The sequence below is a fragment of the Lineus longissimus genome, chromosome 5 (genome assembly GCF_910592395.1).
Source record: "Lineus longissimus chromosome 5, tnLinLong1.2, whole genome shotgun sequence".
NCBI lineage: Eukaryota > Metazoa > Nemertea > Pilidiophora > Heteronemertea > Lineidae > Lineus > Lineus longissimus.
The window spans coordinates 18243414-18495403 of record NC_088312.1 but is presented as its reverse complement, the minus strand read 5'-3'; the positions used below and the strand labels follow the sequence as shown (position 1 = coordinate 18495403).

The window sequence follows — 251990 nt, the reverse complement described above, 5'->3', positions numbered from 1 at the left end:
CAATCTTGGCGTCTCGGAGGCGGTGAAAACCAAGAAGGTCTCGCGTGATTTAGATTTCCATGTAAGTTTGACGCTGCCATTCATCGGCTTATAAACAACGATCAATCATCAATCATACAGAAGTTTAGAAACAAGGACTTCTCTCAAAAAACTTGTAGTGTTGTCAAAGCATGAATTGTTACCACACAACACTGTGTCAGTGCAGTTTGTGTCATAAGAGTTAAAAATGCGAGTGTGGCAAAATTTATAGTGGACAATTTTAGTCAAATTGACCTCGGGCAGGGCACGAATTGTGTCGATTTGAGCAAAGATGCACTTGAAAATTTCTGAAATATTGTATTAGGAAAACGAGTTACTCTTTTACTCATCTGACTAGTTTGTATGGTTTTGAAAGATATTGCTGTCTTGTGAGCAGATTTTAGGGTTTGTCTTTCAAAATTTCAGATGATAATCCACCTCTACAGTCATTTAATCCTAAATGTACATTCTTCTTTGTAGCCCTCGTACGTGTTCCAACGGACGCGTCCCCTGACTCCGCCCAGATACGTCAAGCAGAATGAAATGTTCAAGGACCTTGCCAAGCAGGTCAACTCCAAGCAAGACAGGAGAGAGAAGCAGAGGTCGGATGAACACTTCTTGGAGAGACTCGAGCAAGTGCAGCTGGCTGAAGAGTAAGTACCAGTTTTCCTCAAAGTCCAACATGGCCTGTTTGTGATGAAAACATCATCTGACTTGCCTAGAAGAAGATAATCCATTCATCTTACTCTTGACTTCAGCCAAAGGGGGAACAGGGTGTCATTTTGGCTGGGGCTGCAATGTAGGATTACTATAAAATGATTTAAAAAAAATTTTAGCCACAATTTTATCATAGTGTCCTGAAATTGCAACTCGGCCTTTAATTTAGTGTTTGGATGACCCTTTGACAGTATTTTAAATTAGATTTTTTTACAGCCAGAAGTTTTGTGATTAACTTTAAATACAAAAAAATAAAAGTCACATGAACATTTCTGGGCTTACAGTATAACTAAGAATTCCCTTCATCAAGTTGACCTGCTGTTTATGTTTCAATGTAAAAACAACAAAAGAGTCCGCATAATTCTTTGTAAAAAAGTTAGTTTTTAGATAGATTTGTATAGTATTCTGTGCAGAAGGTATTAGTTTTTCCTTGGGGAAACTAAAAGACCTTTATTACCTAATTATTTCTTATTTTGGTTCCCTGCGGGTATGATTAAAAAATTTTGAGTTGGAATTGACGCAAATGAGTTCTAAGTCAAAATGTAAATAAGAATGACAAAGGCCCACAAAGGGTCCCCTATAGCGCCTTCAAAAGGATTAGTATTATTTTTGGTGTAATTCGACAATCTCTTATTTTCTTTATGACCTACATGTAGTAGGCCTATATTTATTGAGTATTGCCATTTTAGGCTGTGGCACAGACTGAAGTGTTCTTGTTAGTCGTTTCTCAGGGCGAGAATTTCATGATTTTTGAACGGATTTGTCTGCAGACATTTTCTTTCAATGATCAAACCATGTAGCATTTGAACAAAATTCCATTTTCGTCGTCTTATATTTTCAGTCTCGCAGCTCAGAGGGAACAGTATCTACGCGGGAAAGCTGAGCAGCAAGAACAGTACAAGAGGGCACTGTCGGCACAGGTATGAAGTGTTGTAGTCTCACAAAAAAAGATGTTCAAATTTCTTTTGCTTACTGTCCTAAATTCCCGAGGCCAAACCGAATAATTAATGTACAACCCTAAACTAAAGATAATTGTGGATGAGACCGGCAACACAACGCTTGTTCTGTTAGGCCTGTTGCATTTTTCTCACATCCCAAAATGGAGCGTTTAATTGAGTTGCCAGTTTTTGCACCTGTTCTTTTCCTATTCTCTTCGCAGTATCTTCTTTCTTTTTTCTTTCCTCTAACCTCTAACTTCTTCTCTCTGCAACACTATAAACCGCCAAATTTTGGAAAAATCAGAAATTTCTTCGTCTGCGGAAATTTTTTAATTTTTCGAAATTTTCGCAAATCGAAAAAAGGCACAAAAGTGTGGCGGTTTATAGAACCTCGCTGTCTACTAATCTCTAACCACCACGCTCTCTTCCCACACTACGTGTAGATCGAGACTCGTAACAACCTGCCCTGTCCCCTTGCCTACCCCACCTACCACCAGTTCGGCAACACGGACAAAGCCAGCCCTCTGTTAAGTCTTCCAACACCGAAGACCATCGCGCCCTTCTCAAAATCATTTGGCATGGAGATAGGCAAGAAAGGCAAACGACCGGTAAATAACCAATGGTTTGGGTTACATAGGTTAACAGATCACACTTAACCATTGGTTACCACTAGATTCTGTACTGCCGTGTGCTTTTGACTCCATAAAAAAGCATCTGTCAGTGGACATGGTGGATGGCTGTGATGACATTGCAAAACAATAGCTTTTGTTTTTATTGGTCATTTGCGCTTAATAGCTTTACCCTCCGCAATCTGTCTTGCATCATAACCTACATCTTTTCATATAACCACTTTTGACACATTCGCTGAAAACTTACTCACCCATTTTCATCTTGTTTCTTCAAGTAGACCACCCGCTGCTTCAGTCCCAATTAGTAGAGAAATCTTCCTGAAAGACTTCATTTCACTCGGTCATTTGAATTCGAACGAAGTCTACATCATTTTCTGGGGATGTTGAAATTGTAATCCTCTTTGCCATTGATTATTCTATAAATTCCTGATCGACTTCAATAGAAATTTTTCGTTTTTGTTTCAGGTTAAATTTAAACCGTTGCCTTTGCCTGCTCGTGAACCCGACTCGACCGATCACATCTTCGGCAAAAACGACATGACGAACGAAAAGCTGAATGACAAGCGCCGACTGGCCCATGAGCTTTACAAGGACCAACTCGACGTCGTCGCTCAGCGCAAACGAGAGGCCATCTTGAAGCGGCTGGCGGAACAAAAGGAGGAGGAGGACGTCTTGAAAAGAACCAAGGAGGGGTAAGCAGGCAACGTTTTCTCACAAAACTAGTCATTTTGTCTAGGCCAGTTTGGGAGGGCACCAAGGCCAGTTAGGAAGGGAACCAAGGCCAGTTAGGGAGGGAACCAAGGCCAGTTAGGGAGGGAACCAAGGCCAGTTAAGAAGGGAACCAAGGATACTTTAGTTAGGGAGGGCACTAAGGCTAGTTGGGGTGGGCACCGAGGAGAGTTAGGGAGGCACCAAGGCCTGTTGGGAGGGCACTAAGGCCAGCTGGGTGGGCAGCAAGGCCAGTAAGGGAGGGCACCAAGGCCAGTTGGGGAGGGCACCAAGGCCAGCTAGGGAGGGCTCAAAGGCAAGTTGGGGGAACCAAGGCCAGTTACGGATGGAGGTAGGCCTACTCATTTATTTCATGATGTCAAAATTTGCTGTTGACATCGTGTGTCAAATATCAGTGCATCATGGACAATTTCATGATATAAAATACCACTGCTATATCTTCCAGGTTGTTCCACGACCGAGCTGGCCGATACGAGCGCATGTTCAGCCATCGAAAGAGGCTCGAAGAAGACTGGGCAGACGCCTCCAAATTAAAACTCCATCGCGAAAGAGAGGAGAGGATACGGTCAATGAGTCCTGGTGTTCTGCTCCACGAACAGTGCGACAAGTACAACCGATGTAAACAATGTAAACGATGCCTTGCCAACTGCGGAGAGTCGAATATTTGGTGCGATTCGCGCTATATTCCTGGATCGAGGTTGATCGTCTAACGCGTGCTATGGACATAGAATATTTCAAGAGACGTTTAGATCTCCCAAGGATTTCTTGGACATTTTTATACCCGATCAAATTTGATATTAACCGTGGATATTTTTGTACGAGTCGGACAATTTTTATACCAAGCACACAATCAGAATATCCATCCAATACTCATCGATATTATTTTCAATTCCGTCCATCTTACTTTTCTGATTAATTAAATTGAAATTGAATTTGTAACTTGAATTTGTTAAGTTTGCCCGGTAACTACTGTTAACCTGGAAATATTCGTGGCCATTTTAGTTTGTGGTTTTGTGAAATTGAAACTTTTCTATACTTTTAATTTAGCGTTTTGACAATCCTGTCACAGTATTGTTAATTAGATTTTCCTTTTCACCCCCATACGTTTTCACGATTATCTGTAGATACAAAAACGCCAAAAAAAGGCACGTGACTATTTCTTGGTTTACAGTAGATGTTACCTGTGTTGCTATATCTGTCATACTAGAATGCCTCCTTAGATCAGGTATATTCCAACGTCTGCCTTTACCTACTTGCACAAATCTTTGTAATTATCTTAACCCTTTCAACGGGAAATTTCCAAAATTCTATCTAGCGTTAAACAATTCGTGGAATAAATTTTTTCTGCAGCTGGGGCTGAACTGAAAAAAACCACTATAACTATTCCATGCAGCTGGCAAGATGTGCAAAAAAATCTTGCCAACATCGTAAATAAATTTCTTGTGGCTGGATGCTGTGTCTATGAGAGTTACTATAAATCGTACGAACTTGTTCTAGCATGACTAGTGGTGCAGTTTGTTGGATCAGTATTTTTGTTTTGGTCGTCTCAAAATCCACATATAATTTGTTAAACATTAATCAGTGTGAGTACAGTGAATAGTCTGTGATATCAATAGGTCTGTGCCTACATGTAAATAAAAATAAAAATGTAACAGGGAGTGTAAATTGTGAAATTTTTGCAAGCAGTTTATTTTCCTGATTTTTGCAGATGCATTGTGAAATGCAAACTTCAAAAGCATGAAAATTCAACTGTAAAATGCATCAATTATCAAATTTTGGCAGGAAACTGGATACTTAGTCTATGGCCAATCAAAAAAGATCAAATTCACCAACTTTTAGCATCGCTAACAACTTCATGGTGTACATTACTCCCTATTGTTAATAGATCACTTTCAAAGTGTTTTGTTCAAACTTTGCTAAGGGTTGGGAAAATAGATTTTTGTAAAACTCGATACACCTTTTCAGAAGAATCATACACCCAATAGTTATGTTTATCTGGTTGTTTATCCCCTTTCTGGCAATAGTGTCTATGTTCGGGCAACATATTCTCATAGCTTTGATGATATCTGTAAAATAAAACCTAGCAAATCTGTGATTTTGTAGAATTCTGCTAACAACTTCAATCGACGCTATAAGATCGTCGTGTATTAAGTTGCTGCTGAAATTTCTGTTCTAGTTTTCTTGTAGTTGTCTCCTTAGGTTCTCTTGATGCCCCAAACTACATGTATTGTAAACCCGGTCAGAAGCCACAAACTACATGTATTGTAAACCTGGTCAGATGCCACAAACTACATGTATTGTTAACCCGGTCAGAAGCCCCAAACTACATGTATTGTAAACCTGGTCAGATGCCACAAACTACATGTATTGTAAACTCGGTCAGAAGGCACAAACTACATGTATTGTAAACTCGGTCAGAAGGCACAAACTACATGTATTGTTAACTCGGTCAGATGCCTCAAACTACATATATCATAAACTCGGTCAGAAGCATTGAGCAATCCACAGGTCAAGGACTGTCGAGAAGGATGTATGTAATTTTATTAAAGATGTCCTTAGATGAAAGAAAAAGCCAAAGAATGCTTCAGAAAATGACATCTAACATGGTAAACACTGCCTAGTGCTGCCATCTACCAGTTGCAACTGCTCCTAGCTGATTTTACAGTACCTAGGGCAAAATACGATCATCATGATTCTTTAGTTTAGTCTTATGTTTCAACATTCCGTCCAAAGTTTGCATTTTGATGCTGCTGTAATTTTGATAAAAAGATGATTGAAATATTTATTGTATAAAGTTATTATATAGTTGTATATAATTATCTGTGTTTGTGTGTACTTGCTAGTGTTACAGAGTACACAAAGTGTGTAATGTCGGGAAAAACAACCTGTTAAAGAATTCATGCAAAGAAATGCCCAAGTGTTGACAGTGATGCAGGTCCAAGCTCGATATCTTAAGTTACATGTACAGCAGAACCTCTGTATAAAGGACACCACTGGGACTGACAAATGCTGTCATTACTTGAGAGAGATGTCCTGATTATAGAGGTAAATCTCAATGGAAATGCCCACTTTGGTACCAAATGCAGTGTCCTTGATCAAAAGGATGTCCTTAATGGAGAGGTGTCCGGTAAGGGAGGTTCTTATGTACTTTTGTACACCGTGAATAGGCCTAAGTCCTGGAATCTATGCTGACATTATTGCCACCAAATTTGAAGGCAGACACATATGGCCAGTGACGACATCACATGACGTCAGTTTAACAGCATGGTTCCTTATGACGTCATATGCAATACAAAGTAGTGTAAATCCTCTTTGCCCATCAGTGGTATTGCAGAGCGATGATATTATATCATTTTTTCCGTCAAACATGTCTGCACTGAACACCATTGGTCCATTTCCTGCATTGAATTACTTAGCTGGGTGCACATTGTTGAACAGTTACATTCGTCGTTGGGAGACTTTCTGAAAGTGGATGGATTCCCATACCTGGAATTTTGGTATGGTTTCCCAGATGTACTACTGCTAATTTCAAAACCATGTATGTATTAGTGTCTGAGGTGCAGAATTGTACTGGCATGATCACAGATTCAATTAAAGGTATTTGAATTTCAACCCTCCTTTCATTTAGTTATCTGTACATGAGTGTCACACTCTACATGAGTGTGACACTGTGCATGAATGTGACTTGTTGGAGCTCTTGTCTCTTGAAGACAACCCTATGCTGACCTTGCAATGGAGACAGCTCAAGTAGCCTACTTGAAGTAGCTCATGTACCTTGAAAGGTCACGTACGTGTCATGTACTTGGGACATCAGGACCATTCTGCCGCTGGGAGAGCTTCTGTCTCTCTGTGCTATGTAAGACCCAACCTGCTGGCCAAAGTGATGCCAACGCCTTGAGGGATTACTACCCAAGCTCACCAGCATGCTCCTGATAATGTGAAAGGAGGGATCTCTAAACAAGTAAGATTTGGAGTAGCTCATGTGCCAGGGACAGTATCATGAACCTCCTGCCTTTTAGTGGTCAATGTGCTTTTGAAGACGAGTACCTCAGAGCTCATGTGCCTGGGACAGCATCAGGAACCTCCTGCCTTTAGTGGTCAATGTGCTTTTGAAGACAAGAGTACCTCAGAGCTCATGTGCCTGGGACAGCATCAGGAACCTCCTGCCTTTAGTGGTCAATGTGCTTTTGAAGACAAGAGTTCCTCAGAGCTCATGTGCCTGGGACACCATCAGCAACCTCCTACCTTTAGTGGTCAATGCGCTTTTGAAGACAAGAGTTCCTCAGAGCTCATGTGCCTGGGACAGCATCAGGAACCTCCTACATTTAGTGGTCAATGTGCTTTTGAAGACAAGAGTTCCTCAGAGCTCATGTGCCTCCGACAGCATCAGCAACCTCCTGCCTTTAGTGGTCAATGTGCTTTTGAAGACAAGAGTTCTTCAGAGAGCACCAGGGCTCTTGAAGACAGGGCTTCTATCCCACTGTGCTTTTGAAGACAAGAGTTCCTCAGAGAGCACCAGGGCTCTTGAAGACAGGGCTTCTATCCCACTGTGATTTTGAAGACAAGAGTTCCTCAGAGCTCATGTCCCTGGGACAGCATCAGGAACCTCCTGCCTTTAGTGGTCAATGCGCTTTTGAAGACAAGAGTACCTCAGAGCTCATGTGCCTGGGACAGCATCAGGAACCTCCTACATTTAGTGGTCAATGTGCTTTTGAAGACAATAGTTCCCCAGAGCTCATGTGCCTGGGACAGCATCAGGAACCTCCTGCCTTTAGTGGTCAATGTGCTTTTGAAGACGAGTACCTCAGAGCTCATGTGACTGGGACAGCATCAGCAACCTCCTACATTTAGTGGTCAATGTGCTTTTGAAGACAAGAGTTCCTCAGAGCTCATGTGCCTGGGACAGCATCAGGAACCTCCTACATTTAGTGGTCAATGTGCTTTTGAAGACAATAGTTCCCCAGAGCTCATGTGCCTGGGACAGCATCAGGAACCTCCTGCCTTTAGTGGTCAATGTGCTTTTGAAGACGAGTACCTCAGAGCTCATGTGACTGGGACAGCATCAGCAACCTCCTACATTTAGTGGTCAATGTGCTTTTGAAGACAAGAGTTCCTCAGAGCTCATGTGCCTGGGACAGCATCAGGAACCTCCTGCCTTAAGAGGTCAATGTGCTTTTGAAGACAAGAGTTCCTCAGAGCTCATGTGCCTGGGACAGCATCAGGAACCTCCTGCCTTAGTTGGTCAATGTGCTTTTGAAGACAAGAGTTCCTCAGAGCTCATGTGACTGGGACAGCATGAGGAACCTCCTACACTTAGTGGTCAATGTGCTTTTGAAGACAAGAGTTCCTCAGAGATCATGTGCCTGGGACAGCATCAGGAACCTCCTACATTTAGTGGTCAATGTGCTTTTGAAGACAATAGTTCCCCAGAGCTCATGTGCCTGGGACAGCATCAGGAACCTCCTGCCTTTAGTGGTCAATGTGCTTTTGAAGACGAGTACCTCAGAGCTCATGTGACTGGGACAGCATCAGCAACCTCCTACATTTAGTGGTCAATGTGCTTTTGAAGACAAGAGTTCCTCAGAGCTCATGTGCCTGGGACAGCATCAGGAACCTCCTGCCTTAGTTGGTCAATGTGCTTTTGAAGACAAGAGTTCCTCAGAGCTCATGTGACTGGGACAGCATGAGGAACCTCCTACACTTAGTGGTCAATGTGCTTTTGAAGACAAGAGTTCCTCAGAGATCATGTGCCTGGGACAGGATCAGGAACCTCCTACATTTAGTGGTCAATGTGCTTTTGAAGACAAGAGTTCCTCAGAGCTCATGTTCCTGGGACAGCATGAGGAACCTCCTGCCTTTAGTGGTCAATGTGCTTTTGAAGACAAGAGTTCCTCAGAGCTCATGTGCCTGGGACAGCATGAGGAACCTCCTACAATTAGTGGTCAATGTGCTTTTGAAAACAAGAGTTCCTCAGAGCTCATGTGCCTGGGACAGCATGAGGAACCTCCTACAATTAGTGGTCAATGTGCTTTTGAAGACAAGAGTTCCTCAGAGCTCATGTGCCTGGGACAGCATCAGGAACCTCCTGCCTTAAGTGGTCAATGTGCTTTTGAAGACAAGAGTTCCTCAGAGAGCACCAGGGCTCTTGAAGACAGGGCTTCTATCCCACTGTGCTTTTGAAGACAAGAGTTCCTCAGAGCTCATGTGCCTGGGACAGCATCAGGAACCTCCTGCCTTTAGTGGTCAATGCGCTTTTGAAGACAAGAGTTCCTCAGAGCTCATGTGACTGGGACAGCATGAGGAACCTCCTACAATTAGTGGTCAATGTGCTTTTGAAGACAAGAGTTCCTCAGAGCTCATGTGCCTGGGACAGCATCAGGAACCTCCTACATTTAGTGGTCAATGTGATTTTGAAGACAAGAGTTCCTCAGAGCTCATGTGCCTGGGACAGCATCAGGGACCTCCTGCCTTTAGTGGTCAATGTGCTTTTGAAGACAAGAGTTCCTCAGAACTCATGTGCCTGGGACAGCATCAGGAACCTCCTGCCTTCAGTGGTTAATGTGCTTTTGAAGACAAGAGTTCCTCAGAGCTCATATGCCTGGGACAGCATGAGGAACCTCCTGCCTTTAGTGGTCAATGTGCTCTTGAAGACAAGAGTTCCTCAGAGCTCATGTGCCTGGGACAGCATGAGGAACCTCCTGCCTTTAGTGGTCAATGTGCTTTTGAAGACAAGAGTTCCTCAGAGCTCATGTGCCTGGGACAGCATCAGGAACCTCCTACATTCAGTGGTCAATGTGCTTTTGAAGACAAGAGTTCCTCAGAGCTCATGTGCCTGGGACAGCATCAGGAACCTCCTGCCTTTAGTGGTCAATGTGCTTTTGAAGACAAGAGTTCCTCAGAGCTCATGTGCCTGGGACAGCATGAGGAACCTCCTGCCTTAAGCGTGCTCTTGAAGACCATGGTGAATCTCAGATCCTTTTCGTAAGGCGACGCATCCTCCACCTTTAGAACTAGAACATTCTTCCTCCATTTGCTTCTGTGCCCCAAAGATGTGGAGAAGCTCTTGGCTGGTGGTCTCTACTATACTGTCTGTCAAAGTGTGCTCTATTGAGTGAAGCAGCATCCTCCTCCTTAAGAACCAGGACATTCTTCCTCCATTTGCTACAAAAAGGAGCGTACAATTGATAGGCAATGATTCCACACAGAGGGGGTTAATATTGAGAGAAAAAAGGTATCCTTTTCATAAGATAGAAATTTCGCACAAAAAATATTCCCATGGTCAGAGCCAAACGGGATGAGAGGGTTAATGGAAACCTTGTTCCTAGGAAAAAGTTGAAAATTTCTTAATACATTACACCTGCAATTTTTATTTTTTGATCCTGGGAACAAGGTTACTTATTAACCCTTGCAGGCCGTTTGGTTCAGGCAGTGGGAATATTTTTTTTGTAGGAATTTTCATCATTTGGGAGAGTATTTTACTTTTATGGCGATATTAACCCCCTCTGGGCTGGTGGTCTCTACTATACTGTCTGTCAAGAAATGCTCTATTGAGTGACGCAGCATCCTCCTCCCTAGAACCAGGACATTCTTCCTCTATTTGCTTCTGTGCTCCCTTTTATTATGCAAGAAGAAAACAAATCGGCAAGTTGAAATTGAAATAAAACTCATTTTATTTATTTATCTGTTTCTGACACAGCTTACAACAAACATGCAATTCCATAAATGGCAGAAATTCATGAAGCAAAAGCCCAAAAATATTTTACACTACATACATGCATTTTGAATACCGAAATTCATGCGGATAACTTCCTGGAAATTGTCGATGGCAAAGAGAGCAGTAAGGGTTGTCTTGAGGACAGAAATCCATCACGATATTGGATACTCTGTGAGTTCTTTCTGGACGTTTAATTCCGTTTTTTTTGAGTAATTCATACACTGCTAGATCCATGTACTATCATGGTGCCGTCAAACTTGGGATGAATTTGTATTGATGATTGATAAATATATTAAAAGTAAAAATATTCAATAATTGGTAAATCGATTCTGCACCATGAGTACAGTTTGATACACAACATTGAAATAAACCCATCTATTTTTTTTGTTTTTGTGCTTGATAATTTGATTTATGCGCAGAAAGTCCTGCATCTGAAATATCCCATTTTCTTAATATCTCATCGAGGGAAATTTTTGAAAGTTTTATTGATTCCGAAGCAACATCAATCACTAGAAAATAGTACCGTGAGAAATTGGCAGAAGATTTTTAACAACCCTAAACCTTTTTACTTGATAATTTTGATGACTCAGCACTTTAAAACAACTGAAAATGTTGTTTTTTTATTCATGGGATATTTCAGAGTTAGGCCAAACATTTAGAATAATAATTACGGACAACAGTTTTTACATTAACACAAGGGAACAGCAATTTTTTTCGGTTTATGAATTTACAATACTAACGACAAAGGTTTATCAATTACCATTCAAATATCAAATGATTGAAATATCAATTAGTTGATATTCAGACAGTACTTTAAAATAACCTTTGTGGAGAGTTTCAAAAGTACACCAATGCTTTATTTTAGAATGTGATGTTATAAATGGGGGGTCAAAAAGACTGGAATGTGTGATTGCAGCCGTGATATTCACACAAATCGATTGGAAACAACTGGCCGCCACACTTTGACAAGTTGTAATTTTGGTTGACACCAAATATTGCCGTTATTTTCCAGATCTTGAAGCAACAGCTTACACTTCTTCATATATCATGCATTACTAGTAGTGCGTATCACTGCAGTTTCAATCTGGTGCCAAATGATTGCCCAGTGATGATGACTGCGAGGCACTCTCCAAACACACAGACTCTACTTCTTTTGGACCCCGCATTTGCAGAACTATCCCAATTCATATTACAGTTGAACCTGCCTAAGCAGACACCTCCCTGTTAGGGACAATCTCTCAATAAAGGTCACCACTTTTGGTCCCAAATTGGTTGTTCCATTCGATTTGACCTCACTGATCAGGACACCTCTCTTATAAGGACATCACTTGTCAGTCCAGAGGGTGCCCTTAATAGAGAGGTTCTACTGTATACAGAACACAAAAAAGCTGAGTTTTTGAGCATGTTGGCCAACTCTGCCTAACTTCAAACTCTTCCTAAACCCTGACAAAATTATAACATTTAAAACTCATCAATTTGTAGGTACGCGTCGCGGCTGTAACCCAGGTCAAATAACAACAATTTATCATGCAGTTTCTTGTAGTCCGGGAGCCAAAGGCTGATATTTACCTGAACCTGGAAATGCCGGATGAAGTTTTTTTCTTTGCTGTTTTCACTAGTCTAGGGGATGCTCATCATGATTCAAGAGGGTGCCCAGTGATATCTCTTGAGCAATTTTCAAAATATGCAAATTAGGTCCGCCATTACTGAAATTCCGTTAATTGACTATATCTCAATTGATATGCATCATACCATAACGAAATTTGTGTCTATACCTAGGTTATCAGGGTCTACGAACACAATAAGCCCATCATTGCAGTAATCAAACGTTTTGAACGCATGCAAATTGTGCAAATGAGGTCGGCCATTACCAAATTTCAGTTTTTTGGCAATATCGCGGGAAATATGCAGTATAATCTCATCAAATAAGTGTCCATTCCTAGGTTATCAGGGTCTATCTTACAAATGATAACTGATGTAATTGTATGCTTACATGCCACTGAAATGTGCAAATTAGATGCTGCCATTACCAAATGTCAACCTCAATGTTCAAGAAAGACGGGATGCGTATTGCAAAAGGCAAATCAGCACTGAAGAACTCCCTTCAAGTGGAGGTGTCCAGCAGGAATGCCGGAGGTGCAGATGTAACCGTTATAGATGGCTCAGCGCTTTTATGGACAATTCATTGGCCGGCAGATGGTATTGTGGAAGATTATGCCACCAACGTTAAAAAGCGAGTTGCTTCATACCTGGTGAACAGACATGTCTATCTGATCTTTGATAGATACGATGACTACAGTATAAAATCTGTCACAAGGGATGGCAGGGAGACTGGTGTCAGCCGTACACATCGCTTGTTGTTGACAACAAGACTACCTGCCCAGAAGGTTATCTTGTCAAATGTTGAAAACAAAAAACAGTTGATTAAAATCATCTGTAGTGATCTTACTGCAGACAGATTGTTTCACAATCGGAGCACTGAGAAACACAAGTTAGTTGTCACTGGAGAAGACCCGTGCCCCACTGAAATCAAGAAGGATGAAATCAGCATTAGATATGATCTGGAGACATATCACGAAGAAGCCGATATCATTATTGTGCAACAAGCGTTGAAGTGCGCAAGTGAAGCCAGGAGACTTGCAGGGGTATCAGACGACACAGATGTGTTTGTTCTTCTGGTCCACCACTATGAGGAAGCAAAGCTGAAGCTACCAATGAGGATGGAATCACCTAGTAAAGGCAGGGCAGTAGTAGATATACAACGGACAGTAGAAAAGCATCGCGACATCGTGAAGCAGCTCCTTCCTGCACATGCTATTTCCGGTTGTGACACTGTGGCATGTTGTTTTGGAGTAGGAAAGGGTTCTGTTGTCAAATCCCTGAGGGCTGGATATAAGCTGAACACCATTGGGATTGTAGATGCATCCTTTACTGACGTCATGGACCAAGCTACCGCTTTCATGTCTGCCTGTTATGGTGTGAAGGACACAAAGGACATGTCACAAACCAGGCTATATGTATGGGGGAAAAAGAATGGCAAGGGGCATACATCCACACCAAACCTGTCTACGCTTCCACCTACAAGAGAGGCATTTAAAGAGAATGTGAAAAGAGCCCACTATCAAGCAATCCTGTGGCGAACCCTTGATACAAATGATTTACCCGAACTAAACCCAGAGGACTTCGGATGGAAGAAGGATACCAGCAACAAGTCATTAACACCAACTGCCATTCCAGATGATGTTAAACTCGCCCCTGATTACATAATGGAGATGATCCGTTGTGGTTGTAAGAGCAAGAACCCTTGTAGTTCAAAAAGGTGTAGTTGCGTGAACAGTCATGGCTCGGAGTGCACTATCTTTTGTGCATGTTACCCCATAGGATGCGCTAGAGTAAAGTAGTCTTACCATTTGCCACAACGGCATCTTATTTATGCATACCGGTACCTTAATGTTCAGCAACACATGCAATCGATACTGTTACAGTCTTACTTGAAAGACAGGCCTAGATAACCTATGATTGGACACTTGTTTTTGACATCTGCTTACATATTTCCTGAGATATTCCGAAAATCAAAATATCAGTAATGGCGGACCTAATTAGCATAATTAACGTCATTAGTCGACTGTAAGGCGTTAAAATAGAGTAGTGATGGACTCATCTTGTTCGTATACCCTGAAAACATGGGTGCCGACACAATTTTTATGATGTTATCATTAATAATGTTTGAGTTATAGCCAATTAACAGAATTTCAGTAATGGCGGACCTAATTCGCATAATTAACGTCATTAGTCGACTGTAAGGCGTTAAAATAGAGTAGTGATGGACTTATCTTGTTCGTATACCCTGAAAACATGGGTGCCGACACAATTTTTATGATGTTATCATTAATAATGTTTGAGTTATAGCCAATTAACGGAATTTCAGTAATGGCGGACCTAATTAGCATAATTAACGTCATTAGTCGACTGTAAGGCGTTAAAATAGAGTAGTGATGGACTTATCTTGTTCGTATACCCTGAAAACATGGGTGCCGACACAATTTTTATGATGTTATCATTAATAATGTTTGAGTTATAGCCAATAAATGGAATTTCAGTAATGGCGGACCTAATTTGCAAATTTTGAAAATTGCTCAAGGGATATTATCGGGCACCCTCTTGAATCTTGATGAGGACCCCCTATACTATTGAAAACAGCAAAGAAAAAAACTTCATCCGGCATTTCCACGTTCAACCCCATGGCTCCCGGACTATTGGCCTTGTTGATGCTTAGGAATGTTTCCTTTCCTGGCAAAATGTTTTCACAAATTTGGATAAAGGCAAAGAAACCTAAAAGAGAAATTGTTAACCCTCAATGGACGGATTCAGTTCTATCATCTACTCCAATAATAATACACTTTTTTTTTTTAAATGGAGAAGAAAATTTGATAATTTCAATGAAATTTCTCATATCAATTCAAATTTCCCCCGGCATTCTTATTTTGATGATACAACCTGTTCAAGGGTTGGCCTAAGCGACAGCCACGCGGACCAAGAAATTGACAAGTCGAACTAGTTACTGTAAACTGCAAAATGATCGGTTTCTTTTTTTTTGATTTGAGAACATTTCTGAAAGAAAAAAAAATTTCACGATTTTTATTTTTGGGTATTATGATGAAATCTCTTTGGTTTTTCCACAACAAAAAATTTGTTTTGCAAAAATTTGTTGTGCAAATTTTTTTTTTTTGCCAAAATGAAACACCTGCAAAAATGTTGCAGTTTACAGGAATATGGAGTGTACACGGGGACGGAAACAAAGGGCCTTGTTTTGGTTTAATTATTTTCCTTGCTTTACACAGGGACGGAAAAATAAGGGCTGGAATGTCCGCAGCGACGAGATTTTCAGGCGCCCGGGTATTGTTGAGGACGGAGTTTTGGCCATACCGACTGACCGTTTCACCAGGGACGGAGAAATAAGGGTCAGGTGTCCCACCGATGTCTACAACATCGTCGGGAACGTCTACACTTAACAAAGATTGGTTACTGAATACCCTATCGCAATAATTCTGCCGATATATTTATGCCCTAAAACTCTTTAGAAAAAAAACTGAGAAAAAATGGCCAAAAGAAACACTGCTCTAAAGCTCCTTTACATATAATACACTGCAGGCAGTTGTGGTATACTTGGTGTCATCTTTTATATTGGAGGATTGAGGGTTATTCTGGAAATTTTATCGGCCAGGCTCAGTTTGACATCACTTGGTCTTTGGTAGAAATACTGACTTCTGTGTGTAGAATAATGGTACCAAGGCAAAACACCAATCTTAAGCCATTATTGACAACACTAACTTTAGGGAACACTTATATTAGGGTAACACTAATCTTTTGGAAACCCTTGACTGTGTTACTGTGCCTGAAACCTTTCATTATTAGAATAGCCCCCATTCCTCAAGGTCAAAATATCAACATTGCTGGACTACAGTTTTTCAATGGAGAAAAAAATGTAACAAAACTAGTGTCAAAAGTCCTATTTGTGGTATGGTTCAGGAATGTCGTCTGCTTAATTTATCGATGGAAACCCAAACAAAGCATTTCTAGATGGATTTATCACAAGGAATGCACAAGTTTTTGGACTGGAAATTCTACTTCAGTCAACTTTACATTATGGATTGTTGAACACCAGGACAGGTGATAGAAACAGGTTTTTGCGAACGCAATACACCTTGAGGTCTAATGAGGTAGTTGCTATCAAATCCGCTAGAAGGCGCAGTCTTTCATGAACCTTTCCAGGATGACTCAGGTCGGTTTTAGACCAGAACAAGACGCCAAAGGGCTTGGGGCTCAGTGGAAATATATGGGTCAAGCACACAACAAGCTGAGCTAAAGACAACCAACAAGTTGGAACGATGACAGAAAAACTAGCCTGGTTCACTGCTTTGAGTTCATTACTGCGACAGTGCAAGTCATGGTCATAGACTTGACTTGACATGACGTCATCAGCTGTTGGCTGTGTTGCTCATATGGGTCTTGAAAAGGTACACGCTTCGTCACCTAAAGGGATTTTATTACAAACATGAGATGTAAAGTATTACATTTTTAATGTTGGAATGTAAATTTTCATATACCTGGTATCTAGTTTTATCTAGGACGTGTTATATACCCCGAAATATTTTTTCTTAGGAACGAAAACACATGGACTACAAAATCCTTGAGTGAAGCTGATGGAATGTTTCGTACGCAGACAGATGATAAGTTATTGTAGGTTTGTTTGGACAAGGTGGGAGGATTTTTTTTCTGATTCGTTATTTGTGGAATGCATGAGGAAAGAACTGAAAAATATTTCAGAAAACTGGTTCTAAACTGATGGAATGTTTATGTAACAACAGAACGAATGATAATTATTGTAGGTTTTTCTTTGGATATGTTCGACGTTGCGTTCTTCGATATTTCAGAATGTACGAGAAACAGCTCGACTAAAAAATATGCCAGTGAATTGGTTCTCAGCCAGTTGAATATAAAACCAGAGCGAATGATATCGTAGGTTTTTCTGTGGACATTGTTTGATGTCTGCTATATGATACTTCAGAGAGAGAAAACCGCTGATATGAAAATGTTGAAAATGTGAATTCTAGCAATGTGTAACGTAAGGACGTATTCAGTCACCAAACAAAAAATAATGATAGGCATTGCCATTTTGTACTAGAGGCTCTACGACAGGCCCAACCAATTTAGAAAGATGTTTCAACTAATGACAGCTCAGCCCTTTTGGCCTGGACAATTTGGTCCAAAATAATGCATCAGGTTTATTAAAACAATAGTTCAACACTTGACAGACTCAGTGACAATTTCCCCTTTGCCCCAATGAGACAGTAGAGAGATGAAGGCAACTCGACGAAATGTCGAAATAATTAATTTGGATGTAATTGGTGTATTTTGAGGTTTCTATTTGGACAATTTTCACGACAACACCACAAGTCATACGGAAAAATAAGTACTTGACCACAGGTTTAAGGCAAACTTGACTTCCCACAAAAACCGCACTACAAAACCAAACAGTACAAAGTTATGTACATATTGTACAAAATATACAAGGGGCCAATTGTTGTGTATTTCAGGAAGATCAAAATGGCCGACCGAAATCTTAGTGAAACCATCACCATTGTCTTTTTCAGCTGGGAATTTTTCTCCCCCAAATATACAAACAATTTGACCTTTGCACACAATTATTTATTACATGTGACTATTTATTTGTTTTTTTATTTACACATCACGTGACATTGTATTATTAATTATAAAATTTTTACAAATTATAATACAATACATGTTATGAATCACAGCTCCTTGAAACCATACGGTTTACATACAAAAATATAACTTTTTTGTTATAAAAATTCTAATTACAGGAATGCACTCGAGCCTACAGTTAATTAAAGGATTGAATGGCTAATACATTAATGTTTCCAAAATGACTCTCGTGGAAAAAATATGAAAAAAACTCAAATAAATTAAAAAGGAATGGTAATTGAAAAAAATTATAAATAACAACTACATTTTATAGTTTGTAAACATAAGTCGTACCTCGATCACAATACAGGCTTGATTTAGCTAGGCCAAACTGGTCAAACTCGAAATTCAACTTTTGAGTCATGACTAAGTACATTGTCACCAGACAATGTACAGGACAATGTACATCAATTCACAGCACCCCGGAGTGAAGTAAAGGACAATGTACATCAATTCACAGCAACTAGGAGTGAAGTACAGGACAATGTACATCAATTCCCAGCAACTAGGAGTGAAGTACAGGACAATGTACATCAATTCCCAGCAACTAGGAGTGAAGTACAGGACAGTACATCAATTCCCAGTAACTAGGAGTGACTCAGAAACATCTGAAAAGTTACAAGTTTGGCACTTGGTGTCAAAATCACAAAAGTATATCAATAATCCTAAGAAGAAAGCGTCATTATTTCCCCTTCTTTTTTCCACCAGCTGGACTCTTCTTTCCTTTTGCACTCTTGCCTCGTTTTGGCGTTGGCGCATTCTTTTCCTGCTCGGCTTTTAAAGCGGCTTCTTGGGCTGCGATTTCCTCCATTTTTAACCGTTCGGCCTCAAGATATTTCTGCCTAAATGCCTCCCGTGGCGTATTGATTTCGTGACGTTTCTTATCAAGTTCAGCCTGAAATAGATAAACAATGGTAAGTGCTTGCCCAGCAATATCTGGAGAAACTCCTCCTCCAAGCTCAGCTCATTGAAATGTAACATGACAGATACACTTAAGCCAATATGATTGTTTACACTTGAGCAGACAAGCAGGTCCTTGTTGACAACGACCAGCAGACGACAGCTACTAATTTTGAACAAAATGAACTGAAGCTCACCTGTAATTCTTCACACATTTCCAACTGTTGTATCTTGAGGAGATTGCGTAGTTTGCGATCGTTTTCCCGCCATTCCTCGACACCCTGCCTGAACAGACGGTATTCCTGGATCTCATGCTGCTGCGCCTCCAACTGCCGCTGGACCTCAAACTCATCTTTGTAGCGCGTTTCTCCGTAAAGAGATCTAAAAGGGATGAGAAGTTCCATTAGATTTGAATTACATTTTTGCAACATCTTTGATTACAATCATAGCAAAACAAACATTCTCTGTCAGGCAGCACGGCTGTTCATCTTGCACAAACTACAATTAAGTAAAAATATGGTGCAAATTGACCGTTGAATTCATTATCAAGTAAATATAACCCTGTCTTACCGCAGCAACAAGCACACTTCTATCAACACTAGTATTGGGAGAAATGCATTTGATGGTCCCTCTAGGGGTCATTTGTCTTTTAGTTAGATATTCCAGGATGGCCAATTACCATGCAAATTCCCGCACTCAAGTCAAAGTTGCATGTGCCTGCACCAATCTATTTTCTTTCCTCTGGCACATGACCTAAGAGAGCCAATCATAAACATTAACATCTGCAAACTATTGACCTCTGCAAACTATCGACGTCTGCAAACTATCGACGTCTGCAAACTATTGACGTCTGCAAACTATTGACATCTGCAAACTATTGACATCTGCAAACTATCAACGTCTGCAAACTATTGACCTCTGCAAACTATTGACCTCTGCAAACTATCGACGTCTGCAAACTATCGACGTCTGCAAACTATTGACATCTGCAAACTATTGACATCTGCAAACTATCGACGTCTGCAAACTATTGACCTCTGCAAACTATTGACCTCTGCAAACTATCAACGTCTGCAAACTATCAACGTCTGCAAACTATTGACATCTGCAAACTATTGACATCTGCAAACTATTGACCTCTGCAAACTATTGACCTCTGCAAACTATCGACGTCTGCAAACTATCGACGTCTGCAAACTATTGACATCTGCAAACTATTGACATCTGCAAACTATCGACGTCTGCAAACTATTGACCTCTGCAAACTATTGACCTCTGCAAACTATCAACGTCTGCAAACTATCAACGTCTGCAAACTATTGACATCTGCAAACTATTGACATCTGCAAACTATTGATGTCTGCAAACTATTGACGTCTGCTTACTTTTCAAATGGAGTCGAATCGACCGGCTGCAGCATCTCTTTCGGTGGAGGTGGTGGTGGTGGCTCATGAAGCAAGATGGCCTCCGCCTCGGGATCGGCCGGCAAGGGCGACACCGGTGTCTGTGCAGGAAGAACGTCCAAATTTTCTCCGCTCTCGGACGGGCGTTCTTCGTCCACTTTTTCTGCAGGTTCTTCCTCGTCTGTTTGAAGCTTGATCAGGTGACTGTTGAGGTACTGCAGGCGAGATTGAAGCGCCTTGGCGGCACGGCCTGGTTCGGCGTCTTCCCACGCCTTCTTCATGGCGCGGATCTCATCTGCTCTCTCGGTGTCTTTCTTCACATCGACATCCTCCTGAAGTGGCAGAAAGAACTTGTCAAAGTTTTCACAAAGGTAAAAGTTTTACCATAATCTGACTTGATCATTTTATCACACAGTGCCAACACGGAATGTGATATCGTCTCCAGGGGAAGAAGACAAATGCCACCAGTGTACAGCTTCCCAATTTCAACTACCAATCTTCTCATGTGATAAAAGCTTATATCTTGTGGCATTTCATGGTGACTGTAGCTGCACACCTTAGAGACATAGCCTCATTAATTTGCGCAATCGGCGAAAATCAAACACTCGCAAGAATTTCGCGGTTCACGGTATTTTCGTTGTTTCTTATTTGTACTCACTGCGGCCGTAGCATCACTGACAAATCTCAGAATCCAGTAAGGTCTGAACGTATCAAACTGTTGCGAGGCAGGCCGTGAACCCTCCTGGACAGAGTTCTTCTTGTCCCTCTCCTTCCCCTTTTCTTTGCCCTTGCCACCCTTGCCCTTTGGTGTGGGGGCGGCCTTCTCTTGCTTCGGGGCAGAGATTGGACGCTCCTTCAGGGGGTTATTTACTGAAAAGGATAAAGACAAAATTTGTTTTAAATATTGAAGAAACTGACTTAGATATTGGCCAAACCTACTGCTTCAAGGGCAGTTATCATTCCTAGCAGCATGATGGCACCCCCCCTATGTATACGGAGTGAGATCGAGGGGCCAGGGGAAACCCATGCTACAAGCCGATCTCATCACACAAATGAGGATTGAATCCTGGTCTCATTGGTACTTGTGACTTCAGTTTACTAGCGCAAATGTTAATTTTGAACCACTGGCATGGCCAGACCCAGGAATCTAAGAAAGGGAGGGCGCCCTCGCTGGTTTTAGAGTGAATCTGCAAATATTGCTGGCCAATTTCAAAGAAATGTTTCAAATCTTAACTGCTCTGACCTGGCAGTCCTAGATGTCATTACACCACAAACCTCATTGTCACTACTTCACTGAGCTAACAATGAATTTATGTTTTCATTAAGATCCACTTCATTTTGTTCTACCTCTGTGTTCACTTTGACGCTGTCATGTGTATCACTGGCGTTTCTGGTACAGCATCATTACAACCCAGTCATAGTCTCAGACACTTACATTTCAACTCGTCTTTCTCCAGCTGTTGCAGCTGTTGAACGAATGCCCAGCTGCTCTCCGACAGCGGCCAGCTGTTACGTAACACCGTGGCTTGGATGATGTACTTGTGCGGCTTGATCTCCTGGCCCTCTTCTAGGCCCTCCAGGAGGACCTCGGATAAATGACTACTAACCTGAAACGACAACACAACATTCTCGTTAGTTTCAAATTTCATTGTTGTTGAAACCTGATTTCTCTCTTTACATTTCCTCTTGTGTACTCTTGGTTGGGCTCCAATTGGATTCACTGGCCTTATTGGCCATCTCAAGGTGGTGGCCCGACCCAACCCATCACGACACAGTAAACTGAAGCCCACAGGGTGACTTGTCGACCAGTTGCAGACACAAATGTAAAATTCAAGATGGCCACAATTTTGAGTATGTGATTGAGCTTAAAATTGACAGGGCATCTCTCCCACTCCACATTATCATTCCACAGAAATTCGAAGGATGAAATGCAAACTCCAAGATGGCCACCAAGCAACCATTTTGAATCTTCTCTCATGCGAATGCTTGCTGCATACCACTATGGGTAGGTCCAAATGATATTGTAAATTCCCTCTGTCAGGGCCATGCAAAGGACTGAAAATCCTCTCAAACTCTAAATATTTTGACAACTAAATCTACCTACCGATGCTCTTCCCTCACTTTTGGCAGAATCCGATCGTTTCTTTCTCCCGGGGGATACACCCTGACTACTTGTAGATGCGCCAGCTCGGCCTCGTTCAGCTGAAGGCAAAAAAACATATTTGAGAACGAAAGTTACGTGCTACACCTAAATAGTTGGTAATATGACTGAATATTTTGCCGTCATTACAACTCTTGGTTACAATGTAAATTTGTTTTATTTTTGGGCGCAGTACATTGACAGTAGAAACTCTCCATGAAGAACAGCCTTGAGACTAACAATTCAGACTTGCTCCCAGATGAAGTGACTAAAGGACACCACCCTGACCACAAAGCTCTGAGGCTCTGTTGTAGAACTATCTAGGACAACCGACCTTGTCAACGAAAACGGGTCAATGACATTGTAGGAAGAAGAAGTTTTGCCAAGATAACAAAGTAAATGTCAAACACAGAAACTCCTACTCACAAGCTCTTGAACTCGATCTCTTGTCTTCCTCCAGATTGATATCTTTACAGAATATACTCGACGGTATGACCACGTGACCTTTGCCCGTGGCGCTCGCTATCTCCTCCTCGTTGTCCAGGACCTGGAGTTTGACGTAGACGTCCGATTTGGACGTCGTAACCTGAAGACTGGCCAAGTGGTCGTCTAGAACTTTAACGGAATACCTGTAAAAAAGAAGAATGTTTTTGGTTTTGAAATAGTGATTGTTATTTAGGGCGGTGTGGTCTAGTCGCTAAGATATTGGGCTCATGTCCCAAATCTCCTTGGTTTGGCACCAGCCAAAGACACATCACATTGCTTGTGACCATAGGAAAGTCTTTTGACATCTTCGATTGCCATGTCCTTTGAACGAAACTCAAAACCAGGATTGCTTGTATCAGTGCCAAAGCTAGGGCAGCAAAAGACCATCATCCAAGCGAGAACCATGCGTAGCATGGGACAAACTCTGCAACACTGAATGCAACGACATGGCTAAAGATGGGAGTATTAGGGAGTTTTCGAAAATCAGCCAGAACGCCAACTTTATGCCTGTCTAATTTTTTGATATCCTGATAACCAAGTCGAACAATTGGAGAGGCATTCATGTGGATGTTTTGGGGACTTTGGGAAAACTCCCTAAAAGCACGAAAGAAATCCTCAGAAAGCAGATGAAGAAGAAGTAGAAGAAGTTTACCTAAATATCACATTTTTGTTATTCGGCACAAAGTAATCCCTGATCTCCCTCATGTGGAAGGAGCTGGTCACGTCGTTCTTGAGGGGGGCGGGCAGTGGGCTGAGAGATCCTATCAGACGCATCCTCCACTTCCCGTTAGGCAGGGGAAGATCGGACGTGCGTGCTTCGGCGACAAACGTGTAACCAAGCTGCAAGAAAGGTGGGAAAGAAGTTGATGATCTATTTTCTTTCTTTCAGGGAGATAGCGTCCTTGAGCGAGACACTTTACCATTCATTGTACCATCCTTCAAATGAGACACAAAACTGATGTTGCTTGTTCCTGATAAGTCTGCCAGGGCACACAAATGACCCACTCCACTCGGTGCCTGCATTTTACCATTTTTTACCTCTCTCTAAAAACATTCCATAAAAGATAATTGCCTGGAGTTCATGTAGTTGACATTGTTTCAAAGAGAGTCAATTGAACTCTCCCAGTAAGATGACGTAGATCTACGTCCATGGGCACCCAACAGTTCGGCACGAAAAACGTAGCTCTACGTCATTCAGGAGCAAAGGTGTTTAAATTACCTTATTTTTCTTGTAAACATAAGGAGCAACTTTCTGGAAAACCCGTGGTATTTCTTCGCTGGTGTCATTGTTGATTACTCGTAGCATGCACGTTGGAATCGGCACGTACAACTTGGGTACGACTAATGTCTCCTCCGTCACATAGAATATCTCTCTGGAAGGAAAAGAAGAAAGAGTTAGTTCACTAAAAGTTAATACATTTTACTGAAGCTTATAAAAAGATGAAAGCTTGGCCGTCTCCCAATGTAATTTCCTTACTTGGTTGAAGGCCTCGGACAGATTGGACGGCAACATAATTCAGAAAATTAACATGAAAAACTTTTGACTTGGAAAAAAAATTTCATCGTCATGATTGTGGAATGAGTGCCCAAGTGATTGTTTCATTCTAATATTCTAGATAATGCTCAAGTAAGTCCATAATTGTGCTTACATGAAAGTCACAGCGATATGTTCGGGACCAAATGTTGAAGGATGACCAAGGATTTTTTATCAGACTCTTTGCAGACTGCTCCAGAAGCTCTCAGTCTGCTACGGTAAGGCCAAGGAGGGGCATCATCCCATGAGGGGACAAACCAACTTCTTCTCACCTGAATACGACAAACCAAGTGTTCGGCGGCTGCTCAGGGTAGACGCCATTATAGTCGGAATACGAGATCTTATTCCACTCGTCCTTGTGGAATGGGAAATACGACATCATCTCCGGGTCTGACTTGAACATCGTCCTGAACAGCTGGAGTCCGTATTGCTCGACGTTTGGTTCCATGATGGCCCAGGCCCGTTGCAGGATCTCTTGAACCCGGAGATTCTCTTCCGTGCCGCTGTGACGAGACCTGTACGCCTTACGGACAAAATGGCCCTTGTAGCACTTCTGGATTTTGACAGCAGCTACGTGCTCTTCAGCAGTCGGCTCGCGGTTGACCCAGTTTTCTGCGACTTTCTCTTCACCTGTGAAAGATGGAACGATCTGATATATGAAGATCTCGAGATGAGGAAAGACCTGGGTATATCGTGAAAAAATCCTGAGTCACTCTGAATCTGTGGTGTATGGGTGCAATGGTTCTCAGGAACAAAAATTTTTACAATGATTAACCTAACTTTTTGGTTAAGGCAGAATATTGGTTAGCGTTTTAAGAACATGATGATGACTCAAATTAGATTTTCTGAATTAAATACTACATTATAATAAATATCAAGACAACTGGACAACATAAATGCACACGTGACCCAACACATTACCTGAATTGGTATGATGGGGTCACATTGTGTACAGGTTGAGGAGGGTATATTACAAAATGTAAGTTCTTATATAGCGCATAATGTACAACTGTCCTGTCTCAAAGCGCTTTACATTGAATGTAAAGCGCTTTGAGACTGGGGAATGAATTTCATTCCCCAGTCTAATCCAGAAATCTTTCTGTCCAAACCAAGGAGGGCACATACTGTGCAACACTTGTAAAGCACTTCTTGTGCCAGTTGAAAGGAACAAGGGACAAACCCTGAGCCTCGAACTCACGACCTCCCGAACGCAAGTGGGACGCTCTTCTACTGCGCAACCACGCTTCCCAATAAATAATAACGGAATGGATGTACCACAGGGGAACTGCATGCTACACAACATCTACACCATTTCAATTTCACTAAACACCTAGACTGAAAACAAGCTTGCATTAAGCGCCACGCAAACAAGCATTTTATATTGCAGACACCTGTGATTATAATCGCTCCAGGTAAAACCGGTATCGCTGGGTTTTGATATTGACCCAGAGGTCGCTGTGACCTAAATGAGCGCTTATCGTCGCATGCGATTTCAATCGCAGGTTGTAGCCAATTGAATCGATTGTTTGCGGGGCGCTTTCTTCAAGGCATTGGGAGAAGCTCTGAATGGATGGGAACTTTGAGGTAGGTACATGTAGCAGAGGGTTGGATATCATCCTGACACCAGGGGTATAGCTGGCTTTTCAGACTGGGGGGGAAGGCACTTTGGGGGTGAAATGACACTTTTTGAAATTTTTCAGGGTGAAAAACACAAATTTTGCTGTCTTCTTCGTGGCACTTGCCCCAGTGCTGGCTATGCCCCTGGACTCCCAATCCCACTATTTATGTGTTTGACATGTTTGAGTGGGAAAGGAAGTCTGGATGTGGAAAAGCAGGATGCCCTTATTTCATAAGAACAGACTTCTGATGACGTAATTTTGTTGACGATTTGGTTATTTTCAATTGACTGTTGTACATGTTGTCGGTACGTTATAGGGAGAAAATGTCATTAAGGAAAGGGTAATGGTGAGTGGTATTTATGAGGTAAGCATGGGTCATTTTATCAAACAACAACATATTACACACACCAACACCTATTATACCCGTCACCAGATCAAACAACATGATTTATCAAGAATTGGTAAAGACTAGTCTTTATTTATTCTTGGTTTTTACAATTACGAAAATCATGAAAATAACAAACGGTCAGAGCCAGGAGTTAAGTTTGGTACTGGAGATGTTTTTCTTGATAGATATATTAACTTAAATGAATCCAACTTTCTGACTGATTTGCAAATGAGAACATAATTCTCGCAAGGAAATGTATTTTGACAGCGGAGGACATGATCAACCCTGTCAGTGGTGAACTGAGGTGCACCTCCCCCTCCATTTTTGTCAGGGATTTGTCCAATGATTTTCTCAGGGTGCCTCGATCTCCCAAACAACGCAAATAATCTGAGACATGTCATTTGCCCAAAAAATGCTAGCTTGGCACTTGAACATTTATTCTGGGGAGGGCCCCCAGACCCCCTTGTTTCCACGATCACACAATTGGTCCCTTCTAGGTAGGCCCGCCCCCTTTCGTTAACTTCTAGATCTGCTATTACGTACGATTGTCTCTAGTTGAAATACATTTTCTTAAATATGGAATTAATACAATAACTAGTTCAAATACTGTTATACATTTCTGTCTCCTCTAAAACAGGTCAAGGGCATCCCTGTCGAACTTTGACGTACCAAATTTAAGTTCTAATTGCCTCCCAGTATCCCCCCCAGTGGTTTTCGTAAATTTTTCATTGAACAAACATTTTTTCAACAAAGACTGCCACGAGAGACAGATATGCATTTCATAACCAAGCAAATCAATACAACAATCTATTACCATTAATAAAATGCAAAATGGGTAAAATTAATAAAATGCAAAATGGGTAAAAAGCGGTTAGGGCGCATAAAATGACTACAGGTAAAGTGCGATTAAGCGGTGCCACACGGTTTTCCGAAATTACCGACGCAATTACCTGGTTGTTGTTGCTGTTGTTTAAGGTCCTGTTGAGTGGTGGATGCACTCGCTGCCGCTGGATATATTGTATGTACATAAGAGAGTTGGATTAGATAAATGACGGGGCGGGAAAAGTTGACTCACACAGAAAAATGCCATCCTAACTTGAGATCAAGTGTATACTTTAATAAATTTTTCGCCGCGTTCAAAAAGGCAAAAATTTCCTAAAGATTTTTTAACTGGAAAAACTGCCTTGGTGCACTTCATTTTAGTCTAAAGAGAAGATGCCCTTTTTCTGTGTGGGGGGGGTTGAGACTTCTCAGTCAAGATTTTGTCAAGACATGGTGACAGAATTTAACTCTTTGACCGCCAGAGGTAAAAACAAAGGTCCCCTTTGCGCCAGGATTGCACGCTTTTTTCCATTATGCAAATTGCACAACAAGGCAGAAAACATCCTAAACACTGCTACTGGCATTTCGATGAACTGAAGGTTGGACGTAGATCTACGTCCCTGACCGTCGACAGTTGACTTTTCAAAACGTAGATTAACGGTCATGGCGGTCTTCGAGTTAAACACGAGATTGAGGTTCAGATTTTCTGGGATAAGGAATGAGAAGTTTTCTCAACAGGCACATGGGATATTTTAAGGGGTATGGTGGCCTACCTGTAAACAAATTGTACTGTTAAATTCTACCAGTATGTGCAGTGTTACGTAGAACATAATGTTGGTATCATAATTAAGGTAACATATCTTGGAGTTCAGGGCCAGAATGATAGACCAGGAAAAAGGAAGAACTGTCTTCTCAAAATTTGCTTAGTGCCCGCTTATGCTTGTATTCAAACAGTGACCACAAATTGTGTCGATAAAGTGAAAAAAATTTGTCATGCGTCATGTTTTCTAAAATTTTCAGCGTGTTGTGAAAATTCGTGATTTGAAAAAAAGTGTGAATTGCAAAACAGGCTGCCAAATAGAATGTGGGAAGTGTATTCCTGCTTTTGACAATGGAATTTTACCCAAACCAAGTGAGTTTTCATTCAACCAAAAATGTGGTGTTTTTTCAAACATGTTACCTGTTGGGGTGAAGCCTAGCGCACTACGCGAATGGGGTGTGACACTTTTTTCTTAAATTCAAAGGGAAAAGTTGAGTCAGTTTCAACCACAAGCATGCGTACAACATGATCAATAACTGATTTATACAAAACAGGGGTGACCCAAAATAATTATCAGACACTTGAAAAGATACCAAGAAAGACCACAAGAGACATTTAGGATTTCCTCCAGGGGAGAACAGTCACCCCTCGGATGACTCAGCCAAAAAGTATTTTTTGATGTAAAATGTTTTTGGTAACTTCCTGTTTATGACTCCTGGGGGAACCCTGTAGTTGTTTGAGACTTCAGTTAAATTTTGGAAAAAATTTACGCAAAACTTTTCAGAACAGAGAAAAGTTTCAGCAGAAAATAACATAACTTGACAGAACAGAGAACATAAGTTACAGGGATTGACAAGGGACACTGATATTCTCAGGTTTGATAAGGACACTCCCTTTTCAGGACGACGTGTATAGCCCAAGAATATTAAACTTTAGCTTGAAATCTAGGAAGTTGAACCCGAGACCACTCCAAGCTGTGCAAGAGCTATCTTTGTGTCGTGCAAGTGTATAAACATGTTTTGACCCGTCAATTGGAAACTTACGTTTTTTGCCAGGTTTTGCCGACCCTCGATGGGATGTGGCACCAGTAGCTGAAAAGATAATGAATGATTAAATAATTCGTAAAAATTTTTAAAGGTCGACCTCATGTGCACTTGGTGGCTTGAAAAGGCTTCCAGCGCCAGAAAGAATGAAGTGTCGCAAATGGGATTTGATCCCGCAACCTCTCGGTTATTAGTCTGCACTCTAATGAAGTGTCTCAGATGGGATGAAATACATTTGTTATATATTTCGACAATGGTCAAATGTTTGCTTAAAAAAAACGAAAAACTACCACACTGACTCAGCAGGTTAGGGTTTACTCTACAGGCAAAATCGCTCACAAGATCGCCTACAGGACTGAAACGAAAAATACTGGACTGGACTAATTACTAATTAGCAATGATTTGCAAGGTACAGAATTTGCACTATTGGAATGAAAACTGCACACGTGCCTAATTGCAGGAAGCTGAAATGGAACTGACTGCACACATGCCTAATTGCAGACTGACTGCACACATGCCTATTTGCAGGAAGCTGAAATGGAACTTACTGCACACACGCCTAATTGCAGACTGACTGCACACATGCCTAATTGCAGACTGACTGCACACATGCCTAATTGCAGAAAGCTGAAGTGGAACTGACTGCACACATGCCTAATTGCAGGAAGCTGAAATGGAACTGACTGCACACATGCCTAATTGCAGACTGACTGCACACATGCCTAATTGCAGAAAGCTGAAGTGGAACTGACTGCACACATGCCTAATTGCAGGAAGCTGAAATGGAACTGACTGCACACATGCCTAATTGCAGAAAACTGAAATGGAATTGGCTATTTAGCAGTGTTTTTTGGGGTTAATGGTGTTGCTTCTAAGAGGTGTCAGCAACATACATACCATGACTGCTAGAGGAGGGCCCAGTAGGCTGGGATTCTGAAACCGGCAACAAAATTATTTGGTGGGAAATTCGAATTCGACTTTGGTGGACTTTTATGGGCATTTACTGCCCGGGTTTTATATCAGAGTTTCCCTTCTCCTAGACTGGCTGCCTGCCAGGGCTAAGGAGGCCAGTCTCCCCAAAAATCTGAAGCCCGATTCTTTCATTTTTAAAGCATGTCCCCAGCAGATTCCCCCCAACTGAATCCAGACTCGTTGGATGATCGATTGCCTTTACAGTTTAGGATGCTTGTTCCATAAGCCTGCCTATCTACCTCTGGGGGAGCAAAGGTTCACCCCCGAACCACTGTTTAAAATGTTGCCATTCTTTGAGGCCTTCTCTGCATCTAAAATATCCTACCTGGTCGACTGCTCCCGTAAGGCAGGCCTAACGGGTTTCTAGTTGTCAAATCGTTATTGAAGACTTTCCACGCATAGGCCATCTCAGGATTCAAGGAATCGGTCAGCGACTTCTTCAGAGTTGAATACAGTGCATCATTGAATACCTGGAACAGCAAGAAAATACAACCTTACTTTCCCTAAAGATAATATTCAAGTTTTAGGCATCTGGGGACATCAAGGAATACCTCAAACATACACTTGTCTCAAAGCCGTCAAGAATACCTCACGAATTTGTACAAGGGTAGAGTCGTAATTCTCATTCTGAAATCTAAAATTGGCTTCCCTTAGGTTGAGCCATGGGTGTGCATGTCCGCACAACATTCTGATCACAATATTTCGATCACGACTTTCTAATCACCCCTTTCCAATCAGGCTTGGGTGATCACCACTTTCCGATCAGGACTTTCCAATCACGTCTTTCCGACCACAACTTTCTGATCACAACTTTCTGATCACGACTTCTGATCACGACTTTCTGATCACAAGTCAGACACTCGTCCACTGTGGCGACTGCTCACCCTCGTTAACCACCTTGGCAAGGGTGTGCCGGTTACTTACAGCAAAGTGTTGATGTTTCGAGATGAGCTTATTGTTCCTGTACGGACAGTGTGAATTCAGCAGTTCCTCCCAGGCCTGCGTAAAGGCAGCATGGTCGTTGAATACACTGATACATTTACCGACGTTCGACAGCACTTGGGTGGCGTTATCAACAAACCGACAACTTTCCTGGAAAAAGGGAAATGTCAACATTAATTTCAAGAGCATTACGATTCCATAAGGTTATTTCTCAAAAGGATTAAGAGTGTCTTTAGGTCGAAGAGATTAGTTAGGTGGGGGCGTGGCAAGGTTAGAACTCGGTGTTCAGGGAGGGGAGCTTAGTCTTAAGCTGGTTGGCAGGATATTGAGGAGTTTTGCATTTTTTTGCAGTGTTTGGTGTTTGGGAAGCCTATGTTTGAAGTGTGTGTGCTGTGTTTATTTGATTGGAGGGCAAGCTTGAAGGAGAGGGGCTGAACTGGGCAGCAGGGTTCAGGAAGGCTCAGGGGAAAACCTGATTGTTCAGGGAGAGGGAGCTTAGGCTTAAGCTGGTTGGCAGGATATTGAGGAGGTTTAGACTTGAATATTGCAGTGTGTGGTGTTGGAGAAGCCTATGTTTGAAGTATGTGCTGTGTTTATTTGATTAGGGGGGGGGGGCAAGCTTGAAGGAGAGGGGTTGAACTGGGCGGCAGGGTTCAGGAAGGCTCAGGGGAAAACCTGATTGTAGGGAGATTGGGAGAGCTTGTTGGGCAAGATGGGCAAGATGATCAGGTGGGCTCAGGTTAACACAGACTGGGCCGAGGGGAAGAGGATCTAAACTGCAGGTAGCCTGTTGCTTGCTTGTGTATAACTAACCTTGGTAAGATGAGGCATGACGGCCTCCTCGTCCCCAAACACAAACTGTACTGATGAGCAGAGATGGACGTGATGGCCAAGGGGTGAGGTCATGCTGAACTTGAGTACATGACGTCTGAAATGTTGAAGAATGAATGAAAATTCAAGTTTACAGAAAATGGAAAATGAACAACTGGTATGAAAGAACCTGCTTACTTCCTGAAGAAATTGAAATTAACAACAGATGACCCGACGTCACTAGCGCTTGACGTTGTGATTCGATATTCATTCAAGCCTCGAAAAGGTACAAAACTTGCTGAAAAATCTACAGGGATTTCATCAAAAGTCGACTACTTCCTCGTAATAGACGTCTTACCCGGCAGGAAGGCTCAGAACGGCAGCCCGGGTTGCAGTGGACCTGATCCTCAAGATAGGTTGGCCGGTGACCAGACTCTTCCAGGAGTGAGGCTCTGCGATCAGTGTCCCAGGCGAGATTGGTGGGAACTCACGGTTCGTTGAACCTATTGGAGATAGAATCAGAAACGATCAGGCCAGGGGAGAATCTTTGCCACAGTGTAAGGTAAGGTGGTACAAATATGGCCTCAGTGTGCACTGATGTGTAAATATGGCCAATTCTTTGTCACGCTGCCAGTGTGCTGCCGTTCCTGTAAGTGTTGTTGATTTGGCAAAAAGGTCACCTGATCAAATGCCAGTGTGCTGCCCTTTGTTTGACGAAGAAGTCATTTGTTCACGTGCCAGTGTGATACCCTTTGTTGATTTGACAAAGCAGTTATTTGTTCAGATACCAGTGCGCTACCATTCAAATCAGTCAAATCACTTGATTAGTTATGTTAGTTGCCGGTGTGCTTCGCTTAAAGGGTAACCCGTGTCAAATTTCACCATATAATGTTTTAGCTGTTTTTGACAAATGACTACGTCACTTTCTCATAAATCGGTAAGGTTTTCGAATCGAAATGCACATTTTCTAGAAATTGATGGTTCGCCCGGATGACTCGCTTCGATGCCGTTTTTGTTGATGACGTCACAACATGAACATTTTCGCGGTCGCGGTGGTTTACATTCAGCGATTTTATAATAAATCTAATCAAAAATGGAAAATTTGAGCTTTACATTTGTGATCAACAATTAAAAACGGACGTATTTCCGCAAAGTTGTAAATCACATCATAGTATCACTTTAAATTATTTTTGTAGACTCGATTTTTGAAAGGTAACTTGATTAGTTGCCAGTGTGCTGTCCTTCATTCATATATGGCATGCTTAATCAGATAGAATCCTCACAAGAAATACAAAGGGATGTGACAAAGCAAACAAGGACAGCAATCATAAAGATTTTTTTAAAACAACAGCAAATTGAACAACAAATTTAGTGACACACAAAAGATGTCCAAGACGTGAATTGGCAAGACAATTGAAATGATTTGTTTGCCATTCACATAAATGTATTTGGCCATTTTCCAACCAAGATCTAAGATATTGGATTTAGAAATCATCCTTTTTAAGCACATCAATAAGCACTGATTAAGTTGTTAAGTTCATTTTATAGATCAGAAGCCGATGGCTAAAAGTTTATCAAACTTATAAGTTTCTGCTAAGCCTCTCAATGCCATAGCGTATGGTCAGCTGAGCACTAGAGGGCCAACCAGTTTAATATTAGCGTCTCATCTACGAAAGCGCTAGGCGTTGGGGTCCAACCATTACTGAATAACAAAGCAGTACTGTAACTGATTTTATCGAAGTTTTTCTTCTAAAATTGTGCATGATACACCATGCGGTTCAACGATGCTCAGGGGTGCCCCCTTATGACCCGCTGTGTGGGCCACCAGACCTGAAGGGGATAATATCTTGACATTTTCCCCCACATACATGGCACATTAGTCCACATGTTCTGAAATGTACACCTAGAGTGTCTTTCACTTAAAACTGAAGGGTGTGGTTTTTGGATACGTGTTACATATGTGAGCAACAACATAAATCGATGAAATATGGACTTTTCAATTCAAACCACAACTACATAGCTTTTCCTATCAGAACAAGTTTCACAAAGTGTTCTGAATCTTCTTCATAAACTTTTCTCTGACATCTTTATGACCAATTTAGATGGTCAGCCTGCATGGTCTAATAGACTTTCAAATCTCATTTGAAGGGCCGAGACAAACAATTTCATTTACGTTTTCATGTGGTACAGGTAAATAGACATGCACACTGCCTTGTGCAGTTATTATGCACGCAAATCTGTTGAAACTTGGCATTCACAGCATTTGTATCAGTCTACACAATGGTGATGTTGCAATTCATATTCAGTACGTATTCACACAATTTATAACTTTCTAATTCAAATTCAAATTTCAAATTTTTAAACAAAGCCTTTAAGCTATTGGTCATGATGATACAGTCCATATTTCACCCTACATCGACACACAGTTACAGATTACCGATTAGGGCTTGATTGCAAAATCCCTGACAAATGCTTCAAAGCAGGTTATTGGTTAGAGTTAGCCATATGACCTTTTGGCCATGATGACCTTTTTTGAGAATTGTCAGGGATTCTGCAACTGTGGCCAGATTACACATGTTACACTTAGACATGGCTACCTACCATCTTTATGACTTTGAGTATCGTCTGCTGAAGAAAAAACCGATCATTCTAAAATATTTTTTCGATCAGACACGTAAACCAAAGTCTGTGATAAACGTGTTGAATAAAATTCTACAGACAACTTTGACCCATCACAGCAAAATGAGATGCATGCTGCTCAGAAGATGGGTCTAAATGACATCAGGAGATAATGGAAGAAATTGATGTACTCAGATTTCACAAAAAACAGTGAAATGAACAACCAGTCTGTCTCAACCTGCCAGAGTGACACTCACCATCTCCCATGACGCTTCCAGTCCCCAAGGTCGACATCTCCTTGTCAAGGTCGCTCTTCTCGCCCTTGACCTTGAGCTTGTCGTGCGATACCTTCTCAATGATAGGTGGCGCCGGTGGTTCGTTCCATCGCGAGAGAGACGAATAGGACACGACAATCTCGGTCGCTTTCAGATTGTCAACAAACAGATACAGCGGCGCTCTATCGTCCAAACCAGACGACTGAAAAAAATTAATACAGGAATTGTAAATAATGGATGATGAAGGTTGCAGTATTCGACCATCAAAAGAAATATACAAATCTACCTGAAAAAGTGTATTATAAAACAACCAGGCTCAGAGTTTGAAATGTAAGCTATATGTAGCAATTACTGTCAAAAGAATACGAATTCTATTCAAAAGATGAGAAATACTGCCAAATAGTTAAACAAGTCATTCTCCAATCTTTCAAGCTCATTTCATTGGAAAATAATTACATTGCGCCTAATGTTTTTCATGAAGCGTATGCCCTGTAGCGGGTGACACTTTACTCATTCGCAGTCCAATCAAAGCAAGCGCTTTAGAATTAGTTAGGCTTCTTCAAACTTTATGTCACTGAATGGTCAACAAAACTTTTCAATCAAGCAGACGCATCAAGCCAGACGAGGTCTATAAAGCAGACGACATGTTGGTTTCACACCCCACGGCTGGAAAAGGTGCTGCTGTAGGCATTGGTCGCCATTTTGACTGTAAGCAAAGTTTGCACAATTTTCTGCATATGGCTGCAGGATTGTGACAAACCACCATGCAGCACTTACGTTGTACTATGCACGTTTCAATGCACAAACATGCGTAATCATTTTGTAAAATGGCGGCAAATCCCATTGTCACCTATCCAGCGGTGGCGAGAGGAGCCAACATTAGCAGACGATAGGTCTACAGAACTCTGTGTTGGTGATGAACACGTTCGCAAAATGCCACGTTGCATCCAAGAATGTGTATGAGCCTATAGAAATCAGGACCTGCGGCTGCAACTTTTGACAGCTGCATAGGTTAGCTTCTACAGGCATGTTTTTTTGTGCTTGCCAGCAATGGCCAATTTGAAGGTACTACCGAAAGACCACTACCAGCTAATCAAAATGGGATGCTATATGACGGTGTACACTCGAGTCAACCAGTGGGGATAGCGATAGTCTGGCCTATTTGAAGAGCGATGCAACCTCAGAGCAATCCAACATACATTGCAGCAATCAAACGTACATTGCAGTAATCCAACATTGGAGCCATCAAACATTGCAGCAATCCAACATACATTGCAGCAATCCAAAGTACATTGCAGCAATCCAACATTGGAGCCATCAAACATTGCAGCAATCCAACATACATTGCAGCAATCCAACATACATTTCAGCAATCCAACATACATTGCAGCAATCCAACATTGCAGCAATCCAACATTGCAGCATGTCCTCATTTAAGAAGATAGATTTAGTATTAGTCTAAACTCTAAGGGTTTGAAGGTATTATAACTAAACTTATTTCAACGAAATTGGGAAAAGTTGGGATGTCTAGATTAAGGATTGTTATGCTGGGGTCTACTACTTTGAAAAAGGCTCATCAAACATGTCAAATCGTTCTAAAGATGCATTTAAATTGCACTCCCTGTCTGGCATGAAATGAACAATAGACATGGTACAAAGCCAGTCACCCAACCAATTTTAAAAACCTCTGTGCAAAATATCAGGAAAGACAAATTATCACAGCACCATATCCCCCACATGCAATTCAAAGATTCCACGAAACCAAGATAGACATGCAGTAACCACAACAGTGAGAACATGCATAACCAACTAAACTGGAAAAAAGATGCTCTAAATTATGATGTACTGGTATATCTACTTCACTATCCAAAATCAGAGGAAAACAACAAAGCATTCCGTAAGGTAAAGTGGTGCAATTACAACCCCCGCAAAATCATAGCCTGCACAGTGTAAAAACAGCTGCCAGTACGAATACATGCACACATTGGCTTTAATTGTACCATATTACCTTACATCTAATAAGGATTCTGGACCCATGATGTTCTGTGTCCAGCTCATGCCCAAAAAGGCAACAAAGCTTGTGCCGTCCCATTTTCCTTAAAATGTCTCCCCGACTAACTGCATCTTTTCTTAACAAATTACCACAAAAAGTGTGCCCTCTTTTGAACAAACTGGCACAACTTCCTAATATGTTTGGTAAAGATTGGTGTCATCTTTTGAAAAAATTCTGAAACTTGGACGTTTCCTCTGATTTCTGTTCTGCATTAGACTCTGTTACAGGAGATATCAAGCAATATACCAGTACTGACGAGAGTTGATAACACTAAGAATTAATAAAGAGTCTTCTTTATCAATTCTTGATACTACGGGTGTGGATAGTGCAGTGATGATTACGGAGGAGGTTTGAAAGGAGAGGACTCGGTGTGCAGAAGCCAGGGAGGAGGTGCCTAGGTGGAGGGAATATTTACCGCTGCTGTATTCGGTGCAGATTTCTTGCCGCCGCCTCCACTACTACCTGCACCGGACGAGACGCCCTGGAAAGGTCAAGGTCATGGCGACATGCTTTACTGACGGGACACGTGTTCAGGTGGGGACACGTGTTTATGTTGGGACACGTGTCCATGTGGACAATACATGTGTTTATGTTAACAGGACACGTGTTTACTTGTAGGATGCGTGTTTATGTGGGGACACTGTTTAGGTGGGAACACGTGTTTTCTTGCAGGACACATGTTTACATGGGCAGGACACGTATCCATGTGGACACAGTACATGTGTTTAAGTTAGCAGGGCATGTGTTTATATGGGGACACGTGTTTACTTGCGGACACGTTTTTATGTGGGTAGGACACGTGTCCATGTGGATAGTACATGTGTTTATGTTAGCAGGACACGTGTTTATTGGCAGGACATTTATTCAAGTGGGCACTTCACGGGTAACACCACATCAAAGTTTTACAGTTTTGGAATTAAGTTTGTCACACACAAATTCACACAAATCTTCAATTGAAATTGTTAAGATAGGTCACCGAAAGTTATCACAACAAAATTTTGGAGTATATTTTTCAACATTTCAAAGAGAGGTCTAGAGAGAATATCAGGATCATTTCAAACTTTTCTCATGTATAAAAATCAAGTGCAGAAAAGAAAAGTGCTATTACCTATTAAGTAACTCAAAAATATTTCTAAACACATCTTCTAAAGCCATTTCACTGGTGTTTTAATAAGGGTACAACAAAATTGAACAACAACACATCAATTTGTCCTTGCGGTCGGGAAGAGGAACCAGCTACATTCAGACATTTACATGCAGGTCTTTGGCATACACCATGGAGAATCGGTTCCCCAGCAGGCTGAGAGTCAGGTATCCCAACTTCAAATACCGAACCAGTCTGACTACCCTGCGAAATTTCTTCTTCTTCTTCAGCGTTCACTCTTCACTTCGAGGCGTTATTCTCCGGGGAGTATTCCTTCTCCAAGGTGGGACGAACATTTTTAAGTGCCACTATGGCCAGAAGTACAATCCTGGGTTGTCCCTGGCCCTATTGCGTGGTAGACATAATTGTCGGCAAGTTGGGAAACCGATTTTCCAGGGTGACAAACACTGATTGTTTTTTGACAAAAAGATGCCTGGATAAATTAGGAATCTGCTAAGATGGACAGCAATTCAGAGAAACCATTTTTGAGAGCAATTCTTCTTGAAAAAATTAAAACTTGGCGGGCTTTTGCCATTGACCGACTTTTGGTAGAATATATTTTGATAGCACAGGCACCTGTTTGACATGGACATATAAAGCAACTAAGAAAATAAATAATAATCCACGCCAGGAAACAAGGAGTTTGTTTACATCGCATCACCATGACAACAGCTCATTACCTGGGACAAGGAATAATAGTTAACTCGTTCCATTTTCTAAAGGGAAGTATGAAAATGGAGGCAAATTATTTGTTTGCGGTATCATCAGTTACGTCCAGAATAAATAAAGACTAATCTTTTTTGTTTACGTATATCAGGTTCAAACACTGTGGGCGTTTTTGTTCATGTAAGGTAAAGTGGTACAGTTATAAGCATTGGTACAATTATAACCCTTATCTTAAACTTACAGTGTAGAAAACTATAGGCAGAAGCTTCAAGTGTACCATGATATAATTGTACTGCCTTACCTTAACTTACAAGTTAGATTGTACAGTAGTGCAGTTGGGGAAACTCACTTTTGAGTTGGCTTCGATTTACTTTCATTCATTGCAATGGAGAACAAACACATTTTAGCGTAAAGACAAAGTTAGATAAGTATTCAATCAAAACGTCACATCAATTAAGAACCAATGTTCAGGGTTATTGACAAACACACTTATTAGGTCGCAATTTTCGATGATGTTATCCGAGGCCTTACCTTGAGATCGGAGTGTTTCTGGTTGCAGGGATAGGTGTTCGTCTTGTGATACACGTACAACGTCCTGTGGAGAAAAGAATCAGTATAAATTAAATTAAGACAGAAAAAAACGAATTCAATATTTCAAATTCAAACGAATTCAAATGTTTATACTGGGGTGTAGCTAGTTTTTTGGTCTTGGGGGGAAAGCTAGCCAGGCTACAGCATGTAATACGCCATAGTTTGTCAAGGCCTATATTCTTCCTTTAAGTTTACACCAGTTGTGCAAATAATGGCCAGGTACACAGCCAAGATCAACAGTGAGATCCCTAACGGCTGAGTTGTTCTACTTACTTGAAACATTTACAGAACGCTTCAAAATCCATCCAGACGTCTTTAGGTTTCTCCTCTGCGTCGTCTTCAACCGGTTCCTCCCCGTCCATGGGTTTCTCCGCGTCCAACTCGCCAAGCTCCGACCCAAGACTCCCCTCCAACGGGGCATCCGCTGGAGTCAACGACCCGATCGACGCAAGCAGTTTATCTGCAATGGAAGCTGGAAATGGCATACCTCGTTACTGATGCTTTTGTTAAACGTGCAAGTCTATGCAACTAAGAGCGTGACAGTGTATTAAAATGTGTGACATTCATGCGGTTAACCCTTAAGCTGCTGGTGACGACGTGGACTACACATCAACGTCATGTTTTTTCAGATGCAAATGAAGTGCATAGCACGTCATGTGTTATGAAATGTTAATTCATCAGCACTGGACTTTAGCCTACACACACAAAAAACATTATTTATTAAATTGATTAATGGTCATTCAAAAGCAGCCAAAGATAGTTCAAGCATTCAAGCAATTTGTATTCAAGTCGAATATCACGCAGTGAAATGTCTACTCCTTTCTGGCATTATCGCCTTGTTTAAATGCACCCAGATAAATGGTTAAAATCTTCCTGCGGTTAAACAACTCAGCAGGAAAAGATAGACTGCCATGAAAAGGTATGATTCAATACCAATAAAGTTTGACGTTGACAGCTGGTTGATTATTGTTGATGGAAAGTAACAAACATCTAAAATCACACAGACAAACCTTTTCCTTACAGTTTGTGCAAGAAGTCGGATTTGCTCTTCTACTATACTGGTCATAAGTAAGACTGTAACACTTGCAAGAAATCTAACGGTAGTCACCCGTTTCTCTCGAATGCTTACGAACTTGTGAACTGTATCACAGATTTGAATCATACTAATGTTTGTAGGCTATATTGCGCACACCAGGGGCTATTACTTATGACCAGCACTGTACCGCATGCATTGGTACATGTGAGTACCTACCCTTGGCGTCATGCACAGCTACAACACTGGCAGTCAGTTTAGCATCAAGTTTGGCCGACTTTACTGATCCAGGTCGCTCTATCGATTTAGCGCTAGCTTCTCGCTTGATGGTGGAATTTTTCTTGGCCATTTTCGGGGAAGCCTGAAGAAGAGTATTTGACATGATAAATAGGTTGAATCGTAAACAATGATTTCCAAAGAACCATCAAAAACTTTGCCTAAAATCTAATGGACTGGAATGTCAGAAAAGGTATCAAAACGTTTTAAAGCACTTGTCAGACATGCTTTAAGGCTTTCAGAGTAAAATGTTTTTCTGTAATTAGACATGAATCTTATTGTCAAGTGACAAGAAATTGTCTGAGACAAGAAATAATTTCAGATTATTGTCTGCAATCTCTTGACCCCCTCTGATATATAAGGAAAACTCCTTACATCTGGAGTTGACCTCTCTAGAATTGTCGAATACATTTTTGTTTGTTGTAGAGATTCATTCGGCGAATATCATTGCAATTTTAACCTTTTAAGTAACAAATTTGATTAGAGATCGATAAGCATGGCAGATGCCAGTAAATAGACAAAAAAACCCAGAATTCATAGAACAACAGATCGATTTGCCAATCCTGATATGTTAGGTGAGTTAGAATATGGAAGTCTTTTCGAGTTGATAGAATATCCACGAGACGGAATATTTCAAGAGAGAAGAGAGAATGAAATAAACAAACAAGATCAATTTTGCTTTGACCTGGTCAGTTCCAGTTCCACTTCAGAGACTGACAGTTAATTTCGTCCCCTCCCCTTAGGAAACATAGATGCATGCTATAGAAGTTCTGATGTTCGATAGGGAAGGGGTACTTTTTAGCCCAATGATAGGTAAATTTCCTCAAACTTGATTGAAGCCAAAAGAAACTATTTTTTTGTTTGGAGGAGGAGTTATCTTTTTTGTAAACTTTTTTCTTTTTGTAAACTTTCTGGCCTTAGAACTGTTCAAGGTATCCATACCTTTCAATTCAATCATAGGAATAGTGGACATGTATGGAGTTTCTTGTTGAGTGGAACCAACAAGCATTGTACGTATGATGGACTTTTTGAAGTAGGAACATCCATTTTTGTGTATTTTGAAGGGGGGTCATCTCGCAAACTAAAAATGTGGTTTCATTTGGCTTTTTGAGATGATTGCTATAAATGAAAGAAAGAGTAGTGGGATAATAATGCTAGCAGGCCTACAACTAAAGAACATGCAAAGGCTTCGATAAGTCGATAATTCATGCTATAAGTCGAAAGGAATCCTTCTCTCCAGTATGAAATTCAAATCATGCACATGCAAAAAATTGTACTAAATGTTACACATTTAAAAGGGAAATACAGAAAGTTCACCTCCACCATTTCTACCAAGAAGGAAAACCTCTCTAGTGTAGGGGTTCAGTAAAGAGGTCTGACTGTACAGTAGTAGAACCTCTGTATTAAGGACACCCTCTGGACTGACAAACGCTGTTCTGAATGAAGACAGGTTCTTTGAAGGTCGAACTGGTGAGTAATTTTCAAACAAGTTTGGTGTCCTTAGCACTGAAAGTGCCCATTTAGAGAGGTATACAGAGGTCCATTTAGAGAGGCATACAGAGGTTCTACTACTGTACAGTCAGACGTCTTTATCTGTACTCTATTTGATATGAAAGTTAGTAGATACTTTCTGACTAAATTCAGCATGCATATTAGTAAAATCTGCACTTACACAACATGGGACATCTACATTCCCAAGATCTTGACATGCACACTAAATGATGGGAAGCAAAATGATGGGATTAGGACAGAAGCAGCAAGTGAGGGGAAAAGCAAGCGAAAAAATTCACGTTTCTTGAATTAATTCATTCAGTTGGTTAAATCCCATAAAAAAGAAATTTCTTAGTATCCACAAATGAATAAACTTAAGATCAAGATTGCTGAGTAAACATTAAAATTCTTTCAAAAACCTTCCCGATATAACTACGAGCTTCAATCCACAAACTTTTTGATAAACACGCTAACAAAATTGGGGATCCAAAACCATTTTTGAGATTAGTTTTAAAGCTGACAGTAATATACTGGAAATTTAGGCTAGATTTTTTGGGTAACACAGCATTGTATTATAACCACAGAAATACTTCATGCGATAGAACATGAACTCTACATTTGTACAATCAGGCAGAAGGGCGTATATTCTAATCTATCAAGAATAGGGAAATACTAATCTTTATATATTCTTGACTACATGCATAGATGGACAAGACATGCTCAGCCTTGCACAAGTCACGCAAGACGAAAACCTACAGCACAGATGTTGGCAGACATTTTTCGAGTTGGCGAATTTGAAGCATTTTGAAATCTGACCATTCATGGAAGAACAGGAGAACTTCAAACGTTTCTAAATTTCTTTTGATGGGAACACTGTTTGCTTACACTTTGATACATGTACACTACCATCTCCATACATACTTTTTTCAATATTGAGAAGTTTTAATAATATGTAACATGATTTCGGCCTCGTCTTGACTGCAACATTATCTTTCGTTCAATCTGCGCAATGAAGTTGTTAGACTTATCACCGAAAGTTTTTAAACTTTGGACGTTCTGTGCTGACAATCTTGTTAAAGTTTGAGCTGTGACAGAACTGACCTTACTAAAATCAAGACACCTGATCAAAGTTTAGCAGGTTTAGGCTAAATTACGATCTCAATCCTCTCTTTGTCTCGATTTCAGTACAAAAACCTGTCAGTGAATGCCTTGACCCTAATAGTTAGGCCCCAAGTTACCAGCAATCGATTTAAAAACCGTTATTTCGATAATCTACTGGCAACTTTTGCTCAGACATTACCCAGTTCTGAAAGCATTCGCTTGCCAATTACTCAACCTGAAACCTTTCCATGAATGGTCAGTTTTCATCATTGAAACCATGCTTTACATACATGTGTTAAATTTTGCTTTACAAGTTGCCAATGTTGGCTCCTCTGTCTCTGAAAAATCACGATGGGACATTTCAATTTTTGAAATCATCAATAGCCCAGTCGGGACCATTCGCCATGGATGACTGCATCAGTTGATCAGATGATGCTGGACTGGGCACATCATTTCATCAACTGTACATTGACTCATTTCACAGTCGTTTCATCAGATAGTTGTTCCCGATTGCAGCAACAGCTGCAGGAGATGTGATTATCCAACCCCACAATCTAATCACTCCATATCCTCTAATTTTTCAAGTCCAGTAGAGGCCAATCGCCAGATGACTGCGTCAGTTGATCAGACAATGTTCGACCTGTTGTAACCGGCACATCATTTCATCAACTGTACATTGACTCACTTCATAGTCGTTTCATCAGATAGTTGTTCCCGATTGCAGCTGTTCTGCAGGAGATGTGATTATCCAACCCCACATTCTAATCACTCTAATTTTTCAAAATCATGACTATCACCAAATTAGGAATCTAGGTTTTTCACCAAATTAGGAATCTAGGTTTTTTTTACGATGTCAGTCACACATGTTAGACAAACTTTCGAATGACAAGATTAAGTTTGTCATAACGTGCAAGTGAAAACATCAAAATAGACTGTTGGAATAAAAGTCTCGAGTTTACAACATGAATTACGGACACATGTTACAAAATGGCCGAGAAACAGAACTTACAGTAGAGTCAAGGGGTTGGTCCTTGAGACTTGACTCCTTCCGTGCGAGGGCAGACCCCGCTGACTTTTTCCTTTCTTTGCCAGTTTTATCCCTGACTGGGGTGGTAGGCTTAGGGCTGGGGGTAGGGTTTTCAGAATTCTCAGCGGGCTGCATATATACAAAGCAGGGAACTAAGTACTAATGCAAGGATGATTAACTACATACAGTGGAACCTCCCTTAGCAGAAACCTCTCTATTAAGGACACTAATTTGGTCCCAAATTGGTTGTTTCCCTTCAATTTGACCTCTCTAATCAGGCCACCTCTCTATTAGGGACAGCACTTGTCAGTCCCACGGGTGTCCTTATTAGAGAGGTTCCACTGTACTTACAAAAGGTGCATAAATAATATAAACTGAAGTTTCATTTTCTAGTTTAGGAATTAGTTGTCTTGTCAATTCCAGGTTTACTTTAACCACTCCACAACGGTAGACCGATATTTTGGTCTGACACACGATCACACATTCCCCACTGCACTAGACAAAACTTTCGTCCGATGTCGTCATGACGCAATGTACTATGATACATGACGCAATGCACATGTTACATCATTGTGGCAAAAGACAGTGTGGAAAGTCGTATAGCCAATTGAATAACGTCGCAGAGCGTCTCGTGGTGAAGTGGTCAACTTTGGATAAAGCAAGGGTATGTGTATAGAAATGTCTGGTAGCACTTGGAAAAAATCTTTTGAGGCAATGTTAGTTAAACCAAAAATTTTCATGGGCATCTTATTTTCGAGCTTAAAACCGCGATTTGCAAAAACAAAAATCGAGAAAATTGTTTTTTGGACCGGAAGTTCAGAAGTAATTTTGTAGTCTGCCAAAATCAAAATTATTAACATTTTCTATTCCTGCTCAAACGTGTCAAAAGGTGCAACTGAATATCTCAAACCACCATCACCAAACTCCACAAAATATCAAACTCCATGACCCAACTCCATGACCCAACTCCATGACCCACCACGACACCACCACGACCCAACTCCAAAAACAAAAGTAAAATTGTGCTACCAGAAAAAGATCTAGAGGAGTGCATATCACTGAATACAGGAAATAATACTGTAATTTAACCCTCTAAGGATGAAATGAAAAGTTAGTGGAATGGGAAAGTTTTCTTGAAGGTTCGCCTGATTTGCAACACCGTCGTAACACAAACCTTCCATCTCATCCTCTGAGGGTCAAAACCTAAATCTAACACCTGTGCCTAAAGTGTTCATACTAATCTTAATAAGTTAATCATTTGACCTACGCTAAACTGATGCCTGGACTTTCTCCGTTTCTGTGAGGTGTCGAAAAAACAAATGTATGCAATTGTTAGAACGTGTGAATTACTAATAACTTTGTGATAAAAGACTCTGAGAGTGGGGTACCCTAATCTTATATTGATCAAAACTCAAAATCTTCAAGCAGTGCGTTTGAGAATATATCCCTCTTTTTGTAGAAATGTGTCCTGTTTTTCAAAGCATTTGTTGAAAAATCCAAAGGCCATGCTGGACTAGATTTGATCAAAACTCAAAGAATTTCACAAACAAATCACAATTTCTGGACCAACACTAATTTTGTTTAGATTTAACAGAATAAATACATCAATATCCCTCTTTTTGCAGAAAGGGATCCTGCTTTTCAAAGTGTTGGTAGAAAGTTGACTAGATTTGACCAAAACACGAAGAATTTCACAAGAAAATCGGGATATATCCTCAACAATTTCTGAACCAATACCCGATAACCTAGCTACACACTAACGTTTTGTTTAGATTCAATAGAATAAATACATCATTTGAATAACCAATATTCCCCCAAAAGGGTGGGGCACTTGATTGGGTCAAATTCACACACATGACGTCATGCAAATTAGACATGACATCAGACTTAAAAATCCTTTGATTTTCTGCATCATGACGCAATGGTGCCATGACGTCATGCACCATCGAATTCCAATAATGTTTTTTGACCTCGTCAAGTGCCGAACTCTAATGGAGGAACACAGTCTATTGGGTTAAAATGTTAAAGATAGAAAACAGGGCTGTTGGTGTAGTAACTTCAGGAAAATATTTAAAATTGATTTGATTTGTGCACATCTGTCATAAGGGATTGTGTCGATTCTCTATCACACAATCCTGGAACAAAATAGGTTAATGGGTGGACTATGATTATTTAACGATAGAAGAAATGAGTAAATTAACATTTCGTCCAATTTGTGACTAGTTACGATCATGTGAAAACATGGAATCTATTCAAAATACTTATTTTTTCAAACTCACACTTTGATAATAAAATTATTTCAGAATTTTATCTTGAATTACTCATTTCTTCCCAAGTGGCTTCTTGTGTGTTGTGCATCAAAAACAAAATTCCACCACAAAAAATGTGTGATCATGAAAACTGTGACTGAATTCTGGCCAAAACTGGGACACAGGTGTCCATACCAAGATTAGTTGAGTGCCCCCCTGACGTTTCGGAAAGAATTCGAGAATCTGCTAAATATGCTGTCATCAGAGGGATCACTTTCTTTGCGTGCGACAGGTTGACTTGATGTAACATAATTTGATCAAAGAGGACTTTTTCGGTTAAAGAATAATATAGACATGAGAGAGTAATGGGGAGGGAATAAGAAGGATAAACTTAAAACACAGATTTTTTTTCCAAAATTAGTCAAACCACACATTTGAAAAACATTTCGTTAGAATTTCCAAAACTGCACACGGCACAAGAAGTCACAAAATATTAACATACAGTAAATTCTATTCTAGGTATATCATCCACCTTTTCCTCAACAGGGGGCGACTCTGGCTTGAGCGGTTCAAGCTCCGGCTCGGGAGCATTCTCGTCTGTCTCTTCAATAGGTTCTTGATTGGCTGTGCCAGGTCGCGAGCCCCCTCGCTCCAGGGAAGACTTGGGACGGTGTCTGTAAGAAGGAACGCTTTATGTTATATTCCATCTTCTTAACTTTCTTGTTTTTGTTATTTCATCTCCTTCAATTTCACGATTAACCTCGTGAGTAGGCTTTCCAGAGATTTAGCACACAGACAACCTTTGGCAAGGAGATATCTAACCACAGAGGCATTAGAAAAAGACGACTTTCAGACTTAAGTACAGTAGAACATCTCTATTACAGACACCTTCTGGACTGATAAATACTGTCCGTAACAGAGAGGTGTTTTGATTAGAGAGGTCGAAGTAAATTGAAGCAACCAATTTGGGACCAAAACTAGTGTCCTTGATAGAAAGGTGTCTGCTAAGGGAGGTTGTTAAACCAGCAGCACCAATAGAAAGAACGGCAGCACCAGCAGTAAAACTGGCTTCACCAGTTGTAAAACTGGTTGAACCGGTTATAAAACTGCCAGTACTAGCAGTAGTAGCGATCCAACAATAACTTACACATCTGTGGGAATAGGCACGGGGCTGACTTTATAGTTGACGAACGGCGATGTCACCTCGACACACTGGATGGGCTTCTCAACTTCTGGTTCTGTAAAATATATAAAACAGCTGTAATTACCTGTAATCAAATAACCTCGTTTTTATTGAAATCAGAAAATGAGTTGGTTCTGAGAGTTTGACAGTTCCTCCGGAAGCAACTCGTAAACAGACGATTTTCGTTGGTGCGACCTGGGATTATATTTGTGGCACTCGTCGCGGGATATCTGAGGGGACATTCCCTTGCCTGGGTGATCAGTACAGAATAGGTTTATGTGGGGAGGGTGATCATATCTTACTTTTGGGCCCATCTGTAGGCCATGACTTTCTTTTTCTTGAGCCTGATGAGTCTACATGGCGGGCTGACCTCAGGTGGCAGTGGGGCTCCAAGGGACACGCCATTGCCTGTGTGATCAGGACGGGTCGAGTTTATGAGGAGAGGCGGAACAATTCTTACCTTTTGGCTCATCTGTAGGCATGACCTTCTTCTTCTTGGGCCGGATGAGTTTCCACGACGGGACGACCTCGGGTGGCGGTGGGGGCTCCAGAGGACAAGCCCGGGTTTGAGTGATCAGGACTGGATGAGGGTACATGTGGGACAACCCAGTCTGGCGGAGTCGCTCACTGGCGTCAGCCTGAAAGAATACAATCTCGTAGTTCTTGCTGGTATTTGAAACAGACCTCAGACACTGGGAGACTGCTAGTCCCTCCCAAGTCTAAGCCTAGCTTACACTTTAGGACATTTTCTCCTGGGCTGAATAGCCAATTCTCTTTATCACCCAAAGTCAAATACAGAAAAACATTGTCAAGTAAATTTTGCATTGACAAAAGGGTAACAGCACAGTTCTATTATCCACCACTTACTTTAATCCACACACAATCAGGTTCTGGTATCCAGAGCAGGTTCGAAAAACAGGTGACAAAATAAAGTCAATTCTAGAAGCCAAGGCGACATATCCAAAGAAATGGACCAAGGGCCTGATTCACAAAGCACTCTTAGGGACTTACATACTCTTAGATAACACTTAGGAGTTAAGTGGTATTCACAAAATACCCTTAAAATTACGCAAATACATCGGGTTCCCTAACCTTTCCAATAAGTTCACCCTATGAGTGCTCTTAGAGTGATCTAAGATCGGAAATCTAAGAGTGCTTTCTGAATCAGGCCCCAGGTTCTTAACTAAGGACCTTTGACAACAAACACTGCCAAGTCGTGAGCCAATGAAGCTAATCATGTTCTTACCATTTCAGCTAGCACTGAGACCCTGACTGGATACTTCGGAAGGCTGGTATAACTCGCAAACACGACAATCTCGGGATTCTCAGGAAGGACACCATCATCCATGGACGTCTTCTCTTCTGAAATGACGAGTCCAGATAACATTTTATTGAAAAGGTACAGCCGGAAATGTCAACAGACTAGGAGACGGAAAGTCCCGAAGACGGAGCACACCGGCCATATTGGCATCCGACCACATACGCTCACAACAACATCCAATAATATCACTTTGGTTTGTTATGGCTTCAGACCTATGGTGTATCAACAGCTCTCCGCCACAACACTCAAGTTAAAGTTCAGGCAGGTTGAACACAGAAGAAGAAGAAGTAAGAGATGGACAATTTTATCATACTTACTATTTTTATCCTTATCCTTGTCCTTGCCCTTATCTTTTCCCTTGTCTTTGTCCTTCCCCTTGCCATCCTCCTTCTTCCCCCCACCATCCTTGGCAGGCTTCTCTCCTCTGGCCGTCTCCTTCGGGTCCTTATCACTCTTCTCATCTTTTACGTCCTACAAGGAAAAGAGGATTTGAAAGTTGCTCCATATCCATCATTTTGAAGTTAGGGGTCCCAGGTTAATTGCCATACAAAGTCTATCTGATGAATTTCATACAAATTGGACACGGCATGTTTACTTTACGGTTGATACAAAGTGGCCAATATCTTTTTTCGAACCTACCAGGAAAAGCTCCAACCAAGTGAGAAACATGAGTAGCTTGCGTGGACTCTATGTCTGGTCACAGACAGAGTCCCCAAGCCAATAAACCCAATTGGCACCTAACTGTAGAGGCACGTAAAAATGCTCATCCCGCCTTGGAGGAGGAATACTTCCTGGAGTACAAAACGTCCAAGTGCTGAAAGAATGCTGAAGAAAAAGGGGAAGAAACTTACCAGGGCTGTCCCTTCCTTCTCGGGGTCCCCTTCTACTGGTTTCTCTGGCTCAGGTTCAGGCAACTTCCATTCAGGTAGCGCTCCCTTCAGCCAATTCCACACCTCTTCCATGTGACCATACCTAGAATACAAGAATCGGGTAATTGAGAATTCTGTCCAAGATGCTTCAGGGGAGAGGGCAACGATTTCACAAGCGTGGATCCAGAGGTGCGAGTACCTCCCCATTTCGGAAACTTACCATGAATTTTGGTAACTGAACACCTAACCAGGGCATCCCCTCATTCTCCTGTCTCATTCTCAAGTGAGCTCTCCCCTACCCAGTCTCCAGGATTCACCTCTGCAACACCCTGTGTGGTTTATCCCTCCCTTATCATCAATGCAAGGCACAAAAATATGACACTGTTCAACAATGCAATATTCCTTGTACAGGCGGCCAGACTTGGGAATGAGTTCAGCATTGAGATTAAAAAGGCTAAGATTGTTGCTATTTTCAGGTGCGGGCTAAAAACCCATCTGTTTAGACGATATTTTGAAACACCGCATTAGAGCAAAATTTGTATTTTGCGGTATATAAATGTAAATTTCAATTCAATTTCAATTCAATATTTATGCTCTTTTTCTCACTCTGTATTGAGACCTTTCTTTCTTCAGAGTTGATGAAGGACAGTTCCAGTTCGGTCATTATCCATTATTTTCACGGATGTTTAATTTTTTGTGATTTCGCAATTAACCTCGATTCGCAAAAAGATAAATCACGAAAAAAAATTTTATTGAAATTTTTTGCTATTCACAGTATATAGAAAGCTGATGAGACACATACAACACAGATTGACACTTAGACTGGACAGGGTTTTACATAAACTTTATTCGACACCAAAAACTGCACAAAGACACACAGAGGACTTCTACCCTATCGCTACATTTGTACTTTCAAGGAAATGGGAATCAGCATTTATCTACACTTTGAAACTCCACACACAATTAGGCTAATTTACCAGCTGCAGATAAAGACAATGTCAATGTCCTGTGCCAAGAACCACATTCAGACTATTTGAGATTTCTTATAAACATCAGTTCCATCCTCAAATGTCAGGTGGCACTACTGGTCATCTAATTGTGCTCAACAGCGAGAGATAGACCCCCTTCCACTAAAATGCTTCTCATATTTTTTACATCTCGCAGAAATCAAGTTTTCCCGTGGAATTATCATTATCAACACATAAGGATAATCAGCTGTTCAAAATAACTTTTACAGTATTGCTTCAAAAGGACCACATATTATTGTTCCTTATAAATGTCATTTTTTCTCAACAAAATTGCTGATATTATACTGTGACATAATTCTTCCAATTAGAAACTAACTGCATAATATCACAACAGATATCATACGCTATTGAAGTCAATTTCAACAAAGATTATAAAATAGGTTGTACATTTGATGGAAATTACATACAAAATGTTAAGATGACATTGGTCAGCTTCGGCTGACATGGACTATAGAATGGTTAATAATGAGGCGTCTTCTACAAAGACAGGGAAAAAAATTGTGTCAATACCGATTCGTTGACGTTGACTAAAAACATCATCAAGGTAACCTTAGTGTTGCATGATGGGAGGAGATAAATCGATCTGGAGAGGGTTGACGCACGTGATTAAGTCGATAGTTGCAATTTTATGAGAGGTTGCGGTTTTATCCATATTTTGTGGAGACCAATTAACTTTAGTCACACTTGGGGGATGGCAAGGTGGGGGACTTGCATCATAAGATTTACAGTAGAACCTCTCTTTGCTGACACCTCTCTACTAAGGACACCCACTCTATTAAGGACACTGCAATTGGTCCCAAATGGTCACTTCCATTCAATTTGACCTCTGTAATCAGGAAACCTCTCAATTAAGGACAGCATTTGTCAGTCCCATGGGTGTCCTTAATAGTGAGGTACTACTGTACATGCAAACATCTTCTTCATGCTCAAGCTTGGCAAGGTAGGGACGGAGGAACATTTCAACACAAAGTTTCAATTTAATTTCAAAATTAAGCTATTGGGTAAAAGTACAACTAGAGTATACAGTTGATCCCTCTATTACGGACACCCTAGGGACTGACAAGTGCTGTCCTTAATAGAGAGGTGTCCTGATTAGAGAGGTCAAATTGAATGGAAACAACCAATTTGGGACAAAAACTAGTGTCCTTAATGGAGAGGTTGTCCTTAGTAGAGAGGTGTCCGCTAAGGGAGGTTCCACTGTGTATGCAAGCAAATGGCTCAATGAAGAAATGAATACAGAAATGAGGAAAAACCAAGAAAAGAAAAGAACGGAAAATAAAATAAAATTTCAAATATGAATTTGAATTTGAAATATATTGTAATGAACTGGCAATTACAACAGCTGATTAACCCTTTCAGGACGAAGATCGATTTCATTTGTCAAGTAGGAATGGAAAGTATTTGAGTTTTCTTATTCCTGTGTCATGATGCCAACTATCTTTCGCCTTGTTATCATAGAATTTATAAATTCTAATATATGTAAACGAAAAATTTGTTTCAAAATTGAAACTTTTTAGTTTCTCAGTCCTAAAGGGTTAATCTCGACAACATGCAAATTTATATACTCTGCTTTCACAAATCTAAGACCAGGTTTTGAATGTTCATGTCGAAGCTAGATATATTGCAAATGGCCGCTCGACACCATTAAACATTTTAAATTTGGACACACCAATTTATCCAATGGCTCGATTTGTCCAATGGCCATAAGGTATAGTTCTGGCTCGGTCTTTGTTGAGAGCTCGTAGGAAATAATCAACCGGTCTTAGATCGGTGTAACTAGAGTATTATTTCCCATGAAGTACCTAAGCTGTTTTTCAGATGCATCTGAATTGGCATTTTTCTTCTCAGTGGCTTGCCTTTCCTTGTCCGCAAAATAAAGTGTTCTGAGATGGGAAGAAAGAATATAGGAAATAAGGAGAGATGAAAATTTTGCTTTAAACTTAACAAATTATTTCTTGATAATACTTAGTTGAAGATTTAATATATATTAGATTGGAGTAGATTTAATTAGATTAGATGTCAGGGCAATAAGATGGTCAAACACAACTTTTTCTACTCTTGAGGGAAAAGTCAAAATCCGTGACGAGGCTGATAAATAGAAAATGCATTAGGACAGCCAAGTTCAATGCCAACCTTTACTGTGTTCACACCAGACCTGGAGGTTTTGCATTTGTCTTGTACATAAATATGTATTTTCTGGGCATGAGGGCTAATATAAGGAATATTTTTGCTGCCAGGGGAGAAGGGCCCTGAAAAATCATTGCACTCCGGACTATGACAAAAAGGAGGGTATGAGCCTTAAGCACCCCTAAATCCACCACTGCACTTGTCTGAGAACACTGACTATTCAAATATCTCTGCATTGTCTTCTTCCTGCCTATTAGGAGGCCAGCAGAATCCCGCAGACTTCTCCACTGCCCATGGTCATTAAACCAGGATATGATTTACCCAGCCATGCGCATAACTATGAGTGCTCCCCACCTCCTGACCCACCCTCGGGCACGCCGTGGCGATACCTGTGTCACCCGAGACGCCAGCTCCTCCCATTCATTAGCAGAGGACAGCGTCAGGAGGGCTCGTCGGGAAAAATATGTACGGGAGCTATCAATTCACTCCTGTTTGGTTTCTAATGGGAGCTTGGTGGGTGTGATGTAATTCTTTCATAGATGAATATAGGTTGGACCAGAGGAGTAGTGGATCACGCCAGCAAATATATTTTGCCAGAGTTTATGGGCTCCGGAATGATTATTTCCATCTCCTCCCTGGCACTCCTTCAGGCGAAGCTTACATGTATAATCTACAACCATGTTGGCTTAAAGAATTGACGTCTTCCATTTCACCAGCTTTCAATTTTGCAATATCGTCCATAATCATAAATTAGAATATCTTGCTGAGTCAGCAATTTCAAACATCTTGTTTTACTTTAAACAACTTTTGAACTTTCTTGTCATAAAAGATAATTAAGAAATCAAACAAATGCCATCTACATCATTGCAACAAAAATTTCTTCGAGATCAAATGGTAAAATTTCTCATCTGTTATTTGAGGGTGGGGGGGGGGGGTGTAGGAAGCTAAAAATAGGACTAATTTAGAATCTCATCTTGTTTATGTTTGGCCTTATAATTATAGACTGACATTGGGTTTCTGGGGGTAATATGTAATATGTAATATTACGAAGTAATATGTTAACCCCTTTTTCAGTGAGAACAGCTCTGGGCACCAGCATTAGCAACAAAACTTGTTTTAAACAAACTGGCCCAGATAAGCTCATAAGACTCACAACACAGCTTGACATCAAGTTTTTAATAGCGACTATTCAACTTGTTTTAAACAAACTGGCCCAGATAAGCTCAGAAGACTGGCAACACAGCTTGACATCAAGTTTTTAATAGCGACTATTCAACTTGTTTTAAACAAACTGGCCCAGATAAGCTCATAAGACTCACAACAGAGCTTAACATCAAGTTTTTAATAGCGACTATTCAACTTGTTTCAAACAAACTGGCCCAGATAAGCTCATAAGACTCACAACAGAGCTTAACATCAAGTTTTTGATAGCGACTATTCAACTTGTTTTAAACAAACTGGCCCAGATAAGCTCATAAGACTCACAACACAGCTTAACATCAAGTTTTTAATAGCGACTATTCAACTTGTTTTGAACAACCAGGACTCGATGTTGAACCCCTTTTCTGTAAAATATGAGCCAAAGGAAACACACAAGTTGCTAGAGTGTATCAGTGGTGCGCAGGGAATCTTACTTCTGACCACTATAACAACTTTGAGATGACATTAAGAAATTTAGTTTCTACAAACTCCACATTCTACATGGTATTCAAAAAGTCAAATATTATGAATCTACAGATGCACACGCCTACATTTTTTAAATTCCCAGACCTTTGCTACAGGGAACTATGATCTAAGGAACAATCTATTTCTAATTCAAACTAATTTGAACCCCTCGGAAAGGGACAGGGTTTCTGGATTACACATAGATGATTACCTTTGAGCGGACCTAAGAACGTGAAAATGACTTAGAAATTGTAATAGATATCTTCAACTTCCACTAAAACTAGGCATTCTTATACTAAAGCAGGTACAGCGAAGCATTATAAGGATCATAGGATCACCTGAGAGATGGATGCATTTACACAGACACCTCTCCTAAATTTCATTCCATGACATGAGGCTAATTAGCGACCTTGGGAAGGGATTGGACTTTGCACTTATAGCGATCTCACTCTATACACAGAAGAGGCTATTCTGTTATGTATCAAATTTTGTCAAAAGCCTTTTGCACTGGGAGAACTGATATAGGACAGGTGACGATCCAAATATTTAAAAGAACTTGTAATCAACCTTTGCACTTGCTGCCTTGTTCTTTTCAAGAATGCAGCCATTTGCAAAATTATGGTCCAAGATGGAGAGGGGAGGGATGAAAAGAAAGGAAAGGTTATACTCACTGTAATGGTATAATCTCGGGCAGCCAACCAGTGAGACAGTGTATCACACTGAAGTCTCCAAATTCACACGAACTACTTCCACCGTTATAACTGTCAAATAAAAGAAAGAACATTTATTATCACAGTTGGAAGGGGGCCAGATTGCAACCTGATCCGTTCATATTGAGCGCATTCAGCTTTGATTTCCTGTCGATTTATTTCTGATTTTTATTGATTTTTTAAGGCATAGATTTGCTCTTGTTTAATTCCAGCAGTAGATAACAATGGAAATATGTAATTGAAAAAATAACAATAGTTTTCTATTGTTCAGAGATGCATATAATTAAAGCCTAAATGACACCAGGAGATAATGTCAGAAATTGATGTACTCAGATTTCACAAAAGCCAGACAACAGTGAAGTGAACAACCAGTCCACCTATCAACCTGCCAAGCTTTGCTTGCTTTTGCTGTGAAGGGTCAAACATCATCATTGAAAATGATTTGGGTCAAAAAGGACTTACTCGAGTGATGCAATCTTGATGAGCGCCTTGGTAAGTAACATGGGCCAGAGTTCATGTTGCAGACTTGTGGCAGGTAATAACATCTGGTCATTATCGTCAAATGGAATCATGTCATCGACGATAATCTTACGCCAGCAACCCTGAAGAGACAAAAAATATCAAATCATTTTTTCAAATATGTATAACGTTTTTTTCGAATGAATGAACTTTGGGCCAATGTCTCCCCATCTTGAGAAAAGATGAGCTGTAGAAAAATCAAGTCCAACATGTCCATGAAAACTGAAATATATTTGTCCTATTTAGAAAACACCATATTCTCTTAGAACCAAAAGACAACATACAAAATCAGGGGTATCACATCCATCAACTGAGACATGCTTCTCAATTTCACAGGACATCAGCTCAAAGACAATATCAGACCAAATAAGCCTTAATTGTATCATTCTTAATTTGAAATGTATCTTCTGCCTCGGAAAAATCAACGAGCTTAAATTTCACCGAACCTGGTTAACTGGGTGAGAAAAAGAAAGATCAGACGGATAAAATCACGAGATGAGATATCAGAGGTTGAAATTAGGTCTCATTATAGTCAAAATTGTGTCCACTTTTCTCCAGCTCTTTGGGTCGGCTCCCTGTGACCTTGCAAAATCGATCGAATCCCCATGCCACCAAAATTATACTAAAATCTTTGAATATTGGAAAATGATGTATGATTACTCTTCTTGATCAGTGCTGGTTGATGACTCCTCTTGATCAGTGTTGGTTGATGACTCTTCTTGATCAGTGTTGGTTGATGAATCTTCTTGATCAGTGTTGGTTGATGACTCTTCTTGATCAGTGTTGGGTGATGACTCTTCTTGATCAGTGTTGGTTGATGAATCTTCTTGATCAGTGTTGGTTGACGACTCTTCTTGATCAGTGTTGGTTGATGACTCTTCTTGATCAGCGTTGGTTGATGACTCCTCTTGATCAGCATTGGTTGACGACTCTTCTTGATCAGTGTTGGTTGACGACTCTTCTTGATCAGTGTTGGGTGACGACTCTTCTTGATCAGTGTTGGGTGATGACTCTTCTTGATCAGTGTTGGTTGATGAATCTTCTTGATCAGTGTTGGTTGACGACTCTTCTTGATCAGTGTTGGTTGATGACTCTTCTTGATCAGTGTTGGTTGATGACTTTTCTTGATCGGTGTTGGCTCTGAACCTGGAGGAATTATTCTGCAGTATTTCTCCTCCAACAAGAAAGACGATTGTTTTTGCGAGCCGCTATGCACAGTTTACGCACTAATTGGTGTTGTTGGCCTAGTGTCTTAAACTTCGGCTTTGGCCCGAGTTCAGAGTCCATAATAAACACTTGGATGGGGTCAGACTTGCCCTGCCATCGGCACCAAGGTATCTAAGTTCTAAGCCTCCCTTGAAGGACAAAGTAATGTGTGGAACGAGGCTATAGACAAAACGACCCAGCTGTGACAAATTTGACCATCGAAGGACGAAGAACGCAGTATTAAGGTTGGTTAACATGGTTAAGTGTCTTGCTCTAGGACACTGAGACGAATGTAAATGATTTTTAATGATAATGAAATAATGACAATGAAAAAAATCCAGCTCTCAGAACAAACAGAAAATGCTTGAAAATGACCATGCACCAACTATAACTAGCCCTTATTACCTTAGAATAAACAGTTTATCCTTTGAATGGGGATTGAGGGCACGACCATGCAACTTGGACACACAGCCATCATCATTAACGCCAAAAATTTGAAGAAAAAAACAATCTCCTCGTCGACAGAAAATGATAAAAGACGTCTGCTTTGAACAGATTAAATGCTGCATCCGCACAAGAGGGTTTAGAACATGACCATGCAATCCAGAAAGACGAATCACCGTCTCCTACGGACAAATATTAATGGCTGCCCTTCCGGCACGTGTGATCGATTCATGAATCAGGTAAACATGCAGACCGCATCATATTTGGCGAGTCTCTGATTAATTGGCGCAAAGCGTGATAATCCATACTAAGTTACATGTTGGAGACATGATAATGATAACGCATGTATTAATAAATTTTTCAATTAATTGATGGATAATCAAGGTGCTATTAACCAAATAAGAAGGGTAATTTCTGTTTTAATATTTACAGCCAAATTTTGCTACAGAAATCATGACATGACATTAAAAATGATCAATCCAGATTTCTTAATTCATGAACTGTTTACTAACAGGGATTATAACACTACAGTAGAACACCTCTTAGTGGACACCTCTCTATTAAGGACAACCTCTCTATTAAGGACACTAGCTTTGGTCCCAAATTGGTTGTTTCCATTCAATTTGACCTCTCTAATCAGGACACTTCTATATTAAGGACAGCACTTGTCAGTCCCAAGGGTGTCCTTAATAGAGAGGTTCTACTGTTATTCCATTGTGCATCCAATGAGATATTTCTCATTAATAAAACCAATATCAAAAGTAAATATGATATTTTCAAAAGCAATTGTGGCAGGATAGCCAAATCTTTGGGTTGGTTTTGAGAGCGAATCATCTCCAAGGGCAAAGAGATGGGATACCTTGGGGTATACATGGGGGGGGGGGGGTAAGCTGAATCACGGCATAATTAACTGCTCATCTCGAAACTGCTAAAATAAGGGCATCTAAATCTGAATCCGGTGATCTTTGGCCCATCCTTGTTTCACGAAAAATACCATTTCCCCCGTCCTCTACCTGGCTGGCTGTGAAACAGCAGAGACCAAGTAGCGAAGAAAGTCAAACATTTAAAATATCCCTGCTGCTTTTTTCATCTTTTGCAGCTTTTGCAGCTTTTGCTTTTGCAGTCTTTTATCAGTTGTTTAGTAGCGATAGTTGTACACTATTGATGAATGAATCGCCATGTGACAAATGGCAAATGACCATTGTGGAATAAAGATGGGGATTGAGAGGTCCCTCATCACCAAATAAAAGATGAAAGGGAAATCAAACACCGGACAGATGCAGAGAAAATAGGATTTTGGCCAGAGTGGGGGACAATCTCATAAGTGGAGGATTAGGAAATTTCCGGCGCAATCTCATCACATGATTGTTGATCAGTTCTTTGGGAGGTTCTTGCATCAAGCAGACTTAAGATTTACAGTCCAAATCACAATGGACGTCCTGTAATTCGCGTCATTGGCACTACATAGAGAGCTATACGCATTGGTGCACAACGCGGGTGTACTTTGCATGTCACTGACGCGAAGCAGGATAGATGTTATTTAAGACTGGGACTGTAAGGTTTATTGTCAGATGAGTGAGTGTCCTATTCAATAGATTGTATTCCTCAGAAAAGTTTCACGTTAGAAGATGAAATCATACCAGCTACCCAAGAACAGCTTGCAGGACCAGTGATGCTTCAATGGTCCTATAAGTGGATCTATCAAGAATCTTAATTGACTGATAATTTCATTTCCACACAACCCAGATTAATACACCTACCCGCATCCAGGAAACTGCTATTACATTCTCACCAAATGAATCTTCATGCTCATTAGAAAGAGATAAAAGACCTCACCGGTCAAATAACTAATTAAGTAGCCACAATTTCGTTTGGGTTTCCCCGACCAGAAAATATGTGCATGTCAACAATGTCTGACTAATTAATTTATCGATGTCTTTGAAGTCAGTTATTCAGGAAGCTGATGGAATAAGATAATTGGGGACCCACATTATTGGACGTTTATAAGCCTTATTAAGGTTCCATTGGTTTGGCCTTTGGGTTATGTTGGTCTTGCACCCCTCAAATCTTTTGAATGATCGTACGTACGAGTCACTTGCTGGGTATTCCTGTTGTTTGGCGCAAATTCTGACATCGTAAGTTGACAGCGTTGATTGGCGATTAATCGCGTGGAAGTGATGTAATAACTGAACCACAAAATTAGAATCTCGCGCAATGGCAAGCCAATCCCACAGATTTGACTTGACATATCTTCACTCACATCACACTCCTCACAGATTTCTCCAAATTTTAATTTTTCAAACTATGACAAAGATTATATTTTTTCAAAACAATTGTCCTTTATGTCCTGTTTATCACCGTCAAACACAATGATAACAGTCCGGGTCACAATTGACATCCCTTCTACTTTGCGTCAGTTACGCGCAAAGCATCCGTGATGCGCCACACTGACCTGATTTAAGAGATGTCAATTGTGATCTGGACTGTAGGTGAGTTTTCTTGGGAGTGATGATAAACAAGTTAATTACTTCATTATTTGATATTATTCAGATATTTTATAATTTCTTTTTCTCTTTCTTAAAAACACTTTTTATAATATACATGTAGATATTAAATTTTTACAAAATTAATGCTTCATTTGCATGAAATTTTTCACGAGTTCCTTTCAAAGGTTCATAAAATGTCCTTCACAATTCCAAGTACCTTTGATTAGAACTCCAACAGGATGCTGACAGCTGATCCATCAACTTCCACCTGTTTATTCCCACCCCAATTGAAATTCTGTCCGAATAATTACTACTTGTAATAGTCATTAATCAAAGGTTATGACACGCAGCGGCGAGAATATCCATAACGGTATAATTTATAGTTTTTGTACCTGCGGAAAGAGGATATGAGTGAGAAATAACCCTATGTGGACAGCTGGGTAGTAACCTAGTAATATAAAAGTTCATTTTGAGACAAACACAGGTGACTTTTTCCCACAAATTTTAACCCTTTCAGGACTGGATATTTTTTCCTAAACCTCCACTCTGGACTGGATATTTTTCAAGTTTTTTCGTCCAAAATCAAAAGTTTTTGAAAGCAAAATACCGGCTTTGCAAGAATCGCTATAAAGTTGGCATGAATAGAAAAGGTATTCGACAGGATGTCGGGAATCCCCTCCGAGCAGTTAAAAAATGCAGATCGGCATTAGAAATGACTGGAAAACCGATGTAGTGAAAAGATCGTCGATCTCGCATATCTGTGAGACTCGTCCAGAACGGAGGTATCGCGGTGCTCGCAATTTTGTGAGACTTGTCCTGAAAGGGTTAAAGGTGTATGCCGTTTGTATTTAATTTGTGGGTCAGAAAAATAGAAATGCAGTTATACACAATGCTGTATTGCAGATATCATGCTGCATGAAACCTCGCTGAAACTTGGTACATGTATATGCAGTATTTGTAAACATCGATCTGTCTACACAATAGCAATGTATGTACATGTATAGTGCATATGAATTTCCTATCAACAGATATTGTGTTGAAGTATCATTTTCTCCAAACATGACATAATTGATTTTTATTACTAGGTTTCGCGAAACATTCAAACAACTTCTAAAGCATTTATTAGTTAAGACAACAGTGGTCGACTGCAAAAATAAAGGGCCGGGTTTGAAAAAAACCCGAGGTTTTACAGATTCCTTGACCACTTCATCAACGCTTTGACCAATTGGCAAATCGACATATGATGATAGCCAAAACTATTCAACACTTCGACAAACGAGACCATCCGAAACCATTAAAACGGACTAAATTTCAGATAAATCACGAATCCCCCACAGCCCTGAGGTGAAATGACACAGAAATAAATTTCAAAATCCATAAAATTCCTCGAGGCCAAGAAAGTAGACAAAATACTCTATGACCATGAAACAAAATCATAATTTGTTTTGCATGAATTCACTTGTTAGCCTTGAAAATGGCTAAAGTGGCAAATTCCACCCTCAATCTGTGGTCTGGGGGATGACATTTCTATCTGTGGGATATTAAATGGTTGCGATATCCCGCCGGATGAGGGCTATCACGTTTCTGGCACTTTCTTTGTGATCTGTCGGCCATGTTATGCTATCCTTGGTCAAACAACATCGGTGACAATAGAGACATTTTCAAGGCTGTGACGGCAATATTTTAATCAGCGATGTCCGGTATTTAAAACTCAAAGACCCAATGCTGGAATATTCCTGATGCAATTTTTCAATCTTTCTTTTTCCTTGAAACTATATCCGCTCATCTTTTCCCAGACAAAATCACGGAATTAGAAATTGACGAGAATAAGCTGAAGATTACACGATGAAAAAATTTCTGTTTCCTCAGATACACATCGAGGTTTAAAGTATCGTGCTTAAACATGTTGTTAACCCTTCGCCTACGCAATATTTTCAATTTTATGTGAAATTCATTGGGAGATATTACAGTCGAGTGACAGGTGACTGGGCTGCTGACAGCTTGATAATGCCCTTAATAAAGCCATTGGTCCTTTAAGAAAATTACTTACCATCCAGTAAAGCCTGACCACATATTTTCCATGCGGGTTATACTGAGGTACCGTTGGACCCTTGCCGACCTTCGTGATAGCGTAGATATGTTCCCACGGTTTCCACGTGTATTGTGTCCCATCGGGTTGTATCGTAGGGTCGGCGGGGTCAGGGTTGGCGACCTTCACCTTACATAATTTCCAAAGCGCGTCGATTTGACTGATCACCCATCGTATTAGCTGTAAGATATAAGAAACAGAATCATGAGATTTGATTGCAAAAAATCATTCTAGGCGTTGTCTTCAACAAGTTCTGGGAGAAAATCTGATCGCAGAGGACTTCTGCAAAAAAATGCCTGAGAAAATTTGGTGGTCTACAGTAAAAGTCCCAACAGACAATGACATTGTCTACCAGAACATCACTACAGCTGCTAGTACTGTAATAAACTCTGATGACAAAAGATGCGCACATCATCGTGAAAAGCTGATAGGTCTGCAGCTGCATCAGAACAAATCAGACAATCCGAGAAAAGAACAAAAACTTCCAAAACAAAACAAAAATGGTCGTTTTTTTTCCTGGATAATAAGGATCATGCTGTTACCGCCATTTGTTTTTTGACACGTTTTCTGTAAGATGCAAATCGCCTTCCTCAAACTATAGATCTCAGTTAAAGGGTCGGCACCTTTGATACCTGGTATGTTTTCTGCTTGATCTGTGGTCCCCGGAAACAGAAGGTGAAATAGGTCATCACACCTCGATTTCTATTCCGATCGAATATAAGCTTACTCCTGGGAGTATTTTTCCCAGAGACGAAATGTCCAGGAATGGACTGTCCGGGGACATAATATCTGGGGACTAACTGTCCGGGGATGAAATGTACGGGGACAAACTGTCCGGGGATGAAATGTACAGGGACGAACTGTCTGGGGATGAAATGTACGGGGATGAAATGTACGGGGACGAAATGTCCTGTTACCATTTTTCAATACAAGTCTAAATAAATATCCACAGATAAGGAAGATGCTTCCCCCAATTGATAGCCGGTTCTCTCCAACCCCATGCATATTCAAATGGTACAGTGTCGTCTTTTGAGTATTTTGATTGACACGATAGGCATCACCATTCTGGCTAGAACTTGAAATCATAGAGAAGTTAGATCTCTTTCAAAACCAATTGAATGCCAATTTCAAATTAGTTCTTTGTTTTGCAGAGAACAGACTCCCATCCTTAAAATTGGCATTCCAATTGCTTTTCGGGATTTCAAGTTCCAGCCAAAATGGCGTTACCTATGGTCAACCCTTGACACTCAAGGAAAAAATATGCGTCGGACAGTCATCGAAGAAAAGAAACAAAGCTATGGAAATATGCGTTCTTGCAATAATTACTATTTACAATGGGTTCATTATCGACAATTTTCTGAAGAAGGTGTAACAGAATATTAGAAAGAATCAGACAGAATATGGTGTAATTGTCATTGTGTAAATCTTTGCAGACAGATTTATACAGTATGCAATGTAGTCTGATTTCATCCCAACTTGTCACAAACACCTGTACATTTAAGCCCAGTGTGTGCAAACTTGATATGACATACAATACATCACGACTGCTATTAATACTGCACAGCGCCACCCGTTGCTTCTGGCATATTGTCCACGGCTCAACACATGTAGCATTGTCATGATACATGGACATCCTGAATACAATCAGCATCAATTTGATCGATATCTCAAAAGTATACAATACATGCTCAGACTGCAGATGGAATAATCACATTGATTTGAAACCTGAACCGGGGCAGAGTATACCGACTAAGAGACATTCGTGAAGTTCGTGGAACAACCACAAAAATGTTGGTAAAATTGAACTCCAAGATTGCCAATCAGTCTGTTTGGTGTGTTGCTTTAAATCTCTGTCAACTGGTTGATTTGGGATAAGTTTCAACAATACCTCAAACATAGCTTTACAATACATGCTCAGTCTTGAGATAGAATAATCACACTGATCAGGAATCTGAACACAGGTAAAGAACACCTCAAAGGTAGTTTTACAATACATGCTCAGTCTGTAGATAGAATAATCACACTGATCAGGAATCGGAACACAGGTAAAGAACACCTCAAAGGTAGCTTTACAATACATGCTCAGTCTGTAGATAGAATAATCACACTGATCAGGAATCGGAACACAGGTAAAGAACACCGACAAGGGGACAGCCTGTGAAGTTTACTTGATTACTAATCAGTCAGATGGGTGGTTTGCTTAAAATCTCAGTCAACTGGTTACTTTGGGACATAATTTGACAATATCTCAAAGGTGTACAATAAATGCTTCATGTAAGTCACAGATGTAATAATCACATTGACAAGGAATTATGAATCTGAACATGGTGAAAGAGATGTCCAGCAGAGTTGATCCACCTCTGCAGGTGAATTATGCAGATGCAGCAGATTTAAGCAGTAATCAAACACCGACATCTGATTACTAATCTGGGTTGGGTGTGTCACCTTAACCCTCTCGGATGACTGATGCCAGCTAATACCAGTGCTAGCTGCACAAATTGTATCAAATGGGTATCAAATCATAATCCTGTAAAATCAGTTTTGAAATCAGCCTTTACATAGTTTAAAGGGAGAGCTAACTCAGATCCTGCTCATTCTCTATTAACGACCATCAGAAAACTGTTAAACCTAGTAAATTGCACTGGTAGTGGTATCAATAAGACACTGTCTTCTGATTGTCGACAGGTGCTATACAGAGGTGGCACCCCAAGCACGCACCCTTTTTTGAGAAAATTCTTTTGAATTGGCCAAGAACTTTGGGAATTGATGTAAAAACACCTGAGTGCCCCCTATTTTCTCAAGACTTCTTGTTCCACCCTGGACAATATACTGAATTAAAGGCAATGCCCCTTCAAAAGACACCTCATACAACTCTGACATTAAATAGTACAACTTGAAACAAGATACAACACAATGACACCAGGAACTCAATTAGACCATGGCGAGGTCCCCCAAGGAAGACAATATCTGAGTAAGACGAGCCAATCATCTTGAGCCAAAGTAGCCTTATTACCAAGGGTCCACAAGAAAGGATTTTGCGGCCCTTAATCTTGGATCATTGCGATGCGGCAACTGACGTCCCTAATGCACCTCACTTTGAGGTCCAGGAGTTCACTTCCGATCGCACACCAGTCTCCTGCGACGGTTGACATATGTATGAAAGTTATTTAGTCATCTAATCAGCCCCCTGTCGAGCGGAGACTCTCCTCGATCAAAGTCCTGCACACTGGGGTAGATGCCATACTTACGGGATCAATCGACTATCGTAATTTCGATCAACGATGCAATGGAGCTAAAAGGTATTCAAGTTATAAAGCCTTTTACGTAATTTCTGATACAAGATAATAGCTGTTTCATTCCGTGACATTACTTTTAGGCTGGCAGGGGGCAATTATCTCTTTGGGCAAAAATCTCCCAATTGTGGTCATTCTTTCTAAGGTCAAATCAGACGGAGTCTGGACTTGTCAAAAAGTAAAGTAAAGTTACCCGCGCCAAAAATTACCTCTCTTAAAAGGTCACACCCTTGAGACTGACAAATGCTGTCCATAATTGAGAGGTGTTCTGATTACAGAGGTCAATTACAATGGAAATGACCACATTGGGACCAAGTGAACTGTCCTTAATAGAGAGGGTATCCTTTATAATAGAGAAGTGTCCCCGAACAAAGGTTCCACTGTTCTTCTCAAAACTGGCAGGGTCTCTGCCAGAGGATATATGCTGGGTATGTTTTAAGTACCCCCCCAAAAGATCGGCAAAAAACCCAAAACATATCCTCGAACCAAAACTGGCAGAATCCCTGCTATGTAACAACAAGAATAGTCTTCACTAATCCTGATAATATACATTGTAATAATGCAGAATAAACCAGTTTTCAGAGAAACATCAGCATCAGTTTGAAACTGCAGTGATATGCACCAATGAAACAAGAATAATCAACAACAGTTCTGAATCCAACTGAGTCAAATGTAACTGCTATAAAAATTCTGGGTAATTTTCGTGGGGTACCAAACCAAAACTAGACAAACTTGAATAAACCATCAATTACCAACAAAACAGGATATAGATGAAGTGAATTGTTTAACAGAACATCATTCCTGATCTGAACACAGTATCCAACATTTCATGGGAATATTCTACATAATATTGAAATATCCATACTCCACACATTGAAATCAGGAGCTGCACATTACCTCCTCAAAACCATGCAATGACAACACTAACAAATGGTAAAATATAGAATATTTAAAATCGACAACACGTAAGCCTACCTATTCCGAAATCCGGTTAGCCGAAAATCATAAATGAGCTCGATATGTCCCCATGATCTGCAGGTCTTGCAACCTGCAGCCCGCGTCTACTCCATTAGCATTTACTACTCTGTGCCGCTGACTGGGTGTAACATCGTGACAAATCACCAATCAATGCCCAGCATCAGTCTCCCACATGCGCAGCACCGATGGCAGACGTTGTACAAACTCATTGAGAGATGGCTCGCTTATTAATAATCGGCGTCCAGCATAAATATATTGTATCAGGTGGGTGATGCCATTGTGCGGGTTGGGCAGGCTGGGTGGACGGGTCCACTCTTGTTAACAATGCCGCGATGATTAGCCCACTATTGTCGGAGTTGAATGTCATTGTGAGAGGCAGTCAGCGAGATTTGCGGTAAAATCCAGTATTTGATCAAAAGGTACAGGTATTTAAATGTTATGTTATTCTTATTTTAGGTATTTTTCAACCAATGCAGTGCAAAAGAAGTCATGCAAAGTTATTGATGAAATATACCATATTTGTGACCCGTCACAGCAAAACCAGGCGCATGTCGCACAGAAGATGAGCCTAAATGATACCAGGAGATAATGGGAGAAATCAATGTGCTCATATTTCACAAAAGGCAGACAATAGAGAAATGAACAACCAGTCTCTCTCAACCTGCCAAGCTCAGAGCATATGCGCCTAGTTTTGCTGTGACGGGTCACATTTTATACCGATAATAATACAATAAGAGTAAAATTTGCTGGTCTGATATTCAAATGTATGGTACAAATTTGTGAATATCAAGATATTCTTATTCCAAAAATATTTTTCAAGTGAAACCAATGCAGTTGAAACTTTGAGCACAAGAAGTAACTGAAGTGATGCGAAGGTATTGATGAAACGTGTCATATTTTATCACAAATATAAGATAATTGAGTCAAGGTATGCACCAAAGGAAAGACTTTCATATTTTTCGTGACATCGTATCATTGAACTCGTTGATAATGGCCAGATTGACTGAGACAAACCTTTTTTCCAATAAGATGACTGGTGATTGCCGAGGGCATAATTATGACCGAAAATTTGGGATTCAATATCTAATCATAAACGAATACTAGCAAATCGCAGCTAATTCTACAAAACGTAGTGTCTTCTGCTCACAGCTATCATATGAATGGCAGTTTACTCCAGGAAACACAAGTAGGCTGGGAAGCATCGATCCATTGAGAATTTCCACCGTAAGTCATGATAAAGGGCCCGAGTACAAAGACATAACCACCTTTGAGTTATCGCTATAAAGTCATTAGTAACAGCTTTATATATGTCATATGTTGGCAGGCTATCATATTGATGTTTATTGTCATGCGACGGAATGATGCAAGAGGATATCGTTCAATGAACTTGCAGTCAAAATGCTGTCAAAATAGTGTATATCGCTGCCGTTATTGCTACACCGTCATTATAAACTGCTTCATACATGTCAAATGTTGGCAGGCTATCGTATTGATGTTTATTGTCATGCTATGGAGTGATGGGGAAGCTATCTACTTCTCCGACTTTTCACAGAATCAACAAAGGCAAAAAGTCTCCCAAATGACAATTTCCTTCTAATTTCAACAGTTATTATCAAAATTAGGGACAGCTGCCATTGTCCTGAGCAATTAAACTTCTCATAGATGTTCAATCATTTTCTGCGCACAGCCATCCAACTGGTGCATCTAATGTATTCCCAAAGCGAAACAGCAACGTGAGAACGTCAGCATGTTTTCACTTCAAACCAGATCGTGCATGTGCGGGAAAAGAAACGGTCCAAGGCGTTGTGGACTAATTGATTACAGTCTTTTTACCTTATCTATGGACGCCTTGATAATTACCTCGTTAATCATGCGCCATCAGACCTCTCCTTCAACCTCACTGCTAGTCCAAAATTTAATCAGAGTTGACGCACATGTGGCATTATTGCTGCTGCACTTGTGCAGTCGGAGCTCGTCCCGTGCCCAGACCGATGTTGCGTCCACAGGGATAGTTGCCGGGAGAATTACCGAGAACATCGGCCCGATCTAATCAACCGAGACAAAAGTTTGACGCTGCGGGCGACGGTGGCTACAAGTGGCGATGCCATGATGTCACAAAGCTGATCCATCCCTTGCCGTTCGTCTAATTAGAATTAACTAGGGATGCGATAAACGACAGCGCGACGCTCACAAAGGCGTACGTCGTCTTTTGGTATCGTAAGGTGGGCCCTTGAAGGAGTCTGGGAAATTGAATACACTTTAAGTGGATGGGACAAGTGTATCAGAAACCTATTAGAAGCTTTTGTTCGCTTTTGTCAATTTCTTTGCAATAACGGTGTGCAGTCATGCTCGAATCTTAACCATCGTATCGCGAGGATCGCGTCGACGCCCATTTTTATTAGGGAAGCGTTTCTCCCGGGAAGTTGCGGAGTGTTGTATTGTTGTTAAATAGATACGGAACGAAACTGGATTTTCAAAAGAAAAGACAAGTGACCAACGTGAAGAGCTAGCTTTGTGTGAGAGGTAATCGCTGATGAAAGCATTTGGGCTCTGATCTCAAAGATATCATTAGAAGCATGTCATTATTCTTAAGAAGGAAGAGTGGAGCTTTCGGTCATTGGAGTATGTTAAACTATTATCGTATGAAGCATGGCATGACTTCAAAGAGGTTGTTGTCTTCGTTGGCGGCAGATCAGAAAGATATGGTATTTTTCAGAACAAAAGTACATTGTACATGTGTCAGTCTAAGTTGCTGGAGTGCTAGGGATTTGAAACAAGACTGCAAGATATGATTTCCCTGGGCCTAGTATTGGAATGATTCCTCTTGGACCGTAAGTGGCCGACCCTGAGAGATTCAATCAACCAAATGTGCACCATTGCCTATACCTCATGCGTTTTAAAATCCCAGGAGATAATGTGTGGTGGAGCAGAGACGACCTACTTTCTATATCAACCCTGAACGGACACACGGTTTTCAGTTCCCCTGACCCCAATTTTCTAAGATTATCACCCTCAAATCTTTTTCACAATTTGTAAACTGTTGCTTTGAATGCCAGCCACTAACTTTGGCAAACCAAGTGACAAGGAAAGCCAGCGAAGACACTCCATATTCAAAAACATCATACCAGTTTTGCTTAGCCTAAAGGCATTCAGATTCCGCATCAGACATCTGATCTTTCTGCAACCAAAGAGCTCTTGTTCATTTTGACCAGTGACCAGTGGTATCACTGCTGCCCCTAAGGGCCTCATTAATTGTGTGAGGGAGGCAGAGGTCCATTGGGATATCCCAAGTTATGACCTGTCTTCAAAGAAGAGGTTAATGAACCACTGCAAAAATCAGACCGGTTTGCAGTTACAGAGATCATCAGACACCAAAATAACAAAGCCACAATGATGTGATTTGCAATAGGAGGATCTCATTTTCTGGTGATAGAGAGAAAAACAATACTTTATTTTCTAACTCGGGGACATATTTTGCTAATTCTCGAGACAGAATATAACATTGAAAAATTTTTGCGCAAATGAAAATTGAAAAATACCAGAAGAAGTGCATCTGAACGAATGATGGGCCTGGGCCAGGGCATAAATTGGGACGATTGCTTTTCGATGTCTGAATATCACCACAAGTTTTGAACAACGCATCCTATTCATGAGCTTAGCTGTGAACACATTTGAGGCAAAGAGGAATAAGATCACATAAACAAGTAGCCCAGTAAAAAACTTCTCCCCACAATCAGCGTAATACCGCAGCAAATATCCTGTCGACTCATAATCACCTCCCAAGATGTCATAAAGGATTATTGCTATAGGCCATTTAATGTGACAAACGTCTTTTTCGGATTGTGAAAATTATTTACGTGCATCATGCAGGTAACAATTTCCTGCCTGCATCTTCAATTCACGTCAGCGTAGCGAAATGAAAAGTAGCATCCCGGTTCCTGAAGCCCGAAGATATACGGGTTCGGGGACAAATCATATGCCCGTGGGATCAGTTGCTTTATAATCCAATGTTTTCTCATTAAATCATTTTCTGCGTAACATTATTATCAGGGCATCTTTTGTCCATCATCGACAGCATGGTAACAGAAATTGTGAAGTACCGGTACACACCGAGGGCAGGTTATGACAAATCCAGAAGAGCACTTTGGGGATGTTCGTTGGTCCCAGGTAAACACAATCATTACATCATCATTTTTTTTCGCCATCGACTTAATTTGGGAACAGAGGTTGGGAAATACAGTGGAACCTCCCTTAGTGGACACCTCTCTATTAAGGACACTAGTACTGGTCCCAAATTGGTACTTTCCATTCAATTTGACCTCTCTAATCAGGACACCTCTCTATTAAGGATAGCATTTGTCTGTCCCAAGGGTGTCCTTAATAGAGAGGTTCTACTGTACAAATAAAAATCGGGTTACAAATAGTTTAGAAGAGTGCATTGGGGGTGTTAAGAGCTCTGATCGGGAGACCAAAGTTCTGTTAGTCCAATCTGACTTTCGTAGATTTTCAATAAAAGTCACATGAAAAGACGTTCTGGTTTCAGAATGTTTCCAATATGAGCTGTACTAAAGGGTAACCCTCCAATGGTACAGCTTGCTCAATATAAATCTAGGATGAGGAGGCACAAGCCTTATAACTGACCAATTAGGAGAAGATAATACTCATATTGGGGGGCTTCTCGTGTTCATCTGCATGCCTCTAGCAGTCATAACATCAATTAAGTTAGGATACTACGAATACAAACTGTTCTTGTTGGTCTATACAACCCTTCAGCTACAGACCAGCTCCCTTCTTCCCATCGTTCCCTTATAAGAGAGGCAGGTGGGGAGTGAATCAATGCACCAAGCGGCGTAAAATCACCAAGGCATATTTTGGGTAAACAAATGGCAGTGTGAAATTTCCAATCATACTTATCAAATTTAGCATTTAGCAAGAGGGAAAAGTCTTAAGTCCGTCTAATATCGGGAAAATTTGACATCCGTGTATAAAAAAGTAATTGCCACTTGTGGTTATTGGACTAGTGTATTTTTTGTATCACTTAAAGGTTGCAGCTGGGTAGGTCAGATCATGTTGCATGAAGTTGGCACCAGCTGTCTCTCCTACCTCAGAGTACACTCAGGAGCTGTTCATTCTTGTATGAGGGATGTTTTTAACACTCGGTCAAACTAGACCCAGTTCTTTACTGCGCACATTAATCACCAGGAGTTTGCAAAGTTGCCCCCCCCCCCCCCCAGCTCCTGCTTATACACGTAGCCACCCTTTTAAAATAAAATGATAATCGATTGTTTTCATTAGGTACTGTAGGCCAAATTAGGAGAATGAATGAAAATTCGAAAATATCAAGTTCTATGTTCTTGATTGAGAAGTTATTGTGTTCATTGATAAGAACGAAGTCAGACCCTGATCTCGAGGGGTCAAATCATCAATGGAGAGTGCAGGGGAACAACAGACCTCACAATGGACACTTCCTGCCCTAATGGGTGATGGCAATGCACCACAATGGGGTTCCTAGCCAATTTAAGCACACTGGCGTTTCGTATGACAGATATAAATGAGGCGGTCAGCTTTTCAGTCATGCCATCCATTGTCTTTTTGTCCTGTCCCGTCTTGATATCATAGTGCTATGACAATTAGAAGATGGACAGTTATCTGATATTTCTATTGTTGGAAGATATTGGTGGCCATGTTACAATATTCTTGTGCACGGTAGGGTATTCCATCAGATTTACTGAGGAATTGTCCTTGTAATAGTGGTTCGGTTGACTTGGATATATCATGATCAAGAAAAGTTGGACAGTTATCTAATATCTCTACCGGTATTGTTTGCAGAAAATGCTGGCCATTCTATAATATTCTTATGCAAAGTAGTGTACATCATCAGTATCATACAGTAGAACCTCTCTACTAAGGATCCCCTTGGGACCGACGAGTGGTGCCCATACTAGAGAAGTGTTCTGATTAGAAAGGTCAAATTGACTGGCAAACAATTTGGGGCCAAAACTACTGTCCTTTGTAGAGAGGTTTGCCTTAATAGAGAGGTGTTGGCTAAAAGAGTGACTGCATGCTGTCCTTCCAAGTCTCAATGTGCCCTTTTTGATTAAAGAATCCCCCCTCCCCGTGACCAGCAGCTGCTAGACAACTAAGATATGTAAGATGGACCAGTTATCTGATCTGTCTATTGTCAGAAGATATTGGACATTTCTGTTCAATACTGGGTATGCAATTAAAGATAGACCCATCGTGTTGATTCAGGTATCAGGACATTATGAGATATCCGAGATGTCCATTGTTGAAACATATCGGTCGCCACACCTCAAATGATAATCTATCGATAGCTGTGTCGAAAGCGCACCACAAAACAATGATTAAAACTGCAGCAACCTGCAATTTAAATCACATAATCCCTTGTCTGCGGTGGTCATTGCAAATTGCAGCAACGATATCAGGTATTGTTGATACTACAAGTTACAGTAAACCACTGAGTTTTTGCGGTGTTCTACTTTCATGGATTTCGTCAATTTTTCGATTGGAAAAATTGACAGGAATTTCGAAATCTGCCAAAATAGAAACCGTGAACAATAGAATTGTTTCAGAAATCGTCCCCAATTTGTGCGAAAATTTGCCGTTTCCAGATGTTGTATTTGCAGTATGCTGACATGATTCATGCAACTGCTGAGCCCCTCAACTGATACATGTAGCTGTGTCGTCATAATTTGACTTCCAAAACAAGCTTATGGATGACTTTGTGTTTGAACGGAGGGGAAACGGAGTCTTGGTTGAAGGCAAATACACCTTTCTCTGCAAAACACGCTAGAGCACTATCTGTCAACAAAAGGTGTTTTTAACGTGTCATGTACCATCCTTCCCCCATGCAATGTCCAAGCACCTTTGACAAAAAGTTTATTTGTGGAAGGTCGGTAAATCAGGGGCATGATTAATGGCAGTATTTTCACCATAAAACACGCAAGAACACAATCTGTCAAAAGGGTTTTTTCAGGGGTAACATGTCAAAGTAACTTTTAACAAGAGGCCCAAGGGCCTGGCGCTCAGCTGAAATACATGGGTTAATGCAGGGGTACATGTTTATTGATATTTCATTCAACCATGAGAATGCGGCCTCTTGAGGTCTACAGCCAATGGCTTAAAATGGCAATTGGCAAAGTTGGTGTTAGTGTTAATTTTGGGAAAGTGTTGTAGTTCTTGAGCAGCCCTGAGAATGCATCATTTCCACAAACAAGGCTGTCTACCCTAAGATTACGCCTAATGTTCGTGTTGATCATAGCGTCATTCTGAAATATTGTCTTGTTGCTACATATAAGCCCCAAAATTTTTACAAAATTAACACCAAGACCAACTTTGAAGTCACGCAATGTGTCATAAATGGCTCCAGACTGATTTCACTGTCACAAGCCACACTCGCCAGACACTTTCCTTTATAGACACCTTTGCAAACACCATCATATCCAGCAAATACATTGTTTGGGGTTCTAACATTACCATGTACTAGTAATGTGACTAACATTACTACGTACTAGTAATGTGAACTGATTGGGGGTTGCAGAGAGGGCTTGTTTTGGTTTTTGTTACAATATTGAAACTGTTGATAGGTTCTTAAGCGCTGTTAAGAGGTTTGAATGAGTGGGAAGTCAGTCATTGAGACAAGATTTTATAAAAGAACTAGTTTTATTCAATATTGTGAAAAAGTTAAAAATGGTGATATCCTGGCCAGCAGGCAATTACAGTATGTACATAAATGATTGCAGTCAAAAGAAAAATAAACGGATTTAAGAACACAGGGCTCTTGGCATGTGAGTTGGACTAGAAATTGTTGAATTTGCATACTGTAACCCGGAAAATATTTGCGGCTGGTTATTTTCGCGGATTTGTAAAAAATCAATGAAAAACTTATATTTTGCGCTGATAAATTTTGCGAACACGAGATTGCTCTTCAGTTAACAAGAAAGAAAGATTATATTTCGCGCTGGTTATTTTTGCAGATTACTACCATGCGCAAAATCAGCAAAATTAAACAGCTCGCGAAAATTTCCAGGGTTACAGTAATTACATGTAGCAGAAAATTTTGTTAAAACTGTGGTTGCTTAAATTTTGAGATGATCTATTTATACATGAACACAATATAGGATACGTAAAATAAACTTAGAACATAATGAAACAATATACATATGTAGGTACATTATGACCAAAATTACAAACAATTACAAATATCTAGATTTTGCATCTGGTTATGCATGCGTATGAATTCATAATCATGTACATGTATGTGTTCATACGCATGTGTAACTTAATGGATCATAAGGACGTATTTGCGTCACAGTCCTTAGGAAAACATTAACATAACTTTGTATGTGATGAAATTAGTACAAGAATTAACAGAAATTACAATGTTTATATGCAAGATCATGTTATCTCTCCTGGGATAAAACTTCTGAAATGATCCCTATATCTATGAACATAAAGGATGCATAAAATAAACTTAGAACATAGAAAATAATACCTTCTTAAGAAGTATAAACAAACAATTACAAATGTCTACATTTTGTATCTGGTTAATATGCATGAGTATTAATGCATTCATAATCATACACGTATTTGTCTTATTTATTTGCATTTGTAAGAGTATACATAATGTGGATGTTTTTGCGGCACGGTCTTTAGACAATGTTAGAAGGGTACTGAAAATGAACATTTATGTAACTTAGTATGCAATCAAATCAGTATAAGATTTGTAAGAAATTACAATGTTTCATGATAATAAAAGGCTAAACACAATAGACTTTCAATTAGGAACATTCTGCTTGTATTCAAATTATAACTAAATAAATGCTTTTCGTTTCCAAAACTGAATGAAATTACTGCACAACCCGAAGGGCGCTTTTAGTGCTGGTTTACATATCATGTCAAACTGTGGTGCACCATTTTCTGGGAGGCTTTACCATAGGCCTGGATCATGTGCATTTGAAAATGAATTATGCAGTTTGACGAATTGGGTTCAAAATTTTAGAACAAGTCTGTCCACATTGTATGTTACTGATGGGAAAGTTTCTAAATTCAAAATGAATTCCTCAATGTCGTCAGTCGTGACATCATTAGTTATGACTAGTCCCTCTTTCAGCAGAAAGTCAATCATGATCTGGTCTAGACCTGTGACAGCGATTCTTTCCTTGTCCTCTGCCATTAAGAGCAATTTTACCCGAATGTTTTGTGTTAACATTTTGGTTAACTGGCGCATGTCACAATTTCCACACTTTGTGGTGTGGTGGTCGGTTGTTGGCACAACATGTTTACAAGACAAGCATGCCTTTCTCATTGTTACAGAAACTTGCTGAACTGTGGCATTCTTCACTGTTGTGTTGGTGTCATCGAGATGTTGTTCCTCAATTATATCTTGTGATATATCAATCACCGTTATGTCAGTATGAACTTTGATAGCAGTTTCCGGGGTGGTTGTTAATGAGTTTTGGTCGAAATAGTATACGGACAATTCACTGAACTGGTAGGTTTTTTCATTTTCAACCATAGGTATCAACTTTTCCCATAATGTTAACTTGGCACATCCGGTGTCATCTGCAACAAGTATGACTTTTGCATTTAGGCTTTGTCCTCGAACATCTTTGAGGCAGGTGTCTTCAAGTACTTTCACCACCTTCGCTGTGATGTTGAGCTGAAATATAATGACAATTAGTTGTTAGACATGAATGATGCCAAAGTGTCACAGGGTCATTTTGTTGGTAAGAGAAATGTTGTTCTTTATAGTTGTTGTGAGTGGAATGCTTTATTGCCTATCTGATTATAGTACATGTATGTGTGATGCATGATGGCATCTGAATTTGACAGTGAGGTTTGACAGAGCATGGTGTCCTAAATATCTAGGTTGTTTTGACTATGAGGTCTGACAGAGCAGGGTGTCCAAAATATTTTGGTGGTCTTGAAATTACTGTCTGACAAAGCATTGTGTCTTTTATTTAGGTGGTTTTGAATGAGGTGTGACAAAGCACCACTGTCCTAAATATGTAGGCGGCTTTAATAATGAGGTACCATGGACACAGGTGTACTTGATTACAAGGTACCATATAGCAGGGCACCTTAAATATGCTGGTCTACTTGATCACAAAAAAAAACATTTTCAGCAGGGTATCCTAAATATGAATGTGTACTTGATTACACAGTACCATAAGCCAGGGTGTCCTAAATTATGCATGTGTACTTGACTAAAAGGTAACATAAAGCAAGATGTCCTAAATATGCAGGTGTGCTTGATCAGAAGGTACCTAGCCTATCAGGTTATTTCAGAGCACTTGACAATAATGACAGAGAGCGTGTTCTAAATTTAAGGTGGACTTTACAATGAGGTACATGTACCATTAAAGAAGGTACCATACTATCGCTGGGTGTCCTGAGTAAGTAGGTGTACATGATCACAAGGTACCTAAGCAGGTTATCTCAATGGATTTGACATCAATGACAGAGAAAGCAGCCTGTACTAATCTAAACAATTACGTGGACTTTACAATGAGGTATCCTAATTTGGCAGGTGTACTTGATCACAAAGTAACATAAAGCAGTGCGACCTCAATACCCAGGTGTAATACGTGCCCTAAATACACAAGGGTACTTGACCACAAGGTTACAAAAGAGGGTGACCTAATACGCAACAACACTTGATCACAAGGTACCATACAACAGAGTGGCCGAAATATGCTGGTGTACTTGGTTACAAGTCTATAAAGTTGGATGTCTTAAGGGTTGACCATAGGCACCACCATTTTGGCTAGAGCGCGAAATCTTAGAGCAATTAGAACTCCTTCAAAATGAAGTGAATACCACTTTAGGGGTGGGATGCAGTTCCCTGGAAAACAAAGAACTGCATCCCATTTTTTAAATTAGCATTCACTTCATTTTGAAGGAGTTTTAATTGCTCTAAGATTTCAAGTTCTAGCCAAAATGCTAGTGCCTATAGCCAACCCTTAAATATGCAGGTGTACTTGGTAACAAGGTACCATATAGCACTTTATATCTATAGACTTCACAATGATGACACAGACATCAGCGTGTTCTTGTATGTCGTCTAAACATAGGTAGGTGGACTTCACACAATACTAAATGACAATGAGGTAGCCTACCATAAAGCAGGATGTCCTAGATATGCAGGTGTACTTGATTATAAGGTACCATGGAGCAGGTTATCTCAATGGACTTGACAATGATGACAGAGAGTTCGTGCAATTATCGCCAAATATTTTAATGGACAGGAGATGCAAAATAACGTTACAACGTAAATGGCGATAATATGCACCTTCAGCAGCAGGGTGTCCTCAATATCCAGGTGTAGGCCTAGGCCTATTCACAATGAATTCCACCAATACTACGCCACTAGTCACCCATTACACAGCTACTACCACATCAGAACCGTATGCACGTATAGCTACATACACGGCATGCACACCGCCAGCAGCCAGCCACACTGAGAAATCATTCATGCATTGGCCATCCGATGCGTTATTTCACGACCACTTCTCTGTCAAAATTCTCAAAAACAGGAGTACATTGCAATGACAATAACACTGCCACTTAGTCATGTACACTACAGTTACAATCAGTGCAACAATTTCGAGAAATCTTTGTTTACACTGTGTCCCTAACCATGAAAGCATAATGTCGTTTTGGCCGAAGTGCACCCGGCCCGCCATCTTCTCGGATTGCAACGACCTCATTCTAACGATGAAATTTCCACTTTAGCCGAGAAAATCTTACGGGATCGCAAGCCAAAAATTACAGCATATTGCTACGTAACGAATCTATGAGATTCATACTACAATATTACATTTCAAATAACAGTTCTCATGGCCAATGACAGTAAGAACATCAAGGGAAATATAGCGATATAAAACCCTCTTACCTTCACACAGCTGACCATGCTGCCAGATAACGGCGTGAGCTGGCGTCGTGCCAATGCGGCACTACTTTCCTTCAATGTGCGCTCCCAAGCTGTTATTTCGTGCAGAAAATGACAATAGAAACACACCAAATAGCTTTAGATCATTTATCGTTTATTACTAACACAATAACACGCATCTTACTCGAACGTACTGAAAGACCTATATCTTCTACCTGGGCTCACCTACCACATATCAATCCGCTTCCTCTGCACAATCCGGGAAAAGTTCAGAATTTAGACAGGTTTCCAAATTCGAACAGTTCAACGTTAAATTATAGAAACTACATCGCATTTCCGAACGTGTCCAATTTCTGACATTTCCCGACGTTTACGTCACTGGAATTTCTGAGGGAATGCCTCGAACCGCGAAATTCAAAACAGCTGGCAATGTGCCAACTTACACTTTTGCCCAATTACTGCCAACTGGTCACATAAATCAAAATTAATCTATTTTATATCAAAACCTGATTGTTATGCAGACCTCTTCAACTTTTTTTCAAGCTTCGAACTCCTGGCATAAAGCGACAAAAAATATTTTTGTAATTTACGATTTTTGCCCCCTGGTGGGCTGAATTAGAGTCAAACCGGGCTAAATTTTTCTGTCAGCAGCATTTCAAAGGCTATTCTTCCCACTTGTTAAATTTGAAGTGCCTAGGCCTTACGGTTACAAAATGCCCAAAATGTCCACAGATGGATGGATGGATGGATGGCAGGAAGGACAGACGCCACTCGAATAGCTATTTGACTAGCTCTGCTGACTTTCGTCAGCTGAGCTAAAAAAGCTTACATTGTAATATGCACGAGTTAGTATTTGATGGAAGGGGACACAGAATCTTTGTTTAAGGCAACAAATATAGCCTTCACCACAAAACATGCTAGAGCACTATCGGTCAACAAAAGGTGTTTTTAAAGTGTCGTGTATCATCTGTCCCTGAGCAAGTCCAAGCAACTTTCAATTAACAAGCTGCCACAGTGCTAATATTGATATCAAATAATATTCTATTAGCGTTGATGACAAGGCATAGATTGGATTGTTAGATGGTTTATTATTGTTATGGGAAAGGTTGCATGTGTTCCAAACGTTGTCAAGAGTTCAATTGCTCATTTTCACTGATTGGCTTTTAAATCCAAGATTGTCAGGTTCAACTATCCACCTTGGGTCATTTTTACCCCTCGGTCACCGGGATATAGCAATGTCTTTTTGGTGTGAGGGTCTGTCTGTCTTTCTGTCCATCTGTTCTGCCATCAAGATGACTTAAACACTCCTTCTAGACACTGATTGAAGGTAATCTTTTGAAACATGGTTCATGTATCAGTAGACACTGTTTGCTATTGAAAATTGTCCCAATCTGATTCATGATTTGCCCACTAGGGGGCTTTTGCTAAAAACAGAAAAGCAGCCATTGCTCCTAAACAACTCAATGTGTTGAAATGTATATGGCAAATTTATCTACTAAGGATACAGAGGTCACAAGCATTCTTTATAAACACATCCCAATTTACAACTTGCCATCCACCTTAACTTAGTCTTGGGTCAAGGGGTATGAGATGAGACTATTGTATTTCTAGTATCAGACATCATTGATATACCCTTTCTTTTAGAACTGCAAGTCATCAGCAGATTTTTCTAGTCAATTAATAAAATCTAGCGAATTCACCAACTTGTCTGTTCGGACATTATTCATGTCATCCCCCGTGATAGTCCAAGTTGAATTGCATTCGATTTCTTCAACTTTCCAACCACATCAATATACCTCGCAAGCAGACCAAACAGGACCTGAAGTACCTTTCTAAATTAGGGCTCTGGAGAGGGGAGGGGTACTAACAGGAAACATGTTATGCCCAGGAGGTATCTAAGGTCATAATATCCACCATCTTTGATACATGTATCATCAAACATCCTTCCTGACACCCTTACGCCCAAATTGGTTTTCTCACCGACACCAGGTGTAATGGCCGCTAACCACCGCGTCCGTGTTTGACGCTGCCAGATTGATTTCCCTCCTCCCAATTTGTGTCTGATCCGTAATTGTGCCCACAACCAACATTGTAATAATTATGATACTAGGAAACTAATGGGATCAATTTTCCTCCTGATATGGTTGCATCTGGCCCAACAGTGATCTTTAATGGGGATTTTCTAGTAGCCAGGGCCCAGGCTAAAAGACATGAAACTTTGATCCTAAACTTCTGGACTCTCATGCCGCCTCAGACTATGTAACACCATGTGAGGGGCATCAGCTTACGGAGAGAATATCTCTGAAAGTTGAGAAGGCATTTTTGTTTCCCCTGGCCAAACCCTTATGCCGGGTATGACCAGTGAAATATGTGCTACCCATCGACCCCTGAAACAACCTCAGCAATTGATGGTTCCTTTTGAATGAGCCAGTTTAAGGACTTTAAAGTGATACTATGATGTGATTTACAACTTTGCGGAAATACGTCCGTTTTTAATTGTTGATCACAAATGTAAAGCTCAAATTTTCCATTTTTGATTAGATTTATTATAAAATCGCTGAATTTAAACCACCGCGACCGCGAAAATGTTCATGTTGTGACGTCATCAACGAAAACGGCATCGAAGCGAGCCGTCCGGGCGGGATTTAACCATCAATTCCTAGAAAATGTGCATTTCGATTCGAAAACCTTACCGATTTATGAGAAAGTGACGTAGTCATTTGTCAAAAACAGCTAAAACATTATATGGTGAAATTTGACACGAGTTACCCTTTAAACCCTTTTTTTAGGCCCTACATGTGTTGAAGCACAAAACCGTCCTCGTCCTTTGGAAAGACACCAGATATCAATCACTCCATTGATGCGACAAAAGGATGGTTATCATTATGAAAAAATTAAATGAGCACCACTTACATTTCTCAAGCATGAATGCTGGCAGAATCCTCCCTCCTTCAGTTGCTGATCATTACATCAGAATTCCTTCGTCAAATGTGATCACAATATGAACTTTTGACATGAAATTCTAGAAGAGACTTCGCGTGGACCGGACCCCTCATCGATCCAACCACAATAGACAACATCATCAACAATAGCATTTGTGATGTTACGTAACTCCCTCAGTAACATAACCTGACACCCCGAGTCATCAGCACATTCAATTATCCTAATTAACCTTGGTGAGGGCTCTAATTAACGAGGGGCGTTGCTGGGAAATGTTGCTGCCGATGCGTTTCTGATGGGGGAATGGTGTCCCATTGATGGTTCATAGTTTGCAAGTTAGCAACAAATGGGTCTCTAGTAATTTTTAAGCCTGATGATGCCAAACAAATGCCCTTTAGCCCCTTTCCATCGGAATATTATCTTTGTCCAATGATGCTAATTTAACCAGTTTCCACAAAGATTGGTCTGCAACCTTTGTTTATAGTGCAGCATCAGTTCCACTTGCAACCAAGAAGATTAAACAATGGTTGATGTTAACAATGCCAACAAACCCTTAATGAAATACTATCTTAATCCCTTGTTGCTAATTGACTGTCCCTTGTTGCTAATTAACTATATTTCGCCTATTATGCAGTGACTGCGACCCTTGTTAACAGAACATCAGAATGATCAAAATACCAGTATCATCTGTCACAGTTGGTGGAAAATTGATCTCGTTAGTCCCTCTAAACCTCTGACGAGACAGGGTGCGGTACCACTGCCGCCCAACTTAGGGGCGGCCAAGGAATCCAAGACACCATCAATTTGATCCTGTTAGGACAATTTAGTTTAATGAAACGTCATTATCTTGAACATCGGCAATGGTCATTAGCCTTGAAGGAGGAATTGAGCTATTTTCGTGGTCCTCTTTAGCCAATTGACCCCGGGGACCCATGGCGTATCGACCATTTATAGTACCAGAACATTCATCAAACATCAAATGATTACTTTCGTTGTCTCTTCTGATTCACTTTCCAAGGATACTATTCTTAAAGTTGCAGTAGGCCTACTTCCGTAGATCTGATTTTGACCAAGTCAGGATATTCCAAATCAGACTCGGAGCCAAATGCAGAATCCATGCCAGTTTCGAGGAGATTATCATCTATAGAAAAAGTATTGACCAATGTTCTCAGTTGATCAGCCAGAGAATGGGCAAGGTTGGTATAGATGCACTCAAGCCTCATAGCCCCGCATAAAAAATCCTCCCAATTAGGAAAAGCATTCAATTTGCGCTGCAAGTAGCAAAGCAGCATTGAGCGCTATTTCTTAAGTTTCCGTCCCCGAAGTTAGCGAGATGCAACCAGCTCATCATCAGTGGTCATCGAAGCGAGCAAAGAAGATCGATCGCCGTCAGCACGGACATGACTTATTCACAATGTGTTGCAGTAATTGTAGAGCCTTTAAACAAATCGATAATTGGTAAGAAAAGATGCCAAATTGATTATTGGGATTCTCGTACCTAAACGTGCAAATTGCAACCGTCGAATCATTATTCAGGCTTCTGGTCCAAAAAGTCGATCATTAGTTGCACAAAGTGGAAGGAAAGTCGTCAAAAGATAGGCAAGTAATTATTTGTGTCTTAGAAGAGACAACTCATCGATTTCCCATGAACAACTTTTCTACACAACTTCGTCAAACAATGATGCGGCCAGAAAAACTGGCTGACGGAGGCTGTAAAGATGGTAAACTGACACACCCAGGAGAATCAGTACCCCAACTGACAGAGAATCTCATCTTAATGTTGTGCATTCAGGGCAGGCTTTCCAACTTACCGAGTATTGTTGCCTGGAAGATGACTGGGAACCTTGGACATCATATGTGACCCGTCACAGCAAAACCAGGCGCATGTCACTCTTAGCTTGGCAGGTAGAGATTGACTGGTTGTTCATTTCGATGTTGTCAGACTTTTGTGAAATTTGAGTAAAGTGATTTCGTCCATTATCTCCTGGTGTCATTTATAGAGCTTATCTTCGGTGCAACATGCGCCTGGCCTCATTTTGCTGTGATGGGTCACATATGCAAAATTCTGCGGAAATTAACCACTGGGTTTCTTTGGAATACACATAGCACATCAGGATAAGTCAAAGCTTCTGTGGTTGTGAAGACATGTTCGGTGCAGTGAGTCGGACTAGAGGCATCACAGGGTAGGCCTTCTGAACAGTCACCCATTTACAATCTATCCATGAGCTGTAATAGCACCACTCAAAACTCGTCACCGATCATGGTGATACAGTCACCAACAGGGCATGGGGATGAATCAAATCTTGTGTGAAATACGCCATTTACTAACGACAGCCATGCGGAAGATTTGCGGAGTGACGCGGGTATTAGCGGCGATGTTGCTGGCTCAACAGCAGTAACTTGTAGGGATGTGCATTATTGACTAAATAGCCATGAAATGACGATTAGATTACACCTGCCCTGCTGCCGAACACAAAAGATGTGATTGCCACATCAGTGGATTTTAGCCAAGTTGTGCAAGATACGTTTTTTTTCTCATGTCAAAATGGATGATCAGGAAAGCCATTCGAATTATTAGCTTAAAAGTGGCTGCATTTTTTACCATGAGGTATCGTACTGGACATGCTTTGTCTGTAAGGCTGATTTGTTTTTCTCTTCTGAAGTGTAACAAGGAAAGATTGAACTAATCGAATGGCCACAGCCAGATAATAGTCGTGATTAACTCATCTGATACCGTTAGTGTTGAGTAAAGCGTTTTAATTTCTATTGATATGGGTCAGGGTGTGTTCGCGGAAAGGTGGAATCTGGGGGCTGTGTTTTCACCTTCTCTGTCAAGTCTCATCAGTGTCAAAAGCCCTGCATCAAGGATAGCCAAGAGGGTTGGTGTACTAACTGAGAGTTTGCAGGTAGGAATCCTTACTGATCAGCAGAGGTATGAACTTCCGAAGTCATTGAACTTATTGTTCTCTTCTCGCCATAGCAATATCACTAAAGTAGTGGCTGTGAAAATGATACCCGTATTTATCAGCCCTTCAAAATATGTCGATCAGCTACCATATCAGTCCTTTGAGAAAATTCACAACCAGACTGCTGGGATAAGATCTCTTTAATAAGTAACATTGCAGCCCTCCATCTGAAATTCTAATGCAAAACAGGTCAAACATTGTCAAAGGGTTAGGATGCCAATATCACAATGGACTCTGATCTGAGAGGGGGACATAAATTTAAATTTCTCTTCAACATGTTAATTTTCCCACCCACAAGGCTCAAATGGTCTATACAATCAAAGGTTGATTTCCAATTTATGGGCCCTGAAAAACCAGCATGAATGTGCACAAAATCAGCCTGAGCTGCCAACTGGAAAATGAACCGAGTGTTAAGTCAGCTGAACTGAGGCACATTTGACAGGAGTCGACGTTTCAAAATTTGACCTGAAAAAATTCAACTCTGACGTGAAAGTCTTGAAGCAGTGGCTCAGGTGTGACTGGAGCAGACTAACTGGGGATCGATAGAAGACACCATGCTTGTTAACATCAGGGTAGCCTTTGATCCTGTTCGAGCAGACGATCACAGATTGTTCCCAAGTCATTGATGTTGAAGATCTACTAGGGGTATCCACGCCCACAGTGGGTTATGTCCTTGAGGGGATAACAACCATATGACCCAGATTTCATTAGTTTTAACCATTTCAGGCTCCTTGGTCTATTGTTGGTAGGAGGCAACGAGAGCATCACGTACCCTTCAACGACCATGGTGAATGTTAAAGTGGATTTCCTCTCTTCAGGTTACGTTAGCCCATCAGTTTAGCAGTTGTGGTTTGCTGGCACATGATGGTAACTGCACTCCTGACTTTTGCAGCTCAATTAATTGCTTTCTACCAACTCGAATTGATGACTGAAGATGAACTGTTTGAATTTTGAAGTCAGAAACTGCTTCGTCACTATACACCATATAATTATCATCTCAAACAAAAGAAATCGTGTAAAAATTTACAATTCGCACACAATTCATCTGAGCAGAACAGCAAATACCTAATCACTTGTAATTCCATTGTTAAACATGAAATTAGCAACGCTCATCAAACCATGTGAAGAAGACTTTTTTGAGTCCGTTTTTCAGAAACGTTGTCATCTTCTAATAAATTTTGATCAAAAAAACGCAATAGTCATAAGTTTGTCGACGAAGCAGCAAAGTTTTATCATCTCGATGCCACACAGTGGTATAACAATCAGTGCACTCGGCATGAATCAGCGGCAGATAATCGCAGCGCTGACAGGTGAGCTCTAATGAACGAGACAAAAGGAAGTGTTCGTTACTTGTACGTGCTACTTACCTCACACAGTTGGCGCGCGGGTGATTTACAGCAATATTAGCTGATATAAATATAACCATAATCCATCAGGGCTTCATAGGGGTACATTCATGATCCGATTTAGAGATGGAATCTGCGAGTCACATCCAAGGTGGCTGATTAAACTCAGCTTGTATGGACCACGGATTATTAACATTTTTCGTGAATACATTCATGGACATTGTTGGCGCAGGGACAGTTTTCACAGGCACTCAGCGTATGGTTCTCATACAACAGCAGTTAAGTCACAGTGAGTTAAGGGTACAGACAGGATTTTCACAGCAGCAATGAGCAATAAAAATATTGCTTGCCTGTAGGTGACACTCCGATATGCGATAAAATGAAACCAGTTTGTTGTTTACGGCATATTGCAGTGATAAATGATTATAGTCCCAGGTGGCAATGAACATGGATTGATGATTTTTGTCGCATGCAACATTGGCTGCAATAAAACTTTCTTGTCTGTTGCGCACTTTATTAGTCACTTTGCAGGATGCCATGATGGTTCAACTCACAAAGTTACCAGATCTGCAGTGTGGAAGATCTAATTACTTAAAGGCGTACACCATTTATTAAACATGGAAATTTGCAATTGAATTTGAAAACTTCCAATTGTGTAAATATGTACTCGAAAAAATTTCAACAATGCCATGTGAGCTACACTACAGTATTGTGTATAACTGCATTTCTATTTTCCTGGACCACAAATAATTACCAACGGCATACTTCTTTAATGGCTACAAGTGGAAACCTGCCCGGCAACAATATCCCATTGGCATAACCCCTACTTTGGATATTTAGAGAACAATCTCATCAACGTCCACTAATTGTCATAAAAAGCTTAGAAGCCTGGAGTGGGCTATTACAACCTCGCATAAAACACTACAGGTCATTATCGAATAAGGCTTCCAACATTTGCCAAGCTCTCAGCGTGAATGAAACAATAGACGTCATTAATTTCATGTCCAGGGCTATAAAAATCGTCTCTTCGTCCATCTGCTCAAATCTTGTGCCTACCTCATCACTCATAATCCACGGATTATACCATAAATCTGGTAATAATACAATACCATATGCGCAAATTTGCGTAGGAAATCAAAACCGGTACATTGATTTACAGCTGGTTTTGAGAAGTCGCAACAATGCACGTTCACACTCAGTGAACCGGACACAAAGAATTGCCAACTTTTACTCCATATGCTGTGGCTCATTAAAGATTGATATATGCGCCTCTGGTCGGCCCGATTTCATTAGCAATATTGCATTTCGATCCTTTTTACCCATTGTGTCTCGAAATTGATTGTTTTATTATTTATTCATCAGGATCGTGCATTGAGCGATGATTACACTTCTCGAACATTACTGATGTGTTGAGTACCTGTGTGATGCAAAATATAGTGTATTTCTCAAGTTAACCCTTTAGGCCCCAGACGTATTATGGTTAATTCAGCATTTCTAACCTGGTCTTTAGATGGCGCAGGAGAGGCAGGCGGTTTTTGGCGGTATAGCACACTGTAAGGCGGGGCGGTTTGGGCGGTACAAAGCCAAGTGGGTTAACCCTACAATACTATACAGAAATGAGGTATTTGAAAGGAAAATGGCAAATTCAAAGGGTGCATGCAGTCACTTCGTGGTGTTGGAAGAACATCAGGACCAATATCATTTTGTGGTCTACACTGGCTGCAGCTGGAAGTTTGGATGTTTCTCCAAAATTGGATTTGGTACTGACCTTAAGCCGAACCCTTAGAAGTAAAAGGTTTTTGTTTGAGAGCTTTGAAAAACCTTCAAATATTCTTCAGCCAACACAAATAAGCACTCCTAAGATGATTTTTGGGAATAACAGAAATAGGTTTTTGAGATTTGGAAAATCTTCTAAGGGTCTTCCTTCCCAGCAAAAACCTCTACCGGGTGCACATTTGTGTTGGTCAAAGTAAAAAAAACCTTAATTTTGTCGACGAGTACAGCCTTTTTTCCCCAACAGAGCATCAGAGCACCATGCACCAATAGTCGTTGAACGGGAATGAAGTAAATTATTCTTGTTTCCAATGTCCTGACCAGGTAAAAAAACATGACTCAGTATCCGCCGTACCCCCTCCCCTGACTTCCGTACAACCTCCCCTGACTTCCGCATCAAATCGTTGTAAAACACAGATCTTTATCAACTGCGTGACCAAGGAGCGTCAGTAATATCAGTCCTTGGAAAACCCAAGCTAAATGGTTAATTGAACCTTAGGGCAATTTGCAGGACCTCCTTGGACTTTATTACTCGTCAGGACAAATGGAACAATTACGTACAATATCAGAATTACCAAGACATGCTCCGCAATAAATGGAGTTTAGCGGGAATCTCACTGATGAAAAAGTGTTCTGATCCAATGAGAAAGGGCGAGGGTGCGTGCACACAATCGTATCAGGTGCCCAGCGGTGTTTTGCAGATGGCATCTTGCATAATTGCACCGGTCCACGTTCTAAAAAAAAACACAGTATCCCCTTCTATAAGGAGAGGATTATGGCTTAAATGCAGCATCAGGCAAATTGTGGAAAATTTCGTCTGCTTTTGCTTGACAACTTTGCATCAAACGAAAGTCATCCCGACAAGTATCAATGGATGAGCAAGTTGCATCCGTTCGAACTTCCGTTGGGCGGTCGTAAAATAACGCTATCAAAAGATGCCATTTGATGAATGATGGTACAGAAGTTGATGCGTACGCTTGAATTGATTAAGCCGATTCAACCATGAGCTGTTCACGTCATTACCCCGTGACCATAATTACACCATGTCAATTTTTTTTTCCAATAATGCCTTCGGCTCGATACCCCTGGTCGAATCAACCATCAGATAATTCAACAGCTTACAGATTTTTAATTTTTAATTTGAATAGTTTTTAATTTTAAGAATTGTGTAATCATAAATCTGATGAGCTGGATTTCAAACCTTGATTGAAACAAAGAAGAGCACATTGTATTTTTAAAAAGAGAATTGTAACAGCATTTTCGAAGACATTTAGCATCAAATTGATTCAAACAACAGGGCGTTCCAGAAAGAATGCCAAGAAAATTTTTCTCGAATTCACTTGGAAATTAGACTACTCGGTACTAATGTTGTTCATGTCCAATGTCATAGTGTTCGGTTTTTCTTTGGACAAAATGGAACTTTGTAAACAAGATATCATCCAATTCCTGTGACACTCCAGGTCTTAAAGTGTGTGCCCTTTCAAGACTTCCAAAATACCGTGAAAGAAGACGAAGGCTAAAATGCTCTTACCTCGCTGTCATGGATGTGTTCATTGGCAGAGAGTAAATCAAACCCGTTCATGCCATCTGGGTCTACAACTGTTGGAACCTAAAGAAGAGAGAATTTCATTAAATGAAATCATGCTACAAGATACAAGTCATCTGGGTTAGCCAATACCCCATATCCCATCCTGTCCTAAACTTAAATCATGATTTCAGTCCCACAATTGCTTTGCCAGACCTTCGATCGTTATGGCTGATATGTTTCAATTTCATAGCCCCAAGCTGTTTAAAAAAAATTGAACATGCATTTCCGCCAGAGTTCCTGGGTTTACTGGTAAAAAGATTTCAGGAAGATCAGACCCAAAGGCTACTGCCAACAACTTCATTTGCAACTTGTCCCAGATATTTTTTCATAATTCTGATGAATTAACAAATGAGGAGCTGTCCGTTTAATCAATTGATTCATTAGGACATTTCATTCCAGGTGACAGGTCGAATCTTGATTGGCTCGAAACCTTTAACAAAAGAAGTCAAAATGTGTAAACCTCAAGTATTTTTTTCAAGATAGTGTCTTTAGACAAGACTGGTTTTTAACTCATGGAGTTCAAAAACAAAAAGTAAAACTTTTTAGAAAATCCAGCTCACTTAGGTTTGTGGCAACAGAGTAATGAAGGTCTTACACTTTTTGCTTTTGGTGTCAACAGCCCTGCTATGAAATTGCCTTACATGCTTCTCCTGAGCATCTGATGAGGCAGTCTCTTTTATAGTATGACATCAACCAGAAGTTCAACAATCAGCTGAATTTACCTCTCTGCCATCAATTAATATCAGTGTCTTTCTGTCCGGCTGAAAATGGCAATGACCCCTTTCACACCCCTGCCAAACTGAGCAGGACAAAAAGTGCCAAAGAAGACCCCCTGGGTATTCTACATCAGAGCAGAAAAACGCCCTCACCATTAATAACTCTGTGAATTAACACACCCACAAATTTTCAATATTTTGATAATGATTAGAGTCAATTTTGGTGCGGAACATCCAAAAACATATTGCCTCCCAGTCGCAATGAAAGTCCAGATGATATTGAGGTCCTTTGCAGAGACTTCAATCAAACATCTGGCATGTCTGGGAAATGCAAGATTTCACTCCTCTCATTTCAAATCTGAAGATGAAATGTTCTCAATCAAGTTAACAAGAGAAAACTTTTAGCGGGCAGACGCCCAATGTTTAATGAGATTAACTCCCTGATCGCACCAATACGTCCAATTAGCAGACGACAAGATGACATCACATCGTCAGGTGCCGGTGGACAGGTCCCCAAGGGGTCTTAAGAATGAAATGTTAATGAAGTCCCCATGAACGTAATAAACTGGGCATTACCCTTACCATTCTGAAATTTAATTTATCAACCCTATTGTCCGCCCTAGCATATGTGTTGGCTTAATATTTGGATTATTTGATTCCCCAGTGGACCTGAATCGGGACGGTCGCGTTCTGAGTGAGGACGCTATAATAAAAATAGGAAGTCAACAGGGTGGATTTTGATGATTAATAACTGGCTTGCAGTAGCAGATGTTGACGTATTTAACGATGTCCTCTAGCAATCTGGTCACCACAACTGACAGATTACATCCGGATTATCTGCACTTCTGGATAATGCCGTTGACAAATCTAATTAAAACGCCTGGGAATTGTCACCTGATTTGAAATCCGTCAAATCTTTCCAATTGTCGATTGTTAATCGCTGTAATTATGAATCAGATTATGATAAAGTCATTTTTTTGAGTGGAGACGAAACTGTACAGATACGTGTGTACTCAGCAAGATGAAATTGACAACAGAGATCAGGTCTCATTCAAGAAAACCAAATCATTTTTTATAAATTTTAACAAGATTAAGATACAGATCATCATGCACACAACGATTTTCCACCTGCCCAGCGCTCTTAAAAATAAAGAGTTTTGAGCATATAGTTTTAGGGTTTTTCAGCCATAACAAATATGCACTGCATCAATGTTTTTGAGATAACTGATACCCTGAATGGTTTTTGAGTTTGTGTCCTGAAAAACTTCTAGCGGGTGCTTATTTGTTTTAGCTAAAAATCAGTTGGCATTGAACTTCACCTCGCTAATGTCACACTACTTATGTTTACTGAATGATGAATTATTCAACTATTATTAACTACAGTAGAACCTCTCTATTTAGGAAACCTTCGGGACTGGCCAGTGCTGTCCTTAATAGAGAGGTGTCCTGATTCAGATTGGAGACGTCAAATTAAACGGAAACAACCAATTTGGGACCAAAATTCGTGTTCATAATTGAGAGGGTGTCCTTAATATAGGGGTGTCCGCTAAGAGAGGTTCCATAGGAATTAACGTTTTTCATTACTTTGGGCACAACAAAACTAAAATTCAGGCTCATGGGCATCTCAGATTTGTTTCAAAAAGTTTCCCCACGAACCCTCAAAAAGTTAATCACAAGGGTTAAAAATTGTGCGGTTTAGCACTCAACAGCTCCATAAAGCTTGAGGTTGTATTGAGTCGGCTAATTCCATCTTATTTCTCTCAAGGTAGCCCTAAACTAATAGACATTTTATTAGCTTCGATTCCCTCTATTGTCTTTGGTCGATTTGTTTGATTGGCTGCTATTCTGCGATGTGGAGTTTCATTGTTCGCCTGCATGTCAACTCCGACGATAAAGTGCGCTGGTCCAGATGACTGCGTCCCATTCATTTTAGACATCGGAGCTTGAAATGAATTACAACTCCATTTGTATTAATATTTGCAGAATTGGAGCACAGCTTGTGACTGGGTGATGAAAATTCACAAAGATTAATTAATACTTTATGGCTGCGAATTTCTTTTTCACTGGTTGAATATCGTAGTGTTGATGTAAATTCACAGAAGATTTGGAAGCTCAAGTTTTATGAATTACAACTCCATTCGTATTTATATTTGCAGAATTGGATCACAGCTTGTGACTGGGTGATGAAAATTCACAAAGATCAATTAAAACTTTATGGCTGTGATTTTCTTTTTCACCGGTTGAATATCGTAGTGTTGATGTAAATTCACAGAAGATTTGGGAGCTCAAGTTTTATATCTTCTTCAGGGTGGACTTAAAGGGGAACTGTAGGCATGAGATAGGGATACAATTGAGGGTCTCTAAAGGTACATACATGCAATCAATATTGAACCCTGCCATTTTTACTGGTTTTTATTCCTCCATCACAGCAATAAATGTCACCGCAACAAAAATCACTCATTTGCGGGATACTTTAGCTATACAATTATGTAATGAGTTTTTGATGTAACTCCTAAATTCTGCATAGGAAATAACTGTCGGGACGAACAACCCGTCATACAATTCAAAAATAATCAGTCATTCTTTGTCCTCCCCTGGGCCACCAGATTTCCTCCAATCAGTCGAGACCCAGCGGCTTTCTCCGGCGACGGGTTAATTACGCTAAGCCTTAATCACAGCTCGAACGGTACCGAGAAATATTCCATCAGCCACGGAAAGGAAATGAGGACTGGAAGTATCCACGTCCTCGTGGCTAAGTCCGTTATTAATCGCAATAACGAGGCAAGATTTATAAGAAATGACGTTTTATAGATTCAAAGGGATAATTCGATGACGTGTACTCCAGCGAAATGATAAATTTATAACCATATTTGAAGCATTATGGCGGATATTATTGTCATCTTGTAAAATTACGTCGAGGCAAGTTATTCCACTTAATTAGACTCGAATAATATTTGCTCAGGAATCGAGATTTGCTCAGGTGTACAGCGTATCTCGTCATTTCCTCGACGTGAATTTTATTGTTTGGATTTGTTACCGTGGTAACTTCATCAGCAGCATAGAGTTACTACATGTAAGTAAAGGTTAACGACATGTTTAAGATTCGAAGATTTATGATCTTTTTATGCAAATTGGGAGGTATAACAATGAGAAGTGATACAAAAGATAAAGCAACATATAATTTCATGTACCGTATTTTGCTGCGTATAAAACGCACCGGGGTATAAAGCGCACCCATTGAGTCCGTAGACAAAATCCAGACATAAGGCGCACCTACGTATAACACGCAGTACTTCTGAGATGCCCCCTGCCTATCTTTCCTTCGTAAAAGCCTCGCTTTGATGTTTTAACATCAAAGCGAGGCTTTAAAAATCATGGTGGCACACGATCAGCTGATTTATCGATTTGGATTTATCTCGCATCTACGCTCTGAATATTGCCGCTAAGGACCCTCAAAAACATTTATAGAAGTAACTGAAATGATAATTAGGATACTAATATGTATTGCGTACAGAACAGGCGAGTTAGCATCGGTGAACTATGCAAAGTGCATCGATATTCCCGATTTTTCTTTCGTGCAAAAATATAAAATGCGCCGACTTGGTTGCGAGCCAAAAAAGCCGTCAAAAGAAATGAGTTGATGGAAAAAATCTTGTGATCATTCGGTGGCTTCCTAGGTCTAGGCCATAGATAACACGCACCTTCGTATAACGCGCACCCCCCGATTTGAGGGCTTTCTTGGGTCAAAAAGCTGCGCCTTATACGCAGCAAAATACGGTAGGCTAAGATGTTGTCAGCTTTCCCAACTTTCAAATGTCAAATCCGGGTTTTAAAGATATGAAGATTATTTTTTACTGAATTGAAATATGAAAATTTACAAATATAAACAATTTCAGAGTTTGCAACAAATCATCAAAAGATCATAAACTGTGGACTGTCTCAGGATCATTGAAAAATTGTGAATTTTTTCGCAAAGATTATGAGTAAAATGGCATTAAGTCAATTACGGACAACGCTAATGATTTTCTGTAAGGTATACCCTGGTAAACTATTTAAAAAGTTAAAAGCTTACAGAATTGAATTAAATCTTTGATATCACGATATCTTTGATGACATTTTTTAAGCTCATCTCATCATCGGATCAGATCATCTTCAAATGAACAATGGGTCTTCATTTCAACAATGGATCGTAAAAATTAGCTTTATGATTTCATTAAATCTTCTCCATTTTTGAAGGGATTGTACTTCTTAGAAATTGTTTATTCTCAAATTGACCATGCTACCACAAAGTAAGGCTAAACGACTGTATCACAGCAGGTTGGCCCAAACCTGCCAACCGAAATTTCCAAGACAAAAAACATTTCGAGAAACAGACAGCAGAACATGGCGACTACATGTAGGTATGAAAGAAGAGGATCTAAACAAATTCGTCAGCTGGAGTATGTACCCACCTTTTCCAAAATAAAGTCCTGTGGCCTCTTCCAGTGTGTCACTTTCAAACTATTCGGTACAATCACCTTCCCGTCTGGGTCCTCAAAGAAATGCTGCACCTGAAAAAATACAACAAAAGTAGCAGACCATAATTGCACAAGCTTGAAGGCCGAGATATTGTATCTGTCACTGAAGTGAAGTTTAAAAGTTACAAACCCTTACCGAATCTGAAAAACTGAATTGTTGGCTGATATCATTTTGCCAAACTGATTTAATCCATTTCACGAGAAGAATTGTCAGCATTTTTCTACAAATGGCTCATTTTTGGTGAAGTACTTTCTGATTCTGGCGAAATGAATTGCATTCACAACATGTAAAATACTAGCGTTTAGAAACTTTTGCCCCTAAGAAACGTTGACAGAGCAAGTGGTCCCTCATCTCGTCATTCACCACAAACAATGTCAGCTAAAAGTAAGATTCATGGAAGTACATATGTAAACCGCTATTGAAATGATTAGAATCTAATTCTAATAATAAGCAATGAGACAAAAGATTATTACACTGTAAGGGAGTTAATCCATGTACTAACATGAATCTTAGGAGACTATCAAAATGGAAAAGGGCCAGTCTTTCAAATTAGAAACGAGGTCACCCTTAGGATCACGAACGTGCCTCGTCATATCATTAGCCCTTAGATCAACAGTTTCCTAAGACCGTTTCCAAGGCATAAAAGGACCCCTGGGCCGGCAAACGACCCCCCTTCTGTCTCCCAGTCAGGTTCATGAGATCGCATAGCTTGTCATTGGTTACCGGACAAAGCAACCCAAAATTTACAAGATGACTATTTTCGTTTACGAGTAGGCCACGCGACTCTGCACTCGTCGAATGAAACGCCGCCGAAATTCAACAATACGCTATGCAAATGAACGGCAAATTTATCCACTTCTAGCAATAATGGTTTTACCACGGGCATCTCTCTTGGAACAGGAACCCACCATGGCCTTCGGGGGAAAAATTGGTAATTAAAATCAACAAAGTGATCAGAGGCCGATTGTGGTTCGCGCGTTGTGACAGGGACCCCACCCGTGGTTGGCGCGCGACAACGAACCTGAGATCAGCGTAGGGTCGAGGGTAAATATTTGATAAGGATCAGGCACGCTAACGAGCTTATGCTCCTCATTAACGAGGAATTTATGTCCTTTGTCTTCGTGCAGTGAAAAATAAAGCTGAATTTGTAAAGAATAAGGATGGTCACTTTATCGATGATTTCCAAACACTCAAAGGCACCATAAGACATCATCTTTCTTATCTCATCTTGTCCTTTTGCAAATTATAAGTCGAAAGTCTTATATGCAGCTGTCCGTGTGACATGTGTGATTAGAATAATGTATCAATGATATTGAATGAGTGCATGAGAAAATGTTAAAGTACCAATGAGTTGGATTTGGAGACGAAATCTGAGGATTTCATCCATGAATAAGGTGTAGGAGTCTCTGATTGTAAGACAGTGGGGAGGGATTCTAAGTCACTCTTAGTGGTGGATAAAACTACATCGGACATGTTAGAGAGGATAAAACGATGAAGATGAGATGATCATCATGCACTAAACAGGTTACATAATACAAGACCTATGACTTTTGGACAAAAACAACCATTGAGTTCTCCCGACACATGACAAGATAGTGGAATCTTTGATTGTAAATATCGAGGAGGGTATCTAAGTCACTCTTCCTAGTGGTAGATAAAACTCCCTGAGATAGGATACAAAGATGAAGAGCTGATGATCATTATGCACTAGACCACAAAACGTTTAATTTTTTGGACAAAAACAACCACAATGTCCTCCCGACTCATGACAAGATGGTGGAATCTTTGATAGTAAATAGCGAGGAGGGTATCTAAGTCACTCTTCTTAGTGGTGGATAAAACTACTTGAGATAGGATAAAAAGATGACATGATAATTATGCACTAAACCACAAGACTTGTAATTTTGTAAAAAGAGCCATCACACTCATAAGTGTCCCCATCCCCAAGCATGACAAGATCTTTGCAAAATTACCACCCCGACCGAAAGATTCTGTGAACAAGGTATCAGTGGTTTTATCTCCGATTGTAAGACTCGGAGAAGAGGGTATCAGCCACTCTTAGTGGTGTATAAAGCTACTCGAGATAGGATAAAAAGATGAAGAGCTAACGATCATCATGCGCTAAACCACGAGACATGCTCAAGTGCGACAAATCCTGAAAGTAGCGCAGCATTTTGTGCATAATTAATGCTAGCGAGTGTTTTGGAGTATCAATCCACTATCCAATGCTAGCCTGAAGATACGGCAGACAAGTTTTGAGAGATAGCATTGGGAAAGCACAACCAACTTAACAATGTTGTGCGACGCTGCCAGAAATGGACACTAGGACCATGTTATCTTTTGCAGCAATTCTGAAGGAAAGTCATGTGAACTTGAATTTGATTTTGAATTTAGAATTTTTGAATTTAGAATTTTTGAATTTTGAATTTGAATTTGAATTTTTTATTGAGACCTTTGTATAAAGGTACATGAAAACTCAATTACAATACAGTTGATGTCATTACCTACTGTGACATCTTAGTCATCTATTGTCATGTCGATTCCAGCAACGTTCGTATATACATGTATACCATGTTCCATCGAACCAAGTCAAACAACCAAGGAACTTTCATATATTTGGAATCTGGTTAGAACTGCTAGCAGGCCTCAAATAAAAAAGTTATTGAGGCACCCATTTTAGCCTCAGGTATTGGAAAATGTAGTGGAAGATTCAACAGGGCACGAAGGCCATTTTGGAGTGCAGAAAATGCCATGGCAGAAGTGGCCTTGGTTAGATTTGAGCAATGGATGATCATGAGATTTAAAGGTTGACTAGGTAGGTCAGATTAAGTTACATAAAGTCACCAATAGAGGTCTCACAGTACATGAATATCAAAACTATTTATACTTGTACTAATGGTATGATCATCACTGAATCATACAAACTGAGGCCTCTAAATGTGCCAATCTGACCCCCAATAGTCTCCCTTTAAACCCTTGATATGACCTTTGAATTATTCTAGGAGGAGTGTTACATGATTCTTCTTTTGCTCCACATGGCTGACAGCTAGAGTGGCCAATAAGAATGTTACTTGCTAAACTATGTACCTTAGTACTGTTACCAGAAGAACAAATATCGTTTTATAAAGCAAGGGCGTTATAATGTTGGATTTAGTTTTTAAATTGCCATGAAATAGGGGAACCAGATGGCTTTTTAAAGCTTGTTTGAAAGCAGGATGATAGCTATAACTCCAGCACACTGATGCAATTATTTGCGAAAAATTCTAAGATTACAAAAATACAAACATGCGAAAACTGAGAATTTGACTTTGAATTTAAAATATATCTTGTGACTAAATAGACAAGCTAACAAATAATTGCTCGAAATGTGCCAGTGATTTTGTTAAGGAAGATGTCAGTATTTATACCGGTACCTGGCCCGGGACCTGGAAGTATGCAAATTTTAAAGTGTGGATGAAAAATTGTCTTTAATTTGAAACTTGACCTTTTTATTGCCCGCCTCGGTATAAACTTGTCAAAAAACCTGCCTCGAATGTCTGCAGAATTGATTTGATACTTCATAACCCATGAAAAATAGCAAAAAATTGCTTATTTTATAAACCTTTGTTTGGAAACATTAAATTAAGACCAAGGCATGCAATAACAGCAGTGGTTCATCACTCAGAACCAATTCATCTTTCACGTCTTTCTGCATGATTCACGGCAAACTGGCGGAACGGTCGAACAACGCCTACACCACAATTACAAAACTCTGGAAGACACTGGCGATCAATCCATGGCCATGTTTTGCTGCCGGACAATACCTAATGGCTATTTAATTGACGTTCTCGCCACGGCATGCCCAGCGCCCCCGATGACCAATTTGTCAAGCGAGACGCGGCTCAGATTCTGATTAGGCTGCTGGACCACTTAGGGTGGATAACTCCGGACCTGCTGCTGAGCCTGTCAACATACGTTACAAGTCAAACCACTCAAATTATAAATCATCGTGGGGTTCACCTGTAATCACGGGTGCAAATATGGTGATTCTGGACTAATTTCTTCTTGTTCTTTATGGGGTATTCTGGTAAATTAATTGCCAAGGCAGCGATCAAGATAGTCAGAGTCAGAAAATACACTTTCAACTGCACTGCCACTGGTTACTATCGATTTTACATCTCATAGACTAGATTGTTTCTTCGATTAAAAAATTGGTGATTTTGAGATTCACGGCAGATTTTTAGTGAAAAGTTTTATTCTTACAATTATGTCAAACCAATTTAGACTGAACTGATAATTAAAACATGTTGCACATCAAAATAAAGCGCAAATTCACAAAGCTATTTATCTTTCTGAATCTGTGGTGATTGATTTTATCAATGGTGGAGCAACACAACAGTCCAACAATATAGGGACCATCAATTTGAACATTGTTATAAACCACAGATGGTATTCAGTTTTACTTTTACTATAGATGCTGATTTTATCATTGTGATCACTTTTAGAAGACAAAGTGTGACAAGTTTTATACCGAATGGTTGGGCAATATTATAGACATGCATGGTTATGATAACAGTATTACGCAATGAATGTCTACGGTAAGATGGTACAAAGCCCTGGTACATTTATAGCCTCTGTGTGCATGAATGTAGGGGATCGTAGGGGCTGTAATTGTACTAGGACTATAATTGTACTTCTAGGGCTAACTGTACCAATTTACCTTACATGTAGTTAAGTGGTAGAACCAGATATTTACAAAACACTGTTGCTGTAATTGTACCCCTTTACCTTACATGCAGTTGAATTGAATGGTAAATTTACAAACGACACCAGTAAATGTCTCTACCTACCACTGGTGATTTCCCTTTATCCTTTTCCTTGCCTTTGTGTGCAACATCCTGGAAAGACAAAAGAACATCTTTATGCAACTTCAACATTTCTAAACCTTAAAACAGATTGTGACTATGTCTCAACCTGAGGGACCGATTGTGACTATGTCTCAACTTGAGGTCGATTGTGCGAGGAGTATGTCTCAACATAAGGGTGATTGTGCCAAAATGTCGACATCTAACGACCAATTGTTCAGCCAACAGCCCAACAAGAGGATAGAGCTGCACCAATGTCTATGTCTTCAAACATCTTGAGACAAACTTTTTGTTGGAGACAAGTTTTGCAAATATCAACGATTCGCAACTTGAGGTATGAACATGTCTTGTTTAACCCTTTCGCTGCGCCGCTCAAAATTATTTCAATATTGATTCCTTGCTGCCCCCAAAATACTGTAAAAGCCAATTTTAACATAGGTAACTTTGAGGCCAATATACAGCCTGAAGGAGAAAAGATAGAGCTTTGGACTATTGGAAAAGGTTGTTCAGGACAGCATGGACTTTCAAATTATGCATTTGTCAATCACCTGAAATTATGTTAATTAACTAAATAACGCTAATTAGTATTAATCAACGAGGAGAAAAACACCATTTTTCATCTTGACCCAGGCTATCACTATCATCCCCCTCGGACCCTGAATCATGCACACTTTCAATCCCCATGCACGCTGTGTACATCGGCATTATGTTCAGAATCATAATCACTAATCAGACTCGTCTTCTAACGCCTCGAATTCACTATTTCATCAATTATTGATTCTGCAGTTCGTTGAACACGTGACTGAGGCATTTAAATTTGTTTACAAAACTTTGGACTCAAAATATCGCCTTAACTTTGAATAAAAACACCGAAGTTTTCACCTAGAAATCGGAAGTTCTAGCGGTAAACAACATGGCAGGACACCTAGCGACAAGTTCCTGTACTAATTTGCTATTGAAAACATCGTCTGATTCAGGTCTCTCCCAAGTCGCAGTTCTGCGTACATCCGCACAGATCGGAAATTTTTTTTGGTCGCAAAAATGCGTACATCCGCAGCGAAAGGGTTAAAGGGGACAAGATTGACACGAGATTTTCAGATGTGTTGGATTCTCATGCAAAAATGGCTTCAAGCAGGAACATGACTTCTCCTAAACTGGTCACTGAAAAACTCATCTAACTGCTTCAAATACTTCGCTTGGACAGAATTTTAAGTTTTGTAAATGTCTTCCAAAATCCCCTCGCAACACTTGTGGAAATCACTACCTGTATAAGATCAGTAAGACTCTAATTGTTGCGGCACATGGTGGAGAAGGGACACACTATCCTGTTGCCACTTCATCCCCAAACCCAAGTTGTTCCTTTAATATTACACAAAACTGGTTGTGATCAGTGTCTCAGAGTGACTAACATAACTTTATTGTCTAACAGTGACAGTCAGTGCGTGTCAACTCTGGCCAGCACTCCCTAACCTTGGGCTGATGAGATGACACACCATGCTATCAGGACCATAACCCTGATGCTAAACCTACGAAACCTGATCAGCAAACTTATTACCTCATGCTAAAGCCAGATATGGGTGACAATACCAACACAATGTTTTTTAGCAAACAACCCCGTACTGAATCCATCACATCCAAAAATGCATCTCCACCAAACTTGCCAAAAAATTTGCATAGAGAACTGTGGATTTTTGTATGATCAGCCTGGGGAAGACACGATGAAACGGACTGTACAAATACCTTTGAGACAACTGACACCATGAGGCCATTTCAATTTGCAATCAAAAGATATATCATGGAGGATTATGAGCATTTTGAACTTATGGGAGCCGAACCTGACGGTTATAATCCACGGAGGATGGCACGGCCGTTATCCAAACATCGTGAACAAACCTTGTGGCATCCATCGCAAGATTCAACATTTACTTTCCGTGGACGATTAATGCAGGCAAACACTGCATCAATCGTTTCATCGTTTGAGCAGTATCGGGCTACTCGGTCGATTTATGGCTGGGGCGATGAATCCTTTTGGAAAATATCAGGTTTGTTAGGATTGGAGAACAAAAGTTAGCGGGTACCAAATCTTCAAAAGCAAGCTCGGATGCAGATTAAGTCAAGTAAGACTAGCACGCCACGTTTTCGACGAGACCTCATCAGGAAATGACAAGTCTTCAAGAGTACAAACGAAAATTTGAAGAATACTGATTTTTGAACTTTGCTTAGGAGCTGCACACTTAGCAGCAACCCTGGCGAGAACCATGGATTGATGTCCTGATGAAGCGGCATGGCTTTGAAAGAACCAAAATTCCTGGCTCTTCACAACACAACGACAAGTTTGAATATTTTAAAGTCTGTCGGATGACTATGGACGCGGTCCTAGTACCTGAGTGTCTATGCTAGCTAAGGGCAAGTAAAAGATCCCACACAGGTGGACACTGTCACAGTAGCATATCGTGGACTCCTTACCTCTGGCAGAAAACAAAGTGGGTTGTGACGCTGGTGATAATGATGATGTGTTATAGAAACTTTGGAAAATATCAAACCAAGCTAATGAGCATCTTGTGATTAATTGAAAACCTTTATTTCTTAGGTTCTCTAGTCTATGTTTTAAAGAATAAGAAGATCAAACGCGAGGCAAATCCAGGACTTACCCATCTTTCTGCATTGACGTCTGCATCGCTCCATTCCGGCCAAATGACGAACTTCTGCCTCTTGGCGCCATCTTGTGATCCGCCAACACTCGCGGCGATTGACGCGGCTCTGAAAAAGACAAGAAAGAAAAGGCGTCAAAATACATCCAAGATGGAACATTGGCTACACTATAACCTCCATAAGCTGATACCTCTCTAATAGGACACGAGTTTTGGTACAGTTTGACCTCTCTAAGTCTAATCAGGCATGTCAGGACACTACTCGACTAAGGACAGTACTTGTCCGTCACGAGGACGTCCTTTAGACTTTTTAGAGAGGTAGTACATGTAAGTATACCTGATTTTCTGAAATTAAAATCTGATAGTCCAAAAATGTCTGAAATAGAAACTGAATAAATGATTTGACTATAAATTACACCAACAACCATGCATTTAACACACTGACTGCACAACAGAGATTATTCAAAAGTACCTTAGAGTACCTAGTATTGACACCAAATAGAGAATACTGCCAAAAATCTATCTCAAGGCACGTACTCACCCAGGTCTTGCAACCAGCATCCCCTTATCATAAAATCCTGACTAAAATGTTGTACAAGTAATCTACCTTGATGTAGATTTCTGATTATAATTTACAACAGATCAATCTCACTAAGGTGACTACATAAGTCCATTTTCATCGTGGCTGTATTTAGACTAATCAGCCGGCATAGCAACCGTTGAAAGGCACAAGGCAACCGGTGAAAGGCACAGGATTTTAACAAACACCTTGCTGCGTATAGTACGTGCTCAATTAAGTGGCTGGAGGATTTCCTGCTAAGTGACGGCCAAGGTGGTCTAACAAGGGCAAGGACAAAAATTAAAGGTCAGGCAGCACATAAGATCAATCACTGCGGCCTTTAAAAGCCTCTGCTGTTGGCCAAAACTTTGAAAATTTCCACGAAGGCTGATCATTGGATTGCTATTCAGTTTTGACGCCATGATAAGTGACAGTCTTTTTTTCTTTCTTAAGATGCAGTATTCAAAAGTATCTGTGGGAGAGTGGATAGAGAACTGGGCTCGTAATCAAGGGTCAATCAATCAATCGATGTCAATCAATCAATCAATCGATGTCAATCAATCAATCGACGTCAATCAGTCAATCAATCAGCACTAGTTGGAATCACCGCTGTTTCATCTTTGAATCCTTGAGCAAAGCACTTAACCCAACTTGCTCCTCTCCAGCCAGGAGTGAATAGGTGCCTAGATGACATCAGTAGCCGTGGATGTGGAGTCCTTGCACTGAGAGGCAGCTGGACTATACTCCCTCCCTGGGGAATTGAGCTTGAACAGGAATGTACAGCCAAGAGGCTAGGGCAATAATATGGCAAAGCGCTTGTGAGTTGAACCAAATGTTAACCGAGTATAAGCGCTATTACAAATGCTCAATAATACTTAAATATTCATAACCAAAACCCAATACAGTTGAACCTCCCTCAGCGGACACCTCTCTAATAAGGACACTCTCTCTATTAAGGACACTAGTTTTGGTCCCAAATTGTCAGCTGCCATTCAATTTGACCTCTCTAATCAGGACACCTCTCTAATCAGGACACCTCTCTATTAAGGACAGTACTTTTCAGTCCGAGGGTGTCCTCAATAGGGAGGTTCTACTGTATTAACTAAACAGGCGGCTGAGTTATTAAATGTGATGGACAACACCTATGATGTAGCTTAGGTTCCTGATGACGGCAAGCTGACACCGCTATGGCCAACACAATGGGTCGCCAAGAATCGATAATGTATGCTACAACAGGCAACTGTTGTTATCATGCTAATGTGCTGAATCACTTGAAAGATAAAGGCTCTGTGCATGTTATGACGCAATTAACCCACCGATACTGTTTTGGAAGTAAAGTTAATTGACTTTGTTCTTCATGTATATTTATCTCTCAAACAAGAAATGATGACCAAATGAAAATAAGCGGTTCGCGGTCCTAAAGCTAAGGTGAAGTACAGCGAAACCTCCCTTAGCGGACACCTCTCTATTAGGGACACCTCTCTATTAAGGACACTAGTTTTGGTCCCAAACTGGTCGTTTCGATTCACTTAGACCTCTCTAATCAGGACATCTCTCTAATTAAGGACAGCCCTTGTCAGTCCCAAGGGTGTCCATAATAGAAAGGTTCTACTGTACATGTATCATGACAACAAAAATAAATCCTGCGTCCTTTTAACTAGAACTGGAAGAGAGCAATTTGTGTCGTAGATTTTATTCTTACTAACTGGAGGAGACTTGCTAGTTGCTTCCTTAGCCTGGGCGGCAACCAGTCTAGATGTCCCCAGCAGCCTTTGATGTCAAGACACCTTGGGGAAACAGCCCCCCAAAATCAATTCCAGCTACCAAAGTCGAAAGAAACCAGCTATTTCGGCGTAGAATAAAAATCAGGTTCCTGTGCACGAACATAGAATGAGATGCACCAAATAAATATGGCATTGGCATTTTGACTGTGGTGTATAGTACCCCCAGGTATATGGCACGGCTTAACCCGCCGGCCATGAGGGAATTGCTTTACGGCCCAGTGGTTGGCGGATTGGCCCCAGAGTGGAAGTTAAGCAATGTTGAGCACGGTCAACCTTTGGATCGGTGACCAGCGCATATAATACGTGTGGGACACAGCAAGGTGACCACAATTTCGGGTCCCCAGCCTCAAAGGGACCAATCTCAAGCAACTGACAATGACTCTCCACCTCCTTACAGGGAGGCAAGACAAAAGCAACCAGTCATTCACCAAATATTCTTCTTACTAATCTGGGCGCACACAGCGATATTTCCATCATTGCAACGATCGTGGGCTCAAGATAACAGGATTGCGCGGGAGGAACTCAGCGTCATGCACCTTTGTTTACACAATGACAGGTTATCATTTTAGCAAACAGGGGACAAGGACGGGAGTCATTTCAACGATGTGGGAGTCAGTTTAATGAAACTTTTCAAAAGATAACAACAACCACTTAATGCCATTTTGATCCAGATAGCGCCATACCTGCTAATTAGCACAAATTGTCCAAAGTGCACTTGGCACGCACTGGCAAATTCTCAAGTGTTGATGTGACAATGATATCAGCACAAAACGGGAAGCAAATTAAAAATGCTTTTAAATGCAACTTTCAATAGGCAGGATGTTACTTTACAATGGATAACTATGTCAACATGAAGGTCCATCGGGGTTAGAAAGATACCGGAACAAATTCAGAGTGAATGATTTTATCAGCAGTCGCTGGGGCCCGGGTTCTCGGCATACAGGAAATTGAGAGTGAAATTTCAAGGTGTTATGATGGGCTGCTTAAGTTTAATTGTTCTCGAAATGCTTTTTCCAATATCTGCCATCAGAAGGTGTTGTTAATTTCCTTGACAAAAGGCCTTGTGGAGAACACTGAGAAATGGATCAGAATGACATCGACGACATCAGGAGACTTGACCACTGTACCGGATTATCACCATCAAAGGGAAACTAATGGTCTTTAAGTGATGAATCTGCACGTCAGCGTGGTCACCTCCCCCTCGGCTACAATTACACAGAGTTGCAGGAAAATCGCCCATCATTAGAAAGGTAATGGGACCACGTTGGCAGAGAAATAACATAATTCGGATCGGGATCTGTCTTTTGGGAGGGAATTGATCAATATTGAGATAAGAATGCTATTTTTCAGGAAGACCATGTCAATTGGGATGTAATTTTCTGCAGAAAAATGGTCAGGACATTACAACGGTAATTTGTCTTTTTCATCTGCATTACTGACAATTTCGTGCAACGGACAGCCCCAAAGCCAAGGACAAACTTGCAATGGAGGTAAATTTAAGAAGATTTTTCTTACTCATGACTTCCTCTAGAAAGAAATTAACTAGTTGACAAACAGCTGCACATCTCAAGACTTTAAAAAAATATTTATCTTACAGATAACAGTATTTATTTTTTATTCATTATCAAAGATATTGTTGGAGATAAAAGATTGAATTCTATTTCGATCATCGCCAAGTTCAAAATCATCAATGATTACAACTTTACCTCATCGAATAACCCTTTATTGCTACATAAACGACACTAGAACATAAACAACAGGCCTTGATCAAAACTCGTTTCAAAAAGTGTGTGGTCACTTGTGGTCTGACAGCATACAGGCGCTGTTTGTGTTTAGTTCAGTACACAAAGTAGGCCTACATGTAGGCTTACGATTATTATCAATGCTTTGCATCAAAGCCTATATTTTACAATATTCTACACTACATGTGTAATTGTAAACTGTACAGGTCGGCCAATATGTGCACTACTCATTTGAATTCAACAAAACCTAATCCTGACCTCGTTGAGTTTTGATCAAAGCCTATTGCTCCTTCAACATGGTTGGCAAACATTCAATCAAAAGGAAAGATTCACGAACAAGGATTCAATTCAATGAATGAATATCTTAGACCACACTGACATACGACAGAAATCAAAAGGCCCAATTCTTTCAGATTTCGATCATCCATGCTCCCCTAGGTTCGTAATCGAAGAGCATCGGGACTTTTTTATTGCGATGTCAAAGACATGGGGAGTCAAGATGGCACAAGATTTATTTCTGGAATTGTCCCCGTGAACTGATGGGCTGCGCGCCACTATCCATGCGATTGCCCACAAATGCTCCAATGGCCTGTGAAGATATAGCCTCTGGCAGTCAAGTTCCCACCCTCCATTCTCGTAGTGTGGGGACGTTTCTACTTATTGTGGTGGGGTGAAAGTTAAGACAGAGACACTGGCGCTTCAAAACCAGAAAGCTCCGGGAAGGAGCTCATCAGCCCGCCGGGTAATGGCACTTCATCCATGTCATCTGGAGTGTGGAAAACTCTGATCACGAACCCGGGTAGATGACACTCGATCTCACAGACACCTTACATTTTACACAGTTGCTAAAACAACTTCTGTGACATCTTGTTGGAATGATATAAGATACTGATCCAAGTGATTGACAGTTCATTAATTACGACAATTTTCCAGATGATACAATTATGAACCGCGAAACAATATCAACCATGGCCGTGTTAATCATCATCTGACTGTCCCGACTGACAGTCGATCTGCCTCTTCTTAATAGATATGCTCCTGCCAGTTGGAGGAATATTGAAGGCCACAACAAATAAGCAGCAAGCATACCACATGTTCTTTAACTATACTTAGGTTTCTTTAGGCTTTGAAACACCTACTACTACAACTGGTGTGATGATGACTTATCGATATTCTTCTGCAGTAGTGGATCCGGGCAGGGTTGGGGGTTGTGGTGATATGCAGAGCCAGTGGACCGGGGCAAGGACCCCCTTATAATAGGGACAGGATAATAGGCTATCCAGTGCTGGAGAGTGGTGGCAAGTTTTAAACAATGTGGGGGTAGGGGCTAGCTAGTACAAGGTTAAATTATAAAACCATCCGAGGATGAACCACCGTCATTTGAACCTTAAACCTCTACAAGACAAGGCAAGGCCAGGCATCACAGGTAGGCCTGGTCACAGTTGTGACAGAGTCATGACATATAACCATCCATAATTACTCGGGAGGGGGGGGGCATCCTTGCCCTGTTCGTTGAGTGTTGCACTTGCAGTAGGCCTATATGCAAAATTCTACTCCACTAACTGTAGTAACTGTTTCGTAACTTATCTACTAGTGTGTAGTAGAATGAAAGGCCGAATGAAAATAGCACTTCCCTGTTTGGACTACCAATACCATGCCATGCCAAAAACACGTAAAGGTCATTTGTTGTTATGTTTCCAAGCATGCCATACGTGCATACCGGGTACTACACGTGTAGGCCTAGGCCTATTTGCACACACGGACAATCACAGTGTCAGTGACACACATTATTTTGACAACTTCGAAACACTTACTCCTTGTTTGTAGCCGAGCCGACACGAATTGACGACGGCGTCTTTTTAGCAGGTTTAGAGGACATTAGTTCTGCTTTGTTTCTAAACTTTCAATTGACATCGATCCTTGAGAATAAGGACTTTTAAGAGAATTTTGTGCTGTTGCCAGGAAGAGCAAAAATATAAACAACTTTTAACGCATGCGTAGAGCACTCTTTCGGATAGACGGCGCCACCTTCCGGGCACCTGTTTGGTCTCATTAGGAAGATTTTTTTGTATTCATTTTAGGGCCTAGTTTCTAAAAAATCATTGATTTCTTGATCCTCACAGTACGCCAGTGTTGATTTAGCAGTTGTTTTGGTAAAGACATGTTTTTTGGAGTTTCTGAAATCTAGAACGCTACTTAATAGGCGGCAAACAAGAAACTACGGATTTTACTGTTGCTGCCGACGTATGTGTACACTGAACTTGGAATGTGCGTCGGCCCCGTGTTGAAATGCCGTCCAGTGCCAGTTGGTGCGTTTTTCGCTGATTTGTGCACAATCCAACATATCTTATAAGTTCAATGGTTGACTCTCGGTTTTTTTTAAATTCTTGTGTAGCGTAAGCAACTTTCTTTCACAGGAGAATGGTCACTGTAAGAATTATTCAGGAAGAAATGAATAATATTTGGTGTTTTCCGTGATTGTCCGGCCCAATTGGCAATATTGCTATTTGGGATGGTGAACAGAGCTGGGAGCAAATGCGACGCTTATGATTTATTTAAAGAAATAAAATGCCCGATTTAACATCCTGCAGAATCAGGGGAATCGGGAGTTTCCAGTGATATACGATACAAATGGGTTGTCCTCATGCAATCCCTTTGGAAACGCATTTTAAAATCGATGTTACGTCCTGTTAATGGGGCACGTCATCATCGCGTACATTTTGGAAAAACTCCCTAACGAGACCTTTGTGCTGAAATAAGGACATGGCTCGTGCCGCTGCGCGTGGCAAGACGAGTCAATTCAGATTGGCATTGTAAAAGCTTTTGGAATTCGACATACAGAAATAAACCTGACATTAGTGATTGCTTTAAGTCAAGACGAACATCGTCTGGTTCCTGTGGCAAGCACCAGGTAAAAACTGCCAGTTCTGTGTGCCCAGTTTCCCGCTTTAGTTACAACTTAGAGTAGGCCTAACCACTCTAAGTTTTGTAGAAGATTTGGCGGGAAGGATTCCAAAGTAAACTCTCTTGCATTTATACTGGTAAACTGAACAAAACAGAAAAAAAATCGTTTTATGCATCTGACAAGGGAGTTGCATAGTGTAAGTGTAGATCATTGGTTTAAATAAGATGCTATCCCGGCTATTGTAGTAACGGTTCCGCAAATATCAAACCGGTATAGTGCGGTCCGCGCCCGGGAATAGCAGCGGCGGAATGCAAAGGCCCGGCCCACGCCCCCTGGGCCACACCCATGATTGTCATGTAATATGATATCTAGTCATTGAGAGCCAAGTAGATTGTAAACCGAAAACTGCGAGATTCCGAGAATGATATCTAGCGAGGGGAGGGGCGAAACCCTGGAGCGTTTTTTATATAACAGTAAAGTAATTAAATAAAGGAGAAGACTAAGAGATTAAAAGACTAAAAGACTAGAAGACTAGAAGAGAAGACTAAGGTGCTGGAGCACTGGTTGATCTTAATGAGTGAAAGCTGAGGGCATCCCAATTTACGCGCCAAGGAATTTCCTATTTTCCCGATGAAACAAAAACTGAGAGCCGGAAAGCTTAAATAGTATGGAGACCAATTTTGCCAGGCAAAAAATACTAATGAGATTATACCTGTCCCTCCCATCAGCAGCGGAGGGGTCCAACATGGCCGACCCTGCGTCATTTCCGACAAAGATGGAACCCCGTCTACTTCCGGTTCCTTCTGACGGCGATCCCGCAGGTTGGCGGCTACCAATCTTCGACGACGAGGGTTTATCTGGTGGCAAAGGCTTGGTAATGTTCAGTATAACTTCTTCTGGGAGATCGAGGCGCGGATTATACAGCCTTTGAATTTTGTAATAGATATCTCCTTCTTTTGGGACGATTTCGTTGGTGGCTTTAGCTTTTTCCCGCTCTTCCTTTGTTTGGCGCGCCCCTCTCTTGAATTCATTTCCAGATTTCTTGAGCAGCAAGCCAACAGTGACGCCTGGTAACACAGAACCTTTTCGCATCATTTTGAGAAGAAAAAAACTGGCAATGTCTAATAAGCCTCAAGCGACGGTTTCCTCCTACGTTGCAACGCCAGTATATTTTGTTTTATGGGAATGGTTAATGAACAGACAATAATCCCAAAGCTATCCAAGAAAGAATAAGAGATTTGCTATTAATCCCACCGAACTTCTCCTATAGTCGCCGAGTAATCCACACAGCATCCAATTACGTTAATCCGTAAAGAAGAAGTATAGGGAAAAACAAAAGAAATCAATTCCTTAGAGAAATCCCTAACAAAACTGTTAGGTCCCTAACTACAAGTCGCGGCGCCGCAAAACATAAAAAAGACATGGACGAAAACTTCACCTTGGACTAGCTAAAGAAGAGAGAATATACACAAGAAAATGTGTGTGATTATTCCTTGACCTGACCAATCAGCATGCTAGCATTACAGTTAGTAAATTTACATTTCTTTTACACATGTTTTTCTTCATACATTTCGAGAAATCCCCTCAGTGCCCCCGTTGACAAAATTTAATATTGATATTAAACTTGCACCATCATTTCTACTAAAGGCAATGGTCCGTGTTGGTATTGGGCCTAGAAGTCTAAATATTTGTCTTCTCTCAGACTTAACATGAAGCCTACAGAAGGCAAATTTACTCTCATGCAACTCCATTAGGCTTTGTTGGCCAAACGACAATGGCGTCATGAAATTTTTGGGATAATTCATTTTTTGCCTTGATTGAATTTTAATCGTCTTATAATGTCTCGTTGCTTCAGGGTGTGTTTTCAAGGTGTTTTACTGGACCATTTTTGAATCCAATTCCTAAACTATTATAAAGCCTGGCCACCACATCTCAATGGATGAGTCATTCTTGCAAGACTTACACTGATAAGAACCTTTTTTCCCATCATTGGAGTTTTATCTTATTTTGTACCGGGAGTCGACCTTATGGACTGTAAGAGCCGTGGTGATGGACTTTTGTTCCATTTTGACCGTGGGTCGCAGATCATTCGAAAGGGGCAGTACCGGTATTGGTGTTGGTAGACATATGCCCAATCCCAGAAATAATAAATCCCAATCCATTTAATAGACTGTTACAACCGGAAGCTTGAATTTTGCTGCATCTGATTTTCTATACACACTTAGAAAAAGGGCACCAGAGGGGTGCTCATTTGAACCCTCGGAAGAGAAAAACTTTGAATGCAAAAATATAATCAGCACCTTTCATCTTCCGACATGTCCGAGGGTTCCAATGAACACCTTAGGGTTCTATGCACTGCCATATAGCAGTCTGGAACCCTTTTTTCACACGGCAAGCCGACCTCAGGGATATTCCCGGACGAAGCCCCGTGATGGACCCAGTCTTCCCATTTGGCAAGGCTTCCAGGTGATCAAGCCCGGACTCCGACCCAAATACAGCAGGGATATCAGTGAGGGACTTGCCCTCGGGCATGCCCCAAAGGCTGGGCTGAAACGTACGGTCGCCGCGGCGCATAATTGCCGTTGCCCTTTCCTCTTTATTCAATTCCCAAGTATCATCTGTTAAGCAAGGAAATGGTCTTTCCGTCAATGCAAGAGATACTTCGGATGATTGCTTGCGTATTGTCGAGGGACTGGACTCCAGGACCAAGAATACGCGATGTCGATGTCGTGGTCGGTCTCGCACAAGGGCGGAAAATGCTGCGCGAAAAAGGACAACGGTTTTACATGTACATTTCGTAATTCACACTGATGGAATGCTGTCAGGAGCAAGAATATCATCCTAGTCATGAATATGTATGAATGCAATAAAGATGCGCTAATAATTTGCAACTGTCGTGACAAAGACTATAGAAGACCTCATAAACTTTAGTTGAAGGTATTCATCGTTTCTCCTGGCCACTTCCGGTGGCCCCGCCCATGATCGGAACGCCTCGGGTGATTCCTCCAGGCTTCGGGATGGCGGGAGTTATTGGGAGACACCACAGCAGGAAATGGCCAGAGGCTTCTTGCGAAACCATATCATTATTTATCTCTGCATGGTAAGAGGCTTTGTCGCCTTGAGAATAGCGTGAAAGGAGCAAGTTTTGATTAGTTTCGTCCATCGGATCAGCCTGGGGAGTGGGCGGTGGCTGCTGGCCGGACCTCATCCCGTGGTGGTATCGGAGGAAGGGGAACTAATCTTTTTAATGAGCATATTCATCAGAGAACGGAGGACATCTATTCTGCCATTTGGGTATACATTTGACCGACCAGTGAGTAGAAGCTAAGGCATAGCTAATTGCCGTTTGGTAGAGAACTATAATGGACATCTCTTCAGCAGTTGAGCTAGGGAAGCCGCAACCTCATATACAAGGCTTTAGAGGTGGAGGACTTGTGTTTTTACCTGCTTATTTCTTTTATTGACCTGCACAATAAGCGTATATATTAAAGAAAAAGTCAGATGTAGCATTCCGATCTACCAGTGTTTTGCGCTCTCGGCATGCAAATATAGTTAATTGAAGAGCATCCGCGAGACAGCGTACGCAGCAGCCGAGGAGCAAAGAATTGCCTTTTTTCACTTCAAGATTTATTGCTGGTCACCAACAGAGTGAAAGGGAATCTTAGTTCCGCAAATATGTGCCAGAGGGCCTCAACCAGTGCCTTGCCTTAGGCCTATATTCAACCAAAGAAAAGCCTATGGTTCACGACAACACTGACAGAACCAAACAAACACAGACAGGCTATGGCGGGAAGACCTATAAATCCTGAGTAATATTGAACCACAATGTGTCAAAAGTGATTTTTAGGCTTATACGTTTACGTTCATGATCCCAGTTAGTTCGATAGCCAAATATAAGACACTTTGACAACGACTACTGTGATCAGGTTCAAGTTGAAATTTGTCAGGGGGTTTGAAAGTTGGTATGGTGGTCTTGGGGTTTCTAGAGCTATTTTAACTTGGCGGCATCAAGAAGGAGAATGAGGCGGAAAAGGGGAAATGGAAAAGAAGAAGAAGCATAAGAAGCAGAAGCAGAAGGAAAAGGAAAAGGGGAAGATGGAAAAAAGAAGAAGAAGGGGAAGGAAAAGGAAAAGGAAAAGGAAAAGGAAAAGGAAAAGGAAAAGGAAAAGGAAAAGGAAAAGGAAAAGGAAAAGATGGAGATGGAGAAAAAGAAGGAGAAGGGGAAGGAGGCGATGAAGAAAAAAAGGAGAAGATGAAGAAGGAAAAGAAGGGGATGGAGGGGAAGAAGAAGACAGGGAAGGAGAAGGCAAAGGCGGAGGAGAAGTTTAAGATGCTTACCTGTCTCCTACCGATAACCTGGCTTTGCTGCCCCTCCGCGCCAATTTAGCGCCATGGCTTCCAGACATGATAAAAATCTCCGGTTTCAATTTGAATTATATAATAATCCACAAACGTGTTGATAAATTGCTCTTAAAATAATTGTTAATTTAGTTGCCCATTTCGTGCGGATTTGTACGATGTATACATGTAGCTGATTGCTTTGAACAGATTTAGTGAGATCGACGTGTATGGGGCCTACACCCAAACCACCGCGTGCTGAAAATGCTCTGGAGAAGAATCCTAAAGCATTCTTTGCAATTCTAAATTTTCGCAATCTTAAAGTATTGTCTCAATCCTAGAGCAATTTTCGCAATCCTGAAGCCATAAAATATAAAAGCAATATCCGTCTGCAATCCTGACAGAATCTGCTCCAGTCTTTTTTACCATCCGAGAGCTGACGATTGTATCACAGTGGGTTGTATACATGTATATCAGATATGGCTGTTGTGGGAAACCAGAGTGGCAATGAAGAAAACTCGTTGTTACATGATGTCCAATAAGTGATACATTAACTAATTTAGCTGCAAACGATTAATCATAGTTCAGCAGATTGTTCTGCAGTAAGATGGTTATCTGTCTTTTATCAATTAGTATGGACGATAAATGTTGAAGAAGGCGTATAGTATAGCGTCTTTGTATATTTCAATATTATTATAATCCAATCATATATCACGAGGTAATCCTATCATTGAATTATAGAATCCTTTCATAGAAATATAGAAATCAAAATAATAATAATCGCCAATCGAGAGGGTTATTGATGAGAAAATCGGTATCAAAATCAGATTTGGGTTTACTCAAACCCAGGGTAACCCGTAACAACGTGAAGGAAGCACTGCGAAATACCAGACTTGACTTCTTGAAACGTGTAAGACGGACTGGTATAGTACAATTCCAATGACCTGGCAGTACAATTCCGACTATATTATCCAACAGTGTCGATGAGTTTCCAGAAATTCACGGACACGACAGCGCTCTTCCATCGAAACTCTAATTCTATAGACTTGGCCTCAGGAGTCTCGACCAAAGCGCGCATTTCATGGGTGCACCAAGAAAAACACCTATCATAATGACAAATTTACGTGCTCTAAGAAAGATTTCAAATGCTCTCAGTCCAATGTTATTGAGAACATCAGAAAGGACTGAATGATACCTTAGAAATAACTCGTAAACAGAAATACATAGCTAGTTTCAATAAATCATGTATTCCTATTCATGCCGTTTTCAGATGTCTACAGTATAGGCTTTCTCAACAATTTATTCATAGCTATATAACTGGACAAAAACAGCGTTTGCGTCCAAGTCCAAGAAAAATTAATAAAATTTGGACATTGCTTAAAGTTGTGCTTTCAGCACCCTCGACATTTAAGTGATTCGGTGTCCTAAAAAGAAGAAAGTGACTGGAGGATTCTTTCACTTTGTTGGATAAAACACCTTTGTTACAATGTTTCATTTTTATAATGAATTATGCATTAACCTCGTTTTGACTATGCAGAGGTTTTGGTGAGAGAACCGTTTGCTCCAAGCGTAGATCATGCTAACTTTTGATAAGTCTTGAAACATACATCAAAAGGCACATGTCACTATAGTTCATGTTTAACCACCCACCAAATTCAATTAATTATATCAAGGGCAATTGATATTACTATCAAGAGAATGAATGGCATTCATTGAAAAAGCTTCAAAACCTTTATTTCTTAGAGTGTATCACGTCTCACCAGCAGTGGTTCAGCCATTGCTGGTCTCACTCACAAATTATGAAAGGATTGCATTGGGACATTCTTATCATCATTGACATTAATACGCGGGTGGTATTCAATCGAATAAATGCCACATGGAAATAGGATACCATAGAGATCACAAGATAATCTTTAAAGTAACAAAATACGACCGAGGAACATTTGACACAGGAAGAATATGCCAAAATATTAGGCTGGTTTCGCGACCCCTAGCTCCAAGCGACGAAGTACGAACTACGAGTGCGTGTCTTGTCATCATTTCCTCTGCCAGGTTATTTTAATAAAATTTCCCGGAGCAGACATCCTGAGCTTCAGGGCATTAAAATGCAGGCGGGGAATGAGCATGCAACTGACACTGGTATTCGAGGATGCGTTGCATGAGTCCTGATCTCTTTTGACTCAACTGGATGGATTTCCATGCAGTAGTCGAGCAGTTGGATGGACAGACGTTCATTATTTAACTGTTGCTGATCTGATTCATCCAGTTATATGCATGTTGTATTCTGTATTGAAAGAGAAAGAAAAAGAGGAGGAGAGGGAGGAAGAGAAGAAGAAATAAATATCTTTCCAAGGGTTAAAAATTAATTTCATCCACCTCCCGCCCCCGGCTCCAGCCATCCAAGACCAATTTCCTTGCGCTTAATACGAATCGATCTGCGCGAACCTCGGCAAATCAATGAAAGAAGCCATTAATTCCATAGGAATATTAATAAGAATATCATCACAATGCAATGAGTTGGATAAAATGCATTGGTGTAAAAACCTGCCGCTTCGTGGGGTGAGGAAATTTGTTCCAGTATGCAATTGAGATGGAGACAGGCCTATACATATACGCAGCGTGACACTCCTACATGGAGATAGGCCTTTAATACACAAAAGACCTAGTCAAAGCCGCCCAGGCTTGGTTGATCTGGAGTGAATGACGCGACAGGCGTCTATTTGCAGTGACCAGCTTACTCTATAGAACGTATTGATCTGAGTTATCAATATGATTTGCTGTACCATGGTGGTAGATATACTACCTGTACATCTACGCTATGATGACATACTTATATCAAAGTAAATATTTCGCGTCTGACATCTATCGGAAAACGGATTAACTTATTTAAGTGACATTATCGTATACATCGTATAATGTCAAGTGGTTTTAAAAAACGAAGACAGATTATGAAAAAGTTTGAAGTAAGCATATTTCAAGATGTGTCAATTGTCATGAAAGCTTGAATTTGAATACTAAAAAAATATATGCAAGTATGGGAACTATGAACAACGAACACTCTCCGAAAGCACCGAGAAGACCCGTTAAGAAAGTCATTTGAACAAAACTTTTATGGCCCATCAAAACTAAAACATACCAAAGTTGAAGTAAGGCAGAAAAATGTGATGACGATGACATCCATTTTAATCGATTTCGAGATCAAAGACGTGTATCCCCAAAGACTTTCATTAAAAAATCGAGCAAAAAAATATACAATTCAAAGTATTTTTAGTGTTTATAATTCTCATCTTACTTACTCGGCGTGTGTGATAAGTGTTGATCCCCTTCGGCTCCCACGCGGTGATTTGAGGCGCGCCGTTCCCAGCTGCGCCCCCAAACCGCCCTGTTCGAGACTGCCCCTTCGCGCCATTGTGAGGCTAAACGTATTACTAAGTCAGCTTTATATCACGTTTGTTACTGTACGAGTAGTATATCCGATGTAAAGTTAGCAGACGATGTCCAGCCAACAAAGTCCGCTCGGTGTTGTTTAGCAGATGATTCCAATCTCTATAATAGCTTTGCCAAGGGCTAAACTTTCATAAAACTGTCAATCCTTTTCATCGAATCGGTAGCTCCTGGATTAAGTCAGCGGCAACGTTTGTGGATTTTAAAAGTTAACTTTTATGAGGTACATTATTCTTTCATTGACTACCAGTACAACTCTTTGCCTTTCACATTTTCTTTTATAAGACTCCTTTATGATAAATCCAACATGATTTCTCTTCCAGAAATTCTCATCGACCTCGCGCGAATTCGACGTTTAATTCGACCTCTTGATCCGTACAATGAAGAATGATTAGAAGGTTTGCAAGTGTTTCTGTGAGGAAGAATCACTCACGGAAAGTGTACCAAGAAGTTTTAAAAACCATCCTCTCCCTTCACCAGATTCTTTTAAAAGATTGCTTTCCCCGAAGATCTCATTGATTGGAAGGGTTGACAAATCGGTCGTCTTTGTTTTATCGTTTCACTTTGACATAAGAGGATACACAAATTACAAGAAAATTCCGGAGTTATTACAAGATTCCTGAACACTATCCGGAGATCCTGCGCGTGAGAGTATAGTCACAGATAGAAGAACATTCCTGAGTTATTCTACGATTCTTGAACACTATCCAGAGTTCCTGAGTGCTTTCAACATGTAAATAGACTACTGGACAATTTTCAAGCGATAGGTCCTTATATCTATAGACAATTCCTTCGGGAGTAAACATGGTTATCGAAAAGAACACGAAAATTTAAATATTCCACTTTCTTACTCATCTATGAAATTGTTTAGTAAATTGATGTCAGTCAAACGACGATGCACCAAAACACCCCAAAACACAATCAAAGTTGTTGGTCTCTAAAGACAGGCCTCAGGACGTATTAGTTCCTTTTTACATTTGAAAATCGTGGAGTTAATGACCCGAATACTATAGTAGGCCATTGGAAAGTTGTCCACGCGTACGATAATTCCTTGTAACAATAATAGAAGCCATACTGAGACTCGCTGCGTCCGAAATTGAGAATGACAAGTCCATTATATGAGATTTGCCCACTTTTTGAAATCTTTCATCCTAACTCGAGTCTTTCGTCAGCACTTCAAGGTCTCCAACCGATTCTCGACTTTAAAACTCGAACCTCGCTATGTTGGTGACTGGTCTTGTCTATAACAGTCTTCGATTTGGCCTGTCTAGCAATTGGATAAAGTCATAATTGGACCTAAGTCGAAATATTTATATCGCATTCACAACAGTTCTTTTTTACCTGAAAGTGCTTGTTAAACACCGATTATGATGTAGATTATGACCTAGTTCATTAATGAGGTCTTAACTTCAAATCGTCAAGTCAATCGTTCATATTAAAACCTAATTAGTTGGTCATAGATGATGAGAAAAACTAATATTTCGTGGCTATTTGCGGTTAATAAAGAGACGTAGATTTAGCCTCCCTGATCCCAAGTAAGAAGTTTCATATTCCCCTAAAAAATATCGTCATCTCTTGCGTAAATTGGTTAAGTCTAAGCCTGGACGAGCCGTAAAAGAGACTGTCTGCATGGAGTCCATCGAGGTATACAGAATCTGCCATATCTTGTAATAGCACCCACTGCCTCGTTTAATAACGAACTTGTAATAAGCAGTTACTTCTCCGATGATGTCCCAAGAAGTCTCATTTTTTCTTCAAACTCGATCAAATACTCAAACTGGGACTGCTCTCCAACTAAATCCAGCTAGTGTCCACCTCTTTAATACGTAATCCAATTTCGCTACAAGTGACTTGTCCGCAAGTTGTTTGTCCCAACAGCTAATCATAGCATTATCACAGCCTTCCAAATTCCAGGTCCACTTCTCATTCCTTCTTTCGAGAAAATGTTTCAACAATGGTACTCATGACCTGGGAAGACTTTCCAAAAAAAGAACCAACAGGCATGTCATTTGAGTCGATCCAAACTTATTCAGGATTATTCAAACTTGAGGCTCGATGGTTTGCCGATTCAGATGCCTTCGTATAGCCTAAGTCTGTAACTTGAGGAAGGTCACAATCATGTGATATTTGTTTTATTTCCCTGGACGGGTTCTCCATGCATAATTCGCAGAATTCTTTTCCAACGCTGAACGTTTTTGTCAACGACGTAATTCTCACACAGTCCGGTATCCTGGCATAACCAGTGGTTTTTAATAAACTCCACCTGTCGGCAATATTTCAGAGTAGTAATTTAAAAGCCTGAATCTCTGGATAACGGTCTGGAGGTGTGTTCACAAGCTTTGCGTCTATAAAATGCCCGGATAAAAAAATAAAGTATTTCAAAATCATTTGTCTCATATTCTCAAGAATTGTTGGCATCTCTTTCTCCCAATGTGGCATCCACTGGCCGGAATCAACGTGTGGCTGATAGACGTCCACTGGGGTGATTTCTTGCTGCTACACTCCCAATAGCATCGTCGGTATGATAGGCAGGTATCTGATTCTCTCCAAAGTCATTCCGAATTGACAGCCATTGACGGTATCAACATGTGGTTGACGGACATCTATTTGGTTGCTTTCCTTCTGCTGCACTCCAACAGAACTGGCATATAGGTCAAACGCATCCAGGCTGTCTTCCCTATCCTTTTTAAATTGCTGCGAAGGAGTGTATCAAGCTGTCAGTAGAAAGATATTTAGAGTTACAGAAAACTCCAATACTGGCGCAATCTTCGTAGAATTCTCGGTCGAATTCTCAACGCAAGTGAATGAAGATCCTTTAATGTATCAAATTGGCCAAGAAATTGTGAGACATGCAATCATCTCCACAACTATACGTTTGAGAAAAACCCTGTCGGCAACGTATCCGCGTTTTAATGAATGTCCTAACATAATGAATGCGATATGGTCCATTTCGCCTGTTGTCTTGGCGTAGTTTGATCGATCGAGCTTCCATCCTTGTAGGTGGACCAGGCTATAACATCCTCATTGCAGTGATTTCAACATTAAATCCGCGCTACTAACGGTGAATCTTAGATCCAATCCATATTTATTAAAAATTCTATTAGCGCTACTGCTCTGTTATTGAAATCGACCGCAAGAGCTGATGGCGTGGTGACTGTCAACATGCAACCAAAACATCGGGAACAGAGTTTATAAGGCAATAGCATTACACGCTCGTTTAACGTGTCTGTTCAAATGAATGGATAACACCATGACAAAAGCCTGGTGACCTCACTCTCATCAAGTGTAAAATTCAACATTGATGCCGCAGTTGGCCATCACGATTTTCAAACTTAGGTTAAAATGGCATGAACAGCGTCCCATTACACACACGTTTAACGTGTCTGTTCAATCCCGAATGTAATATTGTTAATAAAAAACCCGGTGACCACACTCTTATACATAAGTCTAAAATTCAAGATGGATGCCGCACGAGTGGCCATATTGGATAGAGAGTCGGTCACTTTTTACTTATGGCATATGCATAGCGTCTCAGTACATATTCGTTTTTTACGTGTCTGTCCAATTGAATGAAATATACGTGACCAAAGCCTGGTGACACACGTATAAAGTGTAAAATTCAAGATGGCTCCCGTGATGGGCATATTAGGTAGCCAATCACAAAGCTGGGTTTATATGGCCTCTATAGTGTCCAATAGCATCCCATTACCTATTCGTTTAATGTTTATGTTAGATTGAATGAGATATCCGTTACAAAGGCCAGGTGACCACACCGTAAAATTCAAGATGGCTGCCACAGCTGCCATATTGGAATTTTCGAATATTTTCAAAGTTCGCTTTAATGCTGTTCATTAAAACTACTACGAAAGGAAAGTCAGTTGAATTCAATAATACCCTACTTCAATAAAAAGTAGGTTTTCCCACGTTGGGAGAAGAAAAAAACAGCGGCGACCATTTCATGAAAGTATGCACAAATCACCTTTATGAAATTGTAATAGGCTTTGACAACCAATTAGTGGCCGTCTTGACTTTTACCATGGGCCTAGCTGTAACTGTACTCTTTCCCATGGTCAACTTCTCTGATCGAGGTTTTTGGACGAAAAAGTTGGCCGTCTTGAACATTTGAAAAAATAGTCTACCACAGCGAATCAAGCATAGAAAACATTTAGAACCTCTCTGTTAAGGGCACCCTCGGGACTGACAAGAGCTGTCCTTCAAAGAGAGTTGTCCTGATTAGAGACGTCAAATTGAATGGAAACAACCAGTTTGGGACCAAAACTAGTGTCCTCAATAGAGGGGGTGTTCATGATCGAGAGATGTCCGCAAAGGGAATTTCTACTGTATTTTTTTATATTTTTGCTATAATAAATTAGCAAGACGAACAGGACCCTGTCCTGGCATCAGCATCGTTTTGTAAGTGTTTTAGTAGTAGATGCTTAAAACTAAAAGAGACGAACGCATGATGTCATTTTCTTCTATTCCCTTCCCCGCGATAGTAGTGTGATGAGGCGGTCCCCAGTCTGCGGCGGGAATGAATTTCGAGATGCTCCCTAAGCGCAGGATGGACTGTTACGACACGCTGCTACAAGTAATTATAAAAGAAGCTCGTTACACCACGAGGACAGGTAAATACGATGCGATCGTAATGACTTATTCTCCGTGTTACCACGGTGACAGACAAGAGCCAAACTGTGACAACATTCTACACTGATATTACATCGATCTCTGTCTATTTGTTGTCACATACGATATTGTAAAATAGCGTAGTCATTGATAATCAGTGCACATGTTCACGTTATGATATTGAGCTATTCCATAGAATCTTGTCATGTCGGTTTATATTCGTCATTAAACGCCTACATGTACTCCTTCCGTTGAAAGATTTTAAAATTCGAATTTTAAAATTTCTAATTGTGTTTATACACACTGAATATTCAACCCTACATCGTAGACAGATAAATCCTACAAATGCCGAGTTTCGGCCAATTGGCATGCATGATAACGTGTAACTACAATATACGACATTGTGTATTTCTTTCTTCCCTAGGGCCATCATGGAGTAAATTAAATGAACACGAACGCGTATCCCTTTAAGACGGTGATGCAACACGGTCGATGTAAATGCTGTATAACCCCCGAATCCGACTCTAAGTCGAATCTTGACTCTATAGAAAAATGTAATGTGTCGCCTGTGTGGGTGGGGTGAGGAGGGGGGATACAGTGTCGCCTTTGACTCCATTGACTGCTGCACAATATTTCATCGTTCGTTCATAAAAACTACGGCGGGCGGAGTATCTGGAGTACAATAATCAGCTTCCTTTCATCCAGAATATCATTCACGGCCATTCTTCATTCATCAAGTATAGCCAACGCCCGTCAAAACACCTTTGATGTCTATGAATGACACCGACTTGAATTTCACTATATCAACGACGTTAATTAACTAATTAATCATCATGGCCTCGGAATAAACTAATTCGGCATCGAATTAATAAACCTTTATCAATTACGGGCAGTCACAGCCTGGTCTTTGTGAGGGGAAGCCACAAAAGATACAGACGCGCTTGATCTAGAAGGCAGACGCTGGTATTTTCATGAACATCATTCGACATGTTAGATGTGTACACACGTACATGTGTACGTGCATATCATCCCTGTAGAAGCCTATTTGATGCATTCAACATGGCCGCCCTGATGCAATTTCCATTAACCTCATTTAGGTTATAGCCCATTCTATATAAATGGAATGAAAGAGCACGAAATCACCTTCTTACATCTGGGGGAGACTGGCCTCTCTAGCCCTTGGTAGGCAACCAGCCTATATAGGAGAGAAAACTCCAAAATCAACCGGGCAGTCTGGGCTCGTCAGCCGGAAATGGCAACCAGACTAGGAGACGGAACCTGACCGAAGACGGAGCACACCGGCCACACTGGCGGCTGACCGGGTGTGCACGCTAACAACAACCAACCAGCAACCAACCAACCAACCAAACAACAACCACCCAACCAAACAAAAACCAAACAACCAACCTTCTTGCATGCACTAGCATCCCCCCCCCCTTTCAGAGATAGTTAAAAGAGCAGACTGTCATTGTTTGCTAATAAATCATAATAAATATTGTAAAACGTGAATAAGCTTTCTGGAGTTGAATTAAGGGGTGGGCTGTGTTTGTTTTTGTCCGATCCATCATCAGACGCCGGTGTTTCGTGTCAAGCTAATTGCTCCCAAATGGAAATGATACACTCTGGACGCAGTGGACCGATCTCGTCCCTCATCATGAAGAGATCCAATTTGGATGACGCAATGGACTGCCCCGGGAGTCTAGGAAATGTTAGCAAGGTTCTTTTTATGTCCGGAACTTTGGATTCAATCGTAAAACGCAAGTTCCAGGAGTATAGTTTTTGGAATGGCGTTTGTGTTTGTTGCAGAAAGCAAGCAGGCAGGGAGGCGGACCGTATTAGTAAGCATAGCCACCAGAGTTTATTGAAGGACTCTGGTCAGGCAAAGGTCCCCGAGGGGTCGACTGCTCGCCGATCAAACTCGCCCAAATCGCAAGTACATCGGTCCGCGTTTTTGTCCACCACAGCTTGATCCAAGTGTAAATCAAGCTGCGGAGACATTATTCGGTTGTTTTATACTGAAGCGTTATACCATTTCCAACATGGCTAGAAAAATAAGGATAAGGCAATAGTTGTTTGATGGTCTCATTCTCGAGTTTGTCGTTAAGCAGGGAGTATAGTGGTGGGGTTTTGATATAGGGGTGGGGATGAATAAATAAAAGAACGAAAGTTTAAATATATAATTTCGTGTTTCTCGGAGATTTATAGGATATTTGTTTTTTCCCCAAATTCTTTATGGTCGGGTGTACGAACTATTAGAAAGCCTCGTCTAACCAGGAAGAGACTTTAGGACTGACATTCGCCGCCGATAAGTCGGCATGCGTCTAACCAGGGTAATTTCTCCATACTGTTCTTATCGCAAAAATGCACACCGTAAAATTTAAAATGTAAACCTAAACGGATTTCAAATTCATAAAGAAAAAAGTCAATGCGTTTACAAAAGAAGCCCCACAGACGGCAGGATCGTCTGCTCAAAGTCATGAATGGCAAATCATAAAAGTGTTCGACAATAACCGCGCTTTTGTTGAAATCAAACGAACTGTGAAGTTATCTTTCGTCTGACTGCTGCAGGGATTCTAACTCAATGGGATCATCCTAATCCGATAAAGATGACAAAAGCGAATTTTTATCGTTTTATTCTTCTCAAAATTAGCGAAGGTGTTTAAGTTGAGCGCGGTGGCATAAGCTGTCAAAAAACGAATTCGTCTGGCTGGATACATAATTTTTCCGGCAATCTCTCAACTCATTTTCTAAGTCGAAGCTGAAATACATATAATATCTATAGACAATGGTTAGATAAAGGTAAGAATGCTCAGAGTATAAAATTATTCCAGTGATTAAACTTTTGTTAAATGGTTTTCAATAAGATTATTACTATAATTTGTCGGACAAAAATACATCACGCCCATTGCCGAACTGACAAGACTCTGAATTTGGTATACGTATATGCTTTGAGTTTCGACAATTATTTATAATATGGTATTCGGTATAGGCTAGAAATCAATTTCAGCAGATCTCTGTCAGCTACGGTACGCGTATCTCGTTGACGCGTCATTATTGGCGCGCTCGTAATGAAATTTCAACAAATCTTAAACCAATTCAAATAACGAATGCTTGAAAAATCTAACCCTGCAGCAGGAAGAACGAATTCTCATAACTTTACTATTTAGGAATGCCACTTTCTATACCATGATGCAACACATGAATTGCATGCAAAAACCGATGTTCATCATTTTACAATGTTCTGTTTTTCGTCAAAACTTCGTAATTTTGTCCTTTTTTCAGCAAATACAGAATTGGAGGCATTTTATAGTCCCGGAATCGCATGTGAAGAACAACTGAATCACTCTTAACACATGAATAACCACATGTGCAAGACGATCAATTATGAAAAAGAAACACCAACCGAGCATGGCGAATCAAAAACGGCACGAAAATGGCCCTGGTGTTTTGAGAAGAAACATACGACGTACATCAATCTTTTAAGCATTTTTGCAATAATTTCTTCATTTTTGTCCGTGCAATGTTTTGGACTGAAAAGTACATTTCCACGGAAATTTAACTGTTCACAGACCCATGTCTCTCCGATAACTCTCAGAAATTCTTTATAGGTTTTTGAGCTTTTTCGGCCAACTCATGTATGAAACCGAAGAGGTTTTTCAGTAAAAGTAAGGCCCCCTCAATTTCATCTTGACCATGCATTAAGGTGTTTGCATCTTATCAAGATATTCTCCGCTAAAGGGTTTATAGACCATAAAGTTCAGGATGCCTCAATTGGTGATGCAGCTGAACCATGCAGCGGAACCAAAGCATTGTCACGTATTTTCTTGAACTAAACCAGCAGCAAACTTTCACTGTGCGCCCCGAGAGTGCTCGATCAGCATTGCTTGAAATCAATTCTTGATGGGTCAAGATTTGGTTTTCCTAATTCAGAAGAAAGCGTATTCTGAAGGAAGGAGCACGTACTGAACTTCCTCTTTTGATTTTCTTTAATGTCGTCTTTTCTTGGTGAATAAAAGATAAGTTTCCTGAAAAAAAGTACAGGAACTATATTTTGTGCGTTCATTTCCTTTGTGCGCCATTAGCCGGTCAATTGAAAATAGCAATGGGTTGATGGATGGCAATGAAAGGAGACCAATCAGCGCCAACTGATCGATCACATCTCGGGCCCATCAATCAAATCAACACAAAAAATGAAATTGAACGAAATTGATTGAGAGTTGCGCATGTTGCTGCCTTGTGACAACTTCGTCCCGAGGGGCGACAAATGAACATAAAGGCAGGTGGATCCACCCTTCAGTAAACCCTGGATTGAGGTTGTTTTTGCAGGCACGCGATGATGCGGCATCGGTTCGGTCACGTGTCGTGTTCTCGTGCACAAATTGGCTGAACCGGAACATTAATTTGGCCAGGTGTTTTATTTCGAATCAAATTGTTCTTGACAGGAAATAGTATACGGGATGAAATCATGAATCGAATCTCGGGCCAGTGTCTTAAAGCAAAAAGACATCCTTTAACAAAGGAGATTAAGTCTTCATCTACACACAAAACTGACCAAAAACCTCTTCTCGCTGTTTGCACTGATGTCTTTGAACATAGGATTATCGCTGTTAGCCGCCTTTGTGTGGTAACCAAGGAATGCGTGCTGACATCTGATGTCGAAGAGAGAAAGGAATATTCCATTAAGAGCCACCTACAAATGTTGGCTTGAACTAAACAATCTTTCAACTCGTACCAAGCTTAGTTGAAAATGTCCATTCCTTTTTGGCCCTATTCCCCCTTTCCTTTCTTTCTCTAGTAACTCATTCCCGATCTTTGGACAATAATGGTTGAAGTTAGCATCGCTGTACATGCCCATTAGTTATTGACTTCGGCCTTGTCTAGAATCAAGAGTACGCAAATAAGTTGAGGATCGCGGGAATATGGAATCAGAAAAAAAGTAAATAAGTTCACGCTGGTTTGAAGCACGTGGTGAAAGGACAATCAAACTGCGCGGATATTACTCTGTATTCCTTTTTCTAAGGTCTGTTCATTTCATTCGTAACACGCCTTGCAGAGGTATGCAAGAAATGTACATGTACTCCTCAGACTAATCAGTGTAGAAATTCAACATTTGCAAGCGGCCTTATATAAGTTACTTGAAGCACGTATACATACTTAAGCGAAAAGTGACTGCTGAGAGCGACTGGTAATGCAATATATAGGAAGAAACCTGTAAAAAACCCAAAACATTTCGTTGACGTTAGGCAAACATCGTTGTCAAAACATGCTTTATCTTATTGCAGCAAGGTTGACACATTTGAATTTTTTGTCGTATAGGCCTACTTCGCAGGTCACAGCGACAAGAAATCGCTACCGGTTGTTTGAGCGAGCACTTGGTGTATCGCTGATCCAAATCGCTGATCATTAATATCGTGGCTATTAGCACAGTCAATTTTTTTACTGATTATCGTCCGTGCGTGAAAATCTTTCACGTAAGTAACAGTCATTAAGAAGTTAGAAACAGCAATTTCGCCCGTGTTTAATAATCTGAAGACATTCCCCTCAGGGTATATACCATGTCAATACGATTTTTTTATTCGACCTGATTGTGCATTCCAAAGAAATAAGCCCCAAAAGCGAACTTATCATATGCACTTTTTATGAACATGTATGTAAACAGCCCACGGGATTTGATCGTCAAAACAAAACCTTAAATATATACAATGGTTACAGTTATTATTGGTAGAGCGTTACAGGATGTTAGACAGTCGTTTTGTTCAAGCATGTAGAAAGAAAACTGATGTACATAAAGCTTGTTGTATGTGTAATAAACTTGGCATATTTTGTAGTATGTCGCAAATAATGTGTCTGGTACTTTTGAATATAATATCTGTTAGGTTTTTAAGAAAGGAAACTTTAGACGAATTTGTCCATCAACGGAATTGTATCAAGAAGATGTTGATATGAAAAATATCCTCTCTCTGTGTGATTAGTATATGTCCATAACAGCATGAAAAGTAATTCTAGCACATTTTTGGATAACAGGATATGGGCGAAACTCTACATGTTCAACGTACAAAAGGGCCCAAGTAGCTCTTCACAAATCCATCCATATTTGTTCTATAAAGGATTCATCAGGGAATCCTTGGTTGTTTATAATTATATGAGAAACTGTAAAAAGACGAAAGACGCAGTTACCTCATGCAGGTATAGGCCTGGATGGCTTGATCTGCCGTTTTTTAAAAATCACTGGCGACGGTGACGGTGTTGAAGTCCCTCATGTAACCATTCTAACTTTGTGACAATATGGCACGGTTTGTCAAAACCCCATAGTAATGTAAATGTATAGGAAAAACGTTCCCTAGGACAGTTACTTCTAACGAAAAGAATGAAAAACTTGTAAGAAACAAAAACACAATCTATATACGTATAAATTCTGTAGTTGAATGATTAAGCATTTTCAAATGCGGACTGACGCTAAAAGGAAAATTTGCTCTCCCGACATGCCTGGTCAAAAATATCCAGTCATAGATCACAACTGTCAGTATTGCTGATAATACCTAAGTTTACTTACTGAGATTTAGGGCGACCAACAGAAGATGATGATCTTGATTCTCCTCCCTGACTCGCCCGCTTGTCCCCCTTTGGCGGCATGACTCCTTAATCCGAAATCCCTGATTAAACAGAAAAATTCCAGAATCCAAAAAGCAAATGAAGACTAAGACACACTTAGCTTCATTAACAGTTTAAAATAACGTTAGATTTGAATCCTTTCTCTAAGCAATGTCTTTTTGGCTTGACTTTGAGTCGAGACGTCAATGTCGAGAGAAACCTTCCACGGTAAATAGGTATAATTGTTGTCACAAGGCCCTATACTTATCAGAATACAAATGTTTATGCCTTGCGGAAACTTTGATCGATTTTCGTTAATGGTCAATAAGTAAGAATACGTGTCTTCCGTCCTTTTGATTTATTGCAACATTATCAGAAGAACAGCAAACATAACTCATATTGCCAAATAACCAGATGTTTTAGACGTGTTCAAGTCATGTATTCCACCAAGTATTGGCTATATTCCTCATAAGATATCCCATTGAATCTCCAGAATGACTTTCCAAATGAGTATACATTTGGTGGACTATCGACCTGACAGTTAGCACTAATACTCTTGACCTGCACTAGACGAAGACACTATTGTCCCTCCCTGATTGGCGAGTATTGGTGATTTCGGGGGACTCGTCGAGATCTGGGTTGCGATATTGTTTTAATGATATTTTCAGTTCGTAGATGAGAACGTTTTTCATCCACAAACTTGGTCAACTAATTATCCTTGTTATAGTAAGATATATACGGGTAGTAAGATACTCCTAAGTGATAATGTTGGGTGGTCAACTTTGCTGCAAAAAAGGTCCATTAAGAGTAGCATGTATCCTTTTTCACCTCCTTCTGGCGCTGTCATGAAATTGTCGTCCGAGTCAAGTTTTCGGACTCCAGTCGTCGGGCCGCGTTAATCAGCTCGCCACGAACAAGTATATAAACACGGTGATCGTTTACCTACCGTAAGAACATAATTCACTTATTATATCCACCGTGAAAAAGTATAGCTTTATTCTAATAAAAGCCAAATCGTCTTAACATAACAACGTTTGTCCGCAATTGTGCTGATCTCATTGGAATATCTCCTGGGGGGGAAACTCCGTTCACACAGGTACTTTTATATGCTTTATAGCTAAGGTGTCATAATGAAGACTTCTCCATTATAGGCCCTTTCGTTGTTAAGAACGCGTCAGACAATGCTGTTAATGCTAATAACATTTACGGACCAAAGCTCGAACTCCCATTAAGCACACCCATCTGTGACTTCGACACGAATAATAGCATCACCGTTAAGGTTAACGGAGATGTTTAGCAACGATGTGGAAAGACTTGTAAACGGCCTCATACGATCTCCTAATCCACACGATAGCAATCTTGTTGTTCGCACAGCAAACTTTTTTCTGTCATTACCAACAATTATAGCAGGAATAATGTCCAATATGAATGACTTAAATGGGTCCTGACCCTAAAAACGGTAAATGAATGAAGAACATGAGTAGCCTTCATGATATATTGACTCAAGCCGAGCATTCTTTCAGTTCAAAAAGCAATGTTTTTTTCTATCATGGTACCAACCATAGCATTCAATGATACCCCGTTGTCCTATCGTATCAAATCAACTCAATGATGCCTTCAGTTCGCACAGCAAGGGTTCATCAGATATAGCTCGTTCGGAACTTCAGCAAAAACACATTACGTGTTCCAAAAAGTAACTTTGAAGTAAAGTCATATCAGGGGGTATTCCCTTCGTATAGGTTACTTCTCATATTTGGGACGGCGCCTAGTCCAAGATGCACATTGCTTATCCGACTGTCATGACCGAGTCCGCCGAACTTCGCCACATCATGACATGGCCTTACTGGAGTCCATTTCGTCATCCTGGTCGTCCTTCCTTAGGGTGAGGGACGAGGCCGGTCCACTGCGTCCGGAGTGTACCCTGGCTAAGGTCTGAATGTAGTCCAATTGAATTTGATGTTGTTTTGCAGTTATATCCAAGTCCAATCCAGAGAAACGCCACAATTCAATACCTGAATTACATCTCCTGTCCGTTCCCACTTGATACTGTAGTAATCAGCCCCAGCAATGATAAAATAACTCATCGGATTTTACGTTCTCAATTTAAACACAGTACCCAAGGCAACATCGTTTGGTAGTTCAAACAAGCAATTAAGCAGAGAAAAAAACCTATATCAGTTCGCAAACGTATATCGTCGGCGTTTCCATTTCATAATCCTTTCCTGTGCAAAGAATTAATTCAAGTCACAGAAATAAAATTGATCGATCAATTAAGGTTTAAGAAAAGGTAAGTCGTTTATCAATTTCAATCACAACAGGTCAAAAGACTATGGGCGAAGCACGACATCGCAAAGGAGATATTCAGTTCATTAAGTTATGCTTTCAAAGGATAATTTTCCTTTCTGTAATCATTCATATATTGACCAGTAGATGGACTCGGCAGTTAAATGTTTTTGATGGTAGCATAACAATGGCATTGAAGTTGTTATGATAATTGACTGCAAATATATGATTCATGGTATCAGATATCGCTTTCAGCAAGAATTGATAGCGTAGTCTTTATCCATTCTTGCTTTCAGTAATAGTTATTTGGTAAGGGGGAAAGGAAATATTAGACCAACATTGTGTCTTCATCTTACGAACTGCTTTTTACAATCAAACCAAAGCTATGTATCAAAAATAGGCCCTTTGCCAGATACGCCGGTGTAACAGTAACAAATGCCCCCCTGGAAAAAGTGTCCGGCCCAATTGTATTCTGCAATATGGTTCTATAGAGACTCTGACCGTCAATAGCTCAGAGATTGAAGCGCATAATAGAATCCTTTGTTTCCCGGGCATTCTATCCTAGGACATTTTAAACTTCTACACCGGTACCACCGATAGGGTCGGCAAAAACCATCAGAGACGCCAGGCAATGGCTCGATGTGTGGCGTCATTGACCCATTATAAAGATAGTTTGTTTTGCCGATAGTCAGATTTCGATACAAGAAACACCAAACTTTGTAAAATCGGTTCTACTTGTTGTCCACACACACTCCTTTCAGGGATGTGCAAAGACGTCATTGGAACGACCATTTCAGTCGTCAATCCATGCCCCGACCAGTAGTTTTCGCACAGCGCCCCAAAAGAACGTAAACATTTTGTTTCTGAAAAAGCTTGGGTAATGAATACAACTACCTATTCCCACCGAGAATGAAGTAACTTATTTTGGGACCCACCAAAAGATGAAGGAATATCAGCACAACAGCTCTTTGGCAATAGGAAAGCATTCTTTGACAACAAAATGAAGGAAATGAGACTTACGATATCATCCCCGGTAAAGGGCTCCGGCTGGGTCTCCTACTATGACTCTCAGTGAGAGTATCCAATCCCCATTCCGGGGAGAGTCCGATTCCATCCTTCCCCTCGCTACGCCTCTGCGCCACCTGAGGGTGTCGTTTGGGGTCATCCCGACCCACGGGCGCGGTCTGACGCTTTTTTATAGTCGGTCTCATGGCTGGACCTTCCTCGAAGTACCGCCGGGAATGTCGGCCTGACATAGCAGCAGTGTGAAGTAAGTGAATATCGTCTTATCCGTTTGTGTATTCGTTATTTGCGACAAACCATGCATTGGTTCGTGTAGAACAGTCATTCAACCCGTGAAAAACAACCCACGCCGTCCTTGGAACGAACCAGCATGCACCTTTTTGCTTTCTGCTAGATGCGGAGTTTCCCCTGACGAAATTCTCCCTGCTACGGGGACTTTGAACTATGGACATGAATGGACCTGTTGATGCTGAATTTGTGCCTACTGAACTTCCTGCGGTATTGCCTCCGTAGCCTCCGCCCATACGCGCGTTGTTTGGAAGCTGAGCTGAGCAATGTCAATACATTGAGGGTCAAGATGAATTTTGGCCAAGAGGAATATCACTGTCACAGAAAGCTGGTGTTGTACCAGTTGTATTCACTGCACTGGGTACTTAATTTAAGCTGCTGCACCTGCAAACTATGTCTGGCTCTGATTCAGATCATAACAAAGCCAGGCCCTCCGGCTACCAGGCAGTAATGGAAAATATCGGATACAATAAATTGACACAGCCATGGCCAACAGGTTAATCGATGATATTTACTGGTATATTGCATTGATCAAATTTATAGTTCATTTAGATTTGGAAAGTTTTAGTTGCATGCGACGGACGTCAAAGTGTACGCTCCATAAAGTAGGCTATGCAGGCTACTGGGCGTTACCATCACTTCTACCATCAGGTACATTCATGAATAGGAACAGGCGTTAAATTTATGATCCCCACGGCCAAAAGCTACACAGAGTCTCATACAAGGCACTTTTTTCCAACTTCAAAATACGGCCTTTAGGCTAACTTATAGGACATACTCTGGCGATGAATTGAAAAGCCCACAGCAAATAGTCTAATCGAAAAGTGAGCCTAAATACAGGGTAAGAGAAATCAGAGCATATAAAAGAGAAAACATGAAAGGAATCAGGGAGCCAGAAAAGAAATCAATGTAATATGATGTTTGACTTACGATGGTGAGCTAGTCCGTGCGCTCGGTGAGGATGCGCTAAGAAGTCGACGGGCCTTCCTGATCGAATCCACTGCTTTCTTTGCTTTCCCACTCATAGTTTTTTCTTCTAATTTTCACAAACTTACACCCTTTTTCTTACAAAGCCACGAAAGCCTTTCCATGGACAATTAAATGTTTGCTGGTCAGACGTGCCCATGAAATTCCAAGGCTAATTTCACGCACTCACATATATATATCAAGTTATCAACTAAAGAAAAGCTAAGGAATACGAATTTCTTTTATCAACATTCATTGTGAAGGAGTCGGGTGAAAAAAAAAGAATCACACTTTTTATTTTTAGCTCCAATGTAAAAACGTCATAGGAGATTTCACTCAGCATGCCCACAACTTCTACTAGTATCTCACTTATCACTTACGTTCAATATGAAGACAATCTTTGGTTCGAATCCAGTGGACAGAATGAACTTTTTAGAGTTATCGCAAAACTGCCTGGGTGACTAAAAATTTACCAATATTTCACTAATCATCAGTTCCAAGAGACATTTCACTGATTTACATCCAAGAGATAGTCATACGATATATTTCACATGAAATTAATCCATCAAAAATAGACTCATGTACATAATCCTTGCAATACTCGACCGCGACATCCTCAAATGCCAAGGGGTATAATGATATCCAAGCATAGCGAAACCCCGTGTCAACAATTCAACGATATTGTTTTGATAGTCGCCATGTCAACACATCACTCACCATTAACAGTATTCCTCAATTACCAATGGTCAACATAATTTACTCTTAAGACAAAGGTGGTCATTTTCACAACCATATCGAATGAATAACCTCAAACATATTTATTGATTATTAACAGCATAGCTTTCGGTCCTGGTAATGAAACTATTTGAGGTGTGCATTATTTAATCTGTAAACTCACTGTGATAATAACTTTTGAGTGCCCACATGATGGAGCTGCTTCAGCAACACTGCAATCAGTGGTTCAGGCACACAAAAATCATACACTCCGGATGCAGTGGACCGGGCTCGTCCCTCCCACATGAGGTGAGACGATCAGGACGACGGAATGGACTGCCGCGGCTGACCCTGAAGGACATTGGCACTTTGACCACCAATGCGGGGAATGTAGTAGCAAGGATGAGTTTGCCAACTTTCTTACCATGGCACGGACATGTAGTATTCTCTTTCCCGGTTTTGGTACCAGTACGACCAGAATCTGTTCTTCATCTTCTCGAAAAGCTTAGGGGGTGCAAAATGGGTTGGCCAAACCCTTTTTTCAAAAGCTCAAAAACATCTAACGAGGTGTCCAAATGCGCTAATTAAGCAAAGTTGAAACTCGTTGGTCAAAATCAATTGGTTGAAAATGATTTCCGAGGTCCTGGAAGCCCTATTGACATATCTAGTCCCAAACGACCCAAACACTCTAAATGCTGAGGTGTTTTTTAACCAGAAAGGTATCCCTTGTGGCAATCAAAACAAATAAATGTTGATTACCATTCTCGATCAGCACGAGCAGGAACTGATGGATATTGTCGAAGATATTGCGACATTAGCGAAAGCGGATATGATCCCTGGTAGATCAGCTCCAGGCCGGATGATGGTAATCCGTACAACAGCAAATCGGAGAAGGGGTAAGCTTCCAAGCAATTCTACAGTAAACTGATTTTGACCAATGAGTTCAACCTCGCTATTTGCATGCAGACTCGTGTATTTCATTCGGAGAATAGGTTCCAATGCTTTGGCGATACTGAGGGCCAGGGACGAGCCTGGATTAATCCTAGCCTAACAGACGAATCAAAACGTCACCAAATATTGGCAATGACCTAAGGGGCTTGCGCGGCATGTGAACTGATGAGTAAAACAATCCGAAATTGTAAACCTCGACGAGACAAACTAAGATAATATTGCCTGAAAGTAGTGACATTGTGTTGAATCAGGGCCTGGGGGGTGAAAACAGACCTGGTCATGCTTGTGATATCTTGACGGCAATCCATAAGATAGGTCGAGTTTAGAAGTCCAAGGTAAACAGGGAGAAGGTGGATTTGGGTTATGTTCGCACCCGAGGGAGGATTGGAAAAGTTGACAGTTTTGAAAGATTTGGTGTGGATGATTATAGGATAAAGGTGACACGGGTAAGACTTGCGGCCAGGTGGTCGTCGCGGCGGGAGATGCTACGCGTATGGTATAGGCCGTAGTGGATATAAATGCCGATTTATGTTCGAGAACATAATCATTTGTGTTCTAGAACATAATTATTTGTGTTTTAGAACATAATTTGACCAATTGGAGAAAAGGAATATTGTTCTAGACCGTTAATCAACCAATCACTGACCAGGAATAATAATGGTCTAGGACATAAATCAGCCAATCACAGTACAGGAATTCTGTTCTAGACCATTAATTGACCAATCACTGGCCAGGAATAATGGTATGGACCATTAATCAGCCAATTACAGTACAAAAAAATATGTGGATACAGGGAGAGTCTAACCCGTGACCACCAGATCGAAAGTCCAGCATTCTAACCATTGAACCACAGAGGTTTTCATGTAAGACTGGAGATTTTCTTCCCTGTAATAGCCAGGCTATGGCGATATTAATCTTGTGTGAAATAGAGTGAATTTTTATTTTACACAAGCTTCAGATCACCACGATGTTGAATTCGTTGAGAATTGTTTGTGTGTTTGCCACTTTGATGGAGGCCCTTTGTCAGCGATGAATTACAGTTGTTTTTAATCAAACATTGCCTTGGCTGGTTCCCACTCTTTTGTTTATGGGAATCCATGTTTTAATCACATTGTACCAGCTTATATACGGTGAGGAATCTGCCAAGAAATTTGAAGAGAAAATCATCAATATAATATTGTGGGGTAGTTATAGATTGACAGGCAGGACCGAGGATGGGACACTTTTTCTGTCCTGTCCTGTAGTAGATTGGCTGGGAGATTTCGGCACACTCGCGACGCTAAATAAAGCCGATAACCCGATTGGCACCCGACCATTATGACACGTTACCAGAACGAAAGCAGACGAGATAAGAAGAGGAAGACAGAATGCACTTTTCAAAACTTGATATAATGGTTGTATAAATTTGACATATGATTGCCTGTATACAAAAATACTAAAGTAATTTCTAAGGTGAATGATTTAAGCCACTGCCTTTTTGACCTTTTTTTATTTTGTAAATACCTGATGGACAAATCTGGACTAGACCTTTATAATCGCGCTTCTGTCATTTCTCATTTTCAATTCAGACAATTTCAATTTTCAGACATTTTCAATTCAGACAAGTTTTTACTGACAAGTGTATAAGATTATCGTACATATTCTTTGATATATATGGGCTAGGGGGCGATGGCAAAGTACCTTTTTTTCATGTGGTCTTCTCTCCAATGGCAAAGCAATTTGCTTAAGTATGCACGTTACATTAAACATGCACTACTATATACGTACAGAATATTCATATATTGACAAATACTTGAGTATTTGACAGGTACATAAGAAGGTGAACGAAAAATATCTTTAATAAGCTAATCGGCGTCAAAAATCCCCACCAAAATCAAACTATCACCGACAATAAATCGACAGCGCGTAAAAAAGGGTTATCGAGCAATTCGAAGCACCACCCCAAAACTGATCAACACACTCCTAGTTGGTAAATCCTTCCACCCTAATCGAGCAGCAATTCGACACTTCTACGAGATGGTACATCTTCATAATTACATCGGCCAACAATCCAGCTGACCAACAATCCTATTTGGCGTTCCTACCACTGAACTCGACCAACAATCCAACTGACCAATAATCCTAGTTGGTGAATCCTACCACTTAAATCGACCAACAATCTAACTGACCAACAATCTTAGTTGGTAAATCCTGCCACTCAACTCGACCAACAATCCGACTGACAAACAATCTTAGTTGGTGAAGCCTACCACTTAACTCGACCAACAAATCAACTGACCAACAATCTTAGTTGGTGATTCCTACCACTTAACCCGACCAACAATCCAACTGACAAACAATCTTAGTTGGTGATTCCTACCACTTAACCCGACCAACAATCCAACTGACCAACAATCTTAGTTGGTGATTACTACCACTTAACTCCAACAATCCTAGTTGGTGAATCTTACCACTTAACTCGACCAACAAATCAACTGACCAACAATCTTGGTGGGGAATCCTACCACTTTACCCGACCAACAATCCAACTGACCAACAATCTTAGTTGGCGATTCCTACCACTTAACCCGACCAACAAATCAACTGACCAACAATCTTAGTTGGCGATTCCTACCACTTAACCCGACCAACAATCCAACTGACCAACAATCTTAGTTGGTGATTCCTACCACTTAACTCGACCAACAAATCAACTGACAAACAATCTTAGTTGGTGAATCTTACCACTTAACTCGACCAACAAATCAACTGACCAACAATCTTAGTTGGTGATTCCTACCACTTAACCCGACCAACAATCCAACTGACAAACAATCTTAGTTGGTGATTCCTACCACTTAACCCGACCAACAATCCAACTGACCAACAATCTTAGTTGGTGATTACTACCACTTAACTCCAACAATCCTAGTTGGTGAATCTTACCACTTAACTCGACCAACAAATCAACTGACCAACAATCTTGGTGGGGAATCTTACCACTTTACCCGACCAACAATCCAACTGACCAACAATCTTAGTTGGCGATTCCTACCACTTAACCCGACCAACAAATCAACTGACCAACAATCTTAGTTGGCGATTCCTACCACTTAACCCGACCAACAATCCAACTGACCAACAATCTTAGTTGGTGATTCCTACCACTTAACTCGACCAACAAATCAACTGACAAACAATCTTAGCTGGTGAATCTTACCACTTAACTCGACCAACAATCCAACTGACAAACAATCTTAGTTGGTGAATCTTACCACTTAACTCGACCAACAATCCAACTGACAAACAATCTTAGTTGGTGAATCTTACCACTTAACTCGACCAACAATCCAACTGACCAACAATCCTAGTTGGTTATTCCTACCACTTAACTCGACCAACAAATCACCTGACCAACAATCCTATACTATTTGCGCAGTTCAAATTTATTAGTGTACTCGTTTTCATTGGGCCACCCAGTGTATGGTATTCTACCCAATGGATAGACCGGCTTGGCCCGTCCCACTGAAAAGAGGATGAAGCGGATCGTAGTCTATTTCAATGGGCAACCCATTTGATAGAAACAGCAGACGGAAATGACGTCACCTACCTGCTATCTGGCCTGAACGATGTAAACATGGCCACGTTCTTTGCCAGTTTCTTGAACGACATGCTCTTCCCTCCACCGAACGCCATGATGGCGAGTCTGTCGTCTGCTTGCCTTTAGATGAAAGATTCTGAAGAGTCAAAATGTTGTTTTCTTTCAATGAGTGTTAAAATTGCAAATTGGTGGTTGATTCAGGCACTGATGGCTATACTTATATATAAGCTGCTTTCTCAGCCCAAACGAGCACTTCTAATCAAGAAGTTGAAAAATCCACAAATGCGGGCTCCCATACTGTCGTAGCCATGTCTGATTGTTGTTGAACAGGGACGCAAGAGGTACTGTTAGATTTTTGACAAAAATCGGCAGTCGCATGAGCATTGTGCGAAAAGTGTCTTACATCCCCGAAAACAGGTTGCACAATGAATATCTGCTATAAATCTCTTTTCTCTCTTGATCTTCTCTCTAAATTTAATTTAATTGGTAATTCATGAACTTAAAAAGTCAGGTTATAACAATATTTACGACACTGAAACAATATTTTACGACATTAGGATGATTCAAATTCTCGTCAGCTCAGGAAATGGACGAGCCCAGTTGCTTGGTAACATGGGTGCATCATTTAACACTTCGGGGTATCAATTTCATCAAGTTGCAGGTCCGATGATTTTCAATGGGGAGATACATGTAGTGGCATGTCATCCCACTGATTCATTATTAATTTCTTTGCCATTCGTATCGATTAAAATTGCTGTACAGAGTCACATATTTTTTAATGTCGTCTGCAAACTGATACAAACATATCGTTGTTAACATCAATGTTAGATCAACGGAGACTATTTCAGACGTAGACGCAGAATACATACATAAATCCTCGCCGTTTTTTTCTTGCAGTGGAACTTTCATTGCTCGAGATGAGAAGATTAACCTAAAAATCCCCCGGGTTTAAAACTTGCTGTCTCGCGATGAGGTTATTACGAATATCTCAATAAAATTCACACACAAGGTTCTTCCATTTTTTCAACACAGGGCAAGAGGTTCATCTGGCCCCAGGGCAGGTAAAGGGCATGCTGTCAACCTCATCCAACCCCGCCCACCCACCAAAAACCTTCACAATAACTTTTTCTCTGCCTTAACCCGACTTTTCTCTGCCTCTATATACCCGCCAACATATCTCATACTGTATAGTTACTTGGTTCGTGGTCTTTTCGCTTACGAGGCATATCGGACAGTACCCGATATTGTCTGACGTATTGTCTGACATATCAATGGAAAAGAGCCACAAATCAACGGCTTATCACCACGTTGACAGTCGCATAACGGCCATGGGCCTAAAATGCATGTATGCGATCATTTTAGAAGTAATAAATTATGTTCCCTTTATGGAATTTTCTAAACTAAATGGTGCATTAGAGAATTTTACAAGAAACACCAAAGACCAGACGTTGCAATCATTCAAGATCATGGCTTCGATCGTATGTCAAGGGTTTTCAATATACTTCGCCTCTCCATATTTAAAAAATGACATGGTGAAAACCCTATAGACTCTCAGCATGAGTTATGATCGATAATTTTTTGTCGTTTGATCCAATATTTGATCAAACACCTTTTATGAAATGATCCTTTAAGAAAGTTATAAAGAGACACCAAAGCATGACTCTGAGAGTTACCGTGACGACTTATCATAAACAAGCAGGACAAAGACTTTTTTAGACTATCAAACAGTTTCGGGACAAGAAAATATATCTACCTTACTTCTTTCTACCCACAAAATTAACGAGTGCTGGAAATTAAGTTTACACTGGTACTGTTTCCAAAGAATGTCCCCCTCCCACTAATAACCTTTTGGCAGTTTTGCTATTGTAAACACTCATACCCGGTAATAAACATTTGGACATGTTTGGGGATATTCATTTGAATTACTGGATTAATAATGAATTGAGACGACTTGAAACTATCAGCCTTGTGCTAGCGAGAGCTAAGATTCAGTAGCCCTTCAGCATGTCCAATATGAGTCCAACGCGTACAGATGGTTCGGTTGTCAAAATATCGGGCGATTCGCAGCCAAATTCTAAAATTCTAAATTTGCTTTTGATGTGTTTTCTAAGAAGACTTGGCCAGGTATTACTGTCAACTTACTAAAAATGAAGTTTTCAAAGACTTAGGATTACTCTGAATCTAAAATGACTTACCTTCTTATATCGATGATCCTTATGTTATGAAAGCATTCGCATGCAAGTTGGATCTAACGGTGTTTCAAGTTTTCAAGTCAAGTAGCCTAACTTCAAAACACGCTATTGCCCATGACTAAATTTCGTTGGGCTTTTATATAATTGAGCCGAAATTGTATTCACCATAATGTGGCATTTGAAATATCTTCGTTGAAAATCAATACGTATAGAGACAGTTACAATTATCTTTTCAACATTGTCGGATGAATGGATCTGTTTGAAGAAGCCTCTGATAAAAATAAGGCCAATCTTTTGAAGATGGCTCATTATTCCAACTCGCTGCTTTGAGGCGTTTAACCTTTCATAATAACGGTTTCTAAATGTAGTAGCCAGTCATGGTTGTGATGGCCATGGCATACAGTTCATTCGCATCATTACTCCCGGGATAACCGAAATCGCGTTCGCCATTGCCAGAACTTACTGACCATAGGCACCACCCTTTTGGCTCAAACTTGAATTCCTAAAGCAATAACAACTCTTTCATTACGAAGTGAATGCCAATTTCAAGTGTTGGAGTCTATTCTTTGTTTTCCAGAGAACCGCCTTCAAGGTTTTAAATAGGCATTCAATTCATTATGGCATTTGTGAGACTATCACTGTCATATCATATTGTCGAATCAGGAGACATCGCAAATCAGCCAATCAGATACACTCAGACGCTTCTTTGAGGTTGTGATAGGAAATCTATCAACCAATCGCAAGGTTTCTACAAAGAGTTAGAGATCATAAATCATTCATTCAGAATCAACCAATCAGAAGAACTCAAATCTGCTTCACTTGGAATTGGACAGTTATAAAGCAACCAACCAGAAAACCCCAAATCTGCTGCATCGGGGTAGTGGTGAAAATCAACCATTCAGAAGCGCTCAACAGATTTCAAAATGGATTCCAAGATGTTTATCACGCCTATATTAGAATGAATGGCGACTGTTCATCAACAATTTGTCCGGCACAACTCAAAATACTGACCATTGCCATTCTGAACTATTGTTTGAACCCCGAAGAACACTTGTCAATGATATATCAATCACTGGTTTTGTACATCTCTCTTTCAGAACGAGCCGTCTATGAATTAATCGAAAGTATATTGACATGCTTTGAACATGTTCCGATGACCTCATTGCAATGTTGCACTCTTACAGCGGTTGCGTTCAAATGTCAGTCCTTCTTTACCGTCTTTCTTCTTGATACCAATACAAGATTAAATAGTATTGATGAATGAATAGTAGATCGATAGACATTTTATGCCTTTTTTCTCAAAAGTAATGTGAAAGTATTAGTGATAAAATCTTTTATGACGAAAGTAAAGAGGAAGTATTATCTTTATCAATAATAATTACACTGAAAAAGCAAAACATTGTCCTGCAAAACATAATAAATATCAAAGTACTACAAAATACATAAAGGTTAGCCCATAACATCAGCTACATACGTACATTACACTATACGTGTGATGGCAATTTCATCACAAAACAACAACACGGTAACGCAGACCCGGCGTACGAACTGAGAGCCACTTTTCTGGACCACACACTCACTCTTAATCTTCTTTTTTCTCAGCATTCGCTCTGCACTTGAATGAAAGACCCGACTGGCTTCCAATGACACAAATGTTCTTTTCCTCTTGCAGTTTTTTTGCACTAACGCCAAATTTCTTCGTCGTATTTACTGACAGGCGACTCCGAAAAGACGAAAAGTGGCGTTTTGCCATCCCCCAGAAAGCCTTCTGTAGTCCCCGATCAAAAAAATACCCGGCACTATACGTGATTTTTCATTTTCCTACCTTGATAGGTGAACAGCCAAACCTGATGGTTTCAAGATCGTGGACAGCTTCCTCTGTCGGCCAGAGATGACGGAAGTCTTCCTGGAGGCGGGAGGGGTCGGGCTATAATCCCTATTAGAGCTTGTACTTTCCCTCCGTTTAGGGGCCTGCAAACCCGATTGGATCAGGCTCTTCCAGTTATGCATCCCGAATCCGAAGGTGTATCCAAGTGAAGTAAGATTTCAAGGTTTTTAGCCCGAAGTTGTTAAAAGAGCGCGTTAGAATTGCTGATGTTCAACACTTCTCTTTAACGTCAGAGGTTGAGTTAAACTGATGGCCTTGAAATAACTGCTGTTTAAAAAGTGACTCGATTGTTCATTTTGCCCACTTTCATTAATTGTTTCTATAAATATCGACATAAGTTAATGAAATTGAACATCAAACATTGCTGGTCCTTAGTCACATAAACATTCAATTTGTCATTGAGTAGCAACAAATCGATCGAGATGACAGCATCCTGAAAATTGATTGGGATAGCTTGTTGTCAAGCTCACACACTACATAAACAAAACGAGACAAAATAGTATGCTCAATGTAAGTATACACTCCGGTTGCAGTGGACCGGCCTCGTCCCTCACTAAAGGACATCCAATTAGGATGACGCAATGGACTGCCTCGGCAGTCTAAATGCAAGCATGCGGAATCATTCAGGGTTCAGTATCCCTTTCGAAAGAGATTCTTTCTGTTGATGTCCATCAACTGGTGCCAAAACATTTGAAGATTTATTATAGCCAGTCTATAAATCAGTCATTGCAAGTTTCCACAGAGGCTTTGAAAATTTAAAGTATCCCGGCTTTCCGGCATCCAAACTCCGTGACTTGAAAAGCTGATACTATCTCAGACTCAATCTTGCAATGTCAAAGTCTTGGCGGGCGAAAATACGTTTCCCATTGTTTCCTAAATCGTTTATAAAAATCGAGCGCTTGAAATCACCTGTTTTGTTATTCAATTATTTGATCCAAAACCTCTGAGAGCAATGCCTTCACAGTCATCCAAATCAGATACTCCACGGTCCGGGAGATGGAATGTCGTTTACATCACAATCCGGGAGACGGAATGTCGTTTCAAACAGAACTCACTCAGAAGAAGAAGAAAGTGAATCTGCGAAGCCTTTCGAAAGGAATCGATATAGAAACGTTAATCAAAGTTGAACACGTTTGTTTACTTGCCTGAATATGATCCGATATAAACACCATTGTTAGTATCCAAACTCTGTCAAATTCAATAATAGTTTCGGAGGTTTACTGTTCAGGAGATGACCTATGTCAACGAAACAGAGAATGGCGCCCGATATCAAAGTCCATCAAATCTAAACTGAATAAATTCACCTCATTATATTTGTATCCAAATCGTGTTCCCAGGAGCTAAAAGTTTCACACAATCATCATCATGACACCAGTGATTATGCATAGTATATTCTTATAAGCTCGTTCGTGTCATTCCTTAATCGAAATCAAATATTTGAAGAACGAATTGTAAGTTCCAATAATTCTTATATCAGTAGACTGGTTTCGCAACCCCTGTATACGAACGACGAATATAACGAACTGTCTGTCGTGTCATTAACGTGCACAAGTGTTCAAGAGAACAAGCAGAGAGTTTTTTTGTCTTCAAGAACGACCACTGAACATCTCTGGACATTCCTCCGAAAGAAACGTTTCAATGCTTTTTATACAAGGTTAATGCGACTTCCCTCTTAATTTGAGGTTCGATTTCAATGAAATCTCATATATCGTTTCTTCACAGTCCATTAATTCTTTGTAATGGTCTGAATAAAACAGTCAACCATTGTAATGTGTCGTCTGCAAACAAAATGATATGGAATGTCATGCGGAGAGACAACGAGCAGACGTTAGAGGATTCCTGTTGGGATATCTCGTGTCAAATCTTCCTTTTTACTTGTTGGTAACTTATGATAAGAAACCGGTCGGTGATTCGAAAATGTGCCAGCATGGGTCCCATAGACAATCTTTAAAAGGGAAGTGTGTTTATGGCCTAATATACAAGTATAGGTTAAATCACTTTTGCTTTACTCACAGACATTTCTTTGAGGTCCGTGCTTCCATTTTAGAATAACAACAATTCAAACCGAATTTTTCAGCAAGTTTCAGCGGTATGTAATTAACCAGTGGTAATTGACAAGGTCTCCTCGTTCTTGATTAACAAATACTTGTAATGTACACTAACTTTACAGATGTCACATACATCAGAATGTGAATTGGCGTTTTTAAAACAGTGACCTTCATTGAGCCAAAGTTGCTGGAGAAGATCAGTCACCCAATTGACCGACAATCTTCTGTCTCAATCGGTGTTCTGTTGGAGACAATTTAAAAGCCAGCGTTTATGGCTGGCGCGAGTGGACAAAATTCAGAATTATGCCACGGCATATATAGGAATTGTGGTGCACCATAAATCAACCAATCAAAACATCGGATCTCGTGAATATTGCCGCGGCAGAATTCAGAATTATGCCACGGCATAAATAGGAATTGTGGTGTGGCATAATTAGACTAATCAGAAAGTGGCACTCGTTTATGGCTGGCGCGAGTGGACAGAATTCAGAATTATGCCACGGCATAAATCGGAATTGTGGTGCACCATAAATCGACCAAGCAAAACCTCGGATCTCGTGAATTATGCCGCGGCATAAATAGGAATTGTGGACGGAATTGTCACTTATGGAGGACGGAAGTAAATCGGAATTGTGGTGCACCATAAATCAACCAATCAAAACATCGGATCTCGTGAATTATGCCGCGGCATAAATAGGAATTGTGGACGGAAGTGCGATTTATGCCGCACCATAAATAATACGATTGCCACCTTCTGATTGGTCTAGATATGCCACACCACAATTCCTATTTATGCCGTGGCATAATTCTGAATTCTGCCGCGCCATAATTCACGAGATCCGATGCTTTGATTGGTTAATTTATGCCGTGGCATAATTCTGAATTTTGTCCACTCGCGCCAGCCATACTCGTTTTAATTATGGTGCGGCATAAATCGCACTTGCGTCCACAATTCCTATTTATGCCGCGGCATAATTCACGAGATCCGAGGTTTTGATTGGTTGATTTATGGTGCACCACAATTCCGATTTCAAACTCGCACAGTGCCGAAATTAAAATTCAATTTCAGACACTGGAATTGGTAAAATTCCGCCATCTTGGATATCGGCATCCTGAGATTCAGGTGTTTTCAACACTGCGTCACCACCACTTCAAACTCCAAAGTCTTATCCAGGCCTATAGTAAGTGCCACCTTCTTTCATAAAATGGCTTGTTTTATAAATAAATAACAAAATATGATCTTTGTAAATAAAACCCGAGATGTTCTGGTGTGTTTTTAGGTGAATTTATTGCAAACTATCAATGCAGCGTAGTGCAGCCATCGTGTTCTCGGGCGTAGTGGTGATGCGATAGCCTCTTTGCAATTGTAAAGATTCTTTACATTTCCACATCCGCGGTACTGCTTTTCAAGATGGTGGCAATTCACCAGTTCTAGAGGCGTTGTAAGGAACGAAATCAGCGCCTCTAGTGTCAAGATTGTTCCGATTTATGCCGTGGCATAATTCTGAATTTTGTCCACACGCGCCAGCCATAAGCGTTAGTTCCACTGAGCGTTTTCCCCTTTAGTAAATACAACAGTGGCGCTAAGCTAACGCCGATTCAGCAAGCGGGCTCAGCGTGTTTATTTGCTCAAAAAGATTAAAGCGGGGTGGTCTATCGTACACTTGTTTTCAAAGTTGTTATTAGAACCACAATGTTAATATCCTTGGTCAACATTTGATAGAAATAGGGGCTAATTATCGAGAGTAAATTATGATTCGAAATGGTCGAAAATGGGATGAAATAAAATAATCCGGCACATACCACCTGCCGCACTAACGACACTTCCAGAATGATCACGCACGATAAACTGTTCCATTTTTCTGATAATATGCGCCAAATGAATCTCTGACATGAACACACTATCCAAACAACCCGAATCCATAGTCTCATTGTTACCCAAATTAATAGTAAAATATTGCTAATTAATAATTAGATATCATATTCATCTATTACAATTAAGGGAGAGTGATAGCCTGCGTGACACACTAATGGCCTGGCGTTGTCTTCCTGTGTTAAGCATAACACGCAATCCGCGTATGTAGTGCAATTTTCGTGGACTGCAGGAAATTGTCCCTTTGTGAGGATGACTCATTATGTTATCTTGTCAGAAAAATCATTCATTTGCTTTTTAACAGCAATTATTATGACGTCTTGGCCCGTTGACCACCCGTGTTTTTCTTCATAACGTTATCTCTCGAGTGTCATATAAGCGTAATTGCACTAAGTTTCGATATGACTAGACTCCAATGTAGTCCATTTCGTCATCCTGATAGTCCTTCCTCTATGCAACAAGACGAGGCCGGTCCACTGCGTACGGAGTGTAAATATGACCCGCCGCTCTCCCTCAGTTGTCAAATATACCAAATGTGGAACCTCATTTACAGTGGTCGCGTCATAAGATGAGCTATTTTTGCGCCAACTCAGTGATATACTATAGCCTTGTATGCCAAGATGCCGTTCATTGCTCCAATATTCTCACGTGACTGGGTTTATAAACGTCACCAAGGGGAACCAAGACTTTGTTATGATAAATGTTTCTCTGAGCATATATCTGGCGGACATCACACTTCCACTGAATGTAGTTGTACACTCCAACGCAGTACACTCCGGATGCAGTGGACCGGCCTCGTTCGATCCTCACCCTAACAATAAGGAGACCAAATTAGGAGGACGCGATGGGCTGCCCAGGGAGTCTACAACGCTGCAGAGCGGCTGAAATTCTGTTGGGAAAAAAAGCGTCTGTTTAACTGACACCACTGCTTTGGGAGTATTTGGGTATGGATATAGAGAAACCAACTGTCTCGCTATTCATGTGAAATCGGAAAAGTAAACTCGGCCTTCTCTGCAGTACATGTAGTTAGGTCTAGTGGATAGGCTACCTACACTCCGGATGCATTGGACCCGCCTAGTCCTGTCGCCAGATCCAATTATCATGACGCAATGGACAATGGACTGCCCCGGGAGTCTAAGTCTGCCCCGCCCAGGGGTGTCCCATTGCCAGAAGCCTGTCGTTTATGACTTATGGACCCTTCGTTTATGACCTATGGACCCATTCATAGCTACATGGAACGTCACATACCCCTTAATGATCAAATTACTAGTAAGAACGTTCCTCTTTTATGAGACATCCTGTACAAGCAGCAGTAGTGACACTACTTGGAAGAAGAATAAACTAAAATTCAGGTAGATTTGCTCGATAACGTCACTAACTGCCTGTTTAAACTAAATCTACATAACAGAGCAACATTTAATGTGCAATAACATAGAACATAAGAAAATGTATTCCTGTACAGAAAAATACAATGTTATTTTGATAAAAGCTCTACTTTTCCACTATGGATAATGCCGCCTGTACCGTATACATTGACTAGTAATTGAATAAGCGTAGAATTTCCCTCGTCGTCCACCAAGGTTCTATGGTGTAATGGTTAGCACTCAGGACTCTGAATCCTGCGATCCGAGTTCAAATCTCGGTAGAACCTACTTTTTTTAAAACTGATAGCTTTCTTTTTTTATCGCTATGATTTTTTTTCTTAACTAATTTTTCTTCAGGATAAGGGAGAAAACGGATTTTGTACATCTAACCGTTTACGTTTTAGTATCCGTTAAGTTCCTGAACTCAACCACCCTCATTGTCCAACTTTGCACACTTATGACAGTTAGTTAAAATATAATAATCATTTTTTTGGGATACCGACTAAACCACCTCCAAGCCTGGGATATAGTTAGACTCCCGAGGCAGTCCATTGCGTCATCCTAATTGGATCTCCTTGGTGAGGGACGAGGCCGGTCCACTGCGTCCGGAGTGTAGGGTATAGGACGAATGATGCCACCTCTTAATCTTTGTACAATATTGGTCCCACGTGCAGTGGAAAGGGTGCATGTCATAAAACAGCCAATAATTTGAATAACGAAATGAAGAACAAAAACAGTGACTTACCCTTCGTCTCCGTCAGGATCGACTTTATCTCTGGAAAAAAAACAAAGAAATCATGAGACTTTAAAATGAGACATGTTCAGCAGGAGCTAGTAGCCAAGATTAAGTTACTCGAAGTCGCCAATTTTTAATACAAGCAAGCATCTTTTAAATATCTCATTCTTAGCTCCTGCCTGGTTCCCCTTTAAGATAATTAGTCCTAGCCAAAATAGGCAGGAGCAAGCGTTGTGAAACAGTAAATTTCTAAGGAGCCGTCCCGACTTTCTATGAAGACGGGATGATTCCACATAATAACGACATGAATCGGCCAGGAGCCGTTACACCTGCCGGTGTGTCCAAGTGTACGAGTTAAAAACTCCCTTATCAGACACCTCTCTATTAAGGGAAACCTCTCTATCCTGGATACTAGTTTTGGACGGACCCAAATTGGTTGTTTCCATTCAATTTTACCCTTGAGGACCCCTCTCAATGAGGTACAGCACTTGTCTGTCCCGAGGATGTCCCTGATAGAGAGGTTCTACTGTGTCTGGTATGCTATACTTACAAACTCTCGAAGGATTTTTCTATGATTTTCTTCTCGTTGCCTTTCAGCGACAGCCTCTCTCGGCTCCCGCGCTTTTTCGATGAATCGTCTGCTGGCCGATCCCTAGAGGATTTATGAAATTTTATACCAGTATGTGACCCTCAGCATCGATATTCATCAGTGGTTAGCCAAGGATAGCAATTGACCCAACCTGATATAGCTAACCCGCCTTGAAGCTACAACCTACAACCTGATATAGCTCCTGTCCGCGTTAGCAGTGCCATTTTGGAACCGGTGTGACAGCGGATATAGTCCCCCTGGAGTCATAGTCCGGTAGCATTGTATTTGACCAATTAAGCAGCATGATCTATTGTACCGCTTACCCTAACCAAAACATTTAGCAATGCGGGCTATTGTTACACGGACTATCAGCCCTAGGACTACTATCCCCGCTACACCGGCACACTGGGATAGTAGCTTTGGTCGAGACAAAAGTGACAAAGTTGATTGAACATGATGGCCCATCGCTCTCGTACCCAGGACTCAACAGTTCAAATGATTCATTCAAGAGTCGGCACTTTTCAGGAAGAACTACGAAATACAGATGGGAGGGCGCACTTGAACTGGACTGTTGCGCCATTGAACATGACAATTTGATTAATTGACTCTTACCTTGATCTACTGCCAGCAGATTGGCGTCCACTTGCCTTGGACATTTCGGGACACTTTACACTCTCCGCATTATTTCAGTGAGATGTATCCTTGCTTTTTCGAATCACGCGTCTCTTTGGGCGCGTCGCAAAAGAAATAATGACAAACTGTCATCTGTAACACAACTCAATTAGGCCTAGGAGGGCCGACTACTTCACTCCCTAAGGTCTTGAGATTGTGCAAAGGCTAATAACTTTATTAGATAAATAAATAAAGACTAAGACATGAGCCAATACAAAATGCGAATAGACCCTCATAAAGAGTTTACAACTATTTATTTTTCCAACATGAACTAATATTGTCTGGCTAATGCCAGTAATGGGTCATCCGTGGATTTTCTCGTAAGAAAACATTCTTAATTTGGCTTAAAATTGCCAAGGAAAACATTAAATGAAAAGGGCTAAGTGGTACCTTTGCAAAGAAAGCGGACTTGGTCTCCTTTCCTTTTTTTCATTGGTAAATTAAGTCAAGAGGGTAATGTTTTTAGAGTAAACTCCTGAGAGCAAACTTTACAGAGTTTGCTTTAGACAGCAGGAGCAAAATGCTAGGTAAAATCGCCACTGTTGCCAGCCTGGTTTTGGACCAAGCAAGCTTAGCGCGAGAGACAGCTTGTCTTTTTGTCTCTGACGGCCTGGTTGTTCTGTGGTCTCCAGAAAGATGCAGCTTGTTTATCTTGAAAGCCGATGCATACTTTGCTTTTCCTTCGACTCTCCTGGGTCAGGGTTGTTCCTCTGCCTCCGGTGGGGTCGATCCTTCGTCTCTATGAGCTATGTTGTTCCTCTGTCTCCGGTAGGGTTGATCCTTTGTCTCTGGGTTCATCCTTTGTCTCTGGGTTGTTTCTTTGTCTCCGGTAGGGTAGATGCTCTGTCTCTCTGAGCTATGTTGTTCCTTTGTCTCTGGGTTGTTTCTTTGTCTCTATGAGCTATGTTGTTCCTTTGTCTCTGGGTTGTTTCTTTGTCTCTATGAGCTATGTTGTTCCTTTGTCTCTATGAGCTATGTTGTTCCTTTGTCTCTATGAGCTATGTTGTTCCTTTGTCTCCGGTAGGGTTGATCCTTTGTCTCTTTGAGCTATGTTGTTCCTTTGTCTCTGGATTGTTCCTTTGTCTCTCTGAGCTATGTTGTTCCTTTGTCTCTGGGTTCATCCGTTGTCTCTATGAGCTATGTTGTTCCTTTGTCTCTGGGTTCATCCTTTGTCTCTATGAGCTATGTTGTTCCTTTGTCTCTATGAGCTATGTTGTTCCTTTGTCTCTATGAGCTATGTTGTTCCTTTGTCTCTGTGTCGTTTCTTTGTCTCTATGACCTATGTTGTTCCTCTGTCTCTGGTAGGGTTGATCCTGTCTATTTGAGCTATGTAGTTCCTTTGTCTCTGGGTTGTTTCTTTGTCTCTATGAGCTATGTTGTTCCTTTGTCTCTGGACAGGTTTGTCTCTATAAGCAAGGTTGTAAATTGGTCTCGAATAAGGTTACTAAATCCTGAGGTCCTTGCTAGGGTTCTGAGCCATCAGGATGACTGGTAGACATGAATACATTATCCATTTTATCTTGTTTATTCTTTATTAAATAAGAAACGATATATTACATGAACAGAACAGAAAGTCCTGCAAAAAAATCTTTAAGACATACAACACAGTATTCTCAGTAACAAACATATTCAAACACTATTCTCTGTAATCATTCTTCAGGCATCAGACCGGTGCAACATGATTCACAATCATGATATCTTGCTTCCCCCAAATATCTTTACACATCTCTTGGCATCCCATCTTAATCAGCATTGCCCACTAATTGATGAATGACCCTCAAAAACTCTATGTCAAGTCCAATACTGCCCCTAGCCTCTCAGTCTCCCTCCAAATCTTTTCAGAACTTTTCGCATCCCATCTCAAGTAGCATTGCCCACAACTCTGTAAATGACACCCAAGAACTCCATCCTTCCCATGTCAGGTCCAATACCGACCCCCAGCCTCTCAAACCCTCCCCCGCCACACTCGGATCAGAAATTTCACTGTAACCTAAACCACAGAGTCACCAACTCATAAAACTAAACCCATTGCTCACTTAAATACGATATACAAATTACAGACATCCTTCAAACTGACAATAATGGTGTCCATTTTCTCTCCAAATGGTTCAACTGAATGGAACTCACTATGTGGGACCAATATCTGTACAGAGCATGATTGTACATAGGACATAGTCATCTGACCCAGACCATTGGTTGGCTTTAATGCATATTGTTGTAAATCATGAATATCTTTCGGCATCACCCCAGACCCATTTTGTGTCAGCCTTGTAGAAGCAGGCCAAGAATGTGTTGAGACAACCAGAGCTTTCATTTTGTCCTTTCAATGCAAATAATCACCATGACGGGAACCAGTCTCCCTTATCATTGAAAACAGGGCCAATGCAACCACATTATAACACTAAAAATTTATCTCACTAGAGCTCTTAAAAATGTGTTGATACTTTTGGTCAATATCTTTCAAGTCACATCAAATATCCCATCAAACAACACAGAAATGCATCACTGTCCATGTCAGTTTTTCACGCACAATTAACCCTTTCCTCAGTCCTCTCCTGCAGGTACTGCGTCTTCTAACCGCTTGATAAACTTTAGCCTAATTTCCGTGATATTGTCTCCCTTTAATTGGTCCTGAACAAACCGCACATCCACGTCCATTTGTACCTGAAAGAGCCAACAGGAGATGCGAGTTCAGGGGGAGGCGACATTGCAAGGTTTGCAAGACTGGTAACCAGCACAGTAAGCTCCACTGGCAGGTAGGACAGCTCCTATGGATTGCAAACTTTAAAGGGTAACTCGTGTCAAATTTCACCATATAATGTTTTAGCTGTTTTTGACAAATGACTACGTCACTTTCTCAGAAATCGGTAAGGTTTTCGAATCGAAATGCACATTTTCTAGAAATTGATGGTTTAATCCCGCCCGGACGACTCGCTTCGATGCCGTTTTCGTTGATGACGTCACAACATGAACATTTTCGCTGTCGCGGTGGTTTACATTCAGCGATTTTATAATAAATCTAATCAAAAATGGAAAATTTGAGCTTTACACTTGTGATCAACAATTAAAAACGGACGTATTTCCGCAAAGTTGTAAATCACATCATAGTATCACTTTAAAACAAAAGCAGGAGCAATGGTCAAGCAAACACAAAGAAGACAGCTCAATATTACGCTCTCCTTGTCTCAAGACAACTCTCTTCCTAATTTTTACAGCCTTGTCAAGCGACCACAATAAAATATACTTGTAATGTCTACAAATTACCTTTCATCAAACATTTCTTCTAGTTTGTATCGACAGTTGCGGTCATGTTTGAGACTGATGACATCATATCAACCAAATAATACCAAAAACTCATTATTTTTTTGAAGTAATGAGTTTTTGACAACACATACCATTTCTAAAGCACCTCGTAGTACGCCACAAAGCATATTGGAATAGCTGAGACTGCTGTGGCCCTCTGGAAGTTCTACAAAGTCTGTGAGTGGGTTGTTTTCCAAGATGAGAGAGAATTCATCGCCTGCTGGGCTCCAGTTTGTCACCGCTGGGGTGATACCAAGGAACATCTTGAAACCAACCTGAAAGGACAAGGACAACAATAATCAATCATTACGCGCTTTTCTGCATTTCAGAATCAGACACAGATCAGTTTAGATCGACTGGCCCAGGGAATTGCGAGTAAACATTATCACTGATGGCTGATAGTATATAAACAAGGTCTCAATGTCATACACCACACAGTACGAAGAACTGCACAGCTTTTCATTACTGCAGTTGCAGTGATAATTCAAAACGACCCCGCCTGATTTCACACTGTAAAATGGCAACGTAGGTCAATTTGTCTTGCTATTCCCGCAAAAGCCTGCAACACTCCATGGAGCCTTCCATATACATTGTGTGACACAAGAAGAGAGTCTTTTATGTCATAATGACCTCTGTTGCGACGGGTTTGCATCACTGATGCAGTGCTACTTGCTGTCAGAGGCAAGATGAATTTCATCATGGATTTTACAATGTATAAGATCTTTTTTGCCAACGTCTTTTTTTTTCGACACAAGACATTTGCCCCTTCTATGCAAGTGATATAACATCTGTCAGACCCAAGGAAGGTTCTAACTCAGTAGCTTACTTTTGCAATCACATCAGCAGTTTCTCTAAAATCATGACATCTTCCAACATTCGATCTTGCCAGGAAGTCCTCGATTAACCGAATACCGATATTATATCCCCTGAAAAAGGAAGAAAGTAGAAGAAATCTGGTACTCCTTAAATTTGGGTATTAGAGGAATGTCTTTTAAGTCAACAGTTTCTTTATTGAGTGTTTAGTTTTTAAGGTTGGGAATTCATTAAAACATCTGCCAGAAAATCACTTCCAGTGCAGAAAAGAGCCAATTTCTCATGTTATATTCTCGACTCTTTTTGGTGATTTGTTTAAGCAATACCACTCAATATTCTCTGAAGTGAAATTCAGCACTACTTCATTGATTCACATACATTTTGTCGAGTTGCTTGTTGACCTCCACATCATTTTCATAATCTTTCATCAGCTGTGCGATGAGCGAGCCATAAGTCAGCGTGAACAACTCAGCACTCTGAAAAAAAATTTTAGAAGCAGGGTTATTCTATTGATTAGCGATAGGGACATGGTTTAGGCCCAAATAAATCACGGTACTGGGTAATACCCATCCTTGATAATCCAGAGTCAGTCGTATCCTCCTCCCCTCACACACATTACTGACCCTGGAATAAACCGATGGTTATTTGCGGGACGAGGCGCATAAAAATCTACTCTGCCAAATCATAACGGCTCTTACATCTTTCCTTTATAGAAACTCAGTCACTGTATATTGGCAGTAGAGTATTGCTTCACAAAATAGGCTCTAAAACAAAAACTACTGAACCAAATCGGGCGATCTTGGTATCATTCTTCTCCAAGAGAGATTCCCCATCCACTGATATCAATAGTTTTAACCCCTTGAAGTGGAAGTAGCCGGTTGCGTTTTTTTCTGGACCACCCTGTATACTATACTAAGTAATGCACTTATTATCTTATATTTTTGAAAATTTTAGGTTCACTTTATTTGTCAAACTTACCACTTTACGGGGATCCCCGAAACGTCCAGCCTGTCGTGACATAGCTACACCTCTTGTTACAAGTCACTGAATGCGATTTGCGTCGATAGATGGTCAGAAAACGACTAAATTTGAGACTTTTATGAAGAAATGGGAGGATTTTTGCAACCCGGAAATACAACACTGCCACCTAGGAACACATGGAGTAACTAAAATAGTGAGGGGAAAACGGAGGGGAATTGGGATTTGAGGAAAGTTGTAAGGGGTTTCGTAGCTTATTATATTATGGCCTTGGGCAAGCCACCGGTCTTTTTTATTGATGGGGTCTGAGAATTTGCCGGTCAGTTTCCTGCCAGTGGGACAAGGTCACTTCCACTGTGTGATCTTGGGCAAACACCAGTTTACCTGGACTATGTTCCCAATCAAGGGTACCGAGGATTCCATGGACACAATAGAGAAATGATGTCAGGAACAAGGTAGTATTAAACACGGAGTAGAAGGGGGTGGCCGATTCCATAATATCAGACAATGGGGATCTCGCAACAGAGTACTCAACTCAACCAGTATCCAAGTCTTGGCAAAGTTGTCAAGTCTAAAAGTTGTAAAAGTGATCTCCTCAACCAGTGAGACCAAGCAACTTCCATCAACATGACAAAAAGTGAACAACAGGGAAATTCTGTAAACGAGTCAAATTCCTAACTCCCAGTTAAACGGCCCATGTAAACCTCAGCCAGACGTTTATGATAGAAGAACCAAATTAACTAAAGTTCACTGTATATATAAATTATTCTTTATTCTGAATGACAGCACACTACATACACACATGGAATGAAGACATTCAACTTTGTTGCGACATTGACATTTCTCATAAGTACATTAAGTAGTATTTAAAGTAAACAAGGGGAAAGGAATATTATTGGTGTTTTTATTTACCCTTTGGGTTCTGGGTGCCAGAAGTGAGACAAGGAGACTAATAAAGCGCGAAATATCCAAAGCTCACAACTCCAAAAGACAAACTCCTTTTCACATCTAAAAGATCACCACCTTCCCGGCAAATTATCGATAAAAGTAACCAAAACTTTGGTCCATGAACTGAGAGCCAGTCTTAAGAATCAAACCACTACAAAGAATTCACTCTAATGAAGTGCTTCTTGTGTTAATGATCAGGTCATAACACTTCAAAGGAAGTCTATACGCAGGAGCTAGGGAGGTCAGAATACATTTTTAAAGTTGCACAAAATTGTTCATTCCAATTGACCTTTTCGAAGAAGTTTGTTTTGGCGCTGACCAGTCATGCATTTTACCTGGAACAAAGGGTCACAGTGGCTTATGGCATTGTCTGAAGTCAGCTTAGGCCTTCTCTGACATGTTCCGAGTGTGCCAATTTGAGTCATTGGGGCTCGGATTCGTCTTCTTCGAAAAGGCCTTTCTACCAGTATAACCAAACTATTCATGCTTGTGCAAGGAATATGTTTAAATCTGCATCAAACATGACTTAGATGACCTAGTTCCCTATATTAAACTGTGCACATGAACAATTTGACCCACCAGCTCCTGCCTATAGTTCCCCTTTAAGAGCTTCAGTCCACAACACCAAGTTTACACAGAAGTGATGTCACATGTACATGTATTTTCCATATTACAGATCATGCGGGAACTGAAGAACGACCAATTTTTTTAATTAAAGTGCAGCCTGAATTGACATCAGTGTACAGCACGAAAATAGCTTAGTTCAACTTCAAATGTGACTTTCGAGGTTCAGCCAACAAAACAAGGCATTGTGACCTCTGTGTAAACTGGCCTAAAGGGTTAATAGAAACAACCAATGGAAATTATGTTTCAACTTCATCCTGGCGCCACACCACTTCAATGTCTCATATTATTGCAAGAAATCTTGATATTTTTCCTTGCATATTCAAACATAATCTCTAAAAGAACAACAGTTTTTGTTTTTGTTTTTGTACAAAAGTTCACATGTTGTGATATAGGATATTATTGTCGGACGTGATGAAATCTTAGACATGGCAGATATTATTAACTCCCTCTCGATCGCTATCCAGTATCGAAGACATCACACTTTCTCACGCATTCTCAGTTTCGTTTTTTATCAAACTGAAAAGAGAAAAAAAAATTGCAAGCTTTTTCATTTTCAAGGATTTTGCAGATAACACAACCTTTTGAAAATAAAGACTGTGAGAAATATATTCCAATTGGGAAAATCGAACAAAAATTTGCAGTTATCTGCCAAAAATTTGATTTTTCAACTCTCTTTGTCAGTGTGGGTTTCCTCTGTGTTGCCTGGTTTCCTCCTACAGTACAGTGTTTGAGCTAGACTTTCTTACTCGGGGAGTCAAACTAAAAATCTTGACAAAATCTCAGGAGTTCTGTAACAGATTTCTAAGTTAAGACTTTTAAAAGTGAGGGGCATGGGCCAAGTTTCATGCTTGAAAAGACACTTTTCTTGGGTTATTTCTAGCCCTGTACAGACTCAGTATACTATTAATTGCCAATATATTGTCTAAAGTGCCAATAATGAGCCAATTCAATTCAAAGCCTTTCAATACTTACACCCAAATTACTCGATGTTTCTACACATAAATGCCAACCCAGAGAAGAAGGAACAGGACTCCAAATCCCATGAATATTGATGCCACTAAAGACACCAGTAACTCTTTGAAGATATCTCGCGTAAATTTTGTTGATGTGACCTCATATCTGTGAAACAAGTCAAGGAAACAAGGAACAAACTTGAAGAACAGCTTTATGCTATCAAAGACATAAGCACAGGCATATGTCTAATTTTTCTCAATGGTGTCAGATAACTGGCAGAAGCGAAGTAGGCCAGTTGAGTTAGTCTACAGGGTGGCCCAGAATTATTTTCCTTCACACAATGGATACACAATAGAATTCTATTGTGCAAGGGAAAATAATTCTGGCTCACCCTGTACTCACTGAGGCTGTAGTAAGTCTGACAACTCCCTTGAAACAGTAAGTTGTGTGCGGAGAGTTAAGCAACGCCAACGATTCACATGTTCTCTCATCATCATCATTCAAAAAGGATACACAAAAAACCATGCCATGAAAAAGATGCCAATTCCGAGGAGTACCACTGTCAGATGAGGGTAGACAGCCGGGTTCACCGGGCTAATGTAACGGTTCATGCTCTCGAGTGACGACGCCTGAAATGAGAAAGATAGTTTGAAAAGAATCTATTCTAAACAAGACGTGATGCAGAAAGCCAAAATAAACTTGGGCTTGGTGGTCAATCACTCAATTCAATGCAATACTACAATCAAGATGTACAGACCGGGGGAGCTGGCGGTACGTACCCATAAGTCTTTGCGGTAGTCTCGCGCGTACCGGATATAACCCATCAAGCTTTTCTCCTTCAGAGAAATACTGCGTTGCGCTCAAGTGCCATAAAAGGCTGTGAACAAAATTAACGTTCGACCAATGAGAAAGCCACATTACCCTGCATACGAGGTTGGACGCGTGATCAATTAGTGACAAGTAAAAATAGAATCAGACCACATGTTTCTATATGTCAGAATGCTGCCGTTTGCGCTGTAGTACACGTGTGTTGTCCAAATTTTCGATTTCAAGCAAGTTTAAGGCCAACCTCGTGTCCACCAGACTAATGCATAATTGGCAGTTGAGCGCAACGCAGTATTTCTCTGAAGGAGAAAAGCTTGATAGGTTATATCCGGTACGCGCGAGACTACCGCAAAGACTTATGGGTACGTACCGCCAGCTCCCCCGGTCTGTACATCTTGATTGTAGTATGGTGGTGGCCCAACCGACTGGGGCTGGGGCCACACTGAGCAAAATGGCGTTACTCAACCAGGCCGGTCCAGCCCAGTGGCAATACTCTCATCTACCAGACATGTCATTAGGCATATCAGTCGTTCAGCTGAACCTCAGCCAACAGCCATATAATAGCAAAGCAATGCAGGACCAAACATTGGAGTTAGGCTTAGTACACAGTGTACATAGTGTATTCGCTGTACATAACATAGTGCTTACGTGGCGACTCAAAACGTAAACAACTTCAAGAACCGCTGAAGAAAAAACATCGGTATTTATGCGAAAGAGAGGTCGCACAAAGAAAATAACATATGAACATATAGATCTTTTCCTATTACTTATGCATATGGTATTATCATAACACGATGGTGCTATTAGATGGAGGATTTTGAGCAGATAATTCAAGAAAATTTGCAGACTTTACCATTATGAAGTCTTCCGCTTTTAGAGGAAGTAAACACTGCGCATGCTCCGATCAATTAACGCACATTTGTACGGAGGCCGATTGTGCATGGCAGCAAAGGGCATGTACGGTGTCCCTTGAGGCAAACGTTTTCTTAGCACTCTCAACCGAGCCACATAACTCAGACCAAGGACAGGCTACCACAGTGATGTCATCCTGGAACCATCATTGTACAAGCTGTCCTTGAATCGCATGTTTTGTCTAAATAATTACTTATTTGACAATCAAAATATGCCCTTCTATCTCGATGGTGATGTGAACTGATCTAAATCGTGGGCCAGATTTGACCCACAATAACTTAAAGAGAATGTGGTTGTTCACTTCATAAACTACAAACATTGTTGCACATTTCCCATACGACTGTAACAGAGTTGGCCCGGCAGTGGCGATGGTACGCTTTAAAAAACCCCAAATAAATCAAAAACACATTTGGTATTCTTTCATCTGTTCTTTAATAGAAAACATAACAACATGATAGAGATGTATTCTTATACATATCTCACATCAAAATGAAAATAGTACTGGTAAACCTGGAAATATTTGCATCCATTTCATTCTCAAAAATTGTGGAACAGCAATCTTTGTGTACTTTTAATTTGACTTTCGACAACAACCCTAGCGGGTAACAGTAATTTCCATCGCATTTTCTATTTCCAAGCCATGTATTTTTGCAGTTACCGGTATAATTTGTAAGTGCGAAAATAAAAGGTATGCAAGTGTTTCCGGGTTTGCACCTTCTTCTAATTCAAAGGGCTAAAATGACATGACACAAAATTTAGCCTCAATCTAGACTATAATCAGGATATGATAAATCTTAAGTTCCCTGACAGTAACAAAAGGTCTGAGATGATATGGATAAATATATACTGAATTGAGAGCAATCAAGCATCCAGTAGGGCATTTGGCCCTGTCCTATGAAACAGTACATCTATTATGCCACGTATTAGGAGTAACCAGCCCTCGGGCATTTTCCCCAGATGCCACCTGTCAAAGCTTTTCGCAGTTCTAAGTTTCAGTGCTATAAATTCCATCGATCTCCTACCCCTAGCTGTCTAATGCGTTTCATGAATCTTTTCATCAGCCAGTCGGAACAGACTGTAAGAAATTCTATCAACAATATTATGTACAAATACTATCTAAACCACAATTCAATTTACTGGTTTGATACAGAGGTTCTACTTCTTCAAGCAGATCTATTGCATAACAGAAAAAAAAATGGGAGAAAATTTCTGATTAACCTTTACACCGGTTAAGACAAAGTTTCTTTTGAACTATTTAGCTTGGCATTTCATGCCACAAGCATTCCCTTCCCACCATGCAAATATTCCCCTACCTCATGTTCTTTCAAGAACAGCCTCATAATTGAGCCTAAAATCACCAAGTTGGGATAAGTATTATCAAAAATATAAAAGGCTCACTTATATTTTTGGTATCATACAAAATGCTGTGATGGTTTAAGGCAGAGTTTGATTACAATTTGTATTCTGAGGAAGGCACAACTAGAATGCTGAGACAGAACACTTTAATGTGAAAAGAACATAGCAGTTCTAGGCATCATCTCAATACATTATGCAAGCGGGCAGCAAAGTTATGCATGTTTTAGCAAGCAAGACCCCAATGTGTGTGCAATTTTAAAAGCGTATGGTGAAGGATATGGAGGGATACGGAGGGATGCGCATGCAGTCTCATCTCTTGTCCTGTCAAGGACTATTTTTCAGAGGATATCATTTTGGTAAGTGACGGTTTGTTAATGGAAGCCATTTAGGAATGAAAAACATGGTAGCACACGGCCCTTTGAAAACTCACCGGTCTGACTTTGTCACATCATTAATGCTACAGAATAGGCCTCCCAGTAGGCCTGTACACAAACTTAATACTTTATGGCAAGTCTAATCTCAGTACAATATATCACATTCACTTTCAGATCACTTGTCTTATCAGCAATAATCTATCTATATACATTTTTCTATGAAGAGTGAAATAATAGTACAAGGTACTGTAAAATCGGTCAGGAGCCCTTGTGACTCAAAAATCAGCATCACTCTTCCATTACATGGCAGGTGCTTCCATTTTGTCGTGACAGTTCCTGACTAGGTTTACAGTAAAGTGCAGCATTTTATGCTTACGGTACTTTAAAATCCTACTTATTTCCTATTCACTATAGTGACACAGGCCTATACAAGTACAGAGACTTATGACTTGAAACTACATGTCATGATATGAAGTCCAAAAGTGTTTGCTCAGAATGTCGAGATAACACACGTTAGTGTCATTTTTTCACTCACAGCACAGTTTATGACAGATAAACACTAAACATATGAACGATGAATGTCAAAATTCATCTTTGAAATACAGAAGCACCTCCCTTAGCGGACACCCCTCTATTAAGGACACTAGTATGGTCTCAAATCAGTTGCCTCTATTCACTTTTACCTCTCCAATCAGGACACCTCCCTATTAACAGTGGCAACTTTTCGGCCATCGCCGCCATATGCTGACAGTCGATACCAATCATGAACAGTGAAGCTTACTTTTATCTGAGCGGTTGTTACTATTCAAAAGTGTCGCCATCTATATTATTGGGATGAAACTAATCATCCCAGAGTGCGTTCCGCGTGCTCAAAGACGCTGTGACCAAGGGCTGGTGAATTTGTATTTTAGAAGGGCAAGACGCGATATGCACATCACCCGCACGATTGGGGACCACGTACATGACGTGGTATGCACGTCACCCGCACGATTGGGGACCACGTACATGACGTGGTATGCACGTCACCCGCACGATTGGGGACCACGTACATGACGTGGTATGCACGTCACCCGCACGATTGGGGACCACGTACATGACGTGGTATGCACGTCACCCGCACGATTGGGGACCACGTACATGACGTGGTATGCACGTCACCCGCACGATTGGGGACCACGTACATGACGTGGTATGCACGTCACCCGCACGATTGGGGACCACGTACATGACGTGCTTTGCACATCACCAGCAGCGAAGAGGTTTAGGATAGCATTTGTTAGTCCTGAGGGTGTCCTTAATAGAGAGGTTCGCTGTACTAATAATACTACATTCCCACCCCCACGAATAGATGCTACACGCTCGTCTCTGACTGCAAATTCGACGGATCCGGAGACGACTGACTTCTCATCAGCGTGGTCCGACGAATCAACCGCATCTCCTCATCACTCAGCGGATAGTTCTTACTCTTATCATCGATCAGAATATTCCCGCGGAATCGTTCGAGTTCCGTCCGTAAAATGATCTCGTTAGTAATGTAGTTTTCCCGTCGAATCAGTAGTTTCAATTTGTGAGGTACGTCGGGGATGAGCCATGCGATAATACTGGTTAATATCACAACAAAATTCTGAAAAAGAGATGTAGGTTTATTATTTGGTGTTATGAAGAGAGCTGACCTACATGCCTTAAGACTTCTCCATGACCATGTCTATTACCATTTTGTTTTATTGAAAACTTTAATTGTCTTCATTATTTCAATGATCGTCAAGCCAGTTGTGCATATTTTAGCATAACTAGCTCGATGATCAATTGTTGTCAAAAAATACGAAACAGTTTGGTCTCTCATTGTCATTCAAAGGGAAAATGCAAGTCCGTCCCGTCTTTCATTACGAAGACAAGAATGAAGAAGACACACGTATGGTGTCTGATTGTGATCACGTAGAAGGAATGAGTCAATTATAAGCCTGGTGAGTCTGTTGAGAAATTCACAGCTGGGGAAGAACTTAGCAGACTTCGGATCGTGTCTTCACAGCAGAAACGTGGTAAAACGTCTTCTGTTTGTTTTCCTGGTCGATTAACTTCTTACCTCGAAGACGGCAATGAATAATATTCTAGCAGCCAGGATGTGCCAATATTGTTCCGTGTAGCCGTACTTCTTGCCATCATCAGCAGTCGGTGGGTGTCTGTACGCTTTGTATCTGAAAAAGGTATTGACCGATATGAAGCTTTTGCTGATATATAAAGAAGGAGTATAACATGGATGATCTAATTGAGACCAATGCCTAGGAACCCTAATAAAAACAACTGGAATTTTCATTACAGTATTAAATCCCACTGGTAAATCTCACTAGGAATTTCTGGAATTTTCCTTACGTTTATCCAAATAGGAAATTAAGGAACTTGCATTATGGTGCCTCAATTTGCATCTCAAATAATCCCACTGGAACAGATTGGAATATTCACTGGTAATCACACTGGGAACTACTTGAATTTCCATAAAAGTAACACAACTCGTGGAACTGATTGGGATACACATGCACTGGGTAATCACACTGGAAACGACTTGGATTTCCATAACAGACACCCTACTGAAGGAAATGATTGGAATACCCACTGGTAATCACATTGGGAACAACTTGAATTACCATCACAGTAACTCAGGTAATCCCACTTACAATGAAATGAATTTCCATTTCCAAGTAACCCACAGGGAAATGGAATGTTTTTCCCAGTGAGATCCAGTATTACTATTTCCTAAATATTTCTCAAATCAAACATCGATTGATGAAGAAAATCCTACCTGCACTGTGTTATGTTATACTGTGAGTTGATCGGTGCCATACCAGGTTCCATGTCGGATGTGTTAAATATAGAGAGTGAGTGATTCAAATACCCCTCCAGGGTGTTTGTCGGGCTATACTGTACGATGTAGACTAGCCTTGGAATGAAGTCGGAAGTGAACCCTATGATCAACGCCTGCAACGAAAAGCACAGAACATTTATTAGAGTGCGTATCACTGCAAGTTTGATTGATGCTAATTCATTATAATTATGGGCTTAGATGTATGATGGCTACTGTATGACACAGATGAAGTCAGAGGTCAAATAGATGATTGATCAATTCCGGCCATGAAAGAGCTGGAAATCGGAGCAACTTTGAGGTGTGTATTACAGCAGTTTTTTAGATCGATGCCAATTATGGCCATACAAGTATTCCGTCATACATGACGCATTTTGAAGCCATAGCCTAAAATGTGTGCAGTGCAGTATCTAGTTCCGGCCAATTATGTTCCAGTAATCAGCATAACAAACCATGCAAATTGGCCTTTTACTGCTCTACTGACGCTCTTGCATACCATTCATAGCGCCATCTACCCAATGGACGCTGAACCAAGTGTGCCTATAATGAACTCAAGAGCTGACGGCCTTGAGCTTTGTGCTCTTCTTTTTCAAGTCTCGTCCCGAAGCGGTAGATGCTCCACGCTGCTGACTCTTCTCCAGTTCGAAAACATACTTACATTGGTAACCACGGCGATTCGTGATATGGCGAATAACACATCGTACCAGACGCCAATGTCCTGTTGCTTGATGCCAACCGGTCGTTTCAGCTGTTTGACAAACTTCTGCGCATCTCCGCGGATCTCGATGATATTGTTCATGAGAGCAAACAGAGGTGCGAGCGGGAATGCTGCCACGAATATAGTCAGGAACCCAAACTGGATTACTGAAAAGACCCAAGAATAGAATAGTTTATTAAAGGCTTTCTTGTGTCTCTCATCTGTGGGACTGGTAATCGTTGGGGTTTTATTATTATGATCACAGTCACTGTGACCACCAATTCTTGTCTTAGGCGTCTGCTGATGTTTGCGGGCCAGCACATCGCCACAGATTTGTATTCATCCAAGCTCCAGCTATATGCAACTTTGTGAGGCTGAAAACATTACCCGTCACAGAACAATATGTTGCATTTGTATTTTGTACTTTGTACTTTAAACTTTCCTATTACAAGAAAATATTTCATACTTTATCAACGGCTTAAAGTCAGTACATTTTATGATTTTATGATCTAAAATACTTACACATTTCTAAGTATTCATAAAATATTCCTCTTGGACCCAAATCCCCAAGAAACAGATCTTCTTCCCAGGGTTTCAACACTTTGTGTTCCTTCTTTTCTATTGACCGCCATTTCCTAAACCACTTCATAAATTTTCTGAAAAAAGAAAAAAGTTGATAATTTCGTCGTCGCTAGTTTCTATGACCGGGACCAAGAATGTAAAGCTGAAACAAATAAGCAACAATAATCACTGCAACAATAATCTCTTGTTCACAGGATTTTTTTGCTAAGCATATAAAACTTACGGAAATAAGATCTCGTGCAAGGCTTGGAAGAACTGTTTGCCGACCATGACGATGGAAAGTTGAAGGCACAACTCTATGAGGCAACCCCCGGGCATACACTCCTCTTGCCGGGCGGCAAATACTCTCTGGTAGTGGGATGGATTGCCAGTGAATCTGAAAATATGAAAAGGAGTCCATGACTGGACACTCGTCTCTGTGCGGCTGACGAAGATACCTATCAATCCTGTTGTATGATCAAGCTAGCGCTACGCAGCGCCATCTGCGATAAGTAACCTTTTACTAACTATCAAGCATCAGGCTAAGCAGCTCTCTCCAGTTGTGTGATCAACAATAGATAGTGTCAGAAGTCATAAACTGCATGGTACTGCTTTTCAAAAACGAACACAAGTATCACAGAAGTGCACATTCTCCCGAGTTTCCCCCAGTTTGTCCGAGAAAATGCAAAAAATATTCGTGATTTGTCTGAGTCTTCTCTGGAACCATTCAAAATATTATCCTTACCTTCCTTTATAGAATGCTATATAGAACAAAGAGGCATAGTAGTTGACAAACTGTAGCAGGTAGAGTTTGAGAGTGAGGCTATCGTCGTACTCAGTCTGCGTTCTCAGCTGTTCCATGTTCGTCAATGCTATCGCTAACCGGCGGTAAACCTGGATAGAAAAGATGAACGAGTGCCTATAACTGGAGCGAGAATCAAAGAATTTCATCGATATACATGACTTTCAGGATGTAATGACGAACCCAACATGGGGGTAGATGCCCAAGGTTATGAGCAGCTTACCACATTGAGTTTGATGATGAGGATTAACTTGAGACAGGCAGCAGTAGCAGACGTTCCTCATTGATGGACATGGTAATCAAACTAAAGTAACTTGCTCAAGGTCACAAGCTTAACTTACCACATTGAGTTTGATGATGAGCATTAAGTTAAGACAGGCAACATTAGCAGACGTGTCTCATTCATGCACATTGTAATCAAAATGCAGTACCTTGCTCAAGGTCACAAGCAACTTACCACATTGAGTCAATGACTGAACAAATTAAGACAGGCAACAGTGAGCAGACATGTCTCATTCATGCACATTGTTATCAAAGTGAAGTAACTTGCTCAAGGTCACAAGCAACTTACCACATTGAGTCAATGACTGAACAAGTTAAGACAGGCAACATTAGCAGACCTGTCTCCATTCATGCACATGGTAAGTAAAGTAACTTGCTCAAGGTCATAAGCAACTTACCACATTGTGTCAATGACTGAACAAATTAAGACAGGCAACATTAGCAGACCTGTCTCCATTCATGCACATTGTTATCAAAGTGAAGTAACTTGCTCAAGGTCATAAGCAACTTACCACATTGTGTCAATGACTGAACAAATTAAGACAGGCAACATTAGCAGACCTGTCTCCATTCATGCACATTGTTATCAAAGTGAAGTAACTTGCTCAAGGTCATAAGCAACTTACCACATTGTGTCAATGACTGAACAAATTAAGACAGGCAACATTAGCAGACCTGTCTCCATTCATGCACATTGTTATCAAAGTGAAGTAACTTGCTCAAGGTCACAAACAACTTACCACATTGAGTCCGATGATGACGATCAAGTTGAGGCAGGCAGCAGTAGCAGACGTAAACAAACTGGCGTTACGATAGATGATCTCGTTGTCGGTGGAGTAGAGCACGGCAAGGATACAGACACGATACGCCACGACCCCGACGACGAATACCATGGCAAGGAGAACCAAGAAGATCATGATGGAGAAAGACATGAAGAATATCGGCACCCGTTTCCTCCAGAATGGAAGGTGGGGCTCATACGCCTGAAGTGAAACAGAGGGACTCCATTGAAAATAAAGACTAATAACTATGTTAGTTATGACCCTGGCATAGCACTCGGGTACAAGGAACCGTGGCTTTTAGTCTCAATCTGACAGACCCTCATCAACTCATCTCATATTCAGCCTCAAACTTGTTGTTACGAGCCGGGAATTCTACTTCCTTGAAAGCCACGCTGGTTCATCCAGAAATACAGTCCTGGGTTCTCCCCAGGATCGAATCTGGGCCCTATTGCGTACTTGCGAGTGGTGTGACTGTTTATTTCAGCTTACCCCTGTGATATAGTTTTTCTTCTTCTTACAATTCGACCCAACGAGGCCAGCCAAGTATTCTGGCCGAGCGGGTTGTTCCTCCGCTTCAAAGTTGGTCAAACTCCACTTGAATTTGATCTCAGCCTGGTTTCGTTTCCAAAACTCCAGGAAAATTGTACCTGAAAAGGAAAAGATTCTGTTCAGTTGAAAACTTTAAAGCATGTACTACTTACTCGTGGGACACGAGGTGACAATGCCGTTTCCTTGCCTTAGATCGTCCTTGGCTAACTTTGGGCCCCGTCCCATGTCAGGTCCATCTCATTCACTGAACTCTTTTGCAATGCTGTGAATTCGCTTTCCCTGGAGGTCTAGGGATCTTTAATTTGCTTTACTTGGAGGACTAGTGCTTCAGCTTAAGTGTTGGAGCAGGGCACTGCGACCGGTGTGTTCTCAGTCTCTCTTAACGCCCTGCTTTTTTTCAAGCACGGGGGATAATTTTTATACACAAGTCCCAAAGGCAACACATGTCCCTTTTCTGGCCTGCCTTTCCATATTTCTAGCTGAAACACTATTAATAGCCACCTCTGAGCCATCTAAGTCTCGACACCGGTATCTTGATCCTATTTTTGCATTCTTTGTTTAAGATGTAATTGGGCCATAAGATTCTAGAATTCAGGGCATCAATTGTGCAGATAACAGAATAAGAAACAAAAGAGAACAACTTACCCCAAATTGACATGAATATTGCAAAGAAGAACGTGCCCCCATTGTCACAGAGATGACTGACCCGAGCGTGAAGACAGGCTTCGGATAGGTTCCAATAATCACAGCGGCGATCACAGAGTGGGCACATCATGATGTCCGAACTCGAGCAGATATCGTTCCTGAAGTATGAAATGAAATCTGTCAAACTTTGTGACAGTGAAGACTTATCGTTTGGACCACTGTCTTGACATAGAGTAAACACACCAATTCGATAATGTCTTACCATGAAATATCAAAGCAAGGTCTAATTGCCTGTGTTTTATCAATATCCCCTTGCCTAGATTCATGGAAAGAGACATCAACGACAACACAAACTGTATTGTAATTTGAACTTGACTTTCGACTGCCCTTCTGACGGACAAGCCGAGTGGTGCACTTCAGCAAGGACAACAGTAATCGACACGACCGTATTAGGTTGGAAATAGCTTTCTAGTGACCCAGCTGAGTCTCTGTGGCTGGTAAAATTGAGGGGTGTAAGTAATGCCCTACATCCCTCTAAAATTTGTTTGAGAAAGGATTCAGGCGAATCAATTGTGGCCTATAATCAGTATATTCAGTCAATTGGGCACCGTAACCTGTATATTTATTCAATTGGGCACCGTAACCGGAATATTCATTCAATTTGGCACAGTAACCAGTATGTTCATTCACTTGGGCACCATAACTGGTATATTCATTCAATTGGGCACCGTAACTGCTATATTCATTCAGTTGGACACCGTAACCGGAATATTCATTCAATCTGGCACAGTAACCAGTATGTTCATTCACTTGGGCACCATAACTGGTATATTCATTCAATTGGGCACCGTAACTGCTATATTCATTCAGTTGGACACCATAACCAGTATATTCATTCAATTGGGCACCATAACTGGTATATTCATTCAATTGGGCACCGTAACCGCTATATTCATTCAATTGGGCACCGTAAGGACACTGGGAACTAAGGATTCAATGGGTTGATGACTTACGCGACTTCATTACCCATAAGACTAGCACAACCGTAGATAAATACTATCAAACCGACGATGGATGCCGGCACCAACATCATCGTGTAAAAACCCAACCAGGCGAAGTACAGCGCCACCTTCTCTCCAAAGTAGTTCCTGAAAATAAGAATGCACAATACATTGTATATAGTAACACGTCTACTACAGTTGATATCAGACTTCACCTTTTTTAACTTATTTAAGTGGTATACAGTGGGGTCAATTTGAACAAAACTTGACTCTGAGAAAAGCAAATGACTTTTGATTACACTTTGTTTTCATGCACATAAGACTGTTCCTACCTGATATAGTCAACTGGTTGTACTTTATAAAACATGCCCCAGGATGCCCAGTTTTGATACAGCAGCTGACGATTGTTCTTGGCCGAGGTGGGCTTCCAACTCCCCTGCAATGAGACAGAAACAATTCAGTAATAGCAGCATAGTATCTCAACCTGGCTGCCAGCCCGCTCAGGAGCTAGGCGCTAGGTAGCAATCGATTTCTCCTCGATGAAGAAATGCACTATTAGGGTAGAGTGCCCTGCTCAAGGACAAAGAGATTAAAAAGAGGTGGTCCTTCTGAATAATGAAGCCATGTGACCGTCCTGGTTCCAAATGTTTCATGTGCAGAAAGTTTTTCAATCCCAAAACCATGATTTCGAAACTGCAAGCATTGTTGTCGGGCCTCGAACGATAAGTGGCAAGTTCCATATACAGTAGAACCTCTCTATTAAGGACACCCTTGGGACTGACTAGTGCTGTGCTTAATAGAGAGGTGTCCTGATTAGAGAGGTCAAATTGAATGGAAACAGCCAATTTGGGACCAAAACTAGTGTCCTTAATAGAGAGGTTGTCTCTAATAGAGAGGTGTCCGCTTAGGGAGGTTCTACTGTAATTAGGGGCAGGAGCCCAAAGTTTTGATCACATCATACCTCGTGTAATGGATATGCAGCAGAATATACACCATCATTGAGCAACTTTCTTATACCTGAAATGACACAAATATATGACAGTTTGATAAATTTGAGGACCTAGTTTTGACTGCAGTTTCTGAACACGATATTTAATCATTTAACCTTACATTAAAAATTTAAAGATGACACAAGCAATATCTTTAACTAACACAACTGTCAACCCTTACTGACATCATCATCATCATCATCATCTTTTATCATGATTTTGGCTTTTGATACCCAGACTTGGACCTTTGCCTTTACAGGTGGTTGGCACTTGGTTCAACTAACTGATATAATGAGATTTTTCCAATGATTATGGCAGTACTATGAATACAATCACTTTTTTGGAAACAACTTGTGTTCGCTTTCATTATTTTGAAGTCGAATACTTTGAGTTCCACAGAGCGTTGAACCAGCAAATTTATAACTTTTGGTGAGAAGGAAGGAACTTAGGGTCAGCATTGCAAGGATTATGGCGAATTAAAAAATTTCACTCTCATCGAAGCGACGAAGGTCATGATGGTATGCAAACGGTTATTTATGGCCGGGTTATGGTAAACCGTGTCAAAGGAACAAAGCACTTTTTAGCGGGATCAGGTTTCGGGAACCAATAACAAACAAAAATATATTGCGTACAGTAGATTGAGCGTTTCTTCCGCGAGCCACGCCTAACCCCCCTTAACCATGGATATCCATCAAACCGGTAGGAAAAGGGCAACAATTTCACATGAGATCCAACGTTAAGTGACGCAATGGAATCTGGGTTAAAAGAAAGACACTTTTGTCAGAACCTTTTAACTCCTGGTACAATTCATAGGTCTTGCCACTGGCAACAGATGACGACGCCTTTTTGCCAAAGGCGTTGTAGCTAATTGCACTGGCTCGGAGGCGCAGAGAGTCACATACTTTTTCAGGGCTTGGATAATTGTCAGTTACTTAGTAAAGTGATAACGACACGGCTCGGGTAATTTTCGGACACAGTAGAACCTCTCTTAGTGGAAACCTCTCTATCAAGGACACCCTCTCTATTAAGGACACTAGTTTTGGTCCCAGATTGGGTGTTTCCATTCAAATCAACCTCTGTAATCAGGACACCTCTCTATAAGGGCAGCATTTGTCAGTCCCGAGGATGTCCTTAATGGAGAGGTTCTACTGTACTTGGTCAGTCAAATCTTGAAGCAATACATAGTCTCTCCGAGGTCCCGCAACTTCTAATATGCCATAAGGCTGTTTCAGAGGTTGTTCCCCTGTCACAAGATTTAAAGATCTTGTCATAAGTGCATCATCCCCATGATTAGGGGGCTTACAAGAAACCCATTGACAGTTGCATAAGGACTCAACAAACATGTAATTTATATCCAACAATATAGAGGTACTTGCCAAAGCTATACGACTCATTCATGTCATTTGAGAATCTCTTCCTCCGTAGAATGTAGTCCACAATTCGACTCCGCGTCGTATTGTTGAGGACGAGCTCACCGGAGTCAGAACTAGCAAATCTGAAATGAAAGAAACAGGAAATTGAGAGCAGACTTCAAAATAGGAAGCTTTTGTCATCTTAAAGGGGGACTCTGAGATGTGAGAGAACCCTATTGGCGGCTTTGTGTAACTTTATCTTGGCTGCCTAGCTGCTGTCTATATTGTCCCTTTAAAATGTTCTTTATCTCAAAAGAAAATATTCTACATTGGTGATAATTATGGAGCTGCTGGTTCATCTTAAGAAACTTCTCGTTGAGATTTCTTTGAAAAGTTATTGACTTACAAGTATTTCTTATCCCTGCTATAGACACATGTGAATTTCCTCGCGAGTGGTGGCATGATTTCTGGGTCCTGCTGGAATGGTGTTGTGAAGGCCTGCCCCACTAAAAGCAGCTGATCCCAGCAAGTCTTCATCTTAAGTACCTCACTATCTGGAAGCTGGAAAAGCAAGGGGAAATACAGTTACTATCAAATGCGAGGTGGGATGAGGGTCTCGCTGGGCCTGCCCTACCAGCAGCAGCTGAACCCAGAATGTCTTCATCTTGAATACAGTGAAACCTCCCTTATTGGACACCTCTAAATTAAGGACCATCTCTCTATTAAGGACACAGTTTTGGTCCCAAATTGGTTTTTTCCATTCAATTTGACCTCTCTAATCAGGACACCTCTCTATTAAGGACAGCACTTGTCAGTACCGAGGGTATCCATAATAGAGAGGATCTACTGTACTTCACTTTCTGGAAGCTGGAAACAATTTGTTAAGAGATGTCAATCGCTAGTTGGATGAAGTCATAATCCAATTAGGCCTCCTGATGTTCTTGACTTTGAAGGCATTTTCTACCTACCTCTTTCATAGGTAGCCGTATTTTCATGATGTCAGCATATCGATCTAGCAGTGAAAACGGAGCGTGGATTTTGACAAAATGGTGGTCTAATTCCGGCTGAAAAGGAATCATGGAAAGCAGGATTAAAATTTGAAGTGTGAAGTACAGGTCAAGTACAGTACTGGCCTAAAATAATATCCCTCAGTGCAAGTGCAATACATGCTTGATGGGTAATACAATATATACACCACATTTAAAGCTCTATTTGCACCTCGGATCTCATACTCGTGTTCTAATATTTCATCGATCAAATTTTTCTCAAAGATATTTCTCATGTCTTGTTTGGAAACTTAAGAGATTGATGCCCAAGTGGCCACATTTACAAAGTGACTTGCCAAAGGCAATAACAGTCTCTTTCAAACCTACCCTAACATCATACTCTAGTTCCAAGCCTTCATCTCAAAGACCCTCATGTCCTGTTCAGAGACTTTAAGCGATTCATAATTGTCCTAGTCACCACATTGGCAAAGTGACTTTCCAAAGGCCACAATAGTCTCCTTCAAACCTACCCTAACATCATACTCTAGTTCCAAGCCTTCGTCTTTAAGATTCTTCTCAAAGATATCCCCCATGTCTCATTTGGAAACTTTATTCGATTCATTATTGTCCGAGTCGCCACATTGGCAAAGTGACTTTCCAAAGGCCACAGTAGTCTCTTTCAAACCTACCCTAACATCATACTCGAGTTCCAAGCCTTCGTCCTTAAGATTCTTCTCAAAGATATCCCTCATGTCCTGTTTGGAGACTTTGTGTGATTCATGGTGGTCCGAGTCACCACACTGGCAACTATCCTTCATGTAGGAGAAACATCTTGAGCACCAGCCATCCTTCGATGATCTGAGATAAAAACAACAACAATATTACTAAATTAGAATTAAAAGTATAGCTGTTTCCACTTTGTCCTTCAAGGGAGACTGTAGGCAGAAGCTAGGTAGGGCAGATTAAGTTACATGCCTAACAGCGGGCAGGACGATGTCTCTCCCATCTCACGGCACATAAAAAACTATTCACGCTTGAACAAGGACTATAGTTCTAGCTGAATCAAACACGTCCCCTAACTGTACAAATTAGTCACCTGAAAACCACCAACTGTACCCTCTTGCTCCTCCCAATAGTCCCCCTTTAAGAAAGAAACATAACTCTACATTGCTTCATCTTTTTTTAGACAAGGCACCACTCTTACAGTTCCTACTCTTGACAGCCTCTGACTACTTCAATGATTGAAGTATTACCCTCACAACTTCATATCAATTGCAGTTGTGACATGGAGATATATCATCTCAAAAACCATCAGCAATAAAAAAACGCTGAAATCTGCACTTTCACGGTGAGTGTCATCTCTGTCTGTAACATATGTCAACTTACTCCTTGTCTTCGTCAGATGAGTCATCTTTTTTGTTTGTGTACGCCAGGATGTAATCAATCCGTCTCTTCTTTTCGTCATTGGCGTCAGCTTCAAAGTAAAGGTTCCTTCCCTGAAAGATGTGGTAAGATAATTCTTGTAAAGGAAATCAGAACAGGCGTATAAAGCTACTCACATTTGTACAAAACATTGCAGTGGTTTCTGCACCCACTTGGGTTGAGTACTGCCTGATATCCTTACTCGAGACCTGCCAACCCCAAAAATATTCAAATAGTATTTCAACTGGCTTGGAAGATTTTCTGCCATTTTCCCAATTTTAGAGTATTCGTGTGATTATTTCTCGCCAAAATTGAAAGCCTGCTTGGACGCTCGTTGCACACATGAAATGTACAAGCAAAAACACAGCACTGAAATCTACACCTCAACAAATATCATAGCAACTAACGGTGCATTTGATTTCAAACTGGCAGAGATGTTGTAACAGCCAGGTTTTAACCAAACAAGATAGGCTCATAGGCGTTCTCGACATCTTAAAAGCTGTGGTACCAGATTAGTACAGTATAGAACCTCTCTATTAAGGACACCCTCGGGACTGACAAGTGTTGTCCTTGTTAGAGAGGTGTCCTGATCAGAGAAGTCAAATCGAATGGAAACTACCACTTTGGGCCAACTAGTGTCCTTAATAGAGAGGTTGTCCATAATAGAGAGGTTGTCCTTAATAGAGAGGTGTCCACTCAGGGAGGTTTCAGAATGTACTTACCTCTGGTGCGTCATGCTGTGCATCGATGTTCTTTTCTTCAATCGCTTCAAGGCCTAAAAGAGCAGAAAATGTAAACAAATCAGTCCCAAATCAAAGTGAAAATGGTAAAGAATTTCTTCAAATCTGGTTGAAAATGTTGCACAATCTCCCTGTAAAAGGAATTAACCGCCAAAAATATAAGTAACGAAAAAGTCACAGCATTATTTATGACTCATCCAGTAGTACTGATAACTGATATTTGCCAAGATGTGGCTGTATCTGACTGAAGGCACGACAGGACAACACCATCTACATTCTAGCAACATTTTATCAAAATGCAGCCGAAAGAGACAAGCAGTATATAGAGACACCAATCTGAGACAACAATTATTTTGGCAAGTTGAGTTTTTGGGGATGGTGACACAATTTTTCCAACAACGATGACAGATCAAGATAGTGTAGTGGCCGGGATTATTAGATGACAGCCAATGAATTAGGAATGGGTATGGTTAAAATGTATATTGAACATAAAGAAAGATGATACTTTAAAATCCCTACCCTAAGCACCTAGAGTGTCAGGGTTTTTCAGATATTTCGCCAGGATGTCAAGATTTAAAAAAAATTCTGACCCTAGGCCTTTTTTTCTTATTGAAAATATCTCTTTCGCAATTTCAGAGCAATAGCCCGCTCGTATATCAAGTGTACGATTCTACAGTCACATTCTATATTCTTGTCGTCTTCGACATATTATTACAGTTCTACTAACAAGATAAAGTAATAACACCAAAAGACCTATGACAGTTCTAATAGCAAAATAAGGTAATAAAATCAAACCTCTTTTAAACTCTAAAACAGCTGAAAACAATAGGAACTGTTGTCAGAATACAATTTGTAGAAATAGTTTCAGGCAAATCAGATAAAATAATCTTCAAAAGAATGATCAACAGAATACCTGAAGCTCGGACCTGAAATTGACAAAAGCAACTTAGTTATTGACCATGAAATGAATTTCATTGATTTCCAGGGGGGTCAACGGCGTATCACATGTTCTGCCAGAATAAGGCTCCAAGTCTAAAATATATACTGAAATCATCTAAGTTGTGCCTATTTAGCTTCAGAAGGTGCAATGAGATACCAGCAGCTCTCAGTTTGGAACCGGAGGAGATAAACCCTCAGGTATAGTGGCTACAAACATTTTAAACCATCATTTATTGCATACCTTGAACAACATTTCTCAATTTTCTCAAGCGAAACGAGGCAGTAGGTTTCAACGCTGGTGTCTCTTCTGGTGCTTCCATATGCTTCACCTCGACTTGCGTCGCAAATGTCACCGTCGGCTGCCGATCAAAGTCGATGTAATTCAAATCCATCATGCTTGTCCGGCTGCTCCGAATCGAAGGCTCAAGCGACGATGGTTCATCGCTGATCAGCTGCAACCTTGAAGACCCAAGTCCAAGACCATTCAAACCTAAACTGGCATAAGACCGGTCGAAATCCGATGGCCTAATTCTGTGAGACCTGTCTAATTCCGCTGGCTGGCTCATATAAGACCTGTCTAATGCCGATGGCTGGTTGAAACTCGAGTCCGGCGTGAAACCGTTTGGCGTCATCCCGCGCGAGTTTGGGATTTCATCGTCGTATGCATCAAAGTAGATGCTGCGTTCTGATCTGGTCCGATCCGGTAATGTCGTATAGAACGAGTCGTCCAGTGATTGGAACGATTCGTCAAACTGTGATGAGAATCCAGGGTTATCCATTGCGATCCTATTCCGAGTCGAGTAACAGCAAAAGTCGAGTGTTCTGCACGGAAAGTGCTCACAAACTGATTCCTTATCAGTTTTATAGCCTAAAGATGTCACATTTTTAGTATGGCGTCGTCCTTAAGGTTAAGGGTTTTGTCAATAATTCCACATTTGTCCAATTAATCAAACCTTTTTATCACATTGTCAAGTTGACCGCAATCAAAAAGTTTTTAAAATAGCACAGTTCCTGAGTGTCGCAACTAGTCATAACTTCTATAATGAAGAAGAGGCAATCATGTCAAGAGGGTTGTCATGTTAATCATGTTAAGAATACAATAGAACCTCTCTATTAAGGACATCCTCAGGACTAACAAGTGATGTCCTTAATAGAGAGGTGTCCTGATTAGAGAGGTCAAACAGAATGGAAACAACAATTTGGGACCAAAACTTGTGTCCTCAATAGAGAGGTTGTCCTTTATCGAGAGTTGTCCGTTAGGCTGGGTTCACATAGAACTATACTATTCGGGTATTCGGTGCACGTTTTGCCAGGGAACACGGGTACCTGAAATCGAACAAGGAAATTTCACAATACCGGGTCACATAAGAGGGCACTATTCGAAAAGGTCGTATACCTGCGTATAGTATAGTATAGTGGGAATCGTGCGCGTTCGATTTTCGTGCAGCGTATACCACCCTGTTCAGAAGTGACCAGAGGAATTGGTAAGAACATGCATTTTAATGTTATCTATCACAATTATTAAACGATTTATTGCATACTATAGGATAAGTTAGAAACAATAGTACTCATTTTCACTCATTTTATTGCAATTTCTAAGTACAGGCCTTCATTACATGTTTTATTACTAATCAACTAAATGATTCTTTTTCATTAACATATAGCGAACTTGTTTCTTTCTTTGGTCTTTGTGCCTGGTCAGCTTCATCCTCGGCTAAGAGGAGAAGAGCCAAATCTTCTTCGTCTGAACTGTCCATCTGATCGGCGCCAAAAGACGGAATACCGCACGCATGCTACCCTATGTGACTCGCCGTGCCCGTATAGCGTATAGCGAATACCGAATAGCGTATATCGAATAGCGTATACCGAATACCGTATAGTTCTATGTGAACCCAGCCTAAGGGAGGTTCCATTGTAGTTACGTTAACCAATTGTACGACCATATTGTGTGGGCAATAGATTTCCAATACCAGTAGAACTGCATGATCTTTTGCAACTGGTGAAATCGAGGCTGTAAGGAGTGCACTACATCCCTCTAAGATTTGTTTGAGAAATAATCGGCGGGTCGATTGTTGTTGGATATCTATTCCCCAGGCAGTAAGACCATACGATTGACCACCGTGATTACGATCGATATCTTCTTTTCTATTCCATCAACAAATATTCTCAACAAAAACCCGTAACCTACAGTTGCTTTGGTGCACAGATGCATGAAGCCAAATGAAGATACTTTTGCAATGTGCCCAAAGTCGACTAAATGTCACTTCCAGTAAAACAAGCAGACACTCCAAGTTGACCAAATGTCACTTCCAGTAAAACCACTCCAAGTTGACCACATGTCACTTCCGGTAAAACTAACAGACACTCCAAGTTGACCACATGTCACTTCCAGTAAAACTAACAGATGGGAAAAGAGTTCACACATATCCATTAAAATCAGATGCACAAATTATCGATTAGGTTCAATTAGCAAGTAAGTAGGCCTTCTCTTAAACAAATCCTGTTGTCTGTTGCTATCAGAATGAGATACTAGCTGAGATGGTAAGTACATGTACTTCTCACAAGATCAGTTTGTAGGCCTACAAGTTTAAACTCCTCGTATCAAAAAGAGGCTCCAATACGCTAATGCTTCCATCACAGAGTTCACACACCACACAGACATACAGAGTGATGATAATTGAAGAATTTTCAGCAAACGATTATCTCAAATGATCGAATCGTGACCGATAGATCGTGCGAAATGATCATGACTGTGCAAAGCTAGTTTATTAGAATGGGAAGAGTGAACATTTTGTTCACCGCGTTCTAAGGACCAATTAATTATCATCATCTACGGCTCACAAGAGCTCAATTTAGTCATATAACATAAGTTATGATCAATATCATCCCACAAATAATGCCCTCTGGAGGTGTTTACTGATGCATTCCAAAGGTTAGCCCCTTAACCCTTTAAGTCCTAACTGGCCGATATCCGGCCACTGATTTTCATCTCTTTATCCCCAACCGGCCGCTAACCGCCCCTGGTACCTATTCTCGAGCAACACAATCGCCATCTCTGCTTAAGGAATGCGACTAAGGCTGGTTTTTGGCTCGGATCTATTGATGAAATATTATGGACATTGGCTTCATACAGGGATGCTTCTGGGGGTCTTTTTGGATGAAAATTGCTGAAATGCTCCCGGAAATACCGGGAAACGCATACAAATGTTCCAGGATCTAAAGGGTTAAGGACTGATATGATTGAAGAAGAGCAATCACATCTTGACACACAAGGCTTCATGATCACAATTACTGCATAATGGGAATGGGAACCTCTACTTCACAAGAACTCAAAATGAACTAACCTACATGTATGGCCTTATATTTCAAGCCTCTCAAAACTGAATTTGATATAGGCCTAAGAATTGGGTTATTTTGTTAATTCTGACTATAGGCCTACAATGTAAAAAGTTTCTGATACACTATGAGCTGGAACAAAAAACCTGATTCCAAGATATCCAAAGATGACAAGAAATTAGAGAATCCCACCCAAGCTCCAGTAAGTCAATGCAAGAGTCTGTCCTCTGAAAGGTGCCTATCATGGTAGGTAGGCCCTGTACAAACCACCTAAACGTAGTGTTCACTGACACATTCCTTCACCGATTAGGAAATTTGTAATTTTTCATGTCTTTTGTCAAATGTGTCAAACAAAGAATGAACAAATAAAATGCAAACTGCCAAATAAAGTGATTATGTCACCTGTCCCAAAATAGGCCTACTGAGTCCCTTGTGACAAAAATAAAGTTTCGAAGAGAAAATCACATTCTCAAACACAACAGGCATCGCAGGGAGATCAATAGGGCCTCAAAGAAGGCCATCTTTGGAGTCTGCATGGTTAAAGTACAGGCATGACAGGCATATCCACCGATGGCATTGAGAGTCAATGGTGGCATCAAGAGCTGCTGGCGGCACCCAAAGTTATTCTGGGGATCACAGAAAACATGATGCCACAGAAAGAAAGGATGCCACTGGTGGCATTAAAACACATTCTTTGGGCCCCTAATACCTTTTCTTCAGGGCTTCTAAAATTCAAATTCTTCTTCAGAACCAATTTTGTGCAGGCCTAATAACTGATGTCATAAAGCCATGTAATGATGCCAAAGACAGTCTGACATCATCAGATAATGCTGCCTGGGAATTGGCATTCATAAATTTTGAGGGGAAAATAACTTGCTGAGCGTTCGAGGGACCAAAACTCTCTTGGCCAGCCATGTCAGCCGGGGAATTTGTCAGCCCAGCAAAGTCCCATGGCAGTCATTGTAATAACCTGAAACACCATCACCATAGTTACCAGATGATATGATTTATATATGACCTAATATCCTATCTCACTTATCTGGTGTCTTCTGATATATACATGTACATGTATACTACTGCAATTATCCGAAAACGGACACAAAAATCAATGAAAATTCGAGGTCATATCCAGTTTACTCCCATCCTGCCTGAATTCTGCACCACAATGCTGCACCACAGGCTTGGAACAAATGTGCCCACACACCTATTCACTGCTGTTGTCTGATATGTCAGAAGAGCCTGCCATTGACCCTTGTAGGACCAGCTGCTTGGCTCACTGCCTATAGTAAATATAAAACTTAGATATCATCTTGTCATTGAAGTATGGTTTTTAAAGGGACTCTATAGGCAGCATTTAGGTAGGTAAGATAAAGTTACACAAAGTCACCAATAGGGGTCTCTTCTATCTCAGAGTATGTGCACATGGAATATATTTAGTGCTGAATCAAACATGACCCAGTGCCTGTGCATACTAGCCACATGAAGATGGCCAATTTAACCCCCTGCTCCGTTACTAATAGTCCCCCTTTAAAGGGAGTCTATGGCAAGATTATGTTAGACTTTTAAAACTCAAGGTGTCGCCACTGCCAGCCAACTCAGTTCGCTGGTGAAGTTGCGGATATGTTTGGCATGTTTGGTAAAAAGTCCTTAATGGGCCAATGTTTGATTTTGACATTTAACCAATAAACAATTTGTGCGCTTCTGACCACTAATATTTTGGTGTCTAGAGGTCAGGAAAATCTGTGATATTCAACAAGCAGTTAACATTCCTGGTCTTCCAGTACCAGGTTAATTGTCAACCGATTTAACATGAGGTGGCCTTCACCTAATTTTTCTCGATGAGGAGAGTTCAACTTGCAAGTACCGTATTTTCCGGATTATCCCCCGCACTGCCATATGACCCGCACCCCCTTTGACCATTACCTAAAGCCACGCAAGACCCGCACCTGATTATGACCCGCACTGCTCCAAGACCCGCATTCTCCAAAAATAGTAAGTCATTCATTGATGTTGACATCCTAGAACCGCCATGTTTTTTTTAATTGTTAACCAAAGTGGATCAATTCCAGCATGGCCGTAACTTGTTTTCCCTAGCGGAGACATCACAAACTATGCGATCATGGCGGAAATATTGGTTGAAAACAATGCGAAAACAATGGACATAAATCCTTATCAAGTAACCAGTTTGGTCCCCTTTTTTTTCTTTGGGGTTGGGGCTTATCCCTCTCAGAATCCACGCAAGACCCGCACCTTTATATTACCCGCACCCCCACTTTTTGGACCTGTTTGAGGGCAAAAAGTAGCGGGTCATACGCCGGAAAATACGGTAATGACAGGCGTTATTCTCACAATTATGACCCATCAGTCACACAATTAGTCTCATTTACCAACAATCATTGACAATAGCATAATATCAATGATCAATATGAATGAAAATCGACTACAACCACTAGTCATAAAGCATCAGTATCAACAAATACAAGGCTCGCTTATCTATTTGTAGTACCTATCGAACTTCTATCATGAAAGAAATTAATAAAGTGGAGGTCTAGTTTTGGTAAATTTTCCCAAACTGATCCCAGAAAAGCTTTCTGTTGATTTCGGTGATATCGATCTTCTGCTGATCTGCATGTAAACAGGGAAACAGGGTCGTAGGCTGGTCCGAGCCTGGGGAAGGGGCACCCCCATGATGCCTATGCCCCGGATATAATTCTACATAGGCCTGAAATGGATCAGATGCAAAAAGGACACAGGAATCTCAGGAACACAATCGAGGCAACCTGGAACCTGGAACAGCTTGTTCTGAGCAGACTTATCAAACAGCCAAGGATATCAAGATCTGATCGAGGTGTGGATCCAAGGGGGGGGGATGATCTGAAACTGATCATGACTGTTGGGAAATAGCTGTAGAAACCCCTAGGTAGATTGGAGTGGATTCCGTAATTTGAAGTGATAGAATAGATATGGACCCTCTTGAATTGTTCATATCAAAATCTTCCATGAGAAATCAGCCAATCAATCACCAGTTTCATATTCTGACCTCATTCACACTCAAAAGTGTAAATAAATATCGTCTGCTCCAACACTGGTCAATATATAAGTCCTTCATTCAAGCGGCCTCGTCTGCTTGTGAAACAAAATCTGTATCCACCCCTTGCATTATTCCATAGAAGTGTATTCCTATTCTTTCCATGACGTCTGCTGTCTGTGACTTTTCCATCCAGAGTATACTATTTTATCGATCATTGACAATCACAATCATCACGGCACATCCCGAGTAGAAAACAATCCCGAGAAATAAACTAACACAATAATTCCATTGGGCAGAATTTAGATCCAGATTGTAGGCCTATTGTTAGCAATCCACCTGTTGAATCCAGTAATGTACGCTATGGAATACCTCGGGAATATCGGCTAGCCTACCGCATGCTAAGCTAGCAGAATGGCCGTAGAATCCATTAGTTATAGCAATGGTGTTTGCGTAAGCATGATCAGGTCGTTACAGTACAAGTATACCCAACTTGTAGGTGGTCAGATAGAATGCTTAATAGAATTTCAATGTTGCATTATAATAATGTCAAGCTTAGAAAGCAATAGGGAAGGACCTGGTTTGGGCTTGTACACATAAATCTGGGACATATCACTTTTATTATTAAATAGGGCATGAAATAGTGAACAATAAACTTGGCAGCGTGTTAGATCATTGTACAGATGGGTAAATCTTTCAAATAATAAAGAAAGGTAAAATCAATAATAAAAAGACATAGGACGATTGTCCAAATATCAGAGTAATGTTTTTCCTACTTTTACATCTGACATTCCAACCGATTAACACTTTCAGTGCCGGAGTTTTTTTCTCACCCTGGTGTGTTTTATTTTTGTGGTTGAAAAGTGACAAAAATTATTAAAGTTACCCCCTTTCCAGCACCTCCCCCCAAAAGTTCCCAAAGTCAAAATCGCTTTATTATGAGTATAAGCGAAGGCATTGCTTCAGATTCTAAGTCTATCTGAAGATGACCAAGTGTATCTTTAACCATTGAATCCTTTAGACCATGGATAAGCAGCTGGAAGAGGGTCAGGGGGCCAGATCTGTGCTGAACATGTCTTCCGATGCAGATCTATGGCGTTTTGTGCTGAAAGTGTTAAAGTGTTATCACGGCACTTCTGTAAAACAATTCATCATTACTGTTGTATAGTTATATTAATATTTAATCCACTTTGTTGGATCAATACCTGCATAATAGAGCATGTGGTCTCGACACATTCAGTTATAAGTGGGTGACAAAATGATAAGACCTTGGTCGACTGTTTTGACAAATGCTATCTTTGAAGGAAGTTTTTGACTTTTGGTAAAGGATTGTGAAAATGTTCTGATGGAGTACTTCCCCCCCCCCCACCGACCAAAATGATTGCTTTTGCTGTTTAAAACCGGTCAGTTAGATATAAACAGATACCTGTCTGATCAACAATAAATGATAGCCTTGGTATTATTGGGACACTGCCAACCGTCATCTCAAGGCAACGAACGGTGTTGCCATCTAAACTTGATATCCAGACCTGAAATCGAATAATGATCAAGTTATTAATGAAAGTCTAAACCGACATTCACTGCAAATGAACTGATCAAGGTCTGAAGTCCTGCCTGCAATTGATGGAAAGGATCTGAAAGTGATGAAGTAAATTCTTTGAATGGCGTATTTAGGAAGGTGTTTCTAAATATCAATTGAGTCTTTTGGTTCTATCAAGTATAGATTTAATCCATACTTGGTTCTATGTATATTTAGTTTGCTTCGTAATTAAAAGTCACTGTCATTTTGGGCCGGCGATCAAAAACTACGGGGCCGATATTTTCAAAGTTTGATTTTTACTCGCAGCCTTCACACTGCAGGAAGAAAACCAGAATATTCAATCAATATTTACAACAACATCCTACTGAAAAACTGAACAGAGGCAGAAACTGAAAGTGGAGAATAACAAAATAGGGATGCTATTGTTGATCAAAAGACTGAGCTAACATCAACATGACATCAACATGCAGTGAAGCTGGAACGAAACAATTTTCTCCAAGTCATCCCTTACTTACCTCTCACAACTGATTTCCAATGAATCTTGACTTTAGTAGACATTGTTAATTATTGCGTCGTATCCAAAGAAATCGGATGAGAAGTTCTTTTCACAGAGTACTATCTCAGACAAGTTGGCATACAGTTCAATTTGACTTGAAAGTAATCTCGTAATAGTAAATTTCAAGCTGGATCTTGGTAGTTATATCGGCAGTTTTATTTATCAATGTCTTTGACAGATTTATCCTTTGTTTCTTCAAAGCAAGCCCATAACATGAGTCAAGAGAACCTGCAATTTAGTCCAATGTGCTGCTCAGTAAAACCATGACTAGGACCCACGTAAAGGTCAATGCCGTTCGTCTTTTTGTTTGTGTTTTTTTTGTGGCTCACACAAACAGATATAAACATTGTCCTAGTGCAGATACTATGCAAACAAATTCGATGAAACTTGGCATGTATAGTGATTGTATATCAGTCTCCAAAATAAGATTGTTGAAATTTATATTCAGTTCGTATGTACGGAATTGGAAATTTTCAAATTCAAAGTTCAATTTTTAAATTTTTGAACGAACGGCGTACACCTTTAAAGGAAAAGATTCCACAGGAGTGTCAATCTCAAGCAGGATCTAGGATAATTTCAATGTCCCTGAAATAATGAGTAGATGCAATGTTTCCTTAATGCGATCCTAATATGAGAAAGAACCAATATGTCCACCTATCCCATCGACGAAAGTCACTTCATCCCAATTTTACTACAACCACGCTGTGGGCCACACGTAGCAAGGAGAAATGTTTGCATCATTTCCTAACATGAGTCACATCTAGCCAATGGCGTCATTTTTATATCTGAGCAAGCCACTCATCTCATAAAATACACATCAGATGCTGTCAGTTACAATAAATAAGCCAAAAACCCTCGCTTCATCTAATTAGGAAGAATGCTATAATACTATCAATAGTATAGTCACAAGCTCACACAGTCATATACAGTAGAACCTCTCTATTAAGGACACCCTCGGGACTGACAAGTGCTGTCCTTAATAGAGAGGTGTCCTGATTAGAGAGGTCAAATTGAATGGAAACAACCAATTTGGGACCAAAACTGTGTCCTTAATAGAGAGGTTGTCCTTAATAGAGAGGTGTCTGCTAACAGAGGTTCCACTGTATAGTCATATTAGTCACATAGTCCCATAGTCATATATCATTAGGGCATGGAGCAGTATTAGACTTAAAGAATAACAGATTCACTAGGACACGGTCTCCAACGACCCATCCCAGTCAATAAACATGTTGAAAATGCTGCCGAGTTAGTTATAATTCAGCAATAAATAAGACTAGTCTTTATCAATTCTTGGTTTCATTCACCAATAAATTAGGATGTACAGTGGAATCTTCCTTAGCGGACACCTCTCTATTGAGGACCCCTCTCTATTAAGGATACTAGTTTTGGTTCCAAATTTCCATTCAGTCTGACCTCTCCAATCAGGACACCTCTCTATTATGGACAGCACTTGTCAGTCCCGAGGGTGTCCTTAATAGAGAGTTTCAACTGTAATAGAAACCTAGAACTTTTGGCATGCTTGATGAGAATTTTGTTTTTGCAAGCTACAAAATCTTGGATAAAATCATCACTATAAAACATTTGAGACTTAAAGTAATGGAAGGGTTTTATCTTTAAGAAAGGCATCCGTTCATAGAAAGTCTTCGGAAGGGTATGTTTTTGTGAAAATTTTGTGTCGTGATGCCAAGATGCATTTCAAAATCACCCAACACTCACTATGCACTTAAACAGCCAACACAGACAAAGAAACGAATAATTTATTTGTCGATACCAGGTATCTCATTAGCCATTAAAAAGAATTTGAATCAAGATTTACTTTTACTGTCCTCGATAATCCCATAAAAACAATGGATAGCAATGACAAGGCATAAATCAACGCCGACAGAAGCATAATGGAATTTGTTGATACATCAGTGAATTATAAGTATGTTGTCTTTTATTACCCTTGGAACCCAGGCATAATATAACTCACCAAAGTGTCACATAAATATAAACCAATGGAGTGATGATGTCATGGCTGGAAGCACCGTTAGCATCCAGGGTAGCCAACCCATCCAAGGAATATCTAGCACTGGGTAGGCAGTAGCCATATCATTTAGAGGTGACAAAACAGCCACACAAATGAGTTATTTTTATCGCTGCAACTCGCTTCTTTTCTTTTGAAGTATGTGCATGGGCTTACTGTTGAAGTGAGCTGCACTGCTCCACCTTCAAACTAAGACGAGTTCTTGTCCTTTCCCAGACCGATGGAAGATTTGGGACGAACTAACAATGCAGCAGGAGTGAACAGCCTCTAGTTTATTGATAACAAGAACTTGGATTGATGATGAGTCGGACTATCTGTATCGAGCCGGAAATCCGTACCTTCCACTTGGACAGCTATTCCAGAACTGTCTTAAACATGTTAAAGTACACGTACATATATTATTAGATCGCCTAGCAACTGCTCACAAACAAATGGTCAAAGCGTAATAATTAATGACATTATCTGGCTAGGCCTATGCTGTACTTATACATTAGGCCTTGAGAATGTATGTATGCACGTGTACACTTTGTATATACGAGGACTACTGGGAGGCCTAATGTTGTTGACTTGACATAAGAACGTGGGAACTACACACCCAATATCATAATATTACAGAGCAGGTCTCTGTAACATTACTGTGGGGCTTGACTGAAAGATGGGGGCTCTATTTGCCCGGAAAGATAGGGGTCTATTTGCCCTGCGTGTGGGTCACACTTTGCTGTCAGCAAAAACATACTGTCACACATTTTTTGCTCTAAAAGAATGCTCTACACATGTCATCAGGAGTGATCCTACTGGGAGCTACCACAGTAGGCCTACTGGGCCCAGTTGTTCAAAAGAAATTATATCACTGATGCTGGCATTAACTTAACTTGGAGTTATCTCTTTCAGTTAAGATCTTAGACTTAACATCAACTAAGGTTAACACCAGCGTTAGTGACAACACTCGTCATGGACAACTGGGCCAAGAAGTTAGTCAAAATCATCCTAACACCTCTCAGAGAAATTCAAAGTAAACTCATCCTTACCCACTTTGAATGGAAACTCCAGATCCATTTTATCAAGAAGAACAAGCTATCCAAATCGAAACACGTTCGAAGGCTACACCGGACAACTGATTTACTCTACAGGGAATACTGATAGCAATAGCACAAGGCTACATTTTTAACATCTGACTTTCTTTTCTTGCAGAAACTGATATGCAAGAACAGGAATCTCCATTTCATGAACAGTATTGAAAATCTACAGCCATGATAGACAGTATAAACAAAATCTGCTAATAGAACTGCATGGACTATTCCCTGGGATTTTATCATCAGCGGGCCACCTGTGTTAATTGCATTGCTAAGTACAAGGAATCGAAGACAATTGACACAGATATGTTAACCTTGGCGAACCATGGATTAATAATCTTTCAAGAAATCACCATAAACTTTGCCTCAAGAATCTAGTGTTGATTGCACTAATCTTAACACAGCCCATCCGCAATCAATGTATTTAACAGGAAAATGTAGATTGGGGAACTGACCATGGTCGACTGGCTCAATATACTACCTCAGCGATATTTTCTCAGGAGTATGAAATTGTTATAAGGTAACCATGCGAACACATTTTCTTAACACCTTACTTCAGGCTGGCCATCGTTCAGTTCATTATGGGCAATGTTACTTTTTAAAAAATCAGTGCTCGGGATTTCTGCAAGGCAAGGCTGTCAGTATGATGCATTGGTAACAACATCACCTATAATTTCTGAGGTTCTGAACTGTTGTACGCTTCAACAAGTTCATTCACCCGAGAGAGAAAAACCAGTTACGGCAGTTCCATTTGCTAACAGCATTGATGAAATGTTTTTTTACAGGCAACTCAACTTTTGGCATTTACCTCTTGTAGTAGACAAGTCTTCACAAAGAAGTGTAGTAAACCAAGTAAATAGTTGGCAAGTTTGTTGAAAAGTGAAAGGAAATTGTGCATTAACAGAAGCTAACGGTGCAACTGGCAAATATCGGTAGCAGCGCGGTTTTATTCTTTACCTGAACAAATTAATTAGCAGAGGTTTTGTAATGGTAAATTTGGCTAAGAGATCATATTTCCCCCCTCCGGGACCAAAAAGTTAAATACCGCTCTGAGATGCCTACCTGCAGCTCTGGGAGACAGATTGATACGACTACCGAGTAAAATTGAGTGCGCTTTCATGAAGCCCAGGTTCATAATCCAATGGACAAAACCATGAAACAACCATCGATAAAAGATAAAAGCAATCAGATAATGTAGCACCAAATCCGGTTACCAGATTCTTTAAGCCAAACGAATGTCCCTTTCTGACTGTTCAAGCAGACACGCTCAGAGAAATCAATATGCTAATACCCTCATATGCTATAGGATTCTAGAATAGCTACACATAGAGATACTATTAGTTTCCAATACATGTACATGAATACGTTACAGCCAAAAGAGCTACGATATGAACACAGGGGTGAATTTAGGGGGCGCATTAGGCAATCGCTACTGCCCCTTTTTTGTTGGACAGCAAAGGTTTTTCGGGGGGCCCCTCTCTCCAAGAAGCCAATGACTACTTCTAATTTTAGCTGATGCTGATGCCCAGATTGCAGTCAGCCCTCGTTGAATATTCTTGGCTATTATGAACATGGCTATTATGAAGCAAACTGCAGTATGAACTGAGATTTCGAAATCACAGCAATTGTGACCAAAATAGACAGCTCAAAAAACAACCTCTATAACAACCATTATGAAATAGAGAAACAAGAGTTGAATTCCGTTTCTTTTGAAATGAATGACAAATCCTTTCAATTTCCATGTGTTATGATCAAAAGCAGCACTGACCAAGAACACCACAAATCCTTTCAATCTCTGTCATATGATCAAAAACAGCACTGACGAAGCATGCCAAAAATCCTTTCAATCTCCATGTGTTATGATCAAAAGCAGCACTGACCACGCACGCAACAAATCCTTTCAATCTCCATGTGTTATGATCAAAAGCAGCACTGACCAAGCACGCAACAAATCCTTTCAATCTCCATGTGTTATGATCAAAAGCAGCACTGACCAAGCACGCCACAAATCCTTTCAATCTCCATGTGTTATGATCAAAAGTAGCACTGACCAAGCACGCCACAAATCCTTTCAATCTCTGTGTCTTATGGTCAAAGGCAGCACTGAACAAGCACGCCACAAATCCTTTCAATCTCAATGTGTTATGGTCAAAGGCAGCACTGACCAAGCACGCCACAAATCCTTCAATCTCTATGTGTAATCATCAGCAACATCTGTTGCTATAAGCATTTCATAATATGTCGACCACCATAGAGATTGTTGCTGTCACATACGATTCCTCTGCAATGGTCAACTACTCAGCCCAACATGAACGTGATCCAGATCACACTACAGAGCAACATCAACAAAATATGCTAGTAGAATCATTCCCCCGCTTCCCTTTCTTACTCTTTTCTCAGAAACGTAAATGCTAGCTATCTTCGAACACCATGGAGACTGCAATGATTAGTCACATAGTCATTCCTGGTAATGGTAGGGCAATCTATTCATTCTTGGTAGTGTGAGACTCACTGCAGCCACATCGATAGAATCGTACCAAGATTGCTTTTGCCGTGTAAACATCTGTACATGACAGGAGTATGCTGAGCTTACCGAGCTAAGCGGAATCAATTAATTATAGCCTACCCAATTAACAAATGAAAACCAGTTTTAACTTTTTTCATTTACTAATGGATTTTGACAACTAAAATCTGTAAAGTGACATTTTAATTGTCAGGTTTCCTTCTGAAGGAAAGGTTGCCACTGGCATGTCTTGACTACCACTGACAGTGGCACATCCAAAGATTTGGGAAAGGGGGCACAGGTTCACTCAAACAGCACCGCAGGTACGATCGTGATGGATCCCCTCGATCCTACTGTAGAAAAATTCAGAAATCCGAGGGCTAAAATCAGAATCAATTCTTTGTTTCTTGGGCCAGCACCCTGAAAAATCGTTTCTCTCCGTTGAAAAGGGGCAGCTTATTCGCAACCCCCTGGAAATCTGCCACTGCTACCAGAACAAATGTCACCAAAAGCAGAACTTTAGCGATACTAAACTGATACCAGAAGCCAACTGATGTACACCTAGAGTTTTAACAGAAAGCCTTTCAACAACAACAGCAATAGTGCACCTTCATCCCAAACACACAAAAGCTCGAGTCATGAACTGAAAACCACTGATACCAAAGTTGAAGTCAACTCCTCCCATGCAGAATGTCACCAAAAGCAAGGCTGGAACCTTCAGGAAAGCCAGGGGTCAACATCACTGATACCAAAGCTAAAGTTAACTCTTCCCCGCAGAAAGTCATCAAAAGCAAGGCTTAAACCTTCAGCAAAAGCAGAGTTGAGCATCACTGATACCAAAGCTAAAGCGAACTCCTCCCAGAAGGTCATCAAAAGGGCAGCATCTTCAGCAAAGCCTGGGGTCAACATAATCCAAATTCATGAACTCAACAGAAAAAGTCACAAGGGTGTCACATTTAGCCAAGCTAGGCCAAACAGATACGTCACCAAATGCAAGACCAAACATTACTGATACAGAGGCTAAACTCATGAACGCCTACCGCAGCATTCCAAGCACTGGTGTCTCATATCCTCAATAATATCTTCAAAATCCTCATCCTTGTCTTCCAGTGATGATGCATTTTGCTGCGAGGGTGCAACACGGTTTTGCTGACAAACACAGAACATGCTGAGCTTGTGTATGTTCCTCCTAGTATCTTGCCAAAATATCTTCAACGACACTTTCCAAAATTGAAAGCATTGATTGCGAATCAGAAAGTCCCCTATTTGTAAATATTTCAAAACTGATTATATTCACAATGCAAACTCCCAGGGTTTCAATCTGAAAACTCTTATAATGCATTACTACATGTACTAGAAAAAATAAACAGGCTTTCAATCTGAATACGAATGCATCACTGGAAAAGGCTATGTGGTTGTTCCCAAATCGTATCTCACATTGTACACAATCAACAATGAAAGCAAGAACACAAGGAATTTTCAGAAGTTCAATATTGAAGAATGTGCATTACATCCTGTTGTGTTTAGAGCCTACGATATATTGATCGCCGATATCAATTGGGTGTGTTGGCAGAAGGAATGATAAAATATCAACTGAGATAAGTGTATGATACTAAAGCTGAAATTGACCTGAGAGTTTAAACATCTGATTATTGATCTGAATTTTTCAGGAGCAATACAGAGAGACAGTAACAGAGAGAACATGGACATGGAGAAGGAAAGAACCGTTGACCTCACTAGAGGCGGAGCCAGGAGCCAGAAAAAGAGGGGGGGGGGGGTGCATTGCATATCTCATCAAAAATCATGGTGTGTTCCAGAATTTCAAAGATTTCATGTTAATTAGGGGGGAAGGGGAGCAGATCCCCAGAAGCCAGCAAAAATTTGTTCTTGCTGAACAATTTTTAAAAGTGTCCTTTTGCCCCCCACCACCCCAACATAGCCCACCCAAAGACCAAAAAGCTAGCTACACCCCTAGTCCCCCCCCCCCCCCTTGGATTCGTGCCTGCTCATCTCACGTTATCACCTGCCTCTGTCACCACTCAGTATATTTCATTATCCTTCTGTTACTTTGGATTCAGTTCTTTGTTCAACTGATAGATGGCTCCCATGTTCAAATATCCAAATTTCTCTACTTCGCCACACCGAATCACCGTCAATACCAGATGATACCTGATCAATAACATACCAGGGTATACAATAAGATGTGTTGATGAAGGAAAATGATCTGCCACAAACCAGGCATTTAGCACCAGGTATCAAGTGAAGTGGCAAGGGGCCATTGTGCTTTCAGTTCGACATGGGGGAAGGCCCCCTCAGCCAAAATCATTCTCTAAAGCATATTTTCAGTGACTTCTAGGGGCAAATTGGTCCCCTGTCCCCCTTGCTTTCTACAAGTCTGTCTCAGATTTTTCCGTTCCTGCCATTCAATGCATCAGATGAAATCGACAAGTGCCTCCTACTACAGGAAAATATCCGGCATATTTCATTAAGTCTTGTTCATTGTCTTCGCATGATGAGCGAACAGTATATTTTCACCGGCAATATCACCATATCATCCGGCTGTGTACTGGGTTTATCAATGATGATTAGGAATTTTTGCCTTTTCACGACTGTCATTATCCCCAAGCTCACAATGACTTTCAGCAAACCAACAAAAGCGATATCACCACATCATCCATTGTCATCCGGCTGTGTAACGGTCTCATCAGCGATAATTACGTAATTTATTGTCTTTTTGTGACTGCCATCATTCCCAAGTACATGATGAATGTCAGCAAACCAATCATACCTTCTTTTGCTTCGAGGACAAGATAACAAACATCAAGACAGCCTCTTCGGCATCAAAAGAAACAAGGCCTAACTGATGCCGGACTGACGAATGATGAAGAAAGGTTGGAAGGGTCATGAATAGATTATCTTGAGAGAAATTGACAAGTTTTTTCTTGCAATTTATGCCCCCGTTCAACTCTCCCAAATGACACAGACGACGACATCCTTTCCTTTCTCAAGAAAATCCTCCATCCAACTATTAGGGACAAATGAAGGATGTGTAGGCCAAGAGCAAAAGTCTTTCCATGCATGTGAAAATGTTGTCTTAAGAACGGCCCTTCCTTGCACAAAAATGGCTTTAAAGTGCTTATTTTTGGCATGATTATTTGCAAAAATATGGCTTATATGCAAAAGTTAGATACATCACTAAATATATTCCTTGTACAAGGGTGAATTTTTTTCGACGTACTGTGAGAGGCGAGAGACCCCTTTTGGGGACTTTGTGTAACGCTATCTTACCTACTCAGCTGCTGCCTATAGAATCTCTTTAAGCATCTTTTGCCAATTAACTTGAATAAGAACCCATCTAACGAGATTTCAACCCTACTTAGCACTTCAAAGGAAGGTTTATTGATGCTGTCCTGTTTCAGTAGTTTCAGAAAGGTTACAGTGAGCATGTATCGATTATTTGAAAATAAAGACTTTGATGCAGGAGATGCTATTCTGTCATTGACAAACCCTTTGCTGTAAAGAGGAAGGAAAGGGAAGGATGGCTAGTTTACTTAGTTTATAATAGTGTCTACCACAATGAAAGGGGCAGCCAGATCTGTCTCGGGATAGACTCATTAATTCCAAACCCCTCTACCTAATGCCTGAGGCACCTAACGAGAAGGCAATTTGGTTATACCCTACATTTGGCAAGCTGGTGGCTTACCAACCGGCTACATCTCACAAAATACCTCCAAGCCTCAAACCTTCGACCTCCCATCATGGGCATTGATGCTAGCTACCCTACCAAGCTATCGGGGACAACCGACATAAAATCAAGACATTTCCCTCTGAATGCGTTTCGGCAAACCTGATGAAGGCAAATTCAGCATGAAAACTGTGGCTTAAAGAGGTAATTTTGTCAAATTTACTTCAGTCAAGAGAATCCATAAACATGATAAAGATGTTTATATCAGGCATATGCCGCTCTACCGTTGTTGTGCATATTGATGTTCGCTGCCAGTAAGCTGGCATGTTTAGGCAGTCATGTCAAATAAATTTGATCAACAAAGAAATGCTTTCATAAGAAAAAACAAACGCCATCAAATGAGATTGCAAAACCTGACTGGGGTATTTACGATCAAGCACAACGTCTACAAAATGCAAATAGCAAGAAAATCTCGGCCATCTCATCTAATCTTGTGAGGAGTGTCATCAATTTGTGAGCAGCACCAGAAGGTAAGCCCCACGGTAAGCATCCTTATATCTTCTCACGCAAGAAGTCAGGTTGTCCACTGAGGGTACCAGCTGTCTCAGGAGATTCTGCAATCAGTTGAGAAGAGGCTCAAAAGCTGTTTGACATAGACTTTTATCTTGCCTTCCTCGCCATGCAAGTATAATAAGCAGTTCTTCGGACAACAATTAAAGCTCGGCCTCCAGTAGACCCTACCAAGTAATGAGAACCACGACCTGGGGTCGTTTTCCCCGAAGTTAGCTTCCTTTGGGTGTCTACTTGTCTCTGGGATTTTTAGGTTGGTGCAGGTTCCTGTGGTCGACCCAGTAAATTAAACCAACATAAGCCAACTGTGAATTTTGTGAAAAGGCCCCCATTCTTTGAGAGTGTTAAAACCATGTCTGGGGCTATCAAGACAGTCACGTACATCATTTCAAAGCAGTAGCGACTCTGCCACTCTTGACAACCACACACAGCCAGTTGCTTTCGAATGAGACCCCTTTTTATCAAATATGGAAGAAGGTCCCCAAGGTCTAATTATTCTTCCATGCGAGTCAGGACTGCCATCCGAAGTGCATTGATATCTGACAGCAGACTCGAATCTGAGATTGAGAAAGCGATGGTCGCAATAGCAGCACGTGGTACCGATATCCAGATAGGAGGGTTGGAATGGTCTTTTTCAGGATGTCAAGATTGCCATCCCATCCATCAACCTAATAGCAGCAAACCCAAGAATGTTACAAAGAGTCTGCCATCCCCACTCCTCTTACCACCAATACAAATAGACTAGTACGTATTATATCGAAGATGAAGCTGATGCGATGCAATGTGAAAGATTCTTTTCAATATGGCTGAACCTCCCAACATGCCCAAGGGTAATCTTCCTCATGAAAGAGACCATTGCAAAGATGACCAATCAATCAAAAACATTGACAAGTGGTAGGGCAGAAAGTCACTTTTGGGTATTCTAGACACAAGTCCTGCTTTACACTTTGGGGGAGTCTGGCCTCCAGCCATGGTCAGCAACTAGCCTAAGAGAAGGAAAATTCTGATAGAAAACCTGGGCAGTCTCTGATGAGGGAGGTTCCACTCTACTATACATTGCAGGTCTCAGGAAACTTGTAAAGTTTGCCTATGAAATCAACACTGCCTTGGTCGATATGGGGATATGATCTCAAATCTGCAATTACAATTGCTTCCAGTCAAACAGTAAGTCATTAGTTGACGTTTTCGATCAAAATTGCCTCAGACCTCATCAACAGATTCCCGGATACCAAACCCCAGAGGAACCATTCAGAGAGAAATCTATGGTGAAAGTAATCAATCCATCAAATATGAGGAGACACGTGTCATCGATGAATTTCAGTATGAGGTATCATGGTCCATAACACACTTTCCCGGCATCCCAAATGTAATTGAGGAAAGCTTGATAAAGTACAACAATCACGACAAAATGGCAGCTAAATGTCATTCGATATCTAAATTTACTTGGTCAACTTACAAATAATCATTACCCTCAATCTATTGACACACAGTTATGGGCTGATTGAGGACACTGAACAAGTTTCATCTCATGGAGCTTGCAAGTGGATATTATCAGATTGATTTACCTCAACCATGCAAAACCTAATCAGCAGTCAACACACCACAAGCTCTTCATTCTAATCTTTCCCATTCTGCTTGGTGTGATTCTAATCTGGCAGGCAAGATGGAAATCACCTGACTGTCAGCAGCAGATCTTCTTTATGAACTGCCGTCAGGGGGATATTGAGGAGAAGGCAAATTTAAAAAGAAACTCAAGTTCTAGACAGGAAGTTTTTGTATTGAAACAAAGTAAGGGCGGATGTCTATCATCATAACCTCAAGTTCATCAGTTTGCGATTCAAATTTCCTGGCTAATGAAGTCATTGAAGTTGACATCATTTCTCTTGTTCTAAGCTTTGGCTTTTGAAGAGATGCACATTTTTTTATCAGCACAGCGGAATTAGGATTCACGTTTCACATATATGTCACTTTCACGACCTTCTTTAAGGACGAGCATCTTCAATGGACTTAGGCTTAAAAAAATCACTCTCAACTTCGAATCGATTCTTGAAGAGAATCAACTCGAACTCCAGTGCAAATCCGCCATTGGCGACGTCATTGGCGTCAAAAACTATTTCTCTTGAACTCAATTCAAAAAGCATTTTCAAAAAGGCTATTCAAACGATAAAATCAACTACAAACATTCGTTATCAACTTATTGAACTATATAATGAAATGGCCAGGGCCATTGTGCTCACCTCATGTGGAGGAAAGATGGATAAAGAGCATGGTATTGTGTCATGTAGTGTTAGGTTTGATGTAGGTCCAAGCAATTACAATTTCCCCAAAATGGCCAATTTACATAACATTCGACCTCTGTGACCTTGAAAAGTAGGTCAAATCAAAGAAGACCCGGGTGACACATTGAATGGTTGTTAGAATTAGATGTACCTATGATATAAAATTGGTGCCAATCGGGCAAGTCATTACTAGGAATAATGGCATTTTGAAGAATTTAGGATTTGGCCCCCTCCCTGGAGGCCAAACGGCAAATCAGATCGCACCAAACTTCGGTACCTGAGATCACCTGACCAAGGGGTACATGTGTACTTAATTTGTGATCAATAGTCATTGCAGTTAAGAAACGTGTCATAGTTACGGCCTGACGGCGAATTTACGCCATTTGACCTCTGTGACCTTGACAAGAAGGTCAAATTAAAAACCTGTGTGACATATACTGTATGGTGGTTAGATGTACCCATGATATCAAATTGGTGGCAATCTGGCAAGAAGTTAAGGAATAATCACATTTTTAAAGTTTTTGGATTTTGCCCCCTGGTGGTCAAGTGGTGAATCATATTGGACCAAACTTCGGTCCCTGAGATCACCTGACTAAGGGGTAAATGTGTACCAAATTTGGTATCAATAGTCATTGCAGTTTAGAAACGTGCCATCGTTACATCCTAACGGCCAATTTACACCATTTGACCTCTGTGACCTTGAAAAGGAGGTCAAATCAAAAACCCGGAGGATATATGATGCACATTTGCTAGAAGTACCTACCATATTTTTTTCAAAATTTCCCGACTACTATTAAGGGAGATATTGCATATTTTCACTTTTAACGTTTGGCCCCCTGGTGGCCAAACCATGAAACGAATCGGACCGAAACTTGGTCTCCAAGGTGTCATTACATAAGGGTACATGTGTACCAAGTTTCAACTCAATAGCTCTAACAGTTACGAAACGTGCCCTGCTAACGGACGACGGACGACGACGACGACGACGACGACGACGACGACGACGACGGACGACGGACGCCACGGTATGGGATAAGCTCACCTCTGCTAAGAGGTGAGCTAAAAACGATATATGGTGAGCAGACTACTCTGCCACTCGTGCGACCTCGTCACAATCATAGTGTACTGATGACGTGGATTGATTTTTAAGTATGGTGACGTCGAATTGTATCAGAGGGACTATGTCCCCTAACCTCGTCGTCCCCAGTAGGCCCACTAATATTAGAATGTGAAAATATGACATGAGGGTGTGAAGAGATACTGTGAATCCTATGTAGTAGCCTGCTCTTTGAAATGAGTTGTTCGGTCTTCACGTGGAAAGTGACACGTGACATGTGACAACGTGAACGGCACGTAAATGCCGCCCTAGTGAAAACCTGCACAAGACCGGAAGCGTCAAGTTCCCACACAAACACATCAGAGACATGGCCCATATTTCTTGTCAAGAGCACCAGTAAATGAAATGGTAATTTCCTTACGTTACTCCATCCACCTCTTACACAAATCAGCGATGCTGGTCATGGCATGACAACTCGGTTAGTGGTACAATTTTCTCCAAGCGTACGGACACCAATAGCCACAAATTTGGTCATGATGTGACTCTGATGTCTTAATATCCTCTCAATCCATGCCATTAGGACAGAGTGTAGACAAGAATTGGCTTCAAAGTCTTGTATTATGTTGTATATCATCATGTTTCTATTTTTGATAGCCTTTTTTTCTTACCTGACCTTTCCCGGGGACATAGACCAAAAGAACATTGCAGTGAATGTCTTTAACTTATTCAACACCATTTTTAAACAGGCAAACAGTAAAGTTTGTTTACTATAGTGTCACCCCCAATGAAGGGCCAACTAGACGGTGGTAATAACCTTATGTTATCGTCTCAACCACTTATGCCAATCTCCCCTTCAGGTCATGTGATGATAACTCAGTTACAGCAACCACTCCCAGCAAAATACGGTCACCAATGGCCATAGATTTGGTCATTATTTGTTTCCAATATCCTTCGTCCTCCCGATCAATTCCTTTCAGACAGAGACTGATCGTTAAGTTGTATCAACTTTAAATGTCATGATTCCTTTCCCTTGACCACATCTACCAGGGGGGATGCGGACCCAAAGATCTGCGCTGACATTTTTTCTAACTCTTTGTAAATTGATTACTGGTTAACACAGATTTCTTCACGTTTTCGACAGAAAAAAGTGTTCCAAATCCCTATTTCAAATGTACTGCCTTTTGCCTTAGCTAGGCAGCATGAAGTCAGGACAAAGCTCTTATCACAAATGTCTTGCCATGCCAAATACAGACCCCAGGTAACTGCATCATCATCATTATATCATTCTCAATCGCTACAACCAGCAATTATAGTCAAATGCGAAACAACTTGCTTGTTTGCAGTGGTCATCACAGGTGCTTGCAACAAGAATTGGTGATCACTGCGACCTGCAAATTAATCTCAAACCCAACACTTACCTGTTTTACCCACAGATGATTGATCTTCTTGTCTTACAGTGATTATGATCCAGGGTTGATTTATATGGCTGGTTTCCAGGTCACTGGTGTCATCATCCTATCATTTTGACCTCTAAGTAGCCCTTCAGATCGATCCTTCAGGCGAGTGCCGGAGTCATCAGGGAATCTTGTGGACAGACCAGCAATATAATTTTTTTTCCTTGCAGATCAATATAGCCAAGAGGCTACTGACTAGATGGCTATAGTAAATCACAGTCCTTCAGTGATTTGTTGTAACTGGAGAGCAGTATCAGAATAAACAGGAACTTCACAGATTTTTGTTGGCAAATATTTGAATGTTGTAATATGAGAAGGTTTAGGGCCTTATGTAGTTGTTCCTTGACCTGGCTGGACCCATGGCTTGGATTATGCTACACCATAAAATATGTTCCATCACGCCACAAACCCTTGGAATCTCTTTGAGAAGAATAAAATAGATAGAACTGAAGATGCGATGATAAGATAATAATATCAAGTTCTTATGTATTCAGCGCTTTTCCACTGTTTCCCTGTTCAAAGTGCTTTTGGAATACCATATTATTACCCCAGTCTCCACAGAAATCAATCGGGGGTTTTAAGGAGCAACCAGAAGACACTTACTTGAACTTGACCAGTAGGGGAACCAAGCAGTGACTTGGCTGGGAGTCGAACCCATGAGGCCAACTCTCTTCCACTGCGCTACCAGTAGGGGAACCAAGCAGTGACTTGGCTGGGAGTCGAACCCATGAGGCCAACTCTCTTCCACTGTGCTACCAGTAGGGGAACCAAGCAGTGACTTGGCTGGGAGTCGAACCCATGAGGCCAACTCTCTTCCACTGCGCTACCAGTAGGGGAACCAAGCAGTGACTTGGCTGGGAGTCGAACCCATGAGGCCAACTCTCTTCCACTGCGCTACCAGTAGGGGAACCAAGCAGTGACTTGGCTGGGAGTCGAACCCATGAGGCCAACTCTCTTCCACTGCGCTACCAGTAGGGGAACCAAGCAGTGACTTGGCTGGGAGTCGAACCCATGAGGCCAACTCTCTTCCACTGCGCTACCGCTGCCACAATAAACGGCATGACATGCATAACAGAATACCTTATCTGTAGATTGACAATCCATGGTGGATTGAGAGGTGGACCAAAATTGACTGATCTATCATACCTCCAGGGAAACACCTCCACTCTGCTGTAATCGATAGAAAATAGCCATAGCACATGACCAAGCATTTAATCCTCTATTATACACCATACCGGCTTAATTTAAATCCTCTGACGGTAGTTGATGGCGAGCCGTATCATGTCTAGTGTGATATTCCAGTAATGATCTCCAGGGTTCTCCACAATGCTGTTTGTCCGAATCAATTTTTCCATTTTAGCACCTGGACAAAAAAATTAGCACCCGGACAGATTCATGGAGTTGGTAATGGTTTGACTGTAAGAACACCGGACAGATTTTGCTGCCAATCTGAACAAAATTGAAATGAATTCCAAGTTCTATCAAAATTTGCTTACAGCACCTGGCCTGAGAAATTTCCTGTGGAGAACACTGTATTCTGGTACAAGTACTAGCTACCATCATATAACGCAGACTGAACAGCTGCCACAAGTAGCTGTTGTTAGTTCCCAGTTCTTGTCCCCCGATGAGTCCTGGATTATTGTCTGTCTGTGGCACCATCGACCTGTCATGTCTCATATCATATTTGTCTGAATTGACAATGAATGGTACTCTTATCTGAATTGGAAGCTGGTAACCCATTTGAACAGAGCCGGTACTCTCATTTAACGAGAAGTTGACATGTGTGAAAGTTCGTGGTATCATACATTGTTATAAAACATTACAGTAGAACCTCCCTTGTGAGTGGACACCTCTCTAATAAGGACAACCTCTCTATTAAGGACACACGTTCTGGTCCCAAATTGATTGTTTCCATTCAATTTGACCACTCTTATCAGGACACCTCTCTATTTAGGACAGCATTTGTCAGTCTCGAGGGTGTCCTTATAGAGAGGTTCTACTGTATACACTTTCCAAAGCCTCCACATAGGCTGTATGCGGTTGCATCAAGAAACTGGGTAAAAATATCTCATAGCCGGTCATGAACATGTTCATAGTTCAAGAACAGCAGCCATATAAAGCATAACATATTTTATTTCACATGAAGCCCAATTCTGTATTTTCTACTGGGTTGTTTAACGTACAGTAGAACCTCTCAATTAAGGACATCCTCAGGACTGACAACTGCTATCCTTAATAGAGAGGTGTCCTGATTAGAGAGGTCAAATTGAATGGAAACAACCAATATAGGACCAAAACTAGTGTCCTTAAAGGGGCCCTCCCCTTAAGACACTCATTTTTCAAAACCAATTATCCCATTCAATGCGATTAAAAGTACCCGCCCTGAACTTTGCACGTAAATCCGTAGTCTCTATCCATATTAAAAAGAGGTGAGACAAGACCACAATTGATTTTTTAAGCCTTTTAGCAGTTAAATTGTCAATGTTTGACCGCGACGCATCAAAGAATGCGTCAAGTAGTGAAACTGAAATTCGGATATGATATACGGGTTAGACTTGCGAGTAACTGGTGCGATTTAAATTGGTGATTGACCACGGAAATTTTTTTTTAATCGACAAATTAGACAGACTTTGATATTTCCACTCTTTTCAGCCAACTGGCAGAAAAAACTCAAAACACGCCCCCTATTACCCAATTAGCAAAATTCGAAATTAATTTTTTCATCAAATAATTTCTTTAAATCTGTAGACTTGCCACAGCAAATATTTTTTCAATACCTCTCCAAATATGTACTTGAGAGTAAAAAACATGCACTCGTCTAATTGATAGGCCTCGACCCTCCAACCTATGAATATTCATTAGTGGTCTTGTCTCAGGTTGCAGTTTATAATGGGCGCTGCCATTATAGTCTATATTTAGCGGTCACGTGATCGAATTAATTACGAGTGACGTCACTTGTGCTGTTCATTGCGCACATCCGCCATCTTTGTGATTATTCTAAGTTTTGCTCTGTTTATTTTGGAAATATGCCGTATTGCATCGCTCAACACTGTCAAGTTTCTGATAAAAACTATGTGGAAAGAGGTGCACACTTTCATGTGCTACCTTCGAAGAAGAAGGCAGCTCAGCTGCGACGGCAGTGGCTTGCCAAATGTAAGCGGCCTGAGCCAAGGGACAGCCAGGCGAGAGTATGCAGCGAGCATTTCCGTCCGGACGATTACAAAAATTTGGGCCAATTTCGTGCTGGATTTGCAGATCAGCTCCTGCTCAACGAGGATGCAGTACCATCAATTTTTGCCCAACCAGAGACACCTCCATCCCTTCCACCATCAGCGAAATCCCCCTCTGCTAGTGCCAAACGGAGGAGAGAACGACAGGCATCGAGGAACAAAAAAAAGGTATGCACTACGATGTAACCCAGGATGTACATATTGATGTGCATTCTGTGTACAGTTAAGGCCTACATCGACAAGGCTGCTGTCATGATCAACACAGTGTAGCCTGTAGGCCTATGGTGCAGATAGTTTGGCAGAGGCACACAAAACTGTAGGCCCTAATCACAGCGTTGGCACTTCAGTGACAGTTGTTTGCCTATAATTAAGCTTTGGCAATGATAATGGGATGTACATGTCATGATGTACTGTAGGCCTGCTCAATTTTATTTTGAAATGTTCCTTTGTCTTTCAGCTTTTGAAAACACTGCTTACTCCTGGAGCTGGACATGGTGATGATGATAGTGATGATTATGACGATGGAGAATCGGCAGCTGAATGTGAGAGCAGTGGTCAACTCGATCAGACCATTGAATTTGAGTCTTCTAATCAACTTGGAGAGGTCATCAATGCTAGTCCTGCATACACCATGACACTGACAGAGCATTAGTCCAGTCAATGCAAGCAATTGAGCCACACTGTAAATGCTGCAGATTTGCTGACCAAACCCCTACATTTGGTAAGTTATTAGAAAAAAGACTCCAAGCCCATCAATCATATGAGGACATTGTATCAACTATCATGTCCTCTGGTTTTATAATCTTGTACTTGTAGGCCTGCACTAGTGCAAGTAGCCCTCATGCAATAGATCCTTGAGGCTAGCATGCACTGAGTACTTGGCTTGTCAAGTCTGTAAGCTAATCTTCTATACAAAAATGTAGACCTGCTGTTGTTGTTTCAGATAAATCTGTTCAAACTGACATGGACCAGACACTGGCTGCCATTGCCAAGGACCACACCTATGCAGCGAAGAAACAACCCTCGCGCAAAGCTTCAAGTGTTGACAGAGTGGACGCCAGCCTCAATATTCCTGACCACAGTTCTACTCCGGAAACGGAAATTGCCACACAAACTTGTTCGGTTGTGGAAATGGAGCCCGAGAGCAGTGATGACGACGAAGACCCCCCCGATGATGTTGACGATGTGGACTTCTTACTACCTGATAGTGAATCAGACTCTGATATGGACTCGGACACGGAGATGGATGAAATCGCCAGCGACATGCGCTCTGATTTTGAGGACATGAAGACCTATTCTGTGCCAGACAACATCACTGACGATAGAAAGTTTATTGTATTTGAGTGTTCGCTGATGGATTTGTTTAGGAAGTGCCAGAAATCAGGTTGTGCAGCAAGGGTTCGGGAAGTAAAAAAGATTTTGTCTGGGTCTAGGCTCATTGTTACTTCTAAATGTGAAGCGGGGTGCACATACAACTGGTCATCACAACCTATACCTTGGATTAAATGGGGGCTGGGAATCTTTTGCCCTCTGCTGCTGTCCTGTTTTCTGGCACTACCTATGCAAAGTTAGCAGACATGTCAAGCTACCTGAAAATGCCAATCCTTGGCAAGAGCCAGTTTTATGTGCTTCAGAAGCGATATTTGTTCCCTGTTGTGAACGAGACATGGATCACGTGTCAGACCATGGTCTTGGATGGGCTCAGCCAGGAATCGGACATTGTTCTCTCTGGCGATGGGCGGTGCGATAGCCCAGGGCACTGTGCAAAGTATTGCACATACTCAGTGATGGACACGAAAACAGGCCTCATTGTGGATTTCACAGTGAAAAATAAGGCAGATCCCAGTGTTAAGAACTCTAATGCAATGGAGCCGATGGGCCCGAGGGAATGCCTCAACAACTTGAAGAAGTGGGACATTAATATCAGTATCCTTGCAACTGATAGACATACGGTGATTCGAAAAATCATGAGGGTCGAATTTCCTGAAATTGCCCACCAATTTGACCTGTGGCACTTTTGTAAAAGTATCCTGAAGAAGATTACCAAAGCGTGTGGCAAAAAAACCACATTGGCTCCCCTGCTAGAGTGGATGCAGTCGATCAGTAATCATTTCTGGTGGAGCGCTGAATCCTGCAATGGTATTGTTGATGTCCTCCAGGAAAAGTGGGAATCGGTGATCAATCACACAGCCAACATCCATTCCTGGAGGGACAAGGAGCACTTTCACCAGTGTGAGCATCCTCCTCTCAGTGATGTGGATAGGAGGCAGAAGTCTTGGCTGGGTGTTGGTTCTCAGGCTCATGATGCCCTGGTCAAGATTGTTCAGAACAAAAATGTAAGGAAAGATCTCAAGTACTGCACCCTCTTCTGCCATACAGGTGATCTGGAGGTGTACCATTCCCTCATGCTAAAATATGCCCCGAAGAGACAGCATTTCTCTTATGAGGGCATGGTTTGTCGTACCCAGTTGGCCGCAATTGACCACAACTATGGTTCAGGTCGCCAACAGGCTACCACAAAGCTGGACCAGCCAAGGTACAATGTGGTGCAGCCCAAGACTTTTACGAAAACAAACAAGTGGGTGGCAAAGCAGGTGAAGGTAGCCAAGGACCATAGCTACCGAGAGGACATGGTCAGGGATGTGGTGCTGATGAGGACCCATAAGCTCCAGAAGACACATGCAGTTCTTCCAGATGTCATGAGGAACATTGCCAAAGGGGAAAAGCCAGAGAAGGCTGCAGCCATTCAGGCGACGCTTGAGAACACCCGATTTAGGAAAGGTGATAATGAATAATTGTATAGGTCAAATTGGTGGGCAATTTCAGGAAATTCGACCCACATCGAATCACCGTATGTCAGGATACTGATATTAATGTCCCACCTCTTCAAGTTGTTGAGCCATTGCATACTGGGATCTGCCTTATTTTTCACTGTGAAATCCCCAATGAGGCCATTCAGGCAACGCTTGAGAACACCCGATTTAGGAAAGGTGCTAATGAATAATCGTATACATGTTCTTCTGGTTCCTTCCTTCTCGTTCACAAATGGGAACATATCGCCTCTGAAGCACATAATACTGGCTTCCTTCCGGTGAATGTGAACTCAATTCTGTACAACTCAGAACATGTTTGACACAAAAATCTGCAATAATTGTATTTTATTTTAAATTCAAATCACTTTTGCATTCAGTTAATTCTACATGATTTAGTGATACGATGATACATGTATGAATATTATGGAAACTTAATACTGGTTGTGTAATCATGAAGTCTTCAATGAAATAATGTCTCTTTTACTTTTCATTCCAATTAATGTCAACTGCCCTTGTTGTGCTTAGTCGGGATAAACTGTTTCTGTTTCATCTGCTTCCCTGAAGCCTGTGTACTGTCCATTTGGGTCTTGGAATGTCTCTCTGATGAGCTGTACCACACAAGAGGGGATAACCTTGGGAACTTTTTTGCCTAGTCTTTCATGGATCCACCAAGTAAACTGCCTATATGCAGCTAGTCTGTAGGCCCTGAAAAGATAAAATTGGAGAATACAGTGAACAATTTGTTGTGTCATGGTAATACAGATACCCTGTTCAAGTTATGCTCTCAAGAATTAAGCCCATGGCATTGAAATCTAATTGCACTTTGCTGTGTTAACTTTGTCAAGGTAAGGCCTAATCAGACATGCAGCTTTTTACACTCATGTTTTCATTGACATCTGTGAGTGCAGTAATTAGCAGTAATTAAGATGTAAAAACTGTGAATATGAAGCTATGGTTGTTACATAAGCTGTGAACTCTTCAAACTTGGGCAGATGGTTGTAAACACATAAGAGACATTCTAACTGTAAGACTTAGTTTTTGTATAAACATGTATAAAATAATGTCTTGTTTTGTGAGTCATTTTTAATAAAGAAGATGTTAGCTATTTTTAAAACATGATTTGAAATAATAAAATAGACGATGGCATTCGTACGATTTAATTATCTAAACTGACATTGTTCTTACTATCCATGAGCTAATCCCCCCCCTGGCTGCTTCATCCCCGAGCCTACTCCCCCAGCATCATACATAACAAGCCTATTACAGAAGACAATGAACTGACACCTACCTCTCTGTTATCGGCTCCACGAGACTAGCCCGTTTTACATCTTTCATTGCCACCAGCGCTGTCCTGAGGATTGGCTTCTTCAGGACGACCAACTCGAAATCGCAGTGAAGAGTTATGCAGTCTAGATCATCCGCATATATTTTGCCTTCAAGAGCTTCAAGTTCCTGACAGCACAAGTTCATCACTGGTGTTGTCATCGTGACACACCGATCACATGTACACCATTCGCTTACATGAATGGTTAGACGGGCCTCAAAGTCAATCGCATGAGTAAACGGATTGTCATCATCCCCGGGGTCCTCTTCCTCATCCTCGTGCGTTCCAGTGGCAGTGGCATTTTCAGTGTCAAGGGGCTCCTCTCCTTCAATCCTTCGCAAAGTTGGCTCAAAACGGTAAGGTTGGATACCCCCGTTTGTTTGCTGGACGCTGGCAGCGATTTCTGCGTCTTCCGACGATGAATCCGAGAAGTATGCTTCCACATCCATGATGTTAAAATCAGATCTGATACGCCCCCAACGCGCCACGTGCATTTGTTTATATTTCGTCCAGCACAAGTGACGTCACGGCTTCAGCTCTGAGCACGTGACCAAACAATATGTCGGCGGCCGGTGAATTGTATCGCGGTGTAGCAATTAATAACAATAACATCGTAATTAGGGGAGGTATTGGGTTGAAATTTTGTGTGTACATAGTTTAATCAATATTACAACTAATTAGGGAAGTTTGGTCTATGCTCTGATGAGCGGAGGGTTCCTTTAATTGAGAGGTTGTCCTTAATAGAGAGGTGTCTGCTATTAAGGGAGGTTCCACTGTACTAGTACACAACAAAAGACAATGACTAGAATCCAGTTCACTGCACATCTGCTTCATAATGATGCTTTACATCTCCCAGAATCATACATGTACATATCATGGCAATATACTCCATAATAGTCCGCAAAAGAGTAGACTACCAAGCTTTTCTGTCCAAATAGCAATGAAAAACCTACATGTCGGAAATAAACAAACATCATGTGAACAGATCCATGATATCTGATCGTCAAATTCCAAATTGGCCATTAATACTGCACGTTAGATGAAAATGTATCAACTTTCATTGTCCACAACAACCTGACAACTGAACAATGGCAATACAGCCAATACATTACCCAAATACCAATAAAAGACAAGTTGAGCTTTCAGTCAATATTGAGCAAAGATATTGTGAAATTAAAAGCCAGTTGTCATTTGCCTGCTTGGCTAATCTCAAACCTGCAATAAACATGATAAATGCTTCATAGAGCATTATCCAAAACATTGAGAAAAGCAATTTGATTGTTTGAGAGCTCTGCCTAATTTGCCATTAAAAAGAAAAAGTCAATGTGATCAGTTACAACACAGATGTTTTCCAAATCAAATATTTTCTACATTTCGAATCTAGAACAGGTCAAACATTGACAACCTAGTGTTTGAATCGGATTTCAAGTCTGAATCAGAGATACAAGTTTCAAAGTCAAAGAAAGGCCCCAGCTCTGGCAAATTCAAAGATTTTATTGGCCAAAAGAAAGACAAGCTCTCTTCACATAAGGGCTGCTAAAGCAAAAATATGCCACGGTAGTCTGGCATTATGAAGCTAAGAGTCACCAAGCATTGACAATAACCTGTCATCTCAGGGAAATATCTCCTCAAATAGCCTATGCGCTTCAGCCAAAATTAGCCACAGGTTACTTGCATTATGAAGCTAAGAGTCACCCAACATTGGCAATAACCAGTCATCCCAGGGAAATATCTCTTTATGGCCTATGTGCTGAAGCCAAAATTACCCCCAAATTATTTGCATTATGAAGCGAAGAGTCACATAGCATGGGCAACAACCTATCACTTGGGGGACATATCAGATTTGCTGTTTCAATACCAAAGAAAGATAAAATATTTTGCCAATTCTTTTTGCCAATACCCACAAGCTCTTCATTTGATGCCAGCCTGCTAAAAACATCCTCTAAATTTTTTGGGGGAAAGCATATCATAGCTAGCATTCCCCACACTTGTTGGTGAACTATTCTGTAACAAATATCAGTCACCACAACACAAATACTTTCAAATATCGAATCTTTTATATGAACAAGTCGCAAAAGCGTTAACTCACCATTTCCATGCATGTTTAATCCCAAATCTGCCATAAACGCTTTCTGCATTTGAAGTGACGTAGCCATCGTTGGTTCACGGCCGATTCAAATAGCCGGGATAAATCTTAGCCGAGGAATTCAATTTGGGAATGCGCAGCCATCGATGACAAATTCCTCCCGGGTCGATTGGACTAAGCAGCGGGAAATTGGGCCATTCTTCGCCGGATTGTGTTGGAGGCAAAGGAATGAATTGTTCACTGATGGGAACGTGCAGAGGACCGCTTTCATTAGAGGAACGTTATGAGATTGATACATGTAAAGTAATCAGTAAGATATCAGGATTTCTTTGCATCCTTATGCAAGGCACTTAACCTAACCTGCTCCTTCCACTGAGGGGTTTTCTTTTTGTACCAGTGGCTTTTGTTGCAGGCAAAGAAATGAATAGTTCACCGATATGAACAGAGGAACACTTCTGTTAGATAACCTTGGGAATTGCTGCATGGTATGGTAAATCAGCAAGTCTGGTAGTTATGTAGCATCCTTGTGCAAGACACTTGACCTGACTTGCTTCTCCAAGCAACTCATCCGAATTTCAGGAAGCCCTTTTGAGTTAAACTGCTTGAAATAAGACTGTCACCTGACTATTCAAGTCAAATTTCTTCCTTCTGGAAACCTGTTCGCTCTGTTATTGGTCTTACTTTCAGTAGGTAAAGTTTTACAGCATGCACCACCCCCATCTTGACCAAGGTTTTTGCACCTTATAAAGATTAAAAAGATATACCCCAACCACATTTTAAGGGGTTAAGGATGAGCACCCCCCCCCCCCCCCCCCAAGCTGACGAACCTTGTGGATCAACCAAAACAGACAACATCCCCTGGGATATGTCTCGTTCTCCCCTAACATAGATCAAAGCCGAAACGCTTTATTGTCACTAATTGTGGCAGCTAGTACTTGGTGTCTGACACATTAGCATTGATAGCCCCCCAATTAGTGAGCCGCAAGGAGAAGATGGCCTGTCGCATGTAGATTATTATTCCTCTCAATTACAAATGATCACGGAGGCATAATTCCACTCCGAGCAAGGCGTAGTTTGTGGTTCTTAAGTGATCGATCTTTTTCTTATCTGATTAAATTTCTTTCCGTTAGTTTTGCGCAAAGTTTTTTTAGAACAAATTGGAATGTCTATCGTCGCATCAGAGTCAATTAATATATCAGACAGTCAATAATCACTCATTAATTCAATTTTAATCAGACTGGAAAAAAGATGATAGAGCATCCTGCATTGATCTTTTTTTGCTGACTCAAAACTGCAGGCAAGAGGAATTAAGCTTCAAGTGTGAGATTTTTATGATATTTAAGGTAGTTTTGTCACATGATCAAATCAGAACAAGTTTTTAAAGGAAGACTATAGGCAGGAGAACGGTAGGCCAGATTAAGTTAAACAAAGTCACCAATAGGGTTCTCGCTGATCTCACAATACACCAAATTGATTCACACTTGTGTGAGAAATATGATATGATACGATATCACTGAATCCAACACAACCCAGGTGCCAAACTGTGCATACTAGTCACATGAAAACTTCCCATTGGACCCACTAGCTCCAGCTGATAGCCCCCTTTTAAGTTATAGATATTTCGGTTCAACAGGGACAAAGATTTAATGCTGTCTGAAAGATGACTGGCCATGCAGAGAACTAGCAAGACATTGAGATGAACATTACCTCAGAAAAAAACTGCCAACAACACAGATCAACAACCAGCTGAAGTTTTTTCTCAAGAATCTGAGATTGATCATGTTGAAAGAACCGAAGATGGATGATGAAATGAAGAGATGAGCTTCTCAATATCACATCAATTATAAAATACATGACAAGAAGAAACCGCATGTGTGAATGGGTTCCATAGATCATGACGGTTTTATAGGAGAGAAGTCTAAAACATCTTGGTCACAAAGTTTCATTTTGGATTATGTATTAGCCTGACATTCACCACAGAGGTTGGGTGAGTCCACCATAACCTCTTGGGTATAAAATGCGACAAAAGTTGACTCTCGACAAGCCGATCTACCATCGTTGTGCGTATATCCATCCATCCTGAAAGGAGGAGACTTTAGGATTGACATTCACTGCCGGTAAGTTGGCATGACACGCGATGGATGATGCTTGAAATATATAAGATTCAGCAAGTTTCTTTAATCCATACCTGGTTTCAGGTGTTGAATAGCAATTGATACAATGTACCTAACGTCGCTACTGGCTGCATGCCTCACCAAAGCCTGCGCAATTGGAGCTAAAATGGTCGATGATTTCACAAAATGACCAATCTGCAATTTTTTCAGAAATTGAGATAGCAGCGCCATCTCAGCTGTACTCACCATGTTTACTTTTCACACCAATCATCATGGTGACATTCAAAGCCAATGTCAATTCTTTAACTCTTGACCCTCTATTCATGCATTTCTCACCACTATACTCTTTCATGTGTAATTCACAGAGTCATTCAAACTACAGAATCTTTGAGTGAAGTTTTCTCAAAATGAAAAATTTTCTGATTGGTCACTTCATAAAATCATTGACAAAATGTCAGCCTAAACCGAAGGAGTAGGTGATGTTTTGGACGAAATGACAGCCCCAAAACCTCCATTTCGGTATCAATTTTCACCAGAAATTGCACAAGTGAGGGCTAAAACAAACACCAACTTTCAATCTTACCTTGGTTAGCGTTCGTTCGTAATTTCCAATGTTCGACAATATCACTCAATTCAACTTTCATTTTGCGCAGTAAATGTAAAGCCAAACTACGATAATTTCAAATACCTACACAGGGCAGGCGCATTATTCAGAACACCAGATGCAAAATTTTATTCAATATTGATTAAAATTCATGTAAATCGATATGAAGAGGAATAGGCCTATCTGACTAATGCATTGGAAAACTCCTCGCCCGGACTTTGTGGTACATAGTACCCCCGCGCTGAGAAGTCTCCACTGGCCTCCAATCCGTGAACGGGCCAAATTCATAAAGGGCGTTTAGCTTAAAACAGCTTTTAACTACTGAATAGACAGATTCAGGTTCTTCATGTAAATCTTCACTGACTATGAATAGGCCCTGAAACTGATTAGGGAGAAGTTACACTCTGATACTCATATACAAAACAAGGAACGACTTGCCCCTGTTTACATATCTGAGCTCCTCCCATCCTTTGACCCTGGGCGATCCCTGAGGTCTGAAGACTGTCTCCTCAGGATCCCCAGGTATCATCTGGAGACGTACGGTGGCAGGAGCTGGGACAACACCGGTGATTATTTGCAATGCATTTTCTATTAAACACAGTTCTCAGATTCTCACTTTCCAAGCTGCTTGTCTCCAGAAATGAAGCCCTTACTGGTGCTACCCTCCTGAAAATACCCGGGGGACCATAGAACTGAAATCAATATTTTATGAAAGATTGAATACTAGTCTATAATTCAAATCAAAATTTTTCTTGATTACCTTGGTATTAACCCACGCCATCCCAGAGCCAACTTTTTGTTTTTATTGCCAGCTTCCTTGTGCAGGCGGCCAGACTTTGGAACGAACTCAGTCATGATATTCAAAAGGCTGAGACTGTTGCCATTTTCAGGCGTGGGCTAAAAACCTATCTGTTCAGACGATATTTTGAGGCACCGCACCAGAGCAAATCTTTGGATTTTGTGGTACACTAGTGTAAATTTCATTCATTCATTCATACTTCGAATTCTAAAAACGATTCCTGTAGGTGCTTGGGCACAAAGTTTGCGGATACATGAATGTTTAGCCACTTGTCTTGAGATATTTAATATTGCCGCCCCAGGACCTCTGTATTTGCATGTTGAGCTAGTTCCCAAACCATAATCATAATATTTCATCACAGGACACGATCGTGGTCAATTACCTTACTTAGATTGTTTGATACAATTAATACATGATAATAAATATTGCTAAATGGTCATGCTATTCATGGGATGAAAACAAGTGAACTGTGTCACCAGCTGACGTCTTTGAAAATGCTAATATTCATGAATGGGAACTTGTTCCCACCATACGTTTTTACTGGGTCGTTCAAAACGCCCTACATTTTATAAGCGTTTCGTCACTGGTTCCCTTTAAGTATGTTTATCAAGTTATTTTGTAATCAAGAGTGGGTCAATAAGGTCAACAATTTAAAAATACCTGGATTTAGAATTGATTGTCTTACCAGAACTGCTCGGGTTGAGCTGAAATGTTGGCAAAAACCTCGGCTCTGCCTCCATTTTAGTTTACATTTTAGCTCCACCCCTGCGGTTTTGGTGAGGCAATCAATATCTCCAGTTCGGTATCAATTCCTTGAATCACACTGGGCCAATGAAAGGCTTATGTCAGATATGAAAAATGACGATATTTTCCAGAAAGCGACAAAACAAAAAAAGAGCGGAAAACTTACCAGTTGCTAAACGCCAATGAAAGACAGATCGAACAAATGAAAATGCTGCCATTATTCAAGGACAACTATCTCTTTCTCATATAAAGATCAAAAGAAGTCGCTGAAAACATGTTCGTTCCGGTGTACCCGCCACGTCATATGGCTCACAACGACTGTTCCAAAGTTATTTGATGAGTTACAGAGGAACCTCTCTTAATGGACACCTCTGATAGCAGGACTCCCCCCCCCCTATTAGGATAGTTATTTTTATCCCAATCGGGTCACTTTCATTCAATTTGACCTCTGTAATCAGGACACCTCTCTATAAGGACAGCACCCGTCAATCCCAAGGGTGTCCTTTATAAAGAGTTGCAACTAAATTGACAAACACTTACTGATAGTTTTTACTGTATCTGTCGAACATATGGAGGATGTATGATAATAACTATTTATGGCATATATTTGCATAATTGCATAATTGTTGGGATGATAGAACCGTGGAACACGAAGAGGAGCATTATCAGGCACTTATGTATGGTTACTAAATCCCTGGATAGGGGGAGATCAGGGATGCATCAGGAAATATACACAAATATTATTCTATCAACTTCTATAAGAGGTCATTAAACTGTGATACAGAGAAGGGGATCCATTTTTTTCTAAAATATGGAGTCGAGAGTACGTGAGCTAACTTGAAGTTGGCTCAATATTAGCGCTTTGGACCACATTTGGGAAATTTGTGTCATAGAAGGAAACAGACAGGTCAAAGGTCAAGTGAGTGCTTAGCTGCTGCTAACGAAGGCTTATAGGGATGACGAGCACTTTGAGCAATGATATATGTAACATCCATGGAAAGCACTAAAACAGCAAAATTTTAACTTTAACTTCTTTTTTTGGAAATTGCTCTTCTTTATTTTTAAAGTGTCAGCATAAAGGTATAAACATAAAGGTATCACTCGGAATTGTTTAATTCTTTACGTTTATTTCATTTATGCTGTCAGTTATTTTACCTGAAAAAGTGAGTCTCACCAGCACGTTGATTTTTTTCACTTTGTACAAGAATTTATCCTATCTGAAGGTAAAGCAAAGAATAGCTTGTCATGCTACATGTTTAACTCTAAATCAACCTTTCGACTCAAGTCAGAAATGCTACCAATGCCCCAGGCAACATGCCAGGTATTCCCGTATATACTCTAGCTTCACCGATCTAAGACTGCTACATTAATTACTGTAAAATCAAAACAAAGACCAAGCCCAAACGACAAATCATAACCATCAGTCAAACACATGTTCCAAACCCACTGTCTATCCAAATTGAACATCTTGAACGGCATCAAATCGCCCAGTCATGTTTTGTGCCTGACATGAAGATTTAGAATCGGTCTTAGATCTGTGAAACTAGAGTATTAAGTGGCCCACTTGGAATACTTTTTTGCTTTTCTACTCCCATCATATCAGCAACCACAAGTTACAACCTCATTTACAAAGGTTTTTCCTCTCTAGTATTTAGGCTACTAAGTTCGCAACCCAAATATATTTTCCCGTACATTTTTATCTGACAGAAACACAGCAGCATGAAGAATACGGGAGCCAACTGAGTTTATCCAACCTTGGCTATTCTTTCGATCATTCTAGATACTGGGCAGTCAGAGTGGCGCAGTCGAAACATCAGTGCTTGTCTCTCCTAAGGTCCTGGGTTCAATTCACGGCTGGTCCTGGTACACTCGTGCAAGAGAGAGGGCAGTCCTCTTCAACAGCATACATCTAGGTTTCTTCTGGGGTTTCATCTAACTAGTGTAATACAGATCACCCAAATCATTTTCAAAAGAGCAATTTGAATTCACAAGCATATGTGAGCTCCATTATAAGTGCTCTTGACTCAATATCTCAAAATAATAGTATTTTTTCAGATTTTCACCTTTTTTTGTAGATATGATAAAGAAACTGATGTGGAGGACTATACAGTGAAACCTCCTGCATTAGTGGGATCCCTCTCTATTAAGGACACCCTCTCTATCAAAGACACTGCATTTCCAATGAATTTAACCTCTGTAATCAGGACACCTCTCAATTAAGTACAGCATTTTTCAGTCCTCAGGGCATCCATAATAGAGAGGTTCAATACAGCAGTTTTGACACCATGAGCCAGGTGAAATCAAGGTTCCTAGGCTAAATTGCACCAATTTTTTTCTCAAGCATGGGTTTTTTTCCCTGCATCATTCTGTTCTCTCATATGCCTCTAACATTGGCAACCATGATATGCCACAAAACAACCGTAAACTGAGGGCAAACGGCAACACAAAATACTGAAAATAGTAATTTGCAATTATAGTATTTTCAGCCCATCCAGCGTAATAATCACAATAATTTCTGGTCGCAAACAAATTAGTGTTACATTTTTTCTGTCAATCAAACTTGGGGTGAACAAAATATGCTGTGTGGAGATTCAAACTAATACAGTAGAACCTCTCCATTACGGACACCTTCGGGACTGACAAGTGCTGTCCTTAATAGAGAGGTGTCCTGATTAGAGTGGTCAAATTGATTGAAAACCACCAATTTGGGACCAAACCTAGTGTCCTTAATTGAGAGGTTATCCTTAACAGAGAGGTGTCCGCTAAAGGGAGGTTCCACTGTATATTGGTTTCGTGCCACCCCAAATAGACAACAAATGCACCTGAATCCTTTGTGGATGATCGAAATTGAAATGTTCACTGTCACACCAAATCTATGTCTGTTTTATAAAGTACTGCATGCCCTCTCCCCCATATTCCAACATCTTAATCCTCACCGACCCTGACCAGGCTTACTGTTTGCTAATCTGTCAACGTTGTACAACAGTCGCGTCTGTTCTCTCCTTTCAACTACTCAAAATCTGTCACCAAATGGCGGGCCACCTGGAGTGAGGAGAACTCATTTCATTCCTATGACTCGGAAATGATTTGGTGCTTGGCAATCAGGGCATGTTTTCTCACCCCTGGTATTGGCCATGGTCTCCGTCGTACATCAGAGACAGCTTCATGTTATGGGCATCTGTCATTAACATCCAATTCCAAGGGTGCGTAAGTCATCGATTATACAACAGGTCGACTTGATTCGGAATAGTGACGAGCACAAATGAGTACTGTGTAAAAGGGCAAAGCGACGTCTCAGGAATCTGTAAAACGGAGACAACAAATCTACTTCTGAACCAAGCTTTGTGCGCTTAGAATCAACACCGTGGTTTGTAGAATTCGAAACAAGTTTTCAAGATTTTGCATCGGGTTTAAACATGTGCATTGATGAGTAACCAAGATAGAGCCATAAACAAGGGGTATTCTAAAAAGCTGGATGACTGGACTGGTGGATTTACTGGATTGTGACTCATGGATCACCACCGCCTGGATGGATTGCCCAATTCCCAAATCCATAACATTTCCCACCACGTGCTTCAAGTGCGTACACTGGCACTGCCAACATGGATTCTCTTTACCAGAGAAATTGCCAGGCAATGACCGGGGGTTTTCTTGAACTACAAGGCTTACAAAAGGTTTGTATTGTGGCTGAAGAACTGCCTTAGTCAATGGCTAATATTTATAAAGACTAGTAAATGCTTTTACTACAGTTTTCTACAGAGATGGCTAGTGTAAATGTACACGAAGTTTAAATTAAAAGCATTTACTAGTCTTTTATAAATATTAGCCAATGTGTGCTTGATTATGTACTTGGGTTGGGGCATTCAGTTAGACAGTTGCGATAATGACAGCATGAGGCAGAGTATTGCAACATGCACAGTAGGCTACACTAGAGTGCAGCCTGCAATGCCATGCAACTACAGCAGCTGTGACTGTGCATTATATGATGTACATTCTATTTTCTGAACAATCCCTAATCCAGGCGGTGGTGATTCATGAGTCACAATCAAGCGAATCCAGCAGTCCAGTGATCCAGCTTTTTTGAATACCCACAAGGAATAAGGGACACTCATTCATGCGCAGCGTAACTGGGTGCGAAATCTGGCACTATTAATCGAAACTCCGCAAAGTCCTCAAGGAGAATACACCAATGACATCTGAGGGTGAATGACATAAAACGAATAAGATCCAAGGGTTACACGGTATACCAATAAGACTTTCTTGACATTTCATGTTCCCCTTTGGTAGATGACACTTACATTACCCATAGTAAGAGATGAAAAGAAAACCAGTGATAGTGCACTTACTGACATGTCTACTATGTAGGTGTTCCTTTCCCCAAGCTATTCACATGCAGGATAACACAGTGTATGGATTTTCTGTCATTTTGTGTTCATTTGACAGATGATTCTTCAATACTCTCAATGTCAGAGATAGTTAAGAAATATGTGTTAGGTACCAGGTTGCGGTTATTAGCGAGTTTCAGCAAATCAAAAAATCTCTCCCGTATGACATGTCTGTATCGATTTTACGTAAGGCCGCATCACAAATTGCCTTGCATCATACGCAATATTGATACGGATACATCATATAGAAAAGGGAGTTTTCAATTTGCTGAAGTTGGCTATTGATGTGATGACATCAAAATCATACCAATGCACATCCCGAGATCATGTTTTTGCTATACTCCTACCTTGCGTATACAAAATATTCGAGAGGAGGAGTATATTGAAAGTCACTGGTTGTTGGGATGACCAATACACTACAGTGCTGTCTCACTCTGTTCATCCCCATGATATATTCAGACGCATGTATCAGATATTCATGGCTATTCGCATGGGTTCGACAACGCCGACTCAAGTCTTATTCCTCTAAAAAGAAACCCTATGCAACCAGAAGCCCGAAATGAAAAAATTGCAAAAGCAATTACACCCTGGAGAATCAGCACCACATTTCCTGAGGGAAACTCTTTTATTTCCAACTCTTTTTATCCGATCATCAAATGTAGTACTTCTGAGACATCGAGGTAATTGTGATTTCAATGCAAAATCTTAGCATTTTTGAGATGACCTCGGTAAAAGGAATGACATTTCTGCGGAATTATACCTTAAAACGAGCCAGACCAAGGCATGCCCTCGGGCTAAGCCTTGCTGATTCACTTGGGTGAATAAGGAAGGACCAATTGCCTCTGCAACCCTGGAATGCTACGCCAGGCTTCTTGCAATGCAACATCAAGTTCATGGTTGCATGCGTCGGACAACACAGCCAATGAGACTTTATACCTTTAAAGTCAGGCCTATCTGAAATGAAAACAATAAGGAACTGGTAACAAAAACTACAAGGGACTCACCATTTCCAATTAGACTTTCAAGAACCACTTCCGAGTCTGGAACAAGGTCCTCCTCTAATCCGACAACACCTCCGTCCTCACGATGATTACCGACAGTCTGAAGAAACGTATTTTCAGAATAATCCATTTTCTCATGGCGATGTCCTGTTTAAGCGTGGGAAAAACAGTAGCTGAGGCGTGATGAGTTCATTGGGCATGGTCAGCATCCTGGAAACAGAGGGATAGGATAGTTGCATTAGTACAGTAGAACCTCTCTATTAAGGACACCCTCGGGACTGACAAATGCTGTCCTTGATAGAGAGGTGTCCTGATTAGAGAGGTCAAATTGAATGGAAAGTACCAATTTGGGACCAAAACTAGTGTCCTTAATAGAGAGGTTGTCCCTAATAGAGAGGTATCGGCTAAGGGAGGTTCCACTTTATATATAAGGAAGTAAATGAAGGGTGTATTTCACATGTGAAACCTTTTCCCTAAATGAAGTTATTTGCACCTTTCCTTTCTTGCCTAAACTCTCAGTTCATAAGGTACCGTTATGTAAAGCATAAGAATACATTAAACCTCTCTTAGTGGACACCTCTCTATCAATGACACCCTCTCTATTTTAGGGACACTGGGTTTGGTCCCAAACCTCACATATCATTCAAATTGACCTCTGTAATCAGGATACCTCTCAACTCATGAAGGACAGCACTTGTCAGTCCCAACATTCCTGAGGGCTTCCTTAAAAGTGAGGTTCTGTTCTGTATATATTATCCCTATGAATGGCACAGGTCTAAATCAGCTGGAAGCCAAGCACTTTTAAGCTATCGAACACATCGACATATAGGCCTACACACTCAAAACATACCCGATACATGATTACCCACACAAATAATTACACGTAAACTTCATTTGGCTCGTTTCAATATTTATATACTACCACTTAATATAGATATTATTTTCAGATTAAATGACTAAGCTGACATAAATAAAGAATTTGAAACATTGAAATTCCATAAACAGCAGTGAAGACGAAGAATTAATCAAGAAGCACATCCCACATTGTATATTCCAATTATATGAACAGTAGAACCTCTCTATCAAGGACACCCTTGGGACTGACAAGTGCTGTCCTTAATAGAGGTGTCCTTATTAGAGTGGTCAAATTGAATGGAAACAACCAATTTTGGACCAAAACTAGTGCACTTAATAGAGAGGTTTTCCTTAATAGAGAGGTGTCCACTAACAGAGGTTCCATTGTATTGTCGATCAGGACCCTTACTTCAAAACACACTGAGCAAAATCCATATCATTGATCAAAATGACCACAAACAGTTACTGGTTGATGCCTGCGGTTGTCCGTAATTGTGGGCGGATATCAGTTAAACATGTTAAAACAATTACATCAACAGCATCATGTCTTGAATATTCCATGGCCCACATGCCCCCGGACATGCCTTTTTTTGCCGAGTGTCAGCAGAAATGATACCAAGCCATTGATTAGAGTCATTTCTGAAAACAATTTATGTCAATAGAATATCAGTTCTTAAGCCAACACTTTGTCTAACATTACATAACAGTAGTGTCCATGATGCATTGGGCGTACCAATCAACAGAGAACAGGGGCAACATGTACTACTCTGGTGCCTGGCACCTATGCCAATTGGACCCCACCCCTGGTAGACTGACAGAGTCACCTGGCCAAACGAAATTGCTCCCAAACCATTGACAAGCAAAAACACAAGTTCTGTCAGCATACTATTCCTTGTTGAACAATTCCTCGAGGTTTGGCAATTAACACAGAAAAGGATGAAGGAGAAGGACAACGCTATGCCCATTTTGAGCCTGAATCATTCAGGCAAATGTCAACCTGCAGTTAGAGCGTTTTTTCATCATTGCAGAGAGTGTCAGGTTCCAGAAAACCTCTCCGTGTCACCTGTGAGATAGGTGGAAAAACGAATTCGATTATAAGCGTTAATTGTTTCTAGGACGTGTTCGGGTGTGTGGGTGGGAGTTTAAAGGGGCCTCTGGGAGAGGCAATGGATGAGATTAACAAAGGTTGGACCAACTTTAAACGCCACCACTATCGCTCTGTGTGTTTCAATATTTGACAACCTGAACAATCACTTTTGAATCTGCTACTGATGTATAATTTGCTTGACCATCTCTGTGACCTGTAGAGCAGTGGTCATTGCTGGATTCCAGTTTTAAAATGCCAGAATAACCCTTGGCTAGAGGCCAGACAAAATCCAGGGTCCTATATTTTCAGTCTGAGAAATAATGAGTACGCTTGACAAGAAGAAAGAAGGGTAAAAACTTTTAAAATACACTAATAAATGGTCAAGATGTTTTTCGAAGCTTTTTGCTTCACCAAGAGTAAAAGCAAGTAAGGAGTCTGGACATCAACAGGAGATCCCCTTTACTGTTGGTGAAATAGTGTCAAGCCAGTTGACAGATTGGATAAAATCCCCAGAGGGTCTGCGTATTACTAGGCTGATGGAGCGATGAGTTATCTATGAGAGAAACAAAGTGCAGGGCAAAGGCAAAAAAACCTTGTCGAAGTGCTGTCAATTAGCCTCAATTCTGTTCTGGTAGTAAAAGTGAGTAAGTAAGAGTCTGGACACACACAGAAGATCCTCTTAACTGTTGGTGAAATGGTGTCTGCCGGTAAAGGATTGGCTATGTCCCCACGAGACATGTGTGAGGTTTTGCCCTCACTGGCCATTTGATGAGAGAATGAATTATCAATAGGCAAACTATTGGGGGCCAATAGCGTCTCCGTCATCGTGAATGGCATTTATATATCATTCAACAGCCTGTGATGAGACTCGCATTCTATTCTGTGTCGGGCCTGAAAATCAAATCACTGCTGAAGCCTATTTTTAAAGGGAATTTCCCACGACCAGCGTTTCAGCCTTCTTTTTACATTTTCTCGGGTGGTGAAAATGAAACTTCGCATTTCCTGCTTAGAAGTGCGGCGCAGATCAGTCAGAGAGATATGGCCTGATGAGCGTGCAGGGACAATAAGGCCTGCATTGGTTTCAATTTAGAAACTCGCGTCCGACTTGATGATGCATCATGCTTTGATACCTACCGCCTGAGGCACGGTAAGGGCAATGTATTCCTTGAACGAAGTTTGCTTTAATCAACATCTTCAAAGGTCGAAAGATAACAGGAAAGCCTCCTGGTCCAGCCATTAGGAAGAGGCACGCTTTCCTTCTTTCTCACTATTAGTGGGTCGGGGTAAACAGATTAATGGGATTCCTTGAGAGGTTTCGTGTGTCACTGGGTTGATGAGGTAATGAATTATCGATGAGAGATGATCGGGGAGGATCGTCTGGCTAAAGCACAAGAGTCTCTGTCATCAACTGGATGGGCTTTGCGTGTCGGTCAATACACTTTGATAAGACTGGTATGGTACGTTAAGGAAATCAGTCCTGACAGAGTAAAGCAATGAAAGGGATTGATGGAGCATCAAAGTTAAAGTTAAAGTTTTGGGTTAATAGTCTGATATCAACTGTGGTTGAGGTGATCATCTGACTTCACACTTTAACTCCGGTCTATCCTAAAACCTTTCAGTAGAACTCAGATGAGCTGCTCAATCAGCGCTACAATCAGAGCATTTCTTACCGATACCCATTTATGCCTGTGTGGAGTAAGGCTAGTAAGACAAAGAAACCTGCCTAAAGTCTTGCGCCAACTGTGGGGTTCGAACCAGGGACCTCTTGACTAGTCGAGAGTCCAAGCCACTAGTCCACAGTGGCTCTTTATCATGAGACTATATGACCCTCTTCTACCGACCTCACTTGACTTCAAAACGAAAATCTACAGCACCACAGTTGGGTTCACTTAATAGTTCTTTATGGCCTTGTTTTTGTCAAGGTGGTGGACCAAATATTCTATTGCCAAATTGGTATTCCTCAACTACACTCAGTGGATCCTATTATTGCTTTATCCTGTCCAACATGTCTGACTGAATGGCAAAACCACCAATATTTAGAAGAAACACAGCTAAAGAACAAATTCACTAGAAATGACGAGACCCTTGAACTCTCCAAGCCAAATTTTTTACTTCATAAACACAAAATACATTGCCACAATTTCATTTTGTTTTTTATGGCCTTGTTTTTGTCAAGGTAATGAAACGAAAATCCGATCAGTATTCTTATTAAACACTGCTTAATTCATTCCAGCCAACATGTTTTTCCCAATTATAGCAAAATTTCCAATATTTAGATGAAACAGTGTAAGAATGGAACAAATTTGACAGAAATCGCAAGACTTACCTCCAACTCTCTCTGAAACAACCCGGCGACTTCACAACCAAAATACTCCGAGCCACAATTTCGATGGATCGAATATCCTACCGGTATATACCTAGATCACGCTCCAGATGAATCAGACAGATATTCCACCCCGATAAGTCAAAATCACATTGCGCCAACTTGTAGTCTCATCCTACGGCTATGAGCAGATCAAAGAATCAATAAGTTCGACATGTGGGCACATATTGATTTTGTAATAAAGTAGTTTTATGCGAAGAATATATCTCCACCAGAAAAATCAATTTAAAATTCATAAAACTCAGCGGCGGGTCCAGAAATCCACCACTGTTACTCCAGGCAGAATTTTTATCCAAGTAAATTGGCTAAAATTGTCCAAAAAACTTGCTGTGTTGTCACTTGGCTCTGATCTGCAAAAGGAATTGATTATTTCAAAACAAGTGAACGCATTGATTAGATTTTCGTGGGAGTAAAGTAGGTTAACACACATGGTAGAAGAACAGTACGTCTCGTCTGCATCAACCCCTTGATCAACCCCCTTTTGATGTGCTTGAAAATCTTCCACCGCAAAAGGCGGAATTTCATCCTATTTACAATAAGGGTATGCCGTTGGTAATTACTGGTGGTCCACGAAAATAGAAATGCAGTTATACACAATGCCATAGAGCAGTTATTATGCATACTCATTTGATGAAACTTGGTATTTACACAATCTGTATTTTCAAATTCAATTACAAATTTCAAATATTTAAGGAACTTGCAAGTATTCATGACTTGATCATTGCAATATCATTTTTATCAAGGTAGCAAACCGGTATCTCATTTGCTATCCTTGATATGTCAAGTCGATGGAAATGATGTCGAACTTATATCAGTATCAACCTGCGCCAATCCAAGGCAGCACATTCAAATCCTTAGGCAGGACCCGACTCGACTGCGGCCTAAAACCATATTCCCTACAATCTAGCACAGGTAGGAGTAATTATAGAATACTCCACAAGAAAACTGAGTCATTCCCTTGTCCTCAAAGCTATCCAAACTTATCAATTGGGCAAACATTTTCTCAGCACAAAATGAATGGCATCCGCAGAAAAAGCTGCACATATCCAAATGTTTTCAATATACATGTTGGTAAATCTCAAAAGATTGTTAGAAAGTGCAAACGTTATGCTGAATATATCCATATAAAAATTCACAATAAAGAACCATGGACAAACCTGTCACAAACAGACGCGTGTTGCAGTATCTCAAAGGATTATCAGTTGTAGTCTATTCCTTCCATGGAATCAATATAATATCACTGTAGACAAGTCTGTTGATCTGGTGTCGTTGCAAACATAACTAATGAGCAGAAATGTGACAGAATGAGAAAGTACCATCATAGAATAGGCTTAAGAGAATCTACTTGATGTGAATTTGGAGCTGGAGACCAGACTCCAGCTCATGTGCTTCAGACCTGCTCCCTTATGAAGAATAGAGAGGAATACTGACCAAAGGACACTGCCCTGACCACAAAGCTCTGGGGCTCTGTGGCTTCAGACCTGCTCCCTTATGAAGATAGAGAGGAATACTGACCAAAGGACACCACTCTGACCACACAGCTCTGAGGCTCTGTGGCTTCAGACCTGCTCCCTTATGAAGAATAGAGAGGAATACTGACCAAAGGACACTGCCCTGACCACAAAGCTCTGGGGCTCTTTGGCTTCAGACCTGCTCCCTTATGAAGAATTGAGAGGAATACTGACCAAAGGACACTGCCCTGACCACAAAGCTCTGGGGCTCTGGCTTCAGATCTGCTCCCTTATGAAGAGTTATACTGGCTAAAAAGACCCCACCCTGACCACACAGCTCTGGGGGCTCTGTGGCTTCAGACCTGCTCCCTTATGAAGAATAGAGAGGAATACTGACCAAAGGACACCACCCTGACCACAAAGCTCTGGGGCTCTGTGGCTTCAGACCTGCTCCCTTATGAAGAATTGAGAGGAATACTGACCAAAGGACACTGCCCTGACCACAAAGCTCTGGGGCTCTGTGGTTTCAGACCTGCTCCCTAATGAAGAATAGAGAGGAATACTGACCAAAGGACACCACCCTGACCACCAAGCTCTGGGGCTCTGTGGTGGAAGTCTCTAGAAGAGCCGGCTTTGTTACCGAAAATGACTGACTGTCTAGTGGGCATCTCAAAAAAGTTCCAAACGCAGAAGAAGAAAAAGTGGAGAAACGGCTACTTGTGAGAGTCATTTCACTAGTTTTTACTATTTTTCTGTCTTGAGTGAGAAATGTTTGCCCAGTCAAGTGTCAATGCTTATTATTTGCCATCAATATTGGACCATTTTCCCAGCAGACGACAAGAGCCAATATCAAATCTGGCACAGAAGCATGACAAAAAAGTTGAAATATGGCAATCCCTATGAGACTTCGAAACACTATTTTGTAAGTCAGTGGCGCGGCAAGATTTAAAGGGGTTCCGCCGTTCGTCATTACTGGTGGTCCAGGAAAATAGAAATGCAGTTATACACAATGCTGTGGTGCAGTTATTATGCAAACGATTTTGTCGAAACTCGGTACTTGTAGTATTTGTATATCTGTCTACACAATTGCATTGTGAAAATTTATATCCGGTACATATTCACACAATTTGAAATTTTCAAATTCAAATACAAATTTCAAATATTTCATATACGGCGTAGGCCTTTAAGTCAGGCAATTACCTGGTTGACACTGTTTGGTAATTTCTCTCCAACATGCCATTAAATCAACTCAACATTTCTTCAAAGATTTTTATGTGATCAGGCAATGACCCGAACCACCTAATCTACACACATTGATCAGCATTTCCTAAAAGAGACATGCTAAAAGTGGCTCTAGGAAAATTCGTCCCCGGAAAATTCGTCCCCGGAAAACTCGTCCCCGGAAAATTCGTCCCCTAGGAAAATTCGTCCCCGGAAAATTCGTCCCCGAGGAAAATTCGTCCCCGGATAATTCGTCCCCGAGGATAATTCGTCCCTGGAGAATTCGTCCCCGAGGATAATTCGTCCCTGGAAAATTCGTCCCCGAGGAAAATTTCATCCCCGGAAAATATGTCCACTAGGATAATTCATCCCTGGGAAATTCGTCATCGAAGATAATTCGTCCCCGGAAAATTAAACAAAAGTTGAAAGTTTCTGACATTAGTTTCTAGTAATAACTACTACTTACTACTTTCGACTTTTCTCATTCATTATATCTCTCTTTACTACCCTACTAGCTCGTTACCTACTCCACTCTTTTCATAGTAGGTAGAGGTAGGCAGGCGAAATAATTTTTTTTTTCGAATAAGTATTTTTACTGGTCAGAATGAAAGAAAAGCTCTAAATTCTCAATAAAATATTTCGCCTGCCTACTTCCACCTACTATAAAAATAGTGGGGTAGGTAACTGGCTAGTATGGTAGTAAAGAGGGATGTTACACTGAATGAGAAAAATCGAAAGTATTAGTTATTTTCGACAAGACTTAAGAGTCCTAGAAAGTAAAGTCAGAAACTTTCAACTTTGTAAAATATTCTGGGGACGAATTATCCTCGGGGACGAACTTTCCAGGGACGAATTATCCTCGGGGACAAATTTTCCGGGGACGAATTATCCTCGGCGACGAATTATCCTCGGGGACGAATTTTCCGGGGACGAATTTGCGGGGACGAATTTTCCGGGGACGAATTATCCGGGGACGAATTTTCCTGTAACCGCTAAAAGTATGTCCTGTGGATTTAGTTCAACTCTGCCTCTTGCCTGTATACCATCTACAGGGTTGCCCAGAATTATTTTTCACTTGCATAAAGAATTCATTTGTGTATCCATTGTGTGAGCGAAAATCATTCTGGGCCACCCTGTAGAAAGATATAGCCTTCTATTCTGTTAGTGCCCACAAACGTGGGATTTTTATCTGGTGCATATGATCATGACTGCATGCAGTGGACATCACAGGTGCCCGACATAAGAATCAGAGAGCGCCTTTCAATCAATATGAGCTAATCATACCTGTCGATCTGTCGATGTGAGGTTTGCATTTGGGTCTTTGTTGGAAAGTAGTAGCTTTCACCGAAGTAGTGTAGCTTAGTGGTAGCTTTCACCGTAGTATAGCTTTCACCGAGATCACCTCTGATTCTCTGATGGCGCGGGTGTGGCTGGTCACCATGGCTGGACATCTGGGTGGCAGCAAGGCGGTGAAATCGTAGACCAATACTTCATCCCAAAGGGACAAAGTGCGAGGTGCCTCTTGCAAAAATGATTGGTTGACGTAACAATGGCCCGATTGGTTGGCTAGCCTTGTGACGTCAAACTATTTTTACACCGAGGGGTTTTCCTCTTTTTCATCATGGCTTTATAAAGCTCAAATGCGTTTGGGCTGGAATTCCTGGCTTTTCTGGAGGTAGCACATAGGCTCGATGTACCTCGTAGCAGATCGAGGCTATACAATGGGTTAGCGATGTCGTGACGTGATTTACGTCGTAGCCAATTGTGATCAGTTGATACGATGTCACAGACCTGCGCTAGTTCGACCAAGGCGTAACAGATGGCGATGTCCCATGATCGCCTACAGGAAAATCTTGCCTCTCATTTAGTAATATAGATCAATCCTAGCCATTATTGGTTTTATCAGCAGACGAAATTACATTTTTGTTGCACATAGCAACAATTAAACTGCCGGTCACGGCAACAAAAATGGCTTGTTTGCCCAGCACTTTATCAATCTCAATATCAAAGCTCCCCAGCCATCTTTTCACTTCCCATTCAAATGTGACAATCTACACTCTCGAATCGATTGCCACAGACAATTCTATTCATGTTTTTATCCATTTATCAAGAAGTCTGCAATATTTTCTTAGTCAATAGCACAATGGTCAATCCTCTAGAAAGCTTCTATGTCAATATTGCTTCATTGGCGAAAGTGCAGTATGTTATCAGACAACAATATGCCATGTGCCTTTTCATTTTGTCTTCAGCAGTGTTCTCCACTGTTCTCTTTTAGCCAGGGAAGAGTTTCTTGATGTGGAGCTGTTCTCAATATTCAGCCTAGTAGAAACACTAAAACCATTTAAAAGTGCATGGTCTGGTGGCTCATTTGTAATGAAGAAGTATGCAATAAAGGACCAAGTGTACAACAAAGGACCAAGTATGCAACAAAGGACCAAGTATGCAACAAAGGACTAAGTATGCAACAGAGGACAAGTGTACAACAAATGACCAAGTATGCAACAAAGGACCAAGTATGCAACAAAGGACTAAGTATGCAACAGAGGACAAGTGTACAACAAATGACCAAGTATGCAACAAAGGACCAAGTATGCAACAGAGGACAAGTGTACAACAAATGACCAAGTATGCAACAAAGGACCAAGTGGACAACAAAGGACTAAGTATGCAACAGAGGACAAGTGTACAACAAATGACCAAGTATGCAACAAAGGACCAAGTATGCAACAAAGGACTAAGTATGCAACAGAGGACAAGTGTACAACAAATGACCAAGTATGCAACAAAGGACCAAGTGGACAACAAAGGACTAAGTATGCAACAGAGGACAAGTGTACAACAAATGACCAAGTATGCAACAAAGGACCAAGTGGACAACAAAGGACTAAGTATGCAACAAAGGACTAAGTATGCAACAGAGGACAAGTGTACAACAAATGACCAAGTATGCAACAAAGGACCAAGTATGCAACAAAGGACTAAGTATGCAACAGAGGACAAGTGTACAACAAATGACCAAGTATGCAACAAAGGACCAAGTTTGCAACAAAGGACTAAGTATGCAACAGAGGATAAGTGTACAACAAATGACCAAGTATGCAACAAAGGACCAAGTATGCAACAAAGGACTAAGTATGCAACAGAGGACAAGTGTACAACAAATGACCAAGTACGCAACAAAGGACCAAGTGGACAACAAAGGACTAAGTATGCAACAGAGGACAAGTGTACAACAAATGACCAAGTATGCAACAAAGGACCAAGTGGACAACAAAGGACCAAGTATGCAACAAAGGACTAAGTATGCAACAGAGGACTACATGTAAGTGTGCAACTAAGGACCAAGTATGCAACAAAGGACCAAGTATGCAACCAAGGATCAAGTATGCAACAAAGAAAGGACCAAGTATGCAACAAAGGACTGAGTATGCAACAAAGGACTAAGTGGACAACAAAGGACCAAGTATGCAACCAAGGACCAAGTATGCAACAAAGAAAGGACCAAGTATGCAACCAAGGACCAAGTATGCAACAAAGGACCAAGTATGCAACCAAGGACCAAGTATGCAACAAAGAAAGGACCAAGTATGCAACAAAGGACTGAGTATGCAACAAAGAAAGGACCAAGTATGCAATAAAGGACCAAGTATGCAACCAAGGACCAAGTATGCAACAAAGAAAGGACCAAGTATGCAATAAAGGACCAAGTATGCAACCATGGACCAAGTATGCAACAAAGAAAGGACCAAGTATGCAATAAAGGACCAAGTATTCAACAAAGAAGGGACCAATTATGCAACAAAGAAAGGACCAGGTATGCAACAAAGGACCAAGTATGCAACCAAGGACCAAGTATACCAAAAAGGACCAACCAAACGAGCAATAGTGATGTTGGAAGGGCGGGTACAATCACGCATGTCCCGAACAAAACTTACCTGCAAATTAGACAGTTATTCCAACAGTGAGCATATGCAACATCCACTCCATCCAAGAATGAAATGACAACTGCCACTAGGTATTATTTCTTATCACTTGGTACCAGCATCGTCATCCAGATGAGTCAAACTAGCACTAGTAACCTCTGTTACCCTTGGTATTATGCCCTTTTTGTCGGATAACATGACCAAAATGAATCAAATAACAGCTTTGATATTTCCATTTCAAAAATCAATTTAATGAAATTCTGCCTGATACCTGAAAGGTCAACCCGCAAGCAGGTCTTCGACGTCAACGCAACCATACCAAAGGTGAAGGGATTTTTCTGTTAACAGCGTTGTGAAGCATCAAAATCGAATCATCAAATGTTGAAACCTTTGAAATCGCACTCTGACATTTCCAAATTACAAAATATGATGCTAATTAGGTATCTCAAAGTAACTTTTGGAAAAAAGTTCTTGCGATATCGGTGATGAATCATCAGCATGGTGTCATCAAACCCAAAGGCTTAGTATTATTGCAATGTCATCACTGGAGGATACCACATTTATCCGTGGTGTACAGTAGAACCTCTCTATAAAGGACACCCTTGGGACTGACAAATGCTGTCCTTAATAGAGAGGTGTCCTTATTAGAGAGGTCAGATTGAATGGAAACTGCCATTTTTGGACCAAAACTAGTGTCCTTAATAGAGAGGTTGTCCTTAAAAGAGAGGTGTCTGCTAAGGGGGGTTCCACTGTTTATGTTTTACTCCAGGGACTGTACAGAGTGCGTTCAAATAATGTGAGAGGTTTCGGGATATGAAATATTAGTGGCAGTACAACAAGAGAAGTAACTTCTGATTCTTATCTTGCTGTGCATTTTTGAGACGTAAGTTGGTTTGTTGTTACATGTATGCCTTAAACATAATCAGGGGCATAGCTAGCTTTTGGGGGGGGGGCAAAAGGCCCTCGGGAATGACCTTTTTGAAATTTCTTAATAATAGTAATAGGGAAACTAGCTCTGAAAGGAAAACTAGGATAGATGGAGATTGGAGATTTGATTGTTGTCTCATCTTTCTTGAGACACCCAAAAAGGGTGATTTTTTTGGGGGGTATTCCTCCCCAAACTGCAAAGGATTGATCGCGGGTCGCCTAGCTATGACTTTGTACGCTTTTCCAATGAAAAACATAATCGGAATTAAACCAAGCAGGATGATTTATTTATTTTAACTGCTACCAAAAGTCAGTGAGATCTGATCTACAGGCTTGTGAAATTGGAATTACGATGTATCAGTAAGGCAAAATGCCGCATGCTTTCTGGAAACACCAAGTATGTACATGATTAAGGGAATTCTGACCTTTGCACATAACTAGGGTTCTCCCAGTGACTCAACGTTCCCCAATTCATAAACAGTAAAGAAACAATGACGATATTGGATATCGAGTGCACCGTCATTCGGAGGGATCATCTTTCAGAATAACTCAGTGTCACATGCACTGACTAACTGATGGAAAAAGACCACCATGCCCTTCAGGAAAATTGGAAAATACAAACTCTGTCGTCATCTTCAGGAAAAGTTGATCAAATTTCAGATATTTTCTTTCACGCAAACTCAATATGACAGTTGGAAACGGATTTCCCTGACCTTTAGACATGTTAGAAACAAAACCCTGGCTACTAACTATGGAAATGCCAAATCCTTTCATCATATTCACGAAAGACTTTTTGATAGATTGATGTAAACAGTTCAAAATAGTAACCCCGACTCCCAAGAAAATGTCAAGAAATAGCAGCCCCGAGGGCATTATCCCATAGCTGACTGTTGTATTATCGTAGCCAAGATCATGAAGCATATATTTATGTTAGCTTCATCTTGCTAAGATGCAAACTTTGCTACAGGGCTTTTTAGACTGATCCATGGGTCGGTCTTGGAGGGTGCCCAGAGGGAGGAGTCCCAGCCATCTAAGCATCTGGAATCTGCATCCAGGACCAGCTTTACAATAACCAAAACAAAAAATATGACAGATACAGCTTTACAGTAACGAAGACAAAAATAATGGCAGATACAGCTTTACAGTATCCAAGAGAGAAATAATGGCAGATACAGCTTTACAGTAACCAAGACAGAAACTATGACAGATACAGCTTTACAGTAACCAAGAGAGAAATACTGGCAGATACAGCTTTACAGTAACCAAGACAGAAACTATGACAGAAACTATGACAGATACAGCTTTACAGTAACCAAGAGAGAAATTATGACAGATACAGCTTTACAGTAACCAAGAGAGAAATAATGGCAGATACAGCTTTACAGTAACCAAGACAGAAACTATGACAGATACAGCTTTACAGTAACCAAGACAGAAACTATGACAGGTACAGCTTTACAGTAACCAAGAGAGAAATTATGACAGATACAGCTTTACAGTAACCAAGACAAAAAAATTGACAGATACAGCATTCATCGCCAGATCGGGACTGTCCATTCAAGACAGAGAGTGCAGAAGAAGAAGAAGAAGGATCCTATGCTCTATAAGACATTCTTCGTGAAATTGAAGCAACTCTGTCACCAGAGTGAAAAATTAATACTAAATGTCGTCAGCATTGATTGATTGATTGACTATGTCAATATCGGAGCCATTTATCAGAGGGAATCGAGGTCGCAATACTTGGCTTTCCCTTGAGCACAGCGCATACAAGTGATTTTGGTCACTCGCCACATGCAATGGAGCCAGGTTGCAGCGGCTAAAATTGCTTGTTTGCGAGCCACTTTGTTGAAAAGGTGAGCTAAAAGTAAGTACCCTCCATACAATAATTTTATCAACGGCAAAAAAAACATCAGAAAATATTGTATAAACATATAAAGAATTCATAAGCAACATAACGACATATAATAACTGAAGCAAAAGATGTTTTTCAAGTTAGTTCTCCTGGGAGAGATATGTTTACAAAGCAAACGTTATGCGTAAACTGGCTGTGGCAAGGTAGACTGATGAAAGACTGTGAAAAAGTCAGGTGGACCATTCATGTAATATTCACGGCTTATCAAAGAATACAAAAATATGCCCGAGTTTATGAGGTGAAGTTTTTTACTTGTGCAGAATGAATGCTAAGCAAGGAGCCTGACCCAGGCTACAGAGATTTGTAGCTATAAGCTGTTCATGAAAACAAGTCACACATATGAAATTAAGTAATTTATTCTGAGGCATTGGTCACGCTCAGCGCTTTACACATTTAAACTTTAATGCGTTTTGGGTGTCATCACCCTTTTCAAACCGCTTTACCAAAAAAGCGATTCTTTTATATATCTGTAAATTTATTAATCAATCTTATGATCTCATCACACTCTTTACAAATTACATAAAACACAAGATGGACAACTGTAATTGACCGAGGTCAGATATCACAAGATATAATGTGCAGAGATATCAGCGAGTAAATCTGCGTGTTCTTTCAATGTAAGTTTGAACTACTGAAAATATAGATATATTTGTATCATGGGAGTAAGCCTCGTTACCAAAAAGAAGATCCTGTACAGTATACGGTAAAATTCTAGGTGGAGGAAATCTATCCTCGAGTTCAAGTACCAACTATATGTCTCTGCGCAGTATACCGAGTGCAGTGAAAAAAGTAATGATATGGATTCTCAACTGGCTTGTCGAAACAATAATTACAAGACGGGTCCGCAATGACAAGATTTATAAATAAATGATAATTCAACCCGCTGCAACCAGTCCTTAATCTACAGTGATATATATTCCTCTCTCTCGTTGTACCAAAGAAGTACCAGGCTGGGGGTTTAGGTTGACAAAACATATGACACAAATTTTTTTGAATATTCCAATTGAGGGCGCATTTCTAACTTCGCTTGGTAGACTATTCCAATCCCTGGTTGTAGCGGGAAAAAATGATCGATAATGATACTCAGTCCGGCACAGAAATGGTATAAAGTCATCTTGATTACGAAGATACACGATTATCACCCACCCTGGGAGGTAATAACTGTCTCAAATAGGTTGGTGTTTCGCCATGAATGATTTTGTAAAACATAACTAATCTATGATTCTTTCGACGATGAATAAGCATGGTGTAACCCGATTCTAAATAAAGATCTTCACTGGAGCAACTCACGGTAGCTCCAGTGATGATACGTAAGGCACTGACCTGCACCTTTTCCAAATTAGTAGCTAGGTAATCAGGAAGACCATCCCATACAACGTCGGCGTATTCTAAAATTGGTCTAATATAAGAGTTATACATTGTTTCTAATTTTATTCTCTGTACTTTATATTTCAAATTCCTCAGTATTCCAGTACGGGTCAATGCCTTTGTTATAATTTGTTCAACATGATCATGATAAGTACACGAATCATTAAAAATCAAACCTAGATGCTTGTGACTTGTTACAAAATTTAATGCAAATAAAACTGAATGTATGATCATGAGTAGAAGGAATGTAGCTTCGCAGGTTCCTTTGTCTTTGAATGGTGAGAATTTAAAACGATTCTTGAAGCAACAGATGTGTTTTAATCCACATTAGTAGAACCTCTCTTTTTTAAAAGGACACCCTCGGGACAGACAACTACTGTCCTTAAGGGAGCTAGAGGTGTCCTGATAAGAGAGGTTAAGTTGAATAGAAAGAACCAATTTGAGACCGAAACTGGTGTCCATTACGGAGAGGGCGTCCTTAGTAGAGAGGTGTCTGCTAAGGGAGGTTCCACTGTACTAAATTGATCGGTACCCAAGGACCAAATTATTTGCAAGATTAATTCCTTGCATGCACCATTTATTATCTGTGATACAACGGTGTTTTTGAACCAGCAAAAAGTCTCATCAAAATGTGATCACTAAAATTGCCAATTTCAGAGATGATAAACGACGACTTCTTTGCTGTCCAGAATGGAATAAGCATGGCAAAAAGGTTAGAATAGAAGATTATTCCAAACGCAATGATTCTCTATCTGATAATTTATCTTCCTCAAAGCCGATTCATGAAAGGTCGACACTGTTATCAGATTTCAGTGGATAGATTGAAATCAGATAAGGCTATGGTAGAACCTCTCTATCAAAGACACCCTTGGGACAGACAAATGCTGTCCTTATAGGGTGGTGTCCTGATAACAGAGGTCAAGTTGAATAGAAATGACCCATTTGTGACCAATATCACTGTCACTAATAGAGATGTTGTCTGGCTAGCAGATGTGTCTGCTAAGAGTGGTTCCACTGTTTTTGAAAGATGGAAAATCAGAAGAACTGCGCTTGGCCCGGCTCAGGGGGAGGCAGCGGAAGACCCAGGAGACTGAGAAAATGTAAACAACAATTACAGTCAATTTCACAAAACTCATGGTCAATTTCAACGATTTTTGACAAATTAGGGCAGCCCCTGGGTCCACCACTGGGAGGGAGTTGAAAGTGTACAGGGAAACACAATAAGCTAGAAATTCCAATGACAGTTACAGTCAACAGAAAATACAATTTACGTCACTGAAACTGCAGTCCCGCTGTACTTTGATACCGATTAATTGAAAGGTTAAAATTCCAATCAAACATTGCCCAGAGCCAATTTAATTTTCCATTTCCCTCGTGACCTGACGTTTGACGCAAGTGCCAACTGAGTAGAGCGCTTCCTAAAAATAAGATCAATGTACTCATCAGGCTGACGAGACGACAATTAGCAACTAAAAGGTGTGAGATTGATATTGTGCCTTGGAGGGTATACACATAGTATGCGAATGCATTTTCAAGTGCAATATCCAGTTACTCATAACCTTTTTCGAAATTTCATCAGCCATATTTTGTGCCATAGCCGATAAAATCAATAGTGTCCATGGTGCCTTTGAGGCCGGTACACACAAGTATGTGAATGCATTTTCTAGTGGAATTGGCAAAATCCTTTTCGAAAATTCATCAGCCATAATTTTTACCAATCATGATAATATCATTGGTGTCCATTGTTGTAGAGATCTAACATGAGGTACATACTCCCTTTTCACTTTCATGAGGTCTATTTTTCATTTTGAGTTTTAACCGCAAGACATGAAGGCGCTGTAACCACCAGCATTTCTTTTCAATATAGGGAATAAAGAATACGCACCAGGCTGCTCATACGAAAGCCAGCTACAGTGAAACCTCCCTAAGCGGACACCTCTCTTTTAAGGACAACCTCTCTAGTACGGACACTAGTTTTGGCCCCAAACTGGTAGTTTTCATTTAATTTGACCTCTCTTAATCAGGACACCTCTCTATTAAGGACAGTACTTGTCAGTCCCGAGGGTGTCCTTAATAGAGAGGTTATACTGCTTATCCTTTGCACCTTACTCTCAATTTGTCAAATTAGTGAGGGCTAATATCGAATAATTAATTCGTATGGCCTAAATATACATTATAAATCATTACAAAACAGTCATGTTTGCATAAACCATTTGAAAAACAGGAAAATTAATTTTAATTGAGAATCATGAATAACTAGACCAACCATCAACATTACCCTGATATTTACTTCTGGGGAAAATACAGTCCAAATCACAAATGACATCCCTCCTGCTTCGCGTCAGTGACACGCATCGCACATACGAGTTACGCGCCGAGTTGCGCGTCAATGACGCACCCGTGACGCACTTCTCTCTATGTTTCGCGTAAATTACGCGCGCCTATGTGCAACTTACGTGCGACCTACTCGCTGGGTAGCGTGTCAATGACCCCCCCTAATGACGCACCAATGACGCACCAATGACACGCCAATGACACGCCAATGACGCGAATTTAGGGATGACAATCGTGATTTGGACTGTACAATGATCACAGAGAGCACACGCACAGAGAAAGAAATGAAAATTTGCCGCCGGCAGATTTTGTAAAGGGGGAAAAGAGAACATGTACCTAACGAAAATTTATTATGATAATGATAAGCACATAAATCATGAAATTCAATGTAAAGAAAGGGAGAAAATTGTCAGAAATGCCTTCCAGTTCCAACATGTCCATGATCAGGTCTTTTTCAAACAGAACTTACCAGAATCTAACTGAACAATAATAATCCTTGAAGCACATGAAACAGTCCACAGCAATCTGATAACCGACTACTTCGCAATCGGATAATGAAAACTTTGAAATCTGACCACAACAAATGTCAAATTAGTCTATCATGATCTTAATTACGCACGTATAGTACCTTAATTGCTACCTGGAGACGGTAGGCCTAATAGCCTAAGTGGGCAGTTGCAAGTGCATGTCAACACCACTGATAAACACCCATTTATGAGCTACAATAAATCCCAATTTATTCCTAATTAATCAGACACTTCACATTGTTACCTGCATTCGAAATCATGTCCACTTTTTCAACATATGTTATCTTCCGATAAAACAGGCCTAGATACTCAGTTTTATGCATCATGACACTACATCAAGTGGTTATTGAGCCACTGTGGCGGCAGAATTGTCCCGTTCTAATTAGACAGGAACATTTCTCGGAAATGACACCTGAAATCCGGTTATACAAAAAGTACCAGACCTGTTTGTTAAACGAACAACAATAGTTTATCTTCAATCAAAGTGTTCAAAGATCAAATAGGGCTTTGATTTCAGCACTTAAAGGCCTGCGATTCATTCAAGCAAAAAATTTGAAATTTGAAACTGATTTCGTGATTTTCCGATTACAGTAAAACCTGTACATTAAGGACACCCTCAGGACTGACAAGTGCTGTCCTTAATTGTGAAGTGTCCTGATTGGAGAGGTCAAATTGAATGGAAACAAACAATCTGGGATCAAACCTAGTGGCCTTATTAGAGAGGCTGTCCTTAGTAAAAGGGTTTCCTTAATAGAGAGGGTGTCCTTAACAGAGAGGTATCCGCTTCGGGAGGTTCCACCGTATGCAAATCTACTCTGAATTTTCAATTTTTAGTGATCCAAGAAACATTATTCAAGCCCATTTTCATCATGTTGACAAGTCTATTACACAGTGGAACCTCCCTTAGCGGACACCTCACTATTAATGACAACCTCTCAATTGAGAACACTAGGTTTGGTCCCAAATTGGTGGTTTCCATTCAATTTGACCTCTCTTATGAGGACACCTCTCTATTAAGGACAGCACTTGTCAGTCCCGAGGCCCGGAGGGGGTCCTTAATAGAGAGGTTCTACTGTAGTTGAACTAAGCTATGGTGATGTTTCTATTTACTAGTGGGACACACGCTAACCATGCACTGGTACACGAGCCAACCATGCCTTTACGACAAATAATCACGAATAATCACGTATATCACGAAATCTGACGGAAAGGGTTAAAAGTCAGTCAGCTGAAAATTCATAATTGGGTTCTGTACCAATGCTTACACTCACCGGTAACACCCCCCCCCCCCCTTGTTTCACCCGGGTCTCAATCCATCCCAAGGACATCATTGGATCTAATCAAGCAGAATGCTACATCTATCGAACTGTTCATATCAATTGGCCCAGCATCATAAATTTAGAGCCAAGACATGACTGAAATTGTAAATAAAGGTCTGGTGTTTTTGGTTGGCAAAAGGCTCTCTGGTTGGGCAAAATGACTCTTTTTGAATTTTTTGGGCCGAAATCATGGTCAACAACACATTTTTTATGCCCCCCGCCCTCCACTAGCTAAGCCCATAGTCCTCCTTAACATACTTCCTCCATGGGAAGGAGGGCTTGGACGAGGCTATAGCCGATGAGTCCAGAGTGTATTGCAACTGAGGACTTGGCCTGGGACTTGGTGTGCAATGACTGTTATCCCTGTAAAAATCGACTGAAAATCTTTCAGCTGCTGAGGATGGGCAGACTACACTAGCATGGTAATAATGCCATTGACGTCTACAAATAGGGAACAAAGAATATATACATACCTTCAGGCTGCTCATGCTAAAGCTATCTACTTATCCTTTGCTCCTTACTCCCAATTTGTCAAATAAGTGAGGGCTAAGTCAATACATGCATAATTGTTAGTAGGCCTACAACCCTAATTAAGGTTATAAATGAAGATCAACAGTTATGTATCATGAACCATCTGCAACCAGGAAAGTAATTTTAATTGAGAATCATTAATACCAGGAAGGAGGAACTGCCAAGAACTAGGCAAACTTCAAACTAGTATAGCCCATTATTAGGCTATAGGTTCGAGATAATACATGTAGCTCTACATTGTGGGGACGAAGTATTGGTCCAACTTAACACCAGCTTTATACCACAGCAACTTTCTGTCTGCCTGAAATCATGAAGTGTAGATAGAGAGGTATTCCAGGACAATAAATCGATGCTTATAACATCAGCCAATTTGAACTTGAAAGCATTACCATATATATAGATAGGCCTACATATACAGTAGAACCCCTCTTAGCGGACACCTCCCTATTAAGGACAGCCTCTCTATTAAGGACAACCTCTCTATTAAGGACAACCTCTCTATTAAGGACACTAGTTTTGGTCCCAAATTGGTTGTTTCCATTCAATTTGACCTCTCTAATCAGGACACCTCTCTAATAAGGACAGCACCTGTCAGTCCCAAGGGTGTCCTTAATAGAGAGGTTCTACTGTACATGTAATAGTATATAATTTGGACCAACTGATGGCCAGTTCGTGTGGCCAGAGGGGTGAGTGAGGGGTTGATTATCTCAAGCCAAGGCAAGGGAGCATAGGCTACCCGCTGTACCATGATAACGATTAAGCGAATAAACTGTAGCCTAAGTATATATAAAGTACATTGTCGTGGAAATTTACTACAAACATCACTGGCTCAAACACACCAATATCTAACATAACAGTTATGTACACTGGAACCTCCCTTAGCGGACACCTCTCTATTAAGGACAACCTCTCTACTATTAAGGGCACTAGTTTTGGTCCCAAAATGGTGGTTTCCATAATTTGACCTCTCTAATCAGGACACCTCTCTATTAAGGACACCTCTGGTCAGTCCCAAGGGTGTCCTTAATAGAGAGGTTCTACTGTACTCACCTTCCACGGGAGTTTCTCCGATATCCACCACGCGCCAACTTGACAAAGCGGGAAATTCGACTTTAGAACATAACCACGTGCTTGAAAAAATTGGTTGCTGTCGCAACCGATCGGCGTTGTTGTCGTTATAAATAAAATATTGGTTCACTGGTCGCCGCTGTTTCCATCTTTTTGCAGGTGGTTGAATCACCGTGTATCCTGAGCTTTCACTCGGCTCTTACCGAGCTTATGTATAAGTGTCAGTGATGTGTGCGAGGGGAGGAGCATAAAACTGACCCAGATATTCGACGATGCTGAATCACTGACCGCGATTGCGTTGCAGGCGGCCGGTTGTGCGTCTTTCTTATCGGGTATTAAATAAATGAATCAACACTCTCCTTGATGAAATGTCGAAGTATTTTTAAGTAGAACCGATTACAGTACACCCTCCCATTTTTTTTAAATGTAGAGGTCAGGGGTAGTCCATTTTTTAGTCGAATAGGCTCCGATCCACTATGATGTCCAGTGGGCCAGGCCAGTCTGGGGACACATACCACAAATGGTAATCTCCAGGTTACCTATATCAGGCCTGTAGCCGGCTAGATTTCGAAATCACGGGGCATAGAGCACATTTTGAGGTGACTACTCAAGGCATTTGCTCCCAGCCCGTCCCTTTCTGCCTCGAGCTACGGTCCTGAATATAGATAGCCTACAGAGGATTCGGGGAACCAGTCCGGTGTGACGTAGTGATAAAAAATATTCCTCTCACATGCGTAGTGCCGATCTATACTCTGATATGCTAGAGACCCCTATCGACAATTTAATGTAATTTAATCTGACTTGTCTGGCTCAAGCCTGTAGTTTCCTTTAACATGATGTTTACCCCCTGCCAGAAAAAAGCATCGAAATGTGTTTGCCAGGAATGCGACGAACTCCTAGCGATGAATTACGGGCATCTGTGAAAAGTGCTTGTCAAAGTGACAAGTATGGTCTCGTGATCATGGTCGCTTTTTTTAAAAATTTCCCCACTCCAGGGAATTTCTACGTGTATTCAGACCCCCTCTCCCACACCCAAAACATACACACCCCTGTTTTAATACACAACTCATAAGGGGTAAAAAATATTACGTATTATTTCCTCTTGATACAACCTACATGTAATCACGGTAGTTATTTTCGTGTAGGCGTTATTTTGGTTTCGCTAGTCATTAAAAATTACAGTATCATTTTACTCTTTATATATCACTATGCGCAGAAATAATTGATTTGGGACATCGAAGAAAATTAGCAAACAAAATAGGGATCGGCTTTTCTTTGGTCTATCCATCAACTGAAATGACATTTATTTTAGCATTCTCTTTTCGATTGGTCGTCTCCGATTCCGCGTCGCCATCAGCCAAAAGACGTCTTCAGCCAAGCAGGGAATAAATGTAGGTACTGTAATAAACCTAATATCGTTGTTAAGACTCCAATGCAGTCCATTGCGTTATTCTGATCGTCCTTCCACTACCGGGCGACAGGACGAGACCGGTATACTATTGCGTCCGGAAGTGTAATCTTTGAGAGTTGAATGCGGATGACAGCAGTAAAGGAAATATTATCAGGCCAACCGACAGGGCCTCTTCAACTGAGAAAATAAAAGAGATTGCTTCCCTTGTCCCCACATCGGACCAATCTTAGTCGAGGCCACGACTTGTTGCGTAGCATTCTTCCGACTTTGGACATACATTTATTTTGAAATGACAGAATGGAGGAAGGGCTAAGCGATGATTAAAATTATTCGTAAATTCAATCTCTTTTCTCGACAAAAAATACCAGTATCATTACCATCGGCCTCCGAGTACACAAAATAATCTGCGTCTTCGACGCCCTGGAACAGGAATATGATATACAATTGTATTTTCGTATGCCTAAAGGGGAGACAGGGATACCTTTTTTTGAATGATGCCGGTTGCTGTGGAAGAGCCGAAAGAACATTGCGGTAAAGGGTGTTTGTTACTTTGAGAATATTGTCACGGCAAGATGGCCGCCATGATAATGGCGGCCACGTCAAGAGAGATGTCGCGGCAGACGAACTGCTTGGATTTCGCTGGCTGGTTATTAGACGTCGTTTTAACCCCGGTAGTCATAACATGCGGAATCATCAACAATAGTTTATCAATATTGACAATGAGCCGGAAGGACTACCGAAATGTCTGCAGTTGTTTCTGTCTGCGCATGCTCGCAATCTATGACTTCCTGATCCTGTGTACGATGTCAACGACGTACATCTGGTCTAGATTGTCGCCGGATGTCCGTCTCAACATCGGAGATGGGTACTGCATGTTTTTCTTCACCGGCATCATGCTTATAGTCCAGCAATCAAACTGGACGTTAACCTATGTGACCTTCACCCGCTTTGTCGCAGTAGTTTTTCCTCTAAAGAGCGCTATCTGGTGTACGTTTCGTACAGCAAAATTCTTCTTTATCAGCAATTTCGTTACCTTTTCCGTTTGGTCGTCGCCAAACTTGATTTTTCGTCGCTACTCGCATGACCCAAACAACCCTAGATTTCACTGTGTCAACGCTTACCCAACGTATGATGAGTATATAGAAATATACGAGACAGTACACGCTATCACTTACATCTATTTCCCCTGGTTTCTCCTGGCATTTTTTAACATTGCCATCGTGACGTCACTGTTCAACCGCAGCCGTGAGAAAAGACATCTCAACGCCTGTCACAACAAGACAAATATCTCAAAGACTGAGGAGGACAGTTCAGTCACCAAGATGCTTTTAGGCGTTACCTTCATGTTCCTCGCTTTAGTATTTCCCTACGGTATTTACGTTGTCACGTGGGATATGGTCCTACGCGACCTCTACCTATCGGCTGAATTAATTGCAATACGTAACCTTCACTACAAGATTGGTGTGTTTGGTCAACTCTGCAACCAATCTGTGAACTTCTTTTTATACTGTTTGAGTGGTGGAAAATTTAGAAGAAATTTAATGGATTTTTTTAAGAATGCTTTGTCATTTCCTTCAAGACTATGCTGTTACCCCACTATCATCGGCAGTTTTCTTCACAGGGGGTCTTCTAGGCCCTCTAATTAGCCAGACCAAGGACTCGGACAGCGGTAACGTAAACAATGGCAAAAAGACACTAAGTATTACCGAAAGCCAAACGAAACGATAATGTATACTTTATCTATACACCGTCAACATAATATGCAGACCATCTGGTAGGCTAAAATAAGCCTACCATGGTTTGTGCCGATGTATAAATGTCGATCAAGATCGTAGAAACTCCCCATACGTCAAAAATACTACTGTAAAATCAGTCAGGCGCCGTCAAAGCCTTTCTAGAAGGCAAGGTCATTTCTGTTGTCTTCTTTTTAGCAACACACCACTAATAGATTTTAAGCCATTTTACTTTAGACATCAACTGCCATATCTTTTTCCCAATATCTCACTCGAACCTAATATTTGCAGGGCAGAAAGACCTCACCCAGGGCATAAATCCATAGAATTTTTGACAGGTCATGACCATGATAATTATAGAGTTTGGGGGTCTGAAGTTTTTGGGGTCGTTTTTGTCTGAATTTCACGCGTCCACCACGTTTCACGGCTCGGCGGGTTAATTGGATCCCCAAATCCACGCCGGTGATCATATGAAGCTTATAGTCCATCAGAATGTTCGCCAGAAACACTTTTAATTCATGATATCATAGAAACTACATTCTGATTGCACAGATAGCGCCCCTACAGGATAGTGAGACCACGCACTGATTTCTTAAAGTGCTGCTTTCCTAAGCGATCAAGCTGATTGGTCAATTAGTAATGCGGAGCCTCTTTGGCGTTCACTCTGCACTTGGAGGTGTTATTCTCAAAAGAGAACTTCCAAGGCGAGATGAGCGTTTTTGCGTGCCACTACGGTTAGACGCCAATTGGGTTTGTTTTTGCCCCTATTGGTCATTAGTGATACACACCATAGGGAGCCTGGATGCCCTTATTGTCCCTGCAGAGTAAAGGGATCCCTGGTCAAGCTACTTTTCAACTCTTTCACTAACTTGACCTGAAGGAGGCGTTTGTCCAGAATTAGCCTTTCTTCCATCTGTCCATCTTTAAACACTCTGTAAACAAACGGGATGTACCGGCGTAATTCCCGGCACTCCACGGGTTTATAAGATCTAGCGTACCGCTTACAGATGGATGTATTTCCGTACTGATCAACTAAGCTTTGCAAAACATTCCTTGGAGCTGGCAATTCAAGGGTCTCAAACGGCCTCAACTGAAGCGGGAAAACATTTGTCTTTTTCATGACAAAAGACCCCGGTTCGTCTGATCGGAAAATGTGAGTCGCGTCCTGTTTATAGAAGAAGCAATCGAGGTCTGGCGCCCACCAACGTCCAACATTCGGGTAGTACGCCCCACCCACGATGTGTTTGGAATCGTAGATTTTAATGGAATCCGACACCATTTGTTTTGGGACAAATCTCGTCTGCTCTTCCATTATATTGATGATATCCTTGCGGTATTTGTAATCAATGTATAGATCCACGTCCATGTCATAAGGCACGAACCCGTGATGTCGCCACGATCCGAGGAGTGTCCCAAACATCATGAAATATGTCCAGTTGCGCTTCTTTGCCAGGCCCTCGAAGTAGGACAACATACGGAGATACGTCCGTCGCTCCTCGTCGTCAATGTTAGCACCAAGCAGTCTGCAGACGGCAGTGGGGACGGTTTTGTTGACTTGTGGATCACATTTTGGCACTTCGTACAGCCGAGGGAACTCTTCGGTTCTCTTTCCATTTACTGCACAGAGAGAGAATGCGTTTGTTATGGTAGTAAGCTTACTGATTGTTAAGTCAATGTAGCAGGGTTGAGGAGTGAATTTAGTTGACTGAAAGTGGTCGGTGTAAGTGGTTGATGATGCTATAAGAGCCGTTTACACGGGACCAAACCCAACCAGACCAGATCAGATCAGATCGCTCACGACGTCATGAAAGACGTGTATGGTAGGCCGTTCTGGACATAAATGCCGATTTATGTTCTAGAACATAATTATTTGTGTGCTAGAAATCAGCCAATCACAGCACAGGAATTCCGTTCTAGACCATTAATTAACCAATCACTGGCCAGGAATAATGCTCTAGAACATAAAACAGCCAATCACAGTACAGGAATTCTGTTCTAGACCATTAATCGACCAATCGCTGGCCAGGAATAATGGTCTTGACTTATGTTCTAGACCATTAATAGCCTAGTACAGAATCCCGAACTGTGATTGGCTGATTTATGTTCTAGAGCATTATTCCTGGCCAGTGATTGGTTGATGAACGGTCTAGAACAATATTCCTGTTTTCCTATTGGTCAAATTATGTTCTAGAACACAAAAAATTATATTCTAGAGCATAAATCGGCATTTATGTCCACTACGGCCTACCTTAGACGTCAGTCTTGTAATGACGTAAGTATGTACATCAGACCAGAGCAGACCAGGTCACAATGTAAACTGATCCGGATCGATCGAGACGAAATGAAGAGAAAAAAAGAGCAAAAATGTAGTGGAATCACGGGGAGTCGAACCCGTGACCATCAGATCGAAATTCCAGTATACTAAACATTGAATCAACAAGGCTTTCATGTTAGGGTGAAGATTTTCGTCGAGTCTCATAGCCAGGAAATGGCGATCTCAACCCTAATTGTTGGAAATAGAACACAAGGTTCAGATCGCCATGTGAATACTTTGAGACAATTTATGTGGTTGCCACTTTGATCGAGGGCCTGTGCCGGTGTAACATCTGTGGTTGTTCCCCATGTTTCAGTGTTTCCAAACAATAGGCAGCTAGAGAGACCATGACTTTTCAATAGGGGGGATACACAGAAAAACTCGTCAATCTATTTTTGAGCGTTCCCAAACAATGAGGGGAAACACTCAAAAACAGAAACACTCAAAAACATTACACCGGCAATAAAGTATAGTCGGGTTTTTTTAAACGTTGCCTTGGCTGGATCCCACTCCATTTTTGTGGGAATCCAGTTTTTCTATTACATTATACTAGCTTTTTTAGGATGAGGAATCTGTAAGCATTTCTGCCAAGGAATCTGAAGGGAAAATGATGTATTTGATATTGTCGGGCATTACCGAGGATGGGACTCTTATGCTTGTATCTGGTAGTAGAATGTCTGGGAGATTTCGGCACATTCTTGACGCTATAAGAAAACTTACATAAAATAAGGTTTTTGGCGCCAATGATGTTAACTATGGTGGATTGGTACTTTGGGTCTAGCTATAAGTAACAACCATTAGTGTGGGTTTTCATCAAAAAGGTGAAGTTTCATAAGATAAGACTGGTTGCTTTATAATTATCTGAAGAAAACGGCCCAATTACGTGAGTGAGACCTTTATGTTTATTACTTTATGATTCTAAGTGCTATCCACCTTACCATTTTTCAATTCGACGATGACGTCTGACTTTTCAGTGAAGACGTATTTCTTTGTCAAACCGCTGATGAGCCTTCTTCGATAGACTAGAAGGTAGATGGTAATCACCACAAGCACTGGAGCGAACAGGCGGAGGTATACGTTAGATCTGAAATAAAATAAAGCATTTTAATGTGTGAATGAATCTTTTCCTCTGACAAAATTATGGCAGTTACGTTAAAACGCGAGACATTGACATCAATTCATTCGTTCATCTGTTCACCGAGAAGTGCAGTTTCCCGCTGCGGTCGCGCCGCGGAAGAACTCCTCGGCTGTCTTTCGGTCCTACATGTATAGTAGTTAAAGATGAATTTTCGACTTATCATTGGAAGTGTGTACAATGGAGACAAGACCAATATTGATTTATCACCCTTTCAGCAGTCGGGCAAGTAAATGGTGAAATGTTAACTGGTAGTTGACCTCGGGAATTTTTTCATAATCGACAAATTGGACAGACGTTGATATTTCCACTCTTTTCAGCCAACTGGCAGAAAAATCTCAAAACACGCCCCTGGTGCCAAATCAGTAAAAATCAACATTAATTTGTTCATCAAATACTTTCTTTATATCTGTAGACTTGCTATACCAAATATCTTTTCAATACCTCTCCAAATATGCACTTGACAGTTAAAAACATACTGGCGTCTAATTGATAGGTCTGGACACTCCAACCTTTGAATATTCAATGGTGGTCTTGTCTCACAAGTCGCTGATAATGTTGTCGTACAAGTTGCTGCCCCCGACTTGGAATACGATTTTATCATTTCTGCCTTGTCTGGATTAGAATTTTCAAATGTTCCTGTGTATTAAGATTTGGTGTAAGAATATTTGAAAATGTTCTTCGCTTTAGCAAAGTCAAAGGCATCACTATATGACAGGGCGAGTCGGAGTCGGAACTTAAAATCACCCACTACAAGTGCGGCATCCTCGAAAAACCCGTGAAAGTCGTATCCTCCCCCTCGCTAGACTCCCGGGGGCAGTCCATTGCGTCATCCTGACGTGGCCGGTCCACTACGTCCGGAGTGTACCCCTCGCACACGTAAGATCGGTCGTTTGCAAGAAAGGCTCGAGGTTGATTTCAAAGTTCCCGGGATCGAACTTGGAGAGGCACATCGGGCACAGAAAAATAGTAGCTATGCCAGCGTTGATCGAGACGTGTCTTGGTACTTTGGATATCATGGCGCGGTCACTACACCTTATGCCCGTGGACTTTTTTGTGATTTTGTGCGACAAACCGCAGCCGTAGACGGGAGAATGATGATCTTATCGCTGCGACAAAAATCTCGCGTTTGCGGGACCCCCATACGGTTCGGGTGAGGTAGAGACTTAGGCCTATGATAGTCCGTACATACCTGAAGCTGGTCATGTTATTCAAACCTGCAATAATGTATATTCTTTATTTCTGGTTTGTTCAGCCATGGGCTTGTCAAAATACTTAATGAGTAGTCTGTGGTTCAGCAGAGGTCCTTCTTTTTGGCAGTAGTCTCTGGAACACGAAATAAGATGCGCTAACTTGTAATCACCAGAAGTTTGAAATGAAAATGAAATCATCACAACTCGACACTGAGCCAATACATAAGACCTGGTTCCACAAAAGTGTTCTGCGCGGTCGCTGCCGCGGCAAAAATACGTTCGTCTCCCTAGTGGATCAGTGATAAACGTCTGTCATTATCTAGGCCTTATGTCCTCCGTCATGCCTTCCGCGGAGAACATCCTGCGGATAATCCTGTCCGGCACTACACAAACCAGGATAGCGGATACATCGTCTTCACACACGAAAACAGCAAGAGTGAAACGGAAATGTGGGAAGGGCCTATATTTCAAGTGATTCCCTATAGAAATGCAGCGATAGGCATGCAAGACAAATTATCCAGAGCGACTTACCCCCCGAAAAAAATTAACTTTCTAACTTTGGGTGCATTCCTGCTGCCCGGCCAGAGGCTCAAGGCCTTTGCGCCATTGCACCCAGGGCATCCTACTCTTTTATGGCTATGCAGTCATCAGCGCGGTGTGTCGTACAGCCTCTGGAACTGACAAATGCCGCCCTTTTTGGTTTTACACATGTTCAATCAGGAAATTAACTGCAATAGTGAACCGTTAGATGTGTAAAATTGGCCTTGTGTGGGGAGAAATTGGCCCTGTTGGATGCCGAAATTGCGCAACTGCCCCGCCCCCGAAAATCTCATTTGGGCCTAACAATGTTTGGCTCGAGCAGTTGAAAATGTATGGAATAATCTCACCCCTTTGGACCTGTTTGACCTCTCCTTACGTGTTCACGGTGCATCAGTGTCCTTGTCGAGCGCGTGTCCAGCTAACAGAGGTTCTCGATGTATTTTGGAGAAGAGTTACAAAAGATCAATAAACATATGTAGCTTACCTCAACCAGTCTGATTAGTAAATCCAGGACTCAGTGACTTGTTTCACGTCTTTGATGAGGGTACGAGTTCGCAGGACGACAAAAAGCTTGTTAGTGATCAACATACCTCAGCAGCTCTGCACTTCACTATACTAATAATACTATACTATACCATGAAGCTATTACGCGTTATTAATTTCTAATTCTATACGCTGACATATCTCTCTTTCATGATATCGCAATGCCAATATTTAAGTACATATCTCATTATACTGAGAGGATTGATTCAACTGACAAAGAATATTTGCGGCTCTATTTTCTGTTGACGGAGGTCATGTTTGCTAATGGTGTTGTACGTGTAAAGGGGCTGGGGAGGGGGAGGGGGCATTTCATCATTACCTTTCAAGTGTATATATTTGACAGAGGGAATGGGGATGATAGACAAAACTTCCACAATTTCGAGTGAAAGATACATTAAACCAAACTGATATCTTTCGTCAATTAGATAGTCCGGAGTGCACCGACCACAATTTTTTTTCTTGATCGACTTGTTATCTATTCATTCATGTTCAGGTTATTATTTAGGGAGGACTCGAGCATACAACTGACCCTGGTATTCAAGGATGCTGAATCACTGTTGCAGGCCGGTTGTGCGTCTTTGTTTGTATCGGTTCGGTAAATGAATCAACACCCTCCTTGATGAAATGCCGAAGTATTTTTAAGTAGAACCGATTACAGTGTACAACCTCCATTTTTTTAATGTAGGGGCTAGGGCTGCAGGGCATGTATAGGGGTACCACGAATGGTAATCTCCAGGTGACCTCAAACCCGTAGCTGGCTAGAAATCACGCGGCATAGACCACATTTTGAGGTGACTTCTCAAGGCAATTTCTCTCAGCCCCCTCCCCTTTTCGCTTTTATGAGACGCCCTGTAATATCATACGGCTGTAAGGCTGTAAAATGATGGCATCTTCGGCGTTCCAGTGTTTCTTGCAACACAAAGGGGATCTCGGCCGCCCCCCCCCCCCCCCCCCCCCCCCCCCAACACCCCTACCCCTGTTTATATATACTGGATGTTATTTTGGGTTCTATAGAATTGAAACTATAAGAATTGATATGACACACACACTCATTAGGGGGGAATATAACGTATTATTTCCTCTTAAAACAACATGCATGTAATCATGGCAGTTATTTTAGTAGAACGAGGCGCTTATTTTGTTCACTAGTCATTAAAAATTACAGTATCATTTTACTCTTTATATATCACTATGTGCAGGAATAATTGATTTACATTTTGGACATCAAAGAAAATTAGCAAACAATATAGGGATCGGCTTTTCTTTGGTCTCTCCATCAACTGAAATGACATTTATTTTAGCATTCTCTTTCGATTGGTCGTCTCCGATTTCGCGTCGCCATCAGCCAAATAAAAGACGTCTTCAGCCGAGCAGGGAATAAATGTAGGTACTGTAATAAACCTAATATCGTTGGTAGACTCCAATGCAGTTCATTGCGTTATTCTGATCGTCCTTCCACTACCGGGCGACAGGACGAGACCGGTGTAAAAGAAATGCAAGTCCGCCCGGAACCAAGGTCCGTAGGACCTTGGTTCCCAAGGAATGGGGGCCCTACGGGCCCCCATTTCTTGGGAACGGTTGTCCTAACCGGACTTCCCTTCCTGGGCTACGATTCCTATATATATAAAAGGAAGGTAGGACTTTGATTACTGGGAGACTTAGATTTCTTTTACAGCAGTGACAGAAATTGAGGTCCCCGTAACCAATGTCCGTACCCACTTAAATTACATACGCATGTACTACGGTATATAATCCCCCATAGTGTAGTGGTCATGGTCCCTGCCTAGTAAGCAGAAACCGCTGGTTCGAGTCCCGCTCGGTCTATTCTTTTTTTGTTTATTTCTCTTCATTACATCTTGCATAATCGATTACAATCATTCGAGTGACTCAACATTCAATCATGATCATCAGTTTAGCCTAGGCCTATAAAACGCAAGTGGAAACTTGTATTGGCCTTCATTCCTGCCGAGATGTCAACCGAAAGAACACCTCATGACCCGCACATTATTTTTCGCTATTTACGGGACCATGCCTATCCAGCTCGTTGCAGTCTTTCGAGGAAGCGGTCCATCCGCCGAGCAGCAAAGAACAATTTTAAGGTAAGTTTGGACTTGGATTCCTGGGAAAGCAGATCTGAGGACTTAGATTCCAAGGAAAGCTGGTCTGGGGGACTTGGATTCCGAGGAAAGCAGGTTTTGGGGACTTGGATTCCGAGGAAAGCTGGTCTGGGGGACTTGGATTCCTAGGAAAGCAGGTCTTGGGACTTGGATTCCTAGAAAAGAAGGTCCGGGGGAGTTAGATTCCTAGGAAAGGAGGTCTTGGGGACTTTTTTTCCTAGGAAAATAGGTCCGGATGACTGGAGGAAGCTTATTTTTGAGAAGGCTATTGATGCGCTGCGTAGGATTTTGGTTATGATGTTTCAAATTCAATCAATATATAGACCCCATGCCATAGCATAGGCCCTTTCCTCTCCAGCGCGAAATCTAATGGTACACTTTTTCGACAAATATGTGCAACAAATTCGGTGTTGCTGATCTAGATTTCAATACATTTTAATGCGTGTACGCACGACTACAGTGTTCATCCCAAACAGGCAATTTTGTTGCAAGCCAAAAAATTTCAAATTTCTAAAAAAAAACTAGACTGGGAAGCAACAACCATGAATGCTTTCACTGTTAACACCAGCATACGTCTTTTTACAGCTTGAACGCGGTGAACTCATGTATCGGCGACTGAAAAAGAAGATAAACGACGTCCCAGGCACTTACGATGATGCTGACCAAGATGGGGAATTACACGAAAGTCCTTGGCGCAAGGTCCTTATGACGCCAAAACAGATCGATGACGCGCTTGCGAATCTCCATTCGTCGGCCTTAGGTAAGCGATGGATGGTTAATTTATGCGTAGTGTTTACTGATGTGCTTACTGTTCTAAGGATACACTTGAACACTTATATCAAATAAGCGAATTTTAATTTGAAGGCAACTTTGGTGAAATGATCGTGGTACCGAAAATCTTTCCTCTTTTCAACTACCATTCCAACATTTCAGATGGGCATTTAGGAAGGGATAAAACCTTGGACAAAGTTGAAAAGCGCTATTGGTGGCAAAACCTTGTAGCCGACGTTAATGCCTTTCTGAAGAAATGCCCAAGATGCCAGCTGGTAAACCGCAAAATGAATATGGTCGCCCCGCCTCTTCACGCGATCCCTGTCGCTAAAGCGCAATGCTATAGAACGGTGAGTTTACACTCTTCATTGTTCATAACTAACTGCAGTATGCTCATATAAATAGCGATAGTATCTTGCATTTGAATACAATGTAATATCTCGTAATGCAGTGGTGTCCTACTGGGCAAGACGCTACAATTGATTATCTGCGTTCTAACTCTACTTTCGTTTTGTCCCCTTTTTGTGATTTCAGATTGGTATCGATCTTATCGGGCCTCTAGAAGAGTCAAGGAATGGCAATAAATACATATGCACGACGACCTGTTTCTTCTCCAAGTGGGCCCAGGCGAACCCACTACCGTCAAAACATGCAGAAGGTGTTTCGAAGGTGCTTTTTAAGTCATTCTTGTGGTAAGTTTTATAGACTAAATTTGAACAATGAATAGAGAATGAAATCAGACAAATAAATAATTTTCCTTTCTCCTTGATCATGTTGATAGGACATAGGCATAAGACATTGCTATAACTTAAGACATAGGCGATAGTCAAATTAGCGCTACTTTGGCAGCTACATGTAAGTATAACCCATCATGCCTTACTCAGGGACAGGACTGTTCATCAATAGACATACGCACAAAAAAACATAATTCCGTATTCGTATTCTTTATTTCAGTTTTGGTTTCGCAAGGGTTTTGATCTCCGATCAAGGGCGGGAATTCAACAACGAGATTGTGAAGGGCATAGTGACTGCTTTAGAAATGTCGCACCACCGAACCACGGCTTACCACCCTCAGTTGAATGGATTAACTGGTAAGTAAAGGACTTGAGCAGGTTAACTTGTTAGCGCTATATAAATGCAGACAATACATTACAAGGCCACATATTCTAATTCTGTTTTATACGTAAATTAATTTCGCTTCATTTGTTGTATTTTTTTCTCCAGAACGTTTCAATCAGACATATGAAGCAATGCTACTAAAGATGGAGCCAGGTGATGACTGGGAGAACCAATTGCCTCAAGTCGTGTTCGCGTACAACACCTCAAAGCACGCCTCAACGGGATTTTCTCCCTTTTTCCTCATGTATGGCAGGTAATTATTGGTCTTCTGTTGTCTAAAAGGAAAGGAAAATTGACCCAAACTTTTGACACCAAAAAAGTCTTGAATTCAGCTTAGATTGATAATAAGTAAGTGATTCGTTCTGACATGTACTTACCAGTTTCCAAGTACTAACTGGTTATCAATATTGTTTTAAGCGCTGCGTGTGTAGCTATAAGTGGTTACAATATCCTTGAATCACTCTTATTATGTGTCGCGCAAGTTCAATCATTATTCATTTTAGGGAACCCATTCTTCCTGAAGATGTGGATGAACCTGAGGGAAACGCCGAAGCAGACGAACCCCGACCAAGTGGGAGTGAACAACATGCAGAGGTCAATAAGAGAGTTACTAGAATGCGAGAGTCTAAAGGGCAGAAAGTGCTTAAAAACATCAAGAAGGCCCAGGGGCGACAAGAAACGCATTACAACAAGAGGAGGATCTCTCAAAACGTGAGTGTTAGACAAAACGTATTCATGTATTATTCATGAAAATGTTGCTTCATTTGACCATGCGAAGATGACGTCACTGATCTGAAGAAGGGAAATGTTGCAAAGAAGCTATTGTCTAAGGCAAGTGGCACCTTACATGTATTGCAAACTTCTGTTCTCAAACTTCATATTTCTTTTTGTTGCAGGATATCCCCGTTGGAACTAAGGTCCTGAAGAAAAATTTGGTACGATCGGATCGAAAAGGGGGAAAATCTGCGTTACCTTGGCTGGGCCCGTATGTCATAAGGAGCAGGACCAAGAGCGGAAATACTTGTTAACGAACGAGGATGGTATCCACTTGAAATCCTCAATAAACGGGGCGAACTTAAAGATATGGCATGAGGGGCCGTCTGAGAATGAAAAGAAATAAACTACGTTCCAGTCTTCATGTCACTGTCATAACATTATCAATACCACAATATGTATCAATTCTGGTTAAAAACAGAGTGATTTGAGAGCCCAATTCAAGAGCAGGGTATGATACTAGTATTTATGTCAACCCTTGTGAATACTTGCATTAAATACAGAATCTGGTTAAACAGAATGACTTGTTGATTTCTTTATGTACATACATGTACAGTACAAGGCGAATGAAATTGTAAAAGCCATTGCCATAGAAAATCGGTAAGCTGCAACACCTCACTGCGAATGAAAATTAGGTGCAGGCACTTTGAGTAGAGTAATGTATCTTCCTTGAAAATCTACTGTAGTTTTGCATAGGACTTGAAATACTAGTTTGTTCTAGTAATGGAAGTCCACCTAGGACGGAGATTACTAGATTTTGGACCTACATTCCTAAGGAGTCACGGTCCAAGGACATTTGTTGCTAGTAACCTAAGTTCTAGGACTCCAGCTCCTAGCCGTCCAGGACCGTA

At 40.8% G+C, this 251990-nt stretch overlaps 5 protein-coding genes, 2 long non-coding RNA genes and 1 other non-coding gene across 38 annotated transcripts in view; 3 read left to right on the top strand and 5 right to left on the bottom strand.

Annotated features, from left to right (window-relative positions):
- The window catches only part of LOC135488071 (coiled-coil domain-containing protein 81-like), an 18401-nt gene extending 11758 nt beyond the window's left edge, over positions 1-6643 (top strand). For both annotated transcript variants that reach the window (XM_064772470.1, XM_064772469.1), the window contains 5 exons: positions 1-61; positions 499-671; positions 1577-1655; positions 2768-2994; positions 3477-6643. The exon at positions 1-61 is cut by the window's left edge and continues 405 nt beyond it. In XM_064772470.1, the coding sequence (XP_064628540.1) occupies positions 1-61; positions 499-671; positions 1577-1655; positions 2768-2994; positions 3477-3741 (805 nt within the window). In that variant the 3' untranslated portion in view covers positions 3742-6643. The remainder of the gene's footprint in view (positions 62-498; positions 672-1576; positions 1656-2767; positions 2995-3476) is intronic.
- An 8309-nt stretch (positions 6644-14952) lies between these two features.
- On the bottom strand, positions 14953-137456 carry LOC135487393 (androglobin-like). 21 transcript variants are annotated; one of them, XM_064770997.1, is made up of 42 exons: positions 137330-137456; positions 101530-101638; positions 98864-98911; positions 97448-97459; positions 93968-94066; positions 88744-88821; positions 61964-62182; positions 55721-55860; positions 55220-55309; positions 52559-52639; positions 49711-49831; positions 49177-49330; positions 48785-48900; positions 47999-48176; positions 47503-47593; positions 46888-47029; positions 45374-45403; positions 44089-44235; positions 40431-40572; positions 39452-39650; positions 39119-39182; positions 38602-38637; positions 37193-37258; positions 34707-34926; positions 34432-34458; positions 32189-32333; positions 31834-31948; positions 31003-31170; positions 30404-30548; positions 30004-30039; positions 29107-29154; positions 27432-27488; positions 24747-25104; positions 24160-24313; positions 23593-23780; positions 22881-23083; positions 22419-22516; positions 21750-21921; positions 20973-21184; positions 20297-20646; positions 19109-19292; positions 14953-18906 (listed from the first exon to the last, which is right to left on the bottom strand). In XM_064770997.1, exons 1-42 carry the CDS (start codon positions 137413-137415, stop codon positions 18694-18696), a joined length of 5541 nt encoding a protein of 1846 aa, XP_064627067.1. In that variant the 5' UTR covers positions 137416-137456; the 3' UTR covers positions 14953-18693. The 21 variants fall into 21 exon arrangements, with proteins under 21 accessions (XP_064627067.1, XP_064627077.1, XP_064627063.1 ...); XM_064771007.1 differs by lacking the exons at positions 52559-52639; positions 137330-137456 and adding exons at positions 54760-54771; positions 116154-116280; XM_064770993.1 differs by lacking the exon at positions 137330-137456 and adding an exon at positions 116154-116280.
- On the bottom strand, positions 74572-78771 carry LOC135488508 (uncharacterized). Its single transcript, XR_010446993.1, has 2 exons — positions 78191-78771; positions 74572-75955 (listed from the first exon to the last, which is right to left on the bottom strand). It is a non-coding gene; the product is annotated as an uncharacterized LOC135488508 (long non-coding RNA).
- A 9444-nt stretch (positions 137457-146900) lies between the features above and the next one.
- Positions 146901-146972, top strand: Trnaq-cug (transfer RNA glutamine (anticodon CUG)). Its single transcript has one exon. It is a non-coding gene; the product is annotated as a tRNA-Gln (tRNA).
- Positions 146973-150197: 3225 nt separating this feature from the next.
- Positions 150198-153947, bottom strand: LOC135487885 (trafficking protein particle complex subunit 3-like). The gene is made up of 5 exons (XM_064772072.1): positions 153777-153947; positions 153177-153274; positions 152812-152911; positions 152078-152260; positions 150198-151346 (listed from the first exon to the last, which is right to left on the bottom strand). Exons 1-5 carry the CDS (start codon positions 153816-153818, stop codon positions 151227-151229), a joined length of 543 nt encoding a protein of 180 aa, XP_064628142.1. The 5' UTR covers positions 153819-153947; the 3' UTR covers positions 150198-151226.
- Positions 153948-158463: 4516 nt separating this feature from the next.
- On the bottom strand, positions 158464-234584 carry LOC135487478 (anoctamin-4-like). 10 transcript variants are annotated; one of them, XM_064771167.1, is made up of 21 exons: positions 234514-234584; positions 216587-216793; positions 173420-173472; positions 172662-172771; positions 171965-172133; positions 171258-171353; positions 170696-170850; positions 170314-170432; positions 168910-168965; positions 168281-168384; positions 167961-168095; positions 166948-167105; positions 166243-166400; positions 165712-165954; positions 164633-164781; positions 164132-164284; positions 163849-163982; positions 163288-163493; positions 162570-162745; positions 161856-161967; positions 158464-161396 (listed from the first exon to the last, which is right to left on the bottom strand). In XM_064771167.1, exons 2-21 carry the CDS (start codon positions 216711-216713, stop codon positions 161124-161126), a joined length of 2886 nt encoding a protein of 961 aa, XP_064627237.1. In that variant the 5' UTR covers positions 216714-216793; positions 234514-234584; the 3' UTR covers positions 158464-161123. The 10 variants fall into 10 exon arrangements, with proteins under 10 accessions (XP_064627237.1, XP_064627235.1, XP_064627230.1 ...); XM_064771165.1 differs by lacking the exons at positions 216587-216793; positions 234514-234584 and adding exons at positions 174618-175413; positions 181113-181240; XM_064771160.1 differs by lacking the exons at positions 216587-216793; positions 234514-234584 and adding exons at positions 174618-175413; positions 180736-181232.
- Positions 234585-241181: 6597 nt separating this feature from the next.
- Positions 241182-246385, bottom strand: LOC135488717 (uncharacterized). Its single transcript, XM_064773437.1, has 4 exons — positions 246300-246385; positions 245275-245408; positions 243886-244031; positions 241182-242250 (listed from the first exon to the last, which is right to left on the bottom strand). The coding sequence occupies exons 2-4, from the start codon at positions 245286-245288 to the stop codon at positions 241442-241444; spliced, it is 969 nt and encodes a 322-aa protein (XP_064629507.1). The 5' UTR covers positions 245289-245408; positions 246300-246385; the 3' UTR covers positions 241182-241441.
- A 4112-nt stretch (positions 246386-250497) lies between these two features.
- LOC135487454 (uncharacterized) lies at positions 250498-251360 on the top strand. Its single transcript, XR_010446852.1, has 3 exons — positions 250498-250618; positions 250869-250959; positions 251262-251360. It is a non-coding gene; the product is annotated as an uncharacterized LOC135487454 (long non-coding RNA).
- Positions 251361-251990: the final 630 nt, after the last annotated feature.

Bases quoted from the DNA above. Each gene is read 5' to 3' on its own strand.
- LOC135487393 (XM_064770993.1), bottom strand. From the start codon at position 116,266: ATGGCGCGAAGGGGCAGTCTCGAACAGGGCGGTTTGGGGGCGCAGCTG. The intron at 24,314-24,746 runs GTGAGAAGAAGT...TTTTCCTTCCAG, and splicing joins ACTTGGTTTGTCGTATTCAG to AGAGATATTCTATGTGACGG. The intron at 19,293-20,296 runs GTAAGCAGACGT...CATCCCTTTTAG, and splicing joins GATTCGACTCCATTTGAAAA to ATCTCTTTACGGAGAAACGC.
- LOC135488717 (XM_064773437.1), bottom strand. The intron at 242,251-243,885 runs GTAAGGTGGATA...CTCTCTGTGCAG, and splicing joins CATCGTCGAATTGAAAAATG to TAAATGGAAAGAGAACCGAA.
- LOC135487478 (XM_064771165.1), bottom strand. From the start codon at position 175,155: ATGGATAACCCTGGATTCTCATCACAGTTTGACGAATCGTTCCAATCA. The intron at 172,134-172,661 runs GTAAGTTGACAT...TTTTTATCTCAG, and splicing joins TCATCTGACGAAGACAAGGA to ATCATCGAAGGATGGCTGGT. The intron at 163,983-164,131 runs GTAAGTTTTATA...TTCTTTTTTCAG, and splicing joins TTGCACGAGATCTTATTTCC to AAAATTTATGAAGTGGTTTA.
- LOC135487885 (XM_064772072.1), bottom strand. From the start codon at position 153,818: ATGTCACGACAGGCTGGACGTTTCGGGGATCCCCGTAAAGTG. The intron at 152,912-153,176 runs GTATGTGAATCA...TTCCTTTTTCAG, and splicing joins AACAAGCAACTCGACAAAAT to GGGATATAATATCGGTATTC. The intron at 152,261-152,811 runs GTAAGCTACTGA...TTGTCCTTTCAG, and splicing joins CTGCTGATGTGATTGCAAAA to GTTGGTTTCAAGATGTTCCT.